The sequence below is a fragment of the Brienomyrus brachyistius genome, chromosome 11, assembly GCF_023856365.1.
Source record: "Brienomyrus brachyistius isolate T26 chromosome 11, BBRACH_0.4, whole genome shotgun sequence".
Lineage (NCBI taxonomy): Eukaryota > Metazoa > Chordata > Actinopteri > Osteoglossiformes > Mormyridae > Brienomyrus > Brienomyrus brachyistius.
Genome location: NC_064543.1, coordinates 7,961,195 through 8,247,583, shown reverse-complemented (window position 1 = coordinate 8,247,583; position 286,389 = coordinate 7,961,195). Strand labels below are relative to the sequence as shown.

Below are 286,389 nucleotides of genomic sequence, written 5' to 3'. Positions count from 1 at the left end.
CCGATTAGTGATCCCCGCTTGCCTCTGCCCCCGCAGTATAATGGCGATCCGGCCACCACCAGTAAGAATTTGATGGACCTTTTTACCGGTGCTACTTTCATAGAGATCCAGCAGCCCTTAGCCACCCTGGTCGGTTCAGGAGCTGATGATAGTTTCATGGACACCATGCTAATCCACCAGTGGAGGCTGCCAACCACTCCCGTACAGACGCAGCTGATGGCCCAGGCTCTGGATGGGCGTCAAATGGCCACCATCACCCATGCTATACTTCTGGCGAGTCTCGCCATTGGGGGGTAATCACGTGGAGATGTCCTTTTATGTAATTGACTCACCTCAAGCACCTATAGTGTTAGGCCACCCCTGGTTTGTTAAGCATAATCGTCACCTAGACTGAAGGAAGGGATCCATTATGGGCTGGAGTCCTTTTTGCCATGCTCAACATCTCCACACAGCTCTCCCTTCAGTGGTCCCTGAGAAGAAGGAGGAATTTCCTGACCTGTCTTCGGTTGCTGCAGACTACCTGGACCTGAAACAGGTATTCAGTAAGTCCTGGGTGTCCTCCCTACCTCCACATCGACCTTCCGACTGCGCTATTGATCTCTTTCCTGGCACCTCGCCCCCCAGAGGCCGTCTGTACTCCCTGTCTGTCCCTGAAAGGAAAGCGATGGACGACTATATTAGTAGTAGCATCGGGTATTATTCGGCCGTCGTCTTCTGCAGCAGGTGCTGGATTCTTCTTTGTGGAGAAGAAGGACGGATCCTTCCAGCCTTGTATTGACTATCGCAGGCTGAACCAGATCACTGTCAAGAATCGTTATCCCCTACCCTTGTTGTCCTCCACCCTTGATTTACTTCAGGAGGCTAGCTGGTTCAGTAAACTTGACCTACAGTGCACCTATCATTTGGTTAGGATCCGTGAGGGGGGTGAGTGGAAGACTGCTTTTAACATGCCCTTTGGACACTATGAATATTTGGTTATGCCTTTTAGTTTGACCAATGCACCGGCAGTATTCCAAGGGCTGATTAACGACGTCCTTCAGGATATGTTGGGCAAGTTTGTCTTCGTTTATCTAGATGACATTTTGGTATTTTCCCAGTCCGAACAGGATCACGTTCGTGAGGTCCTCCAACGCTTACTAGTCAATAAGTTATTTGTCAAGGCGGAGAAATGGGGGTTTCACCGTCAGTCAGTCTCCTTCCTCGGGTTCATTCTCGAGGAGGGTTCGGTTTGGATGGATCTGGAGAAGATCCGAGTGGTCACAGAGTGGCCTCAACCTCGCAACCAGAGGGAGGTACAGCGTTTTCTGGGTTTCACAAACTTTTATAGGCATTTTATTTGGGGACATAGCACCATTGTTGCCCCTCTCATGGCACTCACCTCTACCAAAGTCCATTTTCAGTGGTTCCTGGCAGCACAACGGGCATTCCTGGACCTTCGCAGAAGTTTCACCTCGCCCCCACTGTTCTTCAGATCCCTGATCCCTCTCGACAGTTTGTGGTGTAGGTGGATGCTTCCGACACCGAACTAGGGGCTATTCTTTCCCATGAGTTAACACCAACCGAAAAGAACTACAATATTGGCAATTGTGAACTACTGACAGTCCGTCTGGCGTTGGAAAAGTGGCAGCAGTGGCTAGAAGGCAATAGTGTCCTCCTTATTCCTGCTATCCTCATCCGTTACATATAATGTGTTATGCCGTATTATAAATCTTTATAGCCAGGGTTATAATGCTTCTTAAATGCATTATAATGTGTTATGACTGTGTTAATAGATTCTTATATTGGTAGCCTAATGGTTGGGGAAGCACACTAGTAATCAAAGGATTGCTGGTTCGAATTTCCAACCAGCAAAGTACCACTGACGTACCCTGAGCAAGGTGCCGCCCCCATTCACTGCTCCCAGGGTGCTGAATTAGCTGCTCCCTGTTATGTCACATATTGCTTAAACACATTGTTGTGCATTGTGCGCTATGGTGTGTCAACAGTGACAACTAATCACTTCCACTTCACCTGGCATTCGTAGAAAGGGTATCCGGAATTTCCCTCGATTCGGCTTTCTCAGATTGCAACAGTAACAACGGGATCTGAAAATTAGTCAGACAGAAGTAGGATTATTTAGGATTATGAATACTAGCCCAGTAACGTCTTTGTGGTCAGTTGTATATCTGAACTGTGTGTCTCTGCAGTGATATTTCTCTATATTTGACAATGAGCACTGCAGACGTTTCTGCAGTTAAATCTGGGCAAGAGGGAGAAAAATCCACTGCGGGCCGTGAGACGTATTTCATAGCTCGACCACACGGGCCACTCTCTCACTATGGCAAATTGATTTCTGTCCATACCCCCACATCTGAAGTGGCATGTAAGACGTGTAATAACAAACGGACGTCGGGGAGCAGGGGCAGGTATGCTCTCGTGTCCTGGCTCGCGGCTGCCTACCATGACTTATGTCTCAGACACAGAAAGGACGTAAGGTGGTGGCTTTGATAGTTGCCTGAAGCATTCCACCTGGAAAAGGTGAGCATCTGTTTGTAAATCATAAGGGCTTTACGTGCTCATTTCAGAGGGATGTTGATGCCGACTTAATGGGCATTGGTGAGGTTGAAGGACAGACCCTTCTATGCCCCTGTTAACCATCGGTAACCATTTAAATTAAGTCTGTTCTGTTGTTGAGGCAGAGCGTCTGAGAGCAATGACTTGGCTCAGCTGTTTCCGGGGGCCTCTTTTAACTTAAAGAGAAAATCGTGCCTTTGCATCATGTCCAGATAACCTACCAATTTATACCATGATGGTGTCCAAGAAAAATCTCACCATCCCTTCCTCAAGAAATCTCTGTGTCACATGGACGTGTTCACCGTGATGGAAAACACTCTGACAGCAGGAAGGACTTCACTATACTGGCATTAGCATGTGGAAAGGAGAGAGCTTCTTCCCATAATGAAGTGCTTCAATGTGAGCCACTCAAACTGAGATAATATCACACATTGTTGTACCAAGGTGATTACTAAGGAACACACAGACCCCGTTTAGGTAGCACTTATTTAGTTTTCACCACTATTTTGTGGGCGGTTAAGTCCGCTGCTAGGACTGTACGATTAAATTAAAAAATCAAATACTTTCTTGGAGGAGGAAGGACTGCACAGGCTATGTTTCGCTGGATCCCAATAACATGCGCCATTGACCTGTGACAGTGCAAAATATCCCACAATATATTTTGCGAAATAGCCACAGCACTCACTGGTTGATGTGCCAAATCCGTCACGGGGGCAGTCAAGGGCAGAGCTGGCCCCTACGGCCCATTTGTCCTCCAGTACAGAGTCCCAGGGGTGCAGAGGAAAGAGTTTGGGATCAAACTCAGAGCTTTTGTGCTCATATCATGGCAGCTGGCACAGGACAAAGGTCTGGGAAGAGCTAGGGAGGCTCATTCTGAAATCGATAAATACAAGATGCAATAATAGTTGAGGACCTAATGCTGCCCCCTGTAGGTCACATAAATGACTGCGTCTTACATGCAAGCTGTGATGAGATCCAGGCCACAGGACTGGATGGCAGTTCACAACAAATTTAATGTAAAAAGCAAGTGTACCGCATGGCTTTTGTATGATATTCAACACAACTGTATTCATTAGCACTAATTTATTTTGGGAATTATTTGTACAAAATTCCAGTGCGGATCTTAACCTAAAGGCCTGGCAGTTTCTGCATAAAAACCCTCTATAAGCCATTTAAGCAGTTAAAAAATAGTAGAAATGTAGTGGATTCCACATTCTGATTCGTATTCTTTTGCGGTCGCGGTATAAGGGAATTGCTTTTACTGATACCTCAGCCTGCCACTCCTCCCTTGGTCATTAATTACATTCTGCAGGTCGTACCAAAAACATTATAATGAATTTTTCCACGTTTAAGGTGAAAAGATGGAACTGGCATATATGTTAAAAATGTTTATCAATGCTGTCTGTTCTCAGCTAAAGTAATAAAACACACTATACCTCAATTTAAAAAAAAATGCCAAAATAATATAATAAAGAATAATAAAGGTTCCAATGAAATCAGTGAGCGACAGGAGGGAGCCAGGCTGTCTCAGGCAGGAGGTAGAGGCACAATGAGCGCCGTGCTCACTCAGTCCACCTGTACCTTGTTGTTTGTTCTATAAATGGCTGGCTCCTTTCTCTCTCTCCCCAGTAAAGCTGCCCACATCTGGAGCACCTGTCCCACTCCCCATTCCCAACGCCCCCTGCCAGAATTAGAGTTTTGTTTGTCTTTCTCACACTGAAATGGATTTTCTTTTTTTTTTGTCACATTTCACCGCTGTTCATGTTAACCCCATTCTTGCCCTTGCATCCATACCCCCCCCCCCCCCCCCCCACAAAAAAGGACATGTCCCTGATAAAAAAAATACCTGCTTCCCCTGTCATCCCTGTATCAGAAGGTTCTCTTCGCCAGGCGAGATTTAGCTCAAGGGCAGCATTCAGGGTTGAAATCCACGTGCCAGGTAATCGAGGTGTACGGCACTCCAGGGCCGTTTCCCTGATTTATTTCTCCTTTATTAAGGTGAAATAAATAGCATGTGTGGCATGCCTGGCTTTTATTTTTCAAGACAGTAAATAAAGACACTTCACCCCTTTTTTTTTGGGTCATCTTCATCGCATTTTTTTTCCTTTGGTGGCCAATAATTGACTTGTTCAGGGAAGCTGTTGTACACAAGGAAAGGTATCTAACACAACTCAATCTGCATGGAACATTTCATCATGTCTGACTTAATGCGTAAGCTGTTGGCTTTTAAAGTAAGGCTAATTTGGTAATATCAAAAGGGGATTTGTAATCAGTGGAAAACGTCGGTGTGAAAAGCTAGTGAAATATTGATCAAATGGTTTGAAGTTTTCATACATCATGGACATGCTAGCATGAGCATAAGAACATAACAAATTTACAAACGAGAGGAGGCCATTCGGCACATCAAGCTCGTTTCGGGAGAACTTAATAGTTCAAAGTTGTTAAAATCTTATCTAGCTCCGATTTAAAGGAACCCAGGGTTTTAGCTTGCAGTACACTAACAGGAAGACTATTCCATACTCTAACTACACGCTGTGTGAAGAAGTGCTTCCTCAAATCCATTTTCATGTTCTCCTGCTAATTTCCACTTATGGCCACGAGTGCTAGTATTTAAACTAATATTGAAATAGCCATTTGGCCTAACAGCATCCTGACCTGTTAGAATCTTATACAGATATTAGGCAGAGATTAGGTTGTTGAAATTTTTGGTTGCTGAGATCTTCATGTTGTTGAAAAGATGTCTGGGTCGATGCAGCAGAGCTTAATGGATGCATGATACTAACAATGCTGTCATTATCGTGTTATGATTACTTACAGGTGTGTGGCTGAAAAACAGGACTGTCCACCCTTCAGTCTGGATGTATGCGACCCTATGGATACAACTTAAAGCATGTTTTCATTGAGATACTCCCTGTTTACTGCAATGTGTTAGAGCTGTATGAGGTCTTATCAGAGTCAGCACTTGTTTGTCCCAGTCTGTCCCGTCTTCCCCCGTTGTCCAAGTCTTTAGTATTTCCCCTATTGCCTGAATATCCGCATGGCTCAACAAGCTGAGCGTGTGATCACCTGTTAACTCTTCTGTTGTGGGTTTGGATCCCACCTCCTGTTTTTTGTATTTTGTTCCCTAATGTTTCATTGGTTTTATCAGTTTTTCTAGTTCCTGTGATTTTGTGGTTTGTTTTCTGTTTTGGTGTTTTGCTTTGTTCCATGCACCGCTCGTCTGATCCTCCCGTGTACCACGCCCCCCTCATCTACCCCGTGTGGAATCCCCATGTTTATCAGCTGTTGCCTCATTAGTCATTAGTCCTATGTATTTAAGTCTGCGTTAGGTATGTTTCCCCCCCATTCCGGTCATTCCGTTCCCCCCATTAATTTTACTATGTGTTTTGAGTGTGTCAGCCTGAATAAATCCTATTTATTCGTTTCTATGGCTCCCTTTGCCTGTTTCCCTGTTCCAGAAGTGACACTTTGTGCTTTGGTTGCGTTTTACTTGTCGTTCTTATTCCTCCAGTGTAAGATTCTGTTTTCCTTGTTTCTTTGTCAGTTCTTAGTTTCCCTGTTTAATTTCTGAATTCCTTGAGTTAATTATTAGTTTCACCTGTTGCCTGTTCTTGTGCCTGCCCTAGTGTGTTTGCCTGATTGCTCGTTGCCCTGCACCCTCCCGGATTGGTTAATTGTCTGTCTCACTCCTGCTGTGTCATTATCCATTTTAGTTTCTGTATTTAAGTTCCTGTTTCCCGAGTGGGTCATTGATGTTGTTAGTGATGTTTGTCAGCCTAGTATTTCTTGTGTAGCTCATAAGTATTTCATGTCTTAGTGGTTACTCTGTATTTTGTTATTTGTTGCCTGCTTGGCTGCTCCTTTTGAAATTAGTCTTTGTCTTTCCCCTTTTTAGTTTTGACTCCTCGCGGTCCCTTTATTTTGTAGTGTTCTTAGTGTGTTCGGTTTTGTTTAATACACCCCTGTGTTCCTGTGAGCTGCCAGTGGGTCATCCGCATTCTGTTTCTGCCTGCTCCATGCCTCGCCCCGGTGCCGGTCTTGCAGCAAAAACAAACGTACAAATGAATCAAAATTCTGTCAGCATCTTTACTGCAATAATTGCAGTTCGGCGACCGGCAAAGGACACAGATTTGGGGATCTGTCATGAAGGGTCAGTGGGTGTGTGACCTCTGTTTATTGTGACATGGTGCCACCGTTGCCCATGTGCAAAACTATATGGAGCAGATTCGACTGGCAGGGTGGGAATGTTACTCAGCTGCAAAAGAAAAGGGCTTGTAAATAAATGAGAATAAATATGCCTGGGGCATCATGGCGCTGTCAACAATGCCTGTAGAATACAGAGGGTTCGTTGTGGAACACACCGTTCTATGCACATCTGCTTAAAGGATCGGAGCCCTAAAATAACGGAGATAATGAAGTTACTCTGGCTGCCCCCACCTCTGGTCCTTCCGATTCTAACCTTTTAGCTAAAAACACATTCGCGATATGATTTCCTGGAGGGAACAGAGGAAGACTTTCTAAGTAGCCTGCCATCGGAGTTTCTTTCGCTTTGTTAAAAGAGGAAAAAGACCTTATCTGTCGTTTTATACTTTTAATATCATTGTAGTTGTGGCATGAAATACTTTGGTGAAAATCCAGTCATTTTTCTAATATGTACATAGAAAAATATCATTTTTAGAAGAACATAAATCACCTTACGTGATTTTTTTTTTTTTTGTGGTGGCCTCTGCATTTAGGTTTATTATAAAAATGGAATAATTTACATAATAAGATTAGTGATGTAAGGCTGTGTTTCCCAACCCGGTCCGTGTGGACCCCCCGACAGTCCACATTTTTGCTCCTTCCCAGCTCCCTGCCAGACAGTCCACATTTTTGCTACCTACCTGGTGCTGGGAGCGAGCAAAAACATGGATTGTCTGTGGGTCCCCAAGGACCGGATTTGGAAACAATGATGCAGCATAAGTTTAATAACTGAAGCTGATATAACTCCTACCGTTCCATTCCATGTATTCCCTGTACTGGATAAGCTGTTATGGAAAATGGATTGATGAATGGATGTTCCACAGTAACTGGGACATAAACTGTAACATGATAAACAATCCATAGTTGGTCACCAGAAAGTACAAATCCACACCAAGATTTTGGATGGTCGAAACAAAATCCTGGTCTGGACTTGAATTACCCAACTCTGTTGGTCACTGACCTGAAAGTGGGCTCTCTGTAGCTTCATGCGACACCGAAGCAGTTGCTGCAGCTGTCTTTCAAACTGGGTTTGCTAATTTGCTGATCTTGTGTAAATTCAGGAACCTTACAAGCCATCCGCTTCATGCAATGTAGAAGGTACCCTTTGCCTCACACGCCCTACAGGAAACGCGCTTCCTCCACGTACAGACCACAGCGGAAGCCGTAAAACACAAACCCTTCTTCTCCACTGACCGTTTTTGATATTACTACAGATTTATTGTTGCTATTTATTTATTATTGATATTGATTGGATGATATATTATTTAGCATTTAAGTTGTTTGACTTATTGCAACTGTTTTCATTCCTATATCAACTCTGGCAGCTTTATTACTCTGATGTGTTTCAGTTGCCTGTTATTCAGTATTAATGTGACATTGCACTACTGCAAAGAAAATATATGGAAATCTATCATTCCCTAAATATGCACCTTTACTTATTCCTAGTAATCCAGCATTCAAACTATTTTATTTAATCTGAATACTTCACTATTTTGTAAACCTTAAGTACCAAATTTAGTCAGATATTTATTTTTACTAATTATATATTAATAATACATTATATTAATAAGAAAGTTTGATTATTTAACAATTGCTACATTTGTTTCATATTATATATGTATACAAATATATGCAGCATATCTACATTTAATAAACATTTTTAGTATAATTTAAAAGTAAGAGAAAATCTAGTGATAATTGTGATGTGTTTATTATAATAAATATATTTACTCATCCAGTTTGCGCCGATAGTTGTTATATAGTAGTACTATAATCATGTAAGTATGCAATTCAATTAATCAAAACCATCTTTGTACAATGGTGACGCAAGCTAAGTGCAGATTGTTTAAATGAGAATGTGTAAACACCTTGGCAGTGTTCATAACAGGATAGAGTAACCTTACTGCCTAGCAACTGCATCGCTATTGGTTCAAGCTTTGGTGGCAGGTATTGATTTCAAGAAATTCTTGAGTTAAATCGTATTTGTTTACAATTTTTATTGATTATTAAACTTGAATGAAATAATGAATAATGACTAAATACCCTGTACAATGTATTAATGAATAAATCAAATGATCCGAAATTGGTTTTTTTGTTTGTTTGTTTTTATAATCATAATCAGGCAGTAAATACTGAAAGTAATTTAAATGGAAGCAATACTGGTGTGGGAATTATGATGCAATTAAAAACTTCAGTTTTGGCGTTGGTTGTTGTCTTTGCAGGAACCCGAAGAAAAGTACGATTATGCAACGCACAATTCTCTTCATCTGGAAGTTCATGTACTGTAGATGCATGTGCTGCTTTTGCCAAATTACAGACAGTCAGTTGGGATCCAGGGCCCTTTGCGTTCATTACAGGAAATCCTCCTCATTCACTTCTTGTTTTCACTCTTCATGGTGGATGCTAGTCATTTACAAAGACCTACCACCATTCAAATTTATATAATGCTGAGTATATATTCATTTACACAAGTACAAATACATAAAACATGGTAGAAATAAAAATTGTTCACAAATATTACATGCACAGGGATGTAGGTTGAGTTCCTTCTTGGATTTACATATGTAGTGTTGCATGTAAAATAAGGTAAAATAAATTAGAACATATCAGGTGAGGGTAATATTTGGAGTATGTTTATATAATGTGTTTATATATTGTGTGTGTTTATAGAATGTAGCAGACTGATTCTGGGAAGCGCATCCACGACTGTCAGATCGATTTAGTGCAGAAAAAGTGTCATTTGTCTTCCCTAGGACTCCTGTGTGCTGTGGTCAGCCATCTAGGACACCGTATGTGAAAGGGGTCAAGGGGCTCCTCCTCGGTCCCTGCTTGCTTCCAGTCGCTGTAAAGCGTCTTTGGAACGATGTCCCTGGGAGATCGTGTCCTGGAAAAAAACATGAAATCGCCTCCCAGCAGCTAGCCACAAAGCTCTCAACGGAACCCGCCACTCACGCTTGAAACGAAAGAGGGTTTAACCCAGAAAAGACACTGAGTGTAGCTGCGATTGTCAGGTCAGATCTATATTTTTCAAAGAGCTGCATTTTTAGTTCAGCAAGGTCAGCTAGTCTGTATCGTAGGACGGCCCCTACAGAAAGATCCTCGTATGCATCTGACACAACACTGCATAGTGCAACCTTTATCTTTGACATGTCTGCTTGAGCTCTTAACTGGTGCCAGATAACAGAAGGAAACCAAAGAACACTTTAGTATATTGTTAGTCTTTAAGTGGAAAGCCTGAAAGTCCATTGATACACCTATTTGTCTTAATACTTTGACACATTATACAATATAAAACCTCCATCAGTAAGGCTCTCCAACACTCTATGACATGAATGAAGAAAATGACTTCAGCTGTTTCTTGACAGAGGAGAGAGACATTTAATGCAGCCATGATCTATTTTTTCCAAGGCTAAAAGAGCCTGTTCCTGCAACGTTTATTGAGTTATTTCCGAGACAAGCAATTCTTTATCATATAAAACTGAGCCACTGTAAATCTTAGAAAATACTAGCTATGGTATTTATATTTGCCTGGTATTCAGACTCACTACGAAATTTCGTGTGCGATCTATGCAAGCTGGTATTAAATGACATATCTGTACCGGGATGTGGCAGGATGTGGCTCACTGGGTGTGATTTCAGGCGTACAGGGTTGTAGGTTGAGTTCCTTCTTAGATTTACATATGTAGTGTTGCATGTTCTCCCAGTGCTTGAATAGGTTTGTTCACATTTCGCCAGCTTAACAGCTACATTCTTATCGCCTTCTTTTTCCTCACCCTATAGCATGATGCGTTTTTGCATTCCGGCTTCTCTGCCCATCTATTCTAGGAATTATTATTGAGCAAAAGGGGCAGGAGACAGTGCTGGCAGGAAGCTGCCTGTGTTCAGTCTATAAGTCTATAATGGAAAACCGTTGCATCATTTATATTCCTTGTTTGAATTCATGGGAAATTTGTGGGCCAAATAAAGGCATCTATGGCTCTGACAGCCCCCGCCCTACTCCGTCCGTGAGGATCATGGACAGGCAATGAGGAGATGCATATTGCTTGGTTCTGTTTGATTCATAATGGTCATGAAGCTAAATGGTTCACAGAGTTATTGAAATAACACTGAGTGTTTCATTTTGCAGGGTTAATCCTCTTCCCAGGGCCAGCGACATCATCCAGCAGCCAAATCACAGTGCTTCATCAGCACGCTGAACGTGATGAAAGGCGGTGAGTACAAGCCACTTTCCACAGACGCCTGGGAAAACAACAACTAATGGACTTTACCATTATAGGGCTTTGCCATTCGGGTTTAATGGTGCATCAGACATCTTCAAGCATCAGACTAACTCGGCGTGCTCTTTTAACCTGGAACATGCCCCCCAGTGGACCTGGTCTTTACAGAAACTGGGTACATCACGGCTTCTCAATTTGGAAGGCAGTAAACCAGACTGGAACTTCTTGTTTTTCGTCATCTTCATGTTCCTGGTTTGCTGATTTCTACTGGTAACCCGGTGGTCAGGTGCTACACCAAGGGTGGCCAGTCTTATCTGGAAAGGGCCCTGCAGTGTCTATGCAGGATTTTGGGATAACCTTTAGGTCAGCTGTTCAAACGCAGGTGCGAGGACTCTTCAGCCAATCAGTCTTCTAATTAGTAATTTAAATTAGGGAGTTGCAGTGAAAACCTGCACACGGAACATAAGATTAAGACTGTCTTCTTGTTCTACTGTACATCATCTCACTAGGCGCTTTCACACAGAAGTTCTGGAACCTGGTGCTGGTTTACAAGTCCCTGGGCTGTCGCGACCAGGAACTTTTGTAGTCCCTGGCTACTTTCATGTGTCGCTTTCACACCACACAACAGGAACTGGGATTTTTATGCTAAATAAGCATGGGAGATGCAAAAGGTTTGTGGGTTAAACTTCACACATAATTTCATAAGAACTGCACACCGGATGCAACTTTTTATTTATATTTTGCTTATATTACCTATAGCATGTTCATCATTCTTATTAAATTTGTCCAGCAGATCAATCTTTTTGTTTTCCACAGAATAAAAAACTGTGTGAGGTTATCCCCCTAATAAGCGCTGGTAAGTTTCACTTAGACAGAAGTGTTTTGGTTAACTTTTGACTGGTAGTGTATGTTTAACGTCACGGAAGTCCAGGTAGACATTTTAGCTCCCATCTTGTCGGATTATATCGACTTCCGATTTTTCCCGAGATAAATGTTGGAGTCACCTTTCAAAATAAGTACCTTACTTGAGCGAGTTTAGCCCCCTGCAGGTCGCTAAATGATGCTCAGGAGCACTTGGCTGCTTGTGCAGTGGAGGGCTGCACTGCTCCTGGCATCCTGGCTGGCTGGTTGCCTGGGTGCCCTGTGGTGTCTGCTGTTTTTTTAAGGGTCTCAGTTAAAAGCAGCATCTGAGGCAAAGCCCTGCCCGGCCCCCAGCTCTCAGCCCTAAACAATCACTGGGTCCTAAAGCCCTCCTTTTTTGTGCTACTGTCAACAACAATTATTACTTTCATATCGCCAGATAACATAAGGGAAAATTTCCACAATTTTATATTGTCACAAATATAAACAGGACTCAGTTTTTTTTCTCTCAGATAGCAGAAAATCATTGTACATGTTGTAGCCGTGATAGATGTGATATCTGATGATATTAGCTGGTTAAACAACCCACCCACCCAACATTATTAGAGAATGTATAAAATGCTGCTGTGGTCCTTTTCAAAAAGATAGCCCTAGCAGTTAATTTTTTTGACAGTTTCTGTCAATCTTAGATAGCAGTACATTGGAGGCTTGTGGAACGGTTCTGTTTGAGGGTATAAGACCAGTGATTCACACTGCGCAGTGGAAAATGCCCAGAAACATCATCTCATTCACATACAGGCCTTATTAAACACTTCGGGAGAGCAGCTCTGACACCTTTTGTATACTATGTCCACCATAAAAGGAGGCTGTTCAGTAACCCCATGGTCATTTGCTTAAGGTTACACAAAGGGTCACCGGCATTCAAAGCCAGGATGGGTGACCTCCCAGCCCTTCACCATAAACCACTTGGATGTGGCTCTGTCTTCCATCTGCAATGGGGGGGGGGGAGTAGATATCAGGGCCTCTCGGCCTCTCCTCTGCACCTGGTGCCTTTGCGACTGTATGTGGCACGGTGCTACTCCAGAGCAGAGTCCGCTGTGGGACCTCATCCATGGGCTGGCCTTTCCAGCTGCCAAACCAGAACGATTTCCAGTCAAGCCAAATCCAGCCAGGTAATCCTGGGTCTCTGCTGCATCTCTCTGGGAAGCATAATGGTGTTTGTTCAGGGGCTTTACTAGTTTCCCTTTTGAGTCACGGAATGACACGGAGGGAGAGAATCCTCTTGCTTTTGATCTGTACATTTGCTTGCCGTGAGCCTGTTTCTGACGGCATCGTCCCCCGTCTTCCACACTTTCAGCATCGTTGTTTGCTGATATCCAATATCCTGGCTGTTTTCCATGTTTGTCCAACAAAGTCAGTCCTGTGGATTCAACCATGAGGGGTGTCAGCTTTTGTAATCTACTCCAGTATATTCGGGCACATAGTGACACAGTGTAAATGATCAGTGCTCGCCTTGGTTGTTCACAGCCTTGCAGCCTCCGTCGCATTTCTAAGCATGCGAGATCAACTCGGCACCCTGGCTTCTCACACGCCAACCCCGCTCATTTTGTGACTGCATAACCCGATCAGCCACAATTCACACATTTCTGCAAACCTAATTTGCCTTGCATTTAATGATCATTGACTAACAAACAAAAAATATGAGGAATCATATGACATGTATAAATTTACCCCACGCTCCAAACATTCGTCATCCTGAACAGATTCTGTATTTCTAAATTATTCGGAAATGTACTTTTGTTGTATAAGGCAATTCTTTTAGCGCTAATGTTGTTCGGTGCATAATTTGTGCCCTTTGGCCTATGATAAATTGACTCCTCATAGAACCTGCGGGGTCGCTGACCTCTGACCCAGAGGTCAGCTACACTGAACCACCTTCAATTGTCTAAAACCTCTGAGCTTGTAAATAAACCTGTATACCATGATCTGACATAGCTAGCTAGTGAGCAGAAATTTGAAATGAACAAAAGACACCGAATGATTTTCTTCCATGCGTGGTAAAGAGAGATGATACAGGTATAATCTGAAATGCTTTTCGATTATTTATTTAACAGTATTACCCGATAAGCGTCTAAAGTTTCTTTCCTAATTAACACAGAAGATGTCCTGAGTCTTTGCAAGTGGTGATTATTTTGGGATGTGTGACCGGGAGGGAAATAATGAAGATGTTTGCTGCAGCAGGCACTTCAAGGTTTTTGGGACACCGTACATTTGGTGAACGAGGTCACGGGTGCTGTCTTTGTAGCGATGATGGGAGGGGTGATGACCTGTCCTTCCCCATGCACCACACACCCCCAAGCCCCCTCGCCTCGCCATGTCTGCGCCTCCCAGCAGATAATTATCCGTGATTGTCAGAAAGCTTCTACAGGAAAACCCGTCCAGCGGGGTCCACTTTCTGGGAGGAGGAAAAAAAAAAAAGAATCACTTCACCACATCACCACAGCTGAGGAGATCTGAAAAGCCGCCCCTCATCAGTGAGAATTCAGAGCTATTGTGAAGAGGCAAGTCCCTTCTTACAGTGAGAAAGTGTCAAAGCATCACTAGTAATGATAAACCTGGAAGCAGGAGAGTGTGATGATGATTTAGATCTTCTGTACAGGAATGGATTTAAGTAAAGCTTTTAAGCCATTTTTAATGTAATACTGAATGCACAATGAATGAGACCAGGAAAAATGAATTAATTAACATATTTGTCATCCATCCATCCATTTTCCAAACCGCTTATCCTGCTGGGTCGTGGGGGGTCCGGAGCCTATCCCGGAAGCAATGGGCATGAGGCAGGGAACAACGGGGGGGGCAGCCCATCGCAGGGCACACTCACACACCATTCACTCACACATGCACTCCTATGGGCAATTTAGCAAGTCCAATCAGCCTTAGCATGTTTTTGGACTGTGGGGGGAAACCGGAGTACCCGGAGGAAACCCCACGATGACATGGGGAGAACATGCAAACTCCACACACATGTGACCCAGGCAGAGACTCGAACCTGGGACCCAGAGGTGTGAGGAAACAATGCTAACCACTGCACCACCATGCCGCCCCCCATATTTGTCATTTCAGAAATTTTTTCCCAACTTCCATCCATCCATCTATTTTTTGTAACCACTTATTCTATTGAGGGTAGTAGTAGATCCAGAGCATATCCCAGAGGCTACAGGCACGGGGTAAGGAACAACCCAAGATGAGGGGCAAACCCATCACAGTTTACAGCCACACAGGGCACAGACACACAGGGCACAGACACACAGGGCACAGTCACACAGAGCACAGTCACACATGGCACAGTCACACACGGCACAGTCACACACGGCACAGTCACACACGGCACAGTCACACAGGGCACAGTCACACAGGGCACAGTCACACACGGCACAGTCACACAGGGCACAGTCACACGCTAGGCACAGTTACATAGAGCACACTCACCACACAGGGCACACTTGCACAAGGTACAGTCACACAGGGCACAGTCACACAGGGCACAGTCACACAGGGCACAGTGACACAGAGCACAGTCACACACGGCAGAGTCACACAGGGTACACTCACGCTAGGCACAGTTACATAGAGCACACTCACCACACAGGGCACACTTGCACAAGGTACAGTCACACAGGGCACAGCCACACATACGGGGCACTCTCACACAAGGCACAGTCACACAGAGCACAGTCACACACGGCAGAGTCACACAGGGCACACTCACGCTAGGCACAGTTACATAGAGCACACTCACCACACAGGGCACACTTGCACAAGGCACAGTCACACAGGGCACAGTCGCACAAGGAACCCTCCTGGAATTATTAGTTTATATCATGTGATTATATTACATGTGATCATGAGAGGAATGGCTACAGTTTTTAATTGGCTTTAACGAAATATAATAAGCCAGTAAAACGATATATTTTCTATTCACCTTCTATTTGTTATTTATGAGTGTTATGCATCGTAAAATTTTTATTTACAGTTTTATTGATTTTTTTAATTAGAATCATTTTAATTAAACACACAGTGTTGCATTAAGAAACGATAACTGTGTTTATCCACTTTGTTCTGTAAGATACAGCCTTTGACGATTGTGCTGCACAGAAACTTTGTCGTCCTGCTGCATTGACCGTCTTATAATCTGATACAAACCTCTTTGTGCTGAACCTGCTTGTGGTGTCGGAGAAAGCGGAGCGTTTATAGCTTTTTATATAAAGTGGGGGGTGTGTGGGCGTCGGGCAGCTGTTACCTAGGCAAAGCTATTGCATCATCGTCCCTCTTTGCTCACGGCCGGCCGTACGCTCTCAGATCACACGCGGTACTCCTGGCGGTTCCTGCGACCCGCTGTGGAGCTGGCTGCACCGGGCCAATCGAGGTGAACTACTTTGCTGAAGGGCATGGGAGCAGCTTCCCTGCTGAAATGTGGACGAATTACTGTCAGTTCCAGTGAAGCCCGGCTCTCTCCCTGTCAAACGGCTGGGGCCTGTCTGCCGGGGAATGCGATACCCTGGGATGGATCTAAGGCCCCTGATTCATGCTGCGCAGAGGGAGGCGATGCACAGAGCAAGTAGCTGGACTTAACGGCAGACTGCTCTGTATAACATATATATGTGTGTGTGTGTATAAATATATATGTATATGTATGTACACATACACACACACATATATTTATATACATAGACATGCATATACACACACATATATTAATGCACACACACACATGAGGGACAGCATAGTGGGGCAGTCGTTAGCACTATTGCCACACACACCTCTAGGACCAGAGTTTGAGTCTCTGGCTCCATGTGTGTGGAGTTTGCATGTTCTCTTCATCTTGTCATGTGCCCCCCCCCCCCCCCCCAGTCCAAAAACATGCTGAGGCTAATTGGAGCTACCAAACTGGCCATATGTGTGAGTGAATGGTGTGTGAGTGTGTGTGTGAATGGTGTGTGAGTGTGTGTGTGAATGGTGTGTGAGTGTGTGTGTGAATGGTGTGTGAGTGTGTGAGTGAATGGTGTGTGAGTGTGTGTGTGAATGGTGTGTGAGTGTGTGAGTGAATGGTGTGTGAGTGTGTGAGTGAATGGTGTGTGAGTGTGTGTGTGAATGGTGTGTGAGTGTGTGTGTGTGAATGGTGTGTGAGTGTGTGTGTGAATGGTGTGTGAGTGTGTGTGTGAATGGTGTGTGAGTGTGTGTGTGTGAATGGTGTGTGAGTGAATGGTGTGTGAGTGTGTGTGTGAATGGTGTGTGAGTGTGTGTGTGAATGGTGTGTGAGTGTGTGTGTGAATGGTGTGTGAGTGTGTGAGTGAATGGTGTGTGAGTGTGCTCTGTGCTGGGCTGGCGACCCATCCTGGGTGGTTTCCTACCATGCCCCAGTAGCCCCTGCGATAAGCTCTGGACCCCCTCTGACCCTGAATAGGACAAAAAAATTATATATATACACGCACCAATATTTGACAAAGGTTTTTGTCTGTTTGCTTGCTTGTCCTATTCAGGGTCACTCATGTTCACCAGCCTGCCTCCATCCATCTTCTGGGGTTTTTGGGTGCCAGAGTCTTCATTCAAAAATTATTCAATCAGTTTCTCACATTATTCTCACAAAGCATGAAAGAAAGAGAACAGACTTATTTTTTAATGAAAGCATCTAGCCAGCAATGATAAAGTGTTAATCACTGAGACCCATTTCTTTCACTCACCTTGGTGTTTTCATACTTTCAAGGTTTCAGTTTCAGTTCCATTTTAATGCTGGACATCAGGGGTGTATAATGTATGTGTCATTTATCTGGGGAAGAGATGGCACCGGGATGCACTATGGGAAGAAGGCAAGCTGGTAGGGGCAGTGTGATGCTCTGGGCAGTGTGATGCTCTGGGCAGTGTGATGCTCTGGGCAGTGTGATGATCTGGGCAGTGTGATGCTCTGGGCAGTGTGATGCTCTGGGCAGTGTGATGATCTGGGCAGTGTGATGCTCTGGGCAGTGTGATGCTCTGGGCAGTGTGATGCTCTGGGCAGTGTGATGATCTGGGCAGTGTGATGCTCTGGGCAGTGTGATGCTCTGGGCAGTGTGATGCTCTGGGCAGTGTTCCCTTCATGGCAACAGTAATCCCTGATGGCACTGGCCTCTTTCAGCAGGATAATGCGACCTTCCTTCCACACTGCAAGAATTGCTCAGGAAAGGCTTGAGGAACATGAAAAAGAGTTCAAAGTGTTGACTTGACCTCCAAATTCCCCAGATCTCAATTTCATTGAGCATCTGTAGGATATACTGAATAAACAAGTCCGATCCATGGAGCCCCCACCTCGCAACTTACAGGATTTAAAGGATCTGCTGCTAACGTTTTCATGCCAGAAACCACGGGGCACCTTCAGAGGTCTTCTGGAGTCCAGGCCTCGAGGGGTCAGAGCCGTTTTGGTAGCACAAGGTGTCCAGCACAATATTAGCAGGCAGTTTTAATGTTATGGCTGACCGGAATATGCTCTTTAGCAATCGAGTTAATCATCATGCTTTATGTACATGCTTTGATACCCTCTTAATGTAATGGAGACCTTTTACATTACAATCATAGCAATAGAGAATTTAGGGCTGAGCTTGGAAGTGTCACAATAATGCTACATCAAACGTTTTAGCTTCCCTGTTAGGCTCCAGGGCAAAGATGGCAGCTGTACACCAATAAGTGTTTTGTAAAGGAGTTCACTCAGTGGCCCAAGATGAACCACCCCCAGCCATACTGCATAACGTTCCCTGTACTTGTGAGGCAGGACACCACAGGAAGCAGGGAACCACCAGGGCTTGGGGCCACTGGCTGTGTGGAAGGTTCTGGAGCGAGGTGTGCAGAAATAGGACACTACCGTGCATGGTTTGGGGCACAGATCTAAAAGACAGAAAGCCAAACAGATAAAAAAATCAAAAGTATGAACTTAGACGTACAACAGTCTGGGTGCACAAGACAGGACACTCCAGGAACCATATACCAGGTCTGAACATCACTCACAACTCTGTATATTGACCCTGGGTCCTTTATATACTGATGAAGTCCCAGGTGAAAAGGGTGTGGCAGTATTCAGATTGGTTTTAATGTCTTGTGAATAGAAAATACCATTTGTGCTGAAGCAGATAACCATTTTTTTTTTAACGTTTTTAATACTCTGAAGTAAAGCCAAGTCTTATAAGCGTAGTATAGAAAGCTTTTGGTAATCTGCTGCTTTTATATCCCCTGTCATCTCTTAAAAGTTTCCACATTAAATAAACCTTTTAATACAAAGCAGAAAGCTGGTTTTTTACAACATTTTAGATTGTCTATAAAACCGTGCACTTCCTCAGAACTTCGGAATAAAAAGAATAAAAATAAAAAATAGCATCATCGTGTTTTCCCAATAAAAGTCAGCGCAGTAAATTTAGCTGTCAACTTCACAAAAATTTTACCCACTTTTTATTTGCTTGTAACTGTGCGAGAGCAACTCAGTTCAGTTCAATTAGACAATGTGTTAACTCAGGCTAAAGGTTTTTGTTTGTTTGCTTGCTTGCATGTTTATTTATTATGGAGGTGCAATTAATGGTCTTTTAGCTGAAGCGGAGATACTGCTTCCTTTAGGTAGCATGACTTCGCTTCTTGTTATTTATGGCCGCATACGGTGTGAGCTGACTGTCAGCGGGATATATGTGGATATTCCATTGTGCTAATGCAGGACAGAAGCGCGACGGTGTAACAGAGGCTAATTCCATTACAGCCTGTGAAAGTAGGCAAGAGCTGCATATTGACAACATTCCGGACAAATGAATTACCTTGACCACGAAACCGGCACCCCATCCTTGGCAATATTTTACTAATCTCCCAGTATCCTTCGCCTCATTAAAACACCCGTCTCTTACTGCAGCTGCGTTTGCAAACTAACCTTTGAACCCCTTCAATTGCAGAGCTATTCCTGAGAAGTCTATCCTTTCCAATATTACGGCATTATTATAAATTGTCTGGAGAATGCTCTTTTGGGCTTCCGGCATAGGCTCCGGACCCCCCGCGACCCAGTAGGATAAGCGGTTTGGAAAATGGATGGATGGATGGATGCTCTTTTGGCTTTTTACCGAAGCAGGTTAGTGAAACGGCTGTTTCCTTTTCACATTCCCGCCATTCTCATTTCTGTCTTGGCGTGTCAGTCACGTCGGCGAAACAGCTCAATTCGATTCTGGTACAATGACAGACTTAAAGCACAGGGCCCAATGCAGGTGCCTTTGTGGGGGAGGGAGCGGCATGCTGGACAATGGGCAGGCCATGTGGACAGAGGGGAATCAGTGGGTCATCCGCTGCGCATCTCATTACCGTATACCTTATAAAAGACGTAATACTGGAGCGAAATCCAGACTGTGCCAAAGGCGGTAAAACTGGCCAGTTCAGAGACGCCGAGGCGCGATGGGCCTTTCATGAGGAGCCAATAACATCAACTCAAAACCGCCCTGTTTGGGATTTTCTGTGCATCGCTGCAGCTCACTTTGTCCAAATCTCGGTATAAAAGGAGGCAGGTAAAATGGAGTCATGGTTGCACTCTAGGATACGAAAAACACGCCTCGTACTTCTTGATGGGGCACAAATCTTTAGCAATAACTCAGTTACTACTGAAGTACAAATCAAGAACAAGTCATGAACAAATACAGTCGCTGCTTGAGATGACATGCATCACGATTCATTAATGGTGAGCAAATATGAGATCAATAATTGACTTGTGTCATTCATGACTTGTTCCTTCTGTAGTTCACAAAGGTTTACAGAATTAATAGATATAGTAACAAATATAGTAACTTGGGATGAAAGATGCATCGCGATTCATTAATGATGAACAAAGGTGAGATCAGTATTTTACTTGCGTTATTCATGACTTGATCCTTCAGTAATTCGCAAAAGTTTACAGAATTAACACAAATAATAACAAATATAGTAACTGTTACAGATAAAACATGGATCACAATTCATTAATGTTGAATTAACATGAGATCAGTAAGTAACTTAGTTTAAGACATAGTTTGTGGTTAATTGATACATAAGTAATAGCATAATATCATATTATTTGCCCCGTCAAGGAAGTGTTACTGGAATTTTAAAATAAGATGTTTTTGGAACATCATGCTTTTCTTTTGTTCACTGTTTCCAGGATACTGATCTGTGACTATCAGCAGTGTCCCAGTATCGACTTGATACTTCCAGAATGTACCTTATCTTTTTATGGAAAGAATTACCTCATGTAATTCTCCCAAATCCTGAGATGAACTGAAATCCTGAAATGCTATACGTCTGGCTGTTCAACCAGCCGACCACAAATAAACAGAAACAATGCTGTATTATGTTTTGAGCTGTAAAATAATCTATATCCTCATCACATGTTCCGATGCGTGGGTTATCCCACAAGGGCACTTAAGGCAGTGCAATGTTTTTCTCTGTGCTTACCGCTGTTATTCAACCGTCAAATTTAATTGATACTCATTAGCTCTACAACGTCAGTCAAGATCGTCACCCCCAGAGCAATACACTAGGAGGATTCTCACCATCTTCTGGGGGGGGGGGGGGCGGGGGGCATTTCCTGGTTGCCTGGCATCACATCTATTGATTTCTAGGTGCGGTTATCATCTCCGTGAGCTGATCGCTGAGATGGACACCGCCCTGCCCTTCCCCTCAAGACCTCGGAGTAACAGCCAAGCTGAAGCAGGAGTGAGCTTTAATTGCAAGGTCTGAAGAGCTTGACGGCTTGAAGGCTCCGAAATGGAAACCAGCTTGGACTGAAGGGCACTAAAATCTCAGAAGATATGCAATTCAGGCCATACTCATAAAATTGCACTAGATCTCTGTATTATAAATAATTTGAAACCTCAAAACATACACTATGCATTGAAGCAATTCAGGCTGTACATCCTATTCTATTATACAAATCTCACCCATAAACTCATACGGGATCTGTTTATTATAAATGATGGAAAATCCCTGAAGATGCACCATCCAGTGGAAGAATTCAGGCCGTATTTTATATTATGTTATGCATTACCTGCCTCCCCCAATATATCTGTCGTGGATTTCTGTATTATAAATTGTGGGTGAATGTTGGTGCTGGTGTTTCATCTCTACATGGTGAGTGGAACATCGCAGTGGTTTGGATGTCTCTCTCTCTTGGTATTTCTGCCTCTCCCTGAGTGTGACGAGGCTGTAATGAACTGGGAGATATTGCGTGCCTGTGCTGAACTGGTTTCCACAGTGCATTCTGTGCTCATTACTTCTGGCTCAAAAGGAGTCCAGCACTTTGTCTTTTGTTGAGCTGCTGGGACACCGCTGGGCTTCACGTCTGTGGATCTGTGTTAATTATCTTACTGGGAAGTGGCATGAGAGTGACCCGAATTGTTTGGCCAAAGGCATATATATCAAAATGTCAGCAGGCCTGCCTTGTGTATCACACGAAGCCATCACGTAACCCATCACAGTGTCGATGATGCGGTTTTGTTTAGGGCTGAGGCAGACGCGGTGCGTGACCTGTAAACGTGCGACTGCACGCTCCCCCCAGACAGCACCTCACCTCGCTGCTGACAGCTCCTCGCCTCCTCCCGGGGATGTGGCCCGGCCTTCACGCTTCCCGCGGCTGTGGAAGGCGTTAATTCCGCTCAGGCCCCTCCGTGGCTTGCTGTGTGTTGAGTTCCGACCCTGGTGACACCTCGGGTTTTTATGGCCTTAACTACGTGGCTCCCGCCTTGCCACTGCTACAATAGTCCTACTTGCAAGAGGGCTAGTTCACAAAATGGGCATCTCTCCCCAGCCTGGCACGGAGTCTCACATTATGTCTGTCAAAGTGTGTCAGTTTAGCTATTTCAAAACCTCTGATAAAGTCACACCATCATCTGCAGCAACCATGCAATATACATGTGCATTTTCTGACTTGCCCACTAGCATGCCATGTTTGGATAATCAATACCTCATTGAGTCATTTAACTGATTTAATTAATTGAGCTGGTGGTCAGATTTAAGAAATGCATGGAACGGCTGGGGGTCCCCCTGTGGCGAGGTTTGGGAACTGAAGCGTCGTTCTCCTAGTTATCAAACAAGATAACTGACTTTTTGGAGAACGGAGGAAATTCCTGTCAGTTTTTATCGTTACTGTAAATTTGCATATGTTCTAATGTTAAATTGTGTTGGGCACATATACACTTACTACCCCGAAAAATAGGTTTAAGGATTTTCTTTGACTGCCTAAGACTCTATATTTCATTCAGCAGGTGCGTATCCATGACTGGGCCTGCAGATTACGATTCTGCGCAGGCGACTGGCAGACTTGCATAATGCCACGGGACGCATGTCCTCCAGCATGAAAGACACAGCACTAACACAAGCGAAAATGCAGCCCGTGAACCTGTCCGGGCTCAGCACAGCTCGCCACCGTCCGCTGTGACCGCTGCTTGCATGTGTAAACTGAGCCGCCTGCCCCTGGGTGTTTGCCCAGCGGCGCCACAGGAATGGCATCTCCGATCTGATAATTATTATTGATTTGCTCACCGGCCGTCTCTCCTGGGATGCCGGCCATGTGCTCCTCTGATGCTCAGCAGGGGGATGGCACAGTCCACCATCCAGAAAGCCAGCTCCTTCCTGAAAATGAACTCAAACGAGATGATGCAGGTGGATCAGGGTAACTGATGATTGTTTTAGCAAAGAGAGAAAAGAGAGGGTGGGAGATGGGGGGCAGGGCAATGGAGATCGAAAAGAAAAAAATCCTTTGTGGACTGTGATCCTCAGAGTCCCACTATGTACTTTACATTAGGGATCATCTCCAAAGTCCAAAACACAAATATGCAGGACCTTTTAGATTAAAATGTCAGCGCTCATCAGCCATCGATTTTCTCCTGAATGGCAACACTGGGTCTGGCTGTGAATAGGGGCTGAATTCACCTGCGTGCTGCCGGCCTCTGTGAACACATGGGGCATGAGGAACCTGCCGAACCTCTGCCAGGATGACCCCCCAAGAGACGACGCACCTTATAGAGCGGCAACTGTAACATGAAAAAGAGATGATGGAGGAAATGAATATTTACTTATCGTTCAGGGACCACTGGAGGAAATATGATATGGTCTGTTTTCTTTATTGCTTTCAAACTGCATGTATATAGACTGGCCTTTCAAACTCAAATATCCTTTGTCCTTTCGTTTAGAGGTCTCTTCTCCGAGGTTATTTGTCACAGGCAAAGGTCATTTGTCACAAAACCTCGAGTAACTTTCAAGAGCTGAAGTGTACAGTTTAAATAATCTGGCGTTTGTTTCATTTAAAGATTCTCATCTTTGGGCCAACTCTGTCGGATGTGATCTGAAAGCAAATTTGGGGATGGAATTCCAGGAAAAGGCCAATGGATTTAGATCGTGCTGTTTACACCTTGGGCTGGGCAGTGCTGAAATCGCTTTGCTTTCATGAATCTTGCTGCCGTTTTGTCTTATAGCCCATGCTCTCATCCAAAATGCAGAGCACAGACATGTAGGGGGCATGTACGCCAGTGAAGCAGAGAAATCCACAGATTTGCCGTCGATGGCATCAGCGCATTGATCCACCTTCCAAACTGCAATCTGTGGACCCAAGAAATTGCAGAATTATTATAGAGAGGGAATCCTGACCTTCCAAACTCAAATGATGAACATGTGAGAAAGATTCGGGAAGTCCCTGCAGCTGTCAGGTGGCTTTCAGATTCACCAGGTACCCCCACTACCCCCTCCCCCCGCCCCAAACAGGAGTCGCCTGTTAACTCTGCGTCCTGCTCAGTAGTGATAAAAAATTCAGAGGGGTTAACTCAAAGACAGGACCTTGGGGCAATTCAGCCCCAGAAGGTAAATCTCTGCCATGACGTTATTACGGCTTTTTTTCCACAGGTGGACCTTTTCAAAAAGCGTTCAAGCCTGTCCAAAAACATAAATATGTAATATGCTGTTGCTGGCATCAAACTAGCATGTAGCTTCAAAATTGTGGTTGCAAAATGTTTGCAAACTAAACAGGCAGAGGGCCGTATTTACGGCAGGAGAAATTAAATTTTGCTAAATAAATCTCCCCCAGAGGTGTATTTTGGGTTTTTAGCCCACAGGGTGCAGACCCAGGTCATCTGCAGACAAACATCTTGCAGGAGAGCTCTCTGCTAATGCTAAGCAGCAGAGGCTAATGCTAACGTTTTCCTCCTTCAATTTTAGCTGATTGGCACTTTTTAAAATTAATCAGTTCTTTATAAATGGCGTCCGTTACGCAAAATGCTTCACTGAACAACATAAGCTAGCAAATTTAGGATTTGAAAATTAAAGGAACATATCTCATAATAAAGATTTTATAAAACAAAACTTAATGAAGGCGGCAGTGTGATCCAACGTTGAACGATTGCTTCAGTGTCGAGTTTTCAGCCGTCAGTACATTCTGCACAAAGCCTTACATCCGCCACACTTTCAGCGTAATCACAGCTTAGACACATCCCTGCATGGTCCCATTAGCATAATTTGAGGCAGGCTAAAGACTCCCTGAAGGAAAGCAGCCTTGATTTGCCAGGGTCCAGCATCACATCACATGAGAGGAGGCTGTTATTAAGTTAATGACTGGCATTTATTTGTATCTACCCTGTGAGACACGGGCTGGTACTGGGGGGGGGACGACATATATATTAATCACCCATGTATTTTACACAGAAACCCACGGTGTTGCTCACCACGTTGCAGACAGAATTAAAAAGGCAGACTTATAAATGGCGGGGGGGGGCGCGTATCTCCCCAGGGTTTACTTCAAGGCAGCATCTCTTATATTGCTGATATCTATTTTCAGCTCTGAAGTGAAACATCGACCTTAAACATGACAGGGCAAATAATTTCGGGGAAACGTCCGGGAGGCAAAGGTGTCCGTGTCCTTGTCCCCCAGTCCCAGATGAGTGGGAATGACACATCTGTAGCGGGACAAAGAATGCATATCGCAACTAAGACCCCCACGTAGGGAGAAGGAAGTCAAACGTGTGCTTAGAAGCGTCCTGTAGCAGCGAAAGCTGGGGGTCTATCTGATGTCAGGCAAGGTGTCTCATGATGTCTTGTGCTGGAATTAATGCCACTTGCCAGGACGACGGCAAAGGCTCAGATGCCTCATTTATTGCTCTGGTTTTGAAACAGCGAGGGGAGGTGGAGAAGTTCCAGCATATTATTGTGTGTGTCTGGCCCCGGAGTCTGTCTTCCCCTGTCCGCCATGCATTATTTACTAGACGTTTTGTGCTGTCAGTGACTCATCAGACGACTGCAGGTGCCAATGTCCTGCCGAAGGCTCTCTGCCCGCCCCGCAGCTCCCGTAATGAAAGCCACTGAGCCCTTTGCTGGGGGATGTTGTACATTTTTCGTCCGGCTCCAGGTCAGTCATCTCTCTGTGGAAATCTTTGGATCTCATTAGCCACCGTAAAAAAAAAAAAAAAAAAAAGCGTGTGGTGGGGAGGGCAGTTGTGGTTGTGATCGATTTCTAATGTGGAGCTGTTCTCCAGGCACCCTGACTGAATGCTATGGCAGGAAGGAGCCCCTGCCAGCCTCTCCCCATGGAGGGGGGGGGGGGCGTACTGGGCAATATCAGCCATTCCTCTAAGGAGGGTGAGGGGAAATGGGGTGGGGGGAGGGGGTGCCTGCAGACAGGTGTTTCTGCTCCGTTGTTGCAGGACTGCTGGTTTGGGGAGGTGAGCAAGGATTTCATTAGAAACATTTCCGAATTCTTGCTTCTGGCCAAATATGGGGAGAGCCACTGTGGGCCATTTGGGTAACAGAGGAGGTGAAGAAGAGAGAGTGATAGCAGAGTGTTTCGGGCCCCTTGAAGGCCAGGTCCTTGACCGGGGGTGAACTGGCGATCGAAATGAATGAAATAAAGGTCCTGAAAGGTATGTTTAACTATGTCACACTGAGTCCTACAAAGCATTCCCATTTGGTTCCATTTATATACGTTCACTTCACTCAAATTGAGTGAATAATATCCAGCTGAATACGTGTTTGGCGCAAACTGTCTGGCAGTTAAAAAAAAAAAATCAAGAGGAAACCCTAGTGATGATTGAGAAGGATTGTTCAGAGAAGATTGGCCCTTAAGCCAAGCCCCATCTCCAACCTGAAGCCTCTGATTCAAGTGGCACGAATCCAAGAAGCGCAGTTAAATCAATTATCAATTTTCTAATTAAACCCTCATTGTCAAGTGGGGCCAAAATGGGCCCATTATCTGTCTGACAACACAAGTCTCTTCGGCTCGAATCACTATTAGCTGTGCCCTAAAAACAACAAATTCCTGCACCATTATATCATTTAGTTTAGTATGTGATCTTTGATTTGACAGTGAAATTGTTGAGATCTTATCTACAGCAATCACGTTTTTAAAACCTCCTGAGATCTTTTGCGAAAATGAGTAGAACTTCTATGTGTGACATCCAATATTTAGACGGGAATGTATTTGTCATCAAAGACTCTACAGCTAGTTATCATAATACCTTGCCGATCATTGATTTTCGATTATCCTGGGGAACTCTTCCCAAAGGCGGAATTTTTGTGGGCCTTAATTTGTCTGGACCTGGTGTCTTGTGGCATATATTGATGAATGTGACCCTCTCCACCGTCCTGTTCCACCATTGTTGTCCATTGGCTGGGAGAGCACACACACACACACACGCACACACACACACACACACACACAGGTTTGTAAATATATCTTCGTGTGAACCCTCCATTAATTTCTATGGGTTAAACTCTAATTCCAACATGATGACCTTAAGCCCAGCCCAGCCCAGCCCCCCCCAGCCCTAACCTCAACCATAAGTAACCAAACAAAACACGAGACTTTTGGCATTTTTAGTTTTTTGATTGCATTCACAGATCTTAGTGGGGACCTGGAAAATTGTCCCGACAAATCAAGATAACAAGTTTTTATCACATTGTTGGTCTTCACAATGTAATATCAACCTAATCTACTCACTCACTCATTCACAAACACACACACACACACATGTGCAGTCACACACACACACACACATATGTGCAGTCACATACACATACATGTGCAGTCACACACACACATATACACAAGGATCATGACCCCCTCCTTATCTGGCCAGGGGCCACCATTCATGAATATCACCTCCTCAGGGGATTATAACCAAACCAGCTGGAAGAACAAAGGCAAGAAGCAGGAAGGAGACACATCACATTAGACCTCTGCACCTCCCAACACTCAGCCCTGCTCTCCTCTGCATGCTGCTCCTTCTCCTCCATGGTGCTAAATGCAAGATCATATCCTTAAATGCGAGATCATATCCTTAAATGCGAGATCATATCCTTTTCTGATTGTTCCTGGCGGAGGGCAGCAGGCCTTTGTTTCCTTTTCATGTCGACCTTTTTGTCTGCAGACGGAAGTTAAATTCTCTGGTGTGAAGCGCGATTTCAGCCATTTTGATTTCTGCATTACAGCTGCATGTTGCTTTTGCAAAGGGGAATATAGATGTTAGCGTGTGTGATCAGATTTAATAAGCAAGGATTGGGCCGATAGTTGAAACGAATGACCTGGCAAAATTGAATTTTTTTATAGCTACACATAAATGTACATGTTTTTTGTTAATTTGTTGTGTGAAGGAATCATGATTGTTCAATTATTCAAACTCTGTTTTTAAAATTGGTTTAATTTTAATCTGTTTCCGATTGTTTTACAGCTAGTGTCAGAGCTAATTGGCTAATTAGTATTTACACCTGCTCCCTAAAGGTTAAATACAGGTGTAAATGAGGGAAAACAGCCATGTTTCATTGATAATGTTGAGTTGCGCTGGTTTGTCAAGAGTGTGCTGTTGGTTCCTCCACCGGTCACTAAATCCTGGGCCACTTAGGTTTTGTAGCCTGCTGCAGCCCTGCAGTGTCTGAGCCAATGACAACCCCCTCCAGGGCCGCGTCTTTGAGCCGAACACGGCAGTGTTGTCAGTATCCCAGTGTGGCACGTCTACCGGCCCTACACAGCAGCGCGAGATGCCCCAGTACGTACTGAGGTTCCTGCTGGGACCCAAATCCAAGTCGGCATAGTTCTTTAGCCCAGTTAATAGAATTGTGGATTTTCTGCTGTGTGTGAAATCATAAGTAAATCTAACAAAGCGGAGTACAGTAAGGCCATGAAAAGGGGATTTTAAGGGATAGCGGGTAAAGGGAGAAGATTATCCTGTAACATGCCTTTGGGGGATTAAGTTTAAATGGACCCGATATGAGTGGTTTTCTCCACAGGTTATATCCTCGTTTGCTGGAAGGTCCCTCGCGTGGGAGCCTGCCTCGTCCTCCGCAGAGAGGGCTGCCTGCTACCAACTTGCCGCAGACCCCTCACTTACGAAGGAGCAGATCTCCTTTCCCTCCAAAGGTGACCTGGTCCCAGGTAAACCCCTGGCACCTCTATTACCGTCGTGCAAAAATGGACTCTATCTTGAGCGTGTCCCCCTCACGTGCTGAGCTCGGTCTTTGAGAGAACGGCTCTCGGACCTCAAATAGGTTTGGGGGGGGGGGGGGGGGCACCTCACATATGAGAAGAATCAAAGAGAAGCAAACGGGTCTCAGCGCAGCCTGATGTTCAGCCGCTGCCCCAGAGATTAGTCCCCATCGTCTCATTCTTATCTAAAATTTTGACCCCATCTGCTGGTCTTGTCACGCAGGCTTTCCCTTAAAATTAACAGAAGTTAGTTATCAGATAATTTGTAGGAAACGAGTATGAGTTTCCATAGTATATTCTGAGGAGAAGGTCAAATGTAGTGAACTGGCTATTGTTTATTTTAGAAGCATTTAAAGGCCCCAGAATCCTTTGCGGCATCCCACCTTGATCCATTCGGCCTGAAGGTGCAGCCCCCTCTGCGAGTCCCTCCTCGCACCACGGCTCCACCTGCCACCTTCCTTTAGGGCCGAGGCAGCAGTTTTGTTGACCTTAGCACTGAATCCTTATCAGCTGCGCTCGCCCGCTTCCACCTGGTTGCGTTTCGAGCCGGACACCCTCAAAGACGTGCAAGATTTGGAAAAGGACCTCTTGCTGATCTCCCTGGTAGCTCAAATCGAAGGTGTTTACTGCAAGTGGACTCTGTGATTGTTGATTCCATTTAATACAGCATGGAGGTGTGAGCGCAAATATAATTGCATACCTATTAATTCTACAGCAAGATGTCTCTGGAGTTAAAGAATGTTGATTTGAGTCAACTGGTAATGAAAGATAAAGATTCTCTCATTCTCTCTCTCTCGCTCTCTCTCTCTCACCTTAAAAGTTGGGCCACCCCTGAGGCCAGCAAGACCCGTGCTCACAAGTTTGCCGAAGGCTATGCATTTCAGAAGCAATCATTCTGATGCTTCTAAGCTGCCTGTGCTCCTCAAACGCAGCTCCAGGATTTCTTGCACAGCCCCACATTGAGAAAACGCCTTTTTGTTACACTTCCCGCCAGCACCTACTTCGCCGAGCTTAATGAGTCGGACCTGCGTGCCGGGCCACGCCAATCACCACGGTTCAAAACTGCGGGTTTTCTGCACGGCCTGAGCAGTGGTAGGCAACACTGTAAGAGGATCCAGCTACAGGCCCCATGGCCTCAGCCATACTCATTGGACGGTGGACACAGGGGAGCCTTTTAAACACCCCCACCCCCACCACCATCAAGGTGAAGCGAATTATGGTGGGCTGCACGTGACAGCAAATGGCTAACAAAGGGCGGGGGGTTAGTCAATCGCTTCCATTGTCCTCCTGCAGTGAGTGGGGCCAGCTGCTAGAGGGCGCTCTTCTCCATGCTCGTAGTTTTCTGTTTCGGCTCACCTCCTGCGCCACTCTTGCCCTGTCATGAAATGGTCCTCTTCTACAGGCCAAACCATAAAGGTAACGCAGCAATGGGGAGAGATGATTCTGCCCTGAAAGCTCTTCGCTGCTCCTTTATCTGTAGGTGTCCATCTGGAAAGTAATGGGGTCGGGGGGGGGGGGGCAGTTGTGTGTAATTTCAGCCTATCAAGTGCTTCTTAATAATACAAACAATACATTTTACTAAAATGAGTTTTCTTTCCACCCAAAAAACTCCAGAATGGATGCCAAAAAAAATAAATAAATACCAGCCACTCCAAAAACCATTTTGGAGTTGAACTGGTTGCTATCTATGAATCGCTGGTATCCAGGCTTTTAAAGAGAAGGTATTTCTTTATATCTGCTGTGAGCACCCCCTCACCACCCCTCGCCCGCCCCCCAGCTGAAGGCACACTGGGGAGCTGGAGAGAGGAAAGGTTAAGGAAGGCTGAGTTAGCGGGACTCAGCCCAGCCCCGGTCAGAGATGGCAGCGTGTCCCCAGGGAGCAGAGCAGGTGGGAGGGACTGTGGTCAGCCAAGGCTAGAGGGAACAATGGGCCGGGCGCCAGCCGCAGTCCGCTGGGTGGAGCAACCGCCAACTGTCCTGCGCTGACCGATGCGGTGCATCACGCTGTCAATCTGGCTGACCGCTGAGCAAAGAGCGGCCGCCTGGGTGGACTTCAGAAAAGATGAATATATGCAGCACTGCGTGCGCTTATGTCCTCTTGGCATGGCAGTGGAGAAGGTTCTCTGCCATATATGGGCGGTGAAGTTTGATTTTGAAGGTTGTAATTTGATGATAATAATGATGTGAAAATACATCTTTAAGTGAACACTGCACATGTCTCAGCATAAAATCTATATAAAAAGGTTTATCAACAGGCTTGACTGGCTTGAGATTTTTGGAACAGTTAAGATGGAAATGCAGATAATAGATGATCAAATACAAGTGCTGGTTTATCTCTAACAAATAAGATAAGAATTCTTCAGAAGGAGATGCTGTCTGTGACCCTCTCTGGATGTAGAAGTTTGACCACAGAGAACATGAAGAAGGAAGAACAATCATGCCTTTGGATTCTGTGTTGGTGACGACTTTTAGGAATCCCATGGACGGCAAGATAAAAAAAGCGTATTTTTGATCAAGTCGATCCTGCACTTGCCCTTCGAGCATGAATAACCAGTTTGAGATGTTTATTTTGGCAATATTGTGAGAAGACTCAGTGCATTGGAAAAGGCCACAATGCTCAGAAAAACTGAAGATAAAAGAGGAAGATGACGAGCAGTAACAAGATGGATGGACTCCATCATGACAACAATGAGCGTTCCACTGGGATCCCTGAAGATCTGGGCAGGAGACGGCACATCCTCTGTCTGTATGGTTGCCGGGAGACCACACCAACTAGGCAGCCCTTAATAACAGTGATAATACCCAGTAGATATGTCTGCAAATGTTAAATGGGTTCAATGAAGGTTTTGTTGATTTCTACAGCAACCATTACAAAATTATCACTGATAAAAAGGCTTTGTTACCTCTGTAAACAAAGGGTGTTTGCAGGGATGGACTGGCAACAAAAAACAGGCTGGAATTTGCACCTCCGCTTTGATATTTTTCTTGAAATCCCCCTTGATACCATTCAGTGGGAAGGGTTGGGCCCCCTTTGGTATATTTTGCCACTGACCGCCCCTCATCAGACCAGGAAATTTCTAGACCTTCCCACTTTGCTGTACAAGCATTTCAGCTCACTGTGTTCCCAGTCAGTCAAGCAAGGGCTACTAGATGCACTCAAGCAACGTGCTAACCGCAGCCTGAATGCAGCATTACCCTCTGGCGAAAAAAGTAGGCTTACCGTCATGTCTCTGCACTGCCTTCTTTAAATGGGGGCGTGCCCACAGTGAGGGACATTGATTTTATAGTCGAACCCTAACCCCCGAATGGAGCCTCTCCCTCAGACAAGGGCGCGCAAACGCTCCGGGGGGGGGGAGGGGGAGAGGGCGTACAGAGCACACAGGACCCCTGATCAGGCCACTTTTAATCATTGCGAGGGTGTCTGGCGAGAAACATTGGGAAGAAGTGGCTTGATCCTTCTAACCAGCAGCAAAAAGTGGGGGGTGGGTAGGGGGAGTTTAGCCGTCACCAGACTTGGAATATCCCGGGAAAGGCTAGGTGTGATCATGTGTCTATGAGGGACAAGGAGGAGGGGCATATTTTAATAGGGGTAACAACTGTGGCAGGGGGGCGACTCATACTCCCGGCCTCAAATTAAACCAATACCTATCCAAGCTGACGCCCAGATTCACACCCTTTCCTGGTGCAGTGAGCATCAGCATGATCCAGAATAATAATAAATTATAAAGCTTCCACACACAATTTTTTTTTCTTTGGTTGATTTTCCCACATGCAACTCAGACATGAGCAGTTCCTGCTGAAGGCTAGGTATTTAATTAGCTAATTAGCTGTTTGCCAAGTAATAGATATCAATTCCTACCATTACAACAGCGAGACAATGTTTTCTCCACTTGTGTAGGAAATGACATCATTACTGAAATGTCCCGGCGTTGCTCTTCATTTTTTTAACCACCCCAATGATGATAAATGGGACAAACATATTTTTTTTAAGGCTATTATGTGACAGGAAACATGCGGTTTGCTCTAAGGCACAGAGAAGAAAATCAATGGACTTGGGGAGTCAGTTACAATATTTATGTCATGTGACCTCCAGCCAAAAATAAATCTTTTTTTACAAAAATGTGTGTAGGTCACATTTCCGGCACTTTCAGTGTTTATGAGATAAATCTGAGGCATGGCCAGCCACCAAAGAAAAAAGGCCTGACCTGGGTAGGCGGTATCTAATTTTTATTATAAAATTTAATTAGGTTTAAGGTCATGTTTGTGCAGTCTGTAATAATTCAGCTCGGATGAAATGGCTTCTAGTCAGACAAACTCACCTCTGATACCAGTCCTAGCCAATGTGGCACCCTGAGTGAGCATCACCACCGGCACCCCCCATTTGAGGCCAACTGGCTGGCAAATTGGCCCCCCTTCAGAAGGCGGTGCCCTAGGCGGCCGCCTATGGCGCCTACTGGATTCACCGGCCCTGTTCACCATTTTTTCAGCTCCTTCCAAATGAAACGCATTGTTGATTTGCATTTCTGATCATGTAAAATATGTAGGTTCTGATGAACTACGCCTGTATTTTTGTCTTCGAAAGCATAAAAACATGACACACCTCAGATACTATCACTGTCTGCTCACCGGAAGGGCCGTCAAACAGAAGCACCTAAGCAGCAATCGTCATCCTGCCAAAACATGGACAAGTGTGTCTGTGGCCAGACTCGCCGGTATCCATGGCAAACGTTTTTTTTATGGGGGGGGAAAACAGTGGTCAGGTTATCAATCTGAGTTAAAGTCACTACAGGCCAAACTACTGCTGCTAAGAATCCCCATGTGAGGGATCAGGTAGTTAAGGTAGTCTGTATGGTAGTCTGTATGGTAGTCTGTCCATTCTGAGGGAGGGGTGGAAAACACAAGCAAATTTTGATGTTTGCGCTTGAGGGGGCAAAAGAACTGCATGTTGTGTATTAAATTGAAGAGCGGTACGGTGCCAGAACAGCTCCGGCAGTCAGTGGAGCAGCGTGTTGGCTCCCCCCTTGGCTCTAATTATCCAGCCAGACACCCCCTCCGATGTGCTGTATTGTGGTGCTTTTTATTTAGCAATCTTAATTCCACTGATCTAAGAATATACATGCTATTTCATCAGCCACATTTTGCCGGAGCTGTTATGGCTAATGCTGTACCCAACTTAATTCTGCACATCGCTGGAATATATGCGTGCAGTGTGTAAGAGGAACGAGCAGGAGCAGGCCAATGAGCCTGCTGGCCCCTCCTGTCATCGCTCCATATTTACAACACCACATAATCCGATTATCTCTCATTAGCTCAAAGCTGATTATTTCATTTATCTTTGTAATTGCGACAACAAAGGCTCTCTTTAATTAAGCAGATCGGCAATTAGGTGCAAAATTTATGGGCCCTTTTAAATGTGTCTGTGCAAAAGCAGCAGGGAGAACGTGATTGTAATCTGCGAGGTGGGCCGGGGGGAGTGGGGTGGGGTTGACTGACTGCTTTTTGAGGTACTTTGCTTCCCCGGCTGAGGTTAATTACTAAAAGCAGATGGTTTCAGCTCCAGCACCCGTCTACGTGTGCTCCCTTCGGCCCTGACCGTCGTATCTACCTCCGCGCCGCTCGCACAGCCCGGGGCTCCTGGGTAATCCCGCCATTTGTATTTCAGCTCACGTCCGCAGCCAGCAAAGGAAACAAGACGTTTAGCAGGTTTTCTTTCAGCCAGTCAATAGGACCGGGTCCTCTTCGGCCTGTTAAGGTCTCACTGAGGCACCACCCACTTCATGGCAAACACACGGCGTCGGTGGTGGGGGTGGGGTTGGCTGCTGTCACTGGGGGTGTTGCAGGGACTTAGAAGAAGCCCCTCTTCCAATGGATTGGCCCCGCCTTTTTTGAGACCTGCTTAAAACATAAAACAAAACATTTCCCAGTGGCGCCACGCCCCCAGCATCTCACCAGGAGTGGCGGCAACTTCTTTTGGTAATTAATTGCCAATTATTTGGCCCCCTTTTCATGATGCTTAACCTGTAACCCCAGTGACAGGGATCACAGGCCTGCTACGGTTCCCTCTTCTCCCAGTCAAAGGGCTGGAGGTGCGGCTGCTTGATCAAGCTCCCTGTTAGGGCTCTTGCATCTCGGGCACATGCCGCTCTCGTTCCTGGTCCCAGTGAAACACTCCAGTGCCTGGGGAAGCCAGTTTTCATGTCATAGCAGGTCAAGATCAAGCCAAACCATTGGCTTATTTGACACAGGCCTGTTCAACTCTCAGGATGCTGCAAACATCAGCTCAAGGTGTATATGGCTGATTAATCATACTATACATAGCAGTATTCGCTTCAGCCTAAATGCCGGAAGATACTTTAATGATGTGTAGCTGTGATACATCAGCAGTCCCTTAAAAATCCAGCCCTCAGTGGAGATGAACAGCTTTTCACAGAAGAGGCACTGGAATCCAGTGTGCCAATAAACAGCATAATTAAACAAGCCATTTTATTCACCATGGTGGAAGGCTGGCAATCCACCATAGCCAATCAGCAGCACCTCCAGGATTCATAAGCTGTCTGTAATGTCACCATGCAGCCGTATCCTAATCAGCATCTTCAAACTCTGATGTCATCATCCTTGTCACTGCAGTCACTACCGCTTTTGTTACTTTGGCACCATCGTTATCATAATCAAATTGCATTTCATCATAGGTTGTTGTATTTCTAAAGTTGGGCACCTCTAACAACTGTTTTGTCACACTGCAGTCACCCTAAAAAAGTATTTTTTTGTTACTGTTGTTTTTTTCCGATCGTATGTATTGACACATGCCTGTGGTCAATGCTGGTGGTCCTGTGTGATGATTTGACTTCTAAAGAATCCCCACAACAGAATAACTATAGAAACACATTCCCAGCAAGCAATCCAGTCAAAATGAGCACAAAACTGGGAAATTGCATGATTACTGCAATTGCATATGAAATAAACAACATTTGAAAAGTTTTCCAATTGGCAGTCTTACCTATTGACATATCTACAAAAATGTAGTCCACCTATTGTTTGGCAAACAATGCTGATTCGACAAGCGACACAAACAATGTCACTTTTCTTTAGGGCATTTCATATAAATGGATATTTTTTTTACTGGTAATAATTATGTCCAGACAGTCAAGGCAGAATATTGTAGCGAGGAGTCATTTAGAAGCCAATCGAGCAAAGTACGTCTTGAGATAATCTTTAAAACCCTCTGTAAATTTGGTACCATGTTCCCAACATGACATCATAACCCAGGATGTCAGCAGAGTGTGGCTCTCTCCAGACAGAAAATTAAATTGCAAGAGCTTTTCAATCCGAAATCCGGCAACGAGTGCACTTTGACTCAGCAGGCTCTTCTTTGTGCTCCTGTCGTTTAATCTTTGCAAAATGTTTAGATGCTGCCGGCGTAATTTCATCAAGACAAACCCCCCCCCCCCCCCCCCCCCACAGTCAGGCTCCACGAAAAATGTGCAGAAGTCATAATAACCGCCCCCTTACTGTCCTCTGCATCTTACCCACGTCTTCCCAGCAGCCAAACACCGCATCTTCGGTGTGGGGCTCCGAATGATTCTTTCGAGCGGGAGCAACCGCAGCAACAACAACAAAAATTCAAGTGATTTGGTGAGAATTTGCAGAAGCATTTTAGATGAAAGAGAGAGTCTCTTTTTGGGTGAGGCCCTCTTAGCGAGGCTGCGTGGAGCTGGCATTGATCTGGTTATTGATCACTTGAAAATTAAATTTCAGAGGGTCTCAGAGAAGGGGGAAAATGAGCACTGTCGATTTCATATAATAATATTCATACCATAGGTGCTGGAATATAATGACTTTTTGAAATATTAATAAGAGTATTAACAGGATCCCATGCCAAGATGTTGACATGGGGCTTTGCCATTGATGTTTCATTTACGATGGTTTCTTGATCATGATATAGTGCCTTACAGGCCTTATGGTGTATAAAGCCATTTGGATCCACAGAAGATCCCCCAACACACATACCCTGGCACACACAAACACACACACACGTGTTTGTAATTATATCTTTGTGGGGACTCTCCTCTGTTCACATCTATGGGGAAAACTTCAATCCCATCATAACGACCTTATCTCCTACCCTAACCCTAACCTTAACCATAAGTTACCAAACAAAATACGAGACTTTTGGCATTTTTCATTTTTTTTTTTTTATTGCCTTCATAGATCTTTGTGCGGACCTGAAATATGGTCCCCACAACATCAAAATAACAGGTTTTTTTGCCTTGTGGAGAAGATTTGGTTTCCACAATGTAATATAAACATAATCCACACACATTTATGCATGCACGCACACACACATACACACACACACACACATATGCACGCACGTGCATATACACACGCACACACACACCTACCTTCATTGATTCTCCAGCTTAAAAGGTATGACCTTTTAGATTAGTCTGGTTTTTTGCTGTAAATCTCAAACACAGTGCTACCTGTAAGTGGGTTTTCGGTATCCCGAAAGGCCGATGAGAGGATAGGGACCTCATCACCACATCAGCTCTGTGGGGACCAAGCTGTCTCTGTCCTTATGGCAGTCAAAACGGCCAGCGGCAGATGTAACGTGAGAACGATGGTTCATATGTTATCTACAATGGCAACTCCAAGCTGGTCCCAGAGTCTGTCTGTTACAGAAACGCACAGGCAGGCATTGCCACTGTTACTGAGTGAAAGCTGGACTGAAACCAGATATGAGGCAAGGAGATCCGGCAGGGACTTTCCTCTAACAAGACAGGACACGATGGACTTAAGTCCAAGCTACTCAGATGTGATTTTGCAGCATATGCCAGATCGAAAGGACGGGATTTGGTGTCTCTTAGCATTGCATTCATCAATGTCTCAGCCTACTCATATGCTAAGATTTTATGAAGCCGGTAAACACTGTTAACATCGCAATCATCATATTTTCAGTCAATCATTATTCAGTGATCACTGTCTATGGTTTCCTTCTCCTTAGTTAATCACAAATCAGCTCCATCTCTTACAGTCAATGGAATGTAAAACATACTATCTGTGTAGATCAGAGCCCAAGAGCACTGAGCAAGGAGCTTGGATTGAACGAAGATATTGTGCTATATGAGTTAAAACAGTGCAGCATGATTTATGGTTTTTTATTTTCTTGTTATTTATTTATACCCTTTATTAATATCCCAGAAGGGCCGCAAAGTACACTTCAGTCACCCATATTAAGATATCAAGCTCTGCCAGTCAGGCCCACACATTTGACGTTTACGTGTCGTACTTGGGAGGGTAATTTAATAGGGCATCAGTAGCTTACTTAATTGGACAATGGCTATTGACAATGTCTTTAAACAGTTCTCCATTGGCCAGAATTACCTAATGGAAACCAAATAACCCGAACTCACCACATTAAAGGAAATAAATTGTATCTGTCATTAACAGGGTATTGAAATTCACTGGAACTAAGTAAGAATCTGGATTTCTGTCTACAAAGTACTAAGTAGCAGCAATTAATGTAACAGCAAAGAACATTTTCCCTTTTCCTGCTGTTCATATGGTAAATGTGCCCAATTGCAGAATGGTTTTAAGCAATAATATAATTCCCCATAAGTACAGTGTAAGAAGTGGATAGAGGGAGTGACCAAAACTGAGGCCTGTTACTCACCTCTAAGCAGTTAGCACTTAACTGAGGGATAATCAGCGAATGATTATTTATTAAGCACATGTGATCCTTTAGGCTTTTTCTTAATATTTTTCCTTTAGGCTTTACCCTTGAGTGCTTTACATGTCAAGTGTATTTTTCGGTCTGAATGTGGCCATAATTGTACAAGAAAAAACACTGACTTTTGGTGAACGTATAAAAAAAATCACGCATTGTCATATATAATTGAGATAAGAAAAATGCTTGATAGACATTCATGAAGCATGTGGTTTGCTTGTCATACAGGATGTGGATCCTTTGGTCACCTTCATGGAGGAAACTTTTTCCACATGGAAGTTCGATTGTACGTATGTTTTAAGGCTTGCATTATTTCTGCGGAATGCGGCACTACAGGGTTGGCCTGGAGTTGGTCCCAGAGAGCAGAAGACATGGGTTACACCCTGCACAGGATGCCGGGTCATCACAGGACCCACAAACACACTTCAATGGGCACCTCCACCAAACAGCATGATCTTACCCAACACAGGAGGAACATGCAAACTCCACTCCCTTAGATCTAGAGAAGAGGTGGGATTCCAAGCCCTAACCCTGAAGGCGCAAGGCAGCCGCATTTCTTGCTCGACCACATGCGCCACCCTCTTGGCAGAGTTAGAAAAATGTGATCTCTTAGCGTATCATAAAACATTCAGGTGGTACCAAGAAGATGTTGACGTTGCAACAAAAATTACACACCACGTGAAGGTCAATGTGCTGAAGATAAATGGGGGTGACATTTCTCTAGCCACTCACCATTTTCTCTCAGAAAACAACGCCAGGAAGCATAGCAAAGCAGCGATTTGTTTGAGATGTCCAGGACAGCAATTTGTGACGCATTTAGAGCAATCGGGTTTTAATACAAGGAGGGAAGTCGTGGTTCGCTGGGTAGTACAGGGGCATCCCACTTCCAGGGTGAGACTTCGCGTCCTGCCTCTGCTCTTGTTGCCTGGCATTTGCGTGCATGTTCTCCCCAAGTTTCTGCCTGCAGTCAAAAGTCATGTTGCGGATTGGAGGCTCCACATCGCTTATTGATTATGATTATGAGGCCGTTCATGCTTCTGTCCCACAGTGGATTGGCATCCTGTCCAAGCTGTTCCCGTGCCTTGTGCCCTCCACTGGCTGGGATTGCCTGCAGGTATTCCATGCCTGCATAAGTGGTTGAAAGATGGATAGATACTTTAGATCAATGTACACTGGCCATAAGTGGGCACTGGCTATTATGTACGAAGTGTCTTAAAATTTCCATATGTTGACTTTCCGATTGCTTCACTATTATAGGATCCACATCCGGATAATGTAAAAATTGCTTGGTCACTATGTTGCATTGCATTCAGTCGATAACTGCACATATCTGCAGCTTTGGAATGTAAGTAGTCAAATATTGACTCATGGCAATCTATATCTGCAGTGAAACAGTGAGCTTTGTATTCATGTGGAGTTAAAAGCCCAACAGAGGCTTGTTGTTGCCAGCCTGTCTTTGTAATTGCAGCATGGATTTCAACAACCACAAAGGGCAAAATGGATGAGATCTCACCGGGGGAGTCGATAGCGTATCGATTTCTCTTTTCACGGTGCCACATGAATCAAACAGATATTGCGAGATTTTATGCATATGCCTCTCCCCCCCCCCCACCATTCCATGTTTAGCGTATTTGCGTGACCCGCAAATCGGCAAGCCTCAACTGTGAGTCCTTCCCTATTGGCGGGCTGGTGTGGGAGGTCGGTGTCCGCAGTGCATCGCTGCCCTGAGTCAGAGGCAGCCAGCCGATCTCGTGTTTCAAGCCTGTGGTCAGGTGACCACTGCACTGAACGGTGACACCAAATGACACCATGTTGGACCTACCAGACACATGTTGGTGGCCTGCAAACATGACCACCGACACCCATCTCTCAAGGACAACCAAGCAATAGAGCCGGAATTTGGTGACACATGAAATGGAAACTGTTGCTGGCTGCTATTTTCTGTGTAACTACTGTCGCTATAGAAACACTTCTGGAATGTTCAATCAATAGTACATTAACAAAACTGAAGATAGGGGCTTATTTTTCTGTGTTTAAGGTTGCAGTAAAGGGGAGTCTGTTTTTACCTCCCTTTAGCTGGATTTCTTGCTAATTATAACTTAATAGGTTCTTGTGAACCTGAAAAAATTCACACATGATGAAGTTTGGATAGTTAGTGATGTGAACAATTTGCCAAAAAACTGTTCACTTCTTTGGCTGCCTTTAGTATAAATAATGGTCATGACATCATATGCCTAACAAGCTCACGGCTGGTTAGCTAGCCGTGGGAGGCCAGAACAAAAAGTGAAGTTTGTATCTTAGAAAGTCCGTAAGACCATACGATACTCTCTGGCACTAATGGGGTGAAATCACAGCACGTTGTGAATGATCTTGCAACCCGACCCTGCTGCCCTCTGGGACGGGACTGAGGCCATTAAACAGAGCTCCTTACCTCACCCACACATCTGTCAATTCCCTCTTGATCAATGGTCATTTCCATCTTTCCCAGAATTCCCACCTCGGAGGTGACTGTCCAGCACCTTCACATACCTTTTCGTGTGCACCTTCCCCCTCTCCACCTCAAATGACCCACTGATTTTTCGGTTGCCACAGAAATGAAATCCCCCCTAGATGTGCTTATCTTTTCAGTAACATTACGCTGTGAGCAATATCTGCATTCTGCAACATGAAACTTGTGTTGTTGTGCATCTGCCAATATCATGAATGATGCAAACCATTCTCATAGTTACCTTTTTATCATCCAATCACATGCTCTTTGCATCCTGCTCTCATGCCCTGCTGCCGTCACACATGGCCTGTGGGTCGTGAATCCGCAACAGCTTAGTGCAAAACTAGTGAACACTCAACCAACCCAAGAAGCCAAACCACGGATGCTTAATTTAAAAATTAGTACTAGCACATCCAATCAGATTTATGTGATAGGCATTGATTGGTGTAAATTGCGGAGTTCATTGCATGCTTGATCATAGCGTTAATTTAGATCTGTACTTGATGTAGGGTCGTGCCTGAGCTGGCATGGTGAAAACTGGGTCGCAGTGCAAAAAGGGTTGAGAACCACTGCTATAAGTCATCCATATAGCTTGTGGCCAGTGAACAAATAATTGCCGATTTTTCAGGTTTCGTTATTGGTTTTTATCTCATTGTGCCATTTTGTTTTATTCACTCACTTCACATTAGTCTACGCATATTCTTTCTGTATGAGAAACTGAATATGTTCAATATGTGTCAGATTTAAACATCACACATTATTATGAAAATACAATTGCAGAATAATATATTCAAATACTTTGTTCTGACATGCTGATTATTATATAGACTATTATTTGTATTATATTTTACATTTTTACGTAATAAAATTCAAATACATCGATTTGCATTGTGATATACTATATTCTATAAGTTATACATTCAACAGACTCTATATAAGATTATACGTATATGTCTCTGAAGGATTTACCTCAACTTCTTGCCTTAATCAAGTGGCAGAACAAATTTAGCTAGCATAAATAATTAAGGAATAATTATCAGTGCTATATTACAATGATTTTTTTTACAATGATAATTGTTGCTGTATGTGCTTTTTTTAGTGATTTCACATAAGTTTTTCTTTATGTTGATATAATTTCTTTTACTGCACTGGAGCAAGTGTCTCTCCATCACATTATTAGCTGTTTTGAATTTTTGAATGATATTACATATGGTTTCTTTATGTTTCCTTGGCATGTTTTTGGCCAAAGATCATAGCAATAAAGTGACTAAATAACAAATTGTCATGCGCCGCATTCCTTTCACCTTGTTCTCTCCATTGTGTGGCTGTAACAAGCCACAACTGTTACTTGTTTAATCTCTCCTCTCGTTGCAGCCCTCGTGTGGATCACCCCAGGTGCCTCTCGTCTGCTCCCTCATCTGTGATGTATATAGTGCCTCCCTGTCCAGTCATTGATGTTGCTGCCAGTTTGTGCTCCCCTACTTGCCTTGTGTTCTATGTTCTCTCCTGACTCTCTCTCTACCCTGTTTTGACCCCTCATGGTCCATTTCCTTTTGCTTTGCTTGATGTTTTTGTTTAAATAAAGCCCCTTTTGGTTTTCCCCTGGCCTGCCTTTGCCTCCATCTTTCCTCGGAACATGACACCAATACAGTAAGTGTGTCAGCTGGATGTTTAAAGAACATTTTTGCATTAAAGGTCAAAGGATGGAAGTCATTGGCAGCAAACAACCTTCATTTTCTAATCTACAGAAAGTCTCTCTCCTTTTGGAGAGAGTGGCATATGCTTAAGCCATAAATATATTTTGATCTGTGGGAATACTGTTTGCATATGTGATACGTTGGTACGAAATGACTGTCATGAGTAGGCGTCCAGTTTGGTGCCCGCTTCCGAGTCTTGACCTTTCACGCCGCTCACCTTGATATAAATCCTGCCGTATGTTTACATGGCCGCCTGACCTTGAGTGACTTTGCTCGTTGAGTTCTGACTGACAATTTGCCGTGTCAAGCCATCACTTTGGTGTGTGCGCTGTCCCCGAAAATGATCTGCTCACGGACAGTTTCACAATTTTTACAGTCTGGGGGACGTGGAGATGCTCGCTGATGTGCTCCCACATCCCCCCGCCCCCCGCTGGGTTCTCTGGCCCGGCTGCCTGCTGATAATGACTGCTGTCCATTTGTCTGCCCTCTGCATTATGTAAACAGCCGAGGAATATGGATCCTTTAACAACTGCATAGTTTAATATAACTCTTCCCGTCTGCTGGAAGGACGGACTACGTGCTAAAGATGTAAAATATCCTGTCCTTGTATCGTTGGGTTTATAATTATCACCATCTTTTTATATGATGGTGTTGTCAATAGTGCCATCATATGCATTATTTATGGGAGCGAATTGGGCCGCCATGCATTGGCTGCTGTATTAAAGATTAATAATTTTATGCAGTGGAAACCTTGTGGCTGGATGGTGGTTTGGGGGCAGGTGTGCATATCGCACAGAGATCTACTCGCCTTCCTTTCAATAAAGCCCCCACGCTAATTAAGTAAAAATGTGAGATCTTCTCTTGGTATAAAGTCTGTATAATCCCAGATGGGCAAGTGGAGTGCATGAGGTAATAGGGGGTGGGGGTGCGGGGGGTCAGGGAGGAGAAAGCAGTGTCCGTTATGGCCGACATGGGGGGGGGAGTCGAATCGAGTTTCCCCTCAGGCTCAGTGTCCAGCTTCCAGGTAAAGGAGGTGCAGAGCAAAATGCTTAAACACTCACCTCTCACCTCTCTGTTCTCTAAGCCAATGTACAGATAAAGAAAAAAATTAATTCTTCCAGTCAATAGGAAAATATTTTTAGTTGCTACTTGGGCAACGTGCTCCAGTCTATATAATATAAAAGAGTGATAAAAAAATGGGGTGACAGAAAATTAGAGGTTTGTTTCACTGGCCGGCCGTGCCGACCAATGAGATTTTATCTCTCATTTTTCCTTTGTAGATCATGTTTTAATTGTGAGCTTTGGCCACTTAGACAAGAGGTGTGACTTATTTACAAAACATCCCTGCACCTCTGCAAGTAGGTTCCACAGAAGTGGGTTTATTACCGAAGCAGGTTATTCTTCCTTCTGGTGGTCGGCGGCTTTCCTCATAACTGGCGAGTTTTGTTTAAAAAAAAAAAAATTTGGATACGTGGAGTGGAAAACGATCCTAAAAAACAGCTGGTCCTGCCATCTGCTGACAAACTTTCTCTTTAAATCACGCCAGAGACAGACACTTGGTGCGCAGCGCAGTGGGTAGAAAACAGAATCCAGATGTTGCAGTGCTCAGAATAGTGAGCAGTGATGACAACTATGAACCGCACTGATCAGGCAGCTGCAGGGAACCGGACCCACAGTTCGGCTCTGCTCTTGCAATCCCTGGAAATGGCTCACTTTAAACAAAAAGGAAGGAAATAAATGTGTGTTTAAATTCAATTGAAAAGTGCATCTGTTATCCAGTCCAATGTCATGCATCTTAATTAAAGCGAACCGGGGGTCAGCTCCCCGCGCTTGCCGCTGATACCATCGCGGGGTCTAATGAAAACCCTCCAGGGTCTTCTTGCTTTTACATTTAGAGGCCTTACACCACGAGGCACGGAGGGTTTCTCTGCGCCGATTGGATTTCAGCTTCCTCCGGTCGCATGCGAAACATGCCTCACTCCAGTGCCTCTTCAAATCAAATTTGAAATATAAAAATATTCCAAGCATGCTCTCAGCCCAGCCTTACGCTACACAATTTCTGGCCTTTTTGTGAAATATAATAAAATACATATTTATAACACAGAATATAAATGAATCTATACAATTTGTTCTATTTTTTGCTTCCAAGCATCAGAATGAAATGTGAATACAAAATTTTTATTTACAAAAAATGTGCATTTAATAAATACAATACTGCAATAATCTTTATTTTATTTATAAAATATTCCATATATTAAATATTGGAGCTATTAAACATATACATATCTAATATATCATACATACGTCATGTATTTCTGTAGAGAAATATTTTTGTCTTCATATTTGTTACGTACATAAACTTATTTTGATCCTTTAAGCTAAAAGTTTGTGAAGGTATTGTTGTATTACCTAAGTTAGTAATGCAGGGAAAACAAGCTATTAGCTATAAATAAAATAAAGAAACAAACAAGCAAATAAAAATAGACGCATTATATCAAATAAATTTGATGGTACGATATGTTTGCCTGGGGGAAAGTCACTAATACAACTCATAGTTATCCTAGAGCATGGACAACTGAACAGTGTTACCCTGCCTGGTGCCTGCCTCTCCCTTAACATGGCGTTAAGTCCGCGGTGTCAGCAGCACGCTGCTTACGGAGCACTCACCTCAGCACCTGTTCTGTCGTCTCGCCAGCGTTAGCCACGCGGTGCAGACAGAAACCAGGGGGCGGAGTCTGGCCAGAGGCCTTTGAGGAATATCTGACAGATGTCTGCTACTAATTTAGAAGCCTTTTTATTAAGGGAAGGTCCAGCTGTTGTATAGAGAATCCCCCGGCCAGCCTGATCGATTCGCAGCCAGCAAAAGGCATTTAGACAGCCTTCGCTTCAATGGGCCGGGCACAGCAGGACCGGAACCGGCGGACGGCAGGCAAGGCCGGGCAGGGCGCGGGGAGCGGGGGGGACAGGGACGGCCTGCCGCCCAACCCCCCCACCCCTCGCTTCCCTCACTTTATGATGAACTGGATCTTCAGAACACTGTCAGGTCAGTGGCCTCTGATTTCATCTCAAGGTGATCGTCACTCCGGCGGCTGCTTCACACTCTACCGGCCGCTTGGTCCATCCATCTCCAGGCAGCCTGACACAGGCTTCTCCCCCCATTTTACAGCCAACGAACATTTCCTATTGATTTATTGATTGCTGTCTGCCCGTGCGAGGAGCTGGCTGCAGACTCTTTTCACTCCCACTGCCTTCCCTGCATGGATTTTTTTTTTTGTCTCTTGTCCCCTTTCCTTTCATCCCGGCCGTGTTCTCTGGTCTGTGCCAGAGCTGGAATGAGACCATGCGGGAGCCCAATTTGCCAGCTCCGCCTGGGCCGGTCCCACCTCCTCCCACCGGCCTCGTCTGCCTCCCTACCTGCCCGTGCCGATCTCCAGGAACGGCTGCAAGCTGGAAGAGCGGCCGGATACTCGCTGGTGCTCTCATTCGGAAATCTTTGAAGGACACGATAAAGGAAATTATCATTTTGCTTGGTTTCTTTCATTTCCAAGCACCTTTTATTAATCACCCTTATCCAAGGTCCAAATACATTTTTGTTCTAACGACTAAAATATTATATTTAATTTATTTATTCTATTTTCATTTATTCTACTCTGTTTTTATTGCACAAAATAAATGCAATGTTTTTTTTCTGCAAAAAAAACTACAGACATAGTTATTATTTACTATTTATTTTGTCTTCCTATACCATGTTTAATTAATGGTTCCCTGGCGATACTCGTGTGTGAGGTGTAGGTATAAGTTTGTCTGACTCTTTGGCAGCTAACTCACTTTCCCAAGCTGACTCTCCGGAGTGAATCATCTGAAAGCGTCTCCAGAATACAAGCGCGTGCGAGTTTTTTTTCCTGACGGACCAGGAGGCAGAAAGCTTTACACCGGTTTATTACACAGGGATTACGCGATTGACCTGGGTGGATGCTGGTAATTTCCCTGAGTTTTTAAAATATGAAGCGCTCTAATGGAGCAAAGCAATGAGTGGGGGGGAGGGGGGGGGGGCAAATAAATAAATTAATAAATAAATACAAATGAAAAACATGAATGTGCTTTCTCCATTCGATCTCTGAACCCAGCGACACTAGCCACGCCACACTGGTTAACAAGCCCCTCCCCCACCCCACATGCTGACCTCAGCATTGTGGGAAATCTATTTCAAGGTTGCTTTTAAGGTAATATTCCTTTTCACTGTGCGGAACCCAATACTGGATTTGGAGCAGCTTATTTTTTTCTGTACCAGACACCAAATCCGGAAATGCACCAAAAGGGACCCCACACCTGGGGCTAATAACATTTACTGCTGCTGTGCTCACTCCCTCCCCTCCCCCACCCCATAGCCCCCCTCCCCTGACGCCACTCGCCTCCAAGGGAAGGTGTCTGTAGGCCCAGAAAATTGGATCACCGTGATTTTTTTCTCTGGTCCTGGTCATGCTGACGGCAAGACGGATCGATCGATACCCCATGTGACACTTTCAGGATTCATTGGAAATGATGTCCCTCCCTTTTTTTTAAAACAAGACCCCCATTTTACAGAGTCTGCCCCAGCTGTAAAAATCCCACAATGCATCTAATCTCTGCCCTGTACTGTATTGTTTTATTTAACGTAACTTGGGTCCTTGTTGGTCATTATATTTCAGTCGCTGTCGCGGCGTGTCGTCCCCTCATGCCCTCATGCCCTCATCCCCTCATGCCCTCATGCCCTCATCCCCTCATGCCCTCATGCCCTCATCCCCTCATGCCCTCATCCCCTCATGCCCTCATGCCCTCATCCCCTCATCCCCTCATGCCCTCATGCCCTCATCCCCTCATCCCCTCATGCCCTCATCCCCTCATGCCCTCATGCCCTCATCCCTTCATGCCCTCATGCCCTCATCCCCTCATCCCCTCATGCCCTCATCCCCTCATGCCCTCATGCCCTCATCCCCTCATGCCCTCATCCCCTCATCCCCTGATGCCCTCATCCCCTCATCCCCTCATCCCCTGATGCCCTCATCCCCTCATCCCCTCATGCCCTCATCCCCTCATGCCCTCATGCCCTCATCCCCTCATCCCCTCATCCCCTCATCCCCTCATCCCCTGATGCCCTCATCCCCTCATCCCCTCATCCCCTGATGCCCTCATCCCCTCATGCCCTCATCCCCTCATCCCCTCATGCCCTCATCCCCTCATCCCCTCATCCCCTCATGCCCTCATCCCCTCATCCCCTGATGCCCTCATCCCCTCATCCCCTCATCCCCTGATGCCCTCATCCCCTCATCCCCTCATGCCCTCATCCCCTCATGCCCTCATGCCCTCATCCCCTCATCCCCTCATCCCCTCATCCCCTCATCCCCTGATGCCCTCATCCCCTCATCCCCTCATCCCCTGATGCCCTCATCCCCTCATCCCCTCATGCCCTCATCCCCTCATGCCCTCATGCCCTCATCCCCTCATCCCCTCATGCCCTCATCCCCTCATCCCATTTCTAGGCTCATCATTAGAAGCACTGTTTCTCCGTGTGCAAACCTGTCAGGGTTTGCCTGCCAGACAAATATTCAGGCACAGTGGCTTTACTGTAAAATGATGTTTCCGGTGATTGTTTCCATTTACAGTGATTTCAACCTTCTGTCACAGATGCGACTTTTGTGTAAATATTTAATAACTATTAAGATTAGAACTGTCTGGTATTTTTTAAATATCCAAGAGTCTCCAATGAGTCCTTGAAGCTCTTACTGTATTTTAGTGAAACAAAATCTTGGTCTGGATTTGTACTTTCTGGACCTGAACTTTCCACCTCTATATTACCATATACTTTCATAAACATATATACAATTTTTTTTCCATTTCACATTTTCACAACTTTCCCTGTAATAGCTTCTCCCCGCACTGACAAATGTCTCCCCCCCAACTTTATTTGCCCACAGGACCCCCCCCATTGCCTAATTACACCTCTGGGTCTGGGTTTTTGTCTCCCTCGCTGTATGGGGGGGGGAGCATTCACAGCGTTTATGAGGTAGTATGCATACAACAGGCAATGCCGCGACGGACCCCACCCAAGGTTGCCATTTTCTGTGTGCTTTTTTAATTTTTAGTGTACGGGTGGGGGGGGGGGGGGGGAGGCGACCTGACATAATCTGATGTTCCTGTTGCTGTAATTGCTTTTAGGTGCATCTTAACTCCATCAAACCTGCACTTAATGGTCCCATCAACAGAAAGCGGACTATCTTACTCATGCTTGCGACTTTAAGAAGATCGACGTCTTATTGCAATCGGAGAAAAAAGATGTTTTTATTCGCTTCCTGAACTTGCCTAAACGGAAGCAAAAACACATGATTCTGCAGGAAAATGTATATATTGCCTTTGATTCTGTCTCCTTTCACACATTATGGGATACCTTTAGCACTGTAAAAATTGATTTTTCAAGCTTTTTGTGCATTAGCGTTCAAATTTGTAATTTTATTTGCTGAGACCCTTCGTGATCAATAGGTAAAGCCCGGATTTGTAAGTCCTCTGATGTCTCATTACCTCCCATTTTCCTGAAAGGTCGAAATACCCAAAGTCTCCTCGGTCCACTCTGCCGATCGCACCCTCGTAAAATATCACACCTTCCCCACAAACACTTACATCTACTTAGTTCAAAGCAAAGAGGTTCCCCCTTCTCTGTTTTTACAAAATGATTTTGATGTTAAAACTACAGGAGCAGCCGTTGTGAAAGTACTGGATTGTCCCTGTCTCGCCGTCGAAAAGAGATTAGGGAGAGAAACTTTAGTGATTTTAGTTTTCAATTGTATTTTTTCATCGATGAAATTCATGGCTTCAAACTCTAGCTGTAGAGAAGTAATTTACTTGTTTGCTGGATCTTCTTTGAAGATGCATGTTATTTTGTGCCCAATTGTCCTATAATTAACATGCAGTCATCTAAATCACACTAGTCTTTGGTTCGCAGAAATCTTGAGCATATTTACATGTATTCATCGATATCCAGCTTTGTGTGGGTACATCACTCACATGGTCCTCACATGTTCAGGAGGAACCTGAGAGATCATCTCCAAGGAGCAGAACACCATGCACACGATTTGCGCCACACTGTGCCTCTTAAAGTATCTTCTTACTATCCATCTTCAGTTCATGCCAAGCTGACATGCACATCAAAGTCCTCCTCCTTCCCAGCACTCTATATGTCCTTACTTTGCTGATAAATTAATCGCCACTTTTGTCTTCGTGCCGAATACGCTGTTAGGACTTGAGTCCATCTTTGCCTTTGTGAAGCCTCTGGAGGAAAGTCCCTTAAAAGGGTCTGTGCAGACACTTTGAGGAGTGAAGTGTAAGACTCATTATGCTCACGGCGGAGCCCTGTGGAGGGTGACCGGAGGAGTTCACTGTATGAACTGGGAGTGTAGAAAGTGTTCTGTTTTGGGAGCCATTACTGTGCTGACGAACTTTTTGCATCGGGAACAAAAGCGGCTCCCAAGTAGATGAAAGGCTGGTGGGTCCATTTTCTTCAAACCAGATGTCATATTGGCATTTCAATAAAGGCCTTTTAATGCCCAAGAGTCTCACATTATGTCTTTTCATATCTCTTCAACTCAAGAAGTCTTTTGAAGACCAGCGTCGTGGCTAAATGGGCCGCAGAACAAATACGAGTCTTTTTTTTACTTCGCCTCTCCTCTTCCACTCTTCAGCATCTTTATTTTCGAATCGCGAGTCGGCCATTGGCCTTGAAGAAGCTCCAGTCTTGCCTTAAAAGCCCGGAAAGAAGCAGGAGCCTTGGCTGTGCAGGACGTACACACACAGGGGGGAGCTAATGGCTCTCAGGAAGCTGCCGTCGCAGCCCGCGGGACAAGCCCACCCCCCCCCCGCCACCAAGTTGCTGCTGCAGTCACAAAGTAGCACCTCCACTCTGTAAATGGAGGCACCGTTAGTCTCGCTTATTGCTTTGTCCTCTTCTATTATTTATGAGCAAAGATGATGCATTGAAAACAATGAAAAGATTTCCCAATATTTCTGCTGAGACATTTGTGCTCCGTTGTCTTCTTCTAGCTGCTGGCTGGGAATCCAGTAAAAAAATCCACAACAATCTAACAGGGAAAAAACAAAATACATCTAATTAGTCAACGGCCAGCAAATTGTGTGTATAAACACAGACAGCATACAAGCCGAGTTCCAATACAGCATCAGGGTTGCTAACTCTCACGCTTTTGGACTCTCACGCTCATACAAGCAATCTTCTGGCAAATCTATATTATTCCATTATAAACCGAAAATCAGTTACATCAAGGGTTGGGGTAGTTTTCAAACTCTACAGACTATTTACAGTGTAATAAAATACATGCAAATGCATATGCATGTCTCGTATTGAAAATCTCACTCCAGCCTGATGACTAAAGTTGGCAACTCTGTAATTTTCATTGCATATATATGATAAATGTAATATGCGGTATGCATGTCACATATATATATATTGTGTGTTGCTTGTTGTATAGATAAGTTTTGAGTTCACAAATGTATGGTTCAGCGTAAAAACACAGACCTCTTCCGTTTAAATAATATAACTCTGCATCCTTCACGCTGCCATTTCCTGGGCAGGTGATTCCACTGGCTTACACTGCAGTGGCATACAGGCGGAGGGGGGGGGCGCCCCCCCTGGGCATTCGGGTGGCGGGGAAACGAGGACCAGCTAAGCAGCGGTAGAAGGCTGATTCGGGCTGATTGGACGACCTGTCCGAAGGGGCCTCTTGGGAGACCTTCGCCGAGGAGAAAAGGAGGTCCTCTGGCCTGGCAGTCAGGCATCCCCCTCCCCCGCAGCAGGCAGTGTGTGTGTGCGTGTGCCGGTGTGTGTGTACATGCGTTTCTAGACATTCATTCATGCGAGCGAGCATATGTGCATGTGCATGTCTGGGTAAATGAACACGTTGTCCCACGTGTCTCGTACAGTGTGCGTATGCTTGTGCAAGTGCGTGAGCGGGAATGTATGCCTGTTCTGCGTGTGTGTGAGGAAGTAAGTGTGGTGACACACTTCAGGTGATGAAATACATAAAAAAAATAAAAAATCAGTATTTTGTCACCTGTCAGTCTCTCTGCTACCAGTCCCTGGAAACATGAGCAGAACTGCTGATCGATCGCGCTGAGCTTGCTGATTGGTCACCAGGCCTGCTGACCGGTCGCGCTGAGCTTGCTGATTGGTCACCAGGCCTGCTGACCGGTCGCTACGGCAGCTGGTGACATACAAACCCGGACGGGCCCTCCAGTGGGGAGCCTTCTGTGAAATCGGCAGCATTTCTCTTTTGCTGGTGTCGGCAAGCCTTCCTGTGCCGCTACGATGCGGCCCCGCCCGCCACAGAGCCCCCCTCCCCCTCTGCAGAAAGACACCCGCATCCTGTGCCTCGCCTTCCGAACGCTTCCCACATCTGTCCGGACGGGGATGCAGTCAGGGGGGGAAGCAGGAGGAAAATAAGAACTCCACCCGGAACAGGGATGAGTAACGAGAAGCGAGCGGCGGCGGGACAGCGGGAGAGTCACTGGCGTGCCGGTGGGCATAAATCAGGGCGCGGCGCCTGGCACACCCCCATCTGGCCACCAAGCATCTCCTGCTCGTGCCCCCGCTTCCAAAACGGCAGAGGATGCACCCGTGTACTTCTCTGCATTTGTGTCACGTGTCTTCGTTTAATTTTTCCCTCCTAAACGCGGCCGGAGATGCTGCAGGCTGACAGGCAGCTGGCATCTGCACTTGATTATTCTAATGAAATGTCCTGTAACTCCGATAGACTGATGTGAGAGGAGCTGTAACTGATGGCAGCCCGAGAGCCCTGGAAGGGCAACGGATCACGTGACCGGAGGGGCAGGATGGGACAGTAATCCCCCTCACGCTGCGTGAACATGAGTCTGTAAACATATATACACACTGAAGATCATTTCTCTGTATTGTCGGGAGACTGGGAAAAAGAGATCAGTTATATTTAACTTGCTTTCCCTTTTATGCAGCTTCAGTAAATGTGTGTCACCTCTGAAATTCCCCCCTGCTCTTATCAGTCTTGCTCCTCCCCCACCCCCCAGCCCCTGGACACTGTCCTCCTGTCTTTGCTGGGGGGTCCAACGCTTGTTAATCTCCATGTGCTTAACTGAACAGTGTGGCTACATGGGCAGCCAGGTAGCTGTTAGAACCAGGGAAGGCTGCCTCCATACCTACCCCCCTTATTGCAGGGTGTTAGTTCAGTCAGTCTTTTGGGCTTAAACCACTGTGGAAGGATCGTAACGCCGATCTAATTCTGGGTGGTGGCTTATCTTCACTGAGATCTTCCCCTGCCATGCAAAGGAACATGCCAGTTCCTGCTCCTCTCTCAGCCATAGACAAAGTGCCACCGGGGCTGCCTTTCCCCCCCTGTTTATCACCCTCCCACACCCCCCCGCCCCCCCACCCGCACTCGCACTGCTAGGCTGTTTTGGCCAGGGGCGTCCCGCGGGCTACACCAGGCCATTGATTTCTCTTCTTCTTTTCTCCTTCCCTTTCTCAGCGACGCCGACAGAATCATAGATCCATGGAAACAAAGGAAAGGTGGTTCCTTGACGGCAAAAATAGCTTTCATTCAAGCTGCGGCAAATGATAGCTCATCGCTAGCAAAATGGGACCATTTTAACAGCTAACCACTAGCTCAAAACCAAAAGAAAAAAATGTTAACTATTATAAATACCAGAATCCCATCTACCCTTTATTACATCATAAACCCAGGTGATCGGCACCAAGTTGCCGCACCATTGTCTTGGATTTCGTAACGGTAACAGTCACATTTATATTAGCATTACGGTAATGCAGTGTAGCCTGATCCAAATAAATGGAATCTAAAACGAACAGAGACACACCCAATTAGACTAGAAATAAGGATCCTGTTTTTGTTAATCTCTGTCCAGTTTTACATATATTCCTTGTGCCATTTTTATATTCTAGTATTTTATCATTTTCAACAAGATTTAAGAAGACTGGCTTTGGATTTGACTTTTCTCCCTGAAAACAAACCTGAGATGTACTGAAAGATATCTTAATGTTTCAAATCTTAAAATCACAGCTTAGCGATAATAAGAATATTTATTCAATAGACTCCTAGTCTTCAAGCAGTGGGCATGGAATTATGGAATTATGGGTTTGCTTGACAAATCCTGTTAAATCTTTTGTTTTGAATGGGTGGGAAAAATAATCAGTTGAATCTAGTCAATAGAGCCAGAGGACAATATTGATTATGGTGGTTCTCTTCTTAATACATTAGCCTTGGGTGTTTTCGAAAGACCAGTGTTTGGTCAGGGAAAAGTACTGTTTGGATACAACTGACTTCATATTCATTGTAGAGACGATTTAAGATGTTAACTGTCCTTAGGGCTGTTAGCGGCGGGAGCCAGTGTTTGGAAACACGCTGAAAGAACGTGACCACATTTATCCTGGCACCCATCAGGAGAACATCCCTCTCACCTGGGTCCAGATGCTCTTGGTAAATAAACGCCTAGACATTTTAGCCAATCTTGGCTACTGTTGTTTGTGAAATCTGAGAATTGTCACAGAACTCCAACTCCCTTTTTAAAGGAAATAATATGCTTATATATTTTAACTCTTTATCGGCACCTTTAAAAAAAAATGTGAGACTCGTTTTCAGAGTAGAATTCCAGGCCGATGTATTTACGTGATCAAAGTGATCCACTTAAGATTAATGTATTTTATTGATAGTAAATTACCCAGGGATAAACATCAATTCTTTTATGGATAAACTTAAAAAACCTCCAAATTGCCAGACCTCTCAATGTAATTCATCTCCAAAGCAATATGCTGAGTTAACCTTTATTGAATTGTTGCTGTAATTTGACGACTCTGAGTTGGTGGCTTGATGTACACCAATCCAATAAAAGTAGAAACGGAGGCAAGCTTTGACTGACAGCCAAGCTGCGGAAAGCTGACCAATATTGTTATAAATATTTACTGATGAGCGGGATTGAGACCAGCATTGCTGAGCATAGATGCCCATTTTCATGCTTTGGTGCTGCTGTTTCTTCACTTCCAGATACATATATGGTGCAGTAGCCGGAGATGGGGTGGTTTAATGGTGCAGTGGTGAGTCTGCCAGCAGGCTGAAGATGCTGTGGTTTTTCTTATCTACAGATGAGGAGCCAAAAGCCATATTTGGACCATCACACACTTTCAGCCAAATGTCCCATCTGGTAACATTTCCACGTCCCTAGGAAAGAAATCAATAGCAATAATCTTCTTACGTCTCTCTCTCTCTCTCCCTCATCCACACAAACGCACCACAGCATTTTATTAAACATATTACCAGAAATATAGATTAAAACAATATGAAGAAAACTGCATGCGATTCTATTTTTGTATGTTATTTAAACCTCTGTACTTAACATATAAGCTTGCTAAACAGGACGATCGTTTTGTTTGTTAAACCCTAAACGCACCACGATAAACACCAACGTTCTGACTGACTCTCCTGCATTTCCGGCTCTTGTATCAGGACAGCGGACAGCACCGCGTAACACGCAGAGGAGTGCTCTATTATTTCATGCATGTTATATTATTCGTATAAACTTTCGCCCTTTGTTTGACAGATGGGTAGAGGATCAGCGTTGGCTCAAACTGGGCTACACTGAAATGTAAAATCGGATTTGGTGAAAACAAGAAAACACACGACTCCAACTGCACTTCTGCCTGTGCAACCCCAAATATTTTATTGTATTATTCTGTAATGTTATTGGTTTTTTTAAAGCAAAAAGATTGCACGCTTACCAATTCTCTGCTTATTTTGTCATTCACTTTTGCCTCCAAATCATTAGGTCATATTTCCATGGTCATTACTGGGTAAGTGTACTTAACTAACTGCCGAAGGGAAACTTTTCTAATGCAGATTAATCTGCAAGAAGACTACCGAACCTAAATTGGTGGTTCTCTGGTTAAGAGGAGGAAGTATATAGAAGGCAGTCTCCACTGGGCACAGTGGTCTGTGCAGATTAAATCACCCGGGGAGAACTTCATATGACACGAGTGTTGTTCAACGCCAAGTCCATCCCTAGGAGAAAATGTCTCTAGTTAAAATGTACTCCTCATATATTCAAATTTAGTTATGCGCATTAAAGATTAGCACTAATGGAATTTTGCCTTTGTCTTGGGAATTAGAATGTGTCCTCAGTCAGTCCAGACAGGGGTGGAAAAACGAAACCGAAAACTGTTCTGAGTGCAGGTTGCCAATTAAGTCCCGCCGAGAAACCCGATCTGTCTGTGGAATGTTCCAGAAGGTCCCCCGTGCCACATGCGTAAACACATGCATGCGTGCGCACAGCCAAACACACGTGCACAACGGAATATACGCCCCGGTGAGTTTGGGCCGGAGTCTCCACAACGGTGATTTTCGATTCACAGAGACCAACTTGCACCCATGACGATATTTGCAAAATGTCCTCTTACATTCAAGGAAACTCTCGCCTGCCAGTCGCTAAAAAAACGTAACTCCCTTTGCAAAGTCATAAGTGACTAATAAGGGTTTTAAATTATCAAATGCGGGGGGTATCACGCAACCTCATCTCCATAGCAACCATGCGTAGAGGTTGTGCTGATTGTCAGATAATCAGTTCTGGGTTGAGCTAATTGACATGAAGACTTTAAAGAGAGTAAATCCTTTTCCACCCGATTGGATGGGACTATAACTTTAGGGATCACCACCGGGAGCTTTTACAAATATAGCAAGAATGAGCCTTAAATTGAATGTATTTTTTATTAAAGCTTCTGGATTGACGATATCTGCAATGCTGTATTGAACAGCCACAGAAATAAGACTGCATTCCCATCAATCACTGTTTCACTCGGTTTTGTCATCGATTTTCCGTGTGTGCTTTTGCGCGTGTGTTTTTCTAAACAAAAGGTATACGGATTCAGTGTGTGAGTTTGATAAAAATGTTGATAGTTAAAGTTCAGCTGTAGCAGCGCTGTGGTTTTGCGCTCTCACAGCACTGGGGCTGAGATCCTGCTTCTCCGTTGTTTTTCTCCATTCCAGAGAGCGCCTCGCTTCCAGTCACAGCGTCCTTTTTCACTGCAGTGCTTATTGGTCAAGTGATGGGAAAAATGAATATCTGGAGGTCTCACGATTTCTTAGCCTCTTTTTAAATCACTACATATTTAAAGCAAAAGTCAGCACTGCAGTTCTGAAGTGTGTCACTGGTGTAAGTTACCTTCTTAAAGGCTTTTAATTTTTTATCTACACACTACAGAATGGAGTTTGTAAGTTTTGTGGCTGATTCTGAAATTTTTGTTTAGAATGCGATACATTATAACTTATGCTAGAAAAATATCAAATTTTTCACTTCATAAACCGGGGATAGGGGAAGATTCTGGAAATACACACAGGTAATAAAATAATGCGTATATGTATGTGCGCCCAGGGTCTGCAAGGTCACAAGGCCACTACCATGTGTCCATCACCTCGGCCGGCCCGTCTAGGAGCCTGACCATTGACACCGTGCACAGAGGTCACAGAAATGTGGGACACCCAGCTGGCCATTTCCATATCAAAGGTGCCTTGTGACAGGCTGCAGTGGCGGCTGACCGCGCGTGTGCCTGCTCACTGGCATGTGTCTGCTGTCCTGCGCATGGTCGCCAGTTCTCCAGTCCAACTGTCAGAGATGTCTGGCCCATTGCTGACCACATGGGGGATATGCAAAGGCCCTTGGTCTTCTGTTTTTCATTTGGGTCTTTGCCGGTATATTAAAGTTAAGCAATATAATCATTTAGAAACAAAGAATCTCTTTGCAACACTGCATTCAGAAGTCACAACTATCCATTAAAAAAAGTAGAATTTGTAATTAGTAAAATGACTCTCTGATCTGAATTCTTGTAGAAAGATAATTGATAGATTGTAGCAGAAAACACAGCGTATGAGGCAGGGGTGTAGGACCTGGAAAGGCACTCGGAAGTCCTCTCTGTCCGCAGCCCAGAGGGGTTGACAGTGAATTTCATTCGGGAATCAGAGCTACTGTTTTCTCACAGCACAGCAAACACTTATCCAGTCTGCCCACGCCCTACATTACAGTCCTATTAGGGTAGTCACTCATATTAACCAGCAGTAAGTGGACGGCAGACATTTTTCCCTTCCAGAGACTTCAAAGCAGAGCCTCACGGAAGGCCGTCCCACATTTATCCGGAATTAGATTTTCCTCGGCCTTCTTGGGAGTAATTGAAGCCCCGTTATGGCCACCGCATAAAGGGAGGCCTCCGTAGTGTATTTTTGCTTTAGTGCATTAAAAAGAATATTCAATAGGGTGGATTTGTGGCTCTCCCTCACAATGCGCACATTTCAAAGTACTGCGTGTTCCAAAAGATGCAGGATTAGAGGCTATATTTTGAGACGTGTCCATTTACACACCCATATCAGCTGTCTATGGTAAACATTTATCTACAGCTGTAGGGCTTCAGGTAATTACGAATCTGTCCTGGATGGGGGGGGGGGGGGGCAATAAATCTGACAGGAGTGACACCATAGCCGGGTACCCCACTGTCTATTAATCTCATTGTCAGCCATTGAACTTTTTATGAGTAAGGGGCTGCTGGATGGTGCTCATCTAGAGAGTGCTCAGAAACAAGCCTGAATGGATCTAAGTGGCTGAAACCAATTATAACTGTAATTAAGTGCTCATCTTGGTATCACGGCATGAATGATCTCACAGCTGCAGACTGCAGTTTCGGTTACAGAGCTGGAGTTTTGAGCCAAAATGCATGTATTATGGGTGTCTGGTGTTAGCTAACTGCTAATTACTACTTGCAGCCTCTGGGCATTGTTGGAATATTTTAGAATACTTCAGAAAGGTAAAATAATTATTTAAAAAAATGTTATCAATATTGCAATGGGCTGGGTTGTTCCCTGCCTCCTGCCCGTAGCTTCTGGGATAGGCTCCGGACCTCCCGCGACCCAGATGGATAAGCTGTTTGGACAATGGATGGATGGATGTTGTCAATATAGTCTTACCCATGTACCTTCCTTGATTATACAAGTATGACATTCGTGAATCCCAATCACTGCGCACTCACTGGAAGTAAGAGCAGGCTGGCAGAGTGACTCAGTAGCACTCTTAGCTCACACCTGCAGGCTTCAGGGTTGGGATACTGCACCTGTGTGAGTTCCGCATAGCGTGCCCTTTTCTGCCTGACATCACATTCCATGACCCAGTACTGTACTCGTGATTAGCTGTATGGATAGACTTACAGCTAATAGAGTTGCCTCCAACTACCAGCAGGGGGCCCTCTTTAGATATCACAATGCTGTTATCATTGGTGGGTAGTTCAGGTGCAGAAAGTAAAAATCCAGACCAAGGTTTTGTTTCAACCAACCAGTTGAGCATAAAGAGTCACAGTCACAGAGGACTCGGCTGGTTGGTTGAAACAAAATCTTGGCCTGGATTTCTTCTTTTTTGGATCTGAACTCATTACCTCTGGCTATTGTTAATTATGGGTGAGAGCTTTTAGGTGGGGATGCTGTTATAAATCTTGTTGCTGTTATAATTTTTGTTGTTTGATGTCCTTGTAATGAGTGTTATGTTTCTTATGGCTGTTTGTTTTCTGTATTCCCCTATACTTTGTTTTATTATATATATATATATAAATTTTTTTCCACCATGGTGATTACTGCCTGTTATTTTTACGATTGTTGTGTCAGTGTCCCCCCCTCTCTCCCCTCCCCCCCCCTTTTTTTTTTAAATCACGGTACTAGGACGGGTGAGTTCGGAGCGGCCACACTCTTTACACTGTACCTTTAATTTAATGTCAAATAAAGTTGTCCTCCGAAGAGGGGGGGTGGTGGTGGGCAATAAAAAAAATAAAATAAATATGGGTAGGAGCAGCCCAAAAAAGCGAGAACGGCTCTGGTGACACCCCCTGAAAGCAAGCTGTTTCAGCTCTTGCCTGCTGTGGTCCTCCCCTCAAGAGGTGTTCTTAGAAGGTGCAAGCAATTAGGCGAGGGGACAAGTGTCTGACGCACTCACATAGGTTGCCGCTCTGCCTTCATGAGTGCAGCCGGATACAGGTGGTCGCATTTGGAAGCGGGGAACTGGAGACGCGACTTCCCAGATCACAGACGCGCCGACACCACTAGTGCCGGCTGCCCCGTCTCTGTAATGCAGGGCTGTCTGGCGCTCTGCAGCCTCCTGGAAACCACTGGGAATCTTCTGCATACCTCAACCACTTGGTTATTGATTATCTTTATGAGTCGCACTGAGTAAAACATTCTCCTTTATCTGCTCCCAGGCACAAAGACACAAAGCCGAACAAACAGGAGCACAGCCACCCAGCCGGGGGATGTGTGGGGCACCTAGCTGAACATTTGGGAAATATCTGCGGTCAGATTTCCAACATCACAGACACATAGACAAGATGGAAAAGATAAAGATTAATGGCATACATGAACAAATCTGGCCTCTTGTCATACTTATAAACAAAAAGGCCATGATATTATGTAGCATGAAGAACGTTATGTGTCCTTTTGAGGGCGTTTCATCGTGGCATTCTGCATGAATTTCACATCACCAGGGAAGACGTTTATTGCTGTCACATTTCTTCGTGTTGTCTTTTAAAAGCAGCGTGTAAAACAAGGCCAATTTGTTTACTATGTGGTCAAGCACCGCGGCAGGGCTAGCTTCAAAAGGAAGACACAGAGTAGTATTTCCTGCTGACATTACAGCGGTCTTTGAGCAATTATTTAACTGGCTGGGACAGAAGGGGATTTCAGGTAGCGAGGCTGTGCTCTTATTCACCCTGATTGGAGCACATTCACACATAAATTAGAGAAGAGGCCACTCTTTCATACCTAATACATTACATTGTCATTTTCAGGCCAGTGACGTTAATGCACACAAACGTACCAGGGCACAATTTACCGCCTGGCATCCTTGGTTAATTGTTGGGGGTAGTGGGCACCTTTTCAGGGGGTTTTTTTGAGCCATGATCACGCCTGCAATTTGGAGGACGGCAGACCGTCCCGTTGCATCGGCCTGCAGAAAGCCTCATCTCACGACTTCATTTTGAGCAGCCCATAAACGTTCCCCTGTCTGAGCCGCATCCCGGCTGTAGTTGTAATTCACAGCCACATCCCGGCCTCCTCAGGGTTAGTCTGACTAATATGGATGCAGAGAAACACTTGATACGATCCCTTCCAGTCCTAAACCACGCCAACCGTGAATTCGGGGAGGCATTTCCGATAATCCAGCCCTGCTCATATTTCTCTCAATATGACGATAAACGTGGCAGTGCAAACAGTTAGAATGATACCGGCACGCAGAATTCGAGATGATGCAAAACAAAGTCAGTAGCTATTTAGTACAGTTCAGTAACAGACACCTGGAACGAAGAGGACACGTCTAGTGAGACGTTCATGAATGCTTGCGTTTTTCTATATGGATGCATGCTTATGCATGAATATCACTGTTAAGGTGAAAGTGACCCAGCATGCAGTTCACATCCATATGTAGCACATTGTCAGTCTGACATTTCGATGAAGCTTGCGTCCCGTCAGCGGTAAATGGATCTTCATATTTCCACTGCTGATAATCCTATAAATGCTTGCTACATGACACTGGACCGTGTAAATCCCCTTTAACAGCTACTGTCACCTTCAGATGCATTATTAAGATCTCTTTAAAATGACCTCTTTTAAGAAGAGACTATCAAAGGAATCTCAGTGGGGAAAATGGGATTTGTGTTTGTATGAAGGGAAAAGGAAAGTTATGACACAATGCATGAAATAGTGATGCTGGCATTATCATGTATATCTATAGTTTGTGAGTGATTTTGAAGAATTTAGGAGTCACGTTAATCAATCTGACTGACACTAAACATTAAGGAAAATCATTGATTGAGAAATTCTGTCATGTTTTTAAATGCTGCAATTGCTATAAAAGCCTGTGAACCTCATATCAACCTAAATGCGTTCAAGTACACCAGGATCTAATTAATTCCACTGGCTAAATTTATATATATATAATGGTTTATTCCTAAACCTTCTCAGCATATTTAAATAAATTAACCTGAAAAAAAGTGAAAAACAAAAATAAATCTCTAAAATGGGCACCAATCCTTTACCAGCCGTGCTCATCATTTCTGCGAAGTCCTGTCCTGGGGGGTCAGTGACCTTCTGCCCCTCCATCAGCCGCAATAAAGCCCCAGCTGAATGCCAGATGGTCAGTTTTTACCAGCAGGTCCTGAAGAGCAGAAAGAGCCAACATTTTAAGTCTTTCTGTTAAATTATTGCTCAGCTGTTCATACTGGCTCCTGTTAGTTTACTTTGATAACTGTCCACGCTGGTGTTACCAACATCAACGTAGTAAACGCTCCACGGGAATTTCATATTTTTATACAGTAAAATAAACCTATTCAAAGAATCGTTTATGAAATCCTTACATCGAAACATAACTGAAGTTGCCGTCCAGATATATACGTTTTGATATAACAGATACGATAGCTTTTTTTAATACTGTATTGTAAACGTGACGCACAAATAATTTACAAGATAGAGGAACAGAACCCAAATATAATAATAATAATAATAATAATCACTGTTTTAGGAATCATCCGAACAATGTCATATTCCTAAATTATAATTATATTACTGTAATAATTTCCTGTGGAGGGAAAGAATCGAGTCTTCCGGGTGCCATACGTCTCGACTAAGCATAATTCCAATTTTATTACACGCCCCAAATAACAATAGCAGCCAGCTGGTAGTACAGTCTACTTTCCGAAAGACAAAATCAAATTTTATTAAATATCAAATATGTTCGCAACTAAAACGGGGCCTTGACGAAAGGAAGCAAAAGGCTTTCTAATGTGGTGAGAGCGGACATGCACTTCCGTTGGATGGATATTTCAGATCGAACCTTTCGATTGTAACTGGAACAATTTGCATACTGATTCCCTTCCATAGCTTTGCAGATCCATAACAACCGAGGCAGCTATTCAAATGCAAGGAGTATCGCTAAATACTCGGATAGCTCGGGCTGCTCTCTGGTTTGTGCATAAGAAGACCAACAATCGTACATTGGATGATGATATTTCATTTTGGAAATTTAAGCAAAAAAAAAAACGTCTTTTTTTCGCCGGGTCTCGGAGAGGAGCAGCGCGGTTGCCGGGAGCGTCTGACCTACAAGTAGAAGCGGAATCGTATGCGGACGTTTATTCCGCAAACCTATAATCACTGAACGAACTTACGGGTATTTACAATGACATATCTGCCATGAGGGGAAAAAATCTCAATACGGAAAAGAATCGTGGTTCGTTTGTTTTAAATGCAAGTTAGTGCGATTTTGCTCGGGGGTCACTGAGATGCGTCTGTCGGTCGGATTGTAAAAGACGCGACATGGCATGAAATCGACTAATATGCTACGCATCCTAGGGGTAAGCATATAAGAAACAAGATAATGGAGAGTTTAGAAAAGGGCAGTAGGGTGTGTGTGTCTGTGTGTGTAGGAGATATGTGGTTTAAAGTGATGCAATGACATTTGGCACCTTGCAGAGTTCACTGCGTTTGCAGACTCCGTTTAAAGCTCTGCAGAGGTCAGCCACAGCGTCATAAAGTCTAAGCAGCAATGCAGCAAACCGATCCTAATGTTTTTTTTTAAAAACCTGCGCTTCGAAAGTAGACCCTTGTAGCGTCTGTGAAATTCAACCGTACTGCCGTAATGCATTATTATCTCAAGAAACGCCATGTTTTTCTGATATTTTATGTCTGAATAAATTGTGACCGTACCGATGCACATTGTCTGCTATGATTTTCCACGGTATCGACTTTTTATGTAGTTACCTCGTATTGTCGAGAAAATTAGCTGGTTCATTTGTTTTTATTATAAATTTTACATATAAAACGACGTATTAACTGAGAACGCATGCTATATTTCGAAAGTTTATAGACTGATATAATGGTGCTGTCGTTATTTTTTTTCTCATTCTGTTAACGGTACATAAATGTTTTTGCCACGTGTTTCATATGTTAGTATGATTGAGATTCTCGGTTATAACTTGTTTTTTTCTATGTGGTTAATAGCTTCATGCACCTGTCTCGGCTCGTTACTGCTGCCCCCATCCGCCGATTATGAAGTTTGTATCGTCACCACCTGCCCTTTCAATTTCTTCCACCTTTTTAACTCCCCTGAACTTGGCCCGTGTGCCGCACTTAACACTTGTCACTGCTTGATGACGTGAACGTGGGGGTGATAAATACAGAAACATTTACTGCACGGTAGTAAGCTAGTTTAAAAAATGGACCAATGTAAACATTATAAAAGTCGGGCTATTTTAAAAGCTAGCGACTTCTTCTCGAGGTAAGTGTATAGAAAAGTATCGAAAACCAACGGCAAACGTTATGACATTTATATATAGAATTCATCCCACCTTCACCTAAACAGAGATCAAGAGGTGACAAGGCAGCACTAAGTTAAATGCATGTGAGCAAAGTCTCCGTTAATATGTTTTAGGTTTGTGTGTCGGTGAGAAGGCCTAATTAACTAAATAAAATTTTGACTTGAGGTTTTGTTTGGTCAGAGACAAACGCAATGTAACTTGGACAAATTGTTTGTAAAGTTTACTTCGGTGACGTTTTTCTAGAGAGTGAAGTCCAGAAAAGTGGATTAGGAAACCTCTGACCCCCTAGGCTATAAGGTATCCAATCATAAGAACTGGTAACTATTTATTACGTATGAATTTCTCTTAATTTAAATTTATCTTTAGTTAAATTGGTAGTTGTGTTAGGTTAAATAGAATGTTGCTTTAAGGGGAGAACTTAAAAACAACTCAAGTTACTTAGAAGTCACTTGAGGAGCGACTGCATGCATGGTTCACAATAGGCATGTACATTATGGAATACTCAGAATAGTTTGCACATAGACAGTATTATAAGTTCGAGTTTATTGTATCTTCTTCCTGAGACTATAGCTATGTCATTTTGTCAGATGTTTAGCCGTGAACAACATTACACGTATACGTTATGTTACGTTAGTAGCTGTGTACGTTTGTCCGTCGCAGATTTGCAGTGTGTAAATCAAAACGTTTTATTTTGCTTTCAATTGATGGCTACTAATCTTATCATTTCAACTGATAGAATTATACAAAAAAGACAAGACCATCAATGCAGATAACGTTGTAACCCTTAAAAAACCCTGGAAACAATTCTTACTGGTTACACTTCAAAGCAGAACTATGTACACGTGCACAAAACCCATCAATAATTATTCTTATGTGTTATGCAAGGGAAGGTTGTGGGTTCTTTATTGTGTAGCACGTGATAAGCGTAAATCTCATTTCAGATAACAATGAATGAGTTAATTCCATTCAGTTAACGCTAATTTGACGAAGACGAGTTCAGTCTATGATGAAGTTAGTCTGCATCTGCACTTTACCACTTTACCGAAGTTTTACTTTATTGTTATTATTGAAAGAAAGGGTTCTTTTTAAAGTTTAATAATTAATTCCCATAAATTCTTTGCATAGTCCGATTGACCTGGCGCTTTGACAAATTGTTCATTGCTGTTTATTTTCATTTTATTTATGTATAATTATTTAACGCAGTTTAACAGAGTTAGTCACATTTTTACCACGTGCCAAAAAGGTAAAAAAAAAAAAAAAAAGACGCGCCCTAATCTATCGAACCACGTCGAACAGCTGAATGTTTTACTTTTTTAAATAACGAAAATATGCCATAAAATCAGCTAGCCAAAGACAGCTAGTTTAGTTGGTGCATTATTAGTTTATTTCAGGATGAATTAATTTTTCATTTAAGTTTAGTTCTTATAACCTCAGGTTTTGCCTCGTTGACAAACATTTCTTGAAATCACATTACCTCATAGAAATGTTTCCGTCACTTTGTAAGAACCTGCATGCCGTTTCAACAGATCACTGCCATCACAATCAGTGGGCTCTATTTCCTTATTTTTTGTAAAATCTCCAAAAGTATACTTCAGACACCTACCCATTCAAATTCTATCTGTAAAATGTAAACATATTATTTTTGCAGTACTTGGATGGATATGATGTAACCAGTAAATATTTATGTAGACAAAAATAAATGTAAATGCTTTTTTTAATTCAGATGCGTATAATTTCTTTTATCATGCATGTTTACCTTTAGGAAAAAATATTTCAGTCTGAGTTCTAACCCTAGTTACCTTTTTGCTTTTAATTTGAACACACCGAGACTCATAACAGAATGCTCTATTCGGAAATAGTTGGAAAATAATTTATAGGTATTAAAAAATAAACACAGATAAAGTAAAACTAAAACGTAGACTGTATCAAGCAGCGAAATGAATAATGAAACGCAAATGATTAGGGGAATTAACTACACCAGAAACGTTTGATGGTTGCCTTTTGCTTATAATCCGAAATAACGAGAGCGCTGTATCTATATGACGGCCAAAAATGCCGTAAGATTCTGAAATACAGCAGTAGTGAACGCTAGTGAACAACTACCTATTGCAAGAGTAAATTATATTTTCATATTATTTGTTAATAATATGACCAAAACATTCAGTATAACAGACAAAGGATACTACTTTATAGATTTCTAAAGGAAATTAATGCTGTCTTTATTTTTTAAAGTGGGCCTTAGCAGTAACGTTATTTTTTTGCATATAATTACGTGGGTATGCTTCACTGCGAGAGCGTTTTTATTAAGCGTTTTTTTACTGCCATTAGCGCCAGGATTACGAGCTATTAATAACGTCGTCATTTTTTGTACAGACTGGAGTTATTGATCCACGCTAGTACTTATCTCTACCCATATAAGACAGGGAATAATTTTCGCATTAACGTGGTCTGGTTTTGCTTGTAACTCATTGTTAAAGCTACAAGTAACTCTACGGAACTCCCTGCAAAGGACCAGAGGCGCCCAATTAATGTTACTTGGGAAAAGTATATGGGCAACACAGTATATATAATTAAACGATGCTCACATTAGCGTTTTAACTTTTCGAAATGAGATGAACTTGAGTTAAACTCTGTACCATTTCTAGAAAAAAGATGAATAAATATTTATTCATTTATTCAGATAATCATCAAAACAATTTAATGTCCAGCGTGCACTATTGTGTTATGTGGTTACGATTCTATATGTCTGTATCACTGGATTAATTCCGATGATTGTCCCTTCCCGTGTCGTAGTCTACACGTTGAGTTTAATTGCATCAATTACAATTTTGCAGTTTTCACCACAATATTGCAGCGGGTAGACCTAAGAATGGGTCACGTGTTTATTTTGCAACAACTATAAACGAACACATTTACAAAATTAAATAAGAAGCTCTTTGCTAAATGACTAAGATTGTCTGGAAAAATAACAAGAAAGGCAGGTACCAAGAAAGGCAGGTACCAAGAAAGTTCGCCTGGGATGTGTCGAAAGCTGGACGACTTGATGATGACGTGGTGCCCTTCCCCCGGTCCCCCGGGTTGATAATACCGTGTTTACTGTGATTATATTGTTATATTGCGACACAATATGTCACGCGTCTTTTCTTATCCAGTCTTATTTTGCTTTGTTTCGTCGAGAGCCAGTGAATTTTCAGAAACACCGTTCACTGAAATCAGGCACAATGTGCACTAGACAAATTCGAGTCCCAGAACAAACACGCCTGAGCAGGCCTGAGCCAAGAGAAAATGTCCGCTTCTTTTGCAAGTCAGAGAAGTGCGAATGAAAAATATCGACCACTTTCCGAGTGTCAACAGCATTTAGGAATGACAGCCATTTTTCTTTATGGTAAAACAAGTACCGAAAAACTTGATACAGTAAAATATTAACAGCTTTTTCCAAATTCATTTTCAACTTATATTAAATTTACGTTTCATAGTTTTCCTTATTCATAGCCGTCAAATCTAATGGGAAGTATAGCCAATTATTTTAGTAATTTAACAATTACAGTTATAAAAATACCGAAACATAATAAATTTTTACATACATCTACAATTCTCATTAAAACATAATGCATTTGCATTAATTCTAAGGATATTTTCATCATGTTTAATTGCATTATTTACCGAATTATTCTCACTATATATATCCTGACGTGTGTGTGTATATATATATATATATATATATATATATATATATATATATATATATATATATATATATATATATATATTCTGAGAAACCACATTGGGAAAGTTTGTTTAAAATCTTCTCTCGTCACTGGACAGCTATTCGAGTTGGAAGTATTTAATATGCCGTCTATTCAAATGAACGGGCCCGATGCTGCAAAGTGTCCCACTTCGGGAGGAAAAGGCGCAAAGTGCTTTTCTGTTTCACACAAAAGTTACAAATGTGTCTTCTTCATGCTAAATCAATTGCGGTTCAATGGACTCAATGTTAACGGATTATAAACGATTTTTAAAAAATTATGAATTAATTACTCGCGTTCAAAAGTATTCAGTGTGTTTTGTACATGACGTATAAGATAATGTAATTATGTTTCTTTGATTTTTATTTTGATTAGGCGTATATTTTAGGGAAAACAAATGCTTAATGTGATTTTATTTTGTAATTAAAACGATGTGTTCGGTTTTATATGTATTCTTCATCTTTCATATTAAAATAATACCTTCTATATTGTTCATGGACTATGTAACTGTTATTCCTATCAAATGTTTTCTGTGTCGCTCTGAAATCAGTCAATAAAAATGCATCCATCCAATTGCAATCGTGTGCTAAATATGTTTTAATGAACGGGCTTTGGAAATTTCACGATTTCAACTGTATTGACTTGATTATAATCCGTACTTTTTCTGTTAGGCATCCAATGAAACACTACGGTTTGGCAGTATAATTAATTGCCAGTTACAATCTCTTATTCGTTTTTTCTTTATTTATTCGACACCTTGCTTCAGTTAGTTTGAAGTCCTACAGTCGCTGACTGAAATGTTTCCAATGTTTGCTCTGTAGCATAGAACACTTCCTTCAGCCTTTCAGATCACTTTTTGGTGTTCTCGTTGGATCTGTTTAAATTCGGTTATATAGCATAATGTGCCGCGTGGCGGAGGCCTGTCCGCAAACCCCAGTCTCTCGTGTCCACTGGCCTGTACCCTATTGGCTTGGTTCGTTTTTCTTAATAGATTAACAATAGAAACATCTGTCCGTGCTTGTCTTCATTTTAAAAGAAAATATACCTTTATTCATTGAAATGTTTAACTCATGTCCCACACAGGCACTAAATATACGGTGCCATTTAAATTTGTAACATTCATAAATATTCAGAATTTATAGCAACATTTTGACATCTGTGTATTTTATTGTTTGACGTTAGGAAGACATCAACAGACATATTGTATAACACGTTGGATTTTCTTAAAATGTTGAAAATGTTAGGCATATTTAACTTTTTTCATCATCGGTTTACCTTGACTCCCGGAAGTATATTTACAATCGTGTACATATATTATCTTATATTGAGTATCTTAAAGTAGACATCTTAACATATTTATACAGCGTTTGTTTTCCATCATGTATTATTCAGTTCGCTTTTATTTAGTAAAAACAAAGATGTACATTTACTGTATGATATATTTTATGTGAAAATTAAAAATAATACTAAGTGGCCTAAGTGCATAACAAGTAACAATGGGGACCGGGCACAATATAGCGGCTGTTCCAGAGCAATATACAGCCAGACTTCCGTTACGGTTGACGTCAGAGCAGAGGAGCAGCGTGAGCTCGTGTCCCTGTTGTGGGAGGGGACGCGCTAATGCGCATGTGTACAGCCGGAGCCGCAACAGCAGAGCCGCTGTTAGAGAAATGCAAAGAGCACGGAGACATGGGTAGAGATGGTGAGGGTACTGCGACTACGGCTGCTGATGCTCTGGTAGGCGAACGGGGGCCTTAAATTCATGTAATGCAGATTAAAAAAAAAAAAAAAAAACAACAAAAAGAGAATATATTAAAAGATATAAAAAGCAGCGTGTAAATTAAAAAATAGAAACGCTTCGGCATCCGACACAAAGGGAGCAAGACATTACGCATGACTACTGCGAAGATTTCTTTGGACTTTTTTTGCGACGAACACCACATAGATGTTTTTTACACAAGATTGCACGTATAATGAATGCTCAGCTGTCGATGGAGAACATTGGCGATCTGCATGCAGTGAGCCACGAACAGCTGTCCGCCACCGCTGACTTGATGAGCGGTACCAGTCCCCATCACAGAAGCACGGTGACCCATCGCAGCAACCACTTGTCAGCCCACGCGCGCTCCATGGGCATGGCATCGATTCTAGACAGCGGCGACTATCATCACCATCGGCCCCCGGAACACGGTCTCGCTGGACACTTGCATCCAGCCATGACCATGGCTTGCGAGGCTCCCCCCGGAATGAGCATGAGCAGCACGTACACCACGCTGACCCCCCTGCAGCCGCTGCCTCCCATCTCTACCGTCTCGGACAAGTTTCCTCACCATCACCACCACCATCATCATCATCACCCTCACCAGCGGATTCCCGGTAACGTGAGCGGCAGCTTCACTCTCATGAGGGACGAAAGGGGACTGGCGTCTATGAACAATCTGTACAGTCCTTACCACAAGGATGTTGCCGGCATGGGACAGAGTCTTTCCCCCTTGTCGGGGTCTGGGCTGGGAGGCATACACAACTCCCAGCAGGGTTTGCCGCCTTACGCACACCCGGGTGCCACAATGCCCACGGAGAAAATGCTCACACCCAACGGATTCGAAGCCCATCACCCTGCCATGCTAGGCAGACATGGGGATCAACATATGACCCCTTCTTCGGCCGCCATGGTGCAAATAAACGGAATTCACCACCACCCGCACGCGCACCTGAACCCCCAGAGTCACGGTCAGGGCATGGGCTCAACCAGAGAACCAAACCCGGGGTCTTTGCCTGGCTCGCAGGTCAACAGTGCAGGCAATTCAGGGCAAATGGAAGAAGTCAATACCAAAGAAGTAGCGCAGAGAATCACCACAGAGCTTAAAAGGTACAGCATCCCCCAGGCCATCTTTGCCCAGAGGGTGCTGTGCCGGTCGCAAGGGACCCTATCTGACCTGCTAAGGAACCCCAAACCCTGGAGCAAACTCAAGTCCGGCCGTGAGACCTTCCGCAGGATGTGGAAATGGCTGCAGGAGCCTGAATTCCAAAGGATGTCGGCGCTCAGGCTCGCAGGTGAGACAGCAAAACCTCATTTACCGCTTGCTGTTACTTGCTGGATTGCATTTTCCGTCGTGCTTTGGAAGCATATGCAAAAAAAATCGTCCCAAATATAAATTAGCCCTTAACTGCAAACCGAGATCGCGAACCAGACCGCTTGATTTAGGAGGGCTCACTTTATCATGGTCGCGCTACCTGTTTTCTTGCATTCTCCTTGCGTTTGTACTCATTTGGACTCTAATAGCCGCAAGTGATATTAATGTTTCATACGGAAAACTGTTGTTATGCATCGGTATGGTAGATAGGAAGCAGAATTTTATTGTCAAGTGTTATGTGTAATTGAACATTAAGTGGTATGTGTAATTTCCCGTCTTCGTTTTGCGAATGTTTTATCACTTAAGAATCATTCTTTGATGTAGGCTAAACATTTTAAATTACTTGCTCGTCTTTAGCTATTCTGTTCGGAAACTGCAGCAGCTTCGCTGTCCTAATACGAAAATTAGAGGTCTTTGTTATTACCCTGCTGCACTCGTTCCCATTTTCGCGTTTGGATAACCTAGTGCGCAAAGCTTGTTTAATTGTTAGGTATTATCCGATTAATACGTAGTGCGATTCACCTGAATTTTGTAGCTTTTTGTTACATTGCAATATAGAAGACGCATCGAGGGCTAAGTGTGCATGCGGTCCAAGCTCTAACGCCGATTGCATTCGCTGCTATATTTTGTATTTTCTGATGCTCTAACGCTACGAGATTCTGTTTATAACTTGATGACGAGGCCGTGAGTGGGGTTTTGTTAATTAACTGGTAGGTCTCCATTAATTTGTCTCTAGAGAATGAGAAAGTCAATCAGGGTGCAAGCCGGAGGCGCTCATCCATTTCAAGAGACGACCAGAAAGAACCATTTTTCACACGCGGACAAAGGATGCACTTGTTAGGAAAGTGGTTCAAGCCAAAACACGCACCGGTTTTACCTTATTTCCATACAACGCTTGCTTTTCAGTGTTTATTTGAAATAGATTATATTAGGCTTCCAATATGTAGCTCTCTCTTTCTGTAAGTCTTTTCACTCTGTTAGAACCTTGCATATAGCCCGTTTGACACAAGTTTAACAGTGCGTTGTTTCAAACAATTTTCACCCTGTAGATTTCATTCCTGATACTATTTATTTGAGCAAAAATATTGCAGAAAATGAATTCAGGCCTGGCAAAAATAGAATTTTAAGCATGTCGCTTATCAAATATAAATTAAACATAGAATACACAAATTAATTTATATGCTTAATGTACTGCAGACAATTGATGTGTATTACTACAGTCAATGACAGTGCGCTTTGTTTTCTTTTGTAATATAATTCTGTTGATTAGATATTCTGTCATGTCGATCGCAATATTAATGCCGCATTGTTCTTGTAATGCACTTCTAATTTAAGTAGGCCTAATGGAATTCAGATATACAAATCTAAATTCTACGTTTTGCGTGACTTTAATATAATTTAATGTTATTTCTTTTATTTGCCACATTTCATTTTAAATGACTTTGACATACATCAACCACTAATCTACATCACAAATAGAACGAAACTGAATTTTTAAGTAGTATATTCAAGAGAAAATTCAATCGATTAATTATGCAGTTTGAGGAGGTATGTGGTTAGTCTGCAATGGAATGCAATATGAGATTAATATTGATTGATTAATCCTAAAAGAAATTTCATTGGTACAGAAAACGTCAGAAAATTATACGGATTTGTTATTTAAATTGTTTTAGCAGGTTATGGGAATGTAACGCTCATTGTGACATTACTTGTACACGTGTTGTGTTTTCTCTGGTGTATACTTTAACCTGATAGAATATAACATAGAAACCTCAGTGCTGAGGACAGGTTAAACGACAATGGATGGTGTGGCATTTTATAAATTAATGCTGGGAGTCAGTTGCACGTCAGTGTCCCTGCAATGGAGTTCGCGCTCCTTTCTGTAAATGTTTCACGGTATTATACCGTATACATATATTAATAATCACATCGACATTACAAAGTGTGTGACCGATAGCTGAATTATTAGTCTGAATATAGTCTTATTCGGATTTCTTGTCGATCTCTTATTCTCAAGAGTTAATTTCTTTACTGCAATAGATAATTGATTATTTTAGCATAACTTCATTAGCATAATAACAACAAGCTGTAGTGTGCAGCTTGCATTGTACTGTCTGAAATCATTAGTCGACAACGTTTATTAAGCGCCATATTGTTCACAGGCCTGTTTAGAGAAGGAGCGCCGTGTATCTGGCGTTATTACGAAGGTGTGTATATACCTTGAGTTCCCTTTACGAGCCTAGTGTTGTAATAACATTAGCCTATATTTTATTGTCGGACGTTGCAAACGATTAAGGTGTAATTATCTAATACTAATACATTCCAATTAATAACCCATTCTTAGAAGCATTCCATTTTCATGATACAGTTCACTTTGCTGAATAGCTAGTTGACGCAGAAGTTCAGCTGAAGCTCAAATTCCTGAACGAAAACTCCAACGACTAAATAATATCCCCGAAATCCCAAAGAATACCCACAAAGATGTATTATTATTTTCGTTAAACCGGGTTGTGAAAGGCCTGCTACGCTAACACCATTACAGGCCTTACTTAGTAAACACGCAGTTATCTCCTGCCTGTATAATGATTTAGCTGGCAAACAATAACCCTGATGAGTTGTATCTGAGGGCGATAAGAAGCGATACCAAGGTTCGTTGTTATTTCAGCGGGATATATGGGAAAATGCTCGGAGCTTCTGTTGTCACCGTGTCCTTGTGAAGCGACTGATTTATTACAGCAGATATACAGCCCCGTTTGCCCTTTTGTTAATGTTTATCTAACGTGGCGACGTCCGTGCAAAGTGTCTGCAAACTGCAACGTCCGACGTAACTTAAAAACCAAGACAAACATTGTCCATCGAAGATAACATACAACATAACACTATTATATGTACCTATATTTAGTCAATCAGAAACAAATGTTTAGAAAAATATATATACATTTTTGTCTTTTGATGAACAATATGTTTGTATAAATACATACATACATATACATATTAAATTTAAAAAGCCTGCGTTTGGGAACATGTTTGTGGATACGTTATACGTAGCCTATGTAGTGACTATAGTGACCTAGTGTAATCCATGATAGAGTTCTGTTAGACATTACACATATTAAAATGAACACACATAGACAAAATAATGCGGATGGTTATTATCCTTCTGAATGCGGTATTTATCAACGAAACACGCAATCGCCTCATTTAAGAGAAAAGCTCTCCATCTCAGAATCCTGATAACGCAGTTGAATCCCATATTAAGCAGATGCTGCGGAATTATTTTATATTCACTTTGAATTTGTATTGAATTTCAATTTGAATTTGTGACGCCATTTATTACAGGTAATGTTTATGTTGTAGTGATTTAATTTATACCTTTTCATTATCCGGTCATGTTACATTCGCTTCAATGGTAGCGTCACAATTAATTCCTTTTCAAAGAACATAAAACAACTGTATAAAAAACCTTATCTGGGAAATGGTTATATATGAATAATTTAGCCTACTGTAACATTTACACTTGAACGCAGTGATGGAACTGTAAAGAACACTGCTGAAGTGCGTGTCTGCCCCCTAGCGGTGACATAAGTTATATTACTGGTTGATGTCGGAGCCATGAGCAGTGTTTTAGGTCTCTAGGAGATTTCAAATGTATAGATAAGAAGCCGCGTATTTCAAAATCAAACAATTTGATCTCTTAGAGTTGTTACATTTTTCTGAAGAGACAATTTGCAATCCTATACATAAAAGCCGTTACATACAGTGTAATCTGGGTCTTATTTTTTGTGCACATGAAATTTACTTTGAATAGCCTTTAAAACCTTCCGTTTACTTGCCTCAGAAACATTTGTTTGCTTTAATATTAAACCTAAACTGTAAATGCATTGTTTTAAGGGAAACGCACACCAGTAAGAATGTGTTATCGAAACATAGTGCTTTGGTTATGGGTTTCCTGCCCTAATAGTGTTCATTGGTATTAGGCCTGCATCAGATATAGTGCTTAAGCATCACTGCCTCGGTGTCTGTTAAATCAGAAGATATATTTCTTTATAATGGAAGCCTAATAATGTTCAACACTGAGTAGTGAAGGTTTCATGCTGTCAGTCATAAATCACTATTGTTGGATTTGCAATGCTTTTTGAAACTACACGATATTACCATTTTAACGTTTTAACATAATCTGTGTCTGGCACATTTTTCGTTTACATATATGGCAAGACGACAATCGCTGCTTAAGGCGTATAAGTTAAGCACTAGGCCGTTAGTTATAAAAGGTCACCCTGGAGCACAGCAGTGCTTCAGCTGTCGAAATAATTTAATTCGGCTCTGTACTGTATATTACGTGCGTTACGCTACATACGTAGTATTACGCAAGAGTACGTACCTTGACGTATACAAATGTTGTGTTTGAAACTGCACCAGTAAACGCGCTACTGATGAGTACTGAGTGATACAGCTCAACACTCATAAAATCCCTTAGAAACCCAATAATAATAGCAGGTGGTTTAGATGGATTTTTCTCTTTGGGTGTCTATAAATCCTCCATCTCAGCCAAGGCTTGCATCCCGTCAGCCAGGGTGATTAGGATATCCATTCTCACTGCAGCATTTGAATGTAATTGTTTAACACTTTAAGTAATATATTTTAAATGTATCATTTAACAGAATAATCTCTTATCTGGAAAAAAATGTTTTGATTACTTTAACAACCCTAGCTTAGTACTACCACTTCGAATGAACTGTATGTATACATTCAATCTTTGTAGTAATAGAAGTAGAAGCTAGTTGTCACATGCAGGGTAAGTTAAATCATGAGAGTGTACACGGTGGTGTAAATATTGCTGCCAGCTACAACTGGCTTTTATAACCCCACAGCATGTGTAGAAGGTTTGTATACACATGCACGCACACACACACAGACACACACAGACACACACAGACACACACATACACACACAGACACACATACACACACACACACACACACACACACACACACACACAGGAATGTATGTCTTTGTGGGGACTTTCCATTCATTTCTGTGGGCTAAATCCTAATCTCTACTATGACACTCTTAACCCCTACCCAGCCCTAACCTTAACCATAAGTAACCAAAAAAAAATAAATAATAAGATTTTTGTGCATTTTTAGTTTTTTGATCGCATTCACAAATCTTTGTGGGAACTGAAAAATGGTCTCCACAATGTCAAAATAACATTTGGTCCCCACAATGTAATCTGAACATAATACACACACACACAGATACACACATATGTATCTTTTGCATTACCCACTAACTGTGTATTAAAATGTGTAAAAATATGTTTGTATTCAGAAGGATTTGTAACAGTGACTGAAAGTAAATTATATAAGTTATTTTACAAAAATCCAAATTTTATTGCCAATGCTTAAACACAAGAGGAATTAACTTGCGGGTCTGTAAGGAGAGTTTGAATACAATAAGGGGGGTCAATCAATCCTGATGGCTGCAGTCAATCTTTAGGAAACATTAAAAAGGAAAAATCAACACCTCTTATCCACTTTTTCGTGTCAGAAGGCATTGAGTAACTATTAGAGTTGCGTCATTTATTTGTTGTGTTAGCATTTTATTTTCCATCTTTATTAATTTGTTGCTCTTTCAAAAGAATTTCTTTTGACGCTTGTGTACCTGTTTTTTTAGTATGCGAGCGTGCACACACACACACACACACACACGGACGCACACACACACACACACACACACACACGGACGGACGCACACACACACACACACACACACGGACGCACGCACGCACGTTTATTTTGTGAACAATACTATCTTCCTGAACACATAATATAATCAGCATAATTTTTTTCCTGTATTTTTCATGCTCTGTAGCTTGCAAGAGGAAGGAACAGGACCACGGCAAGGGAGAGAGGGGCAGCATCTCCAAGAAGCCGCGGCTGGTTTTCACGGACGTCCAGCGGCGGACTTTACACGCAATATTCAAAGAGAACAAACGGCCATCCAAAGAGCTGCAGATCACCATCTCTCAGCAGCTGGGCCTGGAGATCACCACCGTCAGCAACTTCTTCATGAACGCACGCCGACGGAGCCTGGACAAATGGCTCGACGATGGCTCCAGCTCAGCCAACTCCTCTTCCTCATCTAGCACTTGTACCAAAGCATGAAAGTTCCAGACTGAAATCTCGGTGGAAAAGCTTTAAACTAAAAAAAATACCTATCAAAGACCAGGACCTCTAGACAGCAGCTTTGTCCTTAATCTTGTTTGAAAGAAAAATGATAATAGTGATGTTTATAGTAACCAAAAAAACCAAAGACTTCTTATACTTGCGTCTTTCTTCTGCAACGCATTTTATTCAGACATCTTGCAAAAGAGAGAGAAAAAAAATCACAAAAAATTCCCATATTGCCAGTCGCACTCTTTAGCCATTTTTAACCTTCCATTTCGCACCCTTCCTGTTCCTCAATCCCCCTTCACCCTCATTGGTTTAACTAAAGGTTTTTGCGATTCTTTTCGTCACTGACTGACCCATGAGCTGTCGCTCTCTTGTTGCCACCTGTGCTGCCAGAGGCGTGTGATGGCAGCAGGAGAGGCGAACTGTGTACATACTAGTGAGAAGAGCTCCTGGAGGACCGGCCCAAACCAGGATTCCCCAGTGGTCAGATCTGAGCTTTCCAAAGGAAGCTTGGGCTCTTCTTTCGATGGTTCCTCTCTTCCTCACCGGTCAGGAACCCTGAGATACTGGGTATGGTTCCAGGGTGGTAGTGCTTTCTTCCTAGTTGTTTTCATAAATATCAAATTTAAAAAAAGTCAGCTAGACCCACAGATAAACACATTAATGATATAATGATAAATCATACCAAAGACACTAGCTACTTATTTAAAATATTTAAACGCAAACACTGAATGAGAAAGCAGCTAGTTATACAGGAGAAATAAGACAACTATTGACGTTAAAGCATCCAGTACAAATTATTTTTTAGAAATGATAACATATATACCAAATTTGAAAGCTTTTGAAATTATGTGTTTAATCATAGAGAATAACTGACTCTGTGATTTTCACAGTGAAGCCATCAGATATCGTATTTGAACTGCACCAGTCTGGTCCATTATTCATAATACTCACCTAGAATATTAGCTATAGAGTCTTTTTACAGCTGTTTCTGCGATAAAATCATAGGTAATACAATATTGTTACACTGTTGTTATACAATGTCATATTTTGCCATCCGTAACACTGGAGGTGCCCTTATATTAATATTTTGTTTCATTTAGTAAACAGTATTTTCAGGGAGTAAAACAGTTCTGCATGAGCTTTATAAATATTTTGTATCAAAACTTTTTTATCAAATATGTAAGATGCTAACAACCAAAGACTGACTAACCAGCACTTTTTCATTAACATGTTTTTTCGGAACTTAGAAAAAAACATCCTAGAGGTCATTTATGGTGTCGACTAGATGTTTGATCAGCAGTAAGACATGTCGCTCTGTTATCCAAAGACAGTATGTATTTTTAAGTTGCAGGCAATATTTTTTAAGTTTTTGTAATAGACAAGGGATGATTGCGGTTATTTATCTGCTTAGGAAATTACAGTTATGGAAATAAGGAAACTTATGATTTCGTTTATTATAGGATTGAACTAAAAAGTATCTTGTCATAAAATTCGAGGCGAATCATTTATATCTCATTATGTCCGTATTTTGAAAGAAAAACTTTAAGGTTTGCATAAATGGGAGCGATTTGCAGACTGAGTGGTGTCATCCAACGATGATCCCAGATGGTAACGATTTTGCTTTTATGTTTCGATTTGTTAGAAAACTGCATTTAACAGGGAGTTGGGCTGATAAACGAAGAGTGCAGGACCTTAAAATGCTGACAGCTGTGCAGCAGGTGAATGAATATCAAATGCAAATGAAAGGCACGTCAGTGACATCGTTGTGGACACAAGTGCTGTGTCACTGCAGGGGAGCCTGGGACTCAGGACTGCAGAGAAACACTGAAGCCTTTGTTTTTAAGCGTCACTGGCAGCCATGCACAGTAATAAGTAACGTATTAATTACGTTAAGCACCTTTGGGTTTAAGCATGCAAAATATTAATTCCAATTGTTTTTAATTACGTAATTATAAAATAATAGTATGATTTTAGATACACAAAAATATGTTACCATCAGACCCCATGGCTGTATCTTTTACTTTTAATATTACTCGTACGGCAAAACCAAAGATAATTTAGGCCAAAAAAAATCCTCTTTCTCATTGGGGGGGGGGGGGGTGTGGGGGTGTGCCTCTGCTAAGCCTCTGTACCTGTGATCAGAAAGTCACTGGTTCAAGCCCGGCTTCAGCACATCTGTGGGTCCTTGAGTGAGATCCCCAACTCCCAGCTCCCTGGGTGCTGCTACGGGTGGCTGCCCTTCGCGGACAGCTTGCTCTCACCTACAGCAACTTGGGGGTGGTGTAAAGAGAGTTTCCCCATGGGGATCAATAAAGTATCAATTATGTGCCACTTACAGTTATGAATTTCTGTAATAATAATCTGCATAAACATTCTGGATAATATGAAACAAACAAAATCTGCTGTTAAGCAATCATGCTTTTCAAACAACCAAATAGTTACTTTGACAATATTTATCATTCATTCATTATAAAGGATATATGAATATTATAACTATCTGAAAGGGTTACCATATTTCAATGTGGTAATGAATAGCTACCATATATCTGTATATTTGGTGAATATATTTGCCACATAACCTCAGGTGATGTATGTCTTTCATGTGAATTGTTATCAATGTCCAGCAAAATGAGACAAAATTCATCCATCTTGGCCTGCTTTAGACTACAAGATACGTCATAGCCCTATGTCTTGTTTACATTATTTGAGTTGTTTATTTTTTAATGCAACCTAAGATATCTCAAAATGATTCAGTTTTGACCCTTAACAATACTTTCCGTTGCCGTCTTCTTCTTTAAAAGAATTTTTAGTGCAATATTAGATGTTTTGTTTTGTTTCTGTCTTTGGCTTCTTTAAGGTCAGCGTTTCTTATTGAATAACCAATCAGAGTCCCTTGTGTTTCCTAACCAAAGCCTATTAAAAGCGGATACGGCGATGCCTGGGACTGCAGCCTCTATGCCCCGCCCACTTACTCGGACCGTGGTTGAAAAGAGCAAACTGGAACTATGCATGTCAGCACTAGGAAGAAAGCACTACAGAAATCTGTCCGACATGGGGTCAGGTGCACCGAGCTGTCACAGCCCGAGTGGAAACAGTACCGCCACTGCAGTTTGTGGCGTGGTTACCGTCATGGAATATATTTGGAAACTATTAACTAAAATGGCGTCCACAAAGAAAAGTTTAGAAATGGCTCTCTCCTCTTGTAAAAACAGAAACAAATAGTGTAAAGATGTACTACTATGTATAGTGTGAACCAAAGACACTACCTCATTCAATTTCCATTTGTGATTCTTTTTATCACTTTAACGATACCAAAGATTTTTCTTGCACGGCCTACATGACTGGTGTGGTGGATAGTTGGCGTCTTTTTCCCTTAGATAACCCCGCCCCCGACCCTAAAACCCCGCCTCCACTTCAGTGTTTTCTACTCCGCCCCCTTTTTCTCTGTCTGTTTTCTCTGCATTAGTGACCTGATTAGAAAGCTATAGGCAGACATGTTGCAGATTCTGTACAACTCACAGGACGAGTGCCTTGCTTAAACCAAAGTGTTAAACCGCTCTTGACCTCTGCGATTTCACCTTTTACTCTTTGAATACCTCAGCCTCTTGAGAAGGGCCGCTGTAGAAGAAAAAAGGAATAATTCTTTCACCGTGGTGCTTTTGCCAGTGCAACCATGCAATTAAAACATACCAAAGGATTTTTTTCCCACACTTTTGCTGACAAACCAAAGCTGTTTACCCCTTTCCCCTCTCTATACCTTTTCGTCTGCCCCTTGTCTCACTGTCCATGTCTGTTAGAATATCCACCATATAGGTTGTGCATCTTTCTATCCTGTCTCTGAATACCTCATAGTAGTAAACGCTTAGAGTTATGTTGTATAAGTCTATGTGATTAAGGCAGAACTCTGCTAGTTTGATAACTATTGATGTTACTTCTGAAAAAGGCTTTTAAAATTGTATTTATTTTGAAGTTTTTTGCAGAATTGCTCTGTTTTGGTCATAGGTAATATGCTCTGTGGATTGTGGTGGAGGCTAACAGGAGGCGAATTAAAAAGCAGACCTATTTTTATTAAGACTGTGTTACGATAATATTTTGACGATAGTAGTCTGTTGTTTTCTACAGGGTAAAATGAATTGCTGTGATGTGTTTTTTTTTCTCTACAGTGTTGTAATTTGATTTAATTTAATTGCATTTTGTATCGCTTAATCATTGCTTTAATTTATGCATTTGTAGAAAATATAGATTTGTATATAGTATGTTTTGGAAAAAAAGACCAAAAAAAATCCAGTTTTATGTTACAATCTTATTTTTTACATGCTTAGATATGAAGAAGCGGGATTTTGTATTCTTCTTCATGGGTATCTTAGCAGGCACTTCCGGATGTGTTAAAAACACTGCCAGGTAACAAAAAGAGAGGCGAAGGACTGGCCAATGAGAACAAAGTTTTAAGGGAGCTACTTTGCTATTCCAATGGCACAAGCAGTGTACATCTTTATTTAATTCTCTCAAGTTTTTAAAGATGGTTTGTTTAAGGGTAATACTGCACATCCAAAGATTTATATACCATTAAAAAAAAAGAAGAAAAAAAAAAGTTTAATGTCTAAAAGCACTGGCATTTGTAAGGTAGAATTGTCATTTTAATTTGCCATCCGCATGGGTATAGAAAGTAGGCAGCATAGGGCTGCGTAGACAAGCTAATTTTACCATTTGAGGGGGAAACAAAAAAGCTGTTAAATGTACAATCTGAAGGTGTTGATCCGAGGGCTGCAAGTCCTTCTCACTTTGCTGCCTCATGCATAGAGTGAGACAGAGTGCAGGCAGGGCAGCCGGTCTGCCGAGGAGCTGCGGCGCGTCGCTGGGATGTTCTCTGTGTGGCACCGCTGCCTCGCTCTGTCTAGTATCTATTATTTTGGTGCGTACTCGTGTAATGACAATGAGCAAAGTCTAATAAATCTACAAAGAAACTCACCAAAGAATCAGTTTGTGTGTGTGTGTGTGCGTGCGTATGTGTGTGTATGTGTGTGTGTGTGTGTGCGTGTGTTTTTTTTCTCGTTGGCTCGAATGTATCATTGAGAATTTTTATGGAAATTACTTGAATCACCTAATAGCTTTTATTTCTGTCTTACCACTGAACACAATGGAAAGATCTAGAAGTCAGTACAGGAATAATACGGGTTTGTTACTGATCCAGACTTTCAATGGTTTCCATAGTAATCTGAAAAATAGTAGGTGTTAGACCCCCATGATGGACACTTGGTTGTCATATTACCAATGGATGCTTTTTAATGCATAGTTGAAAAGGCAAAGCCCTCACAGACTGTATGTGTAGTAGATGACTCAGTTTTAGGAAGATCAACAGGATTCCCAGGTAAAATTCTGTGGAATGCTGAATGGCATTTGAATTACATTCAAATTTGTTTTGGATTCTGGCATGGCTCTGCTTTGGAATAAGATAACTTTTCTGATGCCCTGATAAAAATTAAAGCACCAAAAGTAATTCATTACAATGCCATTACAACGTCATTACAATGACAATACATCCATCTTTACTCCATTGGTCCAGACAGAGATTGGGATCACAAAACACTTTACATGTGCTTTGTCCAGTCTAAAAATTCCTTGAAGAGGAGGGTTGTAATTGTCATGCAAAAAAAACATACCATACAATATGACTTCATCTTGGTCTGGAGAAACTGGAGAAGGCTGTTGTCCTACCTTAATGCCAGTGGCTTTTTAATCATCACCAGTGTAGCAGGAATTCAAAAGCGATTAAAAATGAATCATCAGGTGGTAGATCACTTGATTAAAAAAAAGAAAAACAAAAAACATAAACAGAAAGCGCCAAAGACAATCATCTGGTAAAAATGAAATGTGGGGAACGAGTAGAATCATTGAAGCGCAGTCATTCAGGCTATGAAAGATACTATGAAGTCAGACAGTTTTTGATAATGGAAAAACTATTGCTGACTTTTTTATTATATTGGAGTAGTTGCTTGTGTTTACATTCTAAAACTGAGTGATTATTGTATCAAAAAGTAATGATTTATTGCAATTTTTGCCAATGTCTCCATCCCTATTATCTGTTTCCTTATCTTTCCTGTTACAGCATTTTCCATGTATTTTTGTGTGTGGCAAAATAACGGGCTATCCAATGGATATTACTCCAAGGTTGGTATTTTTGTAATGCACGAAGACTTTCATTTATACGATTTTTAAAAATGATTTCATTCTTTTTATTTCGCTCCAGCTGTGCTACTGTCTCTCTATGCCGTGCAATATCATCTGCTGTCTTTGCTAAGTAACGAAATAGAAGCAAGTGTCATGTCATTAGGCTTTTCGGTGTTCAAATGTTTTCGCATTTCTGTAGTCACAAGAAGGTAGAAAATAAAACGTTGGTTTTCCAGCAATTTTAAAAAGACTCATCTCATCATTCTTTGTAGCCAATGCTTTTTATATATATATATAGTTTAACAGTTTTACTTTAGAGGCCCCTATTGTAGTTTGCTGATAGCAATATTCATCAGTCATCTGCGTCGTATGTCGTAAAAAACGTCTCATTATGATGTAATGTTAAATTCTGAAATTGCAAAACTTCAATGCTTCTATATAAGGAAAGTATCACAAGTAGTTGGTAAAGCCAGCTTTTGTAACTCTTGACGTGCCAGTCTCACAATTCCGACTTCTACAAATACCATAAGAGCACCGTGCACTGGGACAGTGACAGCACTCCATACCGCCCATGCTTTCCGTCTATTTTCCTTGCTGCCACTAGGTGGCAACCTATGACAATTTCACGATTACCTTTAGTACACGATTCTTTTTTTCATATTTTTATTAACAAATTAAAAAATAAAGCTTTACAAAACCTCAACCATATCGGTATTAAAACCACATGAAATATTATTCTAACACTGTGTGTAATAATACATTTGCCTGAAAGTCACACCCAATAGTCTGCAAACTATAATTAAACAAATACTGAATTTTGTAATTATTGTATTTCAGCCACATTATTACATGTACTTATAAGTATAATTAATTGCCTGATCCGTTTTAATTATAACAATATTGTGATATTAAAAGGACGGAGAGGGTTGGAATGACATATCCAGTAATTTAGAAAAACAAAAATGTGAGATTTACGGTTGCCATGCCAGCAGGGTCACCGGAGGGCCGAGTTACGGAAGTGACGTATGGAGCGAGCTGTTGTTGGGACACGTGATTTAGGAAGGTTGCTGTGATCTGTTTTGACAAGCAATGGAGCTCTTGGGACCAGCAGCGGGGACCGTTGAAGCTTAACTTCTCCGGCGGCTGTGGAAGCTCGGCATCGCGAAGCGGAGGGAGAAACTCGCCAGATGACTTTGATTAGATTTCGGCACCGTCACCCGGAGGAGTTCGCTCCGACACGACCTGACTGTCGGCAGGAGAAGGGGTTCAGACTGTGGGGGACGCTGGTAGCTTGCGGGCTTGCCACTTGCTAGCCGTTTGGACGGAACTGCTAGAGAGGACAAACAAACTGAACTTAACAGAAGCGATGATCCAACGAGCAGACGGGGAAGACGGCGTGTCCAAGCCGACAGCGTAGTGTCTTCCTTCTGATCACGATGATTCGTGGAGCGTAGCGGACGCATCATACTCGAAACAGGCGATCCGAACAGGGGCGCCTGCCTTTCCAGTGACGGTCTGACTTGCTGGCGAGGGGATACTGGCGGACGTCTCGGTTCTGGATTCCTAGTTACCTACTTTAAGAGCTAAGTAGAGTAGCCGGGTCCGGGAGAAAAAGAGCAGGAATGAGACGGATGCACCGAGTGAGGGCGATTTTAGTTTGGCGAGTGTTTGGAAAGATGTCTATTGCTTAACGATTAAAGTTTAACGGCCGATAGGTCTCAGTTCGGAGTTGTTTTGATATTTCCCTGCTCATCGGACACAGCATCTAGTCGCCTTCGGCATAGAAAGAGGGGAAGAATCTGAAGATTGACGACGAGGGGGCGCCTGTGAAGGACGGAGGCAAACATGAAGCCAGAGAGAGGTAAACCGATCACTGTTCTATTTTTAACTGTATTTACAGCGTTTTGACCTCGTTTTCGCTGTTCGACGACTGGCAGATTTGTCTTGTTGCGACTGGCATTGGAAGGGAGAGATGATGTAACATCTGGTTAATCATTCAAATAGATAACTATCCACAAGAAAGCCTTTGTTTCACCAAGTTTTTTTTTTAAGATGGAGCCATGACGCAAACCACTGTTTACGCTCAAACGTCGTCTTGTTATTTAATAGAAGACCATATAAATCGTAGTGCACATCTTATTTTCTGTTGTTGGAAGCCCCAGATGTTGTGCCTTTAATTCCGTTGAAGAAATGATGCTTTGGCTCTCTGGCCGGCCGGTCCATGCTTGGCTTTAGCCAAACTATGCACCCCCAGTTCCCCTTCTTAAACTGTCAGTCAGTCTTCGAGTCGTCAGCATCTTAAATATATTGACATGCTGTTGTAAACAATTTTGTTGAATCATAACCAAAGGGGGGGGGGATTGAGCCATTTAAAAAATATCTGTACCCATTAACATATAATGGAAGTTTATTAAACGTAGTTATCTGAATATTTTTTCATAGTTCCAGAATACTCGTGTAAGAAACCATATTGCTCCGTACAGATCGTAAAATATCGAACACGAAGGAAATTGTTTTATATAGAATTTTTATAATTAAGTGTATATTCCGCTGTTGCATAAACACCAGGTAAGGGGTTAAACCTACTGCTAAGCAACATGGGAAAGGATGTGTGTGTGTGTGTGTGTGTGTATATATATATATATATATATATATAAGTTACCATCAGAGTTAATGAAGTGTGACTTAAAACCTTGAAAGGTTGGGTTGAGTCAATAACACATTAAATAAAGACTGGCTTAAGTCACCTCGACTCAGATTAATTAAACTGAGCTTAACGGAACATGTTATACTGTCTTTCGACATTTTAAGTAGGTTGCAGGTATTAATTAGTCTACGGATCACCATAGCGCTATCGATGGCTTTTTGTAGGAGGAGTCGGCTGCAGGCGAAGTGTTGCCGAAGCGAGCCGCAAACTTCCGAGGGGAAACACGTGACTGTCAGATCCGCGAGGCAGCCGCGCGCTCCTCCCAGCGCTGCACGGAAAGGAAATACCAGCTACCTAACTAATCAGGGCAGCCAGATGTAACCAGTCTGTGCTCGCATGTCAAGTTAGGAGTTCAACTAGTATGGGCACTTCTTCATAAATACTTCAATGACGTCTTTCTTGATGTGTGCATAAAATATCAGGATGTTTACCACTCGTATGTATTGTCAGGTGTGGGATTACTGTTGCTGGGTGCCCCCTGAAAAGTCACCCCCCCCCACTATGTAATGACTGTCACCCAAGCCTCAGGGGGCCCATGCAAATACGCGGTTTGAGTGGGAGTAAGCACCACCAGTGTTCCTGGTTACAAACAGAGTTTGATCGGACTGATGGTATATCTGAAAATAACTTCAGCTGTGATCGATAGTTTGTCGTTCAGTTTTGACAGTTGTATAACTCAAGTGGTCTTATGAGTTTCAGTGGTTTTTGCGGTGCACAGTAACGATGCTGAAGTACAGCCAGCTGGCTGGTGCTGGGTTCTCGTTTGTGCCCTGCTGCCTGGGTGTGTCTCGAACTTCGTGCCTCCCCTCTGGTCTGCGTTGGTCTCCTGCAGGTCTGCGTTTCCTCCCGCACTTCTATAGTGTCTATAAACTCCTTTCAGCACGAGTACGTGCATCGACACTTGAGTGCTGTGACAGGCCAGCATTCTGTCTCGCTGGTAACTGCCCTGTGCCCTGGACATCCTGGTTTAGGTTTCAGGCTCACCAGAGCCCTGCTCTGGATAAACACTTCCCAGCGAATGAATGAAGGCTGGTATTGAATGATACAAGTTTTGATTATATCCAGTTGTGACTTGGTTATTTTACGGTTCTGTGCAAAAATGTTCCTTCATTTAGTCACTCCGAACAAGGAGTAACTTTTTCTAAATTACACCACTATATTTTTTCATACTTTCTCCTCTATTTTAAATTATTGTGGCGTCTATGTTGAGTTCTGGTTGAGAGAACATTACTGTGGTATCCCCAATGTCCTACTTGAACTGTTGTTTAAGCCACTGGTCATGTAAGTGGCTCCCTTGGGTGTGAATTCACGGATCAACTTTTTCCTCCCAGTCCTGGGGTGTTTGTTGGCCTGGGGGCAGAACATATTCAGGACAAAAAGCATTGGCAGTCACAGCCAGTTTTATAATTTTCGTATTTGTGTGTCATGAGTTACTTTTAAGTCTCATTTTACAAGCAGACTATTTGCTTCAGTTCTTTTCATTTACAGAAATGCAGGCAGTATTGAGCTTGGGAGATAGTCATGCAGAAAGAACTCAGGCTTTAGGATGTGTAGGCCACTCCACAGAAGTTCTGCGATGTGGGTTTTGTAGTCATAGCAAGGTGGACTGTGTTGACGTTCAAGCCATTCAAGCATGTTGATTAATCTGCATTAAACTATAGTAAACTATTACCAGTTGAAAGTCCATCCATTCATCATCCAAATACTTAATCAGTAGAGTGTTGCTGTGACCCTGGCGCCTGTCCCAGGACACGTAAGCACTCGGTTGGGGACAGTTTGTATGGGATTCCAGTCCTTTCCTGCACAGAAATGATCATTTACTGACACACCTAACAATTTCTGGATTTTAGCACAAAAAAGTCAAGTTTTTGGTATAAAAGAGATGTATGGTGTATGAATCCCTATCAGTTAAGCTTGAAAACTTTAATATAAGTACATTTCATACAAAACAAATTACAGCCAACATCAACAGCGTATATAACCAGTGTGATCGAAAGCTACCATCTAAATTTAAGCTAGCAAGCCATGTTACTGGTGTGCTAGTTCAGCAGGCTAATGCTAGAGCATGCAGCATGTATGGAATAATAGTTGAACCGATATAGAATTTACTGGAGTCTGTATGCGGTATTGAATTGACTAGTGCGTTCGTTCATCCAGTCTGCGTCTAGTCAACAGAAGAGTTACAGGGGAAGCCCTGTAAAATATAATTTAGCTATATACAGTAGTTAGATCACTCTGTGGGAGTTAAAAATAGCTCTTTAATGGCTACCCTATAGGTCTGGGCTGTGTGTATTTGGCTCTAGCTTGATATTAACATATGTAACACATTAATGTTGTGTGTATTCATAATTTATGTATTTGATGTGCATTTGAGCGAGATGGAGGTGGAGATTTGAGTGTCCTGTCCAGTCTGCTCTTTTAGGCACTCGGCCTCAGTTTAGCCATAAGCTAATAGTGACCTTTCGCATTTTTTGCTGTATGAAAAGACTAAGCTTTTTCACTTTCAGTGTTTTTGCAGCTCATTCGCCAGTGCGCTGTAGAGTCATCGCAGTTTTATCCATGTCCCGAATGACCCAGCTATGCACACTTCTGTTTTTTTTTCTTTCCAAGATTGATTTCCATGCTCACTGTTGAGAATATCGCCAAGAACGTCGTTCCTGTCGCCTCCTGTACGGAACAGCGGCCATTTAAGGGGAAAGCTTTTTTCTCCGTTGATTTGCTGAGCTCCATCCCAGATACTCAGATGTAAGGAGAGGAAAGCCGTCAGTGATGACTGTTTGGGGTTTTAACGACTGAAATTAGAACCTTAATTAACCTGGGATCAGTGAGCACCTTCAAGACAATTTACATGAAACTGAAGTTTAATAACCCACGTTTATTGGTATTTGGTTATAGAATAAATATGCTGAATGATTATGAGATGAAGAGTGGCTTCGGCCAGGATATCAGAGGTCATCTACCCTGAGGTTCCAGTCACCGTGAAGGCGAACACAGCAATGCGGACTCTGATGTCATCAGCAGAGAAGGCCTTATTCTACATCTATTGACTACGGCGCTCCAGATTGCGTTCACCCAGGGGGGTGGAGAGCCTCTTGGTTCGCACGGGGCCTGGCGTTGTTTATTTTCTAACAACTCAAACATAGGTGGAAGGGTGTTGTGAAGTGGAGCCGGTCGTGCAGGAGAGGGTGGAGGGTGACCCGTAAATCTGCTTCATGAAGGAGCTCAACATCTGCCAATATTCACTATGATGGGAAAGAGCGTCTTAAAAAATGGATTTTCAGAAATACGTTAATATGCGGTTATAAAAAAAAAAGTTGCCGTGGTCTATTTTTTGCAGCCATATTTTTGGGTGTCGTGGGTTAATATTAGTTCTTCTGGCAACCACCCCTGTCTCGTCTTAAAGTAGCACCTCCGCTCCACAGTAAAGCCATGCACGGGCAGCTCTATTTTTACTTTGGAAGGGGGTGGTTAATCTCTTTAGGGCCTCATCAGAAATTTTTAGATTAAAACATTAATTAGTTTAAGGCTTTCACATGAGGCATGAGATGAAAATTAGTTCACGTTCTGTACAAAGTGTATTTCTTGCTTGAGAAAACAGGGAAGATAATAAAGTCTAAAGTACATTATCTGTACTTTGTCTTTTTTTTTTGGTGGGAGGGATTAAGTGGTAAATGGGGAATAGGGAAATTAATTTGGGTGTATATGCGGTATTGTGTGTTACCGACTGGCAAAATGGCAGTACTTTATCAGAGGCCCTGGTACGAGTACTGTCAACGTCCTGGAGTAAGTGTTGAGTATCCTCTGCGGGACGGTTCTGGAAGTGAATGTTCAAGTGAGACCTCCAGGAACAGGACAACTGCAGTTTTCCTCCTGAAGACCCGTGGCCTCAGAGCAGACAGGAGGCGTTATTTTGAGCTGTCACAGCAAGGGCGGCGTGGACCATCTGGACCTGCAACTCTGTCCTTTTGAAGTGAGAATGCTCTGGTGTCCAAACGACTCACTCCCGCTTTGAGGGTGTCCCGCGGACGGCTGGCCCTTCCGGTGGTGCCTGAGCATTTATAAATGGCAGCACCACGTGAGGTGTTTGTTTGGAGAGCCTGGCTACCCTGTGTGGCTTTGGCACCTACCTCCGAGTTACTCCGGCCTGTTTTACCAAATCGATCGGTTGGTCAACTCCGCAGCCAGCAGCCTTTGATTTTGTGAAGGTCGGCGTTTTGAAACCGAGCGACGCTCGTGATCCCTTCGGTCGTCTGCCCCAAGCTTTTAAAATCTTCTTACGAGTCATGCCGACATAACCGTGACGATTCTTGACGGGGCTGTGGAGCTCGCTTGGTGGGATTCCTGGGCACAACGTAGGCGAGAAATTTTGTGCTTGCGCGGCTGCATTTCTCTCACGAACGTCACAGACTGAGGAATGTGTCATTGCAGTGAAAGTCTCCTGAAAAGAAGGAATTCCTCCTTCATTAAAACGCCCTGGTAAATGACAGGACCGGAACGCCGCCTTCCGGCTTCTGTGAGACGAGCTTCCTTTTAGCCTCCTGCCAGACCTGCAGGTGATCCGGGTGGAAACTCTGGCATGTCACTGGCTTTTGTTTTCGGTGCTGCTCCCTCTGTAACTCCAGGTATTTTAGGATTCCTTCTCGATGGTTTTGTGATGGGTGTTGGTTGGTGGCTAGGAGGTGTAGCTGTAAGCAGTTAGCGCCTTATCTCACGGATCTGTGATGCTGAATGTCCCCCTTCTCCTCAACAGCAAGGTCCATTGCACCAAGATCTCCGGCCTAGTTGATTCTAACCCAGAAGGAGCCCAGAAGAAGCCTGCTGTTCAGTCATTTGAACTCTCGGGTTGCTGGCCTTAGCTTGACCGCGTAACGCCAAGGGGGAATGGTGATTAATGTGATTAGCCTTGCTGGAAGGTTCCACTAGGATACTGCTACATCAGGCTTTGTGTTTAAGCAGTTCACTGGTTCCCTATGCCTCTGTGTCACACGATGAGCTTATGCCAGTCATTCTGAGGATTCCTCTGTTTACCTCCAGCAGGGTGTTGCCATCCTCCCAACCCACAGACCAATCAGCTGATGTGCCTTGTCGTCACGGTTACCATGTGGTCGTAAACAAAAGAAAAACATCTGTGAATTTTTATTCGCTTTTTTTTTTGCTCGCATTATTTTACCAGCTCTTTTAGAGACAGTCCTGCTTTTTAAAATTCAGAGTTCAGCTCTGCGTTTATACCATTCCTGGAAGAGGTACTTCGAATGTTCATTTATAGAGTGTCGTGAAGAACACGCGGGTTCGGTTAAAGCGGGTATTAACGGGATTATGTAACGTTTGTCTGTGAGGCGGTACAGAGATAAGGTGTTCCCACAGTCGCTACATGTGTGCTTGAGGTAACATGATCCACACCAGCCTGCATGGGAAACAGATGTGACCTCTTAGCAGGTCTGTGTTCCAACGGCTCGCCGTCGGCCCCTCCTCCAGTTACCCGGCCCAGGCCCATGCCTGCCAGAACCATGCTGCAGTATCCTTGATCCGTATGTGGCGCCGCTCTCCTTGCTCCGGCTCTGACCCAGATCTGGGTACGGTGAGGTTGTGCATTATGTAACTGGCTGTTTTACTGGCTTCATCTTTTTCTTCTGTTTTTATACAAACACAGATCTGTCCTTTTTCATTTTGTATAATCCTGCTGAAAGAAGCAGCTGTAAGTGAACGGTTTTCCCAGCGTTTGCGGGAACGTGGGGGACCTGAAATTTTATATAAAGAAGCATATCATTTGACTGTTCCTGCATAGGTGTGAATAAGCATGACTGGTGGGGCTAGAAGTGGCAGTAATGGGTGTTTTTTTTTTTATAAACCTTTCAGCTGCTCGCTCTCTCTCTCTCTGTCTGTCTGTCTGTCTCTCTCTGTCTATCTGTCTGCCTCACTCTCTCTCTGTCTGCCTCACTCTCTCTCTGTCTGCCTCACTCTCTCTCTGTCTGCCTCTCTTTCTCTCTGTCTGCCTCTGTCTCTCTCTCTCCGTCTCTCTCTCTGTCTGTCTCTCTCTCTCTCTGTCTCTCTTTCTCTCTGTCTGTCTCTCTCTTTGTCTGTCTCTCTCTCTCTCTGTCTCTCTCTCTCTCTGTCTGCCTCTGTCTCTCTCTCTCCGTCTCTCTCTCTGTGTCTCTCTCTCTCTCTTCCTCGTTTGCTCACTCGGTTTACTTTCCTTGCCAGTGCTGTATTTCGGTGTATTTTCTCCATTTTGTTTATAGAGCTGAAGCAGCTGTCCCTAATGGGAGGGGGCACGTGTGGCAGCCCCAGGCGGGCAGGCAGAGCCAGCTGACCCCTACAGGGGTGGGGGGGCTTACTTCCCAAAAGGATAAAACCCACAGCCAGAGCAGCTTGGAGGGCAGAGGCTGCGGATGCAGGGAGTCGGAGCGGAGCTTACGTAATTCGAGTCACAGCTGTGAACAGGAAGTTGAGGGCTGGGGGGGCGGTGTTTCTCCTGATATGAGCCTGTCATGGGTCTGGTATAACTTACGCTTGGCCGGTATCTAAGTTCTTGTACCATCACACCCTCCCAACGACATGCTGCATGAAAAAAATTTCAGAGTGGAATGGGGGTCCCCCAAATACAACACTGCTTCACTGTAGTAGCACCCAAACCTAGTGTGAACCCTGCACTTAGTCTCCCTGCGGCGTTACTGATGGCCACTCAGCCCCTTTTCATATCCGCGAACTTCTGTCCTTCCGTACCGACACATGCAGTCCAAGGTTTGGTGTGACACGGCGGGGGGATCACAGCAGACTGAGTGTCCCTGAGGGGGACCTTAGGCCACCGTTCACCAGCTTCCCTACAGGGAATTCTTATCGGAAAGCCATTTGCTCAGCCTGTTACCATGCATCGCGGGAGACGCCGCCTCTGACTCTTGATCATTTCCCTTCCTTTACTTATTTCCCTCCCTGGTTTGGTACAAAGCGACTCGCTGTTCCGTGCCGGTAGCAGGCAACTTATGTGGGTGTGAACAAAGAGATGAGCGACATTGAAATGTTTTGTTGCTCTTAAAGTGGTACTGGCCTTTAAAAAAAGCACATGGCTTTATGTCTGCGAGGCCGAAGTGAGACGTCGATGTGCGTTTTTCGTGCACAGAACTGCAACTGGCCGCTTCCTGTGTAATGAGTGATTTTCACAGGGAACTGTCTTGTCAGGTGTTGATGTTTTTGTTTTCGCTTGCCAGTGCTTTCTGGTGCAAATCGCCAGTGTTTGAACGGCCCATCCTGCCGGCTCCCATCTGCAGCAGACAGACGGGATCCCTCTTTCAGTCGGCGGCCATTTAAGCAGCTCATTTGTTTCCTGGGCTTTGGTAATCCCCAGATCCGGCTGCGTCTCGGTGAACCCGCCACAGCACCCCGGCCGGCGATGGCGCTTTTGATGGGCGCCCGCGACGCAGCTGGGCTCGTGCGCCCAGACGAGGGACGCTTCTGCTGCCAAACTGACAGGAAGCCGCACTGGAGCCGGGCTAGAAATCGGGGGGGGTTTGCCCGCCTCCCGGCCAATCGCGTCTCAGGGCTTGTTGCTATGTGCGCTCTGAATATGGCTCTTTCACAGAAAGGGTAGAGGGGCTGCTCAACAACCGTGCAGTGAGCGGAGGATGGGACACCTGAGGGGGTGGGGAGGGCTGTAAGGAGTAACCAGACAGCTGTGTCTCTGCCCCGTGCTGCTCCTGTTTCTCTCAGCGGTCAGAAACATCCAAGAGGAGCTTCTCACTTCTGCTCTGACTTTTTTCCTAAATAATTAAGTGGAAAATTCGACATATTTCTCAGTGGGCCCTTTAAAATGTTTTCATATTGTCATGTGATCTGCATCAGACATCCCTGTCCGGGGCGTGGGCCATGCGGCTGGGGTACGGTGCAGCACTCTGCGTGAAGCTCCCCCCACCTCATGGGTGTGTTTGGGGCGGCCCGGAGAGAGTGGCGATGGGTGTCCGTTATCGTCAGCCAGACGCGCGGCTGACGTGGGACCACGCCGGCCGTGGGGGTGCTTCTGTTGGGAGATGCGGTCATCTCCTGTCTGCCCTGGCATCTCCTGTGCACTTCTCTCTCCGGCGGAGCAAGTGGCCAGTCTCCACTGAGAAGAGCGTCTTCAGAGGCCAGGGAGAGGAAGGACCATCCCTCCCTTTTGAGCCCAATTTACGTTTTATAGGTCAGGGGTTCTCAAGCTTTCTGGTCAAAGGTCCACGTCAGATTTTTGTTCTAAGTCAGAGTTCTGGACCAGTTTTCAATAACAAAACAGCATTTCAGAAACTTTGTAACACTTACTGATTGTTTCAACTCTCTGTGACTTGGGGGGGGGGGGGGGGGGGGATTATGGCGAGTTGTACGTGTGAAGTTAGTGGTTATGTTTATACATGTTATACTAACCAAAATGATTCATAAGGTGTATTACCGGCTGGGTCCGAATTAACTTGCAGTTCCACCTGCCCAGACTTTGAGAACCCCTGGTATAGCTCATGTTTCCTGTCTAATAAAAAGGGTGGGGTGGGGGTGGGGGGTGGGGGTGGGGGGCGTTCTCCAAAGGGATGTTTGTTATGCTCTCTGACTTCTTCAGGCAGTGTAGTAAGCTGCCTTGGCTCTGCTTGCTCGTTAGCGCTCATCCAGCCACTGTGTTCTTGGAGTTGTTCCTCGTTTGGGGTGCAGTATGAGATCTTCTGAGCTGAAGATCTGACAGATGGCTGACGGATCTCTGCAGCTTGCCTGCTCTGCTGGATCCCCAATGTGTTCCCTTGATTGACAAGTACCTGATAACCTCTTGGCCACTGGACCAGTCTGTTGGGTCCCTGCTGTCTGTTGATAACCTAGCACTCCCCCAGGAGCAGTGAAGGTCCCCTCTGGAGCCGTGTAGCTGCTCCTGTTCTGCCTGGGGAGTCACCTTGGCCCACACATGTCCCTTTCTCTGTGGTCCTCTGTGCCTCCGGGGGGAGCTCTTGCCCTCACCCTCACCTTTTCACCCACTTAGTCTTCTTAAGAGGGTAGCTGGCGTGATTCACTTCTAGGGTTAGAGCCCCAGACCTCACACCTACTGCTTTGTGTGTGATGGGATAAGGTCACATTCTGGAATAAGCAGGCTGCTAGAATGGGCTTTCTTTGTTCTTTGTTTGTCAGTAGGGCCTTTTTGTAGCGTCATCCGCTGTTAGTCTATGTGTGTTTGTGTGCGTGCGTGCGTGCGTGCGTGCGTGCGTGCGTGCGTGCGTGCGTGCGTGCGTGCGTGCGTGCGTGCGTGCGTGCGTGCGTGTGTGTGTGTGTGTGTGTGTGTGTGTGTGTGTGCGCGACTGGCTCATTTCCTGTTTTTCCAGCAGCCTTAGTAGCGCAAAAAAATAATGAATCTTTTTCAGCATGTATCATGCTGCCAATGTGACAATGAGCAATAAAGTCTAGATGATTAGTTTAGTGCTGCACGTGAACATGAAGGCAGTATGAGTCACCCGTGGGGGCTGGGAGGCTTTCCTGAACAGTCAGGGGTCGGAGGTCAGATCGTACCAAATTAGGGGGATGTCTGGGGGTCGACCCGTGGCTGGCAAATGCTTTGGAGCGCCGGACTGTCATGAGTCAGAGCGTTAGGTTGTCGAGTGGTTGTTCACATCGCTAGAATTGCCTGGTTGTCTGGAACAACCACGCCGATGGACTCTGTGTCCCATCTGGATGGACGACTGCGTTAGATTTAGAGACGCGTGGCCTCCTGGAACGCTGCCTCTTGGACGGCTGTCAGAACCGCAGCCTGCGTCCCCTGCCGTGACATTCAGCGGCTGCCGTCGGTGTCACTCTCACCCAGGACTGGGCTGTCCGTGGTCCCTCACGCCGACTGCACTGTCCCCGACGGATTCGGCCAACAGTGACGCGGAACAGCGGCACGCCTGCGGACTCACTTCCTCCTCGCGGCGGGTACTGGAACGCCGCAGCCCAACAGTACAGGAGATTCCAGCCAATTCGACTCCCAAACGGTGCCAGTTATGAGCCTCACAGATCATCAGTTTACACTTCGGCGAGCAGTGTACTCACACGTAATCTCTGGAGCTTCGCCAAAGGCTTCAACGGGAAAAGCGTGGAACCCGCAGCCATGTTGTGTAAACCTCTTTGCTTGGCGGAGGACAGTCTTTTCATATTTCCAAGGATGTTTGGGGAGGAAAACTAAAGTGTTTGACCTGGACACCCAGGGATATAAGCAGGGGACGGCGCCTCCTGTTGAGGTGGTCAGTCTCCGCCGGAATGTCAGAGCCGTTGTGAAAAATAGATCGCTGCATGGTGACCTTCATTCTGCTCTTAATTGGTTGCCCATTTTAATACGCCAGTGGGCCGGCCTTAAAAGCTGCTATAAATGCACAGCCAGTATGTCTCGTTTTACAGCGATTATTGCTGCTGTTTTAGCAGGCGGTGCAGGCGGCATTGAGGCACACAGGATTGGCGCCTGTTTGCCGTCCTGCCCGAGAAGTCAGATGGGGGGCAGCTGCGTAGGATATGCGTGTGTCGTGTAAGCGGTGTAGTGGGGCCAGGCTTGCCACTTTGCTGGTGAAGGCGGGATTAATCTGGGCCAGTTCTCAAAGTGGCGCTGAGCATAATGACCAGGAAAGTAAACATGACCCCTGTTATTACTCGTCGTTCTGGACAAGGAGGTTTTACTCTCATTGCAGAAAACGATTTTTCTTGAGGTCTGTTTTTGTCTGGGCCCACTTTTGGCAGCAGCCGAGCTTCCCGGGTGGAGATCGTGCTGAGGGCGTTGCCGCATCATGCCGCCACCACCCAGCTGATCTCCAAGCTCTGCTCCAGAGCCTCGGTGGGAACGGCTCTGATGATCAGCTTGCCGCGTTCCTCAAAAGTGCAGTGAGCTAAGTAAACCCCACGGCAGGGGGAGCACGCTCTGAGCAGAGTCCCGTGACACTGATCATCACCCGGTGAGGCTTGGACTCTGTATCCATGCCATGAGCCGGTCCAAAGCCGTCCTGACCCGTGACCTGCCTTCCCATTCTAGGCCACTGCTGCCAGGATTTGTCTGCAAAACCTGGCAAATTTTTCCCGGGATGGGACTATAGCCAAACAAGCACGATGGGCCGAATAGCCTCCTCGTTTGTAAATTTCTTATGTTCTTTCCTGGGCCCTGTGCTCATTGTGGTCCCTATAACACAACAGCTGGTTCACCAGCCTTGATCAAATGAAGCAGGTGGATGCATCCGAGGGCACGGAAACATCCCGTTTCATGGAATGATCCCCATGGGGCTCACAGAAACGGAAAGGCGTCACGGAGCCAGTTTGTCGCGCCTCTTTTGTTCGCCGCAGCTGAGGTGTGGGAGGTTTTCGTTTCTGTCTGGAAACTATCCTTTTTGCCCCCCCCCCAAAACCTTCCACCCCACCCCCCACTCCCAGGCCTCTCTCCTGCCATCTTGTAGCTTGATAAACCTTTACCTTTAACCCAGTTAGCTGAAAACACCGGAGTTCAAGGACACATGAGTGGGAGTGGAGTTCAGCTGAGAGCAGCAGAGGGGCCTCTGATGTTTCCATGTGTTTTTGTTCGTCCCCCCCCCCCCCCCCTTTCTCTCTCAGCGCGTCTTGCCCTGCTCCTCATTGTCTGGTGACCGGTGGGACACCGTGTGTAATGGAGGCCCCCAGGAAGACTGGGTGTGACTGCCGACTGAGAGGCATGTCGCTCCCGCCGCTAACCGGCCCCAGCTGCCAGGACTCTCTGGTTACACGAGCTTGCGTCAGCTGCCCATCATGCCGTTTTTGCTTGTGTTCACTCTGGAATTTGGTCTCTGCTTCTTCTGCATGCAGACCATCCATTACTGGGATTGATCCCGAAATCACTAGGTGCTGCACTCAGCTGTACTCAGGATCATCCCTGGAATCTCCAGTCTTCTACCGTCCCTGGAATTAGCAGCCACCATGCTCGTCCGTGCCGGCAGTCGATCTTGCAATCACCAGCCACCATGCTCCTCCGAGCCGGCAGTCGGTCTTGCAATCACCAGCCACCATGCTCCTCCGAGCCAGCAGTCGGTCTTGCAATCACCAGCCACCATGCTCCTCCGAGCCCGCAGTCGATCTTGCAATCACCAGCCACCATGCTCGTCCGTGCCGGCAGTCGGTCTTGCAATCACCAGCCACCATGCTCCTCCGAGCCAGCAGTCGGTCTTGCAATCACCAGCCACCATGCTCCTCCGAGCCGGCAGTCGGTCTTGCAATCACCAGCCACCATGCTCCTCTGAGCCCGCAGTCGGTCTTGCAATCACCAGCCACCATGCTCCTCCGAGCCGGCAGTCGGTCTTGCAATCACCAGCCACCATGCTCCTCCGAGCCGGCAGTCGGTCTTGCAATCACCAGCCACCATGCTCCTCCGAGCCGGCAGTCGGTCTTGCAATCACCAGCCACCATGCTCCTCCGAGCCCGCAGTCGGTCTTGCAATCACCAGCCACCATGCTCCTCCGAGCCCGCAGTCGGTCTTGCAATCACCAGCCACCATGCTCCTCCGAGCCCGCAGTCGGTCTTGCAATCACCAGCCACCATGCTCCTCCGAGCCGGCAGTCGGTCTTGCAATCACCAGCCACCATGCTCCTCCGAGCCGGCAGTCGGTCTTGCAATCACCAGCCACCATGCTCCTCCGAGCCGGCAGTCGGTCTTGCAATCACCAGCCACCATGCTCCTCTGAGCCCGCAGTCGGTCTTGCAATCACCAGCCACCATGCTCATCCACGTCTCATAGTTCCTTGGGCTCCAAAGTAATTGTTATTTCATATGCCTTTGAAGCAATACAATTTTTGTAAGAATCTAAGCACTTTTCTAATGTAGATTTTTTGCTTTGTCAAAAATAATATTATAATGGAAATTTTGGCATAAATTCTTGAGCTGCACCGTATGTTTATGCATTAATTGCTGCTCTGGGGCCAGATCAAACCATGCTGGACTCCGCCCCCGATTATGTTAAAGTGAATGTTTATATCCCAGACCCCGTTTGTCAGACTGCTAAAGTAAATACACATTAATCACATTTTTCATTTCTTTCCATCGTAAAGCAAAAAACTTCAGTTAATGAATAAAATCGATTTTGTCTCTCCGCTTGTGTGTGTGCCTTAACACCTTAACACCACAACCTCCATGTGAAAAAGTTAAAATAATGTGGCAGTTATGTTGCTCTTTTAGTTACCGGACAGCGGTCAGTGATATTACTGTTCAATCGAAGCATTTGCTGGCGTTACGTTTTTACTTCATTAAAAGCCGTAAAAATATGTATTAATGATGGAACTCCAAATAATTTAAAACATAACGCTGTGCGCTGTATGTGGGGCACACTGAAGGAAAAGTTGTAAGAAAATACAACTTGACTTAGAAGGGTATGTCAGAAACGAAAAGGTGTTTTTGGGACCTACTTGCTAAATTATCAGATTTATGGCTATGCTGATTTGTATCACTGTATAACAACGCTGTGTGTATATAATTTATTACACAGGTTAAGCGATGCCTATTTCTAAGCAGTGCCTTCTAATGTAAAGTAAAACTTGGGAGATCCCACACTTTTGCAGTTTGTACTAGTGGCAAAATGGAAAAAGCGTGTTGTGTTGCTATTGCCTCCGTCACTTCTCCGGCTGCAGTACCTGTGTTCTGTTCACAGCCACACTTTGTGATGTGGTTAACACCTTTATGGTTCGGTGAGAGTCGTACACTCAATGGCTCAATTGTGTAGAAATTTCAACAGAGCCACAAGTCACTATCAAAGAGTCAACAAATAACCGGTTACAGGTCGAGTCGGAAGTTAATTTAAGAGTGACTCGACTCCCCATCTCTGTTACTAGGTGCTGTGCTCATCCATGCCTGGGATTGACCTTGGAATCACAAGGTGTTTTGCTTATAACCTCTTGGGATTGCTCTCGGAATCACCAGAAGTTGTGCTCATCCACATTCGGGATTCTCCCTTGTAATTACTAGGCAACATGTATATCAGTGCCTGGATTCAGCCTTGGAATCACTAGGCCGCATATACATCAACGCTTGGGACCAGACTCGGAATCATCAGGTGTCGTGCTCATCCATGTTCGGGATCAGCCTTGTAATCACCAGGCAGCATGTTCATCAGTGCCCGGGATCGTCCTCAGGAACACCAGACACCATGTTCATTAGTGCCCGGGATCGTCCTCAGGAACACCAGACACCATGTTCATTAGTGCCTGGGATCAGCCTCAGGAACACCAGTCACCATGTTCATTAGTGCCCGGGATCGTCCTCAGGAACACCAGACACCATGTTCATTAGTGCCTGGGATCAGCCTCAGGAACACCAGTCACCATGTTCATTAGTGCCCGGGATCGACCTCGGAATCACTGGACATCATGCTCATCTGTGCCCGGATTTGGCCTCGGAATCACTAGGCAGCATGTTCATCAGTGCCTGGGATTGGCCTCAGAATCACCAGGCGCCGTGCTGGTCCGCATGCGGGATCAGCTTCAGAATCACCAGGCACTCTGTTCGCCTTACTTATGCTTTTGTACACAGAGTTCTGTAGGCAGTGGAGACAAACGTGAATGAGGCCCCATTATCTCCCTCACTTGAACCCATGCCAAGGCAGGCAGGGGAGGCCTGGGGGGCCGAGGCTTGTTCAGCGTTCCCCTGGTTCCTCTACACACATTCTGCTTCTTTTGACTTGTGCATATTTTAGCTCCGGATTACTGCCCAGCAGCAGTGCTGCTACAGGCACGAACAGGAGACGATCGGCTGCCCGTGGGCGAGCCAGCACTCTGGTTCCGGAGCCTCTGACTGCTTATCAGCCTCACCAACATTCCATTTGCTCCTTTTTTACATTTTATTTCTTGTTGGTCTCTTCCCCAAATAGCCCAAACAAAACATTAAAGTTTGCCCGTGAGTTCACGATTTCAGCCCCCTCCAAATGCTCATTTCTCATGTTGTCCAAACATTTGCCACCTTACCATGATAACAAGGCCTCTGTGTTCAGCTTCGCTGGAAATGGTGCAACAGTTGCTATGGTGCTGCGTCCTGACTCTTGGCATTGTGGGTAATTCCCATGCAGCTTAAATGGTGGCTTTGTTATGTGCTACTCCTGTTTCGTTCTGGACTTCACCCTTCAGTTAAAATTATTAAGAGTTATTTTAAATTTAGTCTGGGAGTGTGACTTAAAAAACATACATATGGCCAGCTGTGGAAATTAGGTATTCAAAGGCAACCTTTTTGTATGGAATGGGCGGAATGAACTGGATTGGTGCGTCTGTTTTATCCTGGCCTGCTGCAGGCCTGAACGAAAAGGTCCTTCTGTTGTCCCTCCCCAGGGGAGGCTGGAGACCCGCTGCCCCGTCCATCCCCTCACAGGCTCCACATGCTAGTGTTGTCGGCAGGATGGAGGCTAGAACCTGGAAATATCTCTTCAGCCATCTGAAGGGCGCCGGTTAGGATGAGCTAGCCTGTCGCAGTGTGAGCTCCTCCCTCAGCGTCCATGGGCATGGTGTCCAGGCTGGTGCTCGGAGGTCACCCCCAGCTGAGAGGGTGGATCCATGTCCTCTGAAGCTCTGTAACTGCCCCCTGAATGCAGCAATCTGCTGTTAGAGCATGGTTCCTGTTAGAGCATGGTTCCTGCTTCTCCCACTACCATGTCGTTTAGGTGGTTCCTGTTTTTACAGAGATGAAAATGCTTGGGCGGATATCCCAGTACCTATAAGACATGAATGCTAACAGTGATTTTCAAACCTGACCTTAGGGAATCCCCAGACTGCGTTTTTGTAGAAATGTGGAGTGTCTGGCAGGGAGCTGGATGGGAGCGAAAACGTGGACCGTCAGGGGGTTCCCGAGGACCGGCTGGGAAACACCGGATTGGAACAGCCGTTGTGTGAGATCTGCTTCCTGAACGATCACGTCCCATTTGGGAGCTTTGCTCACCCGATTAAAGGATGCACCTTAGCCAAGAAATGAGGCGAAGTAATTTGAAACTGGTTGATTATAACTGGCGGGGAGCCCCGCGACCTCACCTCCCCCGACTCTGTGTGTGGAGTTTGAAGGGTCTGCCCATGTTTTTGAGTCTTCTGGTCTCCTTGTGTTTCTAAATCTCCCGCATTCTGTCTGTCTGCCTTACAATGACCCCCCCCCCCCCATCCAGGGTACCCCCTGGCTTGTCCTAGAAACTTCCACTGTATGGAATAAGCAAGATAGATGGATGATTATAACACAACAACAAAGGAGGATTGACTTCACATTCTTCATCCTTTTTTTATTTTGGCTCTGCTGTTAAATAACACACAACCTGTTCATTCTGCCTGTTTAACCGGAGAAACTTGCACTGCAAAATTGAGTGAGGGGAAGGTAAGCCATGAAATCCAGATGAGTGACTGTGCGCTCACCTGTTAGAAATGTAAAGCTGAATCTGCCAGCTCCACCCCCCCCCCCCACCCGCACCCGCACCCCCCCCCCACACACACACACCCCGGTGTTAATTTTAACCTCACAGACATGTAACCGAGCTTCAGCGCTGTGCTGTAATGAGTCACGGTCGGCTTGCATCTGACACACCCCCCCCCCCCCCCCCCCCCCCAGATTGACACACCACGGCTGTGTCTTAGGCTGTGAATCTCACCGAGGCCTTACTAGAGAGAACAGAGACGACATTCTCCTGGGGGGGTGTTTGGATTCGGACTGAAGAGGCAGTTACGGTTCAAGGGCGCCCTATGCAGCATGTATAGACTGTGAAAGCTTTTCACAAAATACACTGTGATCAGATTTCAGTTTTGCTGCTTCTTTTGTGTTCAGATAGTATATAGTTTGTGGCTGTAAGGGACTGGGGTTAGACTTGTTTTGTTGGATCAAAACCATCTGGTCCATCTTTCCAAGTCGGAGCTTGTCTTCTAATGTAGATAAAGGTTGCTGGAGGATTTACAGACACACGCTGTTCCGGTAGCCCAACCCCGATGCGAAGGGCAAGCCGGCGTCCACCCCAGCGTGGCTCTGCTACATGTACTGTGTGCCTGTCTCCTGTCTTTTAGTTACGCTCTCCCATAGCACAAAAGTAAAGGAATCCTAGATGTGAGATGGATTACAATGCAGCTTTTACATTTTAAGTACCGTGTTGGGCAGATGCCGGGGAGGAGTTCTTCGAGTACGACGCAGAGGAGTTCCTGGTGTCCCTGACCCTGCTGATCACAGAGGGCCGCACCCCGGAATGTTCCGTGAAGGGCCGCACCGAGGGGCTCCACTGCCCGCCTGCGCAGACTGCCCACAACAGACACGACTGCAGCGACAAGCTGCCGCAGGTAGGAGGCGTCAGGGCTGGCCTATAAAAATGCACACAACGTTTACGTAAATGCGCATGACCTGCATTTAGGGTACAGTAAATCGATTGACCGTGCAGCAAAGAGCAACACGCTGCTAGTTATATACTCATCCTGGAATCTTAACAAATCCAGCCAAGGCAAGTTGCAGAAAGTAATTCATGAATGAAAACAATGTAATATAGCTCATTTGATTATGCTTGGTGTGTCATGTGTCTATCACACTTGGCCTCCAGCAAAAAGTAATTACGTTTTTGTGGCGAAGGTTTTTTTTTTTTTTTTTTAATCTTTCCCTGCTCCATAGCATTGTGTTCTAACCCTAGCAACTCCTGAGCCTCTTGTGCTTGTGCTGTTCGTTGGCCATCGGCTTGGGTTGTTTTGACCCGCCTTCCCAAACTCCCGCCCCCCATAGTGCCGCCAAGCCAGGAAGACGCGGTCGGAGGTGATGTTTCTCTGGAGGAATAACATCCCCGTCATGATCGAGGTGATGCTGTTGCCCGACTGTTGCTATAGCGACGAGGGACCCGCGACGGACGGGAACGACCTCAACGATCCTGCCATCAAACAGGATGCGCTGCTGCTGGAGAGGTGGACCATGCACCCTGTTCCCAGGCAGTACGTGTCGCTGGTACATCAGTCTGGAGATGGGTGTGGCTGGGCACAGTGGCCGGTCGTTTATGATGTACAGTGTTGTGGTTCTCTGATGGTTTGGAACCAGCCGCAGGTCCTCTATGTCCTGTGCTCACTCAGGTCCACCTTGAGTTATTACCTTAAATCTTCCATGTATGGGACGTCGATAATGACCGCGATCATTTTTCCATAATAGACAGCACTGTGTCTGCTTTGCATCTTTGAGCAGGAGCGGAGACCGATTCATCGAGGAGAAGACCTTGCTTCTGGCCGTCCGCTCCTACGTGTTCTTCTCCCAGCTGAGCGCTTGGCTCAGCGCTTCCCACGGGTTCGTGCCCAGGAACATCCTGTATAGGTGAGCGAAGCTCGTGGTGCACTGACCATTGCTTGAGTGTGTCCTGGGTGGGGATTATCTATGAATAACCACAATGAAATAGGTCAGCATATTATGGATTCAGCATCTGAAAGACTTTCAGAACAGGTTTTCTTTGCCTTGTTGTTTTTTTTCCAAGACACGTCGGCTGATTACTGGTTTTATTTCCTGTCTGGCAGGATAAGTGCAGCTGACGAGGAATTGATGTGGCATTTTTCCCAGCCCCCAACCGAGCACGCTTTTCCGGTTCCCAACATCTCTCACAGTGTAGCCTTGAAAGTCCGCGTACAGTCCCTCCCAAGGCAGCCCAACTATCCAGTCCTGAAGTGTAGCATCCATACCGGCCTGAACTTCTACGAGAAGAGGGGCCGTGACCGTGATAGGAAGCCCCCCCAACGGTGCGACGTCAAAGGCGCCAGCCAGCTCCACAGCCGAGGCTCCTCCCCCTTTGCTCGCCCCACCCACTCCCAACATGGAGTTGGTGGCTCCAGAATTAGCCAGTGCCCCGAAGTCCTACCTCCCAACAAACCAGCTAAATGGCTCCACCCAACGTTGACGAGAGCTCCCAACACTCAGCCATCAGAGGGTCATGTGATGTCAGCCAACGGCACAGAAGCCTCCAAGGTGCTAACCCCCGAGATGCCAGTGAGATCTTTCAAATCCCTCTCCCTGGTAGACCACCTGACGACACCCAGCCCGAGCCTCAGGCCTCAAGTAGGGGAGACCAACCCCCTGATCGGTAGCTTGCTGCAGGAGAGGCAGGAGGTCATCGCCCGAATCGCCCAACACTTGAACTATTGTGCTCCCTCTACCCCTCACATCCCTGACAGTCTGTTTGGTAGCATGCCAGTCCAAAGCCCCAAGTCCTCCTGGGTTCCACCCACTGAGGACGTCCTACTGAAGAAAGCCAAGGAGACCCACTGCCCAGAATACAACAACGGCACCCACCCAGAACACATGCATGATGTCAAGAGCGGATCCTCTGCCTCGGACACCCCTTTGCGTCGCCCATACGTCACAGGTAAATCTGACAGCGAGTCCAGACTTTCCCCAAAACTGGCCACCTGCAGGAAGTTGGTTTTGCCTGACCCCACCGAGAACTCGAGGATATCAGACGTGGTGCAAGATATCTCCAGACTCATCCAGGACACCTTCCAGCAGTCCCAGAGCAGATGTAGTAAGCTCCTGCAGGGGGCACACGTAAATTACAACGGCGTATTGAAATCGGCAGAACAGAATAAGGAGCCGTATAGTCAGCAGAATCTTCAGATGCGCCCTGAGGCTCCGTCCCCAGACCAAGCCAATGCAAACGGCACAGACCCAAACATTTGCACAGATTCGAGATGTGGCCGACTGAAAGTCACAGACAGCACCTGCCAGAGACATTCCCACGACCATCAGAGCACAGCCCTCGCAAAACTGGAAGAAACGCTGTTCAGATCAGAGCTAAAGGCTTCGGACAGCTTGCAGAACACCAGGAAGGGCAGCTGCGGCTCATCAGGTGGCACTGGGAGACCTCGGCGACACGAAGACCCTGCTCAGCAGGGCGGCTCCAGGCTGGCTCGAGATATCTCCCCTAAAAGTGTCGCTGGACCCATAGGTGTGGATCCGCAGGTGCGTTCCCAGCCTCAGGACGAAAACGTGGACCCCTCCATAGGCGGCAGCCCTACCGGCACTGTCCACAGAACCCCAGTCAAGGAATGTCTCCAGAATGGGGATGTTCTGGTGAGTCTTTGATGTGGAGGACAATAGAAAATCATCCATACATCATCTATACACTCACAGACTTGTAGATTGTGAACATATGACTAATATCCTTTATATCGCTGGACATGAAAAGTATGTATTTCTTTTTGTTTCCGTTTCATTAATAGATAATATTATTGTTTTGCATACAGAGAACAAGTACTCAGTCCACCTTGAGGGCACACAATTTGTGGAAGAGACAGAATCGCCACTCTATAGATGGGACGGCTTTCCACCCCTGTACTGGACTACCTCTGCTTTCCAGTCCTGTGAGTCTCTCCCATGTTTGCATTTCACAATTGTTGGACGTAGATGTATTTGTGTATTTTTAACTCTCATTCTGACGCCCACTTGTCTGTCTGCTTTATATATTCAAATGGCATGTAAAGTCCAGTCCCTGTTGTCATTGCCAACAACACTGGGCATCTAGTCTTGTGCCGATGACTTAACCCAGGATTGCAGGATTCTTCAGGGAGGGGTGGACAGAACTGTGGTTTCTGCATAGTTAGATAGGAAAGAGAGACACACTTTTCTTTTGAAACTGCTTTTACTGACTTTTACTGACTGGCCTTAGGACTCTATTGGACGTCATTCATCTTCTCCATGAGTCCAGAATCGTCTTCCCCTGAACCAGCTTTTTTCACTCTACAGTGGTGTGAAAAACTATTTGACTCATTGCAAGTTATCGCAAACGCTTGATTGCAGTTATTGCTGCTAAAGGTGGCCCAACCAGTTATTAGGTTCAGGGGGCAATTACTTCTTCACACAGGGCCATGTTGGTTTGGATTTTTTTTTCTCCCTAAATAATAAAAACCATCATTTAAAAACTGCATTTTGTGTTTACTTGTATTATATTTGACTAATAGTTAAATGTGTTTGATGATCAGAAACATTTTGTATGACAAACATGCAAAAGAATAAGAAGTCAGGAAGGGGGCAAATAGTTTTTCACACCACTGTATGTTCTGCGTAAAACTTGAATGAGAGTAGCTATAGTATGTATCCTTATCCAACTCCTTTAACAATCAAGAATGACTGTTTTTTTTCAGGTTCTGCCATGACTGTAGCTCCTGGTATAGAGAGTCATCATAAGGACAAGTAGTTACTCTAGTACATCCATTATCCTAAGAATATTTCTTAGCTTGACACAGCATAACAAAACAGCTTTGTTGTAATCAATGAAACGCATGTTGACCCTCTTCTGGTATTCATTGCTTTATTCAGCCATCCATTGTGCATCAGCAGTGATGTTCCTTGTTGAATGATGTCTCCTTCCGAAACTCAGCTCATATGTCATTCAAACCTTCTGTACAGGGCTCTGATTATTGGCACTATGTTTACTTTGTTTGCCCTGTGTATACTGTCTTAGTGCCAAACTGATAAGGCACAATGTCCATGTCCGGCTGTGCATTACGTTCTTGGTGCTATTTGCACCAGAAGTTTCCCCAGGGATCAACAAAGTCAATCTTAGGCTCTGTCTTACTCTTCGTTGAATGATCTTTAAGAAAATCTTAGTTCTATGCGAAAAAGGGGAAATTGTATTATAGTTTGCACAGTGTTTCAGGTTTCCAGTCTTTGGTATAGGAAAATGAACCAGACTCTTCTAATCTTCTCTGTAACCCACTGAGGTGTTTCCCAGTTTTGTTGGCCTAAGTTGGTCAACACTTTGATTCTTCTTCGGTTGAGGTGCCATCTGTTCCCATGGCCTTCCAATTATGTTGTGATCTCAACGGTAATCAGACGACCTCTCTGTCTAGGTTAATGCCTTTGCTTCAGAGGTCCTCTCTTATTGTATGTATTCCTTCAGTCTCTGTTGATCTTCAAGTGTAAAAAGAGTGTAGAAAGAAGTTGTGTTCATTGGTATTGCATTCGTGTATTTTTCTGATTGTAAAAGTGTTGTGATCATACATTGTATTTATGTATTTGTTTAATGCTGTCATTTTGTGTAACTAAAAAAGTGCTACATGTGTATTTTTCAGGTTCCTCAAAGAAAGTCACAGAATGGGTGCTTCGACTTGGATACATCTCTGCTTCGATACAATGGTCTGCCATTGGCTACTAACAAAAGGTACTGCAAACATGCTTCAGAAACGACTGCAAATGTCATCTACTGTGCTGGATGTGAATGTGATGTTCTTGTAAAATGTATTTATAACCCCAATTCCAAAACAGTTGGGGCACCATGGAAACTGCAAATAAAAAAGACTTGTATTCAAACAACAACACCAAATCAGTGGCATTGCATTTTGAAGATATACATTGTCTTGGGTGGTACTAAGGTAATACGGTTTACTGCAGTAGTTTGAAATGTACTTTGACAAACTTGGCAAATTTTATTGGCACGATTTCAAAATACCAGAATAGCATTGCTTTAGAAAGCAACATCAAAATACCGTACAGAGAGATATGTCTGGGGAAATATGAAAATTACACACTGCCCAAGCCTAGTTATGTGTTTGTTCTGAAATCTCTGCCTACAACATAATAATGTGACAAGCTGAAATAATAAGATAACGTGAAACTGGTTATGTTACAAAAGTGAGGCAGTCACGTAGGATATAAGGAACCTTCAAAATAAGGTTTAGTCCTTCAAGAGCGAGGATGGGTTGAGTCTTGCCAATTTGCCCACAGATGCACCAATGAATAATCCAGCTCTTTGAGAGCAGCGTTCCCCAAAGACGAATCAGTAGCAGTGTTTCCCATAGGTTTACAGCTGAACTAAACATCAGAACATTTCTTTTTATGGCAATTATCCACAAAGTGTGCAGCTTTCGTCACTGCAGTGTATCTTTCTGGCTTCTGGAAGAACGTTTCTAGAGCCTCTTGATATGGGAAGTCAGAGACGTCTGGCTCATTTATTGAGATCCGCCTGCCGGCTGCATGGTCTCCCTGCAGCCTATTGAGGATGTATAGTCTTGACCTGCAAATGCATTAACTGTTAAATTTTATTTAATTTTAACTTGACCTTCAAGTTAGACCTTGACCTTTACTCTCAATAGCACACAACATAATTAAAACATTCAAGGAATCGGGTCAAATCTCAGCACGTATAGAGCAAGGCGGAAAAGCACTTCTGAATGTGCGCGATCTCCAATCCCTCATGCCCCTTAGAAGCCCTTCAACTCTCTGTAATGGATATGATGACATGGGTTCAGTACTTCTTCAATAAACCATTGTCAGTCAACGCCATTCGCCACTGCATCCACAGATGCAACTTAAGGCTTTGCTATGCAAAGCTGAAGCTACACATTGACCCTGTCCATAAGCACCAGCGGCTTCTTTGAGCTTGGCCTCGTCTGCGATGGAGAGCAGCACGGGGGAATCCTGTTTTCCGGTCTGACTAATTGACGTTTTTGGTGATGAGCTCGCAGGCTGTTGACGCGTGATGTAACGGTGCTGCTGTTAGCCATAAGCTAACCATGCCTGCTCCCCTCTGCTTTGTGTTTAAGAGCATGTCTGAAGCGGGAGGCCGGCCAGGATGAGGGGGAACAGCAGCAGCTGAGCACAAGCGCACCTTCAGGGAGCCTCAGCCTTCTGGGAAACTTTGAGGTAAATCGGGGCCCCGCCCCCTGCAGCTGTGGAGCCTTGGACTAGAAATCAGTAGTTTGATCTTTGGCTGGAAACCTGTGGGGTTATTGTTTGCTAATGATGCCACTTTAATTTTCTTGTAATTAATAAAATTTGTAATACTTCCTACCATCAGACTCTCTAGTGAGTACTGGATATGAGTACTGGTTATCGGTACTAAGTAAAACACTGCCATGTGATTCCTCCTTACACCACTATATCAGTTTGATGGCATGAACATCACATCTCCACAGGAATGTGTGCTTAACTACCGCCTGGAGCCTCTGGGCACCATCGAGGGCTTCACTGCTGAGGTGGGGGCGAGCGGGACGTTCTGCCCGAGTCACATGACCTTGCCAGTTGAGGTGTCCTTCTACAGCGTCTCCGACGACAATGCCCCTTCTCCCTACATGGTTAGAAAACTGGATGCTTTTAATGAGCGATTGGCTCCCCTAGCTTAGATAAAGCCTTTCCTCTTTCTGTCCAGAATTTTTTATAAATTACCACCTGCTTTTGTTAAGACTATTCAGTCTTTCTTTTCCCCTATAATCTTCTTTATAGGGTGTCATAAATTTGGAGTCCCTCGGTAAAAGGGGATATCGAGTGCCTCCATCAGGAACAATTCAAGTGGTAAGAGCGTCATTTTTTACCCATAAACTAATGTGCTCTTTGAAAGACGTCAGGCCTCCTGCTGAATGTGATTCCTCCGTGTACATGGGATTTGAATTGATAAAGAAATTCCCAGAGATTCCATTCTAATCACTTATTTCAATCATCTGTCATAAGAGTATAACAGTATCACCTACACAGGAAAGTTCTGTCATTTAATCTGAGATTTGAGTCTGCTGTCAAATCGAGACTGCTGTCACAACACAATTACCGCAGTTTCAGGAGAACAAATGAAATAACACGATGGGTTCTTCGACCAGCAGAATACACGCACAGCTCACAAAGAATGAAAATGTGCCCCCTAGTGTTGGGTGGCAGCATACTACAAATTATATTTTAGTGCTTATTTAAATGCTGCATTTTATTACTATATTATATATAAAAAAGTACAAAAAAAATGCAGAACCAATCCCATAATTGCCCTTCTCTGTTCCCTGACAGACCTTATTTAACCCAAACAAGACGGTGGTGAAGATGTTTGTGGTGATCTACGATCTGAGGCAGATGCCAGCCGGTCATCAGACATTCCTGCGACAGAGAACCTTTTCTGTTCCTGTTAGGCGGGAAGCCAACGGCAGCAAAAAGCCCCTCCCATTGAATCAAGAGAGGACTCTGCGCTACCTCATTCACTTGAGGTGAGGCAAACTGCCCTGCCGCCTGCTTAACCAGGGTCTTGGCAATGCAGTAGTACTCCGTCCGCCACATGCTTTGGCTTCATTTCTACATTTTTACTGGACCTGAACTATCCACCTCTGCCTCTACGGTGCCTCAGGCTGTGTGTTGTTCCTAACGCTGTGTCACCCGACACATGATAGAATAACCTCATTCTTCCACTGTCCCAGGTTCCAGAGCTCTAAATCTGGAAAGATCTACCTCCATAGAGACATTCGACTTCTTTTTTCTCGCAAATCCATGGAAGTGGACAGCGGTGCTGCCTACGAGCTCAAGTCCTTCACAGAATCCCCGGCTGACCCGCCCTTCTCTCCCAGATGCTAACCCTCAGTTTGAGGCCCCGTCCTAAAAAAACTTTCACCTGACTTAAAAATATATGAGACAAAACAGTTTGATTTTCAGTGGAGTGCTTTTCTCTAACATGGGGAGAGAGAAAAAATCAATTACAGTTGCTGATAGATTTTATTTTTGATTGGCCAATGGATGAGTGTTTTAATTTCAATTTCAGACCTTTTCAAGTCTTTGGTGTTTGTTAGTGTCATAGAAGCATCACACATTGGACTGAGCTTTGGGGCAGTAATGAAACAAGCTGTTGAGCCAGAATAAGTTACAAAATGGTGTCAGAAGAGCACTGTGTATTTCCAATTTAACTGGAAACTGATAAGATCCTTTGTTTGTACTGTTACAGAAACCACATTATCGGAAGAGTTGCAATATGACGTTAGAAATTACCTTACTAGCTTAGTCTTTACGTTTGTTTCAGTTATTTAATATTTAAATCATTTCATTTACTGCACCTGTGACATTTTTCATGCTACGCATTATGATGTAGGGCAAAAGTATATGTAAATCATACAATGTATTTTTTGAGGGTAATATTCAGAGCTGAAATATAGATATAAAGCAATCTTTAAACATGCACACGTATCTGCATATTTCTTTATTTTAAGCAAAGAATTTGAAATAAATTTGACCATCTATATTCAGTTTATCTACCTTCGTGTATTTTTGTTGGAGTTTTATGTATTTTTTTTTTTTGTTTTTAAGGATTTAAGTTGTGGTGCATAGGGCACTGAATTTTCAGCAAAAGTTTATGATCCATTTCACCATTCTGCCAATTTTATATTTAAGTATGGATCTGAGCAATAATATGAATGAGTAATTATGTCTTATTACACTAACTTGGCAATACAGTGGACCCTTGACTTACGCATTCAATTCGTTTGCGAGGGCTGGTCGTAAGTCAAGACTATTTTTCCCATAAGAAATAATGGAAATACCCATAATGTGTTATAAACCTCCCAAAGCACCCCTTACCTAACATTTTCATAATAAAAAGGGGTTGTATAATGTGTGTAATTTACCAGAAACGCTAATAATTTTCCTAGTGTGCTCACCAAAAAGTTATAAAATGTGCCTAGCCTACCAGAAACAACAATTTCATACTGTACTCGCCATTCAAGTTGACATCTTTGGCTTGCAGGAATGGAGGAGGTGGGCATGAAATGGAAGGTGGTTATTGTTTGGAAGGAGAGTCGAGATTGTGGAGATGGTGGATTTCGACATGCTGTACATATTGGCGAGATCGGTCACGAACGCCACTCATATTTCTGCAGTTTCCTTCTTTTCCATTGTGATTGCTTTCTTTACCTTCTCTTCCTTCCTTAGCTTCTTTTCCAGCTTGTTTTGGGCCACTTTGATAGCAATTAACAAAATTAATTATATAAAGTACTGCACTGACTGAAATTACGTCCACAAATACGTGTATCTGAGCTCAGACTGATGCTTACAAACGCATCCCAGGTGTTTGTTTACAACTGCGCAAGCGGATGCACGTTTTGGCCTCGACCAGCATTCGGGTCGTAACTGAAGACTTTGGTTTTAAGTCAGAACTAAAATTTTGGTCATAACCCAAGTTGTTCGTATGTCAGGCCGGTGGTGACTCGAGGGTCCACTGTAGTTTTGTAAGAGCAATAATATATTATGAGGGTGTATTGGTACATGCGGCAGACAGATATAAAGCATCAGCCGGTTGACAATGATGAGACAGAATGACATGCTTAAGTACTTGAGGCTTAAAGAACTGCACCTCCCTGATAGATTTCTGATGTACAGAAGACAAACTAAGAATCACCACTGAAAGAACATCGGTAGGAATTAACATTTTTTTCAATCAATACCAGGGAAAATTCTACTAATGAAAGCACATCCAAATAAGATGTGTGAGCTGAATGGCTTCTATCACAATTCCTGGGTCAAATGGGAATTTGCTGCGCCCATCCCAAGGACACCCCATCACAAAAGCAGGCAAAAAACACAGTCAAGCGCACAATGAAGTGCTGGCTGTATGTACACATAAATTGCCCGTTGACTACCAGTTTGACTTGTTTCTGTCAAAGATACATCTGCAGATTCATTAACTTTGGCATGTCTTGGACATGAGCTCACTTAAAATGGAGAAATCTGTACAAAATTATATGCAATATGTATGACACTTCATTAACTTCATTTCACACTAAAAACTGTGTATTATGCATTTTGCAGTGTAGGCTAAAAGAGCAATGGTTTAAACAGAACTGGTTCAACTTCCATCAAACACACAATATCGTCCAAATTACATTGCATAGCTAATTAGTAATTCACATATGATTTATTTCAGTTAGCTATACACATGCTTATGTTAAAATACAAATGCCTGTTTAAAAACCATTACATGGGTCTCTGCAGTTATTTCCGTGTTTCCCCACAATGGTAGATTAATGTCCTTGCATGTGGTTTATTTTGAGTCTCAAGCGGGTCCTATATGTCACACGCGTGTCTATTCAGAGTTAATTCACACATTAAATCCCAAATGAAGACCTCTCTAATTCACCTACGGATAAATACTGCTATACATTTTCATTTAATGATATTTCAATCTTTTTTAACAAACTTAATATTATTAATAATACAAAATAATTCAAATATTGTTTATGTTACTTTACATGTTAATTAGCCAGATCGCTACGTATCTTTAACGAGGGGCGTCCATCACTATACGATTTGCATGAGGTTTATCGAGTAACACTGTATAAACGTATTGTACTATATAAAATGATTAAAACATGTTTTTTTGCCCGTTATGCGTAAACCCGCAGGAAGATGTCGATGAGTAAAATACATTTCCCATAATGCTCCTGTAAGTTTACAAGGCTAATCAGACGAAATAAAACAGTTCTCAGGGAATATTTTAAAGGCTTATTTCGTACATTTTAGTACATACCGTGTGTTGAGTATTATAACTTTGTTTGACAATATAAAATAAGGTTATGAATGTAGATCGTGAAAATGCTGGCACAGGATGACGTTAAACGAGGCAGCCATTTTTTTCGGGGGGAAACGACGGTGCGTTTGAAAGACCGATCAGTCCCAGAGCAGGGCTGAGCTGCTGGCTGTGTCCCTTTGGATTTCTGTTATATTTATTTACAATTATGTCTGAGGAAATCGAGGACACGAAAACTGCCGAAGAAACGTCCACCGAGGAACAAAAGGTTTTTTTTTTTTTTAACGCGTTATCTTGTGTGTTTTGTTAGCTAGCTAGTTTTACTGTCTAATCAGGTAACGACGCAGAATTATGAGCACGCATGAAACAAGGCAGGCGCCTGGAGCATCGGAATAATGACTGACATGATTAATATAACAATATCTTTACGTCTTCCTAACAGACCTGCTAACGCTGGCGTGGTTACGGGCGATCACCCTGAACGCCTGGACCCTTAAACGCTATACATTGCTGTGAAAGTAAAGCGGCTGGTGTGGGAAATGGGAGGAAATGTCGGGCGATCCGGGCCCAGTGTGGCTGCAGTGCTGCGGGGTGTTTGGGGCTGAACTTTGAAGGCGTCGCGCCTCTTCTCGTATTCGCGTAGCCGACTTGCAGCATCCGCAGTCACGAAGAGCGCATGGGCCCCAACTGTCCTTTTCGCCTCCTCACACCAGGCGGGCCATTCCAATATTAATATTTTATAAACGGACCAGTATATATATAATCATTTATTTGGTGTAGCGGACATCGGTTACTCTGGCTAAAATACGGCTGACGTGGCCTGGGCGTTTTGGTGAAGAGATTCGGATTGTCCGCAATATTGTGTATTGAGGCAGCATAAAACGTTTAACTTTTAGATGATCTTGAAGCGGTCCGGCTTCAACAGATCCAATTCTGTCCGCGTCATTTGCGTAGCGTGATGTCCCCGGTTCGGAGCGAGCGGGCGGTGACGCTGCGCAATTTGCGTAACGCCGCGGTGACCGCGTGGTCTGTGCGCTGGTGGCATGAAGTGAAGGGAAACACGCCGACTGATGGCTGATTTACATGTAATCAGTGTAACAGTGTACAGTCTCACACCTTGCGTTTTACTTGATTGTTACAGAGGCATCAAACTCGCTTTGTTACAGAAATGTACGGAAACGATCATCTGTTCTGTTAATTGACATTTATCAGAGGACCGGCTATCCATAGCCCTTCCCTGGATTAGGCAACGTAGTCTTAAATGAATTTGACGTAAAATACATAGGTTCTGCCTAGTGGCAATACGACGGCGCACATGTTTCGAAGTCTCACGCCGCTTGATGATAGTCTATCAAAATTAACCTGGGCAGGATTTCTTCATTAGCCAGGTAAGCCAAATATATGGCCTGTCCTGTAGGAGTGCCACTTACCTCTCTCTTCCTATTGGACATTTTTCATGTTTGCCCAGCTAACTGGGGAATCCGGCTTTGTGGAACGCCTCCCTGATGTGGTTATTCTGGTGGCATTTTTACAGAACATTAAAATGCTGTTCCTCCCATGATCCTTTGTTGATGTAGAATTTAGATTAATTTTTTTTAACCTTGTGTGTACGTTTTAATGTCTTGTCTTGTTGCCTGTTAAAATAATCCAATATCTCTGTGTTTGTCTTGTGGACTGTCTGCTTTTAACACTGTTTAATGACTTAATAGAGGCAGTTTATAAAGCTTTGATTTTTACCTGACTTCCTCCCTTTTCAGTGTCCGTTTGAGCTCATTGCTCTTTTTAAGGCCAAACGAGGAACAGTTCTATTTGAATGTCACTGAAGCGATTGTGGGTGTTTTATGCTTTTTATTTTTCCTCCCTCAGGCATTGGGATGCTTTTGTATTGTGATTAAATAATGATTCATCTGTGCTTTGCCGCGTAAGGAAAGCATCATAAGCCTTTTTATTAAATCAATTTATTCTGCTGAATTAAGGACTGATATTCATTTATTGTTTACATGCAATTAGTAATAGCTGATCCAGCCCAGAATGCTACTCAAATCTGTTCGCTTTTATGACTCAGCAGCTCTTGCAGTTTTTTTGCAAAGACTCAGAAAGGCTTAGAATTGCCTCTCTGCACTTGGCATTGACTGGGTGATATGAAATCCAGTGGAGCGGAATTAACGGGTCACTGGATGTTGCACGCACTGGATTTCTGTCCCATCACAATGCAGTGGTGTGGGTTTCTGTCCGTAGGTTCTTGCCTTCATGTGATTTGCTTCACCTTTTTTTTTTTTTTTGTAGGAAATGGAGGACAAGATGGTCAGTCCAGAGAAAGCAGAGGAAGCCAAGCTGAAGGCGAGGTACCCCAATCTTGGGGCCAAGCCTGGAGGCTCTGACCTCCTCCGAAAAAGACTTCAGAAGGGGGTAAGCTCTGCCCCTTCCTCTGCGGATGCATGCGTTTGGATATCCGGTCATTTCTCAGTTTTTGCTTCTTATTTTCAGTTTGTTCTTGATTTTTATAATTTCTGTTTAAATCTAACTGTAGCTTCGTTCTATTTTGAAAAGGTGTGTCGTTTCTGATATTAATACAGTTGGAAATGGCCCGGAAGGTGTGTTAAGGCATCGTGTGACTTGCCTGCTGCATGTCTCCGCAGCAAAAGTACTTTGATTCTGGGGATTACAACATGGCGAAGGCCAAGATGAAGAACAAGCAGCTGCCGGCGGCGGCGGCCGAGAAGACGGAGATCACCGGCGACCACATCCCCACCCCTCAGGACCTGCCCCAGAGAAAAGCTTCCCTTGTGGCCAGCAAACTGGCCGGTTGATGCAAGCATGGAAGTGGCTCTTTTTAGTTCACTTCTCATTTCCTACCTTAGTACTGTCCCCTGTCATGTTAGTACTGTCTCATTCTTTCCTTTTTCCTGTCCCATTTTCTTTGTGTAAGTGCTCTGAAAGAATTTTGATCAGCAGGCAGACTGCAGTTAAATAATGCTGCTTGAGGGTGACCATGTTTAAAAAAAATAAATGAAAGTCGATTGTAGTCTCAGTGGAGAAAATGTTGTAAGAGCTAAACGAATTCTACTTGAAGATTTAAACGAACCTGTAGTTGTATTGAGGGTAAATGTACGTGTGTCTTGGTTTTGGAACCATGGCACAAATTGATGTTTTAGTAAGTTTTACATTTTTACCATTCCATAGGTCACCTAAATGATGAAGTCAATGTGCTGTAACGGTTTGACATTTCCCCCGATGAACTTCGCGTCCCTGGTCCTATTCTGGTTCCAGTCATCTTGCATTTTATACACGTGTGGGGGGGGAAAATGACACATTTAGAAGGAACCACACAGCTATGACCAGGTCATATTTAATAGGAGCATGATTTGACACTAGGTTTTGAAACGCAGCCGCCGCCTGGCCCAATCTTAAACTATTACATGGCCTTAAAATCCCAATTCAGCTTCTTCAGCCACGCTTTTTTCTTGGGCAATATTTGTCCATTTCTGGAAAACACCCCTTCCACTCCACCATGATCCTATTCAGGAACGTGGGCTGAAAACTGACCTGAGGCCAGTCTCCGTTGAGGTTTTTGTAGGTGGTGATTATTCCAGGTGTTCGAGGCGTGCACGTGCATCGACTCTACTGTCACTTCTGTGCCATTTGTTTTGTAAATAAAATAGTTTTGCACAAATCACAATTTTGTTTTGTTTTTTCGCCCTGTCCTACCTATGTTTTCCAGGGGAGCTCTCCTGTGTATGTCAGAAGTTAACTTGTTAACGTGTTTTATTAGCTTTTGGTCTGATAAGTGCTGGTCGTTAGAGGGGGCTGGCGAAGTCAAAAAATAAAAAATGATTAATGAGATTGAGTTGCCGTAATAGTAGCTGTCATTTGGCTTTGGAGAGATATGAGAATGTTCAGTTAACTTCCCTGTGGCATCTCCTTGCTTGTCGCTGTGATTCGGCTCATTCAGCCTTTGGTTTTTGATTTCCAGCAGCTATATCTTATAGCTAGTCATCCTACTTTCACAAAACGTTTGTGCTGGTCTGTACTCTAAAAATACGGGGCTGGAAGAATGAAATGAATTAATGATTTAAACTTTTTTGCTGCTGTTTAGGTATTTCACGTGAATGTAAAATGTATGTGCCGATGTGATTTAATTAGCTCACCCTCTTTAAACTAACGTCTACATGACTTTAAAGCAAAACACAGAGCGCGGATGGTAATTTGTACTGCATTCTGTACTGCATAAAGTTTTTCGAATGATCTTCATAGAGGACCAAAGACGTAACACGTCGTTACAGCTTTAGTATAACGTTCATAACATGAAATGATTTTTGGAATATAATCTTACATTAATATCTATACAAACGATTCTAAATTATATTTATATATCCTTTGTTTATATAGGTTGAGTATATCTAGAATTCAATGATTCTCAAAATGAAACGAGCATTTTTAATACACCTTTTACCATCTATATGCCTTCCATGTTTATCATTCTACAGTGAAAATATTGCGGTAAAGATGTTTACAAGCTATGTTGCAGAGAGTATTAGGTCCATAGTAATATAAGTTGTATAACACACGACAAAACTGAAACAGGCTACTTCTCCGTATCAATGGCGAAGAAACGCCCAGTACTTATTAACTAATTTGTGCTAAAAGAATGACGACATGAGTGAAAACGAGCCACGGCCACTAGGGGGCAGTCTTCGTGCATTTTTACCTCAAATCCGCGGCTCTAGCGGCTTTTTACTGACTCATTTCATGCATCATACCCAGAATGCACAGAGAGACACTAAAATAGCGAGATTTCAGGTATCATGGCGAGCGCGGCCACTTCTTGTTGAAACATCACGTTTGACATTTTGAAAGGATTTATCTATACCTTTATTTAAGTCACATGAAGAAAGGTGAAGTACTGATGTCCTGCTAAGCAACGCCGGAAGAAGGATTGGTCCGCGGTCATGGCAGCGTCTGAGCTTTATACAAAGGTAACCCTGAAAGCGCGTCTCGGCTGCGGCGGCGGTCCCTGTCTGCATCAAATGGTCATTTTGTCAGTTTCAGACCGTCCACTCCTAAAATTACAGTTTTAAAAAAATTGCTGGTTGTAGCGTCGTTTTGTGTCAGTTTCAGTGAGATGCAGGAGTATTTGTCGTGATTGAACAATAGATGTCAATGAATGAAATTTTGTTTTGTCGGCCTGTTATATATATTTAAAAATTTCCCCTGGTACTAGTGTATTAGGGGGATAAATAAAAGCTCAATGTCACACAGTCGCCGCCGCGCACCGGTGTTTCATTTCCCCCTTATAAAGCGGTCTGGACCCGGATACCTAGGTGTATAAAGGCGTTATCCTTCAAAAGCGGCTACACCATGACTGATAAAACGAATAAATCACACGAATGTGAGATGCGTTCCCATTGTTCGGCCGTGTTTCTGCTGTATCCAGTCGAATGTTTTCAGCTCTATGTGAATGGCCGTATTGTACATCTCATTTTACGCAATTCTTATTTGAAGCTTTTACGGTGACTTTTGAATAAAGATATTTTGGATGCCTGTAACATTACCTCCTCGATTAGCATTTAAAAACGCCTCGGAACGAAAAAATACAATGTATCATTTTCAGCGGCAATCTGCGGGTGGGGTGCTGGGGGGGGGGGTTACTGAATGGTATATTTTTAGACTGGTCTCTGACAGCCCGGTTAGATACGCCTCCCAGCCAGACCCTCTACATGAACGGTAGACCGCACTGATCCCAATGAAGCTGCATAATCATGAAACAAATATGCAGATCATTTGCACATTTGGCGATGCAGTTGTCTGATGCGTTTAACGGGCTGCAGTAAATGAGCTGCTCTGTCCGGTCCGTAAAGCGGGACAACAACAATGCTGCTGTCGCAGGAATTAAAATTGCGGCGATGTAAATTTTAACGTGGTTTAAAGGTGATGCTCCTTTTTGGTGGAAGAAGCCCGTTTTGGACGCCGAATGATGGAAGCTCGTATATGTTTGATGCTGCTGTTGCGGTTCTGAGCCAATGCTGCTAAACCGCAATGCAGAAACGTTTTTAAAACGCATCGCTCGTGTATGATTGAATCTCTCACCCCAACAATAAGATTTGGTTTGGCAAAATGTATATTTCCTGTCTTCGGGATATTGTCCTTTATGTCCTCACGCCTCTGCGTTAAATCTTTGTAATGGTGCAGCTTCTCCGTTATTTTGTTCATTTGAAATAAAGAAATTACTACTTCAAACTAATGCATTAGACACCGAGGGAGCTTGCTCATGTTCAGTGGTAACTTGCCTGAAGATAACACTGTGCAATGAAATCAAATTCAACATTGCGATTGCCTTGCAGTTCATTTCTAAGGTTTATAAATGTATACGAGACTCCGATTTGCCTGTAAATACGCATCTTGTAATAAAACTGCTCTTAGCCGAAGGGTTTTAAGCTTTCTGAGGCTGCACTGGGGGTGCCGCCAACCTGACTGACCACCTCAGGCTACGAGCACCCAGCTGCCTGGGTCTGTCACCTCCTCCATCAGGGCCGGTCCATCAGCATCTGGACGTGCGCCCGGTCGGCTCTGCTGCAATTTGCTCCTTGCTTGCTGGTCCCAGATTAGGGGTTTTCTTAACAAGGAATAGATGCAATAGCTGTTTGCCTGTATCAGATATATGTACTTCTAATTATGTATTTTGACACGTGCAGCAAAACCCGCAGAAATGCGCTTAGTTACACACAGATGCTCGTCAAGGCCTGTCGAGGGTGGAGAGCGTGTGGTTAGTTTTCTTTGGCGCAGCAGCTGAAACGCCAGTGGTGTGTGGAGGTAAGACTGCCCGAGAAAGGTTCGGGTTTCTGCGGGCTCGAATGCCACTCCATGCCCCCGGGGGCCAGCTGCGAGCCCCATTCGGCAGGACGTGAAGCCAGTGGTGTCCCGGATTATCTGTGCCTGACTTTGGAGAACATGCTGCTTATTGTGGCCCCTCAGCAATGAAATGAAGCTGCATTCAAGGTGTAGAAAGATAGTTATTTAACTCACCCCCCCCCCGCACCATCTCTGGAATTCACTCTCCAGCCTAATTTTGCCTCGTGTTATTGTCAGTGTAGTGTGTCTCTGATCTTGTACTGTCTGAGCACCGCATCAGCAGACGCTATGCCCTGAAATCCTTTAATAATTTATATGTGGTCTTTGTGTGCATTTTACATGCTTGAGGTTTATTACTGCCTCTCCATCCATAAACCTCTGTCATTAAAGAACTGTAGTCTGTGATTTGCGGAGCACCTATGAATAGACAGATGTATCGCATATCTTTTGCAGCTGTGCACTATACTGATACCTTAGCATCCTTTTATTTAATTATATGGTTCAGCTTTGATAGGGAAGAAAAATAAAGCTATTTGTGTGTCTGTCTGTCTGTCGGGGGGGGGGGGGGGGGGGGTCAGGCATTTGGCCCCCACAATGTGATAAAAATCATACTTTTAACATTGTGGGGATCATTTTTTCAGTGTATTTGTTTCTTGCATCATTGTCCTATCTTCCATTTTAAACACTGGCATACATTAGTTTGCAAACATTCTTGCATTGAAAACCCATTTTTTTGGCTGTTCTTGAATGCGTTCTTTGATTTTTTTTATTTTTTTTTTACACACTTATTGTACATGTGATGCGGTCTGCGCTTCAAGGCAGGGCAAAATAGGATGACTGCCGTCTGACAGACTTCTTTACTCCTGCTTTGACTAAGGGTGCCTGTAAAATTGTCCACTGAACACGACCGGATCTGTGGGAGCTCAGTCTTGAGGCAGAAGAAGGTTGAAAGAGACCCAGTATCCGTGCTCACTCAATGGGGAAGGCCTGCCTTTTGGGGGGTCTCAGCCAATACAGTTAATCTATGGTTATATAGTGGGAAGGAAGGACACAGCAGGCCTTGACAGGGTGACAAGATGAACCAAGAGCTGGATTTTATGTATCTGAAAGTAAGTACTGCATTCATTTCTAGACCATTCTGTTTATTTATGAAAATTAAATGTTTTGGATTAGGCTTGGTAGTTTTTGTCCCCTGATATAAAGAAAATGTTGGATGCTTTTATTTTATTATTAGATGTTTTACTTCAGTTGTGCTTCAGTCTAATGGGTATTTAAAGAGCTTTCTGTGGACACCCTTAGTCTTATACAACCGGAGAGGTTGTCTATGTTTGTGATAACTGCTTGTTCAGTCTGAGTTTGATGGTGCTGTGAGTTGATTTTAGGTGGAATGACTTGTTACGGAGTCTGTTGGTGTAAAGTTTAGGGGGATGTTGTAGGTTCTTCGTTAGTCATCTGTTTGCTCAATCTAGTCTCTCTGAATGTGTGGTTGAATATTCTGGATGATCCTTGTGCTTCTGGGAAAGTTCTTTATTTGTGATCCCATGTTATCTTAGTCGGTGTCTCCCACCTACCCTGTTTGAGTTCATCCAACATCCACAAACTTATCCCAGCCTGCTGTCCCTCCTGTTAGCTCCTGGTAATCAGACCTGGAAGGCTGACTACCGACCTCCACCGCCAGAGATCCTTTGGGCGCTTACTGGCTTATCAGCCCCCCCACTTCATTTTAAAGTCTGGAGATCCAATGTCGGGAGTCTTTAAACTGCTGGAGTAATAATCTTATTTACGGTTTCCTCTTGCTTTTTTAATAACAAAACCAGTTTAACATCATTGATCATGGAGCGCACCTCAGTCTTTCTTGCAGTTTGCTTGGCATAGGGTGATAGTTGCTAAGTAGCACCTTCCTTCTTTAGTGGTTTGGGTGTTTTGCTGTTTTTAGTATGTGAAAGTAACAGCTTTAAATTGTCCCCCTGCATGAGAAGAACCATGGAACAATTGCAGGGAACGAACACGAGGTCAGCAGTAGTGCAGCTCTGACTGCAGCAGATTGTCACACGGGTTGCCATCATGTGACGAAGCGTTTGGAGGTTTTCTGTGGATACATTTGTCTGCCTCTAATGGTCTGGAGGTGTGGCGGGTGGATTTTTGGCGGGGGTTGGGGGGGGGGGGTGCTGATGTACCAATGAACATTTCTGATGGGTTTAGGTGGAAGATGACAGCCTGAGTGGGGTGCTGATCCTACCCGAATATTTGGTTCGATTTTGGTTGCGCGTCTGTTAATGACATTCTTAACACATACGTGGTGTGACAGTTTGTCTGCTGAAAGTCAGGTAACGCAAATAATGCAGCATATTCGCATTTCAGACTTGACACACTCGCACCTTTGACTTTGTGCAATAAACTTTACATAGTTTAGAAAAGTGAATTATTTTTGGTATGATAACGGTATGGCTCTTTGTGTGCCCCAGTGCCACAGTAAGTGGTTCTGGACAGGACTCAAGCTCTGTGATTCGCTCATCTGAGCTGCCCACATGACCAGCTGTGTCATGGTGCAGTAACTGACAGTGTATTGGCCACCACCTTTGGCTTGGAATCTGCTTGCTGAATTTCAGATGACCGTCTGTGATATATAACCAGGCAACTCCACCTGTTGTCTGAAACAGCCTCACTCGCAAAACAGGCAATCAGCTGTTGCCAGTGTAGTTTTGTAACGGTGACGACATGGGTCTCCTGCAGTTGGCAGAGGCGTTTCCTCGCTAGTTAGCCCGTTATTTTATGTATGTCAGAATCGTGCATTATGTCCTCTTGTGTTTATGGAAAACTGGCTTCTGTGTGGGTTCCCGTAACATTTTGCTGTGGTGCTTGGTGTTCCTCTCTGGTCTGACTTGGACCTCAGTGGCCATGGCGTGGAAGGCAGTGGTTTCCTACACCGTTCTTCCCACGGACAGCGCAGAGTGTGGAGGGCCAGAGAGGGAAAACGAGGCCTGGATATTTAAGCGAAAGCTTTGGGACTTATGAAAGTTAATTTGATAATTCCGTCTTGGCTGCGATCAGATTTTGCAAGCAGATTTGCAAAATCTTCTCCTCTACTTGTATTTAAGGCTGAACATATCCCACTGTTGAGCTGGCCTGCCGACGTTCCCTCCTACAGTCCGGTGTTTTGTTGGAGCCTGTTGCAATGTCTCACTCATCCATTATCCGGCTGCTGATTCCATGACACCTTCATTCAGTTAAATTTAGCTGAAATTCAAATTTTATTTGTATAGCGCATTTTCACAACATTACGTTGTCTCAAAGCACTTCACATTATCCCTGCCCAAAGCCCCCCTGAGAGCAAGCCAGAGGTGACACTGGCAAGGAAAAACTCCCAAGTAGGAAGAAACCTTGGGAGGAACCAGACTCAAAGGTGCCGGCAAAGGAAGGCCAAACCCTAACCAGACCCAAAGGGGGAGCCCATCCTCCAGGGGGTGGCAGGGGAAGTTTAAAATAGCAATGCAGTCATGCCTGGTAGCCTGGCTTTCCTCTTCATGTGCTCTGGTGCTAACAGGCTGCACCTGGCTCTTCTTCCTCCTGTAGTTCTGGTCAATTCATGACCATGAGTGAGTGTGACGGGGGAGAGTGGCAGACTGGGCACCAGAGGGACAGATGCGGGGTCATCCCAGCAGGGGTCTCCCTGGCTGGTCAAGGGGTCGTGATGCTCTATGTCATAGGGAGGATTATCATATCCTCCTCCTGTGCACTGGGTGGGTTCATTAACCTGGTCAAGCCAGTCCCACCTGAGGGATTAAATTTAATTTATTTGTGTCTTATAATACCCCTGCTGTGCTGTCCCCTTGTCTTGTCACTCTCCCACAGAAGATGTCTGCTGACGCGTGTTTTTCTTATGCATGCTGCGCTCTGGGAATTCCTGTGTGTTTTTAAGCCCTGCTTAATTTTTATCCATAGTGATCCAGGCCTCTTCATTTCGTGCCCAGCAGCTGAGTGCTCATCTCTAGGCACTGCTGCCCTTCTGGAGCTGTGTACAGGCTCCATATTTACCTCCCATCTTCTCACTCCCTCCTCTCTTTCTGTTGCGGCAGGTTAGGCTCCCTCGAGACCCCCCCCCAATCAGGATGGGACTGCTCCTCCTGATTTGTTCTTTCCTTGCTCCCCCTGGGCCGCCCTCTGTGTTCCCCACACCGCACCGCTGGCTGCGTCATCAGCTGCCGTTGTCTTGACTACGGTCTTGTGACTAGGAGTTTTTCGGCTTTTATCCGAGCGATTAGCCCAGCGTCTGATCTAACATGAGTCATCGGGCAGGGCCCAGTGATGCTGCTACAGCATACTGGTTGGGGTCTTTAGCTTTGGTCGTGGGGATGTAGGGAAGTGTTTAATTCTGCCTGGTGACAGAAGCATGTGGTCATTCAATGAGACTTTGCAAATGAAGCAGTCAGAATGAGCGTTTTTTTTTTCTAGGCTGTGTGTAAGAGATGATCTGACATGCATGTGCACTGCTCCCTTCTGTTGCTCGATACTCTCTTGAATCGACCCTGTTGTGCCGTGGCCAAATAGATACAGCTGTTCAGGTTGTGCGCTCGAGTCATAATACTGTTACCGGGTGACTCGCAGCATCAGCAACTTCAATCGGCGCAGGATCAGCAACTTCAGTCGGCGCAGGATCAGCAGCTTCAGGGCTATGCTGTGGCTTAATAGCTTCCATTAAGAGCCTGTTTGTTCATCCTCAGGTGAAAAAAGTGAACAAATAGCAATAATTCCCCAGATTCAGCTGATCTTAACCCCTGCTTTCATTTCTGCTCATCTTGGATCTTAGAGCCGGTACAATATTATTTTCATCACTTGATCTGCGTCGTCTTGAGAGCATTGAAGGATCAGGGTGCGAGTTTGGGCTATTTTCTGATTTTGCTGGCTTGTTGACAGCGTCCCTGTCTGACTTTGCACAAGCTTGGATGGTGATTTACAGGGCAGAAAGGCTTGAAGTGGAAAGTGCTGCACTTTCTGCATGAGAAGCTGATTTACAGCCTTGGGGAGATCCCTCCCTATTCTTAAAGGGGTGTATTTACCTAAAACGGTTTATTTGTTACAAAGTAACGGCAATTCTAGTCCATCATGAGGCATACCCACAAACGTATGGTAGGGGCAGTGTTTGAGTGGACATGTCTTTGAATGGACAAACTTCACACACAGTTAAACAGCCAGGGCAGAAATCGCGCACACAACCATGGAGGTGTGAGGGCACATAGCCACCCAGTGAACACAGATGGAGCTGAGATGACAGTTTGCTGTTTTCTGTTGTAATGCGCTTTGGTAGAGTTTGCCTGGTGACTGTGGGATGGTTACAGTATATTAATGTAGGTCTGCTATGTGCTACGACTGTTGCCGTTGCCGCGGTATCAACACGCTGTGTACTTTCAGCATGTGCTGTTTTTTCTGACGGCTGCTTCCTAATCTGTGTTTCCGCAGCAGCCTCACCGAAGCCAAACCCCCCCCACCCCCCCCGCTTCTGTACAGTTGGCTCTTGTGACCGGTCTTGCCCCTCGAGGTCAGGGGGTGGGGTTTGAGCTCAGAGAATCTTTTCACTCAACTGGTGTCATTATGTTGGTTGTCATTCAGGGACTGTATGTACTGTATTAATGAATCTTTTTCAAATGTAATGTTCATGTGGTTTAAGAAGAGACCTGACTTCACCCTGTAATGTGTAAGAAGTACGTTGTATGTTGGCCTACATGAAGATTAATGATTACACAGAGAACAGTGCTGAATTAACTGCCTTGTTCCATGTATCCAGTGTGGATTTGGCACTGATATATCTCAAGGTGTGAGAGTAGCTTCATCTGGGTTGAGATGCCAGTTATCTGCTGTTCTCCTTTGGGTTTTGGTAGTTTCCTGCAGTTCTGCCCTGGAATCAGAAGCTGCTCTTCTGTGCTCCTGGTCAGCTACCAGCTGCTGTTCTCTGGAGGTCAGTTGGGAGCCTCTCTCCTATATCTGCCACGTTGGAGTTCTGGAGCCTCATGTTACCCTGAGTGAGCCAGGCTCCGCTGCCCCAGTTCTAGCCGGCCCTGCTGCCTTTAGCAATTTGGACCTGGAGTCTGTTCTCAGCTGCCCAGGAAGTCTGACAGGTGACACCAAGGTTCCTCAGCAGGAATGTGATAGGAACACTGAGTAACCCAGTCAGGTTTGATTTTCCACATCGGACGTGCCTCCGTAAAGTGGCGTGTGCCTGCCTGAGCCTGCATGAGCATTCGCACATGTTGGAGTGATTGGTATTTGTTTGAGCACCCCGTAGCATTTATGCATGGTGAGTAATGAAGGCCAAAAATTATAGACTTATTCCCCCCAGTGTTACCATAGGAACTAGGGAAAGAATCTTGCCATTGCCCATTGTGGTTAGTACACCTCCCGCTGGGCTTGGTGTAGCTCTGCGGTGACCTAATGATGCATGTGGACACGTTATTTCCGATGACTAGCGTGGAGCATGAAAGGTGCATTTGTCTGGCTGTGGGCACCAGCGTTGTTGGGGAGTTTGGCTTCTTCAGGGATTGCTGTCTGGATTCCACCGCCATGTGACTGGATCCTTAAATCAGTGCTTCTCACATGCCTGCGGATCAGCTGATACCTCCAGCCCTGAAGAGCGGTGCTCTGTCTGACTTAAAGGGAAATTTTAAAGGTGCATCTATTTGTTATTTTTTCCCCCTCACTAGGTTGTCTCTGACCTGAAATATACGTATTATATATTTGTACTTTTTGTGTTTATTTGGTTTCGTATATGAGGTTTTAATTATGGTTTCTTCGTAAGTGCGTGTTAAACCCTGGAAGTCTGGGCACATTTTGTCTCTCATACTTGTTCAAGCACATGACCAAAACATGCTTGTGCCTGAATTTAAAAAAAAATAATAAAAATTTATGAGGTTGTCCAGAGCCTAAGCTTCTCGTTAGTTTGGACGGCCAGTCTGCACATGTTTTAAGGCCCCGAGACGGGCACTTGTGTCCATGTTCACGCCCCTGGATGGCCCTTCCTTGCCGCCAGGGAGTTTTGTCAGCATTCTTGCCGTCTCCGGGGCGACAGGGTGCAGCTAATGCTGGAGCGCGGGCATGCGGGTGACGACAGCGCTGACGCATGTCCCTGGTGCCCTGTCCCTGCAGTACGCCCGGGTGTGGATCCCTGACGCCGAAGATGTGTGGAAGTCCGCAGAACTCACCAAGGACTACAAGCAGAAGGACACTGCGCTGCACCTGCAGCTGGAGGACGGCACGGTGAGCAGGACGCAGCCCTGATGGGTCCCCACCTCTGGAGGGGCTTCCGACTAGTAAAATAAACACGTACTCAAAATCTTCAGGGGTCTCCCATTACCTTCTCATCCACCAATGGGGGGGGGGGGTCTGTAAGGCGGTGTGTAATTGCCGTGTGCAGCAGTGGGGCAGTCCCAATGATATAGTCACTTGCTTCTGAGCTGAACCTTTTGGGCATGGAGGCTTCATGGCTACGTATAGATGCACATGTGCTATTACACGTCATTTATCAATTCCTGCTCTGCCGTGGCGTGTCTGTCCAGGAAGGAGACGGCGGCCTTTTCTGTGCTGCTCTCCCCCACCCCCTCCTGCCTCTCTCTCTCTCTCTGGGTGCATTTAATCCGTACCCTGCGTGGCACTCAGAATGGAGATAGTATCCCTTCCTTTAACAGATCTACCCCGTCGCACCATCTGGTGCAGATATGACAGATTCATTGAGCTTGTAGAAGGTGGGGAATGGGCCACAGCTAGTCCTCTGATTGGCTGATGGTGGGATGGCTGTACACAGTGGACATGTAGCCGTTTTGTGAAAACGTGAACGAATCTTTAAACACCACCCTTCTCTTTAAATCTCACCCCTTTGTAGACTTTGCAGTACAAATTAGACCCCAAAACGAAGAACTTGCCTCACCTCCGGAACCCCGACATCTTGGTGGGGGAGAATGACCTCACGGCCCTCAGCTACCTGCACGAACCTGCCGTTCTCCACAACCTCAAAGTTCGCTTCATCGACTCCAAGCTCATTTACACTTACTGCGGTGAGCCGGGCTGTCTTGCCATGGTGCCTTCGTGGCTTGAGTTACATGGCTTTCTGCTGTATGGTTGACTTGGTCCCTAAGCATCAACGATTGTGTGGATGGTTAATCTTGCACTTTGATGTGATCTCGTCCTTAGGATGCCTCCTTCCCCGTGAGCATGCTGATTGGTGGCGATTCATGCTTTTCATTCATCTCCTCTCCCAGGTATCGTCTTGGTGGCAATCAACCCGTATGAAACCCTTCCCATTTATGGATCGGACATCATCAATGCCTACAGTGGGCAGAACATGGGGGACATGGATCCCCACATCTTTGCAGTGGCGGAGGAGGCCTACAAGCAGATGGCCAGGTGAGGGAAGCAGTGTGGACCAGCTGGAAGGAGCTTGGCCTCCTGACCAGAAGGTTGTGTGTTCCAGACCTTTTTGGGAGGACCATTATGTGAAAGGAATAAGGTGTTTAACCTGAAAATGACTCTAGTATCTGGTAAAATGTAAAACATTCTTAGTGTGCGTAGGCTAGTTGCAGAGTACAGATGTTAAGAAAATAACAGTGAATCATTTTTCTTTTTACTGCATTGTTTTTAAGCTCTTTGGCTGTGTAGATATTCCTTTTGATTGTAAAATGGGGCAAATGTTAAGTTTGTACTCTGTATTTCAGTACATAGGGTTATGGAACTTTTTATATATATTTTTTTACCTGTTTTGAAGTATTTCAAAATACCGAAATAGCATTGCTTTTGAAAATACGATATATCGTGGTATAATGTCCGGTAGGTGTGACAGTATGCAAAATTATATATCTCACAAGCGAATGATGAGCGTTTTTGTGGGGGGGAAGTTAATATTCATCAGGACTGACGTGCAACTTTTTTGGCCGTTGAAATCAGAGGTGAAGCAAGGTCTTTTAAAACCAAATATAATTTAATTACACGAATCGCAGATTAAGGCAGGTGTGTGTGAACGGAGCCGCAAGTCAGGACTCTGTTGCTCAAATTTCTGTCCACCAGAGATGAGAGGAACCAGTCCATCATCGTGAGCGGCGAGTCCGGCGCCGGGAAGACCGTCTCTGCCAAGTACGCTATGCGCTACTTCGCCACGGTCAGCGGCTCCGCCAGCGAAGCCAATGTGGAGGAGAAGGTGCTGGCATCCAACCCCATCATGGAGGTCAGCCGCCCAAGGAGCGTTTGTTTTTTTTAATTATCGTCGGTGTCCATTTTGACATGTTTAGGTCGGGGGATGTTTTGCGGTCAGCTGGCAGGCTGCTGTTGCCCGTTTTAATATCTGCGCCATGTGTCACCCTGAGTTGGTGGGGTGAGCTGTTGGATGCTGGGTAGCGCTTGCAGCATCCTGGAATGGCAGCATTTGCCCGGACGACCTTGTGGTATCGCTACACGGGCTGAATGATAAAGAATGTGTGGCATGTGGCCAGAACTGGGGAAATGGGGATAACATCGGAAAGCAAAGGACAGGGGAGGAGCCAGTGCGGAGTGCACTGCCATCAAGCCAGTGAGGCGAGGGTGCCCTTTAAATACTTCGCAGTGGCCGCGCGTGACCTCAGACGTGCATAGAGGAGTAGCTGTAGTGAAATAGAAAAGGTAATAGTGAGAGGAGGGTAACAGTGCCATGGAAGAGGTGGGGGGAGGATTAAAGCTCCAACTGTACGTGTGTGAGACACTTGTGGGGTGGGAGGGGCTGGGGCCGGAAATGGTGCCCCCATGGCCACACGGTCCTCGGAGTCAGGGAGGCTTTGTCACCCTGTCCGTGACACACCAAACAAGGGCAGTGGACACCAGTAAATTGCTTAGGGTGGGCATGGGGGGGGGGGTCTTTTGGGGCTGGGAGGCAGAGGTGGGTGGGGTCTTTGGGGGGTCAGAGGTGGGTGATCTCTTTGGGGGCAGGGAAGTGGGTGGTCTGTATGGGGTGGGGAAGGGGGCAGGGCAGGATCTGGCGTTCAACAACTGGGTGGCTTCTGTCTGTGTGAGTCACGCAAGAAATATGGAGAAGTCTGATTCACGCCTGTTTCAAAATAACAGGCAAGGAGACCCCTCTGCTGAAGCCGGTCATGTTGCATGTTGGCTGTCAGACCACGCCTGTCTGCTGTCATGAACCCAAGACGTCTTCACCGGCCTGTGGAATTCCTAATGCACTTAAACCCCCCATCTGCTGTAAATTTATCCTCATTTACGCAGCAGCAGTATATTAATGTCAGTCTGAACCAGTGACTGACAACGTGATCATTCCCATAACGAAGTTTGGGTGTGTTCTTGCACATGTGCAGTTTAGGAGTAATACACTCTGCCCCCTACAGCTCAAACAGTGAAGGGCAGGTATCGCTGGTGCTGCAGAGGTATGACTTCATTCCTGGTCAGCTCTTCGTTCATCAGCCTTGATTGAGCGTGACGCTTAAGCACAATCACGTTAGATTAAATTACTAATAGTGAAAAGAGAAATGTTTGTTTTAGCTTTTATTTACTCGGGCGTTTGATCAATGACAACTCAATGGTTTTGTAAATCTTTGCCGGTTAAACAATTGACTCATTTAAATAGTTAAATGCTAATTTATTCTGCGTTAAGCTTCAGAGATGAAGAGACAAAGCGATCAGCTAGCAGGACCCCGGCATTTTGTGCCGCTCTCGGCCTGTACTCGCTTCTTTCAGGGAAAACATTTGCCGTAGGCCTTTTGTTAGCACACACAGCTGCTAAAGTACGGCATCCTTCCACTGCAGTGTGACACGACATGCATGTTTTAGGACACCCCCCCCCCCCCCCCCCCCCCCCCACAGGAAACGGGGCAGTTTCTCAGATGGCAGGAGGAAACGGGTTCGATTTATATTTAGTTGCCATTTTGGCATTGCCAGCCAGTGGCTAAAAGCTGCCTGAAGTCAGCCCTCCCCCGCAGGCCGGCCATGGACACCAGCACTTCAGTACCCTCTGTATGTGGTGGAAAATGCAGACGTGGGCACGCTGGCCCGCGGGGCGGCTCTCCGCCTGGCTCGTCGCTAATTCGCCCAGCTTCCTCTCGAGCAGACAGGCAGCCCCTAAGAGAGGCAGCGTCACCTTGGGAAGCATTCGTGCTCAAGATCCGTTTAGGCTGTTGCACGGGGTGGCAGTGCAACTTTCCGGGGGGGGTGGCGGCGGTTTTCAAACAGACTGGGAGGGCCGACTTTTAATTACGGTTTTCCTAAAAATGCCTTCTGACATATTCTACTGAGCTGCTAATTAACGGTGCAGACCCCAGAGGAGCTCAACCACACGTCGTCATGTGATCATGCTGGGAAATAAAAAAAAATTAAAAAATGGCAAAATAAACCCCTCAGCGTTGTTAGTTAACCTGTGTGCAGAGCTGTCTCCAGGATGTTAGTTATTTGGGGGGGGGTGGGGGGGTGAGCCTTCCTGCTACTACAGGCACCTGTGATACTGGTGCTGATTAAATCTGATTTTATCAGATTGAGGTGTTGGAGTTCTGCGTATCCTCCACTATAAATAGAATCACTTGGATTCTGTGAAAGTGGGGTGTGATAGCTGTAAATCACGCCTTTACTCTGTGCCTTTCCGTAATCCTTAACCCTTGCTCCGGTGGGCGCCGTAGTTCCATATGCCGCGCCTGCCCTCCATGAGACCCTCCGTGCTGCCTCGCCTCCTCCACCATCTGGCACCGACGTGTCCGTTTCCCGGCCCTTTTCATCCAGGCCATCGGAAATGCCAAGACCACCAGGAACGACAACAGCAGCCGTTTCGGGAAGTACATCGAGATCGGCTTTGACAAGCGGTACCACATCACTGGGGCCAACATGAGGACCTACCTGCTGGAGAAGTCCAGAGTGGTTTTCCAGGTAAGTGGCTGAAGGGATGCTCTCACAGTGCTGCTGTGGTTCTCTTCGTTCTACACCCTGAGGAATGTGCACAGAGACTTTAACCGCCATGCTAACGCTGCGTCTGCATCGCACAGCTACAAGCATGAGAAGCGTTCTGGGTATGTTCCTGAATTAGACTCAGTGTACTTTCATGGCCATTAAAGTTCCTGAAATGTTGTTTTTAAAACCAGGGGCTGCGATGCAGACTGCCGGCCCCTGTCTGTGTGTTGCTGGGGGTGGGGCTTAGGCACAGCATTCAGCATCAGAGGGGGTTAGGGTTAAATGAAAAAAGGAAAAACTGTGATTATTGAAACGTCACCCAAAATCAAGCCTCCCCAAGTTTAATAGTACTACTTACAAAGATGATTTGTGTACTTAAAATTTAATAATACAATTGTATCACATTGTGGCAGAATTTTGTTGTGATGATGATTAGGGTCATTCATTGTCATTGTGTGTGTGTGTGTGTGTGTGTGTGTGTGTGTGTGTGTGTGTGTGTGTGTGTGTGTGGTGTGTGTGTGTGTGTGTGTGTGTGTGTGTGTGTGTGTGTGCGCGCACGCACATTTTCTCATCCTGTCTGTTTAGTCAGCTGGGCTGAGGTTCCCGTCGAAAGCACTGACTTGTGGTTTCGTAGTATCCGTTATTCTGTCTGAGTGTCACTGTGGTGCTGTGCTCTGTGCGCTGTGCTCGGTGTGCTCTGAGCACTGCAGTGTTTTTGGTGCTGGGATGGGAGGGGCATCACAGTACCTTCGCAGAGTTCAGATAACAGTTAAATATTATCACCCTGGTTATGTAAAAGCTGTGAATATTGCTGTGATTTACCGTGAGGACTAATGCAAATTCCTAACAGGTGGAGAGCAGGAATAGGCTTCTGACCTGGGAACAGATCTTCTGTCCTAATTGTGTGCTATTAAAGTCCCTTTGCAATGAGCCTCTGTAATATGAAGCAGTTCTCCACATCTTTACCAAAGTATCAAGTCGTTATTGTCATTTTTAACCGAACGCAATTAGTGCACTACACAGTTAGAAATGAAACTACGTTTCTCTCTGACCAAGATGCTACATAGATTAACACAGGAGTAACATGTGAATTGGGACTGAATACAGGGTGAATGCTGCCGGCACCTTTGTAACATTCCTTTCTGCACTTTGCCACAGCATGTCTGGTGAGAAATTGTGAGACATTCAGAGTTTTTAAAATGCAAGTCATAAATCAAACTTACTGCTGGTTAAGTTGACTTCCAAGTCTTTTCTCCCCTGAGTCTGAAACGACCTTTTTTTTGTATTTTGTTTGTAGGCAGATGAAGAAAGAAACTATCACATCTTCTACCAGCTGTGCGGCTCTGCCAATTTGCCGGAATTCAAAGACCTAAAATTAGGTGCATTTTTTATGTGTTTTTTCACCAACAAGGTGGTAGACGGGGTATTTGTGTCCGTTAACCTCTGTGTTGGGTTTTGAAAACATGTTTTACAATTTTAATTGATATCAAAGACTTAACACGTAAGAGGCAGCTGGCTCAATAGGTCATCTATTAAAAGCTTTTTTGTAAAGGAATCACTCCTCTCCTGAAGTGGTACAGAAGCTGTTGTGTGTTGATGGATAGCAGTGGGGGGTGGAGCTTATCCTCATGCTCCCACAGTGAGCAGACACCTGCCCTGGCTGCCATAGCAACATAGCCCTGGTGACAACACTGCCACACTGCCTCTCTGTTCCCCCGCATCCTGCCCAGTGGACGCCCCTTTATGGGTGATCCAGGGGCTCCCGTTGCTCAGCAACAGAGGCTCCTACATGGCCTGCCATTTCTGTCCTACCAACCCATGAGACTTGATGGTTGTACCTCGAACTTGCTTCTGTCTTGCTGCATAATTGCGTGAAATGTCCAGAAATGTTTTACATGGCTGTTTGCTCTAGATTGTGGAGCAGGTGTTTCCCAATCCAGTCCTCGGGATCCTCAGACGGTCCATGTTTTTGCTCCCTGCCAGACAATCCACATTTTAATTACCGGGAAAAAATGTGGACTGTCAGGGGGTGTCCAAGGACCGGACTGGGAAGCACCGTTTCCATAAAAAAAAGCTGTTTGCTTAGATGTCATTAGGTAAACCTGTAAGAGACCCATTTGATCAATAGTTTGATTATGGCATCTGAATCACTGTTGCGTTAATTAGTGATGAGCAGTGAAATATGATTCGACATGGACCAGATCAAACTGAGCAGAAGAGTTACAGTCTGCAGAGTGTGCACCGGTGTGTGATTCTGTGCTCGGAGAAGAGTCCGGAAAGGGCTGCATGTGTCCTGAAGATGCTTTCTCATCGTGACACTGTTTCCGGCTTGCAGTCAGAGCAGATGACTTCCACTACACAAACCAGGGCAGGAACCTCGTCATCGACGGCGTGGAGGATGCGCAGGAGATGCTCACCACACGCAATGCTTTCTGCTTATTAGGTAAGGCCTGCGGGACATTGAAATAGTCAGGGTTGGTTGTCTTTTTTTAAATCCCTTGTTTTAGCTATGGAACTGCAACGGAAACAAGATTTCTCTACAGTACGTACTGGTTTGTGGATTAAATGTACTGATGGGGAAAGAACTTGAATGTTCTACAAGCCTTCAAAAAATAAACCAACGCTTTACATTAACTGCTCCTTAGTTACATTCAGTGTGCATTCTTAGAACATTCATAAGCAGCATGTATGTACACCTGTTAATGTATGTTAGGATGTATAGTTAGGTGATACTTATGAATGCATTGTGAAGGTGCACTGAATGCTCTACAACTGCATTTTCAGGGCAATATGAATGTGCACTTGCTGCAAAGCCTAACCCAATAAACACTGAACGTCTTACCTTTGGATGATGATAATGATGATGATCATCGTTGACTTCCCACCAGGAATCAACGAATCCTATCAAATGGGACTTTTCAAAGTCTTGGCTGCGATTCTACATCTTGGCAACGTGGAGGTGAAAGACCGAGACTCAGACAGCAGCAGCATCCCGGTAAGATCAGTGTGACACGGCATGTATAGCATGACATCATTAATGCTGCGAGATGTCAACAGCCTATTTATACAACAGCCTATTTATAAAAAAATAAAGCATTTTGTTGTCTTCGAAGCTTCAGTTGTGGTCTGAATACTTGTCCTTATATAGTATATGTAACTGGTTTATCTGTGCGAATTTTCTGTTAAACACCCTGACGCCATGTCCTGATAGCAAATTTACGATACAAAATAAGCCGATTTTGTGTAATTATACACATTAAAGAAAAATAACCCGGTTACATGTATTTAGTAGCGAATTACAAAATAAATCATTCGGTAAATCGGCATATACGCCTTATATATGTGTCGCTGCTTTCATGCAAGGCGCGTGGTAAAAGGCACAATTAATGCGTGGTGATGTCGTGCCCCTTAAGCAACGGCTAATAAAGTTAGGAAAAGTTTGGAAAGAGGAATAGAAAAAAAGAGTGGAATGTCGGAAGCAGCCAAGGCGTCGACAGGAGAGGAGTCTCTGGTTCCCAAAAAGGGAGGCCCACTCTGTTGTTACAATGCATTGTCACCTCCCCTCCTTATTTACTTAAGTTACTCCGGATGACACATAATTTAAACATTTCACTGTACAGACACCCCAGCCCTCCCGGAACTTCCGGGAGTCTCCTGTGTGTTGGTAGCGGCTCCCTGACGCCTGCTCTCCTTCTCCAAAGATACTAGATAAGCTGTAGGCCCTTTGCTCTCTCACACACCAATGCTCTAAAATCCAAATGTCCAGGCTATTGTGTATAATCTATGGACGTCAGGGAGCCACTATCAACGTGCGTGAGACTCCCGGAACTTCCGGGAGAGGTGGGGTGTCTGCACTGTCCGTCTTAGTAGCTGTGCGCCTTGATGCTTTCATTTCTGTGTGTTTTTTTTGTGATCCCTGATGCACTTTGGCTCTCAGCTACCTTGTAACCACAAAAGTGCTCGTCGTTTGGTACGGCAGAAGTTTTGTTGAAGTTTAGTTTTGTTGTAACACACAAAAGTCAATATCAAGAGCTTCAGGCTTTTTCAAAATAAAGGCTGTTGATAGCCTCCCATGTGTCCCAATTGAAAATGGTACATTCCATGTATTATTAAAATATTTTTATTTACATAAAGGGGCAGGACATGTTACTCCTCCCAAAACTTGGAAAAAAATGTAATAATGTGACCGTCCAAAAAGTGAAAAATACCTTGATTATAATTTTAGGTCATATCGCCCACTGATAGTCACTTTTAACTGGCCACATGCATCAGTCCCAGATAATCCTTAAATTATTGGAGTCCAGGCTACAAAGCTGAATGGATTCAAGTCAAATGACATATTGGATTTTACAGTGGTTAGTTACAGCAAATGACATTATTGCAAATGTCTGTAGGACCACAATACCGTGTGATTGCAGTTGAGGCCAGTAGTGATTCGCTAGATGGGCTCTGATATTGCAGCCCACTTGTGTGACATGTATTATAACTCTGCATAATGCTCAGTCACTGCACATGATATCCTTGAAAAAGATTTCAGAGCAAACATGCATGAATTCCCCAGCGTGCTTGTGTCGGCCTCCCTGCTGGAGTCCTTATCGCTAACAAAGCCAAGTTGTTGACCGAGGGTGGTGGGAGTGTCACTTTTCATACCCAGTGGTCAGTCTTCCCTGCAAAGCTCAGGGTGGGAGAAGCCTTGGGTAAATATTTTAAGTCCTCGTTCTTGTTCCAGCCGAACAACAAGCACCTGACCGTCTTCTGTGACCTCATGGGGGTTACGTACCAAGACATGTCTCACTGGCTGTGTCACAAGAAGCTGAAGACGGCCACAGAGACCTACATCAAACCCGTCCCCAAGCTGCAGGCCATTAATGCCCGCGATGCCCTGGCCAAGCACATCTACGCCAAGCTCTTCACCTGGATCGTGGACCACGTCAACAAGGCCCTTCACTCCATGGTCAAGCAGCACTCCTTCATTGGAGTGCTTGACATCTACGGGTACGTTACCAAGGACACAAGCCCTAGAACAGTAAACCCGGCACAAGTAGGAGTTGGTAGGTGTTAGTGGTTCTGCAACCAAGACCAAAACTGCAATACCATCTTGTGTCGCAGTTCTGGAAGACAGAACCACAATTTCCACCCCCCTACCAAAAATAAACCACAGCCCTCTGCCTCAGATGCAGTCTGTTGAGAGCTCTCATTGCGTTACTATTGTTACAAAACTCATTTTGCATTTCACAATTAACACTATAGCACATGTAAATCACAAAATTATTATTCTGTTTAAAGTTAGAGCAAGCTGAGTATTTTGTAAATATTACACCTTATCGTCTTCATCTGTGTGTGTCACGTGACTATTTTTTCCGATCATAGACATGCGATCGCACCAGCAGTAAGAGCTACGCTGGTTTCATTACTTCAAGAAGGATAGTAACTGTAAAGTTGCAGAGCCCCCATTGTGGAGGAATTTTGATTATCCAGTTTCTTATTCACCGCTCAAGTATCGCCCTCCATTCTCGCCTGCCTGATGCGCTGTTTCTGCCTACAGGTTTGAGACCTTTGAAATCAACAGCTTTGAGCAGTTCTGTATAAACTACGCCAACGAGAAGCTTCAGCAGCAGTTTAACATGGTGAGCCTGGCCTCCCTTCCTCGGCATTTCTGAGGCGGCCAGTTCGTTTCCCAGCATCCCGCCTGTGCTTTTGAGACTTCCTGAAGTCTTCACTCCTTGTCTTCTGCCGTTAACTTCCTGTTTGGTTACCAGGTCTAAAAAGTTAGTTCTGTAGTTACTTATGCAAACTCGAATGTATGAAAGGAGTCATTTTGTATCTACTTTCTCTACCAGTTTTTAATTTGATTTCATTTTGAGTAAGGCCATTTTAAATAAGGAGTTTTGACCAAACATTTAATGCGTTTAACACGCTTTGTAGAGATCATATCGGGCCTTACTACATACATGCCACCTTGTCAAACAAAACGAGACCACGGCCCTCAGGTGCTGCCTTCACCTGCTTTCTGCAGCACGTCTTCAAACTGGAGCAGGAGGAGTACATGAAGGAGCAGATTCCCTGGACCCTCATCGACTTCTACGATAATCAGCCATGCATCAACCTGATCGAGGCGAAGATGGGGGTGCTGGACCTTCTCGATGAGGAGTGCAAGGTTGAGCAGCATCCTTTGAGGCGTCCAGCCCTTCCGTCACCGGCCTTAATCCCAGTCCTGTAGCTTAGAGAAATTCTCTCTGCCTCCTTCAGATGCCCAAAGGGTCAGATGAGTCATGGGCCCAGAAGCTCTACAACACACACCTGAAGAAGTGCGCCCTGTTCGAGAAACCCCGTATGTCCAACAAGGCCTTCATCATCCAGCACTTTGCTGACAAGGTGGGCCTTCCTCTTATCCCTCATACTGGCTTCTTTGGCCAGTAGCGCGACGCCCCATTTATGCATAGGGAGGCCTGTGAACCTTCACGTCTGTGCAGTCTGTGTGCAGCGAGCGTTGATTGAGTCAGATTCGCTCACGACGGTAAAACACATGCTTCCTAGTCCCGTTTTAGCTCAGGTTTCGGGTTACAGGGACTTTCGGTCCTCGGGGAGCTGTCCAGGCATTCTCAGCATGGGCTGTGAGATGCTGCCCCAAAACCGTGAGTCACCAGCAGGACTAGGACTGTAATCATGTGTCCTCTGTCTGGGGTTCCATCCTGGATGATTACTGTTGGCCAGTGGCACACAGACAGTTGGCACTCCTACTCCTTATGGCTTATATCTGTCCTGCGCTGAACTTGCATTGGATGGTTGTGCTGTACTTGTGTGTGGGGGGGGCTGGCATCCTCTTGCGATTTCAGCTCGAACTTTTGATAAGATGTAAATGAACTTAATGACGTCTCTCCTCAGGTGGAGTACCAGTGTGAAGGTTTCCTGGAGAAAAATAAAGACACCGTCAATGAAGAGCAGATACACGTGCTGAAGGCCAGCAAGGTCTGTCCTGTGCAGCAGATCTCCCTCCTCCCTCCTCCTCCTCCTCCTCCTCCTCCTCCACTCCCTTCACCCCTGTTGAGTCAGTTTCTGCTTGCTTGCAAATAGTACGATTGAGAAATTCCTACACTGGGCTTTCTGGGGGGGGGGGGGGGGTGAAATTTGCTTTACTTAGTAATTCACAGTACAGAGTGTCTCTTAAGTAGGAATATGTCTGCCTCCAGAAAACAAGTCTGAATTTGTTCTGATGCTTTCTGACGCGTGACCTCAAAAAAATGGTTGCTGCACTGTAATGGTCAAAGGCAATGTCGCCATCTGCTGTTCATTCTGGGTATTATATACTGTACACAGTGGCTGTTTTTGAAAGGCATGACATGCAGCAAAGAGTCGTTATCTGTAATGGTTCAGTGCAGTGTTTTTTTTATAGTGTGTGTTTTAATATGGATTTTTTTAAATCCATTAGAGCAGTTCTGTGCCGGTATTGATGAGAGTAATGCTGTGAACAGTAAATATGGACCTTTCACCCAATAGCTATTGACATACTGGTGCTCTTTCTCAAGTATAGAAGTCAGGTAGCAAAAAAAAGTCAATTTTAATTGTAATTTTAAAACAAATCCATTAAGTGTTGCCTCGTTGCATATTGGAGAAACATACACCTGAAAATGCCAGCCAAGGGTTTTATATTGGGTTACGGGGCGGGGGGGGAATGCTGTTTGCAGTGAGATCTGCTTTATCATTCCTGTCCTCTGGGGGGGGGGGGGGGGGCTAACCCATTTTGGAGATGGGCTCAGCCTCTGGTATAAGTGGAAAGATGGAAAGCTGGCATTGGCTGTGTCTGACTCCGTATCGGAAAATGCGCTTATAGATGTGGGATATGTGAGCGAGCTTTCTGCCGGGATCTGGACCACTAGGTGTCACGGCTTAACAGCTGAGGATTCTGGAAGATTCTCCCATGTGCGTGGGGGCAAACGGCAAGGCCCGGATAAGTCAAAGCCAACACAGGGGCCTCGAGTCAGTCTGCTGGCTTCTAGTCGCCATCGTGTGCCTTTGTCACCGGCGGGATACGCCCAGAAGCAGCTCCACAGCCCTCAGTGTCATGTGACCCTCTGTCCTTGTGGGGCTGTGATGTAAGCGAGTGAGGCGGGGGGGGGGGGGGTGCTATGGGTTTCAACATCCATCTGAATCTCAGAGGATGCTTCTGCTTCACTGTTCACATCCAGTGTCGGTTCATGTCATTTTTGCTCAGTTGTGTTGACGTCTTTGCCTCCCTTTACGTTGCATTTGATGCATCACTCTGTGTCATTCTGCTCAAACATGATTGCTGACTGAATCATTGTGCACTGTGTCAGACCTGGATGCAGCTACGTTGACATTTATCAGGCTGTAGCCTGGAGTGGTGATGCATTATATTAAGAGATCATATGTAAACTGTGGTTCCCCCCCCCCCCCTTCTTTTCTTTCACCCCACTTGTCGTTGGTGTTTGTCTCCCACCGTGTGCCAACCTTTGTTCAGCAGAAGGTAAACCTGAGTGTTTTCGGTCAATGCTGCCCCCTATTGGTTAATGCGTTACCTCCCCGCCCACCCCCCCCCCCCCAATGCCTAACACAGGAAACGCCCACCCCACCCCCCTCCAGCCCCTATCCTAGCCTGCCTCCGAGCTCCGTGGAGACCTGCCGTGCAGGCATGCGCTGGCGAACGCAGCCAGCAAGCACAGATGGGAGACCGACGAGGAGCACCTTCTCTGGGTGGTGGGGGGGGATAGTCAGCATCCTCACTCCGGCATGTGCTGTGGCTGTCGTCCTATAAAGAGAAAAGCATGCTTCTGATATGATTCCACTTGCAGTAACCACCCCCCCAACCCACCCCGCCCGAATAAAAAATCCTTCATGCAGGTTACTGACCGAAGTATAAATGCCTCACCGCTTCTACTGATCCCTCTGTTCTTCTCCAGTTGCAGATTTCTAGCTTATTTAACGTAACAGTGTGATTAGCAACGGCCTTAGTGCGGATCAGTCGTCAGTTGCTACGCTAAATGTTTCTGACTTGGGCTTTTTGATAAAGGAAATGCCTCCCAGCATACAGTCATTGAAACATACTTGTATATTTTCTGTTCTTTTATTTCATGACACAATCTGGACTCTTTTTTTAGGTAGATTTTCATTGCCGGCCGTTTTGTTCTCTTTGATTTCAAACAGCTTCACTGTAGCCCCCTTTTTGTAGTTTTATTTTTTTAAATCAGGTTTAGCATGAAACGGTCACTGTCAGATCTGCTGGACGCCTCTTTGACTGATGCGGTGTTTCTGCTTGCTGGGCACCAGTTCGATCTGCTGGTAGAGCTCTTCCAGGACGACGAGAAGGCCTCCAGTCCCACAGGGCCGCCGCCAGGGGGCCGCACTCGGCTGAGTGTGAAGCCCGACAAGAGCCGGGGGGGGCAGTCCAGCAAGGAGCACAAGAAGACCGTGGGCCTGCAGGTGAGCGCCCTGTGACGGCCCAGTAGGGGCCACGTTAAGCCTCACTGTGACCTCAAAGGTGCTGCCGTTAACGATTTACGCATTTTTACGTTCCCAGTTCCGCAACTCGCTGCAGCTGTTGATGGAAACCCTGAATGCCACGACTCCCCACTATGTCCGCTGCATCAAGCCAAATGACTTCAAGTTCCCTTTCACGTGAGCGGCTTGTCGTTTCTCGGCTGCCCACCGCCGCTCCGTTCTCGCCTCTTTGAGGACACCGGAGGCACAGGCTTCTGACCCTCTCCCCTAAGGTTCTTTGTCCTTTGCTGTCCCAGGTTTGACCCCAAGAGGGCGGTACAGCAGCTGAGAGCTTGTGGCGTCCTGGAAACCATCCGAATCTCTGCAGCCGGCTTCCCATCCAGGTAGAACCGCTGTAAAGCTCAGCCTCAAACTCCACGATGGGCCCAAGTTCTCCCACAGGCAGGATTCTAGCGCCGTTCTGTCTCTTTGCCACAAGGTGGACCTATCAGGAGTTCTTCAGTCGCTACCGGGTCCTGATGAAGCAGAAGGATGTGCTGACTGACAAGAAGCTCACCTGCAAGAATGTCCTGGAGAGGCTTGTGCAGGTACAGAGAACCGGCCTAATTGGTGACGAAACGCCGTTCTGGTGGAATCTGCTGGCAGTGGAATGGCTTCCGGCTTTGGCTGAATGGAACATCGATTCACCAGATACCCTGATACCTCCGATTATGAGCTCAAGAAGGTCGGTTGCTGACACGTTTGAGAGGATCAGGTCTTCTCCATCTGAGGATGTGGGGCATGTAGGCTATGTGTAGGGCTACCAATGAGACGTTCAGCTGGTCCCCGCCACTGCAGTGCATGTGCTCCTGCTTGAAATGAGCAATCTTCCAAGCTTTAACAGTTATGTTCCCCGTTCACAGGACCCGGACAAGTACCAGTTTGGCAAGACCAAGATCTTCTTCCGCGCGGGTCAGGTGGCCTACCTGGAGAAGCTGCGAGCGGACAAGCTCCGTGCGGCCTGCATCCGCATCCAGAAGACCATCCGCTGCTGGCTGGCGCGCAAGAAGTACCTGCGCATGAAGAATGCTGCCATCACCATCCAGAGACACGTGCGGGGCTATCAGGCGAGATGGTGAGGGGGCGGGGCTTTCTGTCAGCAGGTCTCTTGGGCCCAATCGCAGCATATCATACTCCTAAACAAATTTTATAATATTAAAAATGGATTTAATTTCTTCAATCCCATTATTATATACAGGAATATATATAAAGGCATTTGCCTGTCAGCTTCTTTCAGAAGATGGGCCTTTACTTCATATTGTTCCTCCTGTTTTCCCCCCCCGTTGTCACCAACCCCCCTTGTTTTTCTCTCTCTCTGCCCGCTCCCCCCGCCTCTGCGTCCAGTCTGGCCAAATTCCTGCGGCGGACACGGGCCGCCATCATCATCCAGAAGTGCCAGCGCATGTACGTGGCGAGGGAGCTCTACAGACGCAGGCGTGCCGCCGCCCTCGCCCTCCAGCGCCTCCTGCGGGCGTACATGGCCAGGCAGCAGTACCAGGCGGTAAGGCGTCCCGTCGCGGCTCTGACCCAGGAGAGCGAAGGTCAGACGAACACTTCGAGAGCTTAGCTCGAGGATCAAAGGATCTGATTTTGATCTTTGAATTGACACCTTTCGTTCTCATTTTGATCTCGTTTCATTATGATTCTGTGATTCTGAACGCACAATAACGCAAATCCAAGCAGTAGCTATCAGTTGCCGAACTTCTGTCACCCCCCCCAGTTATTATTTAATACACCAATTTGTGGGTGAATGGATCTTACGAATACTCTGCGGAGATGCAGAATCATTCCGGGGGGCGGGTTGGCGGTAATGCATGAATGCGAAGCCCTCTGTGGAGAGAGGCTGTCGGAGGGTCCAGAGAATTTAGGGACTACGCCGGTGACGGACAGCAGCAGATGTGCCGTCCCCGTCCCACTTGGCCTTTCTCGCCCTCTCCTTCTCCTTTGTTGCTGGTACATGGATGGTTTAAATATCAGAAAAGCTAAAGTAAGGCGGTGTTCTGAGCTTCCAGGGTGTGGGTTGAAGCAGAGGAGGAAGGTATGGAGGACCGGAAAGATCCCTTGGCGGGTCGGCGTGTAAGGGACGGTCTCTGCCCCTCCCGACGGCCCCAGGAGCGGATTCTCCCGCCCAGAATAACGCGGCTCTCCTCCGTTCTGTCTGCCCTGTGCAGCTGCTCCGGGAGCACAAAGCCGTCATCATCCAGAAGTGGGTGCGCGGCTGGCTGGCGCGGCAGTGGTTCAAGCGCTCGCTGGCGGCCATCGTGTACCTGCAGTGCTGCGTGCGCCGCATGAGGGCCAAGCGCGAGCTGAAGAAGCTGAAGATCGAGGCGCGCTCCGTGGAGCACTTCAAGAAGCTCAACATCGGCATGGAGAACAAGATCATGCAGCTGCAGCGTAAGGTGGACGAGCAGGTGGGTCAGCCTCGGTCAGCTCACCCCTCAGTGGCCTCGATGGGCGACAGTCGCACTTTTAACAAACTGCACACTATATTCTTATCAAATAGTAATTTCTGTTCCTCTGGCTTTACAGCAATGGGTTTCCACTGGTCTCAAATAATAAGCCAAGTTAAGCCAAAAATGCATATTTAGGGCTTAAGTTATTTGGCTAATGAATGCTTTGATATTTGTAAGGATAATCAGAAGTTCCATTCTCCGTTTTCGGGAGTTTCCCCTCACCCTGCCCTGCTCCTCTGACCGCTGCTGATTGCTCAATGCCACGTCCTACTGGTCATGTGGCATGACCTCCCAATGCCAGCTGGCCCCTTTCCCTCCCCAGCTCACTAAAAACCTGCATGTCCCTCTGCACAGAACAAGGACAATAAGTGCATGAGCGAGCGCCTGAGTGGGCTGGAGAGCACCTACGCTATCGAGGGTGAGCGGCTGCGCAGTGAGCTTGCGCGCCTACGTGGCTTCGAGGAGGAGGCCAAGAGCAATGCCAGTCGCGTGGCTAGCCTGCTGGAGGAGCTGGTCCGGCTGCGCAAGGAGCTGGAGGCCACACAGTCCGAGAAGAAGATCATCGAGGACTGGGCGGACAAGTACCGCAACGAGATGGAGGCGGTAGGCGGCCCGGCAGCACTGGGCAACACCTGGGGGTGTGGCCTGGTATAGATCTTAATCAGTCCATCTTCACTGCTTGATTTGAAAACAATAGCAAACAAGAATGACCTTTTACATAACCAACAATGTATGGAAATGGGTTATAGTTCTTTCCACTGAGACCCTCCCCGGGTACATCATCCAAACCCCTGAATCTGGGGGGTCATGTTTGCAGTAATGCAGGATGACACGCTGTTGGGTTTGCATGTTGACGTGACGCATTCGACCGGACTCTGCTCTGCTCCTCCTCTTTCTAGATGGTGGCTGAGCTGAAGGAGCAGAACAACCTTTTAAAGAGTGAAAAGAACAACCTGAACCGGCTGATCCAGGAGCAGGACCAGGTGATGACAGGTACGGACCCAATGCCAGGCCCTTGGTGAAGACCCAGGGACCCGGAACCACAAATGTTACCCATGATTAGTAGGCAATGAGAAGCACAGCACAGCGAACGACAGCTGAGCAGCAGGGACCGAGACTAAGGTGACGTCTCAGCTTAAGCATCAAAACAAAACAGCCGCTGGCCAATTGCTCTTCTGACTTATGAACGCTGTCAGTAGAGATGTATGCCTCTCCCAATTAAAACGTTTCCCTTCCTGGTGCAATTTGCTGCCACTCTCTCACTCTCCATCAACCCTAACCCTCCCCTCGCAGACAAGATGCAGAAGGCCCTGGCGGAGCAGACCAAGGAGCTGGAGAATGACCTGAACGAGGAGCGCACACGCTATCAGAACCTGCTGATGGAACACCTGCGTCTGGAGGAGCGTTACGACGACCTGAAGGAGGAGATCACCCTTACTGTGGTCAGCCGCCATGCATACCTGAGAAGGGCTACATTAAACCTCTCATCCATTAGAATAGGTTTCATTTCATGGATAGATGGATGTATGGATGGAATGTTCTGTTAGGCCTCCTGACTGTTTCTCTTTGTGGGTGGGTTCTGTCTAGACTGTCCCCAAGCCAGGCCACAGGAGAACCGACTCCACACACAGCAGCAACGAGTCCGAGTGCACGTACAACTCTGAGGTAGCAGAGTCTGAGGAGAGCTCTCGTGGGCGTGAGGTGGGCACCCGTCCTGTAGGGGTCGTCGGCACCTCGGGGGCTCCGTCAGCTGCTGTCTAACCCTGACCTCCTCCTGCAGGATGTCACCAAGGCGCCCCTGGACATGTCGCTGTTCCTCAAGCTGCAGAAGAGAGTGACGGAGCTGGAGCAGGAGAAGCAGTCGCTGCAGAACGAGCTGGACCGGAAAGATGAGCAGTTCCAGCGGGCGAGGGCCAGGGTACGGCTCCACTTTCACTTTCTCTCTCCGAAATGTATCCTGTTCAACAGGCTCTTTGGGCAGCAACGGGTCGGCAGACTGATTTCTAGAAAGTAAAAGCACAAATGTAAAAACTGGCTACACCGTTCTTTGAGGTGTTAAGCTGTTTTTTCCTGCCTTGTTGGGTTTTCAGTGTGTGGCCAGAAGCCTGGGCACATGTGGAACAAACGGTCAGAGTGGGCTGTTCAGGTTCCTGTTTGTTCTCTGGCCTCCTAAAGAACCCCCCCGTGGTGGGTGGAGCCTCACGGCGGCCGCCCAGACAGCTTCAGCCCCTTGTCCATTAGGCTGAGGGTTGTGGAAGGTGCCGCAGGCTGATTTAACAGTCCTGCCTCGTCCTGTGTCTCTGTTTTTAAAAGGATGAAGAGGAACACAAGAAGGCACGGGGGGCAGAGCTGGAATATGAATCTCTGAAGGTAAGGGTGCAGAGGCTCCCCCCCCCCCGCCCCGCATTAGCTGATGACTTCCTTGCCCAGCAAACTGATTCTGTATATTAAATGGCCCTGTTTGATGAAGCCTGTTGAGACTGTTGAGTGCTTTAGAGTAGGCAGCCTACAAATCACTAAGCAAAGCCCCAAGCTTTATTTGAGGGAAAAAAAACCCTTAAAGGGACTTGTGCCTGTATTAGTGTAAGGCGTCTGTCAGAGCGTGTCCATGGAGGTGACAGGGCGGGGCGAGCAGGCCTGCCCATGGAGGTGACAGGGCGGGGCGAGCAGGCCTGCCCGTGGAGGTGACAGGGCGGGGCGAGCAGGCCTGCCCGTGGAGGTGACAGGGCGGGGCGAGCAGGCCTGCCCGTGGAGGTGACAGGGCGGGGCGAGCAGGCCTGCCCGTGGAGGTGACAGGGCGGGGCGAGCAGGCCTGCCCGTGGAGGTGACAGGGCTGGGCGCGCAGGCCTGCCCGTGGAGGTGACAGGGCGGGGCGAGCAGGCCTGCCCGTGGAGGTGACAGGGCGGGGCGAGCAGGCCTGCCCGTGGAGGTGACAGGGCGGGGCGAGCAGGCCTGCCCGTGGAGGTGACAGGGCTGGGTGCGCAGGCCTGCCCGTGGAGGTGACAGGGCTGGGCGCGCAGGCCTGCCCGTGGAGGTGACAGGGCGGGGCGAGCAGGCCTCACTCACGCACCACATCCCGCCCCCAGCGGCAGGAGCTGGAGTCGGAGAACAAGAAGCTGAAGCACGACCTGAACCAGATCCGCCAGTCCATGAGTGGCAGCGCGGGCGCCTCCTCCGCTGCCCCAGGCTCGCCCGCCTACAAGGTGCTCCTGGACCAGCTCAATTCCTCCAATGAGGAGCTGGAGGTGCGCAAGGAGGAGGTTCTGATCTTGCGCTCCCAGCTGGTCAGCCAGAAGGAGGCGCGGCACCACAAGGTGAGCTGGGCATGTCATTCCGGGCCCCAGGCTGGGAGAAGAGGTGCTGACAGCCCCCCCCCCAGCAAGGTGTATTAAGCCCATATAAGTCTGCATTTTAAGCTGCCATTAATAATGTCTTTTCTCCTATACTTTCTTCACAATGCCTTCCTTCCAGGATGACAAGGTACTACTTCAGCCTCTCTCTCTCTCTTCCCCTCATTCTTGCTTAGTTTGGGTGTCTGCTGCCAGCAGTTTTGCAGATTAATTGAAACTTCGAGATGAAATTCGCCCCTTACTTTGACTCAGGAAGGGTGGTTTTCCTGAGACCTGCAGATTTTCTTTTTACATTTTCTTAGTCCTGCAGATATATAGACCAGCTTAGCATTCATAATAAGACAGGATCACACTGGAGGAATCCGTTGGCTCTTTGAATACCTCATTTTGAGCCCTGTCAGTATTATACCTGTATGAGGAGATGCTACGGAAAGTAGTACAGTGGCTGCTTTTTGCCTCTTAGTCGATTCCGTTTTAATCGCCATATCCTGACTTTGGCTGCCCACAGGACACGATGACGGAGCCCATGCCGTACACAGAGGAGCTGAAGAACATGAAGGACGCTGAGGAGATCACCCAGGCGTACCTCACCCTCAAGGAGACCAACAGGTACCATGCAAGCTGCTGGAGCTCCGTGATGCATAATAATAAAACCAATATGTAGCCGCCCAGCCCGGCAGAGCCGCTGTCGGCTGGCTCCTTACTGTTCCGCGAGGCCCCAGGTGTTGCTGCAAGATCAGGCGCTAACAGGAGGTAGCATGTGGATAAGAACCGAGGGATGGACACTGTCTAGGCGTCTGTTAGGCAGCCACAGCTTTTTATTTGATCTCTACATTTTATTGCTTTGCCTCCCTCACTTTTTGTGTGATTCACTGCCTTCCTCATCCAGTCTGTTCCTTTTTTTTAAGTCAGTCACCATTTTACAAACCACCCCCCCACCATGAAATGCTATTCTTCATGCAGAATGGATGGGGCCTTGCCAGCATCAGCAGTTACACCCCCCCCCCTTTAGCACCCCTGTCCATGAGCTGCTTGGTAGAATGTCAGAAAAAAGCTCTTTATTTTAAGCGGAGAGCTGAATGCCCCTCCCCCTCAGCGGCTCAGTGACCCACCCCGCTCGCTGTTCCTCTTCCCCCTTCTCGCCCAGATCTCCCAAGTTTTTGCGTGAACCGATCGAGGCGAATGATTTGATGAGTAGGCTCAGGTAACGGACTGCAAGGTGTGGCCACTCTGCACGGGGTCACATGATCCCGGCTCACGCTGGTTGGCTTGACACCCATCTTTCTCGGGTCTGAGCGTGGCGTCCCCCTTAACACGCATGAAGTGCTGTTAGGATAGCTGACAATGGCTTCCCTCTGCTTTTTAATCGAGAGTCAGGCATGTGCTTCTTATTGCCGTGTGGTCCTGGTGTCCTCGGCCAGACACGCGGATCCTGCTGTGAGATGCAGACCTGCCCTGGAGTACGGCATGTCTGCATGTGCTTGACCTGAGCTGGACAGGGCTGGGAGACCCTGCTGGACTGGCAGCTGTGATCGTTTATTACCGAACCCGTGCAGTCTCTCCCACATGCTTCATTGCCATTTAAAAGTCCATCTTATGCATTATAGTTTATTGTTTGCTGTTGATTTTTTCATTGCCATTCATTCTGTTTAGTTTTTTTGTTAAGTCTTAAGTTGAAATGAATCCATTGTGATCAGAATTGCATTATAAGGAGCTGGTCCAGCGGCTTCCTGCCGTAAGTGGGTGCTAGTCACCCAGCCGGTTTGATCCGGCTGCTGTTCATTCAGCCGCTGGGTCCCTCATGTCTGCTCACCCATCACCCTCATCATCCACCTTTTTATTTTCCATTCTTTTTTCCTTTCTTTTCCTTTTTTGTTTGATTTGTCAGATCCCCTGCTCCAGACTACCACCGGCTGAATGAGGACGGAGAGCTTTGGCTGGTTTATGAAGGGTTAAAGGAGACCAACAGGTTGACCGCGTTTCCTAGGGCTTGTGCACCTACCTGCCCTGTGTGTGTCTGCGCATGTGTGCAGGGTAAACGGGCATTCCCCCCCACACCCCCCCACCTCCCCCCTAACCAACTCATGTTCGTCTGAGCACATGTTTTATGTTGCAGTTCTCAAGTGCTTTTTAGGTCTTGTGCCCAAACACACACACATCCTGGGTCACTGAGGAACTCATAGCTCCTTTACCACACGTGCATAGCACACACACACACACACACACACACACACACACACACACACACACACACACACACACACACACACCAGTATCTGACCTTTATCTGGAAGAGGGTCACAGTGTCAGAGGTCCACACTGTCTGTCTGTCAGGGAGACGTTCTTCTGAAGTACTCTTCCGTGTTCCTTGGTGTGAGTGCTGGAGAGCTCCTGTTCTCCTCAGCTTCTGTGCATGGTGGTGACCTCCAGTCAGTGTGGTGGCAGCACTTCTGCAGAAAACCTCACTTCAGTCTGGCTTCTCTGACCAGTCAGCTGCTTGAGCCAAGGGTTCATGATTCTGCTCTCAGCCAATCAGAACAGAAAATCTGTTTCCTGTTTCTCCTGAGTGGAGAAGCCTGGGTAATGCATGTGGAGTTTTATTTAATTTGCCTTTCTTGTTCTCCTGCCTGCCTCTCCTCCTCTTCCCCCCTCTCTTTCTCCTTCTATCCCTCTTTCCCCTCCTTCCCTCAGGCTGCTGGAGTCGCAGATGCAGAGCCAGAGGAGGAGCCATGACAATGAGGTGGAAGCTCTGCGTGGGGAGCTGCAGAGCCTGAAGGAGGAGAACAACCGGCAGCAGCAGCTCCTGGCCCAGAACCTGCAGCTGCCCCCGGAGGCTCGCATTGAGGCCAGCCTGCAGCACGAGATCACACGCCTCACCAACGAGAACCTGGTGGGTACCTGGCTATGCCCCGCCCCTCTGGACTGTGCCCTGCCCCCTTGGCTTTGCCCCGCCTTACTGCCCTCCAGCTACTCTCCCTTACCATCCCTAGAGGCTCACATCGGGGCCAGCCTGCAGCAGGAGATCAAGCGCCTCACCAGCAAGAACCTGGTGGGCACCTACTGCCAGTTCCCGCTCACTGGCATAAAGCCTCACTAATCCGGCACTCTGTCATATAACAAAAGTGGTTGCAGCTTTTATTTTTCCAGATTTACCCAGAAACCTTAGTAAAATCCCAGTATTTTTCATTCCTTGCTGACTGACATAGTGTAGAATCTGCTGCCAGCCAGTTACCTTCATCCGTGAAGCTCTTCCCCAGGCCTGTCATTCCTCTCACATCTGCACATCTCTTACCCCTCATATCACCCCATTTCAGTTCCGACCTCCCCCTCCCCCACCTTCGTTTCATTGCCTTTCACCCTTCCTGAAGACCCCTTTTTACTCTCTCTTACTTACTACTCTGTTTTCGAGGTATCAGATTCTGCTGCTGTTCCTGGACCTCAGCCTGCCAGATGTATATTTTTTGTACCGAGTGTCGCTGTTTATTTGTATTGAGTATTATTGTTTGTGTTTTAATCCTGTGAAATTCCATTCCATTTTGTTACCTGTCATGCAGTTTCTGAGACTGTCCATCAGATCTCACTGCTTGACACATAGTCAGTTAACTCCTTTTAAACAGTTCACTGCAATTCAACAGTCAGAATTGTCTGTAGGAGTAATTACTTACAGACACAACAGACAAGAGACACTTTACTCTTAAACTGGGAATAGAGCATTTTTTTTCACCTTTTAATAAGAGATTTATAGCAAAATTAGGGAATTAAGGATTACATATTTAATGTATATCGCTGTTAAACAAGTATAGAAATAATGTGAAGATTTCAGTATACAAACATTTAAATCTAATTTGCTGAAAAATAAAGTAAAGCTATTGGTTGGGAGAAGTGATAGAGATACTGAGGTTTGATTTTGAGCAGTAGGTCTATTTCAGGCATGAATGAGTGACTGGCCATTGCACTGCATGCTGGGTAATGTAGTCCTTTTTTCAGCAGCACTTGAGCCTTTATGATTGGGTGGCTGTCACTGCATTCACAGAGGCATCTTATTTTTCTGGATCTCACCTCACAGGACATGAATGCCGATGACCCAAGCAAATATCGGGAGTCCCGCCTCCTGGTTTTACGGCGAATGATTGTATGTAGGGTTGATGAAGAGATTACAGCACACGTGTGTGTGTTTGTGTGTGTGTTTGCACATGTGTGGGCGTTAACAGTACTGTGTGTGCTCCCTGCGTGCATTAGAGCCGTGGTGAATGAGACATATGTGGCTAACAAGGTAGCAGCCACCTACTCCCTGTCTGTTAATCCACTCCTGCTGAATCAGTGCTCACTCTACCTAATACTCTGTTACTCATTGTTACTCAGTCATGGAAGCACAGTCTTCTGTGGGGGCAGGGGAAATGCATGCTCAGGTGTATGTGTAATGTTTCTGATCATGTGATGGAGATGTGATATTAGTGCCTAATATTGTATCATTTGTCCTTTAAAAGTTGACCGATTTATTTACAAGCAAAGAAAGCCTCTGTTTCCATAATTTGCACTGAGAAATAGCTGCTGACCCCCCTGAAATTGTACACCGAGTTTGTTCTTAACATGCTTTGCTGGCTTTCTGCAGGACGCGATGACTAAAATGTGTGCTGTGTTCGCTTTCCTTTCCCCAAGCCTGTCAGTCATGTAAGAAATTAGAAAGGTTAGCCGTACGCCATTACGTGAGAGTAACCTCTCCCCATTTCAGGACCTCATGGAGCAGCTGGAGAAGCAGGACAAGACTGTCCGCAAGCTCAAGAAGCAGCTGAAGGTGTTTGCCAAGAAGATTGGCGAGTTGGAAGGTAAATGCAGAGGGGAAAAAATACATCAGAAAGTATTTTGATACAAATTACAGTCATTTCACTATGTTTTGTAATTTGTATTTAAAATACCTATTTTACACGTATCAGAAATACTGCCTATTTATGACCTTAATCACTCAACCTTCCAATGTCCCTTCCTTTGGTTCAACTGCTCAGTTGGTGGTCAAGTGGAGAACATTTCACCTGGACAGACTGTGGACGAGCCAATCCGGCCAGTCAACATCCCTCGCAAGGAGAAGGACTTCCAGGGCATGCTGGAGTACAAGAAGGATGATGAGCTGAAGCTGGTGAAGAATCTGATCCTTGGTGAGTAAAACGGTCAGTGGTGGAGGCCCGCTGAGATTTCAGCTTCTGGGTGATCTCATGTGGCATCCTTTGGCCGTGCAGACCTGAAACCGCGAGGCGTGGCCGTCAACATGATTCCAGGCCTGCCGGCATACATCCTGTTCATGTGTCTGCGCCATGCCGACTACCTCAACGACGACCAGAAAGTCCGCACGCTACTCACCAGCTCTATCAACAGCATCAAGAAGATCTTAAAGGTATGCGTGTACTAGTGCACCACTGATAATCCAGCACCACTAATCCGGTATCATCTATGGCAATGTTTCCCAATCCAGTGCTCCGGGATCCACAGGCAGTTCACATTTTTGCTCTCTCAAAGCTCCCTAGCAAAAACGTGAACTGTCTCCAGGTTCCCAAGAACTAGATTGGGGAAACTCTGATCCGTGGCGGCCATGTTCGTTCTCTCTCTCTCGTCTCTCACTCTCTGTTTATATCTCTATATCTCTGTCTCTATCAGCATCAGTAAGTATAAAAAGTGTGACACGTCTCTTGACTTGAAGTTTCCTGGTCCTGCTTACAGAAAAGAGGAGATGACTTTGAGACGGTCTCCTTCTGGCTCTCCAACACCTGCCGTTTCTTGCATTGTCTGAAGCAGTACAGCGGAGAGGAGGTAGGACCGAAACCACAGATGGTCCAAGCCATGCCTACTTCGTTCATTGTTCCTTGGCAATCTTGACCTTAGAATCTGTGACACGTCCCCCCCCCCCCCCCCCCCCCGCAGGCATTCACAAAATACAACACAAATAAGCAGAACGAGCACTGCCTGAACAACTTCGACCTCGCGGAGTACCGGCAAGTGCTGAGCGACCTGGCCATCCAGATCTACCAGCAGCTCATCAAGTGCATGGAGAGCATTCTGCAGCCCATGATAGGTAATCCATCCGGCCGTGGAACTCAAGTCGCTCGGTCAAATCCCAGTAAACACATCTGTGTTAAACGTGCTATAAATAATATATCCCCATCTAATGAAGCGTCACATGGCACATTTTTGCACACATGGGCTACAGTCTCAGGAATGCTGGAGCACGAGACCATCCAAGGCGTGTCGGGCGTGAAGCCCACCGGCCTGCGGAAGCGGACATCCAGCATTGCCGACGAGGGCACCTACACCCTGGACTCCATCCTCCGCCAGCTGAACTCCTTCCACTCCACCATGTGCCAGCACGGCACCGACCCGGAGCTCATCAAGCAGGTGGTCCGCCAGCAGTTCTACATCATCGGCGCCGTCACCCTTAACAACCTGCTGCTGCGGAAGGACATGTGCTCCTGGAGCAAGGGGATGCAGATCAGGTAAGAAAAAACGGGGAAAAAATGTATTTGAAACCCAAAAGAGAAGACTAAAGAACTAGATCAGCTTTATATAAAATAACTACAGAAACAAAAATTCATAAAAAAATAAGAACAGCTTCTCTGAAGACCAGTTGGAAATAAACTGGTAACCGAAATGTTCCCACACCGCTGACTACCTAGCTTTTACCACAGGTGTGGTCACTGCCATGATTGGACCAAAACAGTCACGTGACATGGGCAGCTAGAAGATGATAGTGTACTGTGTAATATTTTCAAAATATTCAGCTTGCCCTAACTTTAAACGGAATAATAGTTTTGTGATGTACATGTTATAGCGTTAAATTATGAGATGGAAAATGAGCTTTGGGATAATAGTGACATAACGAGAGCTCAGTAGGCAGGTCCCGCAGTGGTGGCAGCGGATTAGGGTTGGGAGGGGTGTATATCGCTGCTCCGTCTTCCAGAACTGCGACACAAAATTGTGAACATTTGTATCTCAGTTTCGGTCTCTCTTTCAAAACTGTTACACCATTACCCACCTTGGGTGTGCCAGGCTTTGCCCCATCTAGGTCCTGGATAATGTCATAGCTATAACCCGCATTGATTATATGTTATGCGTTGCTAAGGGTCATTTCCATCTGGTAATTTTTTTTTTCCTCATTTTGCAAGATGATGGTTACGTATTTGGGTTCCATGGGTGTATGAGTAGATTGGTGGATGTGTGCTGGAGATCGGCGAGGTCGGCAGCGTGGAACACGCAGCTAACGTGCTGCCGTTCCTCCACCCCTACAGGTACAACGTCAGTCAGCTGGAGGAGTGGCTCAGGGACAAGAACCTGATGAACTGCGGGGCCAAAGAGACGCTGGAGCCCCTGATCCAGGCAGCACAGCTGCTACAGGTCAAGAAGAAGACGGACGAGGACGCAGAGGCCATTTGCTCCATGTGCCACGCCCTCACCACCTCCCAGGTAAGATTAAACATGAGTGTTTATTTGGGTGTTTAACATTCTTTCATGCTCCTTAATCCCGAATCCACTATTTGTTTGCCCTCCTGCCAGATTGTGAAGGTGCTGAACCTGTACACCCCGGTGAATGAGTTTGAGGAAAGGGTGTCTGTCACTTTCATTCGAACCATACAGGTAAGGATGAAGCAGGTTCAAGGAATCGATCAGGTTGGGTCAGGAATCGATTACATTAATTCAGTAGAGACAGAAGCAGTGTGTGTCTTCATTCACTGATTGTTCGTCTGCTTTCATCCACAGACCCGCTTGCGAGATCGAAAGGAATCTCCGCAGCTCCTTATGGACACGAAGCTCATCTACCCCGTGACTTTCCCCTTCAACCCATCGTCTCTGGCCTTGGAGACCATCCTGCTCCCCGGCAGTTTAAATCTAGGTTTCCTCACACGTGTCTAGATGCCTCCTGTCCTTTACTACCCCACAGCCAGCCTCGTCCCAGGTGTTGGGAGCCCAGTGGCTCTTCTGATGAGAGTTCTGTGGTACCCACAATGGTACCAAGTCAAAAAAAAAAAAAAAAAAAAGAAAGTTAAGCCCTTTTAATCAACCCCCTTAACAATGGTTAGGTGTTCAGTCTGAAACGGATGTTGCAGAAATGACTGAGAGCTGACGATGTGTGGATCTCTGATAGGAAGGTCGCCCAGCAGCGGAGAAGTGCTCTCTACCGCACCTATAAAATTATTGGTATTATCATTATTTATTATTAATATTATTATATCGAGAATATTTGTATTTACTACCCATATCATCCCAAGCTTACTAATGGATTTGCCCATAGTGGAAAAATTTTGGAATTGATTGGCCACCACGTCTCAAACTGGGGACAAATTTGGATGGTATATATTGTAATTTGTCTTATATTAATGTCAGTAAGCTTTACAATATGTAGAATAAGTAAAAATGGTGCATTAGTAAACTATTTAATGTAGATGTTAATTTCTTAGTTTATGTATTGAGACTTAGTACATTTAGATAGAAGCTATGTCTTGTGTATCGTGTATATCCAAGAATATTGTACTTAGGCACGGCAGAGTTTAAGATTATTGTCCTCCTGAATACAGAAACTGTTTACATCTTATGTTCACTGCAGGTATTGTTGTCACTATTTGAGGAAACCATACAGTTGAGACTGGGGCCTCCACACAGTTCCACGTTAAAGTGTCTTTAACACAGTGTTTTCCAGCCCAGTCCTCTGGGACCCCCAGACAGTTCACATTTTTGCAAAAACGTGCCCGAGGAGCAGTTTGAGAAACACCACTGCAGCCAGTGAATATAACTGGTGGGGGGGGGGGTTTAGCTAATTGGAGCACACTTGTAGATGCTGTGTGTGTCTGTGTACGCTTCGCTGTAACTCCTGCCGTTTGTGTGCATACAGACTGATCAGAGGTTCCCTGTCCGTGGTACGTTTTTCAAATTTGGCCATCATGTTCGGATTCCTCAAGGAGACTTAAACACATTTTAAGCACAAAGGTACATTGGTTTTGTTTTACATGTAAGGTACCAAGCCATCGGTTCTCAGCTTGGAGCTTTGCTTATTGACTTATTTCAGTATTAATGTTATGAAACACAAAACTGTTATGTTAGGAGCATGTGTCATGGATGAATGTTACCAAGAAAACAGTCTGATGTTTTTTTTTTCTCTCAGATGATTGTTACCCTGAATTTGCACACTAGAATTTATGGTAATGTTGTCACGCTTTCTGTAACTAGCAAATCTTTGTGCTTCTTGGACCAAACCTCCACCTTTATCCCTTATTTAATGTTAAATGCAAAATACATGTACAGTAGCTGTGCCAGAAATGGGTATTTATACGAAGAACAAATCTAAGACAAGTTGTTTGATCTGTCTTTTGTTGGTTTACCCCCTTTTCTGTTATGTTTACATTTTCAGAGGATGTCATACACGTGCGGCCCCTGTAGCCCGCAGATCGGCCCTTTGTAGATCACCCAGTTGACTGCTGAGACAAAACCAGCTCAGCCATGTAACAATGACCCAAAACGTCCAAAGATCTGCAACGCTGATAAATATGCTAGCTTGAATTGAACGTTTTATAAACAGCGTAGGTAATAAATCAAATCACAAGCCATATTAATAGCCGTATGTAGTATGAGGGGAATGCGTATTGTCGGTCATTAGGCGTCCTGTAAATATATTTCTATCTATTCAGGCAGTCACAAAAAAGAAAGTTTATAGGTTGAAAAGTGAGTTATTTATAAAGGAGTTACAACGGCAAAAAAAAAACTGCGCTGGGTTTTTACAAAGCCCTTCGTTTTACAGATGTACCGGAAGGACATTGTACTCAACTGCTGACCACGTTAGTGTATCTATGTGCAATGCATATCAGCTTAGTGCATCATACTGGAAATAAGATGTATGTAACTTTTCCATTTGAATGTTTTGTTTGCGCACCATGTTTTATGTGTTTTAATTTAATGTAGTGTAGCACCACACAATCGGTGACGTTTCTCTTTGTGAAGTATTTTATTACAATGCTGGAAAGGGTTTTTTTTAAATAGTTATGTTATCGCCTGTTTGTTAGTTTTTGGCTATGGGGTTCGTACCTCTCACGTTAATGGTATCTCTTTCTGCAATTTTAAAAGAATATGCTAAGGAATTGAAATAAATGGTGGTTAAAGGTGTTTTCTATATATACAGTTCATGATTTTAAAACTGATGATTAACTGTTCCAGAGTAACCACGTCTCTACGAATGCAATCCAACCTTGGCATCAAAATCTAAACCGGTCGATTCGCCAAACTGTTATAACTACTTTACATTTCGCTGTATGACATGATTTTACTAACATATTAGGGTAAACATCTGTTTGATTACCGTATTTAAATTTACTTCGTTCATTTTATACATTGCATTAACTTCTGCATGAAATTTCGGTGGTCAGCAAGTTAATCCGATCAATGGCTGGGCTTCGCTTGGGTGTTTTTCTTAATATTTGATTAAGTCTTCACCTTTCATTTCTGCCAGAATTTATACGCGAAATCCTGCAAATGTCATCGATTGACTTCACAACTTGAATAAATATCATTGAAAGCTCCTGAAGAGCATTGACACCTTACACTCAAACAGGACTGCGTTACCGCCTGTAAATGACTGAATGAATGGAAAGTCGCTGAAATTCTCCAAAATGGACTCCAATAAAATCGGTAATGATTATACTGCGAGAAACTATAAAAAAGATGATACCAGAACACCAGGAATGTGTTTCTCGTCTGACCGATGTTACCCAAAAAAAACTGGTCTTTCCAAGAACAATTGTGAAAACGTGAAAATCTGAAATGTCTGTAAGTCACGGTGATTGTAATTAGCAACTGTGTTCACTATAGAATATATAATTTCGAAATGTCCAATCTGTATAGATAAATAAAGGAATTCTGCAATGTATATAGGAAATACAACATGCTGTCGCCTTTATTTTCGGTCTTTTGCTCCTCCAATGATATTGCGTCAAATGAAACGAAGTACCCTACCATTCCATAGAAATTAAATGTATTATGCTGTATACTGCAGGAGGCTGTACCATTCTTGTGTGTAGACGGTGTCACACGCAAACTGCACTTGTTTTCTCAGTGCCTGTGCAAATGGACACACCCTGCATATCAAATGCTTTGTCACAAGACGCGATGGGCGGGTTGCAGACGGAGCAAAGTCCGCCGGGCAGGTGAACAGGAGCCGGAATTTCTCTTCAACCGGCGAGTGCGGTCATAACTTTCCCGGAACTTTGGGAACTACATCTCACCTGAGATAGCTGCAAAGTTTCACGACTGGATGCGCACACACACTTCTATTCCTGTTCGGGGAAAGGCGGTTTTATTTTTATGTTTAACTTGTTCGTGTTGCCGTTGCCATGGCTCTCTCTGAGCTGTACACCAAGGTAGGAGTGCTGTACTGTGTATGGCATTTCGCGTTATTCGACGCTTAAGTAAATATATTAAGCGGAAATGCCTTTATTATTTTACTTCTACGATGCAACTTTTTCTAGACAACTGAGAAGAACTCCCCAGTTAATTGTGTTATAAATGTTTTGAAATCCTAGTGTTGTTGCGATACTAACATTAAAGGAATGCAGAGATAGCCATGTATGCATTTCTATGTGCAAAGGTGAAAAAAAAAACGAAATACCTAAAATTCGTTTAGTTTCATTCAGTTACAGATATATTCACTAACTTGTATAACCCGGGTTGTAAGCATTTAGTTAACGAAACATTAACTCGCCAGCCAAATTTAAATTAGGGTACTTCTGACAGATGGACTGTTCTTTCAGTGTTCACTGATCCATTTGTTAAAAATTGCGTTATTTTTGTTTATCATATTTCCTGTGTCTTCGTTTCTCTACTGTCATTCATTTTCCCATTTAGTATAACAGAGTGTGGATTCCGGATGCCGAGGAGGTGTGGAAGTCAGCCGAAATTTTACAGGACTTCAAAACTGGGAACCGTGTCTTGGAACTGCAGCTTGAAGATGGAACTGTAATTACACCAGTTATCTTATTTCCAGGCAAAGACAAATAAATTAGGAATAATGAATATGCTGTGTATGAGCAAGGCATGAGAAGCTTTGATCCTGAACCTCTGAGGAGTAAACATGTTATGTTATATTATGTTTTGTGTTTCGTTATGAAATGATGGTCATCATAGTCTTCATTTCTGGCATTGGTGTGAGATGTTTCTCCTCCAAAAAGGTACTGAACTATGCCCTAGATGCAAACCAAGAGCTGCCCCCTCTCCGGAACCCCGACATCTTGGTGGGGGAGAATGACCTCACGGCCCTCAGCTACCTGCATGAGCCTGCCGTTCTCCACAACCTCAAAGTTCGCTTTGTCGAATCCAGAATCATCTACACCTACTGTGGTGGGAACACCCTTAACCGAGAAAAAAAAAATCATGTTTTCTGCTTGCTAGGAGCTCTGATTGCTGTTTCTCTTGTTACCTCTCTGTACAGTCCGTTTTTTCATTCGCAGGTATAATCCTGGTCGCTATAAATCCTTACAAGCAGCTGCCCCTTTACGGAGATGCCATAATCCATGCCTACTCAGGCCAGAACATGGGAGACATGGACCCCCATATATTTGCAGTGGCTGAGGAAGCTTACAAACAGATGGCTAGGTGTGACCTCGAAACTCAGCGCCCATTAAGGACCCAATGAGAAACTGTTTTGCTGTATACATACTCAGAAGAAAAGAGTGCCAATTTGTACCTTTGCTCGTCACTGGAGCTGTGTACCTTTTGAGGTACAGAAATGGACTAAGAGGAACACTGGAGTACATTAATGTTGCATCCATTTCTGTACCTTTTAAAGGTACATTTACCTACAGCTAAGGGTACATTGGAAAACTCTCGAGAGTACAGCCCCAGTGACAAGCAAAGGTACAAATCGGTACTCTTCCTCTGACAGTGTATGTGTGGTACACAGAACGCTAATTTCTCTTCCTGTGCTTTAACCTCTAGTACTTGTATCAGTTGACATGATTTGGATCAATGCCATTCGCCGTCAAAGTTTGTCAGAAGGGTTTATATGTGGAATCATTTATTATAATGGCACGTGTATTGAAAACAGGCCAGTGGAGGAAAGTGTAGAGATTATGTAACGCTTCATGATTTTAAAATTGATTATTAATTGTTCCTGAGCATAGCAGCCAATAATGTAATAACTACCAGTGATGTAATAACCCAGTAGGTCACTGCTCTCCTCAGCGGCAATGACATTTGACTGTTTTCCTGGTGAAAATCTCGTTTCTGCTTTGCCAGGAAGAACAAGAACCAGTCCATCATAGTGAGTGGAGAGTCTGGGGCGGGGAAAACTGTGTCTGCCAGGTACACCATGAGGTATTTTGCTATGGTCAGTAAGTCTGGCAGCAAGGCTCACGTGGAGGACAAGGTTCTAGCATCCAACCCCATAACAGAGGTCAGCACATGGTTCTGAACCCCCTACACTTTTTTACACAATGGACACAAGTCACTTTATACCTTGAATCACCTGGGAAATACATCGCAATGTGAGGAATTGCATCACCTGGAATTTTCACCAGTATATATTTTTGTTGTCCCTCGTCAGGCCATCGGCAATGCAAAGACAACTAGAAATGACAACAGCAGCCGTTTTGGGAAGTACACGGAGATTAGTTTTGACCGAAGATACCAAATCATTGGGGCGAATATGAGAACATACCTTCTGGAGAAATCCAGAGTAGTATTTCAGGTGAAATGTTATTTTTGTGATTCGTTTGAATGCATTTTTGGCTTTTATTCATATTTGACATAAGACTCATCGGACTGCTCCGTGAAAAGTAATGTAGCATAAGCTGCAGTGCCCACCTGTCATCTCTTTGGGGGGGGGGGGGGGGGGTCTGAATTCCCACAGTAATCCAGTCTTTTCTTCAGTCAGAGAATGAGAGAAACTATCACATATTCTACCAGATGTGCGCATGTGCAGACGAGCCAGAATTCAAGGACCTGAGACTATGTAAGTAATTCTGTGTGTGTGTTGGGTTGAGGTACCAGCAGAGGCGGCCAGTTCAGGTCCGGTGAGTTAATGTCCAGGCCATGATTTTGTTTCAACCAAGCAGTTGAGTATAAAGAGTCACAGTCACGGAGGACTCAACTGGTAGGTTGAAATAAAATCTTAGTCTTGACTTTCTGGATCTGAACTTGGGGGCAGCCGTGTGGCTCAGTGGGCTAAGCCTGTGTCCTTGTAATCAGAAGGTCGCAGGTTCGAACCCAGCCTCAGCACGTCTGCAGGTCCCTTAACCTCTAGCTCCCTGGGCGCTGCTACAGTCAACTTACTCCACAAAGAGCAAGTTGAGGGAGGCGTAAAGATAATTTCCCTACAGGCAATTATCAGGCAGATCAATAAAGTATCAATTAATTAATCAACTAACTATAGTTAATATAGCATAAATTCAATCCCAGACACATCTTGTTTCCCTTGTAGGATTTTCTTGTCGAGTTTAAATTTAGAAAGGTGTTGGTGTCCTGTTACATTCTCTCTGTTCTGATGGTTTAAGATGACCTACATTTAAAGTGTCTTTATGTCTGAATGTCTCTTCTGCAAGGACATTGCTCTGCATCTGCGTATATTCCTACGTAAGTGTTTATATTCAGAACAACGTGCAAGTTTCATCGCTGACCTGATCTTTTTTTTTCTGTACTTACGGCAGTTTTTACTGCACCTGCCTCACTGGAGATCAGTCTGAAACATTTTTATTTGAAGCACGTAGAATTGGGTCTTTGTTAACTCACAGTGGATTAGTTGAGTTTTGGTTATGAATCTGATGCAAACATGCCGTAAGTGAATGAAATGCAGGGTTATCAGTCCTGAATGTTTCTGTTTGTAGTGAGAGCGGATGAATTCACCTACACGAGTATGGGAGGTGCGACCAGCATCGATGGCGTGGATGACAGAGCGGAGATGACAGAGACACGGCGGACGTTCTCTCTGCTGGGTGAGGGCGGCCCCGTGGAAAACCTGACCTCAGCCCGTGTTAATGCACCCCAGTTTACCCCCCATCTCTCCCCCCAGGGCTGAAGGAAGCCTTTCAGTCGGACGTATTCAAGGTGTTAGCAGGAATTCTGCATTTGGGAAACATAGAGATCAAATCTAAAGGGACCGATACATCATCAGTCAGTGTGAGTTTTCTGGAACAAGTGGGGGTTTTGGCTTTTAGAAAGGACTTTGTCTTTTCTGGAAACGTGGCACATTGGAAGAGGGCGTTGAGCCTCATCCTGGCCTATCTCCCTCCCCCCAGACCAGCGACAGGCACCTGGCCACCTTCTGCGATCTTCTGGGTGTCAGCGATCAGGGCTTGTCCCGCTGGCTGTGCCACCGGCGCATCGTCCTTGTGGCCGAGACCGTGGTGAAGCCCGTTCCCAGGGAGCGTGCAGTCAATGCCCGAGATGCCCTGGCCAAGCACATCTACGCCTACCTCTTCGACTGCGTCATCCGCAACATCAACACCGTGCTGCGGTTTGCTGGCAAACAGCACACCTTCATCGGGGTGCTGGACATTTACGGGTACATCGGACTTTCCGGCCTGCTTTCTAGAGACACTTCTCGTCTATGTTTTGGGCTTTGCGGCCTGCTGTGTAGGGACACTTCTCGTCTATGTTTTGGGCTTTGCGGCCTGCTGTCTAGGGACACTTCTCGTCTATGTTTTGGGCTTTGCGGCCTGCTGTCTAGGGACACTTCTCATCTATGTTTTGGGCTTTTTCAGGCCTGCTGTCTAGAGATGCTTCCCGTCCATGTTTTGGGCTCTGCGGCCTGCTGTCTAGGGACACTCCCTGTCAGTGTGTTGAGCTTTGCGGCCTGCTGTCTAGAGATATTTCCTATCTTATTGTATAAGATGGCTGAGGATTGCCTCACTGATTAGTCCGTCTGTCTTTTTACCAGGTTTGAAACGTTTGAGGTTAACAGCTTTGAACAGTTCTGTATTAACTATGCAAATGAAAAGCTGCAGCAGCAGTTTAACCTGGTATGTCGAGGTATTATTTTCCAGCTCTGAAAATGAAATACAAACAGAATTTCATGTGATAAATATATATGCATTCCTGCGCATGTGTGTCTCACAGCATGTTTTCAAACTGGAACAAGAGGAGTACATGAAGGAAGACATCCCATGGACACTGATTGATTTCTATGACAACCAGCCTGTTATTGACCTCATTGAAGCCAAAATGGGCATACTGGACTTACTGGATGAAGAGTGTTTGGTAACATTCCTTTACCTTGTACCGTTTTAAGTGGAGAATTGCTCTTTTATTTTACAATGTGAATTGACTAGTGGTTTTATTTGTGGGTTTTCTGCAGCATTTTTTAAACTCTACTATTACTCTCCATTCCAGTTTCCACAGGGAACTGACCAGAACTGGCTCCAGAAACTATACAACAACTACTTGGACAAGAATGCACTCTTTGAAAAGCCCAGAATGTCAAACCAGGCCTTTGTGATTCAGCACTTTGCTGACAAGGTGGGGTTGCCTTGGACTGACAGGTCAATGGGCCGCTTGCATGACAGTCATGTACTTGCATTTTCACATAGTACAGCCCCCTTACTTCAGATCTATCTGTTTGCATACAGTGCAGTTGGTATAAAGTAGGTAGTACTGAAGTAGTATCTGATTTATTTATTTATTTATTTAGAATGAGTGGCCGGAAAATTATTCTGAACGCTGTTGTGTTTCTCTGTGAACAGTATCTTCGTACTTCAATGGCAGTTCATTCTGCTTACGAATTCACTCGGCACAGAAAGCAGCGGCTCGTAAACATACTGCATGACAATATTACTGTCTCTGTGGCAGCATATATTAGCTGCTTAACCTCAGAAAAGGACAAACTGAATTATTCCTAATTCTGTAGGACTGACTGCATATCAGTATGTAAGTTTCTCAGCAAAGCCAGCTGTTCTTATTCATTTTGTTAGTCGTAGTACATCTAATTTAATTTTAGTCTAATTCAAGCATCTGAACTTGGATCTTAACTGAAGATTAGCTAGGTGACTGTCAGACTGTTTCCTCTCTGCTGTTAACCCTGACAATCAGTGAAGATGGACCAAACAAACGCTGGCAGACCCAGGAAAGTCACCTGCTTTGTTGTGCAGGTGGAATATCAGTGCAAAGGCTTTCTGGAGAAGAACAGAGACGTACTTTATGAAGAGCTGGTGGACATCATGAAGGACAGCAAAGTACGGGACTGAAAAAATACGTTTGTTTACATATATGTGTACTCAGTAGATATATATATATATTCAGTGCTCACAGAAAGTCTTAGGACGCTTCTGTAAAACATATTGCAAATTTACTGGTTTCATGATAAAAGTCCACTGACAAGCAATGATTAACACGTCTGCACATATCATCCACACAGACATTTTCTTGTTTTTTAGTGCCATAATTTTTTGGCGAACTCATCCACTCCTGTTTTTGCCATTTTGCTTTTAATTGCAGTTATAGTCACTCTCTCCCAAGTGGACACTAAACACAAATGTTTGGTATTTTATGTTATTTCAAAAGGCGCCACTAAATCGCTCTCTTCAAACTATAATTTGGGTTTTGATTTATTACTACTTGAAATTAATGTTTTACTTAAAACTACAGGTTGTTTCTAAAGTGATACGTATTTTTGTAAAGAATTGAATGAATATTTTTTGCCATGAAACCAATACATTTGCAATATTTTGACAGAATTAAGCAAGCATCCCAGCACTGTATATAGCCACTGTATATACTCTTTTTTTAGCATAAAATGCTAAACTGTGCTTTTTTTTTCCAGTTCCGTCTCCTATCAGATTTCTTCCAAGAGGAAGAGCAGGTCCCTCCCCTAAGTAAGGGCATTAATGTGAGGCCTGCCAGGCCGAGCCTGAAACCAGCCAACAAGCAGCTCAGGACAACTGTGGGCAACAAGGTAGGTGCATCTCAGACTGCTCTGTCTCGACTGACTGGTTGGCTGAAGCTGAGCACGTTCGGCTGCACTGACTGCTCTTGCGTCTGTTGGCTTGCAGTTCCGCAGCTCTCTGTCCCTCTTGATGGAAACGCTGAACGCCACCACCCCTCATTATGTGCGCTGCATAAAACCAAACGATGAGAAAAATCCTTTTGAGTATGTATATGAGTTTTTGATCACTTAATTGAAATAATGTTTTTTTTTTTGATAAGCTCTTGATAAGCTGTTTTTAGAGCTCTTTAATGGAGTCTGGGAGGCCTACTCCTCATGGAGGCTTACTCACTCCGCATGGATTCTCTTGTGCTTCAGGTATGACTCCAAACGAGTGGTGCAGCAGCTCCGGGCCTGTGGAGTTCTGGAGACCATTCGTATCAGCGCTCAGAGCTACCCCTCAAGGTGCTCATAAATCCAACCTTGTGTCAGGAACTGGTTCTTGGCTTTTAATTTACAGCTGTGCCCAGTTCCGGGATCCCTGAATGTAGTCCTCATTCTTCAGTCTGTACTTTTTGTTTGTTCCTATCTTGTGCTTTGATTCTGATACCTGTGCCTTATGTAAACCAGTGTTTCTCAAACCAGGTTTCAGAGATCCCCAGACAGACAATTGTCTGGGGGCTGGGAGGGAGCAAAAACGTCTGGGGGTCCCCGAGGACTGGTTAGAGAAACACCGACCTAAACATTGATGGCAGGTCAGGAATTGAAATATAGTTTCTTTCCAGGTGGACTTACATTGAGTTCTACAGTCGCTACAGTATTCTGATGACCCAGTCTGAGCTGGGCCTTATGGACAAGAAGCAGACATGTAAGAATGTCCTTCAGAGGTTAATCCAGGTGAGTCCTACGCTGGCATCTTGAGATGCCTCTGTCCTGATGATTTTAATGCAGCGTGCATTTAGTGGCTGCATGTCAGCATATTGCACCCCCCTCATTACTCATTGCTCAACCTCCTCCCTAGGATCCTAACCAGTACAAGTTCGGCCGGACCAAGATCTTCTTCCGTGCCGGCCAGGTGGCCTACCTGGAGAAGCTGCGATCCGATCGTCTGCGGGAGGCCTGCATCACCATCCAGAAGCACCTGCGTGGCTGGAATCAGCGCAAGAAGTTCCTGCGCATGCAGGCTGCGGCCATCACCATCCAGCAGTACGTGCGTGGAAAGAGGATGATCCGGTAAGGAAGAAGGCATCTTCATGCCCTGGTGGTCAGTCTGCTAGGAAGAGCCCCAGAAAAATTCCCTTATCAGTAATTGTTGTATATTGTTTGATCTAAGAGTTGCATGGTTCACGCCTTGACTTTGGTTACCTGGCTCACTGTAAAGGTAGTTGTTTCTCATTATTATGCATCAATACTGTTGTAGACAAGCTATTACGGCTGAGATGCTGAAGCAAGCCTGGGCAGCTGTCGTCATCCAGAAGTACTGCCGCAGATTCTTGGTCCGGCAGGTGTATAAGTTGGTGAAGGTGGCCACTCTGACCATCCAGGCCTACACCAGGGGGTGGCTCGCCCGGAAACGCTACAGACAGGTGGAGATCAGTAGCCGGCTTGAAGCTCTCTGACATTTGAGCATTTGGTGTGATCCATTGACCCAGTGTTGTGGGTAAAGGTTATTGAAAGGCAGCCTTTGTGTGTGTGTGTGTGTGTGTGTGTGTGTGTGTGTGTGTGTGTGTGTGTGGCCCACTTCAGATGGTGGCGGACCATAAGGCCGTGGTGCTGCAGAAGTATGCCCGAGCATGGCTGGCCCGGCGTCGCTTCCAAAACATCCGCCGACTCGTTCTCAACGTTCAGCTGTCCTACAGAGTCCAGCAGCTGAAGAAAAAGCTGGAGGAGCAGGTAAGAGCAGCGGCAACAGAGTCCTCACAAGACGCTAACGATGCCGCACCCGGGTAGCGCGTGGCTCAGGGGGCTAAGCCTCTACGGCTGTTATCGGAAGGTTGCCGGTTCTAGCACTGCCTCAGCAGAGTAGTCACTTCTGTGGGTCCATGAGCAAGGTTCATAACCCTCAGCTCCATGGGCGCTCCTACAAGTGGCTGCTCTTTGCTGCTAAGATTCCTCTCACCTATATGTGTGTCACGGAGAGCAAGATGGGATAGGTGAAAACATCATTTCCCCACAGTGATCAATAAATCGTCATTATTATTGTTATTGTTATTAATAGTAAAGTTTGTCTAGCACTTCAGATGGATGCAGGATGACATTAAAAGGCTGATGCCTGAGAGAGAGAGAGATTTGGAGTCTTGCCTTTTCCAAATGTCCCCCTAACAGAGTAGAGAGAACCACGGCTTGCTGGAAAGGCTCACCGCCTTCGCAAACTCTCGCGCTCAAGACCTGGACAGACTTCAGAGGCTGGAGACGGAGCTCAGCAAATCCGTCAGTGACAGGAAGTCCCTGGAGCAGCGCGAGAAGATGAGCAAAGAGAGCGCAGAGCAGGTGGATGCCGGAGAACGTGACAAAAACCTCTTGTTTGATCTTGACACACAGAGTGTCTAGTGTTAAATGCCTGTAACAGTTAGTGGAAAAGTTAGTAAAGCTAAATGCCGTGAACCGAGAAACAGACACGATGTGTTTCAGTGTTGGGGGAAATAACTGCGAATTACCCCATGAATTCTTAACATGGCCCAAAGGTGATTCTTCAGCTTCAAGGTCAGAATGACAGGCTTGCTCAGGAGAAGCAGGACATGGAACAGAGGCATGCAGAGTCTGTGCAGGAAATAAAGGGTGAGGAGAGAGAGAGAGATGTCGTCTTTAGCTGTATCCTGACCAGGAAAAAAAATTACGGACTGCTTTTTCTCTGTACGAAATTCCAGACAGCACTGAGGCATTAAAGAAGAGGTTTCAAGAGGAACTTGGGAGGGAAGAAAGACAAAGAAAGTAAGCGTGTGAATTAGTGACCTTTCGATCACGGGCACAAACAGTTAAGCCCACTGAGCCACACTCTGCCCCCCCCATTCCCAGTAAGTAACACATGGTATGGAATGTAGTTAAGCATAACATTTTGTTTCTATGCCAGAATTGTGGAGAATAACATTGATATCCAGAAGGAGGACTATCAGAAACAGACAGAAGCTCTGAAAGAGGATAACAGGAGGTTGAGGGAGCAGAATGTTAGTTTACAGCAGCAGATTGAGGAAGAGAGTCAAGTCAACCGTGACTTACAGGAACAAGTTCTGCAGCTTACTAAGCACGTCAAAGTAAGTCTAGTTTTACCACTATTATTCTCAAGATGTTTACAGAATAAAATATTATTCTACCCTGGAATTATCATTCATGTCACAAATTCTTGCTGGCTCGTCAGTATGTGCTATGTGATTGACTAGTCATTCAGTAATGTATGATTCATGTTGGCTAGTTAGCAAAGCATGCTGTTGTGCATCTTTAAAGATGATTCCAGAACTGCGGAAAGAGGTTCATACCCTCCAAACGCAGAAAGACGACCTGGATAGAAAGCTAAGGCAACAGAGACAGGAAGCAGGAGGTACACACACTGATTGGTGTCCATCTGTTGTGGTTTACCTCGGAACGGTTGGAAATTGCTACCATTTCAATGGCACATCACTGTATAACTAATGTTTATCGAGTTTTAATGTGAATAATGTGGTTTTAGATCTCACATTCTCTTCTATATTAGAGAAAATTTCTAAAGTCACCAGAGAACTTCTTGGTGGTATAAACGACAATGAACTTCTTGCCAGGTACAGTTTCACAGCTTTGTCATTGAATTGCTGCATAAACTTTGCAAAAAAATTTGCAGACTTAGTGGTCATGCATTTCACCATATTTGAAGGATAATACCTGAGAATCCTGAAGATTTTGGTGAAGATGGAGAATTTCTGTTTGCTTATGAAGCTCTACGTGAAGCCAGCAGGTCTCATTTCATTATATTTGTTGTATTTATGCATGTGTTTGTGACATATTATGAGATTCTCTTATGAAGCAGCTATATTTATGACTTTGTTCCTTGAAACACAGAGTAATGGAGATGCGTTCTCGGGCTCAGAAAGAGGACAATGACAGAGAAGTCCAAAGCCTGCGGCTGCAGATGGATCATGTCCAGAATGAGAACAACCAGCTGCAGAAGCTCTTCCAGGAAGAGAACAACGTCAAAGACAGCATCCGGCAAGAGGTGGCTCGGCTCGCTGCTGAGAACATGGTAGGAGGGTGGAGATGCAGGTTGAAGAGCCAAAAAGCGTCACTTATCTGTGTTTTTGGGAAATTCACAGCAAAATGTCATTGCTGTTGGGAAAGTCATGGGACTCCGATACTCTGATGCTCTTGTGTTGGTAGCATTTTCCAGCTGTCTCGAGGTGAACACCAATAAACATCAACCAGTGGTGGTGTGTACCTTTCTTGTTCAGTTTACTCCAAGGTCAAGCCAGAGGTCCTGCTCTGCTGAGGTGTGTAGGCTGTCTTCTGCCCTTTTGGGTTATGACCGTACGTGTGGTGTTCTTACATGCAGGTAATACCACAGTTTAAGCAGCAGGTGTCAGAACTACAGAGACAGAATCAAGATCTAGAAGCCCGCATCACAGAGCAGGCAGCGGAGATGAAAGGTCAGAGGGAACGACATCCAATGGATGCCAAGTGTTGACTGAGAGTCCATCCTGAGTTTCTAAACCCATTATTAACATTAGCATTTTGTCAATGTCAAGTTTTTGCCAGAAGACAATCAAAGCTAAGGCCCATGCAAGTGACCTGCCTTATATCAAAAGATGAAAAATCTTTCCGTCCATCCATTTTCCATACACTGGGATTCCCAATTTGCAGTTTTGGAGGGTCGAAATCCAACAGTTTGCAGATTTCCCTGCCTAGACACATCTAAATTGGCTATTTACCAGGTTTAGTCGGCGTGTCTGAGGTCTGAGCAGGGAAATCTGCGAACGGTGTTGGATTCTGGCCCTCCAGGAACTGCGGAACCCTGCTCTAAACACTTGTCCTACGTACGGTTCTGGATGATGAAAAGTCAAAGAATGAATTAGTTTTATGTATTACTATGAGCAGTTTTGTATGTCCCCAAGTCATGTATTCAGTTTGGATGATGCCGTTTTGTCTACCCTAGGTGAAATGGAAAACGTCTCAAGCAGTCTCCGCAGCAGCCTAGAAGAGGAAGGTCTACAGAGAAGGTACACCGTGCGCATGTTGGAGCTGAAAAACAGCATCCCGGCGTTACTGAACTAGCAGAAAGGTCAAGATCATAAACAGCTGTCCATGTGTTTAAATAGATCTGTTAAAAAATCATTCCTGTTGTCTTCAGGCTCTTGCAGCAGCAAAAGGCAGAATTTGAGAGGGGGAAAGCGGAGCTGGAGAACCGACTGGAGGAGAAAGAGGAGGAGAACGCTCAGCTGAGGAAGCAGCAGCAGGCTGAGAGTGAGGCCAAGAGCCGTCTGCGGCTGGAGACGTCGCGGCTCACTGCGGAGAACATGGCGAGTGCTGGGGAGGACGCCCAAGGTCTGCTCTCATCCCCACCGGGGAGTTCGATTTTTCACTGTAAATGTTTATGTTTTCATCCCAGGACTTTGAGGAACAGCTTGATATGAAAGACAGGTTAATAAGGAAACTACAGAATCAGATCAAGAGTCTTCTGAAAACGGAGAATGGTAATTCCGAACTTCACACTCCAATGTGATTTTTGCTTTGAAAGATCTGCACTACATAGTTAATTCCTGCCTCTCTATTCCACCCCAGCCAATCAAAATCAAGCATCTGCTGTCCCCAAAGAGTACCTTGGAATGCTGGAATACAAAAGGGAAGATGAATCAAGGCTTGTACAAAATATTATTCTTGGTACGGACGGTCCTGTTCATGTTTATGCTTGATGTTGATTTAGTGCAGATGGTTGTTGATGTCATAGTGATGTCATGCTTATGGCTAACTGCTGTGATGGACATCAGGTTGACCTTGCTGTGTATTACGTATAGATATGTCATGCTCACTGTCCTTCCCACTCCTGGTAGACCTAAAACCGAGGGGGGTTGTGGTCAACATGATCCCTGGGCTGGCCACTTACATCCTATTCATGTGCATCCGCCATGCGGACTACCTTAATGATGACGCCAAGCTCAAGTCCTTAATGAGCAGCATCATTGACGGCATCAAGAAGATCGTCAAGGTGAGACGCTGACCCCGAGGCCTTGTGGACCTTAGAAATCCTCCCATCTTTATGTACCGTCCTCAAGGACATCTTGTACCTAGTTTCCTTGTAGACGTACCATGTCTGTGAAAGCAAAGAGTTTAAAAAAAATAAGTAATGTACTCATTGTTATTTTATCAGAAACACCAGGAGGACTTTGAGATGCTGTCGTTCTGGCTTTCCAACACCTACTACATGCTCAACTCTCTGAAGCAGTACAGCGGGGAGGAGGTAGGCCGTCGTACAGCAGACGTACTCCATAGGAACGCATGTGCTAACAGACCGGAGGAAAACGGATTATTTGTGGATGCGTTTGGTGGGGTGAATAGCTAACCCTCGCTTTTGCTGGCTGCCTTCCCTGAAGGACTTCATGAAGTACAACACCCCACGGCAGAACAAGAACTCCCTGCAGAATTTTGATCTGTCTGAGTACAGACAGATTTTCAGTGACCTCGCCATTCATATATATCACCAGTTTGCCAGCGTCATGGAAAAGGCCCTGATGCCATTGATTGGTGGGTAGAAGGCCGTGTGTGTGGTGTGTGTGTGTGTGTGTGTGTGTGTGTGTGTGTGTGTGTGTGTGTGTGTGTGTGTGTGTGTGTGTGTGTGCGCGCATGCGCACGCCAATGCGTGTGTCTGTTGTGTAAGCGTGTGTCAGAGCGCATGCAGCACCAGCTCCAACCGCTATTCTGGGCTCAGCTCAGCTTTCGTCAGCTCTGACTGGAGCGGCTGCCTTAGTTCATGGGCTAAGGGCTCCCCCTTGTGGAATCGTTATTAAATGTTTAAAAAAGGAAGGAAAAAAAATCACTGTTTATAACCAGTACTGTCATTTAGTTACTCATGAGATTTATTTATGCCTAAATTTATACTTTTCTCCATGTAGGGAACTTAGCGAGGACTAAAAGTGCCATTCTCAGATAGCCTTATTCACCAAAGTCCAGCCAGTCACTGCTTTCGTTACACTGAAGCTGCCTAAGAGTTTGAAATGAAATGATACTTTATCAGTCCCCGTGGGGGAATTCTCTCATCGCCTACCCCCCCTTGCTCTCCGTGACACACATGCCACCTGCAGTGGCAGCCGTGGAGCTCAGGGTTAAGGGCCTCGCTCAAGGGGTCACAGATGTGACCTTCCGATTATTGGCACAGAGGCTTAGCCCTCCGAGCCACATGCTACCCCCCCCCTGCCTAATGTAATTCTATAGGTTAGGGGTGGGCAATCTTATCCTCTAAGGGCCAGTGTGTATGCAGGTTTTTGCGATAACCTTCAGCCAATCAGTCCTCTAATTAGTAATATAAGGAGAGAGCTGCAGCGAAAACCCTCACACACAGCAGCCCTTTCTGGATAAGATTGGCCACCCCTGCTCTTGGTCATCAGAGTGTTACAGGAGCACCATGTGATCATGTTCGGTCTCTCCTTTCGGACGCCGGTTGCTGCAGGTGACTGTGCTAAGGCTCTCACTGTGTGCCCCTAGTGCCTGGGATGCTGGAGCACGAGAGTCTGCAGGGAATCTCCAGCATGAAGCCCACCGGCTTCCGCAAGCGCTCCAACAGCATCTACGAGGACGCCGAGCTCTGCACCATCTCCTCCATCCTGCAGCAGCTCAGCCACTTCCACGCTGTCATGCTGCAGCACGGCATGGAGCCTGGCCTTGTCCGACAGGCCGTCCGGCAGCAGTTCTTCCTGGTGGGGACGGTGGCCCTCAACGGCATCCTGCTGCGGAAGGACATGTGCTCCTGCAGGAAGGGCATGCAGATCAGGTGCCTTGTTGAGATCACATCCATCTGTCACCCTGCATGCACTTTAAAAATGGCATCAGTGCACAGGCTGTGAAGTGAGAGATGCACATACTTTTACACGGATGAAGCTGTAATGCAGTTACACTACCAGTCAAAAGTTTTTGCACACACTGAGATTTTAAATTCTGCTCTGTTTCATGGGATGAAACAGTTAACTAGTGCGCATAAAGTTAAAGGGCAGCCTGGAATCTGACTCTGCCATCACCACACAGGCACATAACAGGATGTCAGACATGCACTGTTACATACATCTTTCCATGTTATAAGGGAAACTTGTTTTATTTGGCTTATATTTTCATTTGCAGTTGTTCACTCAACTTTCCAGTGCTTAACAAGAATAGAAAAATCTGCAGTTTATGAAATACGTGAAAAAGTGATAAAAACCTGTGGTGTGCAAAAACATTTGGCTGGTAGCGTATATAAGGCACAGACGCAGGTCAGTGAGCAGGCAGAGCAATGACAGCTCAAAATACTGTGTCTAGATGACAGCTTTGCCTGTTGTTTTGGTGTCAGCAGCAGGTAATTGGTAGGTAAATTTGGATGCTGTGTGGGACACGATTGGCAGAGTGATTTCAGCACAAGGCCTGTGAGCAGGGTGCTTAACCACACTTGCTCCAAGGACTGACTGACCCCACTTTGTCAGATGTGCATCACTTCTGCCCAATTGAATTTGAGCACTATTGTTTAATGTAGAGGCTACTGCTTCAGTTCTTCAGAGAATCTTTGAACAGCAGTAGGTAAGAGGGAAAGTGTGTGTGCCTGTTACTCTGCCGCCGTTGTGCTTTTCTGCTAAAAGGGCGATGAATCGGGTCGCTGTTTGCCAGGTGTAATATTAGCTACCTGGAGGAGTGGCTGAAGGAGAAGGACCTCCAGACCTCTGGTGCCATGGAGACCATGGAGCCGCTGTCACAAGCAGCCTGGCTTCTGCAGGTCAGCAAATCCACCGACGAGGACGCCAGGCAGATATCGGAGACGTGCACTGAGCTGTCCCCCGTGCAGGTACCACGCAGAGCCCACCCCCAGGTCACCTTCCTCTGGCACGCATAGCAGAGCCGTGGCATTAAATGGCTACTTTTCTCTCCTCTTTCAGATTGTGAAAATTCTGAACTCCTACACACCCATAGATGACTTTGAGAAACGGGTGGCACCGTCTTTCGTCCGCAAAGTTCAGGTGAGAAGCTTTCAGCAAGTTTCAAGCTCTGTTATAATACACTAATAACAATGCAACATCATCACCAGCAAGGAAACTCTTGGTCTCAGAGCCACGTAAACTTTTACGTAGTGACTACAGCAGAATAACATAACAAATAAAAGATGGACAGAAATAATAAGTATGAAATACAAATAAAAACATAAAAAATGTAAGGAATAATTAAGTAATTTTATATGTAAAGTAGTGATGTACAATGTAAACTGTAAGAAGCGTGTGTGCGTACAGTGTGAGCGGTACCAGTCGTGAGTCCCCCTTGTGGTATGCATAATTGTACAGTGTGTGTGTGAATATTAATATCAGCAGTTCACTAGCCTGATGGCTTGTGGACCAAAGCAGTCTCTAAACCCGCTGCTTGGGGTCTGGATGCTCCTGTACCACATGACAAGGCCGTGGCTGGGATGGCTGGGGTCAGAGAGGATCCTCTGTGCCTTCCTAGCCTTTTAAATTTACCCCCACATACGCAGTGAAAGGTAATTACTGCAAGTATTGGTATTTATGTTGCGTGATTTATTTATGGGCCTTGGTCTGCCTCCTGCTCTCAGGCTTTGTTGCAGGACCGCGCTGGATCCACACAGCTCATGCTGGACACGCAGTATCGCTACCAGGTCATCTTCCCGTTCGCCCCCTCCCTCCAGGCCCTGGAGCTCATCCAGGTCCCCCACAGCCTGAGGCTGGGCTTTCTCACCAGGATATGATGCTCGCGGTCATGTGACCACACTGGGGGTCGCCTCTTACATCCAAATACACTGATTATGTCAAATGAGGTATCAGAGGAATCAAATATAATGTTTAAATATCAGTTGTCAAGGGATTAATAATTATGAATCATTATTGATAATCTTCAAGTAAATTTTTATTACGAATATCCTGCACTGCAAAGCATCAGTGTCAACTGCATTCAGTAAATTATTAGTTACTATTTTAATACATTAATAATGCTAATCAAATAATGTAACTTTCTGCCTTACACAAAGTGTTATTTACATGGGGGAAAACACAGTGCCCTGGAAATGCGGTGTTGCACTCACTCAAATAAAAGGTCATGTATATTTTATGCACCTATATCTGTCATCAGCACAGACACATTGTGTCAATGTTTTTTTGTTTTGTCTGAAGACCTGTTTTATACCCATAAATGAATATAATTTAAATCACTTAGAAAATTATCTTGGAATGGAATATAGACTACATGTATATAATATATTATGTAAATTATTCTTAAGAACAAAACATTTTTGATTGTGTAACTATGACGGAAATGTAATTACCAAATGTACTTCAAATGCCAGTGTCATTTTGAAGTCCTAATGTTTTTAACAATAATGTATGAATTGGTCACTGTTCTAATTCTAAACTCGTTTTTTTGTGAACTGTATATTTTTCTCCAATGAAAGTTTACCTGCTGGTTGAAAGTACTGCGCTACTTGATGACATTCCATCTTAAATGATCTTAAATGATGGGGTTGTTTATGTCCCTGTTACATGCTTCCATACTTTATGCAGCAATGTTGAAAGTGCTACAAATATATCTGATTTTCAATGTGTACATTTATTAAATCATAAATTACATTTGCATTACGTGGGTCTGTGTACAGTTGTATTGACATTAAATTGCTATATTCCAGCATATAATAAGTTATGGATGTAGCATGTGCGTACACATGCACACACGCATGCACACACGCATGCACACACGCATGCACAGTAGAGTCTGGTCTGCGGGCGACACCTTGAACATGCGAAATCTTTAATTCTACCCTAAGCAGCTTACTGTACGTCCCTTTAAGGCCGGTCGTCTCCAACATAAGACACAGTACAGCCGCTTGGAAACCTGTTCCTGCAGATTCACCCTCAGAAGGTACGGTATGACTGTCCCAAACTGTTCGTCTTTGTGTCCTTGCCATTGACCTGAAGCTGACAGCGGTGTACTGATGTTTCAAGCTAGACTGTTGCCATTGAGGGTTTGTGAGCAGAGTAAGGTTGTTGCATGAACTGTAGATGATCTTACAGGCCCATATCAGCTTTGGCCCTGAAGATAATTGGCAGATCTTTATTTCAGTATTAAACCATGGAAAATGTTCAGGTCTTATCTCGGTAGATTATCTTTAAAAAGCCTCCTTGATATCTATATTTAGATCATCCGATGGTGATAAAACTCTTATGGTACGTTGCACTTTAACTGTTTGACTAGCAAATGATCTGGGTGTAATAAGCAGGTCTGTCCTGTATAGTTTGTATGGTTTTTACTTTAGTGTCTGTTTCCTCATGTTTTCTGAATATGGACTCTCAGTTATATACTGATGTTATGATTTACATTCTGAAAATGTGTCACGCAGCTGTTAATAGTAGCCTAGTTCACGCCATAAGCTGGGAACTGTGCCTGGGAACACTGGTGTGATCTCTGAGACGGAGCCGTTAGCGTTTTCCTGATGCTGGGATTCTGACCTGGGGGAGATTACCTTGATTATCCTATAGAGAGCTGTTCGTTTCCAAACGGGGGGAGGAGTCTGTGCATATGCCTCATTCCAGCAGTGCAGTATCTACATCCGGAGCATGTTGGAAAGGGGCGTGACCCTGATGTCAGCATGCATCTCCAATGGCTCCTCCTCCTCTCCACAGCACTAGGTTTGTCCACCTGCTGAGATGTGTGACCAGACCTTCCTGGCCATTACCTTTGGTCCTTGTGACTGCTGCAGTGAGACCAAGCCCCTGATGAACATATACCTGAAGAATGAGCCGGTCAACTACTGCTCACTGTGCGTGGAGCGGGTAGGGGTCCCTCTGCAAATAGTCGCCCTCACCCAAGACACGAACCACATCCGTATCTTCTCAGGGTCACACCACCGATACATGTTAATCGCTGATGTTTGCCAGGAGTCTGCGTTTGCCGCCCATGTGTAGCATAGTGAAGTTTGGGAGTCCGTCCCAGCCAGACTCAGCTTATAATACAACCTTGGTCTCCAACACCAGTATTTCCAATATCATAATGCTGAAATTTCAAAATTCCCTCTTAAAGCAGTATTGATTTATTCAGTGTTTAACTTTGGTGTTTGTTGTTAATTGAAACAATACATAATAATGTATTAATTATTCTTCACATGATCATTAGAGCCAAGATATTTTTATTCTGTGGCGGCTTGGTTGTGATCCAGAGTTTTTAAAATGCTAGTTTGCTTTCTGGCTTATAACACATTAAGTTGTTTTTTTAAGCAAACACCCACAGTGAATACACATCTGCCAGACCCGAGAGCCACACATGCCTTTTACCGTCGGAATGGAGTCCTACGCCTCTGGGTCAGGCCAGGTTATCGCGCAAATGTCTGTTCCGTTAACTGCCTGCAACTTCTCCCTGTGCCCAGTTTTATATGAACTGCTGCAATGTTTATACCATACCGCAAAGAAATCAAACTGTAGTAAATATGAGACATGCTGTCAATGTGAAAGGTAACGTTTTTCGACACCTGAAAATAGTGTAAGTTTAGTAACCAAATACATCGAAGGCTAATATAACTGTTAATAGCAAGCGGTCTAGAATTTATGTACGATGCGTTATGAATATCTCTGGATTAAGACGAAACATTGTTTCTATGGAAGCTAATGTCCGTATACATCAGACACCTCATGAGTTACAAAACCGTTCGGGAAATCGTATTTTTATATTTAAATAATGTACTCTGATGAGGCTTAAGAGAGCGACTAGTTTTCGGCGCTATCGGGGAAGCTTCTTGCTGGTGACGTCACTCCAGCCGCATCAGCTGTGAGGGGACCGTGGAGCCTGTTGTTTCAGGCACCTCGCGAAGAAACGCAAAATAGAGAGAAAACATCCTCCTCCTCGGTTAATTTTTTTTACCCTCTGTCTGTCCGTCATCTCTCCCAAAGATGGCTTGTCAGGGACTGCAGCCGAATGAGACCCTGGCAACGCTGAAGATGGAATCGGAGACTCTGAAGACTAAGCTGGAGGAGGAGCGAGCCAAACTGCACGATGTTGAACGTGAGTGTTGGGGATGGGAGACGGGGCCTCCTGATCTCCGCTTCTCAGCGATCGGGATGTCAACCCGCCGCCGTCCTGTTAACAGAGCTGCTGAATTATGCGGCTCCTTCTATGTTGCATTATGCCATGAAAAATAGGCAAATATTTATGGAAGCGAACGGTGTTAACATCATGTGATTTCGAATATGAATTACATGAAACATGTCATTTATACATACATAAAATACGTGACGGGTATATGCATTTTAATTTTGTAGAAGGCAGCACAGATTATGGATGCATTTTTTGGCGAAACATTTAATTATGTGCAATGTTTAGATCAGACATGTTTTGATATCGCTTGCAGTAACCTACTGTTTTCCCCATAATTAAGTATACAGGCAACAGGCATATGCTCGATTGGTAGATAATACACTAACGCAAAAAATAAATGCCAATTTTCTGTCATTATCCTTGCTTACCCATAATTCACTTTCGTAGGACTGAGATGTATTTTTTTCTGGAAATAACAAAAAAAAACGATACGGTTATATCGGAACAACCGATAGGCTGCTGTATTCTGCATAGGCAAAGAGGAATTAATAGCAGCACCGATTCATCACATGATAATGAACTTGTCCAAATCTCTACATATCAGTGCATCAGGTGGCAGAGCGCGTGGAAGCTCTCGGACAGTTTGTCATGAAGACCAGGAGGACCCTGAAGGGTCACGGTAACAAAGTTCTGTGCATGGACTGGTGCAAGGACAAAAGGAGGATTGTGAGCTCCTCTCAGGTGAGGAAACCCTTCGCAATACCGGTGTTCTGACGAGTTGAGCTACCTATCGAGACGTACTATCGAGCCTTTCTGCGCATGTGCAGTTCCACCCTTTTGGGGTTAGGGTTGGGGTTTTAGGAGTGTTTTGGGGGTTAGGGTTAGGGCTATCGATTAGCACTACGGTAGCCTAACTCAACAAAGTTGCTCAACTCGATAGAACACCGGTATGGACCGTGAATTCTGCTGATATACACGTGGTGATATTCATATTAATGTTTACTATTTTACTTAGATACATAGTTTTATATTTGTTTTTTCGTTATTGTTGGCAGCGCAGTTGCTAATTTATCACCATTCTAAGAAAGTTCTAGTAAAGTGGAAAACAAAGCTGTCCTGCCGCAGCTATTTTATTGAGCCGCATCTTTGCGATGGTCTGATTCTTTGATCATTTTAAGAAGTCAATGCCTCTGTCCACGGTTTAGAAGTTACGCACTCCATGTATTCATATTGTAATTGCATTATTTGTTTATTTGCAAAACGTATAGTAAATTCTGTCGAGGTAGGCATTTCTTGGTTCCTCGGTGGACTGCACAGAGCAGCACTGAAGAGAACGCGCCAAGGAAACTGCTGCATTCTGGGTCTCTGTATTAGTAAGCGCAGGCTTCCAAGGTGTCACATGCAGAGCAATGCAAACAAAAAAGTAATTACTGAGAAGAATGGCTATGGGCTATGTGAGACAGAAACGGTGTTTATTTCTGCAGATAGTTTAAATCCAAGCATTTTGTACAGAATTAATTACAGCAGCTCCCCGGGTAACTAGGCGGTTACGTTACGACAAATCTGTTGTAAGGCAAAAATGCGTTTTAATGCAGCACACCTAACCTAACAAACGTCATAGCCTAGCCTACGTTAAACATTCTTAGAACATTTACGTTAGCCTACAGTTGGGCAAAAACATTAACACAGACCCTAATTCGTAAAAATATGTTGAATATCTTATGTAATTTATTGTCTAATGTAGGCCTACTGAAAGTGAATAACATTTACCAATCGTGAAGTCGAAATATCATAACACGGACCATCATAACCCGGGGAGCGTCTATATATGTATATTTTTGATCAGTGATGCATGTTTTGTTTGTTTTCTTTCATGAAACACTTGCGATTTGCTCTTCAGGATGGAAAAGTGATTGTATGGGATGCATTCACGACAAATAAGGTAAATTATTACGTGCAAGTATCATCCCTTAACTCTGCTTAGAACACAAAGATAATCTTTACCTACCCAGTTCCATGATTTAGTAAAAGTAGTAAGTTATGAGCATATTGCAGTTTTATGCTGGTCTCCATTTTGCTGAACCTTTTATAGTTAATTCCTTAAAACAACAGATATTTTTCAGTGTATTTTAAGTGGCTTTGTGCATAGTGTTCATACCAAGCGTATGCACCGGCTGAGAGAAAAGAAATGGGCTCACTGCTGCCCCCGGGGGCCACTCCGGGCATTGCAGGCCCAAGTGTATGCCTGTGTGTGTTTCAGGAGCATGCTGTCACTATGCCGTGCACCTGGGTGATGGCGTGCGCGTACGCCCCTTCTGGCTGTGCGGTGGCATGCGGGTGAGTCCTGCCAGGGTCTCAAACGTTTATGCTAATGTAAAGCCCTTCTGCCATGCCTACCAGGCAGGGACGGATTACAGACCGGGCCAGCGGGGCCGCTGCCCAGGGGCCCTTGGGGTGCAGGGGGCCCGTGGGGCCCCTAGCCCAAAACAATTTGCAACGCTTATCAACAATGTATTTTCGTTTGTCTATTTTAGAGGGCCTACATTCTTTGATCCTCTGCCTACAAGCGCCCCTGTCCCTATAGGGAGTGCTTTGGCTGCCAAGGGCCCTTGAATTGTGGTGGTGGTGCTGGTGGTGGTGGGGGGGGGGGGGGGGCTCGCGAACGTTTTGCCCAGGGGCCACACAACCCATAATCGGTCCCTGCTACCAGGTATTGACTGGACAAGCCGCAGCCCGTAAGAAGTTCCCTGCATTGTGTGACAGAATGCAGCCGATAGCCGGACAGTGTACATGCGTGCCGCATGGTCCGGGATGCTGACCACCTGTGTTTGCTGTCTTTGCCCCTGTGTCCTTGCAGAGGATTAGATAACAAGTGCTCAGTGTATCCACTCTCCCTGGACAAGAATGAGAACCTGGCGGCAAAGAAGAAGTCCGTAGCCATGCATACAAACTACCTTTCTGCCTGCAGCTTCACCAACTCAGACATGCAGGTGAGGGAGGGCGGCAGCGTAGCCTCTTCACGACTCTGGTTCCTCACTCCCAAGTTGAGCTGTGTAGCATACGGCTAACAGACGGGAATAGCTTTAAGATGCGGCCTTTTCAAATTCCATTGTTTAAAAACCCAGTTTTTAAACAAGACATCACTGATGTCGTTTTATTTATTTAAGAACACCAGCTCAGTTATATGTACTTTTGTTTGTCCTCTTGTTTAAATACTGCTGGGTGCTGAACCAGGCCTGTGTCATGGCAGTAGCTGGGCTGCCTGCAGCGGTGAGAGTCTCTGTGCGGAGTCTCTGTGCGGAGTCTCTGTGCGGACGCTCTCTGCGGAGTCTCTGTGCGGAATCTCTGTGCGGAGTCTCTGTGCGGACGCTCTGTGCGGAGTCTCTCTGCGGACGATCGTGGAACGAAATGAGCCGCCTTGGAGGCATCAGTCACATGGGATCACGATTGACCTACATTAGTCTATGTAATTATCTCAGCATTTACAAAAAATTAAATGCAGTTTATAAGATTATAGCTATGGAAATGTTTTGACCATAATTTCTTACTGTTCAAACAGTGTAAGATTCTTGTTTTTGGGAGTAAGTAATGAATAGGTGTCAGTGATTCAAACCCGCGCCTTCAGATTAATTACTTTGGTTTTGCAGCTGGGATCATCAGTCTTTGGGGGCTCCTCACTTTCTGCTCCTCGCTTTCCGCTCCTCACGTTCTGCTCCTCACTTTCTGCTTCATGGTATTTGATAATTAAATCAACCATGGTGTTCATACGTAGAATTTCATGCTACGTATAATTTTAACTGCTTTTGCTGACTTGCAGGCAAGTAAAAAAATGTACTTTCGCCTGCGAAGCGCAGGAGATCTGTTGAAGTGCCTCCGCTTGCATTTTTAATTTGGCACTTTAATAGCTAAAAATATGTCTCCTTGAGCTGTGTAATGTCAGTTGGCTGTACAGCTTTATATTAAACAGGATTTCACTTTGATTCATGTGTTTTATAGTCTCATGAACTTCACAAACATGTTTGATTACGGATAACTACTCACACCAGGATCATTTCACCCCTGAAGGTGAAAATGAAAAGGATATAAATTATTTGTTGTGTGTTTTGTAATTCACCACAAGAGGGCAGAAGACATTCCAGCTGCATATTTGCAAAGTTCCACTGAAATGTAACCAGTCAGTATAATATGAATGAGTAAAATACTGTATAGATAATCATGGGTGCGAATCCCAATGCTCTAACCAGTACGAAGTGGGGATCGGCAGCCGCTCTTCAGCCGTGTTCCTGCCGCCTTTCAGATACTAACATCCAGTGGCGACGGGACCTGCGCCCTCTGGGATGTTGAGAGTGGGCAGCTTCTGCAGAGCTTCCATGGCCACTCTGCAGACGTGCTCTGCTTGGACCTGGCCCCGTCTGAGACCGGCAACACCTTCGTGTCAGGAGTATGAGAACTTCCCGTCTCTTGCTTACCGTAACTTGGCCAGCAAAGCTAGACTTTGTCAACCGCACAGCCACTATCTATATCAGGCCAATGTGGTTTGGTCCATAATGGGATCCGATCGCTGGCTGAGGGATACACCCTCTCCATCTGTGTGAATTACCAATGGGGACACCCCGCCTGCCCCCCCTCCCAGAGGGCTGCTGACACTTTGCAATGGTTAACAGCTGGGCCTTGTGGTTGGAAAAGTTGAGAATCACTAGCTTTGACGGTTTTTTTTTTGTATCTGAAATGCATGACAGATTTTCACACTTATGCACTTTGGTTCGGTAATTCAGGCGAAATGACGGTTTAGTGCATTTTTGTGTAGCGCTCACACCTCGCACCTCCAGCCCCGTATGTGTGAGGATTACGTCATCCCCTCGGGGTGTTATTGTTGATTTCCTGTTTCCTCGCACAGTCCAAAAACCCACATTTAAATGCACTGTTGTCCCAAAGTTTCCCATAGTGTGAGAATGTATGTTCTGTAAGAGACTGGCAACCTCTTCAGGGTACCCTGTGCTCTGTTCTTCCTAGAATCAGCTCAAGCTCCCTTTATACTGAAGTTGAACTGGATAAGTAGTTTTGGAAAATGTACGGAATTCAGGCCAGGCATCCTGTTAAAGGGCGCTACACAACATGAAGTCCTTTTAACCACTATGCCCCCTAGTGCATGACACCAGTACAACACTGTAGCTAGTTGCTCAGAATACACCAACATGATGAAGAGGTTCAGATATTAAGGACTGCTTCCTGCATTCGCAGGGTTGTGACAAGAAGGCCAATGTTTGGGACATGCGCTCAGGTCAGTGTATCCAGTCGTTTGAGACCCACGAGTCAGACATCAACAGTGTAAGGTGAGTTCCTTGAACAGTGAAAAATCATTTTCTGCATGATGCTTATGAGTCTTTTATGAATTCTCTGCGATTTATTAATCTGACGTCGCAGCTCCGATCATATTAATAGCAATGCAGCAGATTTGAAGCTGTCGTTTTGCTTACCAGTTTCTGTGTTTTTATTTATTGAATTTTTGTGTGACTGCTTGCATTAAGTCACTCTCCATAAGTGCCTTTTCAGATTTTTCCACCAGGACTGCAAAATGTGTCAATGGCTTGATAACACATAGTTTTTGCAGTATGTCAGACGTCATTGATTTGATTGTTTTTTTTTAACATCAGGTACTATCCCAGCGGAGACGCATTTGCCTCTGGCTCTGACGATGCCACTGTGAGTCACTTATTGTTTGATGTTAAGTTTTCCAAATTGCAAATCAGCAATAGGGATCATTAAGTGGTGTTTCATGGTACAACACACTGACCAAAGAGCGCTGAGCTCATTGATTTATTCTATAGACTTTTGAGGGCCACTGTTATCTTTCAGATGATGAGGTCACGTTTCCGTGAATCATGAATGTTGCGTCAATGGGTAGCGTGTCTCTAAACATTGCTGGGGTTAAGGACTGATGATAGATGGCTGAAAATCAGCCACGTGGTTAATGTTAATGGAGACGCTGGTGTGTTTCAGTGCCGCCTGTATGACCTCAGGGCCGACCGGGAAGTAGCCATCTACTCCAAGGAGAGCATCATATTCGGGGCATCCAGTGTGGATTTCTCCCTCAGCGGTAAGGGCAGAAGGGTTAGGCCAAGGTTTAGAAAGCTGTGCTCAGAGCTGTCGGCAACCGTCTTGCTGTAATGCAAGCGCCACAAGTGATTTTGGAGAATACAACAATCACTCCAATAGGGGCATCTCTTCATAGATCAAAGTTGAGGCAGCACAATCACTCAAGCGTGCTGTCTGTCCTTGAGCAAGTAAATGCGTCACCGGCCATGCTAGTGTCATGCCAAACACAAAAGCAGCTATCTCTCTTATTGCGTCAGCTGATTGGCTCATCTGATTACAGGTTGGGTTTTGTCTTTTTTCTTTTTTTTTGAGCTACACATACTTGCATACAAATTTGTTGGTAACCGTCCACTATCTCTGAAATAACTGACAAAAGTTTAATTGCGTCCCTTATTGTTTGTTCCCATTTAACACAAATCAGACTTTGCTTTTGATTATTGATTCAGCTGAATATTTTATAGAATTAAAACAAATGAAAATGGCACAGACAAAAAAAAGATGGTACCCTTCATTTAATGTTTTGTGGCACCACCTTTTGCAGCAGCCGCTGCCAACAAGCGATCTCTGCGTCACGATGAGGCATCTGCATCTGCCAGCAGGCAGTCTGACCCACCCTTCCCGAGCAAACTGCTCAAGCTGTCTCAGGTTTGAAGGGCGGCGGCTCCACACTGCGGTTTTCTGATCTTTCCATAGATGTTCAATAGGATTAAGATCTGGGCTCATGGGGGGCCATTTAAGAATAGTCCAATTTTTTTTTTCTCCACCATTCTTGAGAGCTTTTAGTTGTGTTTTGGGTTATCATCCTGCTGGAGGACCCATGACCTGAGACTGGGGCTGAGCTTTCTGACACTGAGCAGTATGTTTTTGCTCCACGTTGCCTTGGTAGTCTTGAGACTTCATTGTGTCCTGCGCAGATTCATGGTTCCCCGTGGCCAGATGCAGCACAGCAGCCCCAAAACAAAGCCAACCCCCCCTCCAGGTTTATCAGTAGGCATGGGGTTCTTTTCTTTTAAAGCTTAATTTTCCTTCTGTAAGCACATAGCTGTAAACACAGACGGGCCAAAAATCTCAAGTGTGGAGCCGTCCTGGATCTTCTTCCATGGAGACCATTATTGTTCAGAACAGATGGTGTGATCAGAAAGTGACGTACCTTGATCTTGGAGCTCAGCTTGAATGGTTTTGGATGGTTTTCTTGGCTATTTTTCTACCATCCACACTGTCCTTCTGATCAACCCGGGGTTGCATTTCCTCTTGCGTCCACGTCCTGGGAGGTTGCCGACAGTCCCATGAACCTTATACTTTTTAATGACATTGGCAACTGTGGTCACAGGAACATGAAGCTGCTTGGAGATGGTCTTATAGCCTTTACCTTTAACACGGTTATCTATAATCTTCATTCTGAGCTCCTCAAACAGCTGTCTCCTTTGCTTTCTCTGGTCCATGTTCAGTGTGGAGACACAGTGATACCAAACAACACAGTAGCAAGTTCTTTCCCTTTAAATAGCCTGAATGGCTGATGGAAAAACTTGCAGGCACCTGTGGTACTAATTACGGTTAGACACTTTGAAGCATGACTATAATGCAAGGATAAATAGTCTCTTTAGGGTTACCAACAAATCTGTCCATACAACTTTAACATGTTTTTGAAAAATAAACAACAAATCATTCCTTTTCATTATTTTGTTGATTTATTCCATTATATGCTAAAGACATGCAGGTACGCATTAGAGAATGAATTTTAATTGAATCACTTTTCAGGAGAAATTAAGCATTGTTTCAGTGAACTGTAAGGGTACCAACTAATTTGTCCACGTCAGTATGCACCCCACACATGTAGTATGTACTATAGTAACTTCCTGACTCCCACTTTAATTCAATACAATAAAATAAAATGCATGGTGTTTTTTGTGTTTGGACCCATTGTAATGATTTTGCGACGTGTTATGCTCATGATATGTAAAAATCCTTTTAAGGGTGATTTATCTGTGTACAGATTATTAGAGTGTTTAGTTCCTTCAGTGTGATGCATGGTGGTGTCTGAGAGCAGAGAGAAGGTGTCCTGTCATATTGCTCTGCTGGACAAATTATTAAAAGCTGTACACGGGCTAACACTCACTCATTAAAACACACGGGCTAGAACTCATTAACACACATTAACACTGCACTCATAAATTCTTTGTGGTAAATTATCAACAAACCTTGCTTCCCTTCTGTTGTTCTCAGAATGAATATTATCTTGCCTTATGATTGCAAGCACAAAAATGTCACCTAACACAGAGAAAATAAGGGGATTTGGTTGTGGGATTTGGTATCTATGGTGCTGTTATATCAAATGTCAATAGAAAGCTGGTATTAAGGGACCAAGGGGGGTTCAGGAGCTGCAAATTGGGAAGGATCACAATAGCTTTGAGTTTTATCATTTTGTAACACAGTAATTTGGGGATTTTTTTTTGAGAGACATAGGGAATTTTTCATCAGTAATAATGACAATGGGCTGGGTGTCGAGTAAAAAACCTGTATTCACACAGGGGTGAATTGTGCTGTGAATTCAAGTGGCCGTTTGCTCCTCTTCCGAAGGTCGGCTGCTCTTTGGCGGCTACAACGACTACACCATCAACGTGTGGGACGTGCTGAAGGGCACCCGGGTGTCCATTCTCTTCGGCCATGAGAACCGTGTCAGCGCCCTGCGTGTTTCCCCAGACGGGACGGCCTTCTGCTCCGGATCCTGGGACCACACGCTGAGGGTGAGCGAGCATCGCGCTCGGGTCAAACTGCAGCTCGCCCAACGTTAGACGAAACTCATTTTTACTTATTTCAAAAAATGTGCATGCAAACATGCATCAAGGTTAATGAGACCAATTCCTTATTTACTTTCTCTCTGGGTTTAATTTCCCTCGTTTCGATTTTGTTCTCGTCTGCTTTCCAGATCTGGGCCTGAGATATTTCTGCGGTGAACGGGGATTCCGATTGAGCAAAGAAATTCTACAATGGCCAGCCAATCAGGACGGTCATACATTGTTAGAGGTGGTTTCCTGGGAAGCCTCTGGTAACACGAATAAATGTCGTCATCTAAGTGGAAAGCCCTTTAGCCACACGTGTATATATAACCCTCCACGATAAGCGGATGTGCGGTTAAGGGACACATCAGCTTTCGTTTTCCATTGCGATTCAGAAAATAGTATCGATGTATCATTAGCCTGTGTTTAAACTGCTGAACCAAAAGCCCCCCCTCCCTGCCTGGATGCATATTCTGCCTTTATGTGGTTGCCCATGTCACATGTTTGTTTGTGCGTTTCGTTTACGTATTGCAGATTTACTGTCTCTAGACAGCACAGCTGTGCAATAGGTAGTTGCCCCCACCTCTGTCATGGGGTGGAGGTGATCCGCCCCCTCATTTTATTTGTGCTCCCTCCCACTTTCACAACCAATCCTTTAAGATACTTTGAGATCCGACATGCCCATAAGGGTTATTTATATGTGACGGGCAGGTGCCCTGGATGAATCCCATCCTTCCCAGGATGCACTGCTTCCCAGGATTTGCCACAGACGACAATGAGCCTGGCTGGATGATTTCTAATGGTGCAAAAAACAATCCCTGCTTATTTAGATGGAATCTCTTTCCAGGGCCTGGAAAGCCTTTATCGTATTAACATTATATGGATATGTGCTTAATGGGAACAAAAGGCGGTTTCCATGTTCTTGGATGGGTTTTACGTCCTCTGTCTGACTTCCTAGATGCAAAACTAATACAAATTAGTATTTCATCCTTCTTGTTATTAATAATTATCGACATCTAGGAAACACAAAAATTGCACCCACAGAAATGTCCTTTACCCTACTACACAGATGACAGAATGTTGTAGTTTAAAATCGTATCTAATTAGAAAAATGCACTTGAAATTAGTTTGTTCTGTGGCTGTAATATTTAGGCACTAATAATATTTTGTACTTTGATGACATAACGTGCTATTTTTATGAGCAACATTTTTGACCAGAACAGGATTTCACAGACTCGCATTAGCTCTATCCTCCGGATTTCACTAACTAGAAAATGACAGGGGGAACAAAAGAAAACAATTCCAGATAATATGGAATTTGTTACATTATTCTCAAATCTTAAAGTGTAGAAGACTGGTTGAAAATGTGTGATTTTAATTTGTCCTGGCTGTTGGTCAAACATTGTTCTGTTTCAGTTTCCTCGTTCGAAAGTAAAACATTGGATTCAAAATTAATGCCATCGCTCTTTCCAAAAATTTCTAGATATGGCACGAGAGACCAGTTGGATATTCTTAGTTGACCTTATATGCAGTCAAAAACATCAGTGCTCTAGAAAAACGACAGTTTTATGTGACAAATGCACTCGCAGTATTTCTGTAATCTTAATATTTTGCCGTAGAGATCTATATTTGAATGTAACAAAATTTCATGCTGGAAGTATTGTACACAAATCTATGTAACAAATGTAATAAACGATATTTAAAATACTGGAAATCAGTCGGGTTTTTTTTTGTATAACGGGAAATTGTGTTTTTTACAGTGTTGGTGTGAGAGACAGAAATAAACGTTTCTGACCAGAAGCTACGTATAGATAAACGAGACGCCCCCGACATAAATAAAAATTTACCGTAAAATCTGACGTGCGGGAGGCGTAATGGAAATTTAAAAAAAAAAAAAAAAAAACCGGAAGAGAGTCTGAAAAAGGTCAACTCCCCCCCCTCCTTCGCGCAGATGAAAAACTGTGAGTTTCTTTCGTGTCTCTGGGAGGTGAGTCCTTCGTCTTCTCTTTATTTTTAAATGTTTGCATGTCTTGGTGTTAAATTTTGATTTTATGGCAACTTAGTTCGAGTGTCTGTGTACAGGAAACACCCGATAATCCTCGCTAATTTAAAGGTCTCGGTATAGACTTTTTTTGTTGCTGTGTGTCCTTTGTGTCTCGGCTCATTGTCAATGACAGATAAAACGTGCGCTGTATAAAAATTGTGTATAACAATCAGAAACCGAAATAATTATAGTTACATGTGGATGTAGCTATAATTTATCAGTGTAGCTGGCAGTGTGCGATCTCTTAATCAAACTCGCCTTGCTGCTATGGAAAGTACAGAGTGTTTAATTCGGTTACACTGTAGCTGGTTATAGGGACTTGGGTTGACGGTCGCGTATCACATGTTTCAGTTTTATGGATACGTTTTAAAAATTATTTAATGTTTAAGAATTAAATCATGTATACGTTTTCCATTTGGCTTCATTTTTCAGTAATTACGTGCATGCGGCGCTTTTAATAGACACCTTGTACCGAATTCTTGACTAGATCCCAAATATTTGATTAATTACGTGTAAAGGAAATGATCCACGCCCCATCCCGAGGACATACTTTTCTGGTTTTGTGCAATCTTAGTGAATCGTGTAACTGATTGCTAGAACTGCTCTGAACTGGTTTCATACTGGAGAGGGAGGAGGATATCCCACCCATTGTACCATCTGGTATGCGTTAAACTCCAAGATCTAAAATGCTTGGTTTCTATTTTTTAGGGGAAAATGTCCTGCTGGTTGTCGAAGGAGACATTGGTGCTGGCAGAAGATTACTTGGAATTCTGCGTTGGAGTGCAGCGGACACCGCCCGGCCCGGCCTCAGAAGCAATGCGCTGCTTGGCCAAGGAGATCGAGAAGCAGAATCTCTCCAAATTTCGCTCTCTCGTGCAAACTTTTCTGGACTCTTGTGGACCGGACCGCAGCACTAGTTTAAGAAAGGTGATGGCGGAGATGGTAGGGGATGGGAAGTTAAACTGGGGGAGAGTGGTGTCGCTCTTTGCATTCACCGGAGTGCTGGTGAGCGAGCTCCATTCCCGAGGGGAAGGGAAGGACTGCTGCAGAAGACTGGCGGAGACGATAGCCGACTACCTGGGAGTGGAGAAACAAGACTGGCTGTTGCAAAATGAAGGATGGGTAAGTGCATCCTTTCTCATTACTTGGGGTCTGAAATTCTTTTAAGTATGAGTATAGAATGACAAACGTGCTTAGCTATTTGGTGCTACAATCCAGCGTTGTGAAAACAAAACGTACACGTAGGATGATGTGATGCATATAGAAGAATTTGTCAGGAAACCTTCGCCTAGCAACATGGGAATGTTTTGCATTCCTGCCTTTAATAGCTAGTTTGTTGCGAGGGAGCCTCTTAGTCATTATAGTGACCATTTTTCCCCTGCTGGTTAGGATTTGAGTTCCTGACAAGATATGCAGCTGCATGAAAAACATTAACTGAATGAGAGTGCAAATGTCTGCAGTTTTTTGTGTCTATGCCTTTAGCAGAAGTGTTTGATTCGGTTACATTGTAGCCAGCGCTAGTTGGTTATAAGGACTTGGGTTAAACGGTCGCGTATCAGATGTTTGTTTTATGGATACATTATTCAAATCATATAATGTTTAAAAATCAAATCGAGCAAACAGCCTCGGTCTCAAAAATTTGGCCCCTACTCCTATTGCATGATTAAAGGTGGAAATTGCATTAAATACAAAATGGTGCATAATTCTTTAAAATTCTCAGAACTTGCGTATAAACACCTGGTCACTACTGATGCTTTTAGATAGTTCAGATTACTTCCAAAGATATTTTGCTGAAGTTTTAGTGTTTGTAACTGTTATAGATCTATTCGTTGTCTAACTAAATGACTAACGCATCAGCGCTGACTCCCAGGACAGCCGTATGTAATGCCCTAGCTCCGAAATATATATTTTTTACATTTTCTTACCGTCTGCTTCCTATTACAGAGTGCAGTGGGAAATTAAGTTTCTCCAGAGTTCACAGTAAAGATATGTTTTTAATCTGCACCTTAGCCCCATTGTCCGCTGTTTGTAAACCTGCGTTAATTGACGTTGATTGACACCCACGGCTCTGGGTTTCTCTGTAATCAGGGCCCACGACATCAACGTAACTCTCCGCTTAGGCGATTTAAATGTAAAAAGGGCTTGTGATTAACTCTCATTAAAGTGTTTAAAGTGTGTCATGGTGTGCCGATCGTGTTTATGTCCGTCGTCAAAACATGGCACCGTGAAGGCAGTCTGTGTGTTTGTGTTTCCCACAGTGTATATGGACTTGCTTTCGTCTCTGAACTGGCGTCAGTAGGCCATTTAGCTAATTTTCTGTTTTCTCCTGTACAGGACGGATTCTGCAAGTTTTTTCACAGTTCAAGAGGACAGAACCACGAGTCCGCCATGAAGACGGCGCTGTTCGCCGCCGCCGGGGTGGGCATTGCGGGTATAACGTTCCTGTTCGTGCGCTGACGCCTTCTACGCTTTCACTTCCATAATTAAAACAGGACAACCTTGCAAATTATAGCTGCAAAAGATAATAATGTGATACAGATCCGAAAGTGAGGTATTCTGATTGTACGATTGGGCTGGTGGGACCTCTTACCGGGAACCCCTGCGGATGTGCCCTTCTATGCTGGTCACCTTTGATTGGGATGTTGACTGAATGTGTTCCAGTTCGCGAAGCGCATCACGTGGAACGTGTCCCTTAATTGTTCATTATTAAATCGTGATACTGCTTAGGAATGACTGAAAGAATGGGCGAAATGTTTCACTTTTCACTCACTGAATAATAATTTGAATTAATCAACGCATTTGTTGTTCTTGGTGATCGGTTAATTTGGTCGAAAATTTCTGCTGTTATTAGTTTGAGAAACCAGTTAAAAGTGACGTTTGATTACCACGAGCACACTTATAATGTTGGCGTAAGGTAGGGTCGGTTTGCTGAGATGTGAATCATTCAGTCAGCATGTCAGTCAGAGCCCAGTGTCCCTTCCTCTGACACTCCAGCCCGTCTTATGGCTCCCAGTAAGAGCCGCGTGACTGACTTTTCGCCCACACGTGACTATGCATTTATGCTTGCCTTGGCACCGAGGTTTTAACAGAGATTCATTGTCAAACATATATCATGCACCGTGGATGAAGCATTGCTGTATTAAAACATTTGTAATGTATTATCAAAACACTACTAAGCACGGTTGGTATATTCTCAGATGAAGACCCACCAACTCACTGCGTATGGAATACCTGTCTTTCAAATGGCTGTTGGTCAAACATTGTTCAAGTAATTTATAAATTTAATATATTTATATTAAAATAAAAATGTACCTGAAGTTCCAAGTTTAATGCCATAGTTATTTCCTGCCATAACACAAACTTTGTCTTGCTGGACTCTTAACGGACAAAAGAAATGATTCTCTGAAGGTGACTTTCTGACGTTCTCTGAAGGTGACTTTCTGACATTCTCTGAAGGTGCTAACTTGATTTTCAAGCTTTTGTGTTTTTCTGTCTCGCCACTTTTAAGCCTCTCTATGATTAAGTTGAATTTGTAAAGGTGATTCCTGACGATTCTATTTTTTAATCAACTTATTTATTAAACCATTTCTTAATAAAAGACGAAATACTCTGGGGAGAAAAACAAAACTGTGCTTTTCTTCATCTTTCGGTGTGCGTTTAAAATACGAAGCAGTTAAGCTTCTTGCTAGAACATGTAACTAAGATCAGTTTGACCGCTTGTTAGGTCTGTTTTACAATGTGGGTGCTGTTGAGTTTCCATCTCAGATGGCGTTACCTCTCTGGCCCGTCACTGAGGGATACTAAATTACATTATTTATGTTGATGCTTTTAGCACTGGAGAGCCTTCCTGACTCTCTCCTACTATAAAAAGTACTTAGAGCTTTGTTCTCACCCTACACCACCATGTATGAAGCCACAGACTCTGCTCTGTTACTTTGTCATTTTTGGATTGTCACCCTTTTTAATTTCCCTGGTCATTGTCCCCAGGATTCTGACTTGGGCATTTTATCTTTTCTCCGGTGCTGTGTCTAGTTTCTTTATGGAAAATGGAAACCCAGCTTCGCTTTGTATTCAAGACGTCAGAGGTATCTACAGCAAATTTTGCCCACAATCCCTTGTTTGTATTAACGACTAGTTGGCAATGTACATATCTACAGTGTTTTATCTTCAGATAATTACATTATACAATGGATATTAACTGCAAAGGGATTGCACCTTTTAAGCCGCTGTCAAAATAGAGGTATTTTGACACGTTCGTCCTTGACCCTGCTGACCTGGGTTGCGCGTTGGTGATGAAGTTGCAGCAGCACCGACAGGCTCCCTTTACATGATTTGGAAATGAATGTGATTTCCTTTTCGGGCGCATGCAAAAAAAAAACGAACCGCATGACGACGAACAGACTCTGCAGCATTAGCCACAAGTTCCCGTCTGGATTTTTAACCACATTTTCGCTACTTTGGACAAATGACCATACAAGGAGTTTGATGCTGTAGAAACGGTTTCACTTATTTTAGTTCTTTCTTGCCAGATGTTACATTTGTGTTGTGTGTTGTGCTTGGACCGGACCGCATTTCAGTAATACCTCTTGCCTGGAGTGTATTCTGGATGGATTCAGTCTTGGACAATTTACTCTGTAATCTAATCTCCATACAGCAGAACTTTTGGACAATGTTAGCTGATTAGATAATGGGGTTTCCCTTTTGGTCGCATTTTAGGTTGAGCAACTATCGAGTGTTTTTCTGTTGTGAGTGGCTCAGCAGGCCACGTCTCTGTGCCCGTGATCAGAAGATCGCTGGTTTGAGCCCCGGCCTCAGCAGAACAGTCACATGTCCACGGGCCCTTGAGTAAGGCCCCTACCCCCCCCCCCCAACTCCACAAGCGCTATGGAGAGCAAGATGGGGTTGGTGAAGAGAAGGGTCCCAATGTACTTGTGCAAAAGTCAAATAAAGCATGCTGCTTGTACTTCAGAGGAGCGGGTATTTGCAGATGGTCATTCATGAACATCTATGAAGAATTGAGAAACTAAATCCCATGTCTGGGTCATAATGGAATATCTTTTGTGAGGGAAATGCAGGGTCCTTATCATATTTTCCCCAATACTGCTAAGAGAGACTGACTTTGAGTGACTTTAGAAATGATTGAAATAGCTGTGCCTAAGCACTTCTTCCCTAGTTGGTTGTCTTAAAATTGGCAACGCAAATGAGATGTCAAGAATCCTCCTTAGGACGTCGTCCTGATTTACCAAAGGTGTATAAAATATGGTCTAAGGCATAACTGAGTCTGTTTGGTTGAAACCTCAAATTATCATGTTGTTGACACAGAGGGTGATTCTGGCACCTTGTACCGATGGGGGTGGTAGTTCAGATCCCACCAACAGTCTCTGTGTACAAAGTTTGCATGTTCCTCCCTGTGTTGTGTGGGTTTTTATTTCGGTATTCAGAATTTCTAATTGCTTGCTGACGCCGTGCACTGGGTGGCCATTCATTCAAATGGGCACTTTTAATTTCAAGGGATCTTGTAATCTTTCGTAGGTGTAAGTTAGGAAAACTATTACTGGCCGGAATATGTCCAGCAAAGTCTGTCTATGACCAATCAAAATTAAATAAAAATCCTTTGTTTCTGACCCTTCCATGGAACCTTCTCAAAGATACCGCTGCGTGTAAGTTATAGACCTGAAGTTTCAGTGAGCTAATTTTCTACAAAGAATGAAAGGGTGAATAAAACAGGTAAGGTGAACTGAGGACCGTTACCCAATACAGAGGTCCAAACCTTAGTTTCTCCATTAGGGCTTCTTGTGTAACTGTGAAAGATCCCATCTCCCTATGAAACCAAATCCGATGGTTCAAAGCGGTAGGAGGCAGTAATTGATCGCTACAAAGTGTCTGTCCGTCCAAACGACATGGTCAAATGGAAAAAGCAAATGGGTTTTCGGAGAATAAACTCTAACCCTGAGATTGGGATGTTCCAGACAGGACAAGCATCGCCCGCCAGCTTACAGTTGCATCTAAAGCAATGGAACAAAAGTGCCCTAAAGACACGACGTGTCAGAGGTTGTCTGAAGTAACTGCATTCGAGTCACTGCATGACCAAACGAATCAGGTTTTCTAGTATTGAATATCTATATCTGTACCTATAAGTGTTTGTTTGTTCAGCTCACTTCTAAAAGGGGGAGAAAAACAGCCAGTCTCACTCAATAAAGCTCTGTAATCCTGGGGCTCTTATTCAAGGCAATCTCTCTTCCATCTTCACCTCAAAGCTTTGGTCCTCTGCATTTTCTATGTGTCCATGTTTGTCATGCAAAACATGGAGGTCACCAAAAGTATAAGAAAAGCCTGCTTATGTCGGTGAGGGTGTCTCTGTGTGGTCTTTGGTACCTGGCTTTCGGGACAGACAGCACAGATAACGGACATGAGTTTTTCCATCTGAACAATGATCTCTTTTAGCCTTGCAGTCTGATCCTTCTTGTTGTGGCGAAGGTGCATGTAACTGATCTAGCACTGGCGATGTGGTCTATGCCCTTTGAAGTCTGAAGGATGATTGCCCTCATTTCGACCTTTTTTATGCTTTTTTTTTTATAATGCTTCCCTTGTTCTCCTCCAGCCTGCAGTCTTTTGGCATGATGATGTGCAAATGCCTGAGTCCTGAAAATTGTTGCTCATTTTACTTGCTTTATGTGCGAATCTATCCGCAGACGTTATGGTGTTTTCGCGCGTTTTCCAAAGCTCTGCTGGTCTTTACATAGCTCATTGTGGTTCTTCATGCGAACATGCAGATGTGAAATTATGGGCGCCTGACCAGAACTGTAAGACTGACTTCTGCATATCTGGGATGCAGTTTTCTGAGTAGAATTTTTCAGCTCAGTTCAGTTTGATTTGTATAGCACATTTTCACAATATTTCATTGTCTCAAAGTGCCCAAAAGCCCCCAGTGAGCAGCCAGAGGTGACAGTGGCACAGAAAATCTCCCTAGAAGGGAAAAACCCTTGGGAGGAACCAGACCCAAAGGGGGAGCCCATCCTCCAGGGGGCAGCAGGGGAAGCCCTACACTAACGAGACCAGACCCAAAGGGGGAGCCCATCCTCTAGGGGGCAGCAGGGGAAGCCCTACACTAACGAGACCAGACCCAAAGGGGGAGCCCATCCTCTAGGGGGCAGCAGGGGAAGCCCTAACCCTAACCCTAACCAGACCCAAAGGGGGAGCCCATCCTCTAGGGGGCAGCAGGGGAAGCCCTAACCCTAACCAGACCCAAAGGGGGAGCCCATCCTCCAGGGGGCGGCAGAAGGAATTGTAGTGAGCAAGCGTAGAATCTCCCCCCTCATCTTTTTATCTCTCTGTTTCTAGATATTGCTCTTGTTTACTGGTGTTTCCTGGCAAACCTAAGCCAACATTTATATATATTGGGATTCTTTGATTCATTCACTGGGGGAAAATGGGCAGGAAGATTAAATTTTAAGAGGATTTTGTTAAAGGAGGTGCTGCATACATTTGCCATGGCTGGATGAACGGGCCACTCAGCATTAACTGCCTGTCTGTCTGATGTGGCCTGATTCCTGATTCGTTATCTAGACAGATGCTTTTGTCTCTGCCTTTGTTATCAGTAATGCGGAGCATGTTGCCATGGAGATGAACTTAAATACACAGCTTGTGTTTAGTGACAGTGGGGTTAGCGAGCAGTTTGCTTACTCATACACACGTGGGCGGGTGGTGATGCGGCGTGGCGGGGGGTCAGATGCCATCATTTTCGGAAAGGAGCCGAGAACGCGGTGAGCTCAGCGTCAGATGTTCCCCCTGCAAATAGAGCTTGTCGCTGAGTGAGACTCTCTCCATTTCTCACAAGTCCCGACAGAGCACCTCAGTTTGATCCGCAGACCTAAACGTCAGTTAATTTGCCTCGGTGTGCACACGGCTGCCCAGACCTTCCGAGACGTGTAATCTGGAGATATCTGCACTGTTTCCAACCTCATAATTCACTAATAATAGGCATGCATCCCCTCATAAATTGGTGTTTTGGAGTGCAGCGTTAGTGCCGCAAAGCAGTCTGATGAAACCTGAAGCATAATGCCCAGTGGCAGGATGCTATGGAGGGCCGTCATCCGGGATCGTGTGCCTCTCCGTCTTCCACATTCCACTTCTTGTCAGTTTTATCTGCCAGTGGGATCTTGTTCCAATTTAGGAGTTCAATCATAAACATGCAACTCCAGCGTGTAGGCAAATAGCAGGAAGGAGAGCGTCCCTCTGCTGACAGTGTCTATTGTTTCGCTTGATGTTTGTGTTTTGGCTGCCCGTTTGCATGGGAGCTTCGCCAGAGAGCAGGTTGGCTCTAAAGGGGGGGAGGTGAGACTTGGGTAGCAGGTTATATTTATTGGTAGAGGGTTCCTGTACAATACAGCCCTGGAATGTTACCCTGGTGACTTAATGAGGCCGTTCAATGAAAAGATGACTTGTATCACCTCCGAAGAGAGAAGTTTATCATGCGGGTGTTTTGGAAACCACTGACTGAATAAATGGATTTTTCTGAATCGGCTGCTTGGGGGGATTTTGTCTAGACGTCCAGTTTTGCTCCTAGGAATGAAAAGGCCTCTGTCTCTGTAAGCTGCAGTCCAACCCTCAGCTCCATGGGAGCCGGTGCAAGTCCTAACAGCCAAGTGTAGCATTAGCATAATGTCAGCTCACCAGCAACGCCCAGTGTGACACCCCGGACCCCGGCTGGGACTGGGCTCAGCTGTGTGATGTCATTTCTAACGCTGTCCGTTTATAGCTTGGGCTTTGACTTGCTCGAGACAGAGCAGGAGCGACATCCCCGCTGGCATTTCAGACATCCTTCACTCTGTTCTTTTCAGATCCCTTTGCCGTTTATGCTAATGGGGATGACATGACACCGCTGAGATTGTATTTCCTCCAGATCCTGGCCTCCGCTGACCCCACTGTCAAGCAGGGCCTGTACCCTGCCAAAAGTGATGACAGAGATAGGGACGCAAAGCGATTAATCTCTCGTGGGCAGATTCTAATCTTACCTTCTCATTGCCCACCGAGCCATTTATAGCCGGCTACTGTTAGCGCAGATATTTGAATCTCCAGCGACTCCCTTCATCGCGTCGGTTCCTCCGGTGTGTCTAGTCATTGTTGGGGCTGTCAGATGCATATGGCCACTGGGGCAGAGTCACATGACTTAAAGAGCCGCTCTGAAGCTCCGATTCACCTTGTGCCATCGGGACACCACGGCTAGCAGGCATTTTGCAGTTTTCTAACGTGTTAAAAATAACCCAGAACAAAGGTTTATCAATACCTCTGAAAGCACCGGCCTGGCTTCAAAAGGTTTTAGGACATTGGCGTTCTGCAGTCTCAGCAGATGTTGGGCTATATTTTCTTGTCACAGCATCTAATTAAAATTGCAGCCAAACTCCAGTGTATTTTCATCTTCTGTGGGACACATTGGATATTTGTGGGAATGACTATTTACATGTGAGCGTGCCATTACCCTGTGGCAGCAGGTGGTATGCTGATTGCTGAGAAGGGTGTGTAGCTGGGAGGTTGTTGGTTGGAAGTCTTAGAGGGGACTGGTACATTTCTATGTGTGTTACTCATTCTCTGTGACCCGTTCGTATTCTTGCCTGAACAGTTCAGTTATGTTACTGCATCCAGTGTGATCACACTATGAACAGGACAGTCTGATGAGTGTCTTCTCACCAGGCTGAGATGCGAACCATTTAATTTTTACTCATTGTGACTAATAAATACTGGCCTGTCCTGTCCATATCTGCCTTTTAAATGATGATGCCATTTCGTCCTCGTACCCTGATCCATAGCAGTGTATGAATAGGCTAAATAATGACAGTGGCATATAGTTGGAAAGCACAATAACTAACTGTTTTGACTGGGTTTCTTTCTTTTCCAGCATGATGGAGTTTTGTCAGTGGTTTCTCTGCTTATCTGGTTGTCTATGGTGTTTTGTTAATGCTCCATGCATATTCCATGTGAGCAAAATGATAAGTTTTACCAGTAATGCCCAAGTAATGAAAAACAGACACACGCCGCAAAGAGTCCAAAGTGCCAAATATATTCAGCTGAAATCTTTTTCCCTCTTCCCCTGTTCCCAGAAAATGGTTCTATTGTTTCATTCAGCACTAGGACACCAGAATAATATGATAGAATAACCTAAATATTCTTTGAAATCATTGTCTCACTGACCATAGATGCTACAAACAATGAATCTGTTTGTGATGTTGGTTATCAATGACAATAGTGAATGAAAATTACCTCATTTCCTGTGGTCGTGTGGATATTGTGCACAGACAATCAAGATCATTGTTGCAAGACAAATGTGTTTTGTTTCTGCTTTTCCACAGCGTGATATATTTACTTTTATGGATTTCGATATTAGGAACATATCACAAAAGTAAACCTATTGCATGTTTACCAGGAATCAGTAAGAGATTATTAAAAGGGATTTAAATAGCGGATTCCTTAAACTCTAATCCATTTCCGCATTATGCTGCATCTGCTCTAGATCCCACAAACTATAGGTAGTGCTTGAGTGGAAGAGCTGAGAATCTGTTTTATCCATCATGTTTTGTTGTGTCCCCCCCCCCCCCCCCCAGATTGACAGGATGAAAACCAGGCTGTGTGTGTGTGGTAAGCTAGTCAGCTGAGTGTAAATGGGTGTTATTTTAGGACAAAAACAAGGGGGTTGACTGACTGGTGAGCTCCAAAAGCAAGCGCAGCAGTAAAAACAAGCCCGTTCAGGAATAAGGCTTGCTGACCTCATTCATTCCATTCTCCCTATGTCATTGCAGCTGGACAACATCTAAAGGTACGTGAAACTGTAGAACTGCCAAATTCACCCGACCCCTTACTTTTAGCCTATACCCGTTGGGGTGAGTTTCAGATTTATTTATCGGCCATTTTTATCCGTCGTGGTGTGTAATTGAGAAGGCAGGGTCAGCCTGTCCATGGAGCAGTAGGGGGTTAAGGACCTTGTTCAGGGGCCTGATAGAGACGTCACTCTGCCAACCTCGGGATTCAAACCAGTGACCTTCCACTCAGTGTCCCAACCTTCTGAGCCACACACAACCAGAGAAAGATCATTAACCTCAAAGATCATTAACTAAAAAGGGTTTTCTTCAAGAATGTGTCCATGTCAGCCTTGCTTTGCTTACTGTTGTTCAGGTATGTTAGCATAATGCTGTATCTTGCTTATATAAGGAAGGGTAACTGACAATGGCTAAAACTACCGTGCCATGACAAGGCATTCCACTGGAGATTATTCCGATAAATCAACTGGTTTTCCTATCGTGTAAACGGTAATTTTCATTTTGATCATGGCGATAAAACCAGAGATGCCCTTGCAGGATACAGACAATGATGGTCATTTGCAGAGGACGATGACTGAGTTGATCGGCGAGCCACACTCTGCAGACTCTGTAGTGCTACGGATGCATTCCCTGTATCGTGACCCACTGCCCGACTGGGCTGCATCCCGGTGGTATCGGTGATGAAAGTGGGGAAAAGCAAGTGCTGGTACTCCCCTTGTTATTGAGTACCAAACAGATATTGGGAGATGCCGGTACTCTGAAGAGAGAAAGAGTGAGGTGCTGGGTACCGCTGAGTACCGACCCACGTCGAGCACTGGCTGGTATTGTGCCACTTTTACTGTCTGCTATGGATTTGCCTACAGATGGAAATCGTGATTGTTTTCAATAAATCGAATCTTTCGATTTTGTTCAAGTAAAACATTCAGTACCGTTCATTGATTTGCTCACTTGGGACATCCCTAGAATTAACCCTTTAATATTTTTATGTTGGTTAATATACCGTTCCTTACATATCGTTATATATTTTGCTGAATGTTTACTTGCCCAGCCGACTCTTAATTCAGCACATATCATTACACCAGTGGGCGGACGAAATGAACGAATTGCTGCTGACCGAAATCATTTCTTTCTCTTGCGAACAGTACAAATAGGCTACATGTTCTACGTCGAGCACCAAAGGAGTAGCCTTCGTGCCGTACTAATACAGTAGTCAGTTAAAACGTTCAGTCAGGTTATACGAGTAACTGCTCTTGATGAATACTATCACACTTTAGTAACCTTTATATTACATCATTATAAAACGTGTTTCATTCGGGGTAGTTCTCAGTTTATGCATTGTGACAAATACGTTCACATTTCAAACGGGCGCATTGTGTTTCCAAGGTATTCCACCAGACGGCGCAACCTTAGCTCATAAAAAAGCCGGCAACGTCAGCCACGTAAACAGCACCGTGTCACTACAAGGATATCACACAGTGCCTGTTGTGCACGCGTTTGTGTGTCATGGTTGTGATTCTTGCAGCATAATTTGTAATTCAGTTTTAGTAGCTATTAATATAAGCTAGGATGAAATGATTCTGATATCAATCGTGTAATGGGCTCACAGCGACCTCTATCAGCGTTTATGTGTAATGACTACTTTAGTATAATAAAAATTCTCAGAGTGCTACTGGTTTTAAGAAACGTCGTAAAATTACGCTTTCTGGTGTAAACAAAATACCGATTTTGTGAAGAAAGCCTTAATATGGGAGTTAATTTTTCAGAACAAGACGCAGTAAAGATGATTTTGTTACATATTCACCCAGCATGAATTGCTAATAATGGCGAAGGTGTTGCGTGGGTTTCCAAATAAAACAAAAGGCAAATGTATGACCGTTAATGAAACGTGAGTCATATGAGCCAAGTGTAGAGGATGTAATGTAATCATTATAAATGCCGTCCACTGGACTGCAAGGGCAAGAACTTTTTCCGCTAACAGGATTCTATCGTTCTGTCAACATACTTATTGCAGTCAGGAACCGCAGCTTTCGGAAATATGTCGGTAACTGTGCTTCTATGGGCAGGAAATTAACGGGCGCGGAAGCAAGTGTGACGTTTGGCAGGATGTGAGGGCTCCTGTTTCAGCGGGGCTGTAGACCTGACCATGACTCTGTGTTCTGCTCGACAGGATCAGGTGATTTGGAAAAGTATACGAAAACAGACAATCATTTGAGCCATCTTTGTTATACAAATCAAATCTACTTTCATTGCCTGCTCTACTTAAGCTGAACACGAGGTTAATTTTCAGAAAACTTTCTCAAAATCACCGTTGGCTATTTAAATACTGCCAAACAAAACTAAACTTAAAAAAAAAAAAAACATGATCTCACTTGTGTTTAGCTTTTACAGCTAGCTTGGACCAAGGCATTCATCATGTGCCCATGTGTTTCTATTTGGTACTGACCTACTTTTCCCCCTTCCTGGGCTGATGTTGCCTTTTTCATAATTCAGTCTGGAACGTCTGTCACCACTCTCGGACTCAAGCATGTAAATTATGGTTAAATGCAAATAAGGCATACGCTGACCAATATGTGGCTGATATCAAGATGGGAAGTGAAAACCATGAATGAACGATGTCAGCTGACTGACTGAGGCCCTCAAAGTGTAAGCGTTTAACCCTGCGCTTGCCGATTTCCTTTCAGAGAACTGAGAATCTCGCAGCACAGACGGTTTGCTTGTAGGGAGCACAGAGACCCAGTTTTGGGTTTTGCTGCCGGAGAGCTTCCCACATTGCGCGCTCTGTGGAGCACACATCATCCTGTGGTGCAGTGTGGCCGAGCTTGGCAGCTGGCCAGTGGATGTGAGACAGGAAGTGTGCAGGAGACAGACTTGTGTCATCTCAGTGCCTCACACGGCATGGTCTCCTGTAGGCTTAATGACTCATTAAGCCTACTGCTGTGGACTGAACTACTTCATACCCACATTGGGTTGGCAGCAAAATTTAACCTTTTCATCCGGACAGTCCACTAAAACTTTTGCTGAAAGGCTGAAAGTAGTGGTCTGCCGTTCCACCAGCTGTGAGGTGATTTATTTGAACCCTTGTAATTGGTGGGGTGAAAATTGTCATGCATTTCCCAGAAGAAACCCAACATCTGGCTGGTGGTACAAGTTAACTTGACAACTCAGTGCCAATGAGTAAAAATCGATAAGAATGTAACCATGGGACCGTTCATCAGTCCTGGTGGAACTCCTGGGTCATTATTACTTTGATTACAACTCTAGTCAAAGAGATTCCAGTCTATTTGAATACAAGAAATGTGCACATTACACTGTCAAAAATGTGGGTAATAACATGTACCTTTGTCACTGTTGTTGTCCTACTCGAAGGTCTGCCAACTATACCCTTAACTGTAGGTAAATATAACTTTTAAGGTACAGAAATGGACTGGAATATTTCTGTACAACTGATTGTATGTTAATGCTGTTTGTACCTTTGTGATGTTCCTCAGAGTTCATTTCTGTACTTTAAAAGGTATAAATACAAGGGTACAGCAAAAGTACCAATTTTACCCCTTTTTTCTAAGAGTGTACGGTCGCTATACTACTGTTTTGTGAGATGTGAGCTAGTGGTCACATAATAGTCATGAGTCAGGGTTAGACTTGTTGGACGTGTCAGGATCAGAAGATGGAACAAAGAGCCACGTGTCTTCAAGTGTTAAGGGTAAAAAGGAGGATCTGATAGTTGAATGTGTACAGAAATTGAAGTCAAGGAGAATTTTCAGAGACAAAAGGGAGAAGTGGGTATATGCAGAAGATAATCAAATGGTGCAAAGTCAGTGTCCGGTCCAAACCGTGAAAGGTTTGCTATACCTGATTGGCTCTAACATGGGTATGGAGTCTTATGCAACAATTTAGACAAACTGGTGTGAGGAAGATCAAAACTAATGTACACGAAAAGATGTTCCTGCTGAGGCAGCCGTGTTCAGAACGATCTGTCTCTGATATAATGAATACAGCCTGGAGCCCTAACATTAGCAAATACAAACCCATCACAGCGGAGGCAGCGGGACTGAGTGTGACAGCTAAAGGTTTATCTGTCTGTAAAATTGTACAGAGGTGAGGTCTGTTTATGCTGTATGCAAACACTAGACAGTACGTGTAAATATAGACCGTGGCCATTAGGGAAGCAGGGCTGTCCGGATCTGCACTTTCTCAGACTATTATTTTCAATATAAATGTATACAAAATATATACAGATCAGTTCGTTCGTACAAGAAAATCTATTCTTGTTCCACACATTTAATGTAATTATGTGGTTAAGCTTTGTACACATAATAGCGCCGATTCAGTTTTAAACCCGCCATTTAGTCCCTCCCTGCCATCCAAAGTAAGATATCGTTTCCTTTCTCTTTTTGGCTTAATTCCGGTAACTGCTTGGTTTTAGAAGCAGGTCTAACAGTCCTTTGAGGACACACATGTGCCGCTTTTTCCGGGGCGTGCAGCCCGACGCTGAAATGCGGCAGCTCTGCAGAAACGGCGTAGGCTATTTGTCCGACGGTGAAAATCACGCTACACATGAAATGAGACTGGGTTTGGAAATGCCACGCCATTACCCTCTGTGGTAATAATCGGGTAGCATTCTTCGCGAAGTCTCCCTGGCTGACATGCAGTGACGGTGTTCCTGTCGCCAGGAAAGAGCAGGGACCGCCTGTCTGGTTATTTTCCACTAACTCGTCCGACCTCCTGTCTCATGCTATAGAGAAAATGCGGAGAGAGCTGTACTTTCGGCTCCCACATTAATATCCACGCACTGCCTGTTTTAGCACAGCTCTGGGTGTGCCGTTTTAATCTAAGGAAACAGTTTTAATAAGCGCCGTCTTAAATTAAAGTAATTTGTAGCTGCCGGTTACGTATCAAATTATTCCTGAAGATAGACTGACTTGCCAACACATGTATCTTTTTCAAGCGAAAGTCACGGCAAATCCATATTTTCACCATCGTTATTGATTCCCAGAAAAGACAACGTATAAAATTAGGCATAGTAGTTATTCCACACAGAACTGATAACTCGTCTATATTTTTACAGTCTAGAATGTGAGAAACTTGGAATGAATGTCACTTTCATCTTCATTTGATAACGGGCAGGAAATGGCGCGTACAGCCACCTGTTATTTCAGCCCCGGATTAGGCTGACAAAGGGCTTTCTGCGCAGTGGTCACAGAGTTTGGGCTGGAAACGGCCGCAGCCTGAGAAAATGCCAACTTCGTTTTGGAAAGAAGCTCAGTTGCCCTTTTTATTGGTGGAAATATATGCGGGCGCTACCTATCTGATAAGGGAGTGGAAAAACAAGCATGCTGGAAATAAACGGGGTGGATGCCGGACATTAGACCTGAGTTAATTTAATTTTATTAGGTGAGACTTTTTTGGAGATACAGGGTAGACTGGGTAATTATAAAAATAGTATGCAGTCTCACTGTCTTCATCTGGTGGCTCTTTTCGAAGCTCACCAAGATTTGGCCTCTACTACTGTAGATGCGAAGTATTAACACGCTGTGACAAACTGTTATGTCGCAAGTCTGGCCTGCAACTTCAAAAGCATTCATTCATGCATTTGAAAGCAGCCAGGAGTCCTAATATTAGCAAAACCCATCACAGCAGAGGCAGCGGGACTGAGTGTGACAGTTAAAGGTTTATCTGCCGGTAAAATTGCACAGAGGTGAGGTCGTCTTATGCTGTCTGCAAACACTAGGCAGTACGTGTAAATATAGATTGTGGCCATTAGTGAACTAGGGCTGTCCTGATCTGGACTTTATCTCAGACTATCATTTCCTATATAAATGTATACAAAATATATGCAGATCGGCTCGTTCGTACAAGAAAAGCTATTCTTGTTCCAGAAATTTAATTGAAAAGTGGAAAAGCACCAGTGGAGTGACTGGTATTCTGAACCAAAATGGTCACCACAGCATGCAACGCCCTCTGGTCTGCATGTAGTCAGTCAGGGTTTCGTCCAGAAGCAAGGCAGTAACCCAAGATATACGTACCTCCAGGCTATATCAGAGCTAAATTAACAGAAATCAACAAGATAGTCCTCTTAAAAACATGGAAGGGCTAGCACAGCCTCCAGACTTAAAACCCATTCAGCTGCTTAGCTGATGACCTGGGCAGAAGGCTGAAAGCCAAGCAACCTACAAGTGCAACACATTCATGGGTACTTCTGCAGCAGAGCTGGGAAGAACTTTCTGACAAAAAATGTGATATTCCTCGTATAAAGATTGCTGTGTGTGTCTGGCTTTTAAAGTAGCCACCTTTTGCTGGTGTGAGTCTAAAATTTTAAATACAGTTTGTACGCTAAATTATTTCTTGACTTCTTTTTAAATTGCTATAGTTTATTTGCCCTATGCCTTAATTGCACTTGACATTGATACTTAAAGCCTACATATATTTCCATAAAACTGGAAAAATTGAGGCGCTCGCTCCGTCCGTCCGTCCATCCATCCATCCATCCATCCATCCATCCATCCATCCATCCATCCATCCATCCAGTCACAAAACGAGGCGGTTTGGGCAGGAGAACGAGGCATGGTGCAGGCAGAAATGGTGGATGGCCCACTTGCGGCTCTAAGGACAAACGGGGTTTATTAGCTGAACTAAAAAACAGAAGAAAACACTAACAAAAGAAAGCACCACGAGGGCTCAAAAGTAAACGGGGGTAAACAAGACTAATTAATTACAAATGGGGCGACAGAAGGGATTTGCAGGAGGCCGCATACTCAACACGTTGAGCCATACAGCTGACAGGAAACAGGGAAAATCACAAAGATTGACAGGAGGGACAGGAGGGCCAGCGACACCTGCTGGCCAAACGGGGAAGGGACACAAAAGACTGAAACAACAGGAGCTGACCCTGACACATCCATCCTGTCGAATATTAAACTTGATCATTTTCTAACGACATGGTGATCCTCCAAGCTTGTGTCACTTCAGCACCAACTGCTACAAAAGAAGCTCACAATATATACAGAACTAACCATGCTGTGCGACCCATACTGATATAACAGGGTGACCCCTGGTACCTATATACCTCACTGTAAAGAGGAAAGTCAAACACGACTTGTTAGTCAAAGTGGAAAGAAATCAGACCTGTTTCAGTTAAAAAAGTTACCAGTTAAAAGTTTAAAGTGTTACTACGAGATTAAAGCTTGTGGACAATTATCACAGCCACTATAAAGGGAAAATATTAACCAAACCTTGTCTTGTATGTTGTAAGCGGGTTCTGGCATATCCAAAGTTCATGCCTGAAAGGAACAATTGTCCCCGTATCGGCGAAGATACGGCATGAAGCCGATGCCAATAGTCATAAAAATATCTGACGACTCAAGCGGTTGATCCTGAGATTGTGGTGCTATTTGTGCGTTTATTCTTCATGTGATGCAGATGCCGATTGCCAAGTGGTTTAAATTTACAAACGTCTCAAAATGGAGTTTTTTTTTTTTTTTTTGGGTGGGAGGGTGTCTCTTGAAGCTGTGCTGCTTTTTAAGGCTTTCCTAGTTGGTGTGGAGAGGAGAAGAAATGACCTTCTTAGGGTGTCCACTAAGTACCTTCTTTGTCCCCAGCTGTAGACCTTATTCTTAACTTTCCTCTTCGGCCACAAACAGCTGGACCTGAACAGGAACCGTACCTGTCAAAATGGATACCTTTGCGACATTGACATGAGTGAATGTCTCCCCCCCCCCAATTGTTGCTAAATTGGACTTGTGATTCCATAAATAAACAAATCTATTTTCAAGGAACTGGTGTTTAGGGATGTGGAAAAGTGTGTGTGTGGGGGGGGGGGGCTCAAACAATGGACATCCAATAGGGTTTATCCAACGTAGTACAAGGCACATGATTGGGGTACGTCCTGCACAGTATTCCAGCCCTTATGGGGCACATACTGAGTGCAGGAGGAAACCCACAAAACATGGGAAGAAAGTGCAAATTCCACACATACAGAGCAAGAATGAGATGTGAAGCCCCCCCCCCCCAGCAGTGGAGGTGTAAGGTAAGTGTTCTGCCCGTAAAGCCGCCATGCTGCCGGTAACACTGGTCACTCACTATTCACTTTAAATGCCCATTAATTGTTTTGGCTAAGACTTTGCCCTCTGCTGGCTGTTGGACAAGGGCAGCCCTCCTTTCCCGGGAAAACCTTTTCAGGGAACTCTGCATTGGTGAGGACCCATGCAAAGCAAGCGGTGGTGGGACAGAGCGCAGGAAGGTCACAGCTTACCTTTCACACCTCCAGAAAATGTGCCAGCGCGCAAACTGGCATGTGACACTATGGCAGCGCTGGGCCGCTCAGGGCTGATGGGCTGCAGCAGGTGGAAATCGTAAATACTGCCGGGCAGCCTGCCAGGCCCTAGAGGGACGGCGGCCGCTCCAGCGTTCGCTCTGCCCAGTTTAAAAAATGGATGCAGAGCCTGTCTAGCTGCTAAACTGCCTCACAGTTACTACTAGTGCCCAACCTGGACATTTATTTAGATTGAGTCACGTTTGGGGCGGGGGGTTAATTAGGCAGCCTAAGAAAATGATGTTTAACTGATCTTCATGTTGGTGTAAAACAATGTTGTTATGCCTGCCGAAGAGTGTCAGCTCAGCCATTTCAAACCCTCTGCTAAAATCACCCCAGTGTTTGCAGCAGCCGTCCAGTACACCCATGTAATTTTCTAATTAAATTGATTAAGTGAGCCAGTGGTAAAATTTATTAGACACAGAATGGCTGGGGTGACCCTGTGGTGAGGTTTGGCAACTGAAGTGGTGTTCATCTATCCATCCAACCAGAAATTAGTAACTTTTTGAGGAACAGAAGACGTTCCTACGAGTTTTTGTTGTGTTACTCTTAATTTGCATATGTTCTAATGCTAAATTGTGTTTTCTTGTTCAGAGCAAAAGTGCACTTACCACCCAGATAAATGCACATTTTTGACTGCCTAAGAGTTTTGTACAGTACTGCGTGTGTGTGTGTAGCATGCAGTCGGCATACTATACACACACACACACACACACACACACGCATACATACACACCACATACCATACATTACATTTTGAAGCAAGAGACAACGAACTAAGAAGAATCAATTAAGAAGAAATGAAGATGGGCTGAAAATGGGCTGTAATGGTAAAAATTTGTTGCTGGGAATTTATGTGAAGTTCAAACATTTGTCTGAAGTGCCGGAAGCCTTTCGACGGCTCGTGCTGAGGCTTCGATGTGGTTATTAATTTACACAGCTTGTTTTGGCGTGAATTAAAATACTGGGGAGTTGTAATTCATAGGTATGGGTGTATATGAATTTTATGTTTGATTGAAAAATGAGTCACTGCTGATGTTTATGGTGCGGCTTCCACAGACGGCTCAGCATCCTGTGTTTGTTTCCTAGACGATCTTTTGTAGAGTGAGAACATCCGGAGGATCCTGTTTCACCCGCTGCAGGTGGCCTGCAGTGGCGGCTCCCGCCTAAGGGCACCATTGCCCAAGCAGCCTTTCAAAATGGTGACGCACGTGCCGTGTCCAGAACCAGAATGACGCGCTTTGTCCGGACTGCAGGGACTCGAGAGCACGGTAATTTCAGATGCCTCAGCCGTCACCCGGGGAACAGCCCAGATTAAGAGCCACTCACCGGTAACTTTCCGCAGCAGAGACGCATGGGCCTGCTGTTTTAACCCAAGCAAATTTTGGAAACTTTGCTAATTGTGTATTGTGATGGATTTCTGATTTAAGATCAGAGCCGGTCGCGTCTCGTCAGGTTGCAGGTCCTTCAGCCTGACGTCTCCACTAAGACGCCCTGTTTCTCGTGCCTCTTTTCCCAGGACTATCTGCTTTCAGCCGTGGGAGAGTCGCCCCTGGCTTTAGGTCATGGTGGCTCCAGATCCGGTATTTCACACATTGCTGCTGATTCCCATGTAATCAAGTGAGTGAACTTTCTCACCTGCATTAAGTGGGGGCGGGGGGCGGAGGGGGGGGGGGGGCGGGGGGCGGGGGGGGGGGGGGGAGTTTTGCTTCGTCTTCAGACAGAAGGAAAACGGTATGACCTGCAAAAATCGCGCAGATGTATGGGCTTCCTGCAGAGAAACTCCAGTTCGGCCCCCATAGCTTTTTTAGAGAAGCACCATGTCTAACATTTTGCACTGGGGGGGGGGGCGGTTTACATAACGGTTCATACGTCAGCTGATATGCAATATACTATAAGATATGTATGTGGTGCAATTTATTGGGTCATTCAAAAAGTTTAGACAAATATAAATGCAAATAAAAATATGGCCTATGTAAAGATTATTGTTTACAGGCAAAATTGACAGAGCTGCTTGAAAAATTTTGTAAGTCACTTATTTCGGTCAAGTTGTATGGGGAAAAAAAGCAATAATCTTCCCATGGCGAGGACTGAACTCAAGTGCTGGAACAAATCATGGGTAATGAACTGTAAAACCAGTGTCAGTGCAGTGTCAGTGCAGTGGCACTGCGTAGCTGTGGCTGCACCTCCACGCACTGTGAGCTTAAAGGCAGATCCCCTAAAGGAAGAGCAGGCTGCGTATCACATTTACAACAAACTGTCTGCCATACCGCTCCATATGCGAGTACAGCAAGCCTCCTCTCAGGGAGAAGCTGATGCAATGAAGACGAATGAATGATGATTGGCGTATTTCCTGTTTTTCAGCCTGTTACAATATTCTCCACTAATGTGTGCCTTAGAGAGAAGTGACACATACAGGCTGCATAAAAGGGCGACAGGGTCCCACATACAATTTCCTGTGTACCTCTATACCGTTACATATTACTTTGAGTTTTGGTAACTTTGAAATGAAAAAAAAAAAACAGAAAAAGCCTTTGTATATTTGTTGGGGATTTTATTCATATTTTTTAGAACAAGAGAACCAATAATAAAATACCAACATTTAAAAGCAAAACAAATTTCCATTAACTTCCTACATGCTACCGTGTAACCTAATTTATTCATGCTTGTTTGGAAAAAAATACAAATTGTAATAAAAATATAAAATTAAACGATGACATACAGTTTGCTTCTAATTTCCATGTACCTTTCATTTGTTTTGTCCATGCACACGACTCTAATGCTATATTCTATATTTAAAAAATTAAGACTTAGAGGCACATTTTCAATTCCATTTTCCTCTATAGTAAAAGAATAGAAGTACCTCTAACTAAAAAATAAATAAAAATCAGCGGGATGAAAAAAAATTGCGCATTTAAGCAAAGAAAAATCACAGCTTAAAATTAAGCAAATGATACTTTAAGTTAGATGCTGATGTACTGCATGTTCCACAGAAGATTATGCAAATCAATTTCCTTTGCTTTTCCAACACTCGCATTGAAATTACACATCACAATAAATATCACATGTCCGCTGAAAAATAAATAATGACCTCATCAATTCACTATGGCAAAAGGCGAAATAACACAAAGCAAGCGACATCGGCATGTGTCGGATGCGATGGAGGGTGTGTCTGTAAAGCACTGCTGTGGCTGAGATCTGCCCACGTTCTGCTGTTACCTCGAGGTAGATAACAATTAGAGAAAAGAAAAGAAAAATCAACATTTAACGGCTGCTGATTTCACCACACGTACAATGAGGGGTTTGAATTATAAAATGTGTTTTAGACAATGTTTTTGGGAAGATACATTAATAAATTGTGACGATAAACTTTCAAACAGATGAAAAGGGCAAAAACGTATTGGCTGTGACTCGACCCAGTTCCTTGGAGTGCATTTCCCACCACCCAATGCCCCCCCTCTCCCCCCAGTAGTGTTTCGGCCCCTCCTTCTGCTATATGACTCCACCGTGACTTTCTCACCCCCCCCCCCATACCTCTTCTGTGCTGGTTTTTCGACATCACATCGTGTGCAAATGGCATGCCGGTTTTTTTCCCAAATACAACATGGTCATAAACTCCCTTAAGCCAAATACAACTGGTTGTTGCTCAGTTACATACAAATTATAAAAAGGAGGCATAAAAACCAATAATTCAAGTAAAATATCAGAACTACTATTTTAAAATATTTGGGTCATTAATTTAGATGTTTTAAAATGCTACTATAGGTTTTATGAGCGATTTGAGGGGAACACTTTATGGCTGAGGGCGTCAGGGTCGTCTGTATGGACTTGAGGGGAGAATCAGCAGGGCTGTCAAACCGGGGAACTGCCAAGGAGTCCAGCTGCACGTTAAACACAAGCTCTCCATTTCTGCTCACAAAGCCCTCATCCACCTCCACTGCCACTGGCTCTTGCACCTCCTCCTTCTTACTGAACAGCCTGTCCAAATAGCTTGTGCAGGTGGTCTCCTTCTGCAGCTGCTCATCCTTCCTCACATCCCAGCGAACTTCGTCGATCAAGCAGCTCTCTTCTCCAGTAACATCCGCACGGCTAAAGCTCTCCCAGGGCTGGGGCGTCCGGCCTTCCAGCTGGGCCAGGTTCACCAGGCACTTCTCTTCCTTCTCTTGGCTGATGGACTTAGGCACGGGGCTCTTGGTCTCCATCTGCGAGACGGAGCTGTTCAGTTCATTGAGGAGGCCCACCTCGCTGTTCAGTTCATTGAGGAGGCCCACCTCGCTGTTCAGTTCATTGAGGAGGCCCACCTCGCAGGAATCTGGCTGCAGGCTGAGCTTGATGGTGCTGGCAATGAAGGAGTCAAAGTCAAAGCCTTGGTTCTTCTCCTGCTGCTTGTCCTTCTCAGCAGGATCCTGAGAAGCTTCCTCAAGCGCAATCTGGGCCTTGACCAAGCCGTTTCTCTCGCATTTGGACTTTCCCTTCTTGTCTGCCTTTTCTTTACTCTGTTCCTTCCAGTTGGATAGGTCAATGATGAGCTTGGGCTCGTAGTAATGGTTGACCTCACTGTCACGCCACACCAAGTTATCCAGGTATGAGGGAGAGACAGCTTTGTAGTTGCAGGTGTGTCCACATTCCAGGTCACAGTATTTGTTTTCGTGGTGATCGTCGGCCTGCCAAGAGAACTCTGAGGCAAAGAAGGAATCAAACACTGGGTCTTCCTGAAATTTCTCCCGGTCCCCATCCTGGTACTTGCGCGGGTCAACCTGAACCTCCTCTTCGTCAGTCACTTCTGACATGGCTCGGGGGTCCAGCTGGACATTGTCTGCTTCATGAGTACTATGCAGATGCCAGTCTTGGTCTGAGAACTGACTGTCATGATATCTGAAAAAGATGTTTTTCAAAACGTCAAATACCAGGACCACAAAAGACGACGCTGTTTTTATGCACATACATACATACACACACAAATTATTATTAATAATTTCTTTTAACCTGTCCCAGGTGTTGTACACTTGACTGTGAGTCTCATCCATTAGCAAGATGTCATCCACCTCATCCTCAATATGAAAGGGGTGGTTGGAGATGGGCTCGTCTAGCGGGAAGGAGTAGTCACTCATGTAGGGGTGGGCTAAGGCCTCTTCAGCCGTAAGGCGGTCCATGGGATTGAAAGTCAAGATTTTCCCCAGGAAGTCCAAAGCTAGTAAGATAAATAGTTCTTTTTTTAACTTAGTAGGTTTACCCACGTTGCATAGGTCATACATTCTGCATACAGTACAGGGTTGTGTGATTTGGGCTGCGTAGCACACACACGTGGTAAGCAAAAAATGTCCCGAACCAATATTAAAGGTTGGAATCGGGGCCGCTTCAGGCAATTTGTATTTCACTGGTATCAGCTATGCTACGCTGCAGTAAGCCTGAGACTCTTGGCCTGAAATTACAAACCACTGAGATGTCAGCCGTGCGGAAATTCTTTAAAACGAAGAATAAAACTCGAAGCAGCCCAACAGCTACCCGCAGTGTTTGCGATGCCATTGTTTCATAGGAGGCAGCAACAGGGCCTCGTGGAACGCAACGAATATAATTAGGCACTTGGAGAAACCGCATAAAGCTTATCAAACGAAGAATGCACAGACGCCTACTGTATCTGCATGAATTTTTACATATTTAAGAGACCAACCAAAACTCACCTTCCTTGCTGACCCCAGGAAGCAGCTTGGCCAGCGGGGTCTGAGGCACGGACATGTCCTTGCGGACAAAAACAGGGATGACGCTCTGCAACTCCTGTCGGTCCTCTTCATGGATCACAGGTATGGACTCCAGGATCAGCTGCATCTGCTCCAGCTCGTGGGCACCTGGGTCGACCGGGGTAAGCAAACCAATGACTGGGGAGCACTGAGAAGAGCCAGCTGTCAGTGCACCATCCGTCACAATAAAAACAAATAAATCACTAGGCATGATTCTACATCTCCTCGCCTGTTCTCTGTAGCTTGAACTTGAATTCGCAGGCTGTGTGAAATTCTCTGCTAACCAAAACTAGGAAGGATTCGTGTGTCCGGAAAGCTGCCTGTGTTTCCCTACCTGTGTTTCCCTACCTGTGTTTCCCTACCTGTGTTTCCCTACCTGTGTTTCCCTTTTAAAAGAAGAAAAGCAAAAATAAAAGTTTTGCGTGTTTCTGGGACTTGCTTTCCAAACTGACCTGCAAAGAGCGTCTTTCCCGTCAGCATTTCGGCAAAGATGCAGCCGGCAGCCCACATGTCGATGGCTTTGGTATAGTTGTTTGGGGACAGCAGGAGACGGGGAGATCGGTACCACTTTGTGACCAGTCCTTCAGAGAGATGACCCTGAGGGATGTAAGGAACAAAAGGGGCAAGATCACATGACTGCCTGCCACTTATTATTAATATATGCCACCTCAAATGGCGAATTATAATAATAACAATAAGAATTAGAATAATTAATGGATAACCATGTAGCAGCTATCATGCAGGGAATGCAGTTCTATACATAAATACATGACAATACATAAAAAGACATAAAAATAAGGTGGATAAATTAAAATGAAATAAAATGTAATTTAATTTGAAAAGGAGAGTAAAAACCTAGGTTATATTCGCCTACTAATAACTAAAATAAAAACTGTGCACAGAATCATTAAACATAAGTCAGGTAACACGAATATGACGAAGGGGGTTTTGTCTAATCTGGCTGCACAATATATTGAGGTGACAAAGGGTCAATAGACTCCATGGCAAACGGAGAACCCTCCGCAGCTCTTTGCCATGTTTTGAGGCACCATGAGCTTAGAAGCAACCCAAACGTGTGGAGCCTGTCTCCAGGGCCGCCAGTGTCATGGAAATGATCGTTTCAACACAGAAAAGCAAGCAGACAGATCACCGGCACCAGCCTGCACTCCTGCTGCAATCGGCAAGATAACGCAGAGAAATGCATCCAACCCTCTACGGCGGAAGGTTCCCCGAGTTTGCTGGCTGGACAGGACAAATCCTTCCTGTCTCAGAAGACACTACAGAAAGATTGCCTTTTGGATGTCAGGGAGTGTAGCCTGTGCACGCTGTCTGAAAATCACGATATTCATGAGCGGAGTTGCAGTTCCTAGAGGGCTTTTTCACACCAGAAGCATATTGGCCTGACTATGCGATAACAAAAGGGCTCGCTGGCAGATTAACCAAGGAGCACACTAGAAACAGATTAGAGGTGAAATGGATGAAAGGTATCGAGTGAACTTTCCAGAACGAACCAGGAAGAGGTGAATGATAATAGGTGTGTGTGCAGGAGATACGGGAGATATAACGGAATGTGTCACACATGCAGCCTGCAAAGCCCAACCATCCAGTTGTAGGGGAGCAAGTTGATCAAACCTCATTCTGAGATCCTGACACGCGGAAAGTCCAGGTACCAAACGAAACAGAGGTTTTCATGCTTCTTTTAACAAGAGCTGTGAGACTCAGAGTAGTGGTCTTCCACAGGAGCACGTCCATCAATCAAGCCCAAATTGCATAGATCTTCAATGAGTGGGGTCCCTCCTTCGCCTGGCCCCAAGATGACATGTGACAGAACGTCGTTTCACTGGGGCAACGTGACTCCGAGAAATTCATGCAACTCGAGAAGAACAGATTAACCAAACCTCACAAAGCAGGTCAAGTCGAGAACACTGAAGGAAATTGAACCCTTTACAATTCTCAGAGTGTTGTAGTAAGTATGTGGACGTGCTCCAGAAACACAGAGAATGTGCCGAAACTAAACAAACAAGCTTAAATTGACATAAACTGTATGCTGCATTCACTGCAGGTTTGGCTTCCTGGTCCCAAGATAAAAATAATACTTGTTGACCCAACGTAATCTCATATTGCTTGCGGTAGTCCTATTTGTATGAAGAGTATGAGGGTGCAGGAAGTAACCATGGAAGAAAATTCATGGCACCATTCAAGTAAGCTTCTTTGCATAAGAGGGTGTAATCCTGAACAATGGGAGTGATCTGTGTGTGTCACGAGTTTGGTAAGCAAGGTGTGGAGGCCAATTCATCAAGAAGCTCTGGAGAGGCGGGATACACATTCCTGTCGATGTTTTAAGCATTTTTAAACAATGTTTCAAATTTTTAAGGACACGTGAAGATCAGTCGTCATCATCACGTTTCTATGGCCCACATGCTCTCGACCTCCACACCCACCCCAGCCCTGACATAGAAGATTCTTTTTAATTCTGTGCTCTGAGACTCGTTGTACCTGCTGCTCCAGCCTTCTCTCTATATCTCTCTCGGCCAGAAGCAATAAAGTGAAAGAAATCCACAATCTATTTGCAACAGCAGGAAATGGAGGCTAGCTTTGTGGGGGTGGGAGTGGGGGTGGGGTGGGAGGTGGCTTGGAATGCAGTCAGTCAGTATACTGCACGTGAATTCCCTACATTCTTGAAGCGGAGGTCTTCTGGAGCAGCGGATGAGGTGTTTGAACCCTGCACTGTATGCGAGACAGATCCAGGACCCTTCAAAACAAACCGTCGTTTTTCAAAGGTTTAAAATTTTCCGTTGCACCAGCAGCACGACTGAAAACTGATCTTGCACTCGATGCCCACGGCAAAAGCTCCGCCCTCAACGGGAGCAGCAAACGAGCACCCCTCCCCCCGGGCAGTGGGGCTGTTAAAATCACAGGGCTCTGTGCTGAAATGGGGCTGCCCGGAATGAAAATTATGAAAAGAGAAAGGCGTCTGTGTGTGCAAACTGAGGGGGGAAGAGGGGCTGAAGACTGAGGGGGGGGTCTTCAGCAGACCCTGTGACTGCTGTCACTTCTAGAAACATGGTCAAAAATAAGCCGCAGTAACCACTACGTTAGCCGGTGCACACCTACGCACGAAGCTACGAGGTAAAACATGGTCTACGATGTCATGCATCCAAGGTTGATCCAGCTGCCATGGGCGAGGTTCAGACATGCCACCCGCCGGCTGCCAGGGAAGTGGGCAGGCCTGTCGCTGGGCTCAATGTGGCCAAGGGGCTCCCCTCCTTCCCCACAAACGAAGCCCTTCTGAGGAGAGACCACGGGTGCAGCAGTTGTGCGTGGCCCACTTTCCGGCTGGAAACCTCCTGCGCGGACAGGGCCGACGCGACCCAATGGGAGACGGCTAATTAAAGACGCACGTGAGCACCTCACTGCTATGGTGCAGATGCCCGCAGGCAAACACACAGAGCCGTGAAATTAGACGACAGAAGCAATCCAGTGCAGCCTAGTTTTGGTGGGACAGCTATTTATGTCAAAAAGCAAAAATACCAGTTACAGAAGAAATAAAAATGACCCAGATCACTTATTCCAATTAATGAAATGCAGAAGAGGTGAACCTTAATTAAATATAATATTAAAAACACATTGCTACCATATACAACTCAGCAACTTTTCTGAGTCATTCAAAAGTTGTACATCTCTCTCACGCAATGAGTCTACATCCTCATTGGCTGCCTAAGCATAAGAATCAGAATAAAAAGCCTTTAATGCTACATCAGCAATCCATCCTAGGAGGAAACTTGAATTCTCTTGACAGATCTGTCATAAGGGCTGCGGCTGGTAGGAAGGCCAACACCCGCCGCCAATTCAAGCTTTTGTTTCGCTGCGTTTATTATAACTTCATCACTTGGCAGTTGCACCTCTTGACAGGAACCAAGGGAAGCTGGTTCACCGAAATAAAGCAGAAGCTTTGAGCACACGTACGTAAGCATAATTAAATTACTCTTGGGAGGGGCTGGCCGTTTATCTTTAGCATATGAAAACAAAAACAGACGTTACAATGGAAAGTGATGGTAGCACCTTTTAGAGTCAGTAGAGCTGGTTGTTCATACCTTGTGTGAATAGTGCGGATCCATGATTCGGGCGAGGCCAAAGTCCCCGATCTTCAGGACAAGGTCCTCCGTGTTGACAAAGAGGTTGGCAGGTTTGAGGTCTCTGTGCAGAACATTGGCGGAGTGGATGTACTTGAGGCCCCGCAGCAGCTGGTACATGAAGAGCCGTGCGTGACCCTCAGACAGCAGCCCCTGCTCTAGAAGCTTGCACAGGTCTGTCTCCATATACTCCTGCACAATGTAGACCGAGCTGAGCTCCGTCAGGGAGTTCACGTCCTCGGTCAGCTGCCGGCCACCGGGGCCAAGCGTCTCAAACACCTTCACGATGTTGTCGTGGTCCAAACGCCGGATGATCTTGATCTCCCTCAGGGCGTGCTTCACGCTCTGGGGGTCGGTGAGCACGATCTTCTTGACCGCCACCCGCTTGTCACAGTCATTGTCCACGGCGGAGAAGACCAGGCCACTGCCGCCGTAACCCAAAGGCTTTAGGTCCATGTAACGGGGGCCCAGATCGAAGCCATGGATGTTCATGAGACTTTCAAACTTCTCAGCCATTTCACAGGGGCAGAGTTTAAGCGCTCAACCGGTTATGATCAAATGCCGAAACAACTGGGAAAGGGGCTTGAGTTCTATTTTTATTAAAGAATATTTAAAACCCTATGCAAGACATTTCAGGGGAAAAAATAAAAATAACCACCTATTTTTTCCTTAAACTAATTATAAACAGCCACTGAGGCCGACAGAGTTCTATGTCCTTCAGCTGTGCCCCCAGCAAAGCCTGGTGAATTTCTCTGATATGTAGGTAAGATATTTAGTCATTGCTCAAAAGGTCAAAAAAATAAGGAAAAAAATAATGGAGCATTCCTTTGCGAAGCCTTTACGTTTTTATTAGTGTCTGAAGGAACACAATGGAATGAAGCAGTTGATTTCACAGTGCAGATACATTCAGTGTATGAGTGGTCCTGAGTTGCGTAATACTTCCGTGCCAGCGGGCACAAAAGTTTTATTCAGCTTGGTTTTCTACAGCCCGTTTAAGAGTCAGAAGTCCAGCAGCTAAACGCCAATCCTCCTCTCAGTGATCGGGTGGCTCCAGCTCACCACAGTCACAATCGAAGCTATCCTCCATCTTATGGCGAGGTAACCTGCAGCGCAAAGAAAAGCAGTTGCTTACAATCTGTGACCATGATAGTCCACAAGTACGTGTGTTCTAGTCGTCAAACTTATACATCCTGAAACAAAGATGGGGGAACACTCACAATCATAGAAAACTGTTCACATTCAACATTCCAAAGCCCCGCTAAGAATTCATTCTTAGAAACATTTTTGGGAGGGGTCTATTTGGCAAGTTTAGTTTTGTAAAATTTGTGGGTGTTTCTGAGATCTTTAAACAGGCACTCTCCTACGGGAAACCATAAAACTTATATTTTTAATTCAATAGAGTAAATTAAAACATAGCTAAGTACATGCAGCAGACACACTAAATACTCGAACACCCGCCCCCACAGTCACAGCATCTGACAGGTAGGATCTGCGCCATAATCACATCCAGGAACCAGTTACGCCAATGTTTACTAGGCTTCAGGAAGTGCTTTTAAATTGACAAAAAGAGACAGCACAATAAAGCAGTGGCCATGCATGATGCATTTAAGTAGTAAACAAGTAAACGGTTGCATAACTATATAAAGTCGTTGTAAATGTAAGGGTAAGAGAGGGAAAGAGTCGAGAAGATAATGGCCAGTCTTTTCGCCTGAGAATAACAAAAAATTCCACGCAATATTAACTAGACTATTTTCTGCAATGTATATTGACTATATACCCCACCTGTTTCACCTACCAATCAAAAGTTTTATTAGAGAGTCGAAGCGCATAGAGCTATAAAAAAATATTAAAAATATTTAAGACAGACGGTTAACTATTCACGGAAAGCCAAAGGAGTAAACGTTGTCCTCGTTATGCGTTTTTAAAGACACTTTTTTACATTTAGAGTATAAATGGGGGGGGGGGATTTTACGATTTCGGGGCAAAAAAAAGCAGCGTCAAACAAGCAGAGTCGCTGGAAATCGCTGTTAAGCAGCCCGGACACCGCGCGCTAATTGCGGATAAACGACGCGGCTGCGGGTCGATCGGAGCCCCGAACGCGCCGAAAGGGGGAGCGCGACGCGCGCGAGCGAGCTCCGCCGCACTAGCCAGCCACGTAGCCGGTCGGGCAACCGCGAGCAGATCCAGCTCTTTACCGTATTTCAGTTAAAACACACAGTTCCGTCACCCCAAAGCCACACGTCTGCGGTCGGCTTTCTCCCAAGCTGGGATCGTTTGCGGACTGAAAGGATAACAAAAAGCGGCGTGGTGGTCTATAAAGAAAAAAAGGTGAGCGAAAGGGGATACTGTTATAATTTATAAAGGGCGGTGCACTTAACATATGTCTGTTTCAAATTTGGTCGTACAGCCACTTTATGTGTCCGCATTCATATTTAAGGCGCCAGCCAGAGAAACAAAAGGCTCCGTTGTCTTGGCTACATCACGAATACTAATTGTATTCTAGAGTATTGAGAATAAGGATCCTGTTTAAAAAAAGACCCCGAAACGTGTCCACAACTAAAAAATCATTGTAAATAATACGTGCAATTAATGTGAAACGCCAAAGGCAAGCCCCTAAAGGAGCCGCCGACACAGGAGAAGTGGAACTCACCATTCACGTATCGCGCATTTTGACCGCGGTTTGAGCCGTATTGAGCTCGCTGTACGCTCCGCCGCCTCTGCCCTGCGACTCTGCTGCAATCGCCATTCAGACTATGGAACCTCTATGCGGCCAGCCGAGTGCGTCAGAGCCCAGCCGACACCGGGGCTGCGGAGAGCGAACGCGGCGCTAAATTTAAAAACCGCACCGGCAGCAGTTGAATACAGAACTTGAAACTAAAGACAGATAAAGTAAAGTACAGTCACCAGTACACATACACGATAACAACTGAATTTAATCACAACCCGTAACTGAATAATTACACTACAAAGTTGCACGAATCCTAAATCACGCCAGACTTGCACGACACTAGTTGTATTAACCATTCTAATGTAGACCCCCTGCCAAAGGGCGTATAGGTTTGGTTTCAGCACTGGTATGGACCAAGGGGTGTTCCACGAAGCAGGATATCTCTATTAGCTGGGTTGACCTAAGCTAAGTTAGAAGACACGATCGCCCAGTAAGGGTTTAGGTAAGGAGCATTCCTATTTCACTATCATGACTCCTAGTTAAGCTAACTCCGCTAACAGAGAAACGCTGCTTCGTGGGAACACCCCTCAGATCAGCCCCGAATCCCCCGCCCCCCTAAAACCAAACGGTACTCCCCCAATATCGATAGGGACATGTCCCTACCATCCATACCCAAATCTACGCCTTTGCCCCTGCCCAAAAACCTTAATTTTACGGTATGTATGTATGTATAGTAGGCCTATATATTGAGAATTTACTATAGTATTTCCCAAACACAAAAGACTAGTAGGTGTTAGGGAAAACACAATAAACAAGAGCCCAAGAAGGATGCACAAAGCGTTATGTCTTAAGATGAACAGCACGCATTACATCATTTAGCAATCCACTGCGCATCTAATACGTAAGATTTACCTGTTGAGGTACACAGCTGGACGCTCAGATTTTATTCACAGTACAGCAGTATATATGTTAAGGAACTGAAACGATGACTTTCATATTAAAACGAGCATATGCTCTAATCGTTAAATGCTAAATACAAATAGCAGCTCATATTAACAAATTGGAAAGAAGAGCAGATAGACAATTTGAATGACCTTTTGAAATCTTCCAGTCTCACACAGTCTTCCAGTTTTGTGGCAACCAAATCCCCAAAACACAGATTCTACTCTTTGATTTTTTAATGTAGTCCTCCGCTAAGTACTAAAATATTACTAACGCCACACGAGAATGCATGCTGCTGGTTCGCAGTAACACGATTTAATACAAAGTGATGAAAAAAAATCCAGAGATAAGAAAGCTGTAATTTGTCGTCCATCTGTCATCCAGATTTCGTGTTACTGTTTTAACGGCAGCCTTCTTACAACGAGAGAACTTTTTCTTTACATTTGTTTTCTAATCAAAGCAACAAAAAAAAAAAAACATAAGCACGCGTTTGCTTTCGCAGTCGCTAAGACAAAGTAACATTACTCATTCCGTAAACATGCGCGTGTTTTCCTCTGTCCGTAAACAATGATGTAATGCAAATCGAGAGGACACACCGGGTTCGGCTCGCCCGTTCCCGGGAATCAGGCTTTGCAGCGCACATCGGCACCGGATGACCACGTGAGAACCCATGTGTCCAGAAATGCAGCACAATGCCGCCTCCCGACCACTGGAGCAGATGTGCGCGTACGCGACGGCACACATCGGATGCGAAGCGCCTCAGTATCCCATGACATGCAATAGACTTGCCTTAATGTATCTGCGAAGTATAGTTATAAATCAGAAGCCGCAAAGCACAAAGATGTTGACTGCTTACGTTGACCCCCCCCTCCCATCATTTTTGTGTTGGGTACTAATGTTTTAAAAAGTCCGCTCAAAAACAATGTCTAAGAAAATCCCTGTACCATGTTTTAACGAATTCAGTGGTAAAAGAGGTTTATTTTTCAAGACACACAGGAAATTTCTGTATCACGTTGCTGTGGATCGCCCCCCGATGCAAAGCATAGTCGACATTTAAAAAGTAGGTCAGGAATTTCTAAGTCTTCAGAACTGACATGATTTTAAAACTCGTTTGGGAGAACTTTGAAGCTTTGTTAATAGTAATAATAACCGTGGCAGCCAAACTGTTCATCAGCTTCTGGAAATTATTCCAGGCGATTTAAATCTGCTGATTCTTCGATGTGAAAGGTACTCAGCAAGGAATCTCTCCGTCTGATCGTATCGAATACGACACCCACGTTGTGCAGACAGGGTGTCCGGTTTGCTGTCCTATTAGCAGCTGATGTGCCAGTAGCGAATCAAGTGTCAGGTTTGACTCCTTGCCGTCATTTTTGAAATATGTTTGAACATATACGGAGGAAACGAGCACCATGTTCTCTCAATGGGTGAAAGGTCCGCCACATGTCCAGTGATCTCACACATATAAATAAATGTAGGTTGTACTGGGTCTGCTAGTCACGTGAATTAGACCCCAACTGACTTCCGCAACAGCTGAGCGCCTGAACCAACGAAGACCCACATAACTTTTTCCACGGTGTTTTATTTTTTTTTTGTTTAATTACCCTTTTACTCTTTTGATATATCGTAAATATGAGCAAACATGGAGCGTTTCAAGAGTAATATATCATTTTTGCCGTTTTTAACTGGGTTAAAAAAATTGTAAGTTTTTAGGCTATTGCCATAAAAAATTCAAAAAAGGTTCGAAACACGAAAAATAACAAATATTATTGCATCTGAGAATTGTGAATCTGCCCTGTTTTGAAAGCCACGTGTATGTAGATGTCTGATTTAACCTTAAACCATTTAACAAATTAATATCGATGCAAGTTTTCCCCCCTGGGATTAAATGCATGCCTTTTGCTTTTAGAACAGCGTGTTGATTGACCAATTTCTCAGATAAGGAGAGCATTCACCGGGGCAGGTAGATATTGCTGCAGCCTCATTAATTCTGCTAATTTGTGTTTTTTCATTTCATATTAAGTGAAATGTGCATTTTCAGTGCATTTTTATTCTGTTTAAGGAAGTCATTGTTCTGTTTATGTAATGGAAAACTAATTTAGCCTGAGAAGTTGCATAACAAGATTCATCACAATTAGTCATAGAGTACTCTGGTGGCCTTTCAATGTGACCTTAGTGAAGCCAAAACCGGGCACAACTGAATATCAGGGGAATGTTTCATAACATACAGCTGTCGTAATTCTGTCAGAGAAAACGCTTACGCAGATCGGTGGTGGCACTTGTGTGGTACAACCCACCAGTTTCCTCATGTTCTTGATGTCTCATACTTGCCTGAACATTTAGAACTGGACATGAGCACCCGAGTTCAATTAATCCAGTTCTTATGAACTGCTGGGTTTTGGTAATTATTTGCTCAGATCAATTAGAATATTACTATTTTGTTAAGTTGTATCTATACAAGATTGATGTCTCTCCTCTTGCTTCAAGGAAGATGTCAGAAATACTAATTATTCTAAACTGCCATCTGAAATTTTGTGTTGTTCAGATTCATGCTTGTGTTGATGATGTTAAAACTTCACTGTCACTTTCTAATGAGTTTGAAAAATATATTTAGTTAAAAGCATAATGCATGCCATATTCTGCAAAGCTAAAGAAGCACAGCTCAATCCTATAGTAAAACAAAATATCCTATCCTGATTGCAGCAGAAGCAGTCTGATCATGGACATCATGCAAACAAAGGACTACATAACATAGGGTGGTTTATCTGAAACATTGATATCGTTTCCCGCTAAAATATTTAACGATTACGCTCAAGTGTAAAACACTGGATCTCGATGCGCTGCAGAATCCAGATCAGCAAATTCCTCTACACTTGGCCGGGATAGTTCAGTAAAGGTATCTGTCACTTACCATGCCTGGAATCTTCCTGGAACATCGTGGACAGCATGGCGATTAATAATCCGAACATGACCGGTCAGGGGAGGGGGAGTAAGGTGCCGACATGTGCATATGTGTGTGTGAGAGAGTCGTCTTCATGGGGAAGGCATGCCAAATCTGTGAGAACTGCTTGTGTGCTGGGGGTGTCGTGCACAATGCACAGCTACTTCTGACCCAAAGCCCTACTGGGAATTAATATAGAATGGAGCAGAAGGGGAGGAGATTGCTCCGTCTATGACTTTGACTCGCCCATGACAACCCTCGCCCTATTGCGGGCCACTAGCTGTCTCACCCCTCTGACTCCTCGCTCTCTTTCACTCCCTCTCTCTGTTGCTCACTCCCTCTCTCCCTCCCTCCTTGAGCAATTCTGAGCCAATGATCTGCTTCAGTAGGTGTGGGGAGCAGCATGTTACCTGTTTGTGTTTATTCAGACAGTGGTGTGTGAAGGGGGGGGGGGACTCTTGGTGGACTCATTTTTAGCATCACCTACCATAGAGCACTTGTTCACCTGGCTTTAAAGATACAGATTTATTCATTTTAATTGTATTTTTTTTTTACTTATTTGACTTCAGAGTAGATACAAGTGCTGTATACTGTAATGCAGTTTTAATGTGTTCTTGTGTTCTTTTTCACATATATGCCCAGGAGTCTCTAGCATTTAAACCACCGGCATACCTTTGGCTGCACTGCTGCAGTGCTTTGCTGCCTGCTTTGTAGTGCTTTGCTGCCTGCTTTGCAGTGACCGCAGTGTCCTGCACTCATTTACAGCTGCCACATGCAAGCAGCCTGAGAAGCTCTGGGGCACAGCTAAATCTCAGCATGCAGAGGAGCACTCCACGTCTTGTTAAACTGAAGCTGGTCCCATACTTAGGTTTTATTAAACTCTGCCACACTTAACATAGCTGGGTAGGCAGTTTTCTCTTTTGTAAGTATTCTTTTTTTATGTTTTTTTATGTTTTTCTTCTTTAATTTTTTAAAAAGTAGGCCTTAAGAGCATTTTTTTTCTAAGTATTTTGAGTTCTTTGTAACCTGAATGGCGAATTACCCTCTCAGATGATTGTCAAGGACCTGTATTATTCATATACTTGATATGCATTCCCATTATAGACTGTTTTCCTCATTGTCATAGAAATGACAGTCATCATTCATACCCTGGTGTACTTATTATGTGGCACCTTTCCTTAGTGGTAGAAGTATTACGTGTTACCTGTCCCGATTATACGGAATCTCAACCAGTTTTTCCTCCTCTACCACAAACAAGTAAGTCGCTGTAAGAGAACAATGAATAACTAACCCTTTTCTTTATACACTCAGAAAAGTTTTCCCATTCATCCATCCACCCATCCATCCATTTTTATACCACAAATTCAGCACAACATCGCCATGAGACTGGAGCCTCTCTCACCGGGCGCTAGGCAGGGGACGCCCTGGATCCCTGGAGATGATGCCAAGTCTGTTGTAGTTAGTGACACGGGATCGCCTAACTGCATGTTATTGTACTGCTGGAGGAATCCCACAAGGACGCAAACTCTACAGGCTTGGCTGGAAATTAAATCCACAACAGGGGAGGCCAGAATGCTCTCCACTGCGCCTCTGTCCACACAGAAGAGGCACATTAACAAAATAACATACACTCTCTATTTTTAAAAAAATCTGCAGTTTTAAATCCTGGTTCTGGCAGAAGGCTACACTGTTAGGCAGTCTGCTTCCAGGCTCGAGGTTTCTAAGACAGCCGCACACAAGAACAAGGTGAAGCAGGAGACACTGACAGTAACCAAATGCCAGCCAGGCAGAGGACAGAAGCAACTTTCTAATGTCAGTGATGACCGTCAAATTACCTGCCGGTGCCTCAGAAATTGGAGGATGACCTCAGGTGACCTTCACCCAATAAAAAAAAGGGAAACATTAAATGGTGTGAAGTGCACTACTAGGACAATTCATAATAGGCTCATGTTAGCAAGACTGAAGTCCTGTAAAACAAGGAAGAAGCCCTTCATCAATGAATAGCCAGGCTGGTGTTTGCAAAAAAGTATATTTTACAAAGCCTCAAACCCACAAATTGAGAAATGAGTGAAACTGAACATATTGCTTTTTTTCAGTGCTATAATATTTAAATATTTTGTCACTTACATGCATGCTGAATACTTGTGTACAGGTCAGCTTTACATTAGGCAGCCTTTCCTAGCTAGTATGCCTGGAAAAGCATTTGATGTTGACTGGCAATCCAGCGTGATAGAGACGCTTGCCAGATGTGAAGGAGGTCCTTCGCCTCCTCGGAGATTGTTGGGGTTATTATTACATTTCTTGAAGCCCTTGCAGAGTATGAAAATAACACCAGCCCAAATTCTGCTTTCGTTCTGCTAGACGGAGAGAACATTCTGCTGTTTCTTTAGTGTTAGCGTTAGCTGCAGCAGTCAGTGGACTGGACTGTGAACACTCTGGTTTGCGGTCAGTCCCAGCGTCACCCTTATGGTGAAGCATGGTATGTGTATAGAGGAAGGATTTGATCAAACTGTCTCGGATCAGCTTGGAAAATAATAAATACATTTATTATTTGGACAAGTAGGGGTACATTGGAACTCTTCTCATCACCTACCCTGTCTTGCTCTCCATGGCTTGGGGGTCACCACACAAGGTCAGCCAGTATGCGGCATCCCTGGAGCTGGGGGTTAAGGGCCTTGCTCAAGGGCCTACTGACATGTGACTCTTCTGCCATGGCTCAAATCAGTGATCTTCTGATCACAGGCACAGAGACTTAGCCTGCTGAGCCACTTACCGCTCCTAAAATTGCCGCTAAAAGCAAATGTCTGTTCAGAAGGTCCTATGAGGACTGGGCCCCTAGGATGGGTCTGGCTTGTTAATGAAATCCCTGAACAGTCGGCCTGTGATGTAACAGTGAGCTCCTGCTGTGTCGTGCATCAGACCTATTTTAGAATAGAATGTCAACTTTGTGTAAGACTCATACGATATGGAAATGAATCTAAGATGATATAAGACAGTGGAATATGAAGTGCTTTTTTCACTCATCTGCTACTGAATAGCCTTTTATTTATTTAGGGCTGATTTGCCCTCTAAGGTAATATGTTGCTCATTGCATTTGACAGTTTGGTTGCCTGCATTGATTGCGTCAAAGCATTTATTTTTGGTGAGACTAGATGAATAATTTTCGAAGTAAATGGAGACACCCTGAATATGTATACCATTTGAGCAATAGAAATCCCATGAAAAGGTGGTATATCCCCAGCCGAGAGAGCCCAATGGGATTTTGATATCCACCAACTGCCGGAGATCCATGTTGGGTCTTAAACTCCCTCATTAGCTTGTCGTTTGTCATAACTGAAACTGATTTACAAGCTGTAAAAAAACATTCATCAAGCTGTGAATCAAGAAAGCTGTCTTGCAGTTTATACTTGATCAGTCACATGTGTAATTTACAGCAATGCGTGTTGTGCGTTAGCACAGTCCTCATTTCTGATAAATTGTCACAAGCTGTTTTTTTTTCTTTTCACAAAGGAAACTGATAAAAGCAGTCAGCTTAAGGCCTGGGAGTTGCCTAAGATTTAGCACATAGTTCCACATTCAATCTGAGCTGGAAATTTAGATTCCTCAACGTGGAAATTGTATCTGTGGCTGTAGAGTCCATCAAGATGGAAATAAGTCCAAAGTTTGTGTGACCCAGTCATGCTTTACAGGTCAGTATCAAAGTGTGGCACCATAATGACGCCATAAATTTTTATACTCCAACTGGGCAAATGGGTGTCCCGCTAATAAGATTAGGCTAATGAAAGCATTAAGTGCCCCCATGTAGCACTGGCCTCTGGCCTGATTGTTGAGCAGAAGAAGCAAACTTTGCTTACAGAAATGTCTATAAGCTGTGGAGCCTCGGCATGAAATATTTACAGTGAAAACAAAGGTAGCTTTATTGCCACCGACACCATTAACAGGACTTAGGACTGCCGTGACACATTTCATAACGAGTGTTTTGCCCTTTTGCCTCGATTTGTCCTGATGATTGTCCTACTTGCATGTTCTGTGTTTGCTCCGGCCCACTGGCTGGTCTCTGAAATTCACGCCGGCTCTTCAAAGGGGGGGGGGGGGAGGGGGGCACTGAAGGGTTTTGTTTCTACAGCAGCAAAAGAACATCTTGTCTCTTCTCCACATTGGGAAAACTACCTGACATTTAACTCATTTTTGCATTTATGTCATATTCAAACTGCACTCCAATTATTATTATTATTATTATTATTATTACATAATTTTATTATATATTATATAAAATCATTTTTATTTAAACTTTTTGCCAGCCGTTTCCAGACATTACTGTGTAAGAGAAGATGTCCTTGGTGAATCTGAACAATCTGGCCAATGGAGTGCAGCTTCACCCAGGTCCTCAGTTATGTGGAGAAGCACACGTTCTGTGCCCCAAATCAGTGTGTTGTATGTTTTTGAACATAGTGTCCAGAAGCTGGAAAAATTGAGTGGGTTCCAGCCTACAGCTGCAGCGGAACGCTGCACCACAATATTGATTCTCAGGCCGGACCTTCATGCAGTCCAGTTAAGCTGTCATTAGTCATTAAGTGCAGGGCAGGGTTCCGTGATTGAACTTTCCATCAAGGTCCTGTGGGTTCGGCTCCCCTTTCTGTGATACACTGCAAGTTTACTACCATGCTCACGGTCGATAGATATGAATGGAGCTTTTTTATTGCTAATGTTTGCAGCGGTTTATTATCGACAATACAGCTACACCTTACTGAAATGCATTTTTTTCCGCCATGAAACAGTTCCATGCCGTAGCGAATTCAGTGGGAATTATTTCTGTGACTTGTCGGCACAGTTTACTGCTGAATTCGGTCTGAGGAGATGTTTTGCTCCAGTTTCACGTTGTCCTGTTTTTGACTGAAGCTGTGAAGTTGAATTCTTGGGGATATTCGATACCGTTTGTTTAAGTACAATAAACCAGGAGTGGCACACTGGGATGATTGTTCTCGTCGCTATGCTGTTTTCCCAGCTGCGATCTCCGCTCCGTCGTACGGGCACCCTGCGTCGAAATGGTTCAGCTGTGACCAGCTCTGTTACCAGTTTATTTGGTTCATGTCCCCCTTCGTTTCCAGTGGAGATGTATACACTACTTCCTCTTGGGAGTAAACTTTAATGTGGTACACTTTGGGAAATGGAAGTTGGTCAGGACTGGTTTCTGGGTCACGTTATAGTTCTCAGGGACTGACCCAAACAGTTAAATTCAGTTCTGCAATGACCCCGGAACCTTAATTTGGTCCTTAAAAAAGGAAGAATCGCCAATCTATCCGCCTACAATTTTTCAGCGACAGCTTAACTAGTTAGCTTCGTGGAGATCTGGATCCTACCCTAGCTAGTTGCCTTAATTAATTGTATGAACTGTTAGCACTGCTAGCAGCCCAATGCCTCTCAAAGCAAGAGCCCACTTGGGCCCTGCTAATTACCGTAATAACAGTAATAAAGGGACTCATCAGATATGCATCGGCCATGTGAGCGAGTGGGCTGTTAATGCATGCTCCCCGGGGAATCTGTACTGCCCATCCTTCCCTGCTGCCTGCCTGGCTCTCTGAGTCCATGCTGGCCTGGCAGATCAATCCGAGGGGGAGCTCCGAGAGGAGAGGCCAAAAAGCGAAACGGGAAAAAAATCAGTGCCATCTGTGTCAACAGTACGCGGTGTTGCGTAACTCCCCTCTGCGTCCCTGATGCCTCTCCCATCAAGCGTGCCGGCGTCCCTCCTGAGACTCACCGTAGCGTTTTCGGGTGGATGGTTACCTTTTTGTCATTGCAGGAAAGGGCGTCCCTGCGTTTCACGGAAAGATGACAGCCTGCCCCGTCGAGCTGGGGTGAAGATGACGTGTGCCGACGCTTGATGTCTCAGTCCATTTAAATATCTATTTAATTTTGCTTCAAAGGCAGCTGCGTATTATGTCGGAATCTAACTAGGTATGCTGCTGCTTTATAAGGAATTTTAAACCTGTACACTGTGTTCTGTGAGCCCCCCCCCCCACCGTATTTGTGCCTGTGTCTTAAGCAGGATGATTTATAGGGCAGCTGAAAGGCCCGGTTCCCATAGTGACTGCTGCCTGCCTTCAGCGGTGTAACAGACCTGCAGGCAGGCGCCGAGTTCGCCTAGCGCTCCAGCATTTATTTACTTGGTGCTGAGGCTGTGGGATCAAGGTGTGAGTGCATGCGGCCTTTGGTCGGGGCTCGAGCTGGCTGGAAGGGGTCCCTGCTTCCTAAGGGTGCCTTGTCTACTTTACCAAGGCTGCCTGTCAATAATGAGGAGCAGATTTTTCTGTTTTTTTCCACATTGCTTAGTTTCATTTTGAATTAAGTAGTGTGACGAACTGCATGATCCATTTTTAACTGATAATTTTGTTCCCTCAGAGGAACCATATATAATTATCTGGCCCTCCCACAATGCTTTTAGTGATCATGATTATAGATAAAATGGACGGAGGTGTCATGAGCGACAATGTAGCAAAGCTGAAAATAAGGTCCGCAGCCTCAGGCTGAGGAATTTTTACTCGGCACACGTTGTTCTTTATGGGGGTGGGGGTCTGTGCTCACGCCCCGTGTTCTCGCCTGTTTTCACCGCGGTGACAGCAGAATGTCACCCTGAACAGGCGGGCGCTCTCCGATCCCAGTGTGAATGAGGGTCGTCACTGAAGGCCAACTAGCTGAGCACTTTTTTGGGGTGGGGGTGGAGTTGGTGCAGATCAACCAAACTGCACTCATCGTTTAAGTTACCAGTCATGGGTACTTTGAACATGGTGTGCTGAATTTCACCTTCCGCAAAACAGAAATATATCTTATATCACAAAACTAATACAATATTTACATTTAAATACAATATAGAATGTGCTATGCCACCCTATTATACTATTAATTATTGTCATTAATCCTTATATTATCTTGAATTATTATATTTTTAATATAAACATTAATATTATTATACATTATGTACCTTGAATATCCTTGCAGGAATTGAGTCTGCTAAAGTGATTAATATCCCACTAATTATTAAAACCATATAGATTCATATTTTGTTTCTCTAGAAGGAGGAGAATAATTTTGCAGCAATATGAAAGAAACATGTGTCTCCCTTGATGTAAGTGCTGCTGTTTGCTGCCACTTAAAAAAAAACTGATTCCGTGAAATGGGCCGATTTAAGGGCCAGATAATTGTATATGGTTCTCCGAATCTTATCAAGGCCACGCCCTCTCTGAAGCCTTTATCGCATAATGCCCCTTGTTGTGTCACTGAACTGTCTGGCTCCTTTACCTTCGCTCTTCAGTGTAGGACTGGCAGGATCATAAGCTGTGGTCCCTTCTCCTCTTTTTATGAAAAATACTAGCATGTTTCCAGAGAGCCTACTTCATACTGTACCTTTAAACAGTATTAAAGGAAGTTCAAGAAAACTTTAAAAATACAGAGAAAATCTGAATTTACTGAGGTAGTCAGACCGGTGTAGGCGGTGTTTATGAAAATAGGAATTCTGTGTGTTATCGCTTATTAACATAATGAAATATTAATGGGGCCTTTTGGTCAGAGCAGCGTTTGAGTATCTGGCTGCTTAAACGGCCAGTCTGAGAAGTCTGGTGTGCTTAGCAGATCCTACACAACAGCCTACGTAGTGACAACACCAGCTGCTTGGACCCGAGGCAGGAGCAAAGTGAGAGTGTTCCAGGGGGACCAAGTGGCGAAGTCAGGGCGGTCACAGGAAGTGGGCCAGTCGTTCACCTGGGAGGGGGTGTAAGCGTGGGGGTCAGGCTGGTTTTCCAGGGAGAGCGCCAGATTGTTTGCTTTGAGGAAGTGTGCTGGCAGAGAGGTCCGGAGAGACGTCCAATCTGCACTCACAAGACAAACATGCGACCCATGAGGTTCCCGAGGCCGTCCCTTCGCATGCAATGACTGAGAATGCCGGCGATCCCTGTCGCATGGCTGAGCCAAGGCTGGTCCACAAGTAGACTGATTGTGAAACACCAGCATGCATGGCTGCCTTGTCCAAATTGTCCAAATGCAGTATAGATAAAGATCTTCAGTTACTCATTGGTGGCAGCCTTTCCTCTTACTTAGGTTGGGTTATATGGCTCAAGTCTGTCATCTTTTTCTGTAGTCATTTGCTTTGTTTGCGGAATTATTTAATGCTTTCTGGGATAAAAACTTTCAAAAAACGTAGAAATAGAAGACAGTACTTCTATGCACCAACTTCCTGTTGTTATGCAGTGTGCTGTTTATTGTTTGTCTAATGTGGAATGTTTGTTATATTAGGTAGATGGGTAGTTGTCTTCCTCTCTCTCCTCTCCCTTTAAGTTATTGATAACTGTACTATCGACCCTCCCACGTGGTGGGAGTTCGGGGTACCGGCCCCCTGCGATCAAGAAAAACCACATAAAAGTTTTGGGGCCCCTTGGTGAGTGGAGCGAAGTGAAAGAGCATGAGAAGCACTAGATACAAAGATCACCGTGAGATATCCCGCGAGAGGCTACAGCACACATACTTGACGTCTTCATAACCAGCACTGTATGTATATTTTATGCATTTATGAGTCACTAAACATTTTGTGTGTCGTCTGTTGGCCTTCGCGTGTCATATGCAGCTTTCGCAAAACTCCCAAAAAAAAGCCCATGTCAATGCTTCCATATATCCAAACTGTGAGGCGGAAAGTCACGATGCAGAAGGGTTGACTGTAGGGTTTTTTTTTTTGCACTACGTAAATTATTCCAAAAACTGTCGTTGCAATGTCTTTCCTGTCATGAGTGTTGCAACTTGGGTTCAGGAGGATTGTTATTTCATCTTGCTGCATATTGTACATGCCTGGGATGGCAATAAAGCTTTATTTGACTTGACATGGCACAGGCTGGCAGCTCAGTGGAAATGAGAAGACCTCTGGGCTCAAAAATGCTGGCCCCCCACATGCAGGGCAAGTTGGCACAAACAAAGGACAGGATAATCAAAAAGTCTACACTCATCCATATTTGGATTTCCATGCCTGCTGGGGTTAATGAACGATTCACATTTTAGGATGTGTTCTTCTGCTTCGTGTAAACAAAATCCTCAGCCAAATTTGCCGAGCGCGTCAGAAGGTCGTGTTATTACGTCAAGTGACGTGCGTCCGAGATGGTGAAGGCCACGGGCCCCTTCGTTATTTATTTATTTTGCACAGACCGTGCCCACTTCCTGTAATTTCCCATGATATCACTTCAGGTCAGGGGTCAATGGCCTCCCTGAGCGAGCTTAGGTGGGAAAAATCATCTTTGATTCATTTTTTTATGGGCAGAAATTAGACTTTGTTACAGGCAACCATCTCGATAGATTTTCTGTGACAAACTTATAGTAGTGTGATACCCAGGGATGTACAGCAGAAGAGGAATTGGACATTTTAGGATTGCAGCTGGTATTTAAGTCATCCGTTTTATAGGACAGAATGTGGCTGAATGAAAATTGCCTGCCTGCGGTTATAAATGAATAGCAATGATGCGTGTTGGAGATTTCATCTGATGTTCTGTGAATGACGTCTCATTCCTGATGGTCATCTTTGCATTTCTGTGGTTTCAGTAAATATTGGCCACAGACTGGAGCTGCCAGAGAGCAGTGCTATGCTGCATCTTTGCAGGGTCACCGGGGATGCTGGTAGTATGTATGGCGGGTGCCAGTGAAGAGCAATCGCGCATGCAGTGCATGCAGTGGATTTGTCCATCAATTTAGTGCGCAGCGAAGAGGAGGAAGGGGGTATTTTGATGGCTTCAGGCCTGGTGTGCTCGGTCTTCACCGAATCCTCACACTCAATCACACAGTAAGAGAAATAAGGGAAAGAGAAAATTAATATTATAAACCCCTTTAGTACTTGATAAGCCCAGTTCTTGTAAAGCGTGGAGGGGGTTCTTTGCACGTGCTGTTTGGTGTGTTTCCAGTCACATAGGGCTGCAGCTGTGTGATGTCATGTGTACCTGCGGGTTCCTGGAGCTTCTGTTACAGAGAGCACACTGACTATTCTAAAAAGCAATTTGGTAAAATAACACCATTACCATTACCAGTGCTTTCACTCCCCCAGTGGGGAGAGGTCTATTTTAAAATGAATTAAGAAAATGGCTGAAAAATGAAGTTCGGAACATGACTCAGATGTTATTCTGAACACTTACACAACAGTTGCCAGTGAATTGCTGCGGGGGCGACTTGTTTATTTTTTGGATTCCAACTGTTTCCCGCCGGCTTCCTAGCATGACTGCTGCCCTTTTCTGCTGCCCATCAGGTGAGAGGGCGGCTGGGGGGTGTAGAGTGGGTTTTTTTTTTTTTTAAGCGACTCCCCCTCCACCTCCCTGCACAGCCGCTACCGTGGGGAAGAGCCAAAAATCTCTCTGAGCTGGTGAAGGACAGCCCGGCACCAGAAAGAGGCTTAGCTTCCGTCACATGGGATTCGGATGATCTGGCAAGTATTTGGCCACTATTTCTGTACGTCGTCACGAACGTGCACTCCGGTGGTCAGTGCACGGGAGCAAGCCTGAGAGGTGTGCTGTCTGCGGGGGCAACCACTGGTGAGAGGTCCCCTGTATGGACTTTCACATCATCTCAGAAGCAGTGGGCCTCGATGCATCTTGAAGGCCTCCTTTCTAGCTAACTGAGACCTTACCATGACAGGGGGTCAGGGCACAACATGGTTAGTGATGTTAGTTAACTACCCGACGCTTCCCCATTCAAGTTCAAGCAGGAGTTTCGCTGTTGTACCCTTGAGCAGGACGAAAAACTCAATTTTGTCCATTATAATTCCAATCGGTATGAATGGCAAGGAGCAATGAGTCACTTAAAATAAAAGCTTTGGGTAGTTACACATATATCTGTGTCATTTAGCTGACAAAGCTTAGCAACAGGCAAAGGCACGTTGGGGTGATGGATACTTTAATGGCTCAGCTTTCACCAAGAGCAAATGAGAAATAAGTCTCTGTACCTGAAGTAAAATGCAAACAGGGGCCTGTAGAGGCGGCGAGCGCCGGGCAAGGCAGCAGGCACGGTGATAAATATCCGCCATATTGATGTTCGGGGATGTGGGAGCCTGGGGATTCCGGTGTGACCTGGGAATGCTGTGGATGTGTTGGAATACTGGGATAGCTGAGTACAGCAACAGTAATTAAACAGAAAATTGGCTATGAAATAGAAGCGTCTTGTGTCAAAGCCCAGGGGATGCATGTTAAAGTCCACACAACTTTCATCAGCGCAAACCTCCGCAGTCAAGCGATAAATATGATCGTTTACGAATATTAACAACACCTTCCTGGTCTGGTTTCTCTTATTGCTGGGCAAACTAAATTGCATTCCGAGGGGGGGAGTTTGGGGTGAGCGCCAGTGGTTGGAGTCATGATGGGTGGTGGGGGAGGAGCTTCTTTCAGATGGAGCTTGGAGCTGCTGGTGCAGTGGCGCCGTATGAGCCTTGGGCATCTTAGTGGCCTCTGGGCCTGGTTGACAAGCCCCTCGTCGATTGAGGGGAACTGGGAAAAGGGTCTCTGGTGTAGGGTCATCAGAGGCCCCCGGGGGGTGTTATCCATCTCGTTGGCTGCAGGGCAGAGGGTGAACGATGGAAAGCTTGGAGCAGATGACTTGGTCTGCTTTGAGGGTGATTCTCAGCATGGAGAAGGTTCCTTCTCCTACTCCTTTAGGAGAACATGGAGGATTCCATGACCATTTAAGTACCGCATCCCACATGTGCTTATGATGACAAATATTAATCACCTTTTCTGCTAACAGAAGGGTTTTTGTTTGATTTTTAATTTTCCCTCATTCGTGTCATGGCAGCGTACTGCAGCTCTTTTAGTTGGTTTATATGTGTGTGTGTGTGTGTGTGTGGTGCTGCCTCTCTGCGGAGGCCTGGGTGTTGGTCTCACCCAGTGGTCTTGCCAGCAGACATGGTGCCAAGCACGGGGGCTGGAGAGTGGGCCACTGGGAGTGACAGAGACAGGGACTGCGAACGGGGACTGACCCCCCTGAACCTCGGAAGGGACATTTTGGAGCCTCACAAACACCGCTGCCCATCAGCAGAGGGTCTCAGCAGCGTCCAGATAGCGACACTAAAATGTTTTGTAGATTCAATTCAACCTGGAACCAAAGTCTTTACACCAACAAAAACTAAAATGTAAATTAAAAAAAACAAGTATTTTCATTGGAATGTCGCTGTTTATATATTGTTTTCCCCAAAACCAAAACAGCTTCAGACTAAAAAAAAAATCAACCTGTGAAGGACGGAGAGGATCACTCTAACCTAGTCATAGCTGTACTGTGAGATCCTGTCAATAAAACTGTCTGCTGTTTGTTTCAAGAAACTCTGTTTTCTTTCAATCAGCAGGAAGATAAGTTTTTTTTTTTGGTCATTCTGTGTAAATAGGCAGTTAAAGATTAAACTGCATAATGAAGAAGAAACTTAAATGTGATTCTTAAAAAAAGGTTTACCATTAACAAGATTTATATTCATGATTACATCTACAAGTAAACTTCTGGTTATAAAATTATAAAAATGTAATCGCTGCTCACGTCATCTAACCAGTTAAGGATTTTATGATCATTTCCATACAGTTTTATTGTCTATTTTAACACATCCTATTGAGTCAAAGCGAAAGCCATAAAAATTACAATGAAATAATTTCCGTCATATTAAACATTCAGCAGAAACAATCCACTGATTGGAAGACTTTTTACAATGTTTTGTACAATGTCCTAATTATGCATTAGTAATGTCTGTCTGTCTTTCTGTACATTTCTCTAAAATTGTAATAATTTTTATCATCTTTTTGTTGGCCTTTGAACTTGCTGCTTTTTAAGCGGTGTGAAATGTGTAAGAAATACCCCCATGCTTTAGTAAGACGTGTGCGTAAAACTCACATTGTTGTCTGGGTGCACCTCTCTCGTTGTAAAGTAGGGCTCAGTAACTTGCAGTGTGTTGAATAAGCTTTGGAAAGGCGGTTCACTTCGACTCTGAGTTGTTTACGTGATCAGGGAGACGGCCGTCCCTGTCTGGAGTGACGCGAGTCTCGTCGGGGCACCCACTGCCACTGGCCTGTTCTGTGAGCCGCTGTGCATTCACAAGTGTTTGCGGGACCGGTGTGGACAGGATGGCTGAAATGCAGGCCGGTCCAGAGCCCCGCTGGCATCTAAGCACCATACCAGCCATAGATGCTGAGAGGGAACGGAGAGCCCATTGGTATCATGACGTCTTTACTGATCGGACCCTTGAGGGAGTTAGAAAGTTCTTGTTGTCGCGGAAAGGGGGAAACGCACATATAAGACATGACCATGGCGACAAGACAGGGAATATGGAGTCGAGATGGCCTTACTGCCCTCGCTGACTGTCACTCTTATGCTGGCAGGGCTGCCCTTTGTCCTTCACCTGCGAGACGCAGCGGACATGCGAGGTGTGGGAAAGTTTCCGTGAGCACAGCGAGGGTGGGGTAGTGGGATGGTCTGGTGGTGCATCTGTCGCTTCCGTGTGCCAGGGGGTCGCGGACTTCTGTATGTTGCTGGGTCCTACTACCCCTCCTCCTTTCCCATCAGAGGCTTGATGACACCCCTCGACCCTCCCCCACCCCCCCAGTCTTCTAAGGAGGCCTATTTTAAATTCAAATCATTGCTCCAAAAATATCACCGTTACTTTTTTTTTTTTGTACGTGCTTGTGGTAGCCTATGAATGAGGTGATGACTGTTCCGTAAGATGAGCCGAGTGCACAGAAGGCCGGGATGAGTTTCTCCCCCCCCCCCAGCAAGAACCTGAGCAAAAGACACCGCACTGAGGGCCGGGCCTATACCCCCTCGCCTTGGCTCTAGGACGTTACCCCTTAGCAGAGCCAGGGATGCTCCACTTACACGTGCAGAGAATGAACACAGTGTGACCTGTTTGACGGCCGCAGGCTGGCTGCTGCTGGGCTGCCCGTCGTTAAGGGTTATAGTGCTGAGGAGTAGCAGCGTATTCACATAAAGCGAAGCCACACCCCAAAGCAGAGGTGCTGCAGGGACACAGCAGAGGAAGCACTGGGCTGTGAGGGGGCTGGTGGCAGAAACAGGACTGCTGCAGCCCCCCCCTCCCATGTCCACTCCTGATCATCACGCCATTGCATAACCATACTGCAGTGTCACGGCAGTGTCGCCTCCTCCTGGCCTGCCGATGGCATTAACCTCACCTTAAGAGAAAGCCACGGATCGACGTTCTGATTGTTAATGGTGATAGGCACTCAAGAGAACACAGCTCTACTGGTTCTGAGCAGATCGTGCCGTGTCACAGGGAATGCACCCTTAATGTTCCGCGTCAGAGTCCCTCATCTCGGTTGCGCTTCAGAGTCGCAGGTTAACAGCTGACATGTTGCATGTAGAGTCAAAATACAAATCAGGCCTTGATCACCTCCTGAAAAGTGGGTGTTGCTAATTAATTTTAAAGCCCTTACTTTCCTGAGAATGTTCTCTCAGCCTTATTAATTTGGCCTTCCTGTCATCGATATGTTTGAGAGGATCTTTCTGTCCACAACTCATCCTGAAGTATTCTGAGGATATACAGAAAAGCCGCCATCCAATCAGAACTGCGCCATTTTATGTAACTCTTCTTAATTACTCTGGTACATGTTCCTCCCCCTCGCTGTGCTCCGGGCCAGCCTGGAACCAGCTCCATCTGGCTGCGGCGGACCCGCAAAGCGAGGTGACCCTCCAGACTCCCTCTGGGCCGGGGGCTCGATGATAAAGTAGGAGCCAAAAAACGCAGACATAAGCCCCTGTGTTCTGCTGAAATCCCGTAGTACGTCAGCGCGGCTCACGGATTGGGGCTGTAACCAGGGCTCCCGGTAATCCCCTCCGCGGGGGTCATGCAGAGTGCGTCTCTTACCCCCCGACGGGGGCTCGGGTGTCAGCCCTAAAGCCGGGCTTCACACCTCAGCCGAAAGCCGCAATGGGGTGGCAAAAAAACAGGCTTCAGCCAGCGCCATAATGCTCCTGTTATTCAGTGTGGGTGTGACTGAGGCTGGGTGCTGAGGGGTAAGCTTAAGACCTGTTCTCACAGACTTAAAAAAAATAAAATAACACTAATAACTAGATTCATGTCACAGGTGGGGAGTCACTTTTATCTCAGCATTGCTACATCCCAGCTGCAGGAAATCTCAAAGTATTCATCAGCTGTTAGCAAAGTCCGATTCATTTATTATCTACCTCAGCTGTACAGAAAAACAAACTAAAAAAAACAAGATACCTTATATAACAGGACAATGATTATTGACAAAGGCCTGAACCAGAGAAAATTCACTCGTCTTCCTCCTCTTCATCGCTGATGACATACTTCTTGGCCTTTTTGATGGACGTTTCCTCGTCGTCGTCAGCCTTCCGCTTTCCGGAGTGCTCTCCTTCCTGAAACATGTAACGGGCCCATAAAACGCTGGCCTTTTCCACAATCGGCCTTCCTTACTGGCAGAAAATCAGCTCAGGCATAAAGCAGAAAAAGGAAAGAAAAAAAGTGGATGAATGAACCAAGGCAGTGGAAACAGCGCCACCTGTTGGTAAACTGTGTCCACAACACTCAAAAACGATTTTTTTTTTTCCCCCCTCTTATATAGCTTAGAATAACAAGTGCCCCATTTTCGACAAAACCTGTTTACATTATGAAGCATTTTCAGGAATGCAGTGAAGTTCAAGGATTAAAAAACTGAGTAACAATCACATTGTGTTTCCCTCAGTTTGCTGTACTTAGTCCACCTCAACTGGAACACTGCTCTATTTTAATGCCCGGCTATTGCTGTGATGTAAGGAAAGGCCCTTATCTTTTGCAGGTTTCTGACAGAGGAGCACGGGGAGTGAGTGAGTGAGTACACCCCACTGGAATTGCCCCTGACTGCAGCCCTCCTTGCCACTGCGATGTCACACTGTCAGCATGACGGAAGAAGCACTGCGAAAACCCACCTCATCACTGTCGAGCTTCTTGGCCTTCATCAGCCTCTGAGCCTTGTCATCATCGGAACCCTCATCGCTGTCTGAGGAGTAGATCCTGGCCCGCTCCTCTGTCGGGGGGGGGGGGGGGGGGGGGGGGGGTGAGACAGTGAGCGGTCACTCTAAGGAAACCTTACAAGGTTTCCTTAGAAACCAACAGCGGCCCGGCAGTAAGCATTCTGTACCTCGCAGCCCTCCAGCACCCTTGTACTTGCTCTTGATGGCTGCAAGGCTGATGGACTCCTCGCCCTCCTCTTCCTCCTCGTAGCGGTCGGGCTCCAGGTATCCGGCACTCAGGCCGCGCTGGTGCTGCTTCTCCCGCATGCGGCGCTGCTGCGACTCGCGGCGGATGGAGGCCCGCAGTCGCTCCTCTTCTTTCTGCGGCGGGATACGGAGCAAGGCATCAGGACCGGGACGTGGAGAACAGTCACGTCACCTAGCAGGTAAGCACTGACGTTTTTATTTGCGTCTCATTAAATGGGACGTACACACAGTACTGTCCAACCACTATCCGTAGATACGTCGGCACCCACGTCCAGAAACAGCTCAGCTAATCTGGTGGCACAGGCACTGGCCCGGCGGTACCTTGATCATCTCGTTTCGCTGGGACTCAGGGTCACGACCCGCCATGGGCAGAATGCGGATTTTCTGCGTCTTGGAGCAGCGGTCTGCCAAGGATAGGGTCATCTTCCTGTGGGTGGCGCTGTCTGTGGAGTGAGGCCTGGGGCGGAGCCAGAGAGAGAGGTAAGCCAGTCAGAATGGCTAACCAGGACTGGGGGGCGGGGCTATAGACAGGGATAAGTCAGTCAGAAAATGCGGGGCCATGCAACCTCAGAGCCAGCCCTGTGCGTGTAATGGCTGGCAGTCAGAAACGTGAACAAACACCTCTCACAGGCTGGTGACTCATGCCCGTGGAAGCGAGACAGAAGGAAGTTCGTTTTTTGAGTGGTTTTGGAGTTCATTTTAAGAGCCCCCACAATTATGGACACACACTATTTGTTTAAAGTGGAAATGGGAAGACACATTTCTGTGGACCCTGTAAACCCTAAAACTTCACGTCTCTGCATGAACTGCGTCATAAAGGGTGTGTTGCACTGAGTGGGGATGAGGACGGCACACACCTGAACGTCAGCTTGGTCTTGAACACGGCCTGCCCCTGCAGTCCTGTCCCCTGCCGGATGAAAAGGTGGTTGTGGTCTCCCTGGAGGGGGGCCTTGTACACATCAAATACCTCATTGCCAAGGTGCAGGGACATGCTGTGGTGGAGGAGGAGGAGGAGGGGGGGGAGCACAACATCAGCATTTTGCCCCATAATACACCCCCCTCCCCCGCATCCAGGTGTGGGGACCGACCTGCCATCGGACCACTTGACGATGCGCGCATTGCTCTCACGGATGTCGTTGCCCTCCTCATCTCGCCGCGTCCGCCACCGGATCGTGTTTTCAACCTGCGAGGGCCAAGGGGGAGGAAGGGTCCCATTTTGATCGTGTCTCTGCGGAGCAGCCGCCAACACACCCCACACGGGAACCGCACTACCCCTGCGGGGCCCCCACGACGGTCACATCTACCCACCTTGAGCTTCAGCCTCGTCCTTCCTTCTTCATCCAGCATTTCCTCATCTTCAAACTCATCCTCGTAGTACTGTGGGTCAAATGGCCTGCCGGGCCAACAGGGAGTCAGAGCGGGAAGGACCCAGCTGTGCTTTGGGAATCGCCTGCAGGGAGGGCCTGCCTTACCTGGGCTCCACACTCAGAAAGTTAGGCAGTTTGACGAAGTAGAGGTCGCTGCCCAGGTCTGTGTTGACCTTGGGGATCTCCACCTCAATCCTGGTCTCCGGGACAGGTTCCTCCTCTTGATGTTCAGTCTCCATGCCGTCTTCATTGTCCTGCGGGAAATCAACCCAACCTTAACACTGCACAATGGAGGAGGTCTGCACTTCTCCTTCCAGGTCTGTGTCACTAATAGAGATGCAAAGGAGCAGAAATTTTCCAGAAACTTTCCAATCCATGGGAAGTTAAGTTGAGGAATTTTGGAAATATTCCAAGTTGGAAACTTTCGACGGGAATGAACAGGAAAATTCCCAGAATTTTGCAATCCAAGTCACTAACCAGTGGCTGTCCTGGAGTAGGTGGCTTCTCGGCATCGCTGTCCGATGAGATGTCGTCCGCCTCCCCGAAGAGATCATCTGCAACCGGCTTTTTGTCTGCAGAAGGTGAGGGGAGAGTCACACACTCCTGGCCTTTTCCATGCTATATAAATGCAGGCACATACACAAGCCATGGCCTTCCCACACTCCGCCTTACCTTTGTGCACTCCAATGTCACTGTCCGAGTCGGAGTCCGAAGGTGCTTTTTTCTGCTTCTGTCTGATAAAATCATCCTCGCTGTCACTACCTTTAGCAGAACCTGTGTCATGAATAAACATGCCAGTGAGACACATCTGACAGTCAACAATGTAGCATGATGCTTACCAGTGATCATACACTGTCATCTTATAGTACTCTCACCAAGCACTAGTGCATTGTGGGTCCCGTTTCAGAGTAACACTAAAACAGGCGGCTGGGAGTGACATGGAAAGATCAGCGTTTACTAGAACAGAGTGCTACCTGATTTGTGTCCCTGCTCTTCATCTGAGTGTTGGGGCTTGTCTTCCTCCTCATCTGATTGGTCACTCTTGGCCCCGCCTCCCCACTTCTCATCTTCTGAGTGTGCCTCTTTCCCCGAGGCCTCCCCATCTGTGTGGGGGGTTCCCTGGCCGGAGCGGGGTGTCCTGTCTTCTGAGTGGATGCTGCCAGCCTCTGAGTGGGGGGTATGGGGGCTGCCCACCTCCGAGCGGGGGCTGCCACCCTCTGACCTTGGGCTGCCGACATCGGAATGGTGACTCTCTATACCCGACTGTGGGCTCCCTACATCTGAATGGTGACCCCCCTCATCCTCCTCCTGCCCCTCCGAGCCGCTATGCTGCTCGGCGTCCGACTGCTCGTTATCCTCCTGCTCCGAGTGCATGCTCGCCTCTGACTGGTTGTCCGACCTCTCGGAGTGGTTGTCGCTGCCGCTGTGAACGCTCCCATGGTCATCTTCGCTGTCGTCCCCAAACAGCTCCTTGTTGCTGGGGTTCCCGCCATCTTGGCCTTCGTCGTCATCCTCGTCCTCATCGTCCTGGTCTCGTTCGCTCTCGCTCCTTGATCCATTACTAGCAGACCTCGGCCTCTCCTGCTCGGAGTCGGAGCCGGAGCCAGATCCAGACTCTGCAGTTTACAAAGACTCAGTGACAATCCACAAAAGCACAGAATAATAGGTGTATTGCAGTGTGTAAACATTTGTTGGGTGTAGGCAATATTATGTCAGCACAGAGGGACAAACGGCATTGAGAATTAAACTTCCTGCCTCTCGTGATGATCCAGACGTACCTTAACCAGGGGCGGACCCCCAACCAAATATTACGTACTCAAGCGCCCCTGTCAAATGTTGGGCCCCCTGAATCTATTAGGATATCCATGCCCCAACGAGTCCCTGAATTTAACACCCTATTATACATTTTGGACTTGGGACAGAAGTGCAAGGATTGGTAACATTCAGGGTGTCCTATTCGGTCTCATAAAAACGTCTCCAATCTGTTGTGGTCGAAGGCTCTACTTGGTTTTCATAACGAATATTAGTTCGATCGTCGAACGACAGCAGTAACACGTAAACGGTAAAAACGCAAAAACAACAGAGTAAATTTAGAATAACAGCGGCCATAAAAACGAGCCCATGCTTCTAAAAAAACAATTAACGCTGCAGAACTGATAGGTACACACGTACCGAGACACCCGACCGGCACGTTTTCCATAAATCCAAGGTCTTTCTTTTAAAGAAAAGACTGGTTCATAAAACAGTATTAGCGAACACCAGATTATACCGGCATGAATAATAGTGGCACAAACCTCGCTGTTCATTTTCACTGTCTCCATCACTTCCGAACAATTCGTCCATATCCGCCATTTTCTGAGATTCCCCAACCCGTGCACCTAAAGGAAGTGATCGCAGCTTCGGAGATATTACCTCCGGTTTGCGGCAAATTCAGAAAATGACCAGCTAAAGCCATTAGGTGGCGCCAGTGCTTTGTCTACATAAAATGGATGGGACGGGGAAGTACTGCAGATGAATTAGAAAATTGTGGAAAAACACAGTTTTAAACGAATTTTATTTTGCATTATTTAACAGATTAAAGAGCGGTTTGAAATTACATTGTGTAAATAGGTGAAGATTGAAGGTAACTTCCCTGCGGTACAGTACCGGAGTGGAATTCCTTGAATGTTTGAGCATGCTTGACCAATAAGACCTGATTCTGATCCTAAATATATGGAATACTGAATATATTTAGTCAGCTCTATATTTTGTTATATTTTATACCTTGTTTTATGTATTGTCTGTTGTGGTTCTGTTCAGTATGGAGGAACAGCATTTAGCTTTTTATGCATTCAAATACATTTAAAATGACAATAAAGAAATTTAATCTAATATGAAAAAATGCTTTACAGCATATAAATGACATTTAGTGATAGATATAAACATTTAAACATGCTAATTTAAACAGAGCAATGGGCATTTCCTCTTAGACTTTGGGGCCCAGAGCTGTGTTTGATTCAGAAACTTGTTTGTTGTTATTTTTTGTCAGGTCTGCTTAGAATGGCCACTGGCTTAGAGGCTGTTGTTAACGGCTTCGTGTTTCCGGGCCCATGGTTCTTGTTGAAAGGTGTGTCTTGAGTTTCTGGTCCTGGTTATCGCTGGTATCTTATTCCTGGGTTCATGGTCTTGATTAGCCGCTGTTCCGCAGTTGCTGGACTGAGCAACTGCAGGGTTGTCAACTTTGGTCAGCTGGCTGGCATGAGATTTTCAATTCGAGACGAAACATGTTTACAAGTATGTAGCAGCATTACATTATAAATAGTATGTAGGGTTTGAAAACTACCCCAACGCTTTTGATGTAGCTAATGTTAGGTTCATAAAGGAATTTTCAAGTAAGATTTCTTGCTTGAGCTTTAGAGTCTAAAAGTGTGAAGGTCATGCCAGATGTGAGATGCGTGAGAGCTGGCTGTCCTGCGCCTGGCGTCCGGTGACTCATTCTTAGGTTTGCCGTGATTATTCTGCTGTTGCTTCTGCTTCACTTCCTGTTTTCTGGCACCAGGTTCTTGTTGCTGGTTTCCAAGTCCTCTGTACTTTAGTCTGTCTTTCATGCACCTCACCCAGGAATTGCCAACCCAGTCAGCAACTCAATGTGCTGCTGGTTACCAGTTTTCTGCAGTGAGCAGAAAGGTCTCGGGGGGCAGTGGAAAGGAGACCTGGTGCTATGGGTGCACGGCCCAGCTTGGGCTGCTCTCCTTCACACTCTTTGAAAGCTAATATATGGCTTCTTTATCTGAATGCTCTTATCTGTGTACCTGGCTGTACATTTGGCATACAGTGACTCAGTAAATTAGAAGTGTGTGTAAATTTCCGATAAAATTTAACTGGGGGTTGTGTGTCTAAACGGACAAGGAGGAAATGCAGGTGGTTTTTTTAATGTGCTCGTTCTCTAGCCTGCCAGCGGACAGTTATCAACGACAAGTGTATTTGAATGCATTTAAAGACGTATCTTGTATTGCCGGTGTTTTAATGTTTGCGTGAGGCAGCACTCCATCCATCATCAGTCTGCTTGTTCTGGCTGCCAGGGAGGAGGTGGACGCAGGGGTGTCCCCTGGGTGGGATGGCAGTCCATCACAACACACACACACACACGTTTATAATTATATCTTTGTGGGGACCCTCCATTCATTTCTATGGGGAAAACTCTAATCCTAACATGACAACCCCTACCCAGCCCTAATCCTACCCCTACCCAAATACGAGAAATGTGGCATTTTTAGTTTTTGATTGTATTCACATTCTTCATGGGGACTTGAAAAATGGTCCCCACAAAATAAAAATAACTGGTTTTTATCACATTGTGGGAGACATTTGGTCCCCAAAATATAATATAAACCTAATCCACACAGACACAAACACACACATATAAAGATACACACACAATGCGTCAATCCTTGAGTTTTCTCTGATGGTCTCAGAAAACACACAATCTCTGGCAGCGATTGCAAATTGACGTCCTTCCCCAGGCAGGCGTAGACAAACTGGAGCTTGCCGGGGCACAAGCAGACAAGGTATGAAAATGTGCATCTCTTCATTTCCATATTGGTTTGTAGGTATTTAAGTGTCAGAATGGGAGATGTTTTTTGCAAAACCACAGTACACATGGTACTGCGTATGCATAATTACTTTGCCCCCTGCTGACCTACGAGTTTTGTGGTTTCCTTGGGATTACACCTCTTCGTGTAACTTCTGCAGCTGACAAATTAATGGCCTTCATACTCTTCAGTGCAAAGCCGGGGTTTTTTTTAGCCATGCAATGACATCATCTGTCATCCACGTGACCAAAGGAGGCTTTTCCCAGCTGGCTTTGGTCGTGTTATTTTTTTCTGGCAACTGACAGGCAAAAAATTCAGTTTTGATGATTGCGATTAATTAAATTTCTAGCATCCCATGCCTTTTGGTTTCTCGTTACATCTAACAGGCTAACTTAGCACCCTAAAAGCTCATTTTGATGATGAGTATTGTTGGTGTAGCTTGGGGCTGTTTCTGTACACATGAGCCCATTTACACTGATAAATTGCCCCATGTTGTCGTGCAAAGCAGACCTAGCCCATTTCTTTAAATGTTTGTTTGCTAGGCAACTAGGAAAACAAGATTTTAGGTAAAATGCGGAGGTGCTTTTTCCAATTGCCGGAGAAGAAAATGAAGACTGGTTTCAATCAGGAAGCAGCTGATGTGATCCTTTGTGATTCATTCTGAGTTATTTTTACATCCTGGTGTTAGCCAGGATCATTTTTCTTTTTTTGCAAGCCCATTAAATGGTAACAGCTGGGCTCAAAATATTATGTTACAGATAATGCAAGACGTGTCCTCATAGCTGGGGGGTCCTATGGTAAAAATCCTTGAGGTGGACACAGGATGCAGGCAATTCATTTGCTAGTACAAAACCAAAGCCTTTTGCATAAGAGGGTAAGCAGCATAGACTGGGTTAGTGTGGTCAAGGGCTGTTTGGGTTTGTGCCAAATTTATATTCCTTCAGTCAGAGTTCAGTCTTTTCCCAGCTGCAGTGCATGCTGTTCAATTTTCATGTGGATTGAAGCTAAAACAACCATCCATGCTAATACCACTGGCATTTTCTGAACCCCTTAACATTGCGGTTATTGCTCTGTCTCGGGATTGTGTGGAATTAGTTTTAAAGCAGAGGACCTGGAGGAAACCCCACCATGAGACATGGAGCACATGCAAGCTCCTCACACATGGGACGCAGGCAGACACACGAACCCAGGCCCCAGAGGTGAGAGGTAACAGTGCTAGCCACTGCACCACCATGCTGCGTATATGGCAGGGAACACTGTAAAGGAACGGAAGATATATTCAGCAGGAACCACAAAAGAAACACGTTAAACATCAGGAGAAAGTAAGGTTAGATGGTGAAATTTACTACATCCAGATTTTGCTATGTAAATCTTCTTGTCATCAACATCAACAGTTGTATTACCACACAAACAGTGAGCCGTCATTGAAATGTAGAGCAGGACCAGACCGATCGGTGACGATTACCAGGACTGTGCCGTACCAGCCCTGTAGTCTGGGCTATCCTTGTACTTGGGTGAGACTTTGGTGATGACCAGCGAGGCCTTTTAAATGGCCTCTACCATGGCCTGCTGCATGGAACCTTCCATTTGCCCTATATCCATCTACACCTTCATGCCAGCTTTATGCGAAGGTATGTGCTGCAGATAGGAGAAGGAAGCGAATGTTATCCCTCTGACATCCTGATGCTGTATATCTTTGCACATCTGTCAGTTTTCAGCAGAGATTTGATCTGAAGTCATTTTTTTGATCTTACAGTTTTCTAATTGCCTCACTTATAGATGTTCATTATACGCCCAGATATCTCTAGCTAAATATTTAGCTAAGCAAAAGAATAATCTTAGCCTTTGAGAAGCACAATATATCAGTTAAATTATCTGTATCAAGCAAGATTCAGAATCAGGTTACTTCATTTATCCTCGAGGGTAAATTTTTGTGTTGTAGTAACCATTGTCATCAACATCACAACATACATGACAGGAACACACAGACACAAGGTAGGCGTAACGGTAGACAAAAGACCAAATTACAAATTGCAAAAATATGTATGTTCAAATATGCTAAATGTACAAATATGCTAAATGTACAAATATGCAAAAATACCTTAGTGTGCAAAATAAATGTAAATGTGCATTGGAGACTCCTCTTCCAGCACAGGGACGAGTGGTTATAGATGGTTTCTGCCTTGGGCAGGAATGACCTCCTGTAATGACCTTTACTAGCTGAAGGAGTCTCACACTGTTGTCTGTCCAATAGATTGTGTAAGTGCTGCATAGTATTGTCCATAATGCTGAGCAGCTTGTGCAACATCTTTCTCTCCACAACAAGCTCTAGGGGCTCCAGAGCAGTCACCAGCACAGAGCCAGCCTTTTTCATCGGTTTGTTCAGCAAAGTGTTTAAAAAGCGCATCTTATACAGTGAGTAGACAAAGAACTGGAGCTACTGCAACAAACTGCCGCTAGAATGGCGACATCTTGGAAAATCCATCATAAATCAAGACATTGGCATCGGCCCATTGGGTCAGTCTTGGCTGTTATTGCCAGCCAGTATTTACACTTCATCAATACAGTTATTCAATTCAGCAGCATCAGAGCTAAAGAGGCAGTACATTTTCTGTAGTGGAGAATGAGAGATTTCATTGGCATGTTCATCGTTTGTAAACAGACTCAGAATGCCAGCCTGTGCCGTGTTTCTCGTTCTATGTTAAATCTGGCCAGTCCCTGCTCAGCAAATGGCTCAGAGGTTAGTCGGTTATTAGTATGGACGGTACTGGGCATTGATTGGTATTGATGATATTGTCCTAAATGAAAGCCAGTCAGGTCAGGTTTCCTTCATGTGTTTGTAGTTGGCCTTTTTGACTATTTAGACTGGCTTGTTCTCCTTCTGTAATACGAGTAATAACAATAAAAATGATGTTCTGAAATTCTACTTTCGTCATAGTTCATTAATAGTGTGTAATTAAGTTGTACATGGTCATATTCATGAATTGTTTTCAGTCACATTAAAAAAGGTTTGAATTTGGGTTATGAAAATAATTGATAAATTGAAACCCATGGAACATTGAATTGTTCCCAAATGAAATCCCCTTAAGGCCAATGATTCACACCTCCACAAAATGTGAAAATTCCTATGAATTCCTATGAAACCGCACGTTTGTTTATCAGCAATCAGCCACTTAATGAAAATTAGGCTGTGATGGGTGAAGATAGTCTACTGAACAAGCACCTGTTTGTTAGCCCTGCGCTGATCTTTAGATCACCCCTGGGCTTTGGGATCATCCAGTTACAGAACGGTATCATTTTCAGCCTCTTTGTCCTTCCCCATGAAATTGCATGGTTCGCCATGTCTTTGCCAGACACTCACTTGCTTTCAGTTTGTCCTGTAGCGTCCTATTGAAAGTCAGCTGCCAGACGAGTTTGGCAGCAAACAGTCTGTCCTGGGGGTCTGTCCTGCGCTGGTCATCATCACTGCACATTTCGGGACAGCTCCACACTCGATTGTCTAAAACGTAAGACCATCGGAAAAAACCAACCTGTGTATTTTAAACCCAAACATGCACGACTGTGATCTCTTGATAGGGCATAATCAGCAAGCTTCTCACTGAAGACTGTGTTTACATTATTTCTTTCACTTGGTGACATGTTCCGCCCAGAACCAGCAGGCCAAACAGATGGTTCTCGGCATGAGATGGCTTGTTCTTCTGATTGCGAGGCTTTCACATAACACAGTACTCCCAGTTTCCAGTGCTCCTACAGCAGAGACTCTGGGAGTACCATCTTATCGAGTACACAGTACCGTGAGTTTGTTCTCACAGTATTAGCCTCCTGCTAAGTCTGAGGCTGGTGACGTCTATCTTTCTAATCTAGGGCACCCTAGAGCACTGTCAGCATGATTTCTGCAGCTTCTTGGCAAAAAAATTTAAAATTAAAAAATCATCTCTATGTCGGAGCTCTGATTGTTTTTTGCTGAAGACACATTCTTCGGATATAGCTTTAAATGATCAGTTTTGATTTGAATCTATAGAGCATTCAAATGGTAACGTACAGTGGGCTTTTGAGAAGCCAGGGATCACAAAAAGATAACTGGCTGATGCCAGATTCATCCGTGATCAACTCAGATTCATCCCGGTCAATGATTAACCCAGTAACATAATAGACACCATTTTGAGAATCTCATTGTCCACTTTAGTACAATAGGCAACTTTCTGGACTCCATTGTCCTGCCTGAGAAGGAGTCTGTTGTGAAGAACCTTGGCAGTGTTGTGTACAATACAGAGGGAGGCCTTCACCAAACAGTGCTCATTCTGGAAACATTTTCATTGTTTATGCATGATTAATTAGCAGGTTACCTATGTGAATGCCTGGTCAGGTTTTCCTCTAGCAATTCTGCTTAATTCTGGTACTTGCTGAAAGGAAGCAGGGTGCCTTTCTTGGAGGTGAATTGGGCACCTTATGCAGGAAACCATTTAAACCAAAAGCCTGACAATTAAAAGTAACAGACCCTTTCCCCTAGTTTTTCCTGGTAGCTGTCTAAGGACAGATGGAAAGTGCTGTCATGCACCAAGTTCTCTAAGCTGCCACCAAAGAACAAAAGAGACTCTTTATAAAGCAAGGTGACCGGAATTTTTGGTTTTTGGCATTTTCCTCCCAGTTAAATGGCTGATTTTTTAGTGCACACACTTTTTTAATTGATCCACTGATTTTTCATTGTTATAGCTTGTTTATGCAAAACCAATTAGTTAATTGCACCTGGCCAATTAAGATTGAAATGTGTTCATTTTTAAAAATTCTTCCCATACTTTTTTATTTTTACTCAAGAGCTTCATTATTAGCCTTTTGTGCATTAGTGCATCTTCCTGGCACCATTCAGTGAGTAATGTGAGTGATCTGGTCCATCATCACTGGCATATTATCATATGATTTAATTTCTTGTTGCTTTACCTACAGCCAAGCCTCGATAACTGGAAAAAACCTTCTAACACAATACGTTCATGTGAAGGTCTTTTAGTGACATGAGAATGGAACCGTTATGACTGCCTTTGTTTTTTGGCTCATTTAAAAATTCAGCAACCAAAATGAATTGCAACTCAATGAGACCCTGTAACTGCTGCAAATGTCTGCTTGGAGAATAGCATCCCTGTTTTTAGGAAAGTGGCTGCTCAGTCTCTTGAGTTCACCTAGCAACTCAAGCTGCATAAAGGAGTTTTGATTCTCCAGCCAGCTGAGTTTGCATTACCACGGAGATTTCAAGAGCTATATGTTAACCATGGTACACAGGGCACTGTTTAACTAGACAATGTTTGAGCGGTCAAGTGATGGAAGCATCTAGAAGAATCTAGTTTTTCTGAGAGAGACATGAAACTCCTTGTGATTCTACTGGGCTGTGTAGTTAGTACACTTTTTCGTTTTTGTACTGCTTAGTACTGGTCAGTATTTTGTTCTTGGTACTGTTGACACTGGCATTGTTTACACTACAGCATGAGATGCTTCCAGTTATAAGATTAAGAACCGGTTCCAGTGATGATACAGTAAAAAGTGAAAGAGATCATCTGCAGATGTATGGAGCTGATTGTATACAAAGTGGCACGAGACGGAGAAGCTGCTTCTTGTAAGGCAGTAAAAGGAGCTGACTTAGCCTGCGTTTGGGAATGCATGTCTGTGCAACATTCAGTATTTCACTGCAGATATACAGAATGTAATTAACCTTGTTGGAAAGTTGATTCTTAAGTCACTGTTTGCCACTCTTTTAGTCTATTTTACTAAATTTTAATATCGTGTCTTGATTTACTATTAGCCAAGCCAAAAAAAGCTTTAAACTTTTTATACAATTAAATTTTAGTACCAACATGTTACTAAAACACATAGATTCCAGTTAGATTACATTCTAACAACTTTCCCAGAAACGAGCATTTAGTAAATCTGTGTGTAAGTGGTTACTAATTTATATATTATATTTTTTCTAACTAAATATATCTATATAATAAGTTAGCAAAAACAATCAGGTTCTGGATGTTTTTGACATTTATACGAAATTGTACTATATCTCTATATTCACGATTTTATTACCTCTCCATAATTAGATATTCAACCACACGCTACGCTAATGATTCCCTTCGGAACAACAAGTCCCATAAACCATTGCACGATTGAGTCCACTTCCTGCATTTTTTGTGTTGCTGGTTGATGCTGAAAATGTCGAAGGCGGGATAGGCCACTTCCATTGGTGGATTTTATCGTCAGGCTATTCGACCTGTGACACGTGGTATTGTCCAGTTTCTGTCTTCCTGTGTTGCCGCCCTTGGGGTGAGACAGTGTGGGACTGAAGCTGTCGGAAATACAGCTCTACTATTAGTCTGGTACTTATTGCGACCAAAAGCAGAAAACGCGTATAATTGTTCACTGGTAACTCCTGATATCGCTTTGAAGCATTACAGTTTGGTAAGAAATAAGACATTTGCTAATAATTAGCAGTTGTTTTATCTATGGGTTTTTATAATAATTTATACAGATTGCCGCAGCTAGCTCGATATATACTTTGTATATGTTGTCTCATATAAACAGACGTAGGGAGATTATTTGGTTGGCTAATGCATTTAATTATGAAGTGAAGTAATACGTTATGAATTGCTTTCTGGTTAAGTGTACTGTGAAGTCTTCAAGTCGCGGTAAATGGGTTGGATCAGGAAATCAATGGGCGGCAATAATGACTGCACTACACAGCGCTGCTTGGTGTGCCTAAAACTGTCATCGTACATTTTTGGTCATCGTTATCCGTACCTTACCTTCAATTTTACCAGCTACAACTAGACATAAATAGGCTTTTTGCTAATCAACTGGTCGGTTTTCGGATCTTTAGCTAGGTCAACAGCTTAGAACACTCGAAGTTGAAATGTATGATTTGTCATCCGCAAATTATTTCCTAAGAACTACCACACACTGCAATGTCCTAACGTGCTGTTTTGGTTGTTGCCGTCAACTGCTATTCCGCTTTCTTCATATTATTATTATTATTATTATTATTATTATTATTATTATTGTTGTTGTTGTTTTATACACCGGCATGTCCAGTCGGGTGTAGGAAATACCTTGGCGGTGTCCTGCTAAAGAAACATGTGTTCCTAGCATATATATCTATTTTTAATTTAATTATCATTCTTGGTTGATCTGGTGATCTTTGGGGTGTGTGTCCACAATGCTTCACCGCATGCCGCATTCTGTCCCGTTTATTTTCATTTTTTTTGCGAACCCGGACCAGGCGCCTTATAAAACGCGAATGCGATAATTGTTTGTCAACAAATAGGCAAAACGAAATGAAAGGGCAAGTTGTGGTAAAGTATGTGCCAATCCCTTCCTGAGACACAGACCAGAAAACCCGATCGTCTGGATATATGACATTCATTGGCTAAACGGGGCTTGTTGCTTGCTTAAGTAATAGTAATTTTATGCATTTCTGCTAGTCCATCAATCAAGCTATAACTCAGATAACCACAGCCTTTTAAGTTAGTAAGTATGTGCAAAGTTAACGCGTGTTTAAAGGTAAAAAAGAAGGCTGTAAAGCGTTGACTGGTGATCTTATTAGAGAAGAAAATAGACAATCTGTTGTTATTTAGCTATTGTTTTTCCAGATCATATGTATTTTATTATATACAAAATATGAGGTCATAAATTGAATATTTTTATAAAGTATATTTCCTTTATAAAGGGTTAATGAAGCTGATGATTGTCTAATCACTCCTTGAATTCCATGTTCATTACACAAATGACATCTAGCTGTAAATAGTATGTCGGAAGTATAATAGGACTTTTTTTTATTTCAGTAGTTTGACGTTATCCTTGTTACAATTAGTGGAGCAGCTATTGTTTTGGCTTGAGTTCGGAGTGAGCTGTGGTTAAACTGGCGAGTATCTGTTTATACGAAGCACGTTCGGGGCGTTGCCGCTGTATTAGCATGACGTGATCCGGCGATTGCTATAGTCGCGTGTGTAAATATGGCATCATCTGTCAGAAGGCGTCATTTTGCAATCTTGCTCTGCTCTTTGTGCCACTGCGAGCACAGGGCTGAGCTTCAGAGCTTCTCCTCCAGGGGTGACCAGGTTGTCTGTATTTCTGGGAGAGGAGCTTCAGCGAAGGCTGGTAAAGACTTGCCTGGGAGGAGTGCTTCTGAGCTAACATCTAGGAGACCTAGGGGGAAACGGGGCCTGCGTGACTCACTGTTAAACAGCTGGAATGATTTCTTCATCTCGATTGCAGCGAGATAGAAACTAGAACTCAAGTTAAAGGAAGTTAATGCACCGCTGCCTCTGTAGATACTGCAGACACGGTGGCGTAGCTCATTGTCCACCTGACCTGGTTTACCAGAACATGTGAGAAGAAGATAGTCGAGTTTATTCTGTAGGGGTCTGAAGTCACCATAAATCCGGGTGTTAATGCTGGACGTTACTTTTAAAAAAATCCGGAAATCCTGGAGGCTATAGAGTCAGTGAGAAAGTGAGGATGAGGAGCATGAACTACCTTCCCTCCGGAGTTGGTTTTGGAGGCCCAAAGTCTAACCTAGATATAACCTAAAAGACTCTGCAGTCTTTTTTTCAGATAATATAACTCTCCCGTGCCCCCCCCTCTGAGTTCTGAATTACCTCATGTCTTATTATTATTACAAGGAGAGTGTTTTATTGGGGGGGGGGTTTCATGAGAAATCCTGTAGAAAACCAGCTAACAGGATTAATGTATGTGAAACTCAGTTAACACCATCCAGTTAGCAGTGTTGAGCACTTCTAGTCCAGAAGCTGTAGATCCAGACCAAGATTTTGTTTCTCCCAACCAGCTGAGTCCTCTGTGACTGTGACTCTTTATGTTCAACTGCTTGGTAGAAACAAAATCTCGGTCTGGATTTGTAGCTTCTGGATCTGAAACGCCCAACACTGCCAGTTGGTGTATATACACCTTGTTTCTTCTGTTATTATTAATATAATCATGTGTTTTATCTAGTGTTTCCTCATACTTTCATAGTGTCCTATGATCTCAGATAGCGATCAAGCTTAGTAACAGAATTTGGGACAGACAAAAATCACCCTGCTTAGAAGGCTGTTACAGCTGAGCCCTCTGTCATCTTGGATGTCTTGTGTTTGGCCTCCAAGCCTGGTAACTGAATGAAGTGTAGGCTGAGTGCATTGGCATGAGATACTGAACAGAACTGAACTCTGTTCAACCTCTTGCCCAGAGTCAGCGCAAACAGCTTGATCTCTTACCTTCTGACGCAGTTCAGCATCACCATTTTTCCCATCGACACAGCATGATCCGGCCAGTCTCTGGAGGTCATGCAACATGGATGTGGGGGTGGGTCTTGATCTTAGCCCAGAAGAGAAACTGGCTTCACCAGTCATTTGGATTTGTGATTCATATTTTTCTTCAAATATATATTTACTGTAACAGTTTTGTTTAAGTAAAATACCAGTCAAACATCTGGACACGCCAAGCCACCTACAAAGGAGAATGATAGAGTGTCGCATCACATGACCTGACCACCTGACGTAAACATAATGTCAATTTATCCTCAGATCCTTTCTAGAAAATTCTTGAATATGCATAACATATAAATAATCTGTTTATCAAGTACCAAGAGTATCAAAGGACTTAGATGAAATGTGACCTGTGAGCAGACCAAGTAGATTAGGACGGCCTAAATTCATCTGGCAAGTGGGGAGCGATCCATTTATATAGTGGGTCATGTTCGTAATTCTTGTCAGTTTTTAAACAGCTGATCATCTAAACGTTCTTGAAATACATTTAAGCACAGTTTTTAAAAGGTTAGCCTGTAATTTGCTTTGTTTTATTGTTGATTTAACCTCATGCGTTGGTTAATGAAGTGAAGTTAAAGGTCATGATTTGGTCGTTAGAAGTACCCATTCGTACGCATATGACCTTGTCTGGTTTTATATTCTAATTAAACAATTCCCAGAACTTAAAGGTTATTTGCTTGAATGGCTGTAAAACGGACTGTGGTTATGTAACTATTCAGTAATTGTGTGCAGTGCTGTTCCTTAATGGATGTGAGTGGAAACCAGTGTGTAAATGGAGACTCAGGACTGGGTTAGAGACAGTGAATGTCTTTTATTGTTCAATGAGTCAGTACAGCAGGTTTGAAATTAATGTCCTGAATTCACCATCTGTGCATTATTTGCTGATATCCATCCACTTTTTTTAAAGTAACTTAATATTCTTTCATACTTTAAAGAAGTGACATTTTAATACTTATTCTAGAACAGTCAAAAATCATATTATGCTTGGTGATAATAAAGGAATTGCACTTCTGTTTAATTTTTTGACCGCAGCTCTCTGATGCTGATGACATTTCCCAGCAATAGTCCGTTTCCCTTAATGCGAGTTGAGTATTAATGTCCGTTCAATTTGAATAATGCATGCAGACATGCTGCGTTCAGCTGCATTACCAGCCTTAAGAGTTTCCACCTCGAGCTGCCGGCTTCCCCAGGGTTCGCTCTGCAGTCTGTCTGCCGGCTTCCGCGAGAGCCCTTCTTCAGTGGATCAGGGATGGTCTGCTTTTGTCTTGAACACACACATCTGTTGTGCTCTACATGGAGATATGGAAAAATGAGGTCATACGTCGTGGGAGAGTGACACGCTGAACCGGTTTCTTTACCCACCCCAAATTGCAGCTTTTTTTAATAGCATTTTAAAGCACGTCTGCTTGAGCTGAAGGTACTTTGGTTATTGGTTCCGCGGGTGGTCTTCGTCTTCCTGCGTCAGGTGATATGCTGATAAGGAAACTCTGCACCTCTGCATCTTCATGTAGAGGGGACCCAGACACTGTTACAGCCCCACCACCCCCCCATTTTAAAAGCAGCTAAAAGCACTGTGTCTCTTTGGTGAGAGCGTTGCATGTCTGTCGGCTCTCTGGGATGGATGTGTCCTTTTAAACAAAGCACTAGTCTTTCCTGCAAGACTAGAATATTCTGAGTGTCTGTGAATGTGATAGAATAAGCCTATGTTCAGTTGAATTAAACGAAGGGTTATGTGATCATTTGACTTGTATGTAGGGCTGCATGATGTCACTTCATGATATAATTGCAATTATGTGGCACATGCACAATAATTGCCAGGGCTGACTGCCGAAGACATTTCTATGGATGCAGGCTTTTCGGTACTATATGGACATTTACTCACATCCACAATTTAGTAAGCAGATTAGTAATGTGCCCAAAGTATTAATGAGAGGCACATTGTAATACCCAAAAGTTAGTACTCAGTATAAATTCGACGTATCCTTATGTTAAATTTGGGTAGCGGAGCCACATGCTACTGTTTTGGTAAATCATGCAAGGAATAAGCACTGAAGCGGCGGTGAAGAAAGGGACAGATCAGCAGCCGCAGCATCTTTTAAAAGAGGAGATGTTGTGATTAAACAAGGTAAAAGGATGATGGTTGGCGACGCTACTTTTTGCAGTTTAAAGTCCGACGTTTAATAAACATAAGGATATGCTGAATTTAGTTTAATTTAGATTACTAACTTTTGGGTGTCACAATATGCTTCTCACGAAGTCCTACTTGTATGTCACCTGTACCTTAGAAAGACGAGGGATACCTGTAGGTTTCAGGGAGCCGGGGGCAGTAGAGATCTGTGACTGTTCCGTTTGATGGAACGATGCTGTAGTGAATATTGGTATTGATTGTATTGTGCATCAACTGTAATTCTTTCTGTGTCTTAGAGGCGGGACTGACTGGTGTGGAACCGCAAGACGGCCTCTTTTCCGGCAGACAACCTCTGTAGTCATGGCGCTGCCATTCAAGAAGGACTTGGAGAAGTACCGACAGATTGACGAAGATGAGATCCTCAACAAGCTCTCAGAAGAGGAGCTAAAGCAACTGGAATGCGCTCTGGAGGAGATGGACCCAGAGGTGAGAGTAAATGAGCTGATTCTGGTTAGGAGGCAGTGAAGGGTGCAGGGGCTTCCAGGAGGCAGTGAGCCCCCCCCCCCCCCATGACCCGTGGGTGGGGGCCTTCTGAATCTTGAGAAGCAGACCTTCATGCTGAATTATTAGCAAACACTATTTATTCAGATCTGTAATATGCACGTAACCGGAGAATGATCATTTTAGTGTGATCCCAGGTAGGTAGATTTCGGTGTAGAGGGAGTTTGATTAAAAATACTTTACAAAAGTAGGCCATTTAGCCAGTGATGGAAGGGTAAAAATATCATGAAAATAATATATCTAGCATTTGGTCTTTCACAGAATGCGCTGCTCCCAGCTGGCATGCGGCAGAAAGACCAAACCAGCAAAGCTGACACGGGTCCCTTCGACAGAGAAAAGCTGCTGACATACCTGGAGAAGGAGGCTATGGAGCACAAGGACCGGGACGATGTGGTCCCTTTCACTGGGGAGAAGAAAGGTGTGTCATTAATGAAATGTCCTCCTGGAGCGTGCAGTGCGATTTCACTTTGCTGGTATATTATGGGGTCGGAACTGGGTGTGCTCTCCACACTGCGCTGCCTGGGGCTGGGCTGGGTGTGCTCTCCACACTGCGCTGCCTGAGGCTGGGCCGGGCGAGCTCTGCGTGGGGTGGGGTTAGGAAAGTTCTCCACACTACAATATGTTGCCTGGGGCTGGGTCGGGCAAGTTCTCTACACTGCACTGCCTAGGGCTGGGCTGGACGAGCTCTCTGCACTGCGCTACGTGGGGCCGTGGGCGCGCTCTCTGTGCTGTGCAGGGTCCAGCCAGGCGAACTCTCTATGCTGCGTGGGGTGGGGCTGGGCTGGGCGAGCTCTCCACACTGCGCTGCCTGGAGCTAGGTCGGGTGAGCTCTCCACTCTTCGTTGCCTGGGGCTAGGCCGGGTGAGCTGTTTGTGCTGTGCGGGGCCAAGCCAGGCGAGCTCACCACGCTGTGTGGGGTGGGTTTAGGCAAGTTCTCCACACTACAGTATGTTGCCTGGGGCTGGGCCGGGCGAGCTCTACACACTGCACTGCCTAGGGCTGGGCTGGACGAGCTCTCTGCACTGCGCTGCGTGGGGCCGGGGGCGAGCTCTCTGTGCTGTGCAGTGTCTGGCCAGGCAAACTCTCTATGCTACGTAGGTCTAGATGAATCTGCTGTGCAGCATCAAGGCGCTGTTTGTGTGTTTTGGTGGCCATGGATCAGTGAGTCAATTTCTTGGGTGGAGGAGGCTGGTTTGGGTGGAGCCGTTACTAAAGACAGAGTGCTGGGTCAATCAAGGGTCACCGCCTGTCACACGGAGCATCAGTTTGGAGGCATGAGAACAACGAAACAGTGGTTTTTAGTTGGGGCCCCTGCTGTGGTTTTTCTATGTCTAACATTCCTGTACTGGTCTTCGTCATACTGGAAAGTAAAGCAGTCTGTATGGTTTGCATTGGTCTGTCTCAGGATTTGTGCCGTCCACAGCATCTTCAGTGGCTGCTGGGTTTGGCTTGTTGCGTCTGGTTTCTGCGATCAGAATGAACTGGAGGCGAGTCATGAGGCAGAGAGGCAGACGAGGCAGAGAGACAGTGAGGCAGAGAGACAGTGAGGCAGAGAGACAGACGAGGCAGACAAGGCAGAGAGACAGTGAGGCAGAGAGACAGTGAGGCAGAGAGACAGACGAGGCAGAGAGACAGACGAGGCAGACAAGACAGTGAGGCAGAGAGACAGTGAGGCAGAGAGACAGACAAGGTAGAGAGGCAGAGAGACAGTGAGGCAGAGAGACAGTGAGGCAGAGAGACAGACAAGGTAGAGAGGCAGTGAGGCAGACAAGGCAGAGAGACAGTGAGGCAGAGAGACAGTGAGGCAGAGAGACAGACAAGGTAGAGAGGCAGTGAGGCAGACAAGGCAGAGAGACAGACGAGGCAGAGAGACAGACGAGGCAGAGAGACAGTGAGGCAGAGAGACAGTGAGGCAGAGAGACAGTGAGGCAGAGAGACAGTGAGGCAGAGAGACAGTGAGGCAGAGAGACAGACGAGGCAGAGAGACAGACGAGGCAGAGAGACAGACGAGGCAGAGAGACAGACGAGGCAGAGAGACAGACGAGGCAGAGAGACAGTGAGGCAGAGAGACAGTGAGGCAGAGAGACAGTGAGGCAGAGAGACAGTGAGGCAGAGAGACAGTGAGGTAGAGAGACAGACGAGGCAGAGAGGCAGACGAGGCAGAGAGGCAGACGAGGCAGAGAGGCAGCTTAGGCTTTCCACGCTCTCTGTAAGCATAACTTGCGCTGTGGAGCACGGCGTAATGTCAGCTATCGGCCCCGACAAAGCTTAGAGAGCAACCAGGAAGAAGAACGGGCTCTGGGATTTTCAAAAGGAAACATTTCAGTTTTAAGCAGGTTCTGGCAGGCTGGTGCTTTTGCTGGAGGAAAGTGTATAGAACTGGCTCAAAACACTTCAGGTTCAACTTATCATTTCTCTGTCCAAAAATGTCAAATTGAAATATTTTGTTTTTCACCACAAATAAAGGATATTTCCTAAGCTTTTTGCCAACCTGTGCCTTGTCACCATGTGGTTCTAAAATTGGACTGTGATTATCCATTGAGAAAAATCCAGATTTCGACATTTTGACCAAAACTATTGGTCAGTTGCTCCCTAACGTTTTTCATAGAAGTCCACAAAAGCTTGAAAATGAAGTTTTCAGGAGAATTCCCATAATCGATGATGTGGAATAGTGTGGTCACCATTCAGCAGTACAGGGGCAACCCCAAAAGCCAAACCATTAAAAATGGATCTCCTCCATATGAATTGTTTATCCCTTATTTGGTATAGAATTAAAATATTCCAACTTACTAAATCTAATTACTATATCTAAGATTATCTGCCTGTGTGTACAAAGTTTAAGATGGAGTCTGTAGCTTTACATTATCCGATTTGTTCAGTTCTGTTCATTTACTTTCTCAGGAAGTTGTAAACTGTACTGTTTAAATTAAACAAAAAGTTCACTGTGAGACAAACTGGTAGCACTTCGGTAATCTGAGAGGGTCCTTACAGCAATTTGTAACCCGTTGTGTGTTCAGTCAGGAGGAATCAGCCGTTTACTCCCGTGACAGAGAGTGCAGGAGTGACAGGGAGTGCAGGAGTGACAGGGAGTGCAGGAGTGACAGGGAGTGCAGGAGTGACTGGGAGTTCAGGAGTGACAGAGGTGTGCCTACGGTGCCGCTGGGGTTACACTTATAAATATTAATAAATATGTAGCTTACTCTATCAGGCAGAGGGCCGGGCAGCTAGCTAGCCGAACTCGTGCATGGATGAAATGGCAAAATGCATCCTCGTCTTCAGCCAGTGTGATGTTATGATCCTTAGCAAATGCACGTCATTTCCAATAAATGCATCCATGGATTTCTTTAATATCTGCCTGCTTCCCAGACTGCTGTAAATGTACCTTTTTATTTATTTAAGCCGGCTAATGATCCTCTCAGTTTGCCAGCTGCTGCCTTTAGTACTTGGCTGCACTGCTTACTTGCAGCCAAATTGTCTGAGGCAGAAGCTGTTTAACTTGAAGTCCTTTAAAATGAGGGACCTCAAATCACAGGGGCTCTCCCCCCCTCCCCCCCCTCCTGTAACAGACTTTCCCCAGTGGCTGCATGGTTTGCAACTTCAGAGGCCTCGGGTGGTGTAATCGGGGGCAGTGATGGTCCAGGGTGGGGGTTGGGTGAGTTTGAAAGAAAAACCTTAAATCTCCCTGTTTTAAGAGTTTTCTGTTTGGAGGCCGTCCAAAGGAATTCCTCAGCCGTGAGCACTGCTCCCGTGGGGTATGAACAGGGGGCAGGCTGCACACGCTAGAGACGGCGAACATAGGCGTGACACAGTGCGTACCTCCGCTGCTCCGCCGGTGCGTTATTTTCCATGATATCAGGCTTGACGTGGTGGGACGGTCTCAGTGAGCTTCGACCTTGCAGAAAAGTGGCCGTTGGTGACGGAACAGTGATACCACAACCGTTCTGCTCAGTCCAGCCGACCCAGAGACGCGTAATTAATGCTGTTCTGAATCTCCTTAGATCCAGACCGGGGTGTCGAGGTACCCATTCCTGGAGGGGTGCAGGAGCAGGACAGCCTGCAGATACATCCCCATGTGTTAATACTGGGTAATTGTTTGTATGATTTGTGTTGGAAGTATCATAGAATTGGAAAGCCTTGTCCTTCCCTTATGATGAGATGCTGTGTTGTCATGCTTCAAGAGTACAGAGCGTAGGATGCGGAAATGGACCCGCAGAGGTTCTTAATGTGAGCCCTGTAGGTCCTTCCAGATGTTTCTGTCAGCTGCGCGTCTGGAAGCCGGAGGTGATCAGGCAGCCGCCAGTGAAACCTTTGAACCTGGGATGGAGTGTCCGGTGGGCTGGTGGGCTGGTGGGCCGGTGGGCTGGTGGGCCGGTTGGCTGCCGGGGGAAGTTCCTCTCCTGACGGCGAAAGCTGAAATGTGTTCGCGTGACTTACGGTTTTTTCATTACATTGTAGCCTTTCCATCCAGATCCATCCATCCACCTACCATTTAGAGCCACAACTGCACATGCATTTGTCTTGTACTGTTCGGTATGCACAATAAAAAGTGTGAATGCGTTTATTGACGCGGGCACAACCTAAATTCACATGTAGATGTTCACCACGGAAAAGATTATGCTAATTGTGACTGTGAGTTGGCTACAACCAGTAATAATCAGCAGTTTCAGAACACTTTAGTTTAGTTTCCCAGTAAGTTACACCAACACTGGAGAGAGCGGTTGATAAGACCAAGACTGTGACCTCTGTTACACCGAACTCGGATTTGTTGCTGGAAACGCAGCCAACATACAAACTTATTAGAGACGAGTGTGTGTGCGACCGGAGCCTCTGCAGATCAGCTTCCCTGCGGCATTTAGGGACTTTTACCAGGAAAGTTATGCCTGGCTAAAAACAAATACAGCTATAGGGGTGTTTATCAGCTGGCTGGCTGTCTGTCTGCCTGTCTGTGTCTGTGTCCGTCCGTCGGACTGTCTGTCCGTCCGTCCGTCCGTTAACCAGACTGAATTAACTGGTTGACTTTATCTATTGGTGACCTAGTGCTAGTGGTGCAGTTACTGCTCGCTAGTTCCCCAGGCCTGCTTCTCTTTCTGGAGCTGCGCTCCGGCCTCAGTGCAATCGCCAAGTGCCTGGGAGCCGCTTGGGCCATCTGGGCTCTCCTCAGGGCTGGGCTGCATCAGGGAGCCCCACAGGAAGAGCGCCGATAGCTGCAGGAGGGGCTGGGTCTCGCCGCGCCTGTCCCGTCGGCTGGGCCCCCATTACATGGCCTCTTCTGTGGAGGGAGAAGGGGTGGGGCCTGTTTCTCAAGTCTGTTGCAGCTGCACAATAGTTTTCTGGTTCTCCAGTTCATGATTGTGTTTTTGAGTGATAAACAGAACTGTCGGTTTCCATGGCAATGATTCCAAGGGTCACCATACCTGTGGGGACATCCTCACCTCTGTGAGATAAACATTTAAAATCCATTGCATTCCTTGGTGCTAATAGCAGCTTCATAAAAGTTTGAGTAGTTATGGAGAAATCTTTAAGTCTCGGCAGCTTAGTGTTTTTAGCGTAGTGCCGATAGTTACATGGGTGACCAAGGCTGGGGTACCTGTGACACAGGATGCTAGACTGGCACCATGTGACGGTTGATCAACGAAAAACAACAGAAAAATAAAAGTCGTAGGTTCCAGAAACTTTGATTGGTGGTAATGAAGGACTCATGGGTTGTCATTGGGAGGATGCTTAGTCAGGGGAACCAATCAGAAATGTGTATGTCGATCGAGGATAACCAATGAAATGTCCTGATTAATCAAGAGCTAATCAAACAATTATAAAGAGTTGTGTAAATCATGTAAACAGACACTATTCTCAGGATTGCAGTAGACTAATCGATCACAAAAGAACAAAAAAAACGAAAGAAACCAAAGATGTGCCTCATCATCATCCATCCATCCATCCATTTTCCAAACCGCTTATCCTATGGGGTCGCGGGGGGTCCGGAGCCTATCCCGGAAGCAATGGGCACGAGGCAGAGAACAACCCAGGATGGGGGGCCAGCCCATCGCAGGGCACACTCACACACCATTCACTCACACATGCACACCTATAGGCAATTTAGCGACTCCAATTAGCCTCAGCATGTTTTTGGACTGTGGGGGGAAACCGGAGTACCCGGAGGAAACCCCACGACGACATGGGGAGAACATGCAAACTCCACACACATGTGACCCAGGCGGAGACTCCCGGGTCCCCTCATCATCATTATTATTATAATTTTTTTTTTCTGTCGGTGACTTTGGAAGCTTGTGGATTTTAAGCCTCCACGCCCCGCTAGCATTTCAGAATCAGGATGGCGGAGAAAGACGCGTCCCCTCCCGAGTACAAAGACCCTCTTCCTGCGAGGGAGTTCTTTATCTCTGAATGAGCTCCGTCATTGTGATGTATTTGTTTTCCGGAGGGGCCTCGGGAGGTCGCCGTGGTGACGGTTCACTGGATGCTAACGGTGGGAACGCCGGGCTGGCGTGTCTGTCGAGGCAGCGGTGAGCTTCCTGATGCCGTGATTCTGTATTCGGGGGGGGGGGGGGGGCAGCTGTGAACTCCTGCGGGGGGCTCTGTTTGTACTACAGGGTCTGTAACTTACATGGCACATGGGCCAGAGGTCAGGGTTGGGCGTGGGGGGTAAATAAGCAGCTATATCCGGTACTCTCCCGTGCATTTTTTTGTCTGTCTCGCTCTGATTTTTGGGAAGGGGGGAGCAATTAAGGATATAGCATTTTTTTTCTTTGCCTTTTTTACATGCCGACATTATTAAAAATAATTATAAATCCACTCTGTTGTATTGGTCAACAGTCCTGCGTTATTGATCCCAAGTGGGAAATCTGGAAAACCTATACTCTCCAAGCCAGAATCACAGCAGCGACCTGAGGGGGGTGCAGCAGTCACGGCTGAGCAGGCCGCCCCCTTTGCAAAGCGAGGCCGCCCGACCTGTGGCTGGGGAGTATTTTGCTAGATACTTTCTCTGAAGATATTTGATGTCAGTATTTATGAATTTATCATTTCTTTTATTTCCCTGAAAGTGGAGCTGAAAATTCCTCATAATTTACTCATGCGAAAGATCATAATGCTGGAATGTGATGCATAACTATATAACTGTTTCTTTTGCAACCTATAAATTATGTAAAGATTCGTGTTTTGTTGCTTTTTAAAATTCTCTTGAAGTGATTACGATCGTTATCTATTCCTTTGAGCCTCCCGTGGAGACACTTTGGGAATCGGTGCTGATTTGGTCCAGTTAAGTATGTTTTAGGAATCCTATCCAGTGTAGAAGGTCAACGTGTTCTTTTCCAGCCAAGCTATCTGCCTATGGCGGATCAGAGTCTACCTTCACTGCGTTGTGTTGGGCGTCTTTGGTGAGGAGGTTCAAGGACTGGCTTGTTGCCTGCAGCAAGGAGGTTAGATCTCTAGGTTCCTCTAACTCTGCTCTACAGTGCCACCTGCTGTTCATCGGGCTTTGGTAATGAAATTGACAGCACACTCATCAAGCTGAAGGGTTTCTTGGCTTATATCATTCAATAACAACATGCATGACGGCATTACAGAATGCACCGTGGTGAAACTAAGAGCGGTGGGACAGGCGCTGCAGGTCTCATTGAAACCAGCACACCGAAGTGGTTTCACCCGCAGTGTGTTAAGAATCCTGCCAACTTGGCAGAAAGCGTGAACTGTAGCTGAGGGCACGCCTTGGCTTCTATGACTAATCTGAGCTGAAGAAGGCAAAGTATAGAGAGTTGTGTGTAATACACAACTGGATGTAACTAATCTAGGGTTGGAAAAAAAACAGAATAAAAATACATGCAGTTTTTATCCCATTTTAAAATCTGTGTTGTCGTGCTATAAAACAGGTCAGTATTGTTTAGCAATAGTACAGTTGTGTTGTGTTCTTGTTGCTTTTTGTGAATTATTCATTGCTGGAATGAGTGACTCATTTGCCTGGCTGTGAACACTGTAGTGTGGAATGGTGACATGCCCTGAAGCCTCTTTCCACTGTTTTGTTAAGTGGTTTCCTGATAAAGCTCTTTGGCAGACTGTTATAAGCTCTTTAAGGACGGAAGGACAGAAGGAAAGCACGGTCTGGGGGTCTAGTCGCTCTCCCTGAGCCCCCCCCCCCCCCCCCCCGAGAGCGAGCAGAGCCAAATAGTGAGTCTGACGATAAGAATGGCAGAAGATGTAAGTGAGGTGAAATGTACCTTTCAGAAAGGCGTGTGACGCTCTTGCTTACAGTGACAATGCATTATTGATGTGCACATTAGTCCCTATAGCACTGAACTGGGTCAAGGGCACCGCGTGACGCACGTGTGTGACCCCAATCTGCCCTCGGCATCAGACACTTTTACATCCCACACTAGCAGAATTTGTGGTTGTGCCTCATGTTCGATCCTTGTTGCTGGTGTCTGTAAGATCTGTCAAGCCACATCATGTCAATTGAAGAAACTGTTAATTGCCAATGTTAATCCTGCGTACAAGAGGCCTGTGAAACAGTGAGTGCATGCTGGGGTGTCAGCTGCATTAATGTTGGGTATGAGCGAGGCGGCAGTGGTTTGTCCAGGTGTGTCCTTGACAGCTGTGATAAGGGAATGCGTGGTTATAATGGGCGTAATCAATCATCCCTAACAGTGAGGACATTTCAGGAGATGCAGGTGAATGGACCAGGTTTGAAGGGCGTACAGGAAAATCAAGGGAAAATACAAGTTGTATTTGTGAATCATGAATGCAATTAACATGCATACATTTATTAAACTATATGCTTTATATATAAACTACTAAAGCAATAAACTATCATTGTGTATGCAATAGTTTTCGCCTACATTTTCTTTCCATTCTTGAGCTAAATTGTATTTTCTTGGACATTTACCTTAAGTTGAAAGATGCAGAAGGTCCCGTGTGGTGTGTCCGTGTCTTACTGTGAAACGCTGAATCTTGTGCCTCTGTGTTGTGAGATTTGTGCATGACACAGACGTGCAAAAGCCACTCCACCTTGGTGGTAATTACAAAATGAATAACCTTGTGTTTGAAATTAGGGCAGTATGTCAGTAAATAGCATCTTATTCAGATTTAATCATTTGCGGTTATGATTACGCTCAAGCTCCTGCTGTTTCTAGAGAGATGTGTGTGCCTAATTACCTTCACAGTCAGCTCGGGATGACATCACAAGAAAAAAATGTTTTGCCATAATTACATTATGGGGTTGCTCCTGAACGTGACATTTAATGTAATGTAATTTCATTTCATCGTGTGGAAATGGTGAAATAGTGTCAAATGTTTATCTGGGTGTCTTCCTGATCCTCTTTGCTGGTCTGGCTTTTCCAGGGAAGGTGTGGGTACCAAGACAAAAGCCTGTGGAAATGCGCAAAGAGGAAGTGACGACCCTTGACCCAGAACTGGAAGAAGCCCTTTCCAGTGCCACAGACACTGAGCTCTGTGACCTGGCAGGTAAAACAAACAACAAAAAGACAAACCTGTTAAGCTCTTTTGAGGGAGAACCGAAATGCAGAGCTTCAGTTAATTTTCGGGGGTCTTACTTTCACAAGCTGCGTAAGCGTTGGATTGTTAGACTTTACTGTCGACCACTGTGGATAATGCATCTTTTGTTTTGGTCGGTTATAATGCAGTTGTGTCTAGCTGCTGTTTTCAGCACTGTGGGTAAGAGAGAAACTAAAACAGCAGACTCTATTCAGTCCGTCTGACTCCCAAAGTCAGAGCCAGTAACAGAAGGTGTCCGCTCACAATCACCATGCCCTGTGTGACACTGCAGTTAGCAGTAGAATTAGGTCCTTTTCCCATGAAAGGTGCTTGGCATTGGGGATGTACCTAGTCTGTCTGAAAGGTAAAGTCATATAAATATCTTATCACTCAATGATGGTCATTTTTGCTGGTTCTGAATTGAGCTAGCCCTGGTTAAAAATGTTGCCCCCCCCCCACCCCGGTCACTGTTCTTAATGAATCTCAGGCTGAGAGTCCCTGAGTGAGCATGAAAAGTGGTTCCAGACGGCATCCATTGCTGCTGACGATTCAGCCCTGGATCCGTTTCAGGAGTTTCCATCTTAACAGGCAAATGGAGAAAATGGCAGCCGGGCCCATTATCCTCGCCTGTGTCAGTTTACTATCAGCGAAACTTGTAGCGATTTAATGTGAGGAATCGGCTTCCTTTTTGTTGGAGTGTGGGGACCACTCCGGCGCCCTTGCGAATCCCGCTCAGGAGAGCGGACGTCAGCCTCCGCTGCTTGCCGCTGTGGTTACAGGCTGAGCCGTGGGTCTTGAGCTGATTATGCATTGAGAACTTGACGGTTGTGTCCCGTGGTTGACTGACACGTCATGCCTTGTTGCGTTTCAGCGATCCTGGGTGTGCACACGCTGGTGACCAGCACGCAGAGCTACGATGGGAACGGCAGTAAAGAGGCCTACAGCAGTTAGTATCCGAGACCGGGGCCCACATTTCATTATTATTGTTGCCTGTATTAGACCTTCTGTGTTGTGAGTTGCAAACTTCTCGGTTCTGCTCCCCATGCCATCTGACAGACGTTGTTAAAGGAGAGAAGGTCAAGCCGATTTTCGATGAGCCGCCCAACCCCACGAACGTGGAGGAGACCCTGCAGAGGATCCGGTCCAACGATGCCCCTCTGACAGAGGTCAACCTGAACAACATCAAGGTGCTGTGCGGCAACTGTGGGGGATTTCGAATGGACAGAGACTGGCCCAGAAACCAAACTGGATCTCAATGTGCTTCTTTTCACCACCCCCCAGAATGTTCCTATTCCGACACTGAAGGACTTCGCCAAGGCGATGGAGAAGAACACACACGTGAAGAAGTTCAGCCTGGCAGCAACGCGCAGCAACGACCCCGTCGCTATGGTGAGCATCCTGGGCGAGGCCTTTCGAAAACGGACCCCTGAACAGCACTGAGCCTCTCACCTCCAGACTTCGATACCTGCCCCAGAGTGCCGTGTTTAGAGCTACATGATCTCCCACAGGATCCCTCTGACCTCTGGATGTGCCTCTTCCTCCCCCACAGGCTAATGATGTGGTTAAGTGGACTGATGTCTGTAAATTGCTTGTACTGTCTAAACTTATGTGTGCACCTTGTAACGGATAGGCCAAGCTCACTGTTACCAAGTATCAAATGTAGTATCTTTCATATTGCGAAACTCTAGTGATGGACAAAATGACACTTCATGAACCATTTGCTGTATTTTCTGACCCCACTAGATGGTGCTCTATGTTCAGAAAGGAGCTCAAATCATGTCCCAAAGTTTTGATGGACAAAATGACACTTCATGAACCAGTTGTTATATTTTTTGACCCCACTAGATGGTGCGCTTGGTTTTCTTCAATTTTTTTATCTCCTCCGTGACCCCATTTTTGTGCATCTAAGCATGTCTCTCGGCTGCTGTCCACAGGCCTTTGCCGACATGCTGAGAGAGAACAGGAGTCTGAAGAGTCTCAACTTAGAGTCCAACTTCATCACCAGCACAGGAATCCAGGCGCTGGTTGACGCTCTGCGGGATAACGACACGCTGACAGAGATCAAGATCGACAACCAGGTAGGGGGCGGCGGCCTTGCACCTAGGCGGCCCAGTGGGTCATCAACTCGGGCTGTAACACTCCCTCCTTCCTCTCGTCGCCATAGAGACAACAGCTGGGCACCAAGGCAGAAATGGAGATAGCCAAGATGCTGGAGAGCAACAGGAGCATCGTGAAGTTTGGGTACCACTTCACCCAGCAGGGCCCGAGAGCCAGGGCCGCTGCGGCCATCACCAAAAACAACGACTTGGGTAAGTACCGCCGGGTCCTGCCACGTGCAATGCAGCGGCGCCCCTCAGGGCTCCCGCTGGTGCCTGCTGCCTCTACATGAGTCGTTTATTTTCCACTGCTTTCATTCATTTCATATTCAATTCTCATGCTTCACATAAGGTCCTTACCGGCCTCAGCTGATGCGGTAATCTCTCTGTCTTCGAACCGGGCTGTGAAGCGAGTACTCCTCTCCTGAGTGGAGTGCCTGGCGCCTCCTTCGTAAAGACCTTTCCTATCAGTGCAGGCGGTCTGGCCTAAGATCGCAGTCTCTCTCCAAAGGTCTCCACACCTCCTGTCATATTATTTTTTTAATTGTGTTGGTGTTGGCGTCGTCTTTCCCATAACACCACGCTCCCTCCTTTGTTTCCTCCTTGTCTGTGCGTCCCTTACGTTTACAGCACATACCTTTATCCACACGCGGCCTGCTAAGCGAGTGTTCAATCTAACTGCATTTTAACTGGCTGTTTGCGCTTTCTGTGGACCTTGAACGTGAATTTGCCGTAGCACATGTGTCTGCACGTGTGCACACATGCAGTTTGGGTGTGCTGTAGTGATGGACAAAATGTCAGTTCATGAACCATTTGTTGTACTTTTTGACCCCACTAGATGGCACTATTGGTTTGCTTTGTGCCATTTTTTTAAACAGAGCTCTCCATCCAGTGGCGTCAAGAAATACAGTAAGCAGTTCATGAAGTGTCATTTTGTCCATCACTAATGCGCCGTGTGGGCATATCTTCCTTGGGACATCCACCAGGGCGGCGCTCTCATCTCCCATTTGTGCCGCTTTGTCCAGTCCGCAGGAAGCGAGTGGAGGGAGACGCATAGAGACCCAGTGCCCGCCCACCAAGTGCCAAAAGGTCCACTGTGGAATAGCTCCAGCTGTACTGCAAAGTCTCGTGCCAAAAGATGGGGCACAGCATCTTCAACGAGCACCTATCTGGGAAGAAGGGACATGACTGGAATAGCCCTCTCCATTAATGTCAATACTGGTGTTATTATTATAGTCATTGCTATTTTACGGTCCTTTAAAAAAAAGATAGTCTAGTGATTTTCGTTTGAGTTCCGTTTCTCTCTTACCTCTTGAATTGCAGTCGCCTCTCTCCTCTGAAAGAAAAGTAACCACAGTAAACACGGTAGTAACTGGCATCTCGCACAATTCCTCTGCGGTTTTCCTGCTCGAGAAAACCGACGTGAAAGTGCTGAAGCTCCCTAAGGCACGAAAGAAAAAAATACGTCTGAAAATTCACAAGGCAGCAAAGCGTAGGTTACGAAGAAAGCACGACGTTTATCGTCCTCGACGGCCACACATGCTCACACGCACTCATGGGTTTGTGATGTAATTAAGACCCAACAGCCCTGTCTGACAATGTTAATTGGCTCCGGAAGTGCATCACTGTTTAAAGAGAGCTGAGCATCACCTGCTCCCCATGGCCAGGTTAGGGTGCCAGTCATGGTGGCTACAGGAGGTGAAGAAAACACACACACACACACACACTATTGCACTGCCTTCATCATGCTGTGAATACATTCTCCCACTCACTGTGGGGTGGCTGGTGTCTTGCCTGTCTAGCTATGATGTGTGGGCAGCACAGCACTGTACTGTATAAAACATCCCTCTCAGCCACAGTATATAAATAACAGTAAAAAGTTATAGGAGTGTCCAAACAATTCTTTTTTTATTTTTTTTCCCCGCTCACCGTTCCGGGACATTCTAACCTCTGTTTTTATGATGCGTACAAAAGAGGATCTAGATCAGCAGCAGCAGCAGGCAATGTAATCTATGTTTTTCACCCTTGTTGAAGGTCTCTTTAAAAATCCCACAGTTTTAGAGACATCGGCCGTAAAATATCAACGCGAGGTCGGTTAATCTGGAAATTGCAGCTTTGTTGCTTTTTATAATGGCATGCCAAAGACCCCAGTTTTAACATTCACACCTCACTCCAAGACCCCGTTACTGTATTTCAACCTTTTATTGAACATATATAAATATATAAATATATATATATATATATAGACTTTTAAAAAAGCAGTCAAATGAGAATCTCTGTTTTTATCTCAAGTTCTGTGGGGAGCACAGTTGCCATGGTGTGAGTTGTGCTTCTACGGGAACGTTGTGTATCTGTGGTTCTGGCGTACCATGAACGATGTTGTATATTGTACGTTATACTCGGAAAATGTCCGCGGCCTTCTGATGCATTGGGTGAAATGTTCCACTCCAGTGCTCACCAAGCAGCTCTGACGTCCTGAAGTCGAAACCAAGGCCACTGGCATGTAATAAGCGGTGGACTCATTTCATAAGAGCTCACAGCATGTTGTACAGCATTTAAACACACAACTGGATTACATAAGCATCCCTCTGCATGCTTTATGGTTGGGCACTGGGACCAGGTCACTTGGGGAGTCCATTTTGTGTTCTCTGTGGCCCATTTGAACTCTTCATGTTTAACGAGTTTTAATTGTGCTTTTTTTTTTCAACTTTTTTTTGTAAACAAACCTTGATTCCGTCACGTTCAGGATGGTGTAATCAGACCTCCTGGTAATGGTTAGTACTATGTCCTGAAAACGTACTGGTCCTTGGTTCTGCGTGTGAATGCCCTGTGATGTTAGGTGTATTAAGAATATATCCATCTCTGGTGAAACAATTTTTGAGACTCGTTCTCTGACGTGAATGACTAAAGTTACTGCTGAGATTTTGCGTATGGGTATATTCCACGTCCGGACTTAAAAAGAGGAAATATTATTTACCACATAGTTCAATGGCACTGTTATTAAAATAAAACTTAACCAACAATAAATGTTTTTACATATCACAGTTCTGCATTTATTTTTATGGGATGTGTGTGACTGTGTGTTTCTCTGTAGCATTACCTGAATGTGACCTGAAATGCTTAGGGACAGATATCTAGGAGCCCTGATCTGATGGGCTAAGAGGGGGCAGCTCTGACATCAGCTTTTGTGTGAAAGACAGGGAGCTGAATGAAGAATCGAGCTCTCTACTGCTCCCTACCCTCTATTCAACATCACTGCATCACACTACTGCACAAGGCGACCAGCAAAGTCCAAGTTCATGTGCTGCTGAATGCAGAACGTGCTGGCGAGGGCCTAATTGAAGCCAGCTACTTTAATTTGTTTATATATGCCATTTGGATGATGTAATGACATGTGATTTATGTACAAACGAAAGTGTGCAAGCAGTTTTTTTTTTATTAACCAAACAAGCCGTTTTCTAGCCTTTGTCTGGCGTGTTTAATACTAAACAAAACTACAGTTCTGTTTTGCTTGTTACAGGCAAAAACAAAATCAGTGTTCAAACATACAGGTACATCAAATACAGGAAAATCAATGTATCTGCAGTAGTTTTTGTCCTGCTGCGATGGCATGACATAGAAAAGGGATTCTGTGGTTTTTGGCAGCTTCTGGAAGTAGGAATCATGGAATTACCCTTAGCAGCTCTCTCTCCAGATTGATCAATGGACAGATCTGATCTCCTCAGTCATTTGAAGCTGCTCCTTTAGAGCTAAATGCAGATAAGGTTTCCCTCTGTTCCAGAATTCAAAGGAACTTGGAAACTGGTGAGGTTGGACAAATGTGTTACTGGGCCGTTTGGGAATCACATTTCTTCTTCTGAGGTGTGATAGAAGCAAGCCCCCCCTTTCCTCGGCCGCAGGCTCTGGGTGTGAACCTTTGAGCGTTTGCCAGTGCCTCTCCACTCCTGCTGTCAAACCTCAGACAGATGACTCCAGTTTTGGCAGGTAAATCGGTGACATCATCAGAGGGCGGCAGTCATATGCCTAACAGAATGCGCGATTATACTGCTGGATCGGGTGACATCATCCCTAGAGCAGGGCAATGAAGTGATTAAGGATGTGGGGGAGCCTTTTTGTAGCTGCTCTGAGCACACATGGGTCTCCACAGTAAATTACCCACCATTGCAAACTGATCCGAACTATAAACTGCATTAGACAAAGGAACAAGTAAACGACCTGAAGGTAAACGCATCCCCCGGAGCGAGCGTGCGGAGGAGTCCACGCAGAAGTGGTTTACTACTGTAAACAGGACATCGCCACCCATATTTCCAAATTACAAGCTCTGCTTTTGTCCATCCTTCCATCTCTCCGTCCATTTTCCACCTCTTATCCAGGGTCGGGTCACTGGGGCAGCTGTCTAGGCAGCGATGCCCTGGCCACCTCCTCCAGCCCCACCGGGGGAATCCCAGGGCGTTCCCAGGCCAGTCGAGAGATATAATCTCTCCAGTGTGTCCTGGATCTGCCCCGGGGCTCCTCCTTCCGTCCTCTTCTTTTGTGATCATGTGCAGTGTGTGTTTTCTCGTACAGTGGGAGGTGCTGAAGATGCTGGCCAGGCACCAGTAACCCATTCCATTTGTACCAGTGAATTATCTCATTTTTGTCTAGGCATGTAATTGTCATTTTGACTGCAAGACAGTAATGGGATTAAATCCAGGACAGGGGTGCAAAATGTTTACCGAATGTAAATCAGCCCCCCCCCCCTGTTTGTAATGTTTGTACTGGACACCTAGGCTTACTTGCAAAACTCAGTAGCAATTTTATACGCCTAATATTTGTTGACTGAGATCGGCTGTTTCATTCCTTTTTTTCCTCTTACCATTGTTACATATAGAAAACCACTGGAAAAACGGCTCCTTTGTATATTAAATTGCGCTAAGTGAGGTTACAAACTTTGATGCTCAATAGCGTCATCTTCTGTCGTTAAGAGGAAAAGCCTGACAAAAACAGATTCGTCTCGGGTCCTTGCAAACGCTGTTGGCGTGTCAGCTGATAACCAGTAGGGGTCGCAAGAGTCAAATTTTTGTTTAAATCCGCTCAAAACACAACCGCATCCTTGAATTCGAATCAGTGGTGACTGGTGGCTAAAAAACTGAGAAGGTGAGAAGAGAATACATTATCCAATATTGCAATGGTGACTTTTTAAAGAATGGAGGAAATGCATTTTTAATGGCAATAAAATTATAGTAATGAGTTATTTCAAAATGTCATAATTTAATCATCAAAATAGAGGAGGTAATATCTGCTCAACCTCTATGGACCAAGATTCTAATATATTTATAAAATGTGCTTTTTAGTTAGAGGTTTGACATTTATGAAATGTCGCACTAAACAGTGACCTTTACAGTTTGAAATGAAGGCAGATTAAATAACTGTTTTCATTTACACAGCACATGGCGTCTGTGACATGAGGTTAATGCATTTGTATTGACAGATATATCATCTCCTGTAAATTGCATAATATTTACTCATTTTGTACCTTTCCTTCAGTAAAATTTTACATTCAGTTGTTTTTCTTTAAAAGATTCTATGGTTCTGATGGTGTCAACTAAGCCAAAGGTAAAATCATTTGACCTTTGAAACCGCCATTCTAAACTGAATGTGGATGAAACTGGCATTTTGCTTCCTTGCTTTGAGACAGAAAGAGACATTAAGCATCGTCGAGAAAATCCCTTGGCATACTGTGTTTTTAGCAGTGATGTAAGAAAATCTCTGGTTCCTGTGCCACATGTAATTGCTGAATCGTTTTGTAGCTGGACAGAACAAAAATACTTTATATTGTATACAGTTGCTCAGGTGTGGAAACAGTAGGACCCAAAATAAAACCTGGGCTCAACAAAATTCAGATGACAAACTGCAAATGTCCTATTAGACAAGACGACAATGACATCATCGCCATAAATAGCAGCAAAGCTACTGCTGAAACTTATTTAGATACTAGAATTTGCAGGACAATGTCGGAAATCTTGACACCTTGTTAAAAAGTAAGGACTTATAATAGAGGGCTGTTGTATTGCTTTTTGCTTTTTTCAGCAGACAGCCTTGCGGTACCATTTAATGCGGCGTTTGCCATTTTTGTGGTTCAGTAAATGCCAGCTGGATCCTAAGAATATGTCAAAGCTTTCCGGACATTTCCTCACAAACCAAATGGGAACACGTCCCAGTTATTAGATGATGTCACAAGGTCAACCTAAGAATAAAGAAATTGACTCCTTGGTACCTCTAGTGGCAGAAAATGAAATTTCTGCTGCATTTGACGAAAATGGCAATCACCTTGGCTATCCTCAAAAAAACACCTCCGTGTGCCCATCTTCCACTAAAATATATCACCCATCCCTATTCTATACAGACTATCCCAGGCAGCATGGGGCACAATGCAGGGGAACGCCCTGGGCTAGTTGAATATATATAATTATACTATATTGGTACTTTGGATTTTCCTTTATTTAGATACTTGTGTTTTACTCACATCTAAAACATGGTAAAGTATCAAAGCTATTAGTCTGAAATATTACAGATTTCAGGGTAAAAATAAATAAGTCTGGTTCTTTTGTGACTTATATGTCTCTCATTTTATAATGCTTAATGGTTTATTTTTTTGCTGCTTACCTGATGGGAAAATATTTAAAATGATTCTTTGACAAGGTAAGTTGTTCCATCGATATGAAAAGCAGTTAGATAACTGAACCTCAGCAAAGTGATGGATTATGTTTCTATGTTCGAGAGAGATTTGGATGTGCCTTTAACAATGTTCCCTAAACGGAATTATTCCATTAGTCACTCAGCTGACAGACCATGATTACAGGAGAACCATCTGGAAATAAGAATGACATTGAGCTGTTCTGGCCTTCAGGGCCACTTTGACAAATGGGAAGGAGCTTCTAGTTTTGTGCCACAGTCTGGTTGTGTTTCTCGCCGTTAAAAAGAATCTGCTGATAGCTTCTTCAAAGACACCCTCACGTTTCATTCACCATGATTGAAAACAAAGCAGAACTGGGTTTGCTGCACTTCCAGCAGATCTGAACAAATTTTTCTTGTCCCGTTAAGAACAGTCAATTTTGGGGAAACTCATTTTCTGCCATCAACCCAAACTGAAGATTTAGTGGGTTCTGTGTAGCCAGCTGGTGGCCCAGTGATTATGGAAACAAGTTCGTCATCTGAATTTTGTTGAGCCCAGGTTTTATTTTGGGTTCTGCTATTTCCAAAACTGAGCAAAGGACAGGACCTTACGTCACATTGCTAGAATCAAAGGACTCGAGGACAGGTCTCAGGAGAACAAATGGGCCTTTATTAAACAAAACAGGAGCAGGGAAACAAACAGGACTGCAAGGGATCAAAATGTAAAGGCAAGTACTGGAAAGGGCACAGACAACAGAAGGATTGACCTTAATGTCCAGACTGGGCAACACTGGACTGGGAAGCACATATATATATATATGGGACTAACCAGGCACTGATACAATTCAGGTGTTGATGTTTATCACATTAAGATCGGGGATTATGAACAAGACACAGCTGGGAGGAAACAAGAGGGATCTGAAGGACCAGCAGTAACTCCTTGTGGTCATACAGGGGATGGACAGGATGGATGGTGATACCTTAGTGGCTCTGTTACCATTTCCTCTGCAGACCAGGGTTAAAAATAATAATAATGTACATTGTCTGCTGAGTATGTGAATAAAAGCATAATTATAGGCAGTAAAATCAATGAATTGGTGATTCTGCATGATCAGCTGGCAGAAGATGCTCACTAATGCAACCAGTCTATCTGTGCTGTCAGAAATGAAATTCCTCACTCCATGAGCTTTTTCTTCCTTGGCCATCCAACCATCTTCCAGCCTCTAATTCTGTACAAGGTCATGTAAAGTGGCTCAAGGCCTGGGTACACTTTGAACAGGATGCCAGACCATTACAGGGCACATTCTCACATAACATCAGAGGTTTAGCAGTACCAATTAGCCTAGCTGCATGTCTTTGGATTATGGGAAGAAGTGAAAATCCCTGGAGGTGACCTGCACGTGGGGAGAGCGCATGAATTCCACGCATACAACCGCGAAGGTGTGAAGCAACAGCGCCAACTACTGAACCAATACGTCATGCGCTTCGTAATCATAGCGTCTGATTCTGTGTTACATTCACATAATCACCTATATCTGCAAAGTTATTGGAGTGAGTGGTGCACAGTGCGGTGCCAAACGTTAACAAATTTTAAAGTAATGAAAACAAAATTCAAAACAGGTGCAGTTCTTCCAGAAAAATATAATTCAAGAGAACACAATTTAATGGGAGTTATGTATCGATGATGCCTTGATTTAATAAGGATAGCGAGAAGCAACGAATAAAATAATACGTCTGTCTTAAGCTTTTGATTGGTATTGTAGGAATAATTCATACGTTAGCAATTAGATGAGAATTTCTGGAAAATCACCTGCTGTTTGTGACCCACCTGCTGAAAAGGCAGAGCAACCAATGACATATAATCTTGTAGCAGGTTTGGCCGGATTTGTGTTGTGTTTCAAAGGTTGCCTGCTTCCATTCTTGCCATAACTTGTCTGATAATGTTCGTACAGATCACAAACTCGCATTAATTTGAAATTCAGTTAAACTTTCACAAACATTATAGTTACAGATGTGTATCTCTGCGTCAGAAATTTCTGAATAAATCCCATTGTTGTTGTACACTTTAAACCTGGTAATAAATCTAATCAGTAAACCACAGTGTATAATTTAAAAGCTACAGTCCCTGTGCAGTGATGCGCGTTACGTAGGAATGGTGGATAGTCCCCGTAAAATTCCAGAGGAAAATGCAACATTTTTCTATCGACAAGCTGCGTAATGTCTGTGACATAAAAAGAATATCCACCGTTTATAAATGCAATGTCGTGGGAAATTTGGAAAGGGTCCCGTGAACTGTTTTCAATGAATACTAACTACTTATCTCTTTTCAACTGGGTATGCATGAAGCCATCGTGATATTTCATGTACGGCATATTTCAATACTTTAATTTAGCTTTTTGTGTTTTACGTTTTTAAACCAAACCAAACCAAACCAATGCATTGTTTTAGAGAAATGCATGAAGTAAAAGTATCTAGGACAAAATTTAGAAATGGATAATAAAAACATTTTAATGAAGTTGCAGCAAGTACCTTATTGTTAAAGACTACTCAGTGAAAAGTCGTGCACTGCCAGTATAAGTCCGTCCTCTCTGTGTATTTGCATGTCATCTGTATTCCTACTGGTCTCTTTCATTTAGTTTATCAAGTGAGTATTTTCGGTGTGCATAGGATATATTTAATTTTTGCTAATTTGGTGCTCCAGAACCATACGATAATTTATTATTGAAATTGTTTTGTTACACCACCTGGCCCCCGCGACCCAATAGGATAAGCGGTTTGGAAAATGGATGGATGGATGGATACACCACCTGGCAGTGACTATTTCCAATGCATTACAGCGCACCAACATTACTTACAACGATTATTGATCAATAGTAACCGAGTTTTATTCGAAAGCCAGTAAAGGCCTGACGCCGATGGGCGTTTATGATGTTAATGAGTAGGACGCCTCCCATTACTTCAGTCTGTTTTTTTTTAGTCCCGAAGTGAAGACGGGGAGGTAAAGCTGCTCATCGGAGGCTGGGATCAAATTGCAGCGTTGAGAGAAGCGGCAGCCCGGCCGGTTTGATCCCGGGAAGCATGTCCGGCTCGCACGCCGAACCGCCTCCTTCACACCAGCAGTAACAGGACTGTTAACGGTTCGGGGAAACGGAGAGCTGCGGCTCCTGAGCGAGGAGAAGCCGGTAGGCGCATCATTACGCGGAGGCCCTCGCTGCAAACCCAAAAGAAGATGGCGGAGTTTTCCCCCGTCCTGCCGCTGCGCGATGGAGCTTGTCGGCTGGGCCAGCCCCTGTTCCCCCGCTCCCGCTCCGGCTCCGGCTCGGAATCGGACAGCGAGCTGTCCCAGAGCCTGGCCCGCACCAAGACCCGGTCGTACGGCAGCACCGCCAGCGTGACGGCGCCATTGGGGGAGAAATACGTCGAGCATCGGGTAACACACAGCGATACCCTGCAGGGCATCGCACTCAAGTACGGCGTGACGGTGAGAATCTGCGCCGTGGCTCTTTGCCATCTCATTATCTATTGGGACATACATAGGTCAAATCGGTATACCTGTATTTAACTGCATTTTCATATGTAAACACTTGGGTTAAGACATTGATGCCACCGTACGGGCTGCGGCGCTACTCCTTCGCCTTTATCTCCTAGTCCTCTACAAATTAACACGTTTTCGCTGTAGGGTCTGTAGTAGATTTATTATTTACCATGTACTGGTACATTTGCTATGCTATATTTTTCATGTTGTAATGGATTTTACATCTTTCTGCCGTCTGCCAATTATGCTGAAACGAGCCGGCTTGGGGGGGGGGGGTGTGTGTGTCATAGTGGGACATGTTTATAACCAGGAAGTAGCTGTGCGGTCCCTTTTGCACGTGACACCTTTGGGGGCCCCCCCTTTGCACGTGACACTTTTTGGGGTCCTTTAACATGCCATTAGGGAGTCACCTGGTTCAAACTGTGCAATTGCCAGAGAAAATGTAGCACATTAAGACCTTAGATTTCCAGTGAGGGTCCGTGCTGCTTGAAACATAAGTGGAGGGATTGGATTGCTTCAGGACAAAGGTTTTAAGGTGAAATGTTTTGAAGAAACAATATCAATCCGCAAAAGTTTGAAATGACTAATGACGTTCCTGAAGTGTTTGGTGCGTGCCCTCTCTGTTTAGGTACATAGGATTACCTTGGGTAGGTGAAGAAGGCTTGGATCATTTCATTTAAAGTCTGAAAATAGCAGAGGTGGATAGTTCAGGTCCAGAAAGTACAAATTCGGACCAATATTTTGTTTCAGCCTGTCAGTTAAGTACTTTGCCATTCATTATACTGAACTGGTTGTTTGAAACAATATCATTGTCTGGATTTTTCTAAACCTGAACTTTCCACCTCTAGAAAATATTTTGACGGTTATGGCACTGAAGGTGTTGATGGCAGAGGTGGAGGGGGTCTGAGACCTCTTTTCATGGCCTGAGTTATGCAGTTTCAGCTTTGGTTAATGCACCACATTGGGCTTGATAGCAACCCATTCTCTTCCCGCGTCTAACGCAGATGGAGCAGATAAAGAGAGCCAACAAGCTCTTCAGCAATGATTGCATGTTCTTACGGAAAACTCTGAATATTCCTGTGGCCTCCGAAAAAGCCACCTTCCTCAATGGACTGACTTTAGAGTCACCAGACAGCGAGGGCAGCGACAACTGCCCGGCCCAGGGGCGACCTCACGTGGCCCCGGATGCAGGGGACACCTCTTCCACCCCCTCCTCACCTACGCCCAGCCCTCAGGAGACACAGAACCGGCCCCTGCAGCCAGAGGAGCTCTCAGCCCAGGACTACTTACAAAGGCTGGACTTGCAAATCAAAATATCGAAACAAGCGGCTCAGAAACTTAAAGAGGAAGACGACCGGTAAGAATCCTCCTTTTATGTCGTACCATAGCCTGCACTGGAATTATAGCAAGTATTTATAAATGAGTTTTTCATCCAGTGGAAATAACTTTGCTACATAACTATCATAGAAATCATATTTAATTGAACATGGTTTTTAATTAAGCAATTAAGTGTCATCTGCAGTAGTTTTGCTAGAGCGTATTGCCCATCTGAGCTACATCCTCAACTCTTGTAAACATACGGGTCATCGTTTCATGTAGGCACTGCCAAGCGAGTTTTCATACTCAGCATTTTCATACTCGTGTACCTGCGTGTGATATGAGCTGTAACAACTTCCACCATCGGAGTAACCCCCTTTTCTGTAGTGATGTGTTATTGTTGTTGAAGCTTCGCATATCTGCTAAGGACGGGTGCCAAATCACAACTGAGCGCAGTTAATGAGGCAGGATGCCTGTAGAAATGCATTATTCAGAGCAAATCCATGTACTTTATTCAAATTCAGCTAATGTGTAGCTATTTTTTAGTTCACAATTTACAACTGAAATAGTGTTTAAAAATATGCCTATAAAAATTGGCAGGAGTAGTTCTTGTATTATTAATGGTAAAAATGGATACTATTCATTCTCTGTCAGCAGAGAATTCAGCATATTGACAGAGAAACCTGTAGCCCACTTCAAAAGCCTTATTGTACCATCATTTTTTTTCATAATTTATATTAAAAAAAATACCCATGGCAGGAAATATCTATGAATATAACATTAAATGTTTTAAAGTTAATATGTAATTGGAAATGTGCTGGCAGGATGACACAATATACCTTTTTTAAAGCCTTTTTTTAAGTGACTTAAACATCGTGGCAACCAGCTGTGTGGAATTTATGTTTGGAAAATAAAACGGAGTCATTAGCTCTGTTGTGAACCTGCCTAATTTTCTTCCGCCATTTAACGTTGTGTCGGCACTGTGCAAGCTCTCCAGTTCTGTTTGTTAGCTGTAGCTGCACTGGAGCAGAATGCTACTGAATAAATGATGACAAATGGAGCAGGAGTGTCAGGGGCAGCGGAGTCCAAACTGCTGGGCCGCCCTAGAGGCTGTTACCATTAACACCATTAACACACTGAGGCAGAGCTGGGGGAAGGAGGAACAGGGTCGCGGCAGAAGATGCGGACCCACGCGAACGTCGAAGTGCCACTTTCTGATGCCGAGGTTCAGGAAATCGGAAAGAGAGACGTTTTCAATCCATTTGCACCAAAGTTGGAAAAAATGCCGCGAATCAGGGCCTTTTGTGGGTTGTTTCTTCCAAGGACGCTGTGCAGGTCTTAAGGTCGCATACAGTGTGGAAAAATATATATGGTGACTGATTTTCGAGGTTCAGTCCAGCCCCTACGCCCCTGACAGCTGGTCAAATATCTTTCCTTCCTTTTGTGATGGATTCTGGCTGGAGTGTAATCAGTCTTTTATTGCCGTTTGTGTTCTTACTCTTTGTATTTGTTTTTGTGTGTTTGCAGAAGTGATGGACCTGATGCTTCTGACCCGACGCCATCTCAGGAGGAAATATGAGAAAGCGGATTTATTTTTGTTCTCGGAGAGTCGCTCGCCGACGCGATGACAATGACATACCTGACACCAGTATCTCATCTTTTGCTTTTCTATTTTTTTTTTACATCCCTTTACTGAGGTACAAAATAGGATTTTAGCTCATATCCTTATGTTTGCACTTTGACATGTCGTCAGTTTGCCTCTGTTGTCGTTGCTGTTTGTTGCACCTCTGGGGTCTTTGCATCGTATGAAAGCTGTATGTTTCTGACATCGGCGTCACTGCAGTCGCTCTGCAGTGCGGATGATTTTATTTCCTGCAGAGACACGGGAACGCCAAACAGGGAGAGGTAATAGCACTTTATTCTGGCTGTCAGTGTGTTTCATTTAAAGCCTTTAATGATACAGTTGTCCTACATATATACAGGTCTGTAGCCTTTCTTTGGTTCATCAGTAGAAGTGGATGATTGGAAGCTGAATCTTATTTATTTTGCTTGTTCAAAATCTATTTTCAAAAGGGACGACTTTATTTTAAAGGTTGAATGTGGTGTTATTGTGTGACGAATATATTTTAAAATATTCAGGTTTTATTGTTTTATTGTGCTTCTTCTTTTTGGGTGTCGAAAAATAAAGTGTTTGAAGTCAGTCTTCTCGGTCACTAGAGTACTTTGGACCTCGTCTTTACAGGGGACTGTTGGGGAACATACCAGGCAGTTAACAGGCACTGTCATGGCTAGCTGGTTGAAACTGTTCTGCATTTTCTAGTAAGTGACTCACAATGGCACTGGCATGTAGTGTTTGGTCCAGCCTACTGACCGTTATTGCTTTGGGTTCTTGCGAGTACAGAGAGATGTGGGTCTTCACAGCTGTTTGTCAAGCCATATTTTCTCTCTCGAATCAAAGATGTCGGCGTTATTGATTGAGGGGAAAATGTTATTTGAGAAAGGGAAGGACTAGTCGGGGGTTTTGGGGGAGCTGGTGTATCTTCAGACTTCCTGACAAAAACGCCCACATTCATGGCTGGTATACAGAGGCTGTTTTGTCTCCAAAGAAAGAACTGATGTTATTCAGAATTCAAGACACACCAGCAACCGCATGTCCTGCTGCTATGGAATTTGACACGGATGGTGTTGCCCAATGACTTGAGGTGTTTGATGTAAAATCGGATACAGGTAACCTCTAAACCCATGTTTCTCAACCC

The 286,389-nt window shown here is 44.9% G+C and overlaps 11 protein-coding genes across 24 annotated transcripts; 9 read left to right on the top strand and 2 right to left on the bottom strand.

The window, feature by feature from the left end:
- The first annotated feature begins 70,328 nt into the window (after nt 1–70,328).
- onecut1 (one cut homeobox 1) lies at nt 70,329–78,030 on the top strand. The gene is made up of 2 exons (XM_049031213.1): nt 70,329–71,473; nt 77,429–78,030. Exons 1-2 carry the CDS (start codon nt 70,393–70,395, stop codon nt 77,719–77,721), a joined length of 1,374 nt encoding a protein of 457 aa, XP_048887170.1. The 5' UTR covers nt 70,329–70,392; the 3' UTR covers nt 77,722–78,030.
- A 6,903-nt stretch (nt 78,031–84,933) lies between these two features.
- On the top strand, nt 84,934–112,520 carry fam214a (family with sequence similarity 214 member A). The gene is made up of 12 exons (XM_049030881.1): nt 84,934–85,762; nt 103,684–103,859; nt 104,290–104,492; nt 104,737–104,862; nt 105,060–106,605; nt 106,779–106,895; nt 108,606–108,694; nt 110,076–110,175; nt 110,448–110,606; nt 110,755–110,823; nt 111,304–111,497; nt 111,705–112,520. The coding sequence occupies exons 1-12, from the start codon at nt 85,747–85,749 to the stop codon at nt 111,856–111,858; spliced, it is 2,949 nt and encodes a 982-aa protein (XP_048886838.1). The 5' UTR covers nt 84,934–85,746; the 3' UTR covers nt 111,859–112,520.
- A 2,371-nt stretch (nt 112,521–114,891) lies between these two features.
- arpp19a (cAMP-regulated phosphoprotein 19a) lies at nt 114,892–118,475 on the top strand. Its single transcript, XM_049031558.1, has 3 exons — nt 114,892–115,064; nt 117,083–117,205; nt 117,436–118,475. The coding sequence occupies exons 1-3, from the start codon at nt 115,005–115,007 to the stop codon at nt 117,604–117,606; spliced, it is 354 nt and encodes a 117-aa protein (XP_048887515.1). The 5' UTR covers nt 114,892–115,004; the 3' UTR covers nt 117,607–118,475.
- A 1,082-nt stretch (nt 118,476–119,557) lies between these two features.
- On the top strand, nt 119,558–159,749 carry myo5aa (myosin VAa). Of its 6 annotated transcripts, XM_049030796.1 has the most exons (42): nt 119,558–119,772; nt 128,783–128,893; nt 129,516–129,687; nt 129,892–130,036; nt 130,694–130,850; nt 133,376–133,519; nt 134,838–134,919; nt 135,876–135,983; nt 136,429–136,535; nt 138,270–138,535; nt 139,086–139,167; nt 139,557–139,697; nt 139,790–139,915; nt 140,426–140,509; nt 142,826–142,978; nt 143,076–143,173; nt 143,293–143,379; nt 143,475–143,583; nt 143,899–144,110; nt 144,380–144,536; nt 145,207–145,446; nt 145,843–146,091; nt 146,388–146,481; nt 146,782–146,930; nt 147,076–147,189; nt 147,269–147,406; nt 147,802–147,858; nt 148,575–148,802; nt 149,347–149,447; nt 149,986–150,042; nt 150,727–150,807; nt 151,530–151,728; nt 152,905–152,970; nt 153,571–153,664; nt 153,842–153,991; nt 154,073–154,227; nt 154,551–154,640; nt 154,752–154,902; nt 155,038–155,320; nt 156,113–156,287; nt 156,378–156,458; nt 156,582–159,749. In XM_049030796.1, the coding sequence occupies exons 1-42, from the start codon at nt 119,746–119,748 to the stop codon at nt 156,732–156,734; spliced, it is 5,673 nt and encodes a 1,890-aa protein (XP_048886753.1). In that variant the 5' UTR covers nt 119,558–119,745; the 3' UTR covers nt 156,735–159,749. The 6 variants fall into 6 exon arrangements, with proteins under 6 accessions (XP_048886753.1, XP_048886754.1, XP_048886755.1 ...); XM_049030797.1 differs by lacking the exon at nt 149,986–150,042; XM_049030798.1 differs by lacking the exon at nt 152,905–152,970.
- Nucleotides 159,750–159,983: 234 nt separating this feature from the next.
- On the top strand, nt 159,984–177,488 carry myo5c (myosin VC). Of its 4 annotated transcripts, none has more exons than XM_049030804.1 (41): nt 159,984–160,225; nt 160,710–160,820; nt 161,033–161,201; nt 161,312–161,456; nt 162,099–162,255; nt 162,406–162,549; nt 162,732–162,813; nt 163,685–163,792; nt 163,870–163,976; nt 164,096–164,361; nt 164,737–164,818; nt 164,916–165,056; nt 165,189–165,314; nt 165,944–166,027; nt 166,615–166,746; nt 166,844–166,941; nt 167,095–167,181; nt 167,502–167,613; nt 167,738–167,949; nt 168,137–168,302; nt 168,463–168,609; nt 169,042–169,206; nt 169,401–169,494; nt 169,584–169,647; nt 169,787–169,967; nt 170,158–170,251; nt 170,405–170,468; nt 170,561–170,641; nt 170,746–170,899; nt 171,233–171,326; nt 171,833–171,896; nt 172,028–172,196; nt 172,286–172,370; nt 172,459–172,557; nt 172,728–172,882; nt 173,045–173,134; nt 173,268–173,418; nt 174,376–174,661; nt 175,525–175,699; nt 175,791–175,871; nt 176,456–177,488. In XM_049030804.1, exons 1-41 carry the CDS (start codon nt 160,199–160,201, stop codon nt 176,606–176,608), a joined length of 5,202 nt encoding a protein of 1,733 aa, XP_048886761.1. In that variant the 5' UTR covers nt 159,984–160,198; the 3' UTR covers nt 176,609–177,488. The 4 variants fall into 4 exon arrangements, with proteins under 4 accessions (XP_048886761.1, XP_048886760.1, XP_048886762.1 ...); XM_049030803.1 differs by having other exon boundaries at nt 170,746–170,926; XM_049030806.1 differs by lacking the exons at nt 159,984–160,225; nt 160,710–160,820 and having other exon boundaries at nt 161,059–161,456; nt 162,103–162,255; nt 170,746–170,926.
- Nucleotides 177,489–179,256: 1,768 nt separating this feature from the next.
- gnb5b (guanine nucleotide binding protein (G protein), beta 5b) lies at nt 179,257–190,517 on the top strand. 3 transcript variants are annotated; one of them, XM_049030996.1, is made up of 12 exons: nt 179,257–179,357; nt 179,793–179,904; nt 180,542–180,678; nt 181,838–181,879; nt 182,198–182,274; nt 182,795–182,927; nt 184,235–184,378; nt 185,179–185,270; nt 185,592–185,640; nt 185,938–186,034; nt 188,611–188,777; nt 188,960–190,517. In XM_049030996.1, the coding sequence occupies exons 2-12, from the start codon at nt 179,793–179,795 to the stop codon at nt 188,969–188,971; spliced, it is 1,062 nt and encodes a 353-aa protein (XP_048886953.1). In that variant the 5' UTR covers nt 179,257–179,357; the 3' UTR covers nt 188,972–190,517. The 3 variants fall into 3 exon arrangements, with proteins under 3 accessions (XP_048886953.1, XP_048886954.1, XP_048886955.1); XM_049030997.1 differs by lacking the exon at nt 179,257–179,357 and adding an exon at nt 179,369–179,385; XM_049030998.1 differs by lacking the exons at nt 179,257–179,357; nt 179,793–179,904; nt 180,542–180,678 and adding an exon at nt 181,049–181,360.
- Nucleotides 190,518–190,715: 198 nt separating this feature from the next.
- Nucleotides 190,716–194,178, top strand: bcl2l10 (BCL2 like 10). Of its 2 annotated transcripts, none has more exons than XM_049030999.1 (3): nt 190,716–190,797; nt 191,563–191,976; nt 193,189–194,178. In XM_049030999.1, the coding sequence occupies exons 1-3, from the start codon at nt 190,762–190,764 to the stop codon at nt 193,309–193,311; spliced, it is 573 nt and encodes a 190-aa protein (XP_048886956.1). In that variant the 5' UTR covers nt 190,716–190,761; the 3' UTR covers nt 193,312–194,178. The 2 variants fall into 2 exon arrangements, with proteins under 2 accessions (XP_048886956.1, XP_048886957.1); XM_049031000.1 differs by lacking the exon at nt 190,716–190,797 and adding an exon at nt 190,801–190,923.
- An 18,328-nt stretch (nt 194,179–212,506) lies between these two features.
- mapk6 (mitogen-activated protein kinase 6) lies at nt 212,507–226,626 on the bottom strand. 3 transcript variants are annotated; one of them, XM_049031136.1, is made up of 6 exons: nt 226,363–226,626; nt 219,806–220,947; nt 216,164–216,308; nt 215,655–215,819; nt 214,960–215,164; nt 212,507–214,848 (listed from the first exon to the last, which is right to left on the bottom strand). In XM_049031136.1, the coding sequence occupies exons 2-6, from the start codon at nt 220,358–220,360 to the stop codon at nt 213,708–213,710; spliced, it is 2,211 nt and encodes a 736-aa protein (XP_048887093.1). In that variant the 5' UTR covers nt 220,361–220,947; nt 226,363–226,626; the 3' UTR covers nt 212,507–213,707. The 3 variants fall into 3 exon arrangements, with proteins under 3 accessions (XP_048887093.1, XP_048887094.1, XP_048887091.1); XM_049031137.1 differs by lacking the exon at nt 226,363–226,626 and adding an exon at nt 223,425–223,906; XM_049031134.1 differs by lacking the exon at nt 226,363–226,626 and adding an exon at nt 222,495–223,067.
- Nucleotides 226,627–241,548: 14,922 nt separating this feature from the next.
- On the bottom strand, nt 241,549–246,392 carry leo1 (LEO1 homolog, Paf1/RNA polymerase II complex component). Its single transcript, XM_049031408.1, has 12 exons — nt 246,275–246,392; nt 244,955–245,596; nt 244,653–244,754; nt 244,458–244,552; nt 244,086–244,234; nt 243,922–244,006; nt 243,702–243,796; nt 243,471–243,605; nt 242,935–243,070; nt 242,535–242,727; nt 242,323–242,420; nt 241,549–241,773 (listed from the first exon to the last, which is right to left on the bottom strand). The coding sequence occupies exons 1-12, from the start codon at nt 246,330–246,332 to the stop codon at nt 241,669–241,671; spliced, it is 1,893 nt and encodes a 630-aa protein (XP_048887365.1). The 5' UTR covers nt 246,333–246,392; the 3' UTR covers nt 241,549–241,668.
- An 8,447-nt stretch (nt 246,393–254,839) lies between these two features.
- tmod2 (tropomodulin 2) lies at nt 254,840–275,171 on the top strand. The gene is made up of 10 exons (XM_049030811.1): nt 254,840–254,986; nt 260,269–260,458; nt 260,795–260,951; nt 269,879–270,001; nt 270,903–270,977; nt 271,088–271,218; nt 271,313–271,420; nt 271,966–272,109; nt 272,196–272,340; nt 273,153–275,171. Exons 2-10 carry the CDS (start codon nt 260,333–260,335, stop codon nt 273,182–273,184), a joined length of 1,041 nt encoding a protein of 346 aa, XP_048886768.1. The 5' UTR covers nt 254,840–254,986; nt 260,269–260,332; the 3' UTR covers nt 273,185–275,171.
- A 6,429-nt stretch (nt 275,172–281,600) lies between these two features.
- Nucleotides 281,601–285,833, top strand: lysmd2 (LysM, putative peptidoglycan-binding, domain containing 2). The gene is made up of 3 exons (XM_049031513.1): nt 281,601–282,262; nt 283,321–283,673; nt 285,161–285,833. Exons 1-3 carry the CDS (start codon nt 282,011–282,013, stop codon nt 285,210–285,212), a joined length of 657 nt encoding a protein of 218 aa, XP_048887470.1. The 5' UTR covers nt 281,601–282,010; the 3' UTR covers nt 285,213–285,833.
- Nucleotides 285,834–286,389: the final 556 nt, after the last annotated feature.

Coding starts and splice junctions, on each gene's coding strand:
- onecut1 (XM_049031213.1), top strand. CDS start 70,393: ATGAATGCTCAGCTGTCGATGGAGAACATTGGCGATCTGCATGCAGTG. Junction 71,474..77,428: donor GTCGGCGCTCAGGCTCGCAG/GTGAGACAGCAA, acceptor CATGCTCTGTAG/CTTGCAAGAGGAAGGAACAG.
- fam214a (XM_049030881.1), top strand. Junction 106,606..106,778: donor TCCAGAATGGGGATGTTCTG/GTGAGTCTTTGA, acceptor TTTTGCATACAG/AGAACAAGTACTCAGTCCAC. Junction 108,695..110,075: donor CCATTGGCTACTAACAAAAG/GTACTGCAAACA, acceptor TTTGTGTTTAAG/AGCATGTCTGAAGCGGGAGG.
- arpp19a (XM_049031558.1), top strand. CDS start 115,005: ATGTCTGAGGAAATCGAGGACACGAAAACTGCCGAAGAAACGTCCACC. Junction 115,065..117,082: donor CGTCCACCGAGGAACAAAAG/GTTTTTTTTTTT, acceptor TTTTTTTTGTAG/GAAATGGAGGACAAGATGGT. Junction 117,206..117,435: donor GAAAAAGACTTCAGAAGGGG/GTAAGCTCTGCC, acceptor ATGTCTCCGCAG/CAAAAGTACTTTGATTCTGG.
- myo5aa (XM_049030796.1), top strand. CDS start 119,746: ATGGCAGCGTCTGAGCTTTATACAAAG. Junction 138,536..139,085: donor GGAGTGCTTGACATCTACGG/GTACGTTACCAA, acceptor TTCTGCCTACAG/GTTTGAGACCTTTGAAATCA. Junction 144,111..144,379: donor CGGGGCTATCAGGCGAGATG/GTGAGGGGGCGG, acceptor CTCTGCGTCCAG/TCTGGCCAAATTCCTGCGGC.
- myo5c (XM_049030803.1), top strand. CDS start 160,199: ATGGCTCTCTCTGAGCTGTACACCAAG. Junction 169,648..169,786: donor AGGGAAGAAAGACAAAGAAA/GTAAGCGTGTGA, acceptor TTTCTATGCCAG/AATTGTGGAGAATAACATTG. Junction 172,371..172,458: donor TCTTCTGAAAACGGAGAATG/GTAATTCCGAAC, acceptor ATTCCACCCCAG/CCAATCAAAATCAAGCATCT.
- gnb5b (XM_049030996.1), top strand. CDS start 179,793: ATGGCTTGTCAGGGACTGCAGCCGAATGAGACCCTGGCAACGCTGAAG. Junction 180,679..181,837: donor GGATTGTGAGCTCCTCTCAG/GTGAGGAAACCC, acceptor TTTGCTCTTCAG/GATGGAAAAGTGATTGTATG. Junction 185,271..185,591: donor TCAGACATCAACAGTGTAAG/GTGAGTTCCTTG, acceptor TTTTAACATCAG/GTACTATCCCAGCGGAGACG.
- bcl2l10 (XM_049030999.1), top strand. CDS start 190,762: ATGAAAAACTGTGAGTTTCTTTCGTGTCTCTGGGAG. Junction 190,798..191,562: donor TTCTTTCGTGTCTCTGGGAG/GTGAGTCCTTCG, acceptor TCTATTTTTTAG/GGGAAAATGTCCTGCTGGTT. Junction 191,977..193,188: donor TGTTGCAAAATGAAGGATGG/GTAAGTGCATCC, acceptor TCTCCTGTACAG/GACGGATTCTGCAAGTTTTT.
- mapk6 (XM_049031136.1), bottom strand. CDS start 220,360: ATGGCTGAGAAGTTTGAAAGTCTCATGAACATCCATGGCTTCGATCTG. Junction 215,820..216,163: donor GGGAAAGACGCTCTTTGCAG/GTCAGTTTGGAA, acceptor CGGTCGACCCAG/GTGCCCACGAGCTGGAGCAG. Junction 215,165..215,654: donor TCCTGGGGTCAGCAAGGAAG/GTGAGTTTTGGT, acceptor TTATCTTACTAG/CTTTGGACTTCCTGGGGAAA.
- leo1 (XM_049031408.1), bottom strand. CDS start 246,332: ATGGCGGATATGGACGAATTGTTCGGAAGTGATGGAGACAGTGAAAAT. Junction 244,553..244,652: donor TGACATTGGAGTGCACAAAG/GTAAGGCGGAGT, acceptor CACCTTCTGCAG/ACAAAAAGCCGGTTGCAGAT. Junction 243,606..243,701: donor GTCAAGTGGTCCGATGGCAG/GTCGGTCCCCAC, acceptor CCTCCACCACAG/CATGTCCCTGCACCTTGGCA.
- tmod2 (XM_049030811.1), top strand. CDS start 260,333: ATGGCGCTGCCATTCAAGAAGGACTTGGAGAAGTACCGACAGATTGAC. Junction 270,978..271,087: donor CAGTAAAGAGGCCTACAGCA/GTTAGTATCCGA, acceptor GCCATCTGACAG/ACGTTGTTAAAGGAGAGAAG. Junction 271,421..271,965: donor GCAACGACCCCGTCGCTATG/GTGAGCATCCTG, acceptor TGCTGTCCACAG/GCCTTTGCCGACATGCTGAG.
- lysmd2 (XM_049031513.1), top strand. CDS start 282,011: ATGGCGGAGTTTTCCCCCGTCCTGCCGCTGCGCGATGGAGCTTGTCGG. Junction 282,263..283,320: donor CACTCAAGTACGGCGTGACG/GTGAGAATCTGC, acceptor CGTCTAACGCAG/ATGGAGCAGATAAAGAGAGC. Junction 283,674..285,160: donor CTTAAAGAGGAAGACGACCG/GTAAGAATCCTC, acceptor GTGTGTTTGCAG/AAGTGATGGACCTGATGCTT.